The 273,281-nt window shown below is 38.5% G+C and overlaps 8 protein-coding genes and 1 long non-coding RNA gene across 30 annotated transcripts; 5 read left to right on the top strand and 4 right to left on the bottom strand.

Moving 5' to 3' along the window:
* The first annotated feature begins 6,998 nt into the window (after positions 1-6,998).
* KLRC3 (killer cell lectin-like receptor subfamily C, member 3) lies at positions 6,999-17,286 on the top strand. 2 transcript variants are annotated; one of them, NM_001009017.1, is given in 7 exon segments: positions 9,795-9,988; positions 10,386-10,484; positions 10,757-10,801; positions 11,348-11,502; positions 13,077-13,177; positions 14,057-14,147; positions 17,234-17,286. In NM_001009017.1, coding segments are annotated over 7 exon segments (723 nt in total). In that variant the 5' UTR covers positions 9,795-9,801; the 3' UTR covers positions 17,279-17,286.
* A 2,807-nt stretch (positions 17,287-20,093) lies between these two features.
* On the top strand, positions 20,094-23,997 carry KLRC4 (killer cell lectin like receptor C4). Of its 2 annotated transcripts, XM_063784729.1 has the most exons (5): positions 20,094-20,462; positions 20,841-20,939; positions 21,467-21,520; positions 22,062-22,215; positions 23,902-23,997. In XM_063784729.1, exons 1-4 carry the CDS (start codon positions 20,276-20,278, stop codon positions 22,196-22,198), a joined length of 477 nt encoding a protein of 158 aa, XP_063640799.1. In that variant the 5' UTR covers positions 20,094-20,275; the 3' UTR covers positions 22,199-22,215; positions 23,902-23,997.
* A 7,756-nt stretch (positions 23,998-31,753) lies between these two features.
* Positions 31,754-67,901, bottom strand: LOC104001467 (putative uncharacterized protein encoded by LINC00269). Of its 9 annotated transcripts, none has more exons than XM_063786337.1 (6): positions 67,767-67,901; positions 66,281-66,437; positions 61,802-61,915; positions 59,874-59,947; positions 56,205-56,306; positions 50,281-50,626 (listed from the first exon to the last, which is right to left on the bottom strand). In XM_063786337.1, the coding sequence occupies exons 1-6, from the start codon at positions 67,811-67,813 to the stop codon at positions 50,593-50,595; spliced, it is 528 nt and encodes a 175-aa protein (XP_063642407.1). In that variant the 5' UTR covers positions 67,814-67,901; the 3' UTR covers positions 50,281-50,592. The 9 variants fall into 9 exon arrangements, 7 of the variants coding, with proteins under 7 accessions (XP_054520042.1, XP_063642407.1, XP_054520040.1 ...); XM_016922968.4 differs by lacking the exon at positions 67,767-67,901 and adding an exon at positions 66,625-66,713 and having other exon boundaries at positions 50,494-50,626; XM_054664067.2 differs by lacking the exons at positions 50,281-50,626; positions 67,767-67,901 and adding an exon at positions 31,754-33,967 and having other exon boundaries at positions 66,281-66,806.
* Positions 40,345-57,349, top strand: KLRK1 (killer cell lectin like receptor K1). The gene is made up of 8 exons (NM_001009059.1): positions 40,345-40,408; positions 41,451-41,555; positions 43,322-43,429; positions 50,536-50,628; positions 50,850-50,885; positions 51,624-51,775; positions 52,093-52,196; positions 57,112-57,349. Exons 2-8 carry the CDS (start codon positions 41,516-41,518, stop codon positions 57,227-57,229), a joined length of 651 nt encoding a protein of 216 aa, NP_001009059.1. The 5' UTR covers positions 40,345-40,408; positions 41,451-41,515; the 3' UTR covers positions 57,230-57,349.
* A 24,220-nt stretch (positions 67,902-92,121) lies between the features above and the next one.
* On the top strand, positions 92,122-97,654 carry LOC134807550 (uncharacterized). Its single transcript, XR_010148264.1, has 3 exons — positions 92,122-92,210; positions 94,291-94,392; positions 97,579-97,654. It is a non-coding gene; the product is annotated as an uncharacterized LOC134807550 (long non-coding RNA).
* An 8,664-nt stretch (positions 97,655-106,318) lies between these two features.
* KLRD1 (killer cell lectin like receptor D1) lies at positions 106,319-204,430 on the bottom strand. 8 transcript variants are annotated; one of them, XM_054662894.2, is made up of 10 exons: positions 190,444-204,430; positions 189,904-190,042; positions 126,034-126,115; positions 122,466-122,572; positions 121,070-121,162; positions 120,862-120,924; positions 118,935-119,086; positions 117,036-117,139; positions 115,781-115,881; positions 106,319-115,241 (listed from the first exon to the last, which is right to left on the bottom strand). In XM_054662894.2, the coding sequence occupies exons 4-10, from the start codon at positions 122,470-122,472 to the stop codon at positions 115,207-115,209; spliced, it is 555 nt and encodes a 184-aa protein (XP_054518869.2). In that variant the 5' UTR covers positions 122,473-122,572; positions 126,034-126,115; positions 189,904-190,042; positions 190,444-204,430; the 3' UTR covers positions 106,319-115,206.
* A 2,946-nt stretch (positions 204,431-207,376) lies between these two features.
* On the bottom strand, positions 207,377-217,985 carry GABARAPL1 (GABA type A receptor associated protein like 1). 2 transcript variants are annotated; one of them, XM_001146298.8, is made up of 4 exons: positions 217,276-217,985; positions 212,359-212,437; positions 209,952-210,070; positions 207,377-208,722 (listed from the first exon to the last, which is right to left on the bottom strand). In XM_001146298.8, exons 1-4 carry the CDS (start codon positions 217,363-217,365, stop codon positions 208,657-208,659), a joined length of 354 nt encoding a protein of 117 aa, XP_001146298.1. In that variant the 5' UTR covers positions 217,366-217,985; the 3' UTR covers positions 207,377-208,656. The 2 variants fall into 2 exon arrangements, with proteins under 2 accessions (XP_001146298.1, XP_009423119.1); XM_009424844.4 differs by lacking the exon at positions 207,377-208,722 and having other exon boundaries at positions 208,729-210,070; positions 217,276-217,649.
* A 20,697-nt stretch (positions 217,986-238,682) lies between these two features.
* Positions 238,683-271,491, bottom strand: TMEM52B (transmembrane protein 52B). Of its 4 annotated transcripts, XM_063786334.1 has the most exons (8): positions 259,607-259,945; positions 258,040-258,177; positions 254,967-255,182; positions 250,842-250,989; positions 247,875-247,918; positions 245,101-245,139; positions 243,878-244,047; positions 238,683-240,589 (listed from the first exon to the last, which is right to left on the bottom strand). In XM_063786334.1, the coding sequence occupies exons 4-8, from the start codon at positions 250,893-250,895 to the stop codon at positions 240,345-240,347; spliced, it is 552 nt and encodes a 183-aa protein (XP_063642404.1). In that variant the 5' UTR covers positions 250,896-250,989; positions 254,967-255,182; positions 258,040-258,177; positions 259,607-259,945; the 3' UTR covers positions 238,683-240,344. The 4 variants fall into 4 exon arrangements, with proteins under 4 accessions (XP_063642404.1, XP_063642405.1, XP_009423117.4 ...); XM_063786335.1 differs by lacking the exons at positions 254,967-255,182; positions 258,040-258,177; positions 259,607-259,945 and adding an exon at positions 271,422-271,491; XM_009424842.5 differs by lacking the exons at positions 254,967-255,182; positions 258,040-258,177; positions 259,607-259,945 and having other exon boundaries at positions 250,842-251,441.
* OLR1 (oxidized low density lipoprotein receptor 1) lies at positions 258,295-272,185 on the top strand. The gene is made up of 6 exons (XM_001145768.7): positions 258,295-258,454; positions 261,288-261,389; positions 263,517-263,762; positions 269,553-269,692; positions 270,016-270,131; positions 270,461-272,185. The coding sequence occupies exons 1-6, from the start codon at positions 258,379-258,381 to the stop codon at positions 270,600-270,602; spliced, it is 822 nt and encodes a 273-aa protein (XP_001145768.2). The 5' UTR covers positions 258,295-258,378; the 3' UTR covers positions 270,603-272,185.
* Positions 272,186-273,281: the final 1,096 nt, after the last annotated feature.

Here is a 273,281-nt window from a genome sequence, read left to right as displayed (position 1 = left end):
GAAATACAACTGATATCTGCATTTTGATTTTATATCTACTTATTCCACTGATTTTATATATTTAAATCTATTATGTCAACTATTGATTTGTTTCTGGGTGTTCTATATGAAGAGCAATTTTATCTGCAAATGGTCACACTATTATTTTTTTAATCTGTATGCTATAACGTAGTTTTATTTTCATTTATTTTCACTGGCTAGGGCTTTATACCCATAGTTGAATAGAAGGTACAATCAAAGTTCTGTGTGTATCATATGTATCGTTTTCTGATTTTGGCAAAAAGTACTTAAACATGTTATTCATATTTACAAAGCTTGGTGTTGTTTTCATCCTATCTTTCTCATATCGAAGCAGTTTTATAATCCTATTTTCTAATAGACTTTATCAATTGTAACATTTTTATTAATTTGTAGCAGTTGGAATGATATATGTTGTGTTTATATAACATTTTATAAACTACTTTTATTTTTTCAAATGTTAAACCAGCCTTTGTTTCTGAAATAAATCCATGGTGACCATTGTATATTTCCCTCATAAAATATCAGTGCTGGCCGGGTGTGGTGGCTGACGTCTGTAATCCCAGCACTTTGGGAGACTGAGGCCAGTGGATCAGGAGGTCAAGAGATTGAGACCATCCTAGCCAACGTGCTGAAACCTCATCTGTACTAAAAATACAAAAACTAGCTGGGCGTGGTGGTGCGCACCTGTAGTCCCAGCTACTCGAGAGGCTGAGGCAGGAGAATCACTTCAAACCAGGGGTCGGAGGTTGCAGTGAGCTGAGAGTGCACCACTGCACTCCAGCCTGGCGACAGAGGGAGACTCTGTCTCAAAAAAAAAAAAAAAATTAGTGCATATATATTTTATGTAGGGTAAGATTTGTTTCTTCATCCGCGTTCACAAGGATATTTGACCATGTTTTTATTCATAGCTATATACTTGAAAGGTTTTGATATCAAGGCTATCTTGGGAAGAATTTCTCTTTTTCTATAACCTAGAAGCATTTGTTGAGAGTACTGCTTTATTTTTAAATGTTATAATTCACTAGTAATGCCATCTGAGTTTGTAGACTATTTTTCTAGGAAAGTTTATGTCTAAACTGAATTTCTTTAAAACATGTAGGATATACTCAGATTTCTATTTGATGTACTGCATTTGGTAATGAGTATGTATGAATTTTCTATTTCATATAGACATTAAAATGTAATGAAAATACAGTTTTATTGCCACTAAATAACTGTAAAGACCATAATGGTATTGCCATGTTTAATCTAGAAATAGGCCAGTTGTGGTGGCTCAAGCCTATAATCCCAGCACTTTGGGAGGCATCATTGTGCCTGGCCGTTATCAATTTTTTAAAATGTTAAATTTATTATTTTTGTGGATACATTAGTAGGTGTATATTTTTAGTAGTCATTCATCAAATTTTAAAAGCATTTTCAATGAAAATACCTTTGGCCTTTGTATATTCAATGAATATACAATAGAGATACACTCTCTATTGTAATATTATTCTTTATCGTGATTTTTTACTGTTTATTCATTTTTTTCTTATACATCACTTGTATTTAATTTTAGCTTTTCTATTTTTAATTTATTTTAGTGCATTCAATGGTAATTTAATTTTTAGGTCATCTTTTGTAATATACGTACATTGAGGGCAATCGGTTTTTACAAGAGAGATTTTCATTCTATTTTCCTTATAATTCATATAAAAATTGTGACCATTCATTTTGATAATTTATTTCACCCATATGTTATTTAGATATGTATTACTGAATTTAAAACCATTGAGGTTTTCAGATTTTTTTATTGACTTCTATTGTAGGTAAACTGTAGTTAGAACATTTTCTATGAAGCTGGAAATATTCTTCATCTTTGTATGCAAAGATGTGGCTAGTGTGCTGAGAAACTGGTTTTATATGTTATTTATTTGGTATTAATTAATGTTGAATTAGAATAGCTATTTTTTAACTATCCACTGGCCAAGCTTGGCTAGTGGTACTACATTGAAATCATAGTCCTATATTTTTTACTAATATGGTTAGAATTATGAGATTACAGTGTATTTGGGAAAAATATGTGAAATTAAATATGTGAGTATTCTACGTGTGTGAGTGTGTGCATATGAGTGATAACTACGTGTCTAGTTCAGATCTTTCTATCGGCTCTGTGGTTTGTTTATGTGTTAAGCACTGAGAGAAAAGTGTTTAAAATCCCATTTATGATTGTTACTTATTCACTTTATTCAATTATATGTTGAACTTGTCGCATTAGGTACATGCAATGATAAAAATGTATATTACTAGTGGTTTGGAAAATTAATCTTACATTATGAAGCATGCTTCCTCAATTCCAGTAAAGGGCTTGCCTTATATTAAGACGGCACCATTACAACTGTAATAGTGTTCTACCAGTTTGTGAGGCATGGTATATGTTGTTAAATATTTTATCCTCATCTTTCCTTGTTTAAATATTTTAATTTTAATTTCAGTGCGTACATAGTAGGTGTATATGTTCATGGGGTCCGTGAGCTGTTTTGAGGGAGACATGCAGTGCATAATAATGACATCATGTAAAAATGGTGTTTCCATCTCCCTAAGGATTTATTCTTTTGTTACAAACAATCCAGTTATACTCTTTAGTTATTTTAAAAAGTACAATTAAATTATTATTGACTGTAGTGACCCTGTTGTGCTATCAAACACTAGGTCTTATTCATCCTTTCTATTTTTTGTATCCACTAAGTAACCACTTTCACCTCCCTACTACTAACCTTCCACTATCCTTCTCAATCTCTGGTAACCATCCTTCTACTGTCTCTCTCCATGAGTTCAATTGTTGTGATTTTTAAATCCCACAGCTAAGTCAGAGCATGTGATGATTGTCTTCCTGTGACTGGCTTATTTTATTTAACATAATGACCCCTGGTTCCATTCATGTTGTAGCAAATGACAGGGTCTCATTCTTTTTATGGCTGAATATTACTCCATTGTTTATATACACACATGTTATTTGTCCATTCATCTGTTGATGGACACTTAGGTAGCTTCCAGATCATAGCTATTGTGAAGAGTGCTGCAACAAACATGGGAGTACAGCTATCTCTTAGATAAACTGATTTTCTTGCTTTTGGGTATATACCTGGGAGTGGGATTGCTGGATCATATGGTAGCTCTACATTTATATTCATTTTTCTTTATGCTTACATGCAAGGAATGTCTCATAAAGACAACAAACAGTTATTACTGAATATATACATTCTTTGCTTTTAAATTCAAATTACTCTATACTTAATGTAATTATCAATTTCTAAAATATAATCCTTATGTATTTTATTTGTATGGAAATATATAAGCACTGTATTAATTATAACTTAATTTTTATTACATTCTGATTGAACACTACCAAGTGTTTAAACTCTGTTGTTCCCTTATGTTTTCATAATAAATATTTTCACTGTTTACTTTGCACATACAAACTTGTTAATTTAATACAATTTACAACACACCTGCTGGCACTTTGATCTTGGACCTCCCTGCTGTCTGAACTGTGAGTAATATATCTGTATGGTTAATAGATTGCCTAGTTTGTGATATTTTACTATACCAGTACAAACAAAGTAAGATTACTCTCTATTTTATTTACCAGTTAGCCTGTATCTGCTCCCCAAATTCTAATACAAATATTTATTTCAATGTTGGAAACTTTGTCATTAATACTCTATCTATTCAATATCCAATTATGTATATCCACATAATTCCTTTACTTTAAGTCTTCTTTTTGAATATCCAAGTTTTCATTGGGAAGATGTGCTTAATCTATTGAAGATATTTGAATTTTATTTTCTTTAGAGTTATTAATAACTAATTCACTCCAATTTCTTAAACTCCTTGAAAATTATTTCATTTCATGTTACATTAAAAGTATATTTTCACTTCTTATTGACTTCCAACTTAGCCATAACCCATAGGAAACCAGATATTGCCATTATTTGCAATAGTCACAGTAATTCATATGTAGGTTCGGTGTTAGGGTTCTCCAGATGGACAGAACTAATAGGATACGTGTATATATGAAAGGGAGTTTATTAGAGAGAATTGGCTCACACGATCACAAGGCAAAGTCCCACAATAGGCCATCTGCAAGCTGGGGAAGAAAGAAGCCAGTAGTGGCTCAGTCCGAGTCAAAAGCCTCAGAAGCAGAGAAGCCAAAAGTGCAGCCTTCAGTCTGTGGCCGAAGGCCCAGGAGCCCCTGTAAAACCACTGGTGTAAGTACAAGAGTCCAAAGGCTGAAGAACCTGGAGTCTGATGTCCAAGGGCAGGAGGAACGAAGGAAGCATCCAGCATGGGAGAAAAATGAAAGCTGAACACTCAGCAAGCCAGCTTACCCCACCTTCTTCTAGCTGCTTTGTTCTACTCGCTCTGGCAGCCATTGGATGGTGCCCACCCACACCAAGGATGGGTCTTCTTCGCCCAGTCCACTGAGTCAAATGTCAATCTCCTCTGGCAACACCGTCACAGACACAGCCAGAAACAACACTTTACCAGCTATCTAGGCATCCTTCAATCCAATCCGGCTGACACCTAATATTAATCATCATAAGTTCTGTGTGTGTGTGTGTGTATTTACATCATATAAACATATATATATACACATATCATATAGAGTAAATTCTAATTACTCCAGTTATCTTGTGTAATTTTTGTTTTGTTTTTATATATTGTGCCTTTGTATTAGCATAAACTTCATTCACGTTAAACGCTCAAACAGTAGAAATCTGTATTATTTCGATTAACAAAGGACATGATATACAGTCACGTGCCACAAAATGATGTTTTGGTCAATGACTGACTGCACATAGATAGTGGTCCCACTAGATTATAACGGAGCTGGAAATTTCCTATGACTTAGTGACGTCATAGCAATAGTTGCAGTACAGTGTATTATTCACATGTCTGTGGTGATGCTGGTGTAAATTACCTTGCTGCCAGTGGAATAAAAGTATAGCACAAACAATTACATACACTACATAATATTTGCTAATGATAATAAATGACAATGTTATTGGTTTATATATTTACTGTAGTATACTTTTAATTATTATTTTAGAGTGTACTCCTTCTACTTCCACAAAAACAGTTACCTGAAAAACAACCTTGGGCAGGTCCTTCAGGAGGAATTCCAGAAGAAGGCACTGTTACCATAGGAGAGGACCGCTGCACATGTGTTATTGCCTGAACCTTCCAGTGGGACAAGATGTGGAGGGGATGACAGTGAGATTGATCTTGCTGACACTGCGTAGGCTTAGGCTAATGTATGTTTTCGTGTCTTCGTTTTTAAAAAAAGTTTAAAAAGAAAAAAATTAAAATGAAAAATAGAAAAAAGCTCGTAGAAAAAGAATATAAAGAAAATAGTTAAGACTGTGCAATTTGTGTTTTTAAATAAAGTGTACTTAAAAAGAGGCAGAAGATTTTTAAAATATGAAAAATTTAGAAACCAACAAAGGTGCAGTAAAGTTAATTTATTATTAGCTAAAGAAAAAAAGTGCTGCATAAATATAGTGTACCCTAGTGTACAGTCTATAAATCCTACAGTAGTGTGCTGTAATATCCTAGGCCTTGACTTTCACTTGCTACTTACTCACTGACTCACCCAGGGAAAATTCCATTTCTGCAGTCTTCATTCATAGTAAGTGCCCTATAAAAGGATGCCATTTTTAACCTTTTTTTAAACCATATTTTACTGTTTTTTCGGTTTATATATAATTAGATAAACAAAAATTACCATTCTGGTCACTGCTTGCATTATTCACAACAGTAACATGTTGTACAGGTTTGTATCCTTGGAGCAATAGGCTATCCCATATAACATAGGAGTGTAGTAGCTGTACCATCTAGGTTTGTGTAAATAAGCTCTTTGATGTTGACACAGGGATGAAATTGCCTAAAGACATATTCCTCAGAAGTATCCCTGTCATTATGGAAACAATAACGGTATAACACTAATGGAAAACACCAAGTGGATGTTTGTAGCAATAGTAGATATCAGCACTTCAGACTTAAATAGAAAACATTAGTGAATGATACATTATGTGGCATCTTTAATCAATGATTTTATTGTTTTAGTTCCATAACGTGACTAATAGAAAAAGTAACCTAGTTTATGAAAATGTAATAAAATGTAAATATAAATATACTTGTAATAGAAAAAGATACAATATGAACACAAGCATATATGCATATGACATTATTAATTAATTTTGTGAAAATATATTACAATATATTTTACAGAAAAACATATATACCTAGCCACCATTAGCCATTCTGATGGAAGGGCAAATAATAATTCTCATTGCAAAGAAATAAATATGGGTTTAAATTCCAACTTTTTAGATTTTAGAGAATAGCCGGGCACAGTGGCTCACGCCTGTAATCCCAGCACATTGGAAGGCCGAGGCAGACGGATAACGAGGTCAGGAGATCGAGACCATCCTGGCTAACACGGTGAAACCTCGTCTCTACTAAAAATACAAAAAAAATTAGCTGGGCCTGGTGGCACACGCCTGTAATCGCAGCTACTCAGGAGGCTGAGGCAGGAGAATCGCTTGAGCCCAGGAGGCAGAGGTTGCAGTGAGCCGAGATGGCACCACTGCACTCCAGCCTGGGCAATAGAATTATGCATAAACATTCCCCCTTTTCTTGATAGAAAATAAATGATGAAAAGATTTTTATTTAATACAACTAGATAATTTATAGTTTTTTCCCTGATGTTCATATACCATTTATTTTTTAAAAATTTTTGTTTATTTGTTTTTGAGACAAGGTCTGGCTCTGTTGCCCAGGCTACAGTGCAGTGACACTAACAGTTCACTGCAGCCTTGACCCCCAGGGCTCAAGCGATCCTCTCACCTCAGCCTCCAGAGCAGATGGGACTACAAGCAAACACCAGCATCCTCGGCTAATTTATATATATATATATATATATATATATATTTTTTTTTTTTTTTTTTAAGAGATGGGGTTTCATCCTGTGTATCATGCTAACCTCAAACTCCTGAGCTCAAGTGATCCTGGAGTGCTGGGATTACTGACATGAGCTGCCACGCCTGGACATTCATGTATCATTTTACTTGTGTTTTAAAAAATCTCCATTTTCTGGCCTCCCCATTTTTAAGTAGGTGATGTTTTAAAAATTGCTTTAACCTCCCTTCATAGTTTAACTTAGGCTTTAATCATTTACAACAAATATTTCTATCAAAATGCAGACAATAAGTCATGATTAGAGAAGGAATCCGTGAACAATATAGTAGATAGTTGTTTTATTATTTCAGTCTCTGGCATAGAGATATAGCTCAGTATTGTTTAATATTTTATTCTTTCAAGAGACATTTATTTTAATCAGAGGAATCTGGTTAACTTATATAAAGAAGAAAAATGAATGAGGGAATTTTAAGAACTAAGGCAAAGAAAGCAAGAAGATAAGTTTGAGAATTCATGTCAGTTACAATTAAGTTGAAAATGCAGCATTTTCTCAAAATAGTGACAAGTACATTAAATTCCTATTGATAAAATCATTATTTAAATTTTGTTATTATGATAGCAGTGATATTATAGGGGTATATGATAAAGACGTATATAATGTCAAGTTTCAGCCACCTTGTCTAAATGTAGAAAGCAACCACCTAAGATCCTTTTGAAAAGTTACAAAACTTTGGTGTTTGTGACTGAGATGGAAACAATCACCAGCATGGATCAAATCTCTGCTCTCCCCTCATCTTGTCGACCATAAAAATAATTTCTAAAAGGCACTTGAAAATGGACAAACTAAATGACACACTAGCCACCCAAAGTCTCCTATATTCTAAAGTGTGTGATGAGACAAACTGATTCAAAATAGCCCTAGGGTGAGAATTTCCTGTTCAAATCTGCAGCGACACATTGGTGAGGAATCTACTTTTTCCACTCTTGCCTCACTCTGACCCTTCAAAGGGCAGTCTGTGAAGATCACAGATAACGTTTGTGTCTTTCAGAGGTAACCTGACCTCTCCACTGAAGGGCGTGTGGCTTTCTGATGACAGTAGGTAAGTGTTGCTCCTCTCCCTGTTTCTCTACTAGCTCATCTCATTTAGTAGAAGATTGTAAATACTGGCTGTGATGCGCCTGAGGTAAAGTTGATGTAGACGAAAATCAAGGTAGAACTTTATTCACGTGAATAATTCAAGGTGAAAAACGAGCCAAAATATAAACTATGTTTAAGGATTTCTTAGAGTATTCACATCATTGCCGGTGGAGAATCACTCAAGTAGATGCATACATAATAATAGGTTTGCCAATCCATGTAATTTAGAGTGAAACCCATAACCATCATGACAATGAACAATTAATTTTGGATTTTGTAATCATTACTGGTTTAATTGTATATTACATTTAGACCAAACTTTAAAAATAAATTTTTAATATGGATACATCAAATTGTGAATGTCAAACATTAATTCTCAATCACACACCTAGATTTCATGAAAGCAGTTTTAATTTTTAATAAAAATAAGGATGAAATCATTTCCATAAAATGCAAATCTGACCTTAATTATAAACAATTGGAAGACTTAAAACAATTGAACCAAACATTGCAGAAAAGATGTACCACACTGACATGAGACGCCTAATTAATCAGTTATTTTAACACACTCTAATGCAAATCAGAAATAATAAAATGGCAATTGTGTTAAAAATAGTTGAAATATCTATTATGTATTCAGTGGTAACATGTGCCAGGTTGTGTGTTTAGTTTTCTACGTACATTATACTTTGTAAATTATTTTTCCCAATGTAGATTAGTAAACTAGGTTAGTAGACACTAAGTAATTTAGTACAGGTCACATATTACAACTTGCAAAGCTAGAATTAATTGTAGTCTCACTGACTACAGAGCTCATTGACTAGATTATTAAATTACATTATCTGAACTATTACAATTACTTATACAACCAAAGCGACCCTCACTGACTTATACAATCATAGGAGCTTTCTGAAAGTTTGATTGGCCACTATTCTTCCATAGATGGCCCACACGTTTATTTATCATTTTAAGTTTTCCTATTTTAGTCATTAAATCAATTACCAATTTCTTGTGTAAAAGCAGCAATTTAAAACTATGTTTTCAATAATATTTATGCATACAGTAATGTAATGTTTTACAAGATATATTTTTAAAATTTTAATGATTTTTCTGATTTCCTAATTTAGAAAAAAAATCATTTGACAATACCTCACGTCCTTTTAATAAATGAATGTAAGTCACTAACAATGTATTTTAGTATAAGAAGTTACTCTATATGCTGACAGAACTATTTTATCTTATGGCACACAATCCTTAACCATCAATGACTCTTAAAACTATGATAAAATTTGTGTATTTCTAAATACAGTATTTTGATTGTTGACATATGCAGTCTATTGGTGTTAAACATTTTTGAAGAATCTAACCTTAATTTAATACCAATTTTTCATGAACTTCCTAGTTCTCACAAGTTTAATGTTTTTATTGTTCCCACTAGTAATATTATGTCAAATACAGAATACATCTAAAAAATTGCCAATTATATCATGTGATTTTTGTTTAAAGCTTTAGGAAATTAGTAGCAGAATTTTACATTGGTTAACAGCAAAGTAAACATTATTACTCAGCCCCAACACATGCACATTGCCTATACCAGGGATCCTGTCAAAATATACACCATTTATAGCTTCTTAAGTGCAGTTATCATAGAGCACAGTCCCTCACATCACACAGCTGCAGAGATGAATAAACAAAGAGGAACTTTCTCAGAAGTGAGTCTGGCCCAGGACCCAAAGCGGCAGCAAAGGAAACCTAAAGGCAATAAAAGCTCCATTTCAGCAACCGAACAGGAAATATTCCAAGTAGAATTAAACCTTCAAAATGCTTCTCTGAATCATCAAGGGATTGATAAAATATATGACTGCCAAGGTTAAACGTTAAATATATCTTCAGTGTTATTGTTCTAGGATGTGCAGTTGAATGCAGAAGGGTGAGGAAAGATTAGGGAATATTTTACACTTGTAAGAATCAGAGTTCATAAATGGGATCTAATATTCTAATATGAAATCAGAAGACTAATTTTATTCAGGCATTGTTCAACTGTAATCAACTGTAATCTGCGATCCACTCATGGAATATTATATTTACTGAAAATGAAATGGTATATTCTGAGAGAAAGATTACTAGAGTAGATGTAGATTTAGAGGCCAGAGTTTATCATTATGTTTCCCTGTATGTGTGGGTTCTCTAGTATGTAATTCTCTAGTATGTAATCCTAATCAACTCTCCATCTCCCCTCTCTCAGTGCCTCTTTCTCTCTCTGCAGGTTTACTGCCACCTCCAGAGAAGCTCACTGCTAAGATGCTGGGAATCATTTGCATTGTCCTGATGTCTGCTGTGTTAAAAACGATAGTTCTTATTCCTTGTAAGCATATTCTTGAAAGATTAGAAGGGAACGTTTTACTTTAATGCTTGGAAGTGCCTCAAAATATTTCATACTGTTGAAGAATAGAACTCTTATTTTAATGTTTATTTCAAAGATCTATTACTTCATTTATTTTTATAGAAAAAGTTAATTTTATTAAAGATTGTCCCCATTTTAAATAACACACAAAGTTTCAAAGTAAGAAACTAAACTCGTTATGGTTTATCTAGATATTAGTTTTTATAAAAATCATTTTAATTTTTCTATTACAGTCCTGGAGCAGAACAATTCTTCCCCAAATACAAGAACCCAGAAAGGTACATTTTTATTTTCAACATTCTGATATTAGTACAATTTAAATTTTGTGTCTATTTTAAGGCATGTAAAAGAATAATGGCATTTTTGCAGAAAATAAGCCATAAAATTCAGCCATAAATATTTATAAACAAAGATTATAAGGCAGCATTTCCTTTTCTCCAATAAGTAGAAATACTCACTTAAAATCATTCTACCCTCTTTCTCCCAATTAACAGAAGTCTCCTACTGCTGTGAAATGATACCAAATAAATAATTTTACTATCCTAAAAAAACAGTTGTGTATCAGTGATGTTCAAGACATGTGTAGAGTGTATTTTTGTTGGTTGGTTTGCTTTATATGGGAACATAATTAGGGGAGAGAGGCTAACCCTTCTCTGTGTATGTGTGTATGACTGACTCAGTTATTGAAAAATATATACTTATAAGCCTGTAAGGATGCGTAAATATGTTAAGCACATATATGTTTATACTGTTGCAAATATGTAAACTAATTTTCATTTTTAAAAATTCATATTGGTGTAGATAGTAATTCATATCTTTATTAGCACGTCCTTGTGGCCATTGTCCTGAGGAGTGGATTACATATTCCAACAGTTGTTATTACATTGGTAAGGAAAGAAGAACTTGGGAAGAGAGTTTGCAGGCCTGTGCTTCAAAGAACTCTTCTAGTCTGCTTTCTATAGATAATGAAGAAGAAATGGTAAGATGTAAATGTTTCAAACATTTTATGAAAAGCTTCTTTCAGTGAATAATACATTTGTAGAAAACATCCATATGGGTGTACATATATTTAGCTTATATATTTTCAAGTGTACGCATTATTCAATTGATTGACTTAATGTTTTTAAAGTTATATACCGCTAATGTACTTTTATTTTCAGTTTTTGCTTTTTATGGAAAACCATGCTTCTATTAATGCTTTGAATCCACAATAAATTTTACTATTTAATTTTATTGAGCATGATATGATCTAGTCATGCAGATTGATCACAAAGTGAATGATCTCATGTGATACAAGTGAGATCATGAAATAAGTTTCCAGCTCTAGCAGTTCCACCCCTGTGTATGCCCTCATCACTTATCCTGACTCCTCTCCAAAACACTGTCTTGACTTTTGAAGTTATAAATAAGGTTTGCCTGTTCTTGAATTTATAAAAAAAGGAATTATACAGTGTGAATTTCATGTCTGTCTTTTTCACTCCTATCTGATATTTGTGGAATTCCTCCATATTATTGCAGTTATCTGTAGTTTGTTACTGTTCACTGCTGTACTATGTACAAAGAACACTAAGAATTCATTCTGTCTTATGTCTCTAGATGGGGAAGTGAGTCTCATGCCCTCAGGGGCAAAGAGGACCCTGGATGGTGCATTGGTAGTCGTGGGGTCCCTTTCCTGATCCTCCTCACCCACAACCACCCTGTTGTCTCCTGGTATGAGAAGGAAGCACTTTCTCTAGCTCCGTATTGGTGGCAGGTCTCCTGGTAGATCATCCTTGCCAGTGGCACCAGCCTTGCCTGGTATTGTGGAGGGGACTCTCCTTCGATACCCTCCTCCTATTGCCAGGTTAGGTGTAGGGAAACAGCAGGCCTAGGTCACCTTCTTCTGTCGTGTGGAGGACTTAACATGCTCACGTGGACACTTGGTTGATCCCTGATGCTAGGGTCCCAGACAATTTCATCTTTCTCTTTCCACCTTTCAGAGTTCTCCATTGCTTTTGTCTTTCATTAATCCCAGAGTTTATAGTTGTTTTTAGTAGGGAGTAGCAGAGAGAGACGAGTCTACACCACCTGGTCAGGACCACTGTTATTCCACAAAAACCGAATCGGATAAAAATTGAGGGCTTATCTAGTTAAAGAATGGTGTGGTGCCAAGAAAACCCAATCTGTAGCTTCTATGTCATTTATTTCTGAATGACAACCCCTCAATTCCCTTCTAAATCTCCAACTCTGAGAAATATAGCACAAAAATAGATTGATTTAGTCACAGTATCTGGAGGAATGAATGCACAGTATCAGGAAACTTATTAAAACCCTTCCTGTGTTTATTCTGTTAATTGAAGTAACTATTACATTGCAAGAATTAAAATGTCTTTATTAACATGAGAATAAGAATGAAAGTACTAAGTATAAACGTTGAAGAGTTCATTTAAATAAAAAATTCAAACATTTATGAAAGTTTTTGGCACTGCAAATAGTGGTTTTCAACTTTAATATATTGTTTTTGTAATGTTTTCATAATTATTATTTAAGTGAAAATTATTTCTTTTCTTTTAGAAATTTCTGGCCAGCATTTTACCGTCCTCATGGATTGGTGTGTTTTGTAACAGCAGTCATCATCCGTGGGTGACAATAAATGGTTTGGCTTTCAAACATGAGTAAGTTGTTTTATAGGGTGCTATATAAAAAAATATAAAGGATAAATTCAGAAGAATAATATGAATAAATCTATGTGGAATCATAGACATGAAGAAAGATGTGGAAAGTTAGTGAAATGTTGATACAAATATTTTACAATAGACCATAGTAGTCCATATATGTCCACCACTCATTGGTCAGCTAGTAACTTTCTTTGTTATGAGATGGACCAGGGGTGTCTAATCTTTGGCTTCTGTGGGCCACATTGGAAGAAGAAGAGTCTTGGGCCACACATAAAAGACACTAACACTAACGCTAGCTGATGAGCTAAACAAAAAAATTGCAAAAATATCTCAGAATGTTTTAAGAAAGCTTATGTATTTGTGTTGGGCCGCATTCAAAGCTTCCTGGGCCACATGCGGCCCATGGGCCGTAAGTTAGACAAGCTTGAGATGGACTATCAGGGAATTGCAGTGATTGTTTTCATTAAAAAGTCACCCTTATTTTACTTAAGAATATCCTCAAAGCACAATAGTAGTGCTGTTGGCATATTGCTTACAATTTTTTATTAGTAGTTATTGTTGTCAATCTCTTATTGTGCCTAATTTATAAATTAAACTTTATCACAGTTATGAATGTGTAGAGAAAACATAATCTCTCTATAGGTTCTGTACTATCAGCCATTTCAGACATTCACTGGGGTCTTGAAACATATCCCCCGTGGATGAAGGGGGACTACTGTATTGAGTGTTCAGAATAATGACTTTTAGTAATAGCATATGAAAAATTTAATTACCCTTTTTCATAAAATTATTTTCTTACAGTACATGGAAAATGCTTTTGTCTCATGGGTCATTTGCATAAAATGTAACAGAATTATGGATTTTTCTCCATTACAGGATAAAAGACTCAGATCATGCTGAACGTAACTGTGCAATGCTACATGTACGTGGACTTATATCAGACCAGTGTGGTTCTTCAAGAATCATTGTGAGCATAAGCTTTAGAATTAAAGCGCTTGAGCTTGCAGTGCATCAGATAAAATTTTATATTTGTTCAAATAGAAATGATATTATGATTGCATAAACCTTAAAATGAATTGTGTTATTTGCTCTAATAATAAGAAAATTCCAAATCAATTATTGAAATATAATACACACAATTACGGAAGTACAGATACCCTCGCATTTAAGTCAGGCTCATTTTGCTGAACGTGATGTTTGTGGCATTCAGGCTTCCTAAAAGTTGCATGTTTTGTTGGTCAGTTTATATGAAGTATCAAGAACAAGCAAAACCATGGAGACAGAAAATAAAATAGCGTTGCTAATGCCTAAGGGAGGTTGAAATAGGAGGTGTCCACTAATTGCTAGAATGTTTCTTTGTGTCAGTGATGAAAACTTTCTAAATTTCAGTAGCAGTGATGGTTGTAACTCTGTGAATATACTAAACATCACTGATTTTTAATTATTTTAAGTGGATGAAATTTATGCTATGTGCACCATACCTCAGTAAAGCTGTCCAAAACAAAAATATATACTGTCCTGGGATTGCTTGAGTCTGCATTTAATCTCTAAAGTAATTTTTAAAGATTAGCTTCTTGACATTTCCATACAATATCATATTGTGTCCTTCAATGTACTAGGTTCAATGTACAGGGTTTTCTTTAATTTCTCTCTATCCTATTATGTATTTTGGGGGTTTGAATCATACAGAAATGCAGATATTTTACATTCATGCTTTTGTAAATGGCATTCTGATTTTAATATTCCCTTTAATAACTTTTGTTATTGTAAATAGAAATACAACTGATGTCTGCATTTTCACTTATTTTACATATTTAAATCTATCATTTCAAACAGATTTTTCTGGATTTTCTATATAAACAGCAATTTTATTTATTTTCTTTTTCTTTTTTTTCTTTTTTTATTATTATTATACTTTAAGTTTTAGGGTACATGTGCACAATGTGCAGGTTTGTTACATATGTATACATGTGCCATGTTGGTGTGCTGCACCCATTAACTCGTCATTTAGCATTAGGTATATCTCCTAATGCTATCCCTCCCCACTCCCCCCACCCCACAACAGTCCCCTGTGGGTGATGTTCCCCTTCCTGTGTCCTGCAAATAATCACACGTTTATTTTTTCTATCCATGTGCCACAACTTATTTTTTCTTCATTTATTTTCTCTGGCTAGTACTTTATATCCAGAGTTGAATAGAAGGTACAATCAAATTTTACATGTATCATATGTATCATTTTCTGGTTTTGGCAAAAAATAATTCAACATATTATTCATATTTACAAAGTTTGGTGTTTTTTTCATCATATCTTTCTTATATTGAAGTGGTTTTATAATATTCCTTTTTTCTAATAGATGTTATCAATTGTAACATTTTTATTTTTTATTACTTAGAATGATATATGTTTTCTTTATACAACATTTTATAAAATAATTTTATTTTTGTCAAATGTTAAACTAGGCTTTGTTTCCGAAACAAATCCATGCTGATCATTGTATATTGCCCCTTATAAAATATCAGTGCACATACTACTATATCTAGGGTAAGATTTGTTTCTTCATCCATGTTCACAAGGATATTTGACCATGTTTTTATTTATAGCTATGTACTTGAAAAAGTTTTGGTCTCAAGGCTATCTTGGGAAGATTTTCTCTTTCTCTATAACCTGGAAGCATTTGTTAAGAGTACTGCTTTAGCCATGAAAAAGGATGAGTTCATGTCCTTTGCAGGGACATGGATGAAGCTGGAAACCATCATTCTCAGCAAACTATCACAAGGACAGAAAACCAAACACCGCATGTTCTCACTCATAGGTGGGAACTGAACAATGAGAACACATGGACACAGGGAGGAGAACATCACACACCGGGGCCTGTCGGGGGGTGGGGGGTTGGGGGAGGGATAGCATTAGGAGAAATACCTAATGTAAATGATGAGTTGATGGGTGCAGCACACCAACATGGCACATCTATGCCTATGTAACAAACCTGCACGTTGTGCACATGTACCCTAGAACTTAAAATATAATAATAATAATAAAGAGTACCGCTTTATTTTTAAATGTTATCATTCACTAGTTATGCCATCTGAGTTTGCAGGCTATTTTTGTAGAAAAGTTTATGGCTACACTGAATTTCTTCAATACATGTAGGGTTTACTCAGATTTCTATTTGAGGTACTATATTTTGGTAATGAGCATTTCCCAGGAATTTTCTATTTCATATGGACATTAAAATGCATTGATAATATAGTTTTATTGCCTGTTTAATAACTGTAAAGACCATAATGGTATTGCCATGTTTAAACTGGGAATAAAATATCTGTGCCTTTTCAAAATCTTCCCTTAGTAGTCCTTTGTGACCATTCATCTTGATAATTTCTTTGGCCCATATGTTATTTTGACATATATTACTGAATTAAAAACCATATAAGGTTCTCAGATTTTTGTTTATTGACTTCTGTTGTAGGTAAAATATAGTTAGAACATTTTCTATTAAACTGGAAATGTTCTTCATCCCTTTATAAATGTGGCTCACGTGGTGAGGTACTGGTTTTAAATGTTATTTATTTTTATTAATTAATGTTAAATTTGAATAGCTACATTTCAACTGTCTCCTAGCCAAGCTTGGCTAGCGGTACTACATTGAAATTGAGTATCCGTGTGAGTATATGTGTGTGAATGTATTCATATGAGTGATGGTTACTTGTCTAGTTTAAATCTTTCTATAGGCTCACTGGCCTGTCTTGTATTAAGCATCAAGAGAAGAGTCTTTAAAAATCCCATTTATGATTGTTTACTTGTTCACTTTATTCAATTATATGTTGAATTTGTATCATTAGGTATATGCAATGATAAAAAATATGTTACTAATGGTTTGGAAAATTAATTTATCATTATGAAGTATATTTCCCCAATTTCAGTAAATTTCATCTCGGCTCACTGCAGCCTCGACCTCACCTCCAAGGCTCAAGCGATCCTCCCACCTCAGCAACCAGAGTAGCTGGCTACAGGCCAATACCACCATGCTGGCTAATTTTCGTATTTTTTTGTAGAGACGGGGTTTCATCATGTTGACCAGGCTGGTCTTGAACTCCTGAGCTCAAGAAATCAACACATCTTGGCCTCCCAAGTTGCTGGGATTACTGACACAAGCCACCGCCCCTGAGTGCTCATGTACCATTTAGGTTGTGTTTTTAAAATCTACTTTTTCTGCCCTCCCTATTTTTAACTAGATGATGTTTTAAAAATTACTTTTCCCTCTCTATATAGTTTGATTTAAGCTTTAGTCATTTACAACAAATATTCATATTAAAATGCAGACCGTTATGATTGGAAAATAAATCAATGAACAATATAATGAGTGGTTTTTATATATTTCAATCTCTGGCTTGGTGATATAGTACAATATTTTTTAATTATTTATTCTTCCCAGAGATATATATTTCAATGAGAGTTATCTGATTAATTTATTTTAAAAAAACTGAATGAGAGAATTTTAAGAACTATCAAGAAGGTAAGTTGGGAATTTAACTTTGAGAATTGATGTCAATTACAATGAAGTGGAAATGTATTTTCTCAGAATAATTAGTGACAAATACATTAAATTCCTATTGGTAAGATTATTATTTTAAAATTTTATCGTCATATTAGCAGTGATATTATAGGGGTATATGATAAAGAAGTACGTAATCCCAAGTTTTAGCCACGCCGTATAAATGTAGAAGTTAAACATGTAAGAGACTCTGAAAAAGGTATAAGATTTTAGTGTTTGTGATTGAGATGGAAACAACTGCATGGGTAGTAGTCTTTGTTCTCCCCAAATCTTGTTTACTATAAAAATAATTTCTAAAAGTCACTTGAAAATGGACAAACTAAATGACACCCTAGCAGCTCAGTCTCTTATATTCTGAGGTGTATGATGAGATAAACTGATTCAAAATGGCCCTAGTGTGAAAATTTCCTATTCAAATCCGAAGTGATACATTGATGAGGAATCTGCTTTTCGCACTTTTGCCTCACTCTGAGCTTTCACAGGGCAGTCTGTGAAGATCAGAGATATCTGTTTTTTGTTTTTTGTTTTTTTTTGAGACAGAGTCTCGCTCTGTCGCCCAGGCTGGAGTGCAGTGGCTCCGGATCTCAGCTCACTGCAAGCTCCGCCTCCCGGGTTCAACCGTTCTCCTGCCTCAGCCTCCCAAGCAGCTACAGGCGCCCGCCACCACACCCGGCTAAGTTTTTGTATTTTTAGTAGAGACAGGGTTTCACCGGATCACAGATGTCTTTTGTGTCGTTAAGAGGTAACCTGACCTCTCCACTAAGGGGCGTGTGACTTTCTGATGACAGAAGGTATGTGTTGCTAGTCTCCTGTTTCTCTACTAGCTCATCTCCTTTAGTAGAAGATTGTAAATATTAAATGTGATGCAACAAGGTAAAGTTAATACAGAATAAAATCAAAGTAGAACTGTCTGTACATGAATAATTCAGGGTGAAAAGCAACCCAAAATATAATATATGTTTGAGGATTTCTTAAAGTATTTACATTATTGCCTGTGGAGAATTAGTCAAGCACATGCATATATAATAATAGGTTTGTTAATCAATATAATTTAGAGTGAAACCGATAAATATCGTGACAATGAAGAATTAATTTGAAATTTTATAATCATTATAGATGTAATAATACTTTATATTTAGCCCAGACTTTAAAAATGCATTTTTTAATGGATACATCAAATTGTGAATGTCAAACATAATTTCTCATACACATACTTATATTTAATTGAAGCAGATTTTATTTTTTTAAGAATGTAATAATGAAGTGGTTTCCATAAAATGCAAATCTAAACTTAATTATAAATAATAGGACGACCTAAAAAAAATTGAGCCAAACAAACATTGCAAAAAAGATGTACTACACTGACATGAGACTCCTACCTAATTAGTTATTTTACACACTCAGTATGAATTAGAAATAATAAAATGGCAATTGTGTTAAAAATAATTAAAATATCTAATATGTATTGAGGACTAATGTGTGCCAGGTTGTATGTTAAGGGTTTTATATACATTATACTTCATAAATTATTTTCCCCAATCTAGATTAGTAAACTGGGGTTGTAGATACCAAGTAACTTTGTAAAGGTCATGCATTATGAGTTTCAAAGCTGTAATTAATTTTAGGTCTCACTGGCTACAGAGCTCATTGACTAGATTATTACATTATATTTTCTGATTTATTACAATTACTTACACAACCATAGTGACCCTCGGTGCCTTTTAAAACAACCACAGGGTCTTTCTGAAAGTTTGAACTTAAAGTGTTCTTTCATAGATGGTCCAAACTTATATTTATCATTTTCAGTTTTCCTATTTTAGTCATTAAATCAATTACCAATAAATTCTGTAAAATAAAGAGTTAAATCTTTTTCAATAGTATTTAGTTTATGCATAAGTTAATGTAATGTTTTACAAGGCATAAAATATTTCTTTAAAATTTTAACAATTTTTCTGATTTCCTCAATCATTCAGAATAAAAAACATTTGCCAAGACCTCATGCCCTTTTAGTAAACGAATGTAAGTCACTAACTTAATGTATTTTAGTATTAAAAGTTGTTCTATATGCTAACAAATTATTCCTCCATCTTTAGCGCTCAATCCTTACATTAATGAATTTTAAAATTGTCATACAATTAGTGCATTTTATTTTCAAATTTCAATTTTAGTTTTTTACACAGGTATTCTATTGGTGATAAAATATTTCTGTAGAATCTGATTTTAAATTAATGAAGATATTTATATTCAGTTACTTCTTAGTTTTCACAAATGTATTGTTTTTTATTGTTCCCATTAATAATATTATGTCAAATATAGGAGGCCTTTTAAAAAATGACCTATTGTTTAAAGAGATTTCAGTTTAAAACTTTAGGAAATTAGTACCAGACTTTTATATTGGTCAACAGCAAAATGAACATTACTACTCAGCCTCCAACACATGCAGTTTACCTATACCAGGGATCCTGTCAAAATATACACCACTTATAGCTTCTTAAGTGCAGTTATCATAGAGCACAGTCCCTGACATCACACAGCTGCAGAGATGAATAAACAAAGAGGAACCTACTCAGAAGTGAGTCTGGCCCAGGACCCAAAGAGGCAGCAAAGGAAACTTAAGGGCAATAAAAGCTCCATTTCAGGAACCAAACAGGAAATATTCCAAGTAGAATTAAACCTTCAAAATGCTTCTTCAGATCATCAAGGGAATGACAAGACATATCACTGCAAAGGTAAAACATTAAATAGATCTTCAATATTATTGTTCTAGGATGTGCAGTTGAATGCAGAAAGGTGGGGAAAGATTAGGGAATATTTTGCGCTTGTGAGAATCAGAGGTCAAAGTCAGGATCTAATATTCTAATATGAAATCTGAAGCCTGATTTTATTCAGGCATTGTTCAATTGTAATTTGTGATTAACAACTCATGGAGCATTATATTTACTGATAATGAAATGGTATATTCTGAGAGAAAGATTACTAGAGTAGATGTAGATTTAGAGGACAGAGTTTATCATTATGTTTTCCTGTGCACGTGAGTTCTCTTGCACGTAAACCTTCTCATCAACTCTCTATCTCCCCTCTCTCAGTGCCTCTTTCTCTCCCTGCAGGTTTACTGCCACCTCCAGAGAGGCTCACTGCTGAGGTCCTAGGAATCATTTGCATTGTCCTGATGGCCACTGTGTTAAAAACAATAGTTCTTATTCCTTGTAAGCATATTCTTGAATGATTATAAGGGAACTTTTCACTACAATGATTGGAAGCGCCTTGAAACATTTCATAATAATGAGGATTAGAATTCTCTTTTTAATGTGTATCTCTGAACCCCCAGATAATATGCTGCTTCTGAACTTTTCAAATTTATAAATAACAGAATAATTGTAGAAAACATTTGTTTATTTTTTTGTGTGTACTAAATATATATGTATATATGATACACACAGAGAGATGTATTCTGATTTCATGACTCAAAGACATGTTTTAAGAGAAAAAATATTTAGAAAAAGTAATTTTTGAAAGTGGTTAGATCAAATACTATAAGAGATGGTGAAGTTTTAAGCTAATGGCTTTAAAAATATTTGTTTTAAAGATCTCATTATTTTTATAGAAAAGTCATTTTTATTTCAGATTGTTCCAATTTAAAATAATTTTAAATTTTGTATTTCAAAGTAAGCAACTGAAATTATTATAATTTGTCTAGATATTAATTTTGTAAGAATCACTTTAATTTTTCTAGGTATTGGAGTACTGGAGCAGAACAATTTTTCCCTGAATAGAAGAATGCAGAAAGGTACATTATGATTGTCAATGTTCTGATGTTAGTACAGTTTATATTTTGTCTCTAAAGGGATGCAAAATGATAATAAAATGTCTTGGGAAAATAAACTATAACATTGAGCCATAAATGTTTATAAAATAAAGATTATATGAGGGCCTTTCCTTTTCTCCAATAATAAGTAGAAATGCTCAGTTAAAATCATTATACCCTCTTGTTGCATTTAATTAACTGAAATTTCCTACTACTATAAGATGATAAGAGATAAATAATTTTACTATACTTAAAAAGCAGTTTTGTTCAGTGATGTTTAAGACGTGTAGGGTGGATTTTTGTTTGCTGGCTTGTTTTATATGGGAACACAATTAAGGGATGAGAGGTGGACCTTTTATTGTGCATGTGCGTATGAGTGACTAGTTATTTTAAAATATATATTTAACAACTTATGAGGATGCATAGATATTGCGTACCTGTATGTTTATAGCTTTGCAAATATATAAAATAATTTTCATTTGTAAACATATTGTTTTGCATAGTAATTCATATTTTTATTTAGCATGTGATTGTGGCCATTGTCCTGAGGAGTGGATTACATATTCCAACAGTTGTTATTACATTGGTAAGGAAAGAAGAACTTGGGAAGAAGGAGTTTGCTGGCCTGTGCTTCAAAGAACTCTGATCTGCTTTCTATAGATAATGAGGAAGAAATGGTAAGACGTAAATGTTTCGACACTTTACTAAAAGCTTATTTCTGTCAATATCATATTTGTAGAAATCATCCATATGTTTATACATATATTTACTTCATATATTTTTAAGTCTGTGTAGTATTCAACTGACTTCATAATATTTTTATATTCATATACTGTTAATGCACATTTGATTATTTCCAGTTTTGCTTTTCATGGAAACCCATGCTTCTATAAATGTTTTTATCGCAAAATAAATATAAAGAAAACTAAGCATGTCATGGTCATGCATATTGATCACAAAGTGAATGGATTCATGATACAAGGCAGATCATGAAATAGAAGTTTGCAGCCCCAGCAGTCCTGCTCCTGTGTATGCCTTCCTCACTTTTCCTGCCTCCTCTCCAAACCTTTGTATTGATGTTTAATGTGATAAATAAGCTTTGCCTGTTTCAGAATTTATGTCAAGGGAATCATACAATGTGTATTTTCATGTGTGTCTTCTTTTACTCCTATATGATATTTGTGCAATAATGCAGTTAGCTGTTGTTTGTTGCTTTTCGTTGCTGCATGATGTGCATAGAACATTTACAATCTGTTCAGTCCTGTGTCTCTGGATGGGGAAGTGAGTCTCGTGCCCTCAGGGACAAAGAGGAACCTGGATGGGCACGTGTAGTCATGCGGTTCCTTTGCTGATCCCTCTCACCCGCACCTACCCTGATGTCTTTTGGTTTGGGAGGAGAAGCACTTCCTCTAGCTCCTAACTGGTAGCAGGCCTCCTGGTAGGTCATCCTTGCCAGTGGTACCAGCCTTGCCTAATGTTGCTGGCAGGACTCCCTTTCAATACAGAGTGGGAATGGGCTTAGCTGACCCACCTCCTGTTACCAGATTTGGTTCTGAGAAACAGAGGACTAGATCACTTTCTTCTGCTGAGTGGGGGACTGAAGGTGCCCGGACACTCTGTTGATCCCTGATTCTGGGGTCCCAAACTATTTTGCCTTCCTCTTTCCACCTTTCAGAGTTTTCCTGTGTGTCTTTCATTACTTGCAGAGTTTAGAGTTGTATTTATTAGGGAGTAGCAGAGAAAAAGGAGTCCATGTACCTGGTCAAGACCATTGTTATTCCACCAAAACCAAATCAGATAAAAGTGAGGGCTTATCTAGTTAGAGAGTGGTGTGGTGCCCAGAAAAGCCAATTTTTGGCCGCTGTGTCATTTATTTCCTCAATGGCAACCTTTCAATTTCCTTCTAAACTTCAAGGAGGAAAAGTTCCACTATGAGACACATAGTGGAAAAATACATTTATTTAATCAGAATATCTGGAGAAATACATGCACAGTATCAGGAAATTTATTTCAGTTTTTACTGTGTCTGTCTTACCAACACAAGCAACTGTTAAATTACATGAATCACAATTTTGCTTGTTAAAATAAGAAGAATGAATGTACTAAGTATAAAAATTGAAGAGTTCATTTTAAGTCAAAATTACAAAAATTTGTAATAGCTTTTTACACTATAAAAGTTGTTTTCAAGTTTACTATTTTGTTTAAGGTATTTATTTTGTTTTGAAAATTAAGCATCCTATGAAAGAATGTATTACCTGCACTTTTAAAAATTAATAAAAGTTTAGAATTCAAAGAAAGCACCTAAAAATTAGTAAAATCTTTTATAGTTATTATTTAAATGAAAATTTTTTATTTTTCATTAGAAATTTCTGGGCTCCCTGTCAGTTCTCTCAGGGGTTGGCATCTCTCGTAGTAGCAGTGATCATCCATGGGTGTCAATAAATGGCTCAACGTTCAAATTGAAGTAAGTTTTTTGAATGATGCTATATAGTAGAAGAATATAAAAGGACAGGTTCAGAATAACATTATGAATAAATTTAAGTGCAATTATAGCCATAAATAAAGATGTTGAAAGTTAGTGAAATGTTGATATAAATGTTAACGAATGATCCACAATTACATTTTCTGTGGTTTTAGTTACCCAGGCTCAACCACGGCCAAAAATATTAAAAGGAAAACTCTAGGAAGAGAAAATTCATGAGTTTTAAATTGTTCACTATTCTGAGTAGTGTGATCAAATCCTTTATATAGTGTATGGCTCCATCTCACCTGGGACATGAATCATTGCTTCGTCCAGGATACCTGCACAGCCTAAGTTCCCTGTCCATTAGTCGCTCAGCTGTCGCAGTTATGAGATTGACTAAGGTGGTATGGTACCGCTTGTGTTCAAGTCACTCTTAGTTTACTTAATAAGGGCCCCAAAATGCAAGAGTATTTATGCTGGCATATTGTTATAATTGTTCTTTTTCATTATTATTAGTTTGTTTTAATCTCTTACCGTGCCTAGTTTATAAATTAAACTTCATCAAAGGTATGTATGTATAGATAAAACACAGTATATATACAGTTCAGTACTATCTATGACTTCAGACATCCACTGGGGGTCTTAGAACATATCCACTGTGCATATGAAAGGACTACTTCATTCAGTTTTCGTATTATGATATGCAGTTTTCCCAGCATTATTTTTGAAGAGACTATCTTTTTTTTCCAATGTATGTTCCTGGCACCTTTGTCAAAAGTGAGTTGTCTGTAAACAAATGGATTTGTTTCTGGATTCATTGGTCTGTATGTCCGTTTTAATATGAGCACCATGCTGTTTTGGTTTCTGTAGCTTTGCAGTATATTCAGGTAATGTGATGCCTCCAGCTTTGATATTTTGTTCAGAATTGCTTTGGCTATGCTGGATGTTTTTGTGGTTCCATATAAATTTGAGGATTGCTTTTGCTATTTCTGTGAAGAATGTCACTGGCATTTTGATACAGATTGCACTGAATCTGGACTAGCTAAGGTTTTATTTTGAATGTTGAATAGAAGGCACAGAAAGGTTATATGTATATCATATGTATCAGTTCCTATTTTAGGTAAAAAGATTGCAACATTTCATCCATATTTACAAAGTGTGTTCGTTTTTATTATACCTTTCTCATATTGAAGCAGCTTTATCATATTCCTGTTTTTCTAATAGATTTTGTTATCAATTGTAACATTTTTATTATTTTGGCATCAGTTGGAATGATACATGTTTTCTCTGCATAATCTTAATAAGTAAACTATTTCAATTCTCTCAAATGTTAAACCAGTCTGAAATAAAACCATACTGGTCATTCTGTATTGCCTGTTTAAATTTATTAATGCACAGGAGATTACACTGTGTTTTTATTTATAGCTATGTACATGAAAGCCTTTTCTCTTAAGGGTATATTGGGAAGCATTTCTCTTTTTCTATAACCTAGAAGACTTTGTGTAAGGGTACTGTTTTATTTTAAAATGTAATTATTCATTAGTGATGCCATCTGAGTGTGTAGAATGTTTTTGTAGGAAAGTTTATGTAGGAAAGTCAATTTCTTTAGCACATACAGACATTTCATCCATATTTACAAAGTTTATATTTATAGAGGTTACTCAGATTTCTGTTTGTTGTATTGCAATTTGGTAATTTGCATTTTCAAGAATTTTCTATCTCATATGGATATAAAAGTATTCATAATATGGTTTCATTATCTGTTTAATATCTGTAAAAACCATAATGGTTTTCCCTTATTTAATCTAGAAAATTATTTGAGCCTTCTCAAATTCTTTAAGTCTTTTATCAATTTTATTAAGTCCTTTTAATGAAAATATCTTCAGCCTCATTGATCTTCTCTACTGTAATTTTGCTCTTTGTCATGATTTTTTACTATTTATTGTTTTCTTCCTGCCACTTTACTTCTATTTAATTTCAGTTAATTTCATATTTCTGTTTTTATTCAGACAATTCAGTATCTGCAATTTTGTTGCAATATATGCATTTAAGGCAATCCAGTTTTCCCAAGAAAATATTTTGCTCTATTTTCCTTATAATTGATGTAAAAATTGTGAACATTTATTGTGATAATTTATTTGGCCCTTAGGTTATTTAGAATTATATTACTGAATATAAAACCATATAAAGTTCCTAAAGTTTTGATTATTGACTTCTGTGTTAGTAAACTGTAGTTAGAACATTTTCTGTGAGGCTAGAAATGTTCTTCATCTCTGTGTAAATATAGCTAGCGTGACTAATAAACTTATGTTTAATGTTATTTACTTCTAATTAATATTAAACTTGAATTGGTGCATTTTAACTGTCCACTGGCCAACTTTGGCTAATGCTACTGTACTTATAGCAAACTTCTAAATTTTATATTAAAATGCATAGGTTTATGAAAATACAGTGTAGCTTAAAAATATTAGTATTCCGAATTAGTATACAGTTTTTAATGTGTGTGTATACACAGGTGTGTTGGCTAATTGTCTAGTTTAAATCTCTGTATAGAGTCAGTGATGTATCTGTTTGTGTGATGAGATGTGAAAGAGAAGTGACTAAATCCCTAAATTTATTAATTACTCATTTATTTCTTTCAATTTTATATTAAATGTGTATTATTAGGTACATACAAATTATTTTAAAATTACTAATGGTATAGATAATAAATATATCACTATGAATATGCTTCTTCATTTTTAATAACAACTTCTGTTTTATATTATTACAGTATATTAAAGTGGTTTTCTACCAGTTTGTGTTGCATGGTATATTTTTTCCATTTTTCATTTTCATATTTTTTATGTTTATGTTAAAGGAGTATTTTTATGAGTATCTCATAAAGACAGCAAACCACTATTTTTAAATACAAGCACTTTGTAACAAATCAAAATCATTCCATATGTATTTGTTAAATTTTAAAATAATTATTTCTATTTTTAGTTGTATGTATAAATGTGTAAATATAATATGTTTATTGACTATAATATTATATTATTTCATTTCAGTTAAACACTTCCAATTCTTGACCTCTCTTTTTCTTAACTTTTATATTAAGCTCTGGAGTACCTATGCAGGTTTGCTATATAGTTAAACTCGTGTCACGGGTTTGTTGAGCAGACTATTTTGTCATCCAGGTATGAATCCTAGTACCCATTAATTACTTTTCCTGATCCCTTTCTTCCCCCACCCTCTACCCTCAGGTAGGCCACAGTGTCTGTTATTTACCTCTATGTGCCCATGTGTTCTCATCATTTAGCTCCACTTATAAGTGAGAACATGCAGTATTTGGTTTTCTGTTTCTGTGTTAATTGGCTTAGAATAATGGCCTTCCACTGCATCCAAGTTGCTGCAAAGGACATAATCTTGTTCTTTTTTTATGACTGCCTAGTATTTCATGGTGTGTATGTACCACATTGTCTTCGTCCAGCCTATCCTTGATGGGCATTTAGGGAGATTCCATGTCTTTGCTATTATGAAGAATGCTGTGATGAACACGCAAGTGCATGTGTCTTTTGGGGGATATACCCAGTAGTAAGATTGGTGGATCAAATGGTAGTTCTAAGTTCGCTGAGAAATCTCTGGACTGCCTTCCTCAGTGGCTGGACTAATTTACATTCATACCAACAGTGTGTAAGTGTTCCCTTTTCTCCAAAGCCTTGCCAACATCAGTTGTCTTTGACATTTTAGTAATAGTCCTTCTGACTGGTGTTAGATGGAATCTCATTTCGGCTTTGATTTGCATTTCTCTGATAATTATGTTTCATATTTTTTTCATATGTTTTTTGGCCGCTTGTATGTCTTCTTTTGAGAATTGTCTGTTATGTCTTTTGCCTATTTTAATGGGATTATTTATTATTTGATTATTTAATTGTTCCTCATAGATTCTGGATATTGGACCTTTGTCAGGTGCATAGTTTGCAAATATTTTTCCCATTCTGTAGGTTGTCTGTTTATAGGAGCTTAAAGTTTCTTTTGCTGTGCAGAAGTTAAGCTTATTTTGTATGTGGTATGAGGTATAGATCAAAATATTTTGTGTGTGCATATTGATAGCCAAGTGTTTAAACATTTGTTAAAAAGATTATACTTTCTCCACTGAATGCCTTTACATCTTTCTTGAACTATTCTACCTTCCATATATTTGTGGATACATTTTTGCACTTTGTAGTCTATTTGATTAATCTAGGTATCTATTTATATACTGGTTCCACATCTTGTGAAAATTGAGAGAAAGCTACAGAGATTTCCCATGGTCCTCACTCATGCACTACCTCTCCCATGATCAATATCCCCCATCAGCATGGTATATTTGTTACAATTGAAACATCATTATTACTGAAAGACCATAGCTTATGTTAAGTTTCACTCAGTGTTGTACACTTTATGGGTCTGGCCAAATATATAATGATAATGACATGTGTTTATCATCATAGATCATACAGAATAATTGCATTGCCCTGAAAATCTTCTGTGCTCTGCCCATTCATCCTTTCCTCCTTCAAACACATGGCAAGCATCGATCTTTGTACTGTCTCCATAGTTGTTACTTTTCCAGAATGTCATATAGTTGAACTCATACGGTATGTTACATCTGCACCATTACATCTTAACCATATCATATATCTCAACCATTTTTAAGTGAACAGGTCAGTAGTGTTAACTATATTCACATTTTACAACAGATTTCTAGAATTTGTTCGTTTTGCAAAACTGAAACTCTATACACATTGGACAACTCCCCTTTTTGCCCCTAGCAATCAGCATTCTACTTTCTGTTTCTATGAGTTTGACTACTTTAGATATCTCATATAAATAAAGCATGCAGCATTTTTTTTGTGTGACTGGCTTATTTAACTTAGCATAATGTCCTTAAGATTTATCCATGTTGCAGCATGCAACAAGACTTCCTTTTTTAAAATAAAGTATATTATCCTTTTTAAAAATGTTTAAACAACTTTATTGAGGTATGATTGACATACAAAAAGCTGTACATATTTAATGCATACAACTTGATAAGATTAGAGATAAGTGTATAACCATGAAACCACCACAATAATCTGTGTCATAAACATATCTGTAATCTCCAGAAGTTTCTTTCCACCTTCTTTATTTATTATTATTTTTTGTGATACAAACACTTAACATAAGATCTACGCTCTTAGCCAAATCTTTAGTATACAACATTATTAACTACAGGTTCTGTGTAGTAAAACAGATATCTAGACCTTGTTCATCTCGTATAACTGAAAGTTTGTACCCTTTGACTAATACTCCCCTGTTTTTCCCTCTCCCAGCCCCTGACAACCACCCTTCTACTCCCTGCTTCTATGAATTTACTATTATTTTACTCAGCATAATGTCCTTCAGGTTTATCCATGTTGTTGCAATAGGTTTTTCTTCTTTTTAATGGCAGAATTGTATTCCATTTTATACACCTGCCACATTTTCTTTATCCACCAATTCATCAATGGGCTTGTATGTTGCTTCTATGTTTTAACTGTTGCAATGAACATGGGAGTGCAGATACCTGTTCAAGTTCCTGATCTCAACTCCTTTGGCTCTACAGAAGTAAGATTGTTGGTTCATATGTCAACTCAATTTTAAATTTTTTGAGGAACCTCCATAATGTTTTCCATAGTGACTGTACCATTTTACATTCTCATTAACAGTGCACAAGGGCCCAAATTTCTTCACAACCTAAGCAATAATTGTTATTTTCTGCTTTTTTCATAGCGGCCATGCTAATGGGTATGAAGTGATATTTAACAGTGGTTTTGATTTATGTTTTTCTGATGATAGTAATGTTGAGCATTTTTTCATATGCTTATTGGACATTTGTATATCTTCTTTGGAGAAATATCTATTTGGATCCTTTGTCCATTTTTAAATAGGGTTATTTGGGTTTTTGTCATTGGATTACATAAGTTCTTAATATATTCTGGATATTAATCCCTTATTAGATACATGATTTTGTTGCTTCAATCATTTGCTCTGCAGACATTTTTAAGTTTGATGTAATCCCATTTGCCTATTTTTTGCTTTTGTTGGCTGTGATTTGGGTGTTTTATCAAGAAATGATTGCTAAATCCAATTTCATGAAGCTTTCCTCACATGTTTTCTTCTAGAAGTTTTATAGTTTTGGATCTTATCATTAAGTCTTCAATACATTATGAGTTAATATTTGTAGATGGTGTAATGTAAGGCTTTGATTTCACTCTTTTGCATATGTTTAGCCAGTTTTCTCAACACTATTTCTGGAAGATACTGCCCTTTTCCCATTGAATGGTCTTGGCACTCTTATTGAAAATCACTAGTCCATATGTACTGACGTTTATTTCTGGATGTATTAAGTTGTTGTTTCTATGGGGAGCAAGTGCTGGGGTATGCTATTCCTCTATCTTGTTGATGTTGCCTCCTTCCAATCTAGAATGGTATTCAGGGCAAATGTGGGTTCTGTGGAAGGTAATGTGGTCAAAATACTCCTGCTGGTGGGGGATACCTCGACCATTCCCTGGCATTCACACAGACTCAAGTCATCTCATAATCCGTCCTACCTGTTCCACAAGATTATCTCAGGGTCTTTGTCTTAAAATCCTCTTCAATCATTTGATTATGATGTTTTGAGATGGGGATTTCTACATGCTGATTCTATTAGGCATTAGTTTGCTTAGCATCTTGGATGTATATACATTTTTTAAAAAGCAAATTTGAAACGTTTTTAAGTCAGTTTTGTCTTAATATTATTTTTCTACATCTTTCTGTATTCTCTTTTTCTCTGGGATGAATAATTTCTATTAATATATCCCAAAGTTGATGAATTCTTCCTTTTGAATCTCAATTTTTTTCTAGCCAATTTAGTGAATTTTTCGTTTCAAGTAATGTACTTCTCAACTCAGAATTTGGTTTATTTCTTGGTTTTCATTTCTCTGACAAAATTTCCTACTTGTTTTCTCATTGTCATCATATTTTCATTTAATTAATTGAACATACTTTTCTGTATAATTTAAGTAGATTTATAATAGTTACTTTAAAATATATTTTCTGATAAATCTACCATCTTGTCCCAGAAAAAGTCAGATTTTATTGACTGATCGTCTTTCCCTCCAAGTATGGAAGACATTTTCCAGTTTCTGCATGTTTTCTAATTTCTTATAATAGATTTTTTTATAATATAGTATCATACAAATAAATTTGGGGGGTTTATAAAGATTTTGGGGGGTAACTTACATAAAATTTTACTGCAGAATCTTTCTCCTTTAAAATGCATTTGCTGATGTTTTTGTTTCAAATTCTAATTTTTTATTTTTATTTTTTAGCCCCATTTCCTAGGGATTGCCCTTGTGAATTGCATAGCTTGGTTGTCAGCCAATATATTATTTTAAAAGGTTTATTCGAAAACCTTAAGTAAGTAGAGGCTCCACTCTGTGCTAGCGGTGTGTGTGTGTGTGTGTGTGTGTGTGTGTGTATGTGGTGAAGGAAGTGTTCATAAATTTGCAATCAGTTCTCAAGTCTCCTTGGGCTTTTACTTTTTTTTTTTTTTTTTTTTGAGACGGAGTCTCGCTCTGTCGCCCAGGCTGGAGTGCAGTGGCGCGATCTCGGCTCACTGCAAGCTCCGCCTCCCGGGTTCACGCCATTCTCCTGCCTCAGCCTCCCGAGTAGCTGGGACTACAGGCGCCCGCTACCACGCCCGGCTAATTTTTTGTATTTTTAGTAGAGACGGGGTTTCACCGTGTTAGCCAGGATGGTCTCGATCTCCTGACCTCGTGATCCGCCCGCCTCGGCCTCCCAAGGGCTTTTACTTTTTACTGGAATCACCCTGGTCTCCTCTACACATATGCGTATTTTTTTCAATAATCAAGAATAAAATCCTGTCATTTATGCAACATGGATGAACCTGCTGAGCATCATGTTAAGTGAGATAAGGCAGATACAGAAAGACAAATATCACATAATCTCACTCATGTAGAAATAAAGCAAAAAAGAGCTGATATTATAGAAGCAGAGCGATCACCAGAAAAACACCAGAACAGTGGTCAACAGAGACTGGAGGAGAGAAAAAGAGGGGGACATGGTGAGAGCTTGGTCAATGGTTACAAAGTTATATAGTTAGGCAGGAGGAATAAGTTATGTTCTATTGCATAGTAGGGTGATGATGGTTAACAGTAAGATATTGCATATTACAAAATAGCTGGAACAGAGGCTTTTGAATGTTCTCACCACAAAGAAATGATAAATACATGAGGTAGATGGATACACTAAGTACCCTGATTTGATTATTTAATGTAACATATATATGTATTGAACATCAAGTTGTACCCCATAAATATATACAATTACAATGTGTCAATTTAAAAAAAATTTAAAGAATATGTAGAGGGCTAATGTCATGAGGTCTATTGCATTCTCATGTTTAGGATTTTGTTATATTTATGGCTGGCACTGTTCTTGCCCCAGAGGAGACTACACCTCAGACTGAAAAAAACAAAAAACAACAAAAAATGGGGTTTTCTCATTCATTTCCTGCAAAATTCAGCACTTGAAGTTGAAAAGCAGTGGTCTGTTACACTATGCCCCAACCTCTGACTGCTCATCAAGTCTGTCCTTGTGGCAAAACACACTGTTGATTTTCCCCAAGCTGTAAAAACTGCAACTGTCACTCACTGTGCTGGGTGTGGTGGGTGGGCAGAAGGCACGGGAGCAGCACTAGGTAAACTTACTACAAATTTGCTGCACTCTTCCTTGAATCTCTAGCAGTTTTTCCAAGAATAAATAGTTCACAAATGATTATTAGCCTTTGATCAATTTCCAGAGCCTTGGAATTGCTTTGTTAATTTGTCCTCTTCATTCAGTCACAGCAATACATTTGCATGTGTTCAGTGCATAACACTCATTATCTTAGTGAATTGAAAGACTGAAAAGTAACAAGAATTAGCTTTGCTATTACAAAATTTAAATTAGTATAATAGTATTGATTTTGCATCTCATAAAATTTGTTTTCTTATACAAATTCTCAAACTCTGCCAGTAATTTTTTATGGATTGCAGTCTCCCGCAAAACCAGTAATCATTTGCAGGTGTGGCCAAATGGCCCAGCTTTCTATTGCAAACACTAATCTTCTTGAGAACGTCTATATTTTATACCTAGAAGGAATAACATTAGAAAGAAAAGAGCAATATGTGAACAATTGTATAAATATTTGTTTCCATAGACAAATTATATAGAAAATATTCAGATTTAGATACATAACTATTAAATAAGTCATCTATTCCTAAAAAAAATTGTTATATATTACCAGTATTAGCAATACATTTCCAATATCTTCAGAGCGGAACAAGAACTGTGCACATTTGAATTTTTACAAAGACAAACTTCCTTTGAATTTTGTTCGGAAATAAAAACATGCTTGTAAACACCAGCTTATAAACATGCTTATAAACACTTAAGTGTTATAGCTTCCACAAACTTAATATAACATTACTCCCACCATCTGTAAAGAACATACTTCTAGTTGCTTCAAAAGCCATACAATTAGGTTCTTCGAACTATTTTTAAATCTTTACATTATTTTAAAAATACATATCCAGGTACATACTCTTTCTTTCTTTGAGACAGAGGCTCGCTCTGTCACCCGTGCAGTGGCAGTCTCGGCTCACTGAGATCTCAGCCTTCCAGGCTCAAGCAATTCTTCGGCCTCCACCTCCGAAGTAGCTGGGACTACAGGCACTCACCACCATGCCTGGCTAATTTTTCGTAGAGATGGGGTTTCGCCATGTTGGCTACGCTGGTCTCAAACTCCTTACCGCAAGCAATCTGTCCACCTCGGCCTCCCAAACTGCTGAGATTACAGGCGTGAGGGATTGTAGGTGTGAGGGATTACAGGCATGAGCCACCGCGCCCTGCTATGTTACTTATTTCTTAAACACCTGCAATTCATTAAAATACACCATGTATAAATTATAAATCATATTATCAAGAACTGTTATTTCTAAGTGCTGAATAAAATGAATATTTCCACTCATATATTCAGATGAATTAATTTCTTCTAGTCTTTGAAGGTGTTTAAAATGACAATTCAACAATTGTGGGTGGCCCTAGGACAGGGCAGTTCTAAAACTAGCAAGTTGAAATTGGTGAGGATGGATCTCACGCTGTGACTGGCCAGGAGGAAGAGTTTTAATTCCAGAGTGCTGGAGCTAGATACTGGAAGGCATGTAACAGGGATCCGCACAGCTAACAAAAACTTGTTGGAGGGTAAATACCGCAGGATGTTATGCAAACATGCAGCTGGTAGCCACAGTCATAGGAGCAAAAGGAGAGAAAGTATCATAAAACCAGGAAGAAAAACCCTTTCTCCTCCAGACTACACACTGCCTTTTAGGGACAAAATTTATCATACAAGCTGGCAAGGGAGAAATTTTATGGGATCTGTTTTCATTATGGTAGAGCAGGATGGTGAAGGATAGATTTGAAACTAACAGGCAATAAATTGGTAATAAACACACAAGGTTACTATGCGGCAACCACAATGTTGCTATATAACAGCCATTTAGATATACCCCACTTCCTCAGAGAAGGAAACCAACATTACATTCTAAATCTGTTCTAGTGTAGCATTGTCAGTAATTAGTTCTGCTTTCTGGTAGAGATTGGTATATCCACTGAGAAATAGTTTTCTTTGTTAATATCACAGTTCCACGTAAAAACATCATTTGCTTCTATGGCATGTGGCCCTTAACCATTTGTGCCTGTTCTAGCCCCATTAATATCAAATTCGTTATCTTCTGAGTTGGTCACATTGTCTGCTCAAAGCATGGAAACCCTGCCTTGTTAACCTCTTCCTTAAAACCCCTCAAAGGCTTTTTACTGACTACATGGTACTATCAAACAACATAGCTTAGATTATAAATCTTTCTTCTCACTTGAAGGGGTGGCCTGCCCCTCCACACCTGTGGGTATTTCTAGTCGGGTGGGATGAGAGACTGAGAAAAGAAATAAGACAGAGACAAAGTATAGAGAAACAACAGTGGGCCCAGGGGACCGGCGCTCAGCATACCAAGGAGCTGCAGTGGGCACTGGTCTCTGAGTTCCCTCAGTTTTTATTGATTATTATCTTCATTATTTCAGCAAAAAGGAATGTAGTAGGAGGGCAGGGTGATAATAAGGAAAAAAACATGTGAGCAATAGAATCTACATCATAATTAAGTTCAAGGGAAGGTACTATGACTGGATGTGCACGTAAGCCAGATTTATGTTTCTCTCCACCCAAACATCTCAGTGGAGTAAAGAATAACAAGGCAGCATTGCTGCAAACGTGTCTCGCCTCCCACCATAGGGCGGTTTTTCCCCCATCTCAGAATTGAACAAATGTACAATCGGGTTTTATACCGACACATTCAGTTCCCGGGGCAGGCGGGAGACAGTGGCCTTCCTCCCTTTCTACACAGACACAGTAACAGTCTGATCTCTCTTTCTTTTCCCTACATCACTCACACCCTTTCTTGTGGTTCCAGGTTGCCCCAGGCTGTTTTCATCTCCAGCTCTTCATAACGCCACTTAATAAACCAACAATACTGGACTGCATATAGCATTTTTTATTCATTTTAATGTCTCTCTTCTATGTTTTAGAGATTTCTGTCTTTGGTATTTTGTATGTTTTAACAACATTACCTTGATTTCTAACGTTTTTTTTTTAATCTCCAGAAATCACCCAATCTGGGACACCTTCTCTAACACCATTTTCTCATATTTAATACTGGAGACCTATTAGAAAATTGTCCTTTATAATACTATCATTTAAAACACCCAGAGTTTGTGTCTACCATTGTGAATTACATACTAACTTAAAACCATATGCTTCTGTGTATGCCTTAAATAGAGTGTGGACAACTAGATGATAGGAACTGTGCTTTATACATTATTGAACTTTGTTTATTCATGGCCAAACAATATGCTTGCTCCATAATAGATAAAAGCTCAATAAATAAATATCGAATGATATTATGAAAATATCAGTAATTTCCTATTTACTTATTTTTGTTAAGCTTTGGTACTGTTACTTCTATGTCAAATTATGAAGACAACATTATTACAGTGCAGAAAAACGCCAGGGCCTCTTGGCTAAGACCTCAAGAGGAGCATTGTAAGATTTTAGTAGTGATTTTTATATTCGCCAAAATATAATGCAAGCGTTGTAGACTTTTAACCACTTGCATTTTTTATTCCTTTGCACACAAATGAAGCTACTGGGGATAAAGGAAGGAGAAATAAGTCAACTAAAATTTGAGCACCTGCTAATAGGTACATAAGAGGGAAAAAACGTGACTTGAGACACCTTGCTTCACTCAGATCTACAATTAATGAGCCATTTTCCTCTGGGAAAAAAATGCTGTCTTATCCCTAGATCTGTGTCTTTAGGCACTTGTGGTAAGTAACGTCACAAATTTAAGACATCTTCAAAATTCCAGACTTCTCTGATATTTGAAGCACTGAAGTAAACACAAAATCCATTTGAATCCAAGATGCAGAAGTCGTTAAAGGCATCGTTCCATTTACGAGTGTGGAGATTATCACTATAGCAGGAAATGGAAGGTTTAATGACAAACAAATAAGCAATCAGAGAAAAGTAACCCGGATGCTAATAAAAAATATGATGTCATCTGACCTGCAAATCATGCATGTGACTTACTTGAGAGCAATTTTTTAAAGTTACTGTTTATTTATGGCTATTTATGCACAATTATAAAGATAATACCAGAGTGGGAAAAACCACTTCTCTGTTCCATTATACTATATAGATTGCAATTAAACAATCAAAACAATGGTGTGTCCTAGCATGGATTAAGTTAATATAACACAAATATTTGCTAAAGATATTTCAATTGAATTGGTAAATTTTAGAATTATACAAAATTTCAACTGAGATGGGGCCAAAAAATCATTTAATCATTCCTGGCTTAGGAAGCTGTGCCAGAGAAAATTAATTAATTGCCAAGATGATGACCTGTTTTTCCCCAAAGTATAAATTCAAGATTTATGGAATCTCTGCCTTGAGTTCATATAATTACAATATACCAGTTGACATTATATGTCAGTATGTGTAGCCCAGTACATAATACCTAGCTGAATGGAAAATAGGTTCTGAAAATATATATATATACATATTTCTTAAAATATGTTTGCAGACTTTTTTACTTTTACATTAGTCATCATTTCACTTCTGCTTCAATATGCCCATGCGTGTCCAGACGAGACTGGATGCATCATGGTGGTGTGGCCATAGATGCCCCAGCATATCCAAAGACTCAGCTCTATTTCTTCCACTCCTTTTTATTTTCTTTATTGTCCATGTGAATTTTAAAAATTTGTCCTTTTTGACATGTCTTTTGTCAATTCAAACGCATTTACCAAAAGGTCAAGATTACAAAATTTTTGCTTGGCAATAACTGCACATCTTAAGCTTTCATATTTGGCCAAGTGTCCAGTAAACACCTCTGACCACATCCAGTTTTAGTGTCACAGCTTGAAGCCAGCAACCTGCCAAGCACTCTGTTTCTAACCACAAATTTGCTGCGTGTTAAGTCTTTCCTGTGTACCAGAAGAGAAGGGTTTTCTGAGGCCGCAGTGCGAGTTAGCTTACAGACCAAAAAGGCCAGTTGATTGTTGGCTCTTCTCAACTAATGAAAGTAATTAAATAGTTTATTGTGGTGATGGATGTTCTCAAATGACTTGAGCCCAGGCTGTTTGCAAAATATTGTAATTTTTCTTCTAACAATAGTTTTTTAAAGTTATATAGATATGTCTATATGAAGTTTGTTCAGGTACTTTTATAGTCAAATTATTCTTTCTGCATAAGTTAATTTGCATTGGTTTTATTTCACTTATTAGAAAGTATTTTATCTGAAAACTATGCTATGTCCTTTTGCAATTCACATAGAATAAACCAGTACAAATGCCCAGCAAATCCCCAATAAGTTTACTATCATGACTACAGCAAAGTGAGTGTATGTTCAACATTGAGAAAGAAATTGGAGTTTTAACATACTATTTCTTTATCTAAGTAATTGTTTTAACTCAATTTACAGGACTCATTTTAGAATTTTCTTCTTTAAGAATCCTTTCCACACTCTGTCAGTTGGTTTAGGGACCTTTATATATGACAATAAAACTCTCCCTGGTGCTTAGCTTTATCATGGTATTTATTTCAAAAATCTTCCTTTAGGTATGTGTGGGGACTTCCCAGTTGGCTGTAAGTTGCCATTTGAACTAAACGAAATAGGTAGGATATTCAAATGTTCTTTTTATCCTATTCCTATCCCCCTTTTCTCAATTCTGTATTTAAGAGACAATCTCTATTCAATCGAAAACTACATATATAAAAATAACTCTTCAGGAAATTGTGATTCAGGTTTTCCCCATAAAAAGCCTGCATTTACTCATTTATTCATTTCCTTTCAAAAACCAAATATTTGTTAAAATGTAGTTGTTAGAAAATATCAGCCTATATTTCCTCTATATAGATCTATTTTTACTATATAAAATAGCTAATAGAAAATGTTGATTAGCTGAAAAGAATCTTGGTATGTCAGAAAATAACATATTTTCTTCAACTTGTTTTATATTCACCTATCTTGTTTAATTTTGAATTTGTTTTATACTTATTCATTTTATATCACCTAAACTAAAAAGTAATTTCCAGCTAGGTGTGGTGGCTCACGTCTGTAATCTCAGCACATTGGGAGGCCGAGGCAGGAGGATCACCTGAGGTCAGGAGTTCGAGACCAGCCTGACTAACATGGTGAAACCTCGTCTCTACTAGAAATACAAAAATTAGCCAGGTGTGGTGGCACATGCCTGTAATCCCAGTTATTCTGGAGGCTGAGACAGGAGAATTGCTTGAACCCAGGTGGCGGAGGTTGCAGTGAGCCGAGATCGCCCCATTGCACTCCAGCCTGGACAACAAGAGTGAAACTCCATCTCTTAAAAAAAAAAAAAAAAAAGTAATTAATTTCCATGTGGGCAAAAACTTTCTTTTGGATTGTTTACTTTGACATTCTCAAGATCTAGAAAAGTGCATAGCAAATAGCATTCGCAAAAGAAAAAAAATATTGAATAAATTTATTGTCCAACTTTAACACATCACCACATGAAAGCTCTTTTCCTTCCTTATATTTCAGAGTTTTAAGATTAATAGCTTTGGTTTTTGTTAAAATTTTATAGTGTGTTCATCTTATATTACTTTATATGATGTCTTTTGTATTTTAAATTAATAAACATAAAATATATATTTTTATATATATTTTATATAATAAATATATAATAAACTATATAATAAAGATATAATATATTTATTATATAATAATATAAATATAAATAAATATAAATAAAATATATAATAAATATTATATATTATAAAATATATAATAAAATATATAATATATTTTATAAAAATATATTATAAAAAAATATAATAAACAAATATATATTTAGCTTATCTTGTTCATTGGTATCAATTCATATATTTACTTATTTTTATGTATACTGGGGTATATATTTAAGTTTCTAATTCTTCTGCATATGATGTAGATATGACAGAGATGCAATTTCATGTTTTTTATATTAAAATTTAAAAATTCCCAGGACCAATTTTTTGTAACTTAAAGGCCAGTGTGATAGTAACCCAGGACAAATTATTGAATAAGAGCTAATTTCCCACTTTATCTGCAATGTTACCTTATATTTTTTAATCTATGCACATGACTTTTTCTTGTCTGTATTTTTACCCTTCTCAATTTGTCTATCTATGCCCCACATGCCACTTTGCCTTTATTAATACGGTTTTAACATGGGTCTTACTATCTAGTAAAACAAGGCTCCCACATTTTCTTCATCTTCAATTGTGACTTTCCTAGTCTTGACTTTTGTAATTTAATGTACATGTAGAATTCTGCTTTGTAAGTTCTACAACAAAACCTGAGGTATTAACTGGAATTGAATTGAATCTCTAAAATATTTAGGATTAAATGGCATCATTTAAATTCATCATTTTCAAATCCTAAAATGTTATTTAAAATAATGGCAAAACTACAATTACTTTTGCACCAACCTAACATTTATCCAACAATGGGTGGTCTTAACTCTTTTACCAAATTAACAATATTTTTGTAGTGATAAGGCGGAAGTACTGTGGTTTATGTTTTTCCACAGGAAGATGAGATTATAATATTTGTCACATCTTTCTCAAAGATAGAAATTCACTGAGTATCTCCACTTTCAATTCTAGATCAGGAACTGAGGACATATCTAAATTTTCTAGTTTTATAGAAGGCTTTTATCCACAAGAATCAAGATCTTCCCTCTCTGAGCAGGTGTGTGTATGTGTGTATGTGTGTGTGTTTATTATTCAAGATATGAGAAATTATATTTCAACCTCAAAAAAATAAAAATATTTACACTATAAGGTAATTCTAATTGTTTCTTAGATGCTTGAATAGAACTCCTGAGGATACGGAATGCTTATCATTTCTGATGTATATTCTATCACTGTATCTGATGATAGGTAATTAGGATATACTTATTGAAGAATCAGAAGTTGTAATATTACTATAAGAAGAAGCCTTGCCTCTAAGCAAAACTAGAAAAATGAATCTTTACATTTAGGATGAGAGGAATTGAGATTCAATTTAAATTCTCAAATTTTTGAGTTTTCTGATGTTGTAGGTTACATGCAAGGTGAAACAAGTTATATCTGTGCTTTCCAACTATCATAATCAAATATGAAATAGCTTTTATTTTTGAAATCTAAGCACTATGCTTATTTATTAAATGGTTTTTTCTGGAAGCTCTGCTATGCATTGCTAAGATGTTACTATATAAACATGTGAGATTAGTTTTGTTAATGATGATGGTGATGATAATTTGTTGATGATGATGATATGGGCACGTTGGATTAAAATGCACTAGAAAAGGACATTCAACAAAAGTGCATATAACTTACCTGAGTTTAGCTTGCAGAAAGAAAACTAAATTATTGCCAGATAAAATAAACAACTAGAAACACTTGATCTTAGCTAAAAGGCCAAGAAGCAATAAATGACTATAAACAGAAAACTGTGTGTGTTGTTATCTAATATCAGTAACGTACAATATTGGTATTAAATATCTCAATGTAGGTGAATTAACATATCCATTATATTGCTATGACATTTTGAAGTAACTGGTGATTATTTTACAATCAAGAGAAATGTATAAAATTAATTTTGCCTGGCTTTATGTGAATTGTCATTTCTATTCTTTTCTTAAAGGGATGCACAGGGGAAAAGTTTCTGCATTTTACTTTTCTATTCAAAATATTTCATCTCACCACGGGAAAGAGAACAAAAAACAAATGCCCAGTTTTATTTTATTCAGGAATCCTTTGTGCATTGAAGACTTTAGATTCCTCTCTGCGGTAGACGTGCACTTATAAGTATTTGATGGGGTGGATTCGTGGTCGGAGGTCTCGACACAGCTGGGGTATGTTTTTACCACATAAGTGTGTAGTTTTGTTTTTATACAATTTTAAGATACCAAGAATTTCATACAAGCATATAAGGCATAGGCAAGCAATTTACTCTGATTCTTTTCATGTTCTATTTATGTTGATTTCATGTTATGTTCATATTGTATTTTAAATCAAGTCTTTCAAAACTTAAAAACTTTTTTCCCTTTATTTTATTAACTATATTATGGTAAAGTCACTCACAACTTGGGACAGCTTGAAATAGTGAAATAGATGTGGAGTCAGACTTGAATTTTACTCAAACTTTTACCGCTCTCTAGATTTGAAGGGTCAATTTGCAACCTCTGTGTAGTTTAGTTTAGTTTCTTTTTCTGTCAAATACAGGCATGAAACATTCCATATTTATCTTAGATTTGTGTAATATTCAAATCAACTGACATGTATTTTAAAGCACTTTTTATCCTAAAGGTGTTTATAAATTTATAACTTATTCACAGTTGGTAACATTATATTAAATAAGCTTTATGATTTTGGCCATCTCTAGCATTCAATTTCTTCATCCATAAAGTGATACCTACTCTCTTTACTCCATATGTAAAATAACTGAGTTAGGTATTACATGCGCAAACAATGTCTAATTTTACCTATAAAATATAATTCATATTATCATTTAATTTATAAAAAGCTTTTGTACAACAAACCCCCATGACATGAATTTACATATGTAACAAACCTTCGCATGCACCCCTGAACCAAAAATAAAAGTTTAAAAAAGGCTTTTAAGTAAATATTAATCATCAGTAAATAATTAATATTTCAAGAGAGCAAAATGATTCTTTAGGTATTTTGTTCAGAGGCAAGATTATCTGTCTTTGTTCGAAATCATTAGACCCCACTATTTTAGCCTATGTATGTCCTTCATTATAAAGAAAATTAGACGGCTGGGCACAGTGGCTCATGCCTATAATCCCAGAAATTTGGGAGGCTGAGGTGGGTAGATCACCTGTGGTCAGGAGTTCGAGACCAGCCTGGCCAATATGGTGAAACCCCGTCTGTACTAAAAATACAAAAATTAGCCAGGTATGGTGGCACAAGCCTGTAATCCCAGCTACTCAAGAGGCTGAGGCAGGAGAATCGCTTGAACCCAGGAGGCGGCGGTTGCAGTGAGCCAAGATCACGCCATTGCACTCCATCTCAAAAAAAAAAAAAAAAAGAAAAGAAAAGAAAATTAGACACACTGCTATTTACTAAAAGCTTACTAAATGATTGATGTTATTGATGCTAAGTTCATTATATTTTTATTTTATTTTTAAAATACCCATACTGGATTGTGATAGTATCCTTTTCTTTTTTATTTCTTTCGTCTTTTGCAAATTAGGAAAACTGGGATGCAAAAGCTAGGTTATTTGTGAAGTTATCAAGTTTGTATATTGGATCTGTGATTTAAATACATGTCTTTCTCCCTACATCTGCCTTTTCACTACACCAAGTCCCTTTCTGGTAATGTTAGGTTTCATTATACGTTACGAATTAACTAATTTTAATAGTATATAGGATTTTGCTAAGGGTACTTTGCATGGCATAAATATAGTTTTATTTATATAGTAAAGTGTAAACATAATAATGTAGTAATATAAAACAAAAGTAAGTTCATGTTGTACTTTAAAAAGGATAGTCAGGGGAAGTACATAGATGGAAATGGCAAGCTGAATTTTTAAAATTTATGCCCCAAATGGCAGAAAGGCCATGACTCATATAAGCCTGAATTCTTTTTCTCTAGAGATGAGTGAATTTCATAATTATAACTTGGATCTGAAAAAGAGTGATTTTTCAACACGATGGCAAAAGCAAAGATGTCCAGTAGTCAAAAGCAAATGTAGAGAAAATGGTAAGTCCTATGTTCCATTTGTCTACTCTCAGTATATTGAAATGAATCTTGGAAACTATGTGATTAAATGAATGGCAATCATTCAGTTGACTTTATCTTCATGAGGAAAGCAGGAATAACATGAACTCTCATATAATATTAAAATATATAATAAAATTATGGTATTAAAAGCTATTGAGTTTAGAATATTGTCACGCCCTAAAAAATGATGAGTTTATTATCATGATAATATAATCGAGGCAGGAGTTTCTAAGAGATCACTGAAAAGAAAACTAAATAGAAATGAAAAAGAGAAGAGAAAAGATATTTTAAAAACCCTCCAGAGATATGTTCCTAAACATTATAGAAGTGGTAGCTTGATTATTATTTATAGAATTGTTTCTGAGTTCAGTGAAGAAGGTATATTCTCCAATGACTTTTTTCAAAGCAGAATATTATTGGTAATAGACCTTTATATAGTTTGTATGAAAAGGAAAACAACAGATGACCCTCACTTATCAATTTTTATTAAAAACTAAGAAACAAATTATTAACAAATAGCATCTCTTTACAAGAATTAATTTAAGGAATGCAAAGTGCTATATGTAAAAATCCCTTTTTGGACTAAAATATTCAATTGTTACCAAAATTTAAAACACACATGCCCTTTCACTCAACAGTTATCATTGTGGGAATTTATCCCAGAGAGAGACTCAAAAATATGCACAGATGGGTATGAAATGTATCATTATTTCTCATAGCAAGACCTAAGAAACAATTTAAATATCCACTGGAAAAAAAAATTGAAAGTCCGTCAAAAATTAGATCTGTCCAGAGTTGTCAGTGAAATACAATGCAGCTATTTATAAATTTGGTATCCTTATACGCCATGAGGACTAATCACCAGGATGTTGTCTTAGGTAAAAAAAAAAAAAAAAAAAAAAAAATTCATAGGATATTTTGTGTATTATAGTTTCTTTAAAATGTATTTTTAATATGTAGTTAAGGTGAACGGTAATTTTTGTTTATTTTTAGTTGGCATGTAATAATTATACATATTTATGGGATACAGTGATATTTCCATTCAACTATACAATGTCTAATAACCAAATCAAGGTAATTAGCACATCCATCACCTCAAACATTTATCACTTCTTTGTGTTGGGAACATTCAAAACCTTCTCTTCTAGCTATCTGAAAATATACAATAAATTACTCTTAACTGTACTCTCCCTACAGTGCTATAGAACACTAGAAAAATCCCACATGTAGCTGTAATTTTGTATTAATTAACCAACCTCTCCCAATCTTCTCCTCCCCACTATTCTTTCTAGCCTTAAATAACCACAATTCTACTCTCTACTTCTGTGAGCTAAAAGTTTGTATCTGCTACATGAGTGAGAACATGTGGTATTTATCTTTCCATGCCTGATTTACTCTACGTAACATTATGTACTTCTGACTCATCCATGTTGGTGCAAATAATAGGATTTCATTCTTTTCATTCTTTTTTTATGACTGAATGGTATTCCTCTGTGTGTGTGTGTGTGTGTGTGTGTGTGTGTGTGTGTGTGTGTGTCTGTGTGTGCTTAACCATTTATCTGTTAATGGACACAGGTTAATTCCATATCTTGGCTATTGTGAATAATGCTGCAATAAACGTGGGGGTGCAGACGTTACTTCAATATACTGATTTCCTTTCCATTGGAGAAAGACCAAGATTGCTGAATCATATGGTAGTTATATTTTTAGTTTTTTAAGGGACCTCCATACTGTTTCCATAATGGCTATACTAATTTACATTCCCACCAAAATTGTATAAACATTAGCCTTTCCCTGCATCCTCACTGTCATTTGTTATTTTTTGTCTTTTTAAATAAAAGCTATTCTAACTAGGGTGAGATGATATTCATTGTGGTTTTGATTTTCATCTTCTTGATGATGAATGATGTTGAATTTCAAAAAATATATCCGTGGCTATTTGTATATCTTCTCAGAAATATCTATTCAGATCCTTTGCTCATTTTCAAATCAGTTTTTGTTGTTGCTGTTGAGTTGTTTGAATTCCTTGTATATTCTGGATATTGGTCTCTTGTTAGAGGAATAGTTTGCGAGTATTTTCTCTTATTCTACAAGTTGTCTCTTCACTCTGTCAATTGTTTCCTATGCAGTAGAGAAGTGTGTTAGTTTGATACAATCTCATTTGTTTCTTTTTGCTTTTGTTGCCTGTACTTTTGAATTCTTACCCATAAAATCTTTGCCTAGACTAATGTCCTGTGGTGTTTCTCTTATCTCTTCTAGTAGTGTTATAGATTCAGTTCTTATATTTAAGTCATTAATCCATTTTGAGTTGATTTTTGTATATGGTGTGAGATGAGGGTCTAATTTCATTCCTCTATGTGGATATCCAGTTTTTTCAGCTTCATTTATTGAAGAGGCTCTCCTTTCCCAGTGTATGTTATTGGTGACTTTCTGGAAAAATCAGTTGGCTATAATACATGGATTTATTCCTGGGTTGTCTATTCTGTTTTATTGGTCTAGGTGTCTATTTTTATATCAATGCCATACTGTTTTGGTTATTGTAGTTTTGTCACATATATTGAAGTCAGGTAATGTGATGCCACCAGTTTTCTTCATTTTTGTTCAAGATTGCTTTGGCTATTCAGTCTTTTGTGGTACCATATAAATTTTAAGATATTTTTCTATTTCTGTAGAGAATGTTACTGGTATCGTGTTAGGAATTGCACTGAATCTGTAGATTGCTTTGAGTCATATGATTACTTTAACAATATTCTGTCTATGAACATGAGATGTCTTTCCATTTTTTTGCATCCTCTTTGGTTTCATTCATCAGTATTTTATAGTTTTCATTGTAGAGGTCTTTCACTTGTGTGATTAAATTTATTCCAGGGTATTTTATTATTTGTAGGTATTACAAATGGAATTGACTTCTTGATTTCTTTTTCATCCAGATTGTTATTGGTGTAGAGAAACACTACTGATTTTTGTATGCAGATTTTTGATCCTGAAACTTTACTGAATTTGTTTATTTGTTCAAAGGCATGTTGTTTAATTTTCATGTATCTGTGCAGTTTCCAAAGTTCCTCGTTATCAATTTCTAGTTTTATTCCATTGTTGTCAGAAAATTTACTTGATATAATATTGACTTTTGGAAATGTTTTGAGACTTATCACCTAGCATATGGTTTGTCCTGATGAATGTTCCATGTGCTGATAAGAAGAATGTGTATTTTGCAGCAGTTGGATGAAATGTTCTGTACATTTAGTTAGGTTCATTAGGTCTATATTATAGTTTTACTCTGATGTTTCTTTTATGATTTTCTGCCTGAATGATCTGTCCATTGCTTAAAATGTGTTGTTGAACTCCCCTGCCTTATTGTATTCATCTATTTCTCCCTTCAGATCTATTAATATTTACTTAATATATCTGAGTGCTGTAGTATTGGGTGCATATGTATACTTATAAATACTATATTATATTGCTGAAGTGACCCATTTGTCATTATATAATGGTCTTCTTTGACTCTTTTTTACTCTTTTTGACTTAAAGTCTATTTTATCTAAGTATAGCTGTGCCTGCTCTTTACTGGTTTTCATTTTCATGGAATATCTGTTTTCATCCCTATACAGTCAGTCTATGTGTGTTTTTACGAGCAAAGTGGGTTTCTTGTAGGCAATATATTGTTTGGTTTTTTTTGTTTTTAATCCATTCAGTCACTCTATGTCTTTTACTTGGAGAATTTAGCCCCCTTGCATTTAATATTATTATTGGTATGTAAGAACTTACTATTGACATTTTGTTCCTTGTTTTCTAGTGGTTTTGTAAGTCTTCCTTTCTTCCTGTCTTCCTTTGTGATTAAGTTGCTTTCTCTGGCAGTGTATTTTAATTCCTTGATGTTCATTTTAGTGTATCTATTATAGGTTTTTGTTTTGTGGTTACTGTGAGACTTACAAGGACATCTTATAGCTTATAGCAATTATTTTATACTGATGACAGCTTAACTTTGATCACAAAGCAAAGAAAAACAAAACAAAAAAAGAAAAAACTAAACAACTCTACACTTTAACTCCATCTCCTCTCACATGTTGACTTACGTTTGTATGGATTTACATCATTTTATATTGACTATCTCTTAACAAATTGTAATTATTACTATTTTGATAGAGTTGTCTTTTGGTCTTCATAAGATCTGAGTGGTTGAGGCACCACAATTACAGTATTAGAATATTCTGAATTTGTCTGTGTACTTACTTTTATCAGTGAGTTTTATACATTCAAATGTTTTCTTATTGCACATTTGTGTTCTTTTTTTTCTGACTGAAAAAACTCTCTTTAGCATATCATGTAAGACAGGTCTGGTGGTAATAAATTCACTCAACTTCTGTTTGCCTGAGAAATACTTTTTCTCTCCATCATGTCGATAGTTTTGCTGGGTACGGTATCTCAGTTGGCATTTTGTTTTCCTTGGGTCTTTGAATATGTCACCCCACTTCCTCTTGGCCTATAAAGTTTCTGCTAAGAAGTCTGCTAACAGATGTGTTGAAGCTTCTTTATATTTATTTTGCTTTTTAAATTTTGCTTCCTTTAAAATTCTCACTTTGTCTCGAGCTTTGAACATTTAAATTTTATATGTCTTGTGGTAATCTCATTTGGGTTGAATCTGCTTGCTAATCTTTGACCTTCCTGTATTTGGTTATTCATATCTTTCTCTGGGTTTGGAAAGTTTTCTGTTTGTCCACAGCCTCCCAGACCAGTGCTGTGCCAGGGCTTGCCCAAGGGCCATGGTTGCTATGGCCTGCAACCACTGAAATTTTCTTGGGACCAAGGCCACTTTAGTCAGCTGGTGATAAAGTGGGCTGAGACTAAGGTTCTTCCTGCCTAAGCAGTGGATTCACCTCTGGCCCACGGTGGGTCAAAATGCACCCCATATGAGCACTGGTTTGGAATCAAGGGCCATGGGGTCTCTGTCTTTTGCTGTGTTCCAATGTGGTGGGGCCAGGTCTAAGTTCCGACAAAAAGTCCCACACTCTTATTTCCATTTCCCAAGCAGGCAGCTTTTCTCTAAGCACTGCACTATCTGGGTTTGGAAGAGAGGCGTTTAGGCAAGGCAAGACCATCTTTTCTTACCTCTTTAATGTGTTTTTTCTCGTTATCATGCTAAAATCAGGGTACTGTGATAGTGCGCCTAATTTCTTGAATTCTTTTGAAGGTATTTTCTTGCATGGATAGTTATTTAATTTGATGTTTCTGTGAGAAGATAATCACTAAAGGGTTCTTCACAGCCAGCTTGCTCTTCTGCCATTTTCTTAATTGTTTTCTGATATACCTGTTGTTTTGCCTACCCATTGATTTTTTTCTCCTCTATCATTATTTATCTTTGTGGTTTGGTGGTTCTCTGTAGCAATAATGTTTGATTCCTTTCTCTTTCTTATTTGTGTATCTGCTCTACCAACCAGTTTTATACTTTTGTGTATTTTTATGATGATAGATATTGTCCTTTTGCTTCCAGATATAGGACTCCCTTAAGCATCTCTTGTGGGGCTAGTCTAGTGGTGATGAATTCCCTCAGTTTTTGCTTGTCTGGAAGAGTATTTCTCCTTTATTTCTAAAGGATAGTTTCACTTAATACAGTATTCTTGTTTGGGAGGAGGTATTTTTTTTTTTTGGGCATTTTGAATATATCATCCCATGCTCTTCTGGCCTGCTGCTGGAGAAAGTGGGATTGCTGGCAGTGGTGGCACTGGGCCCCAAGCGAGTGGCTCTGGGAATCTGGTGGAGCACATGCATGACTCTCTCTATGCTGAGGACAGACTCTGTGCTTGGCTGCATCTCCTGTTCCCTGGGCATAGGGCTCTGTATGGGCTTGATGCAAGGGTCATGACTACACCTTTGGTTGGGATCACCTGGTGTTGCTATGCTACAGTCCTCTAGGTGGATTTGGTGGAATGTCAGCAGGGCCCCAGGGATGTGAAGATGCATAAGCTATTGGGCCCAAACATGCGAAGATAAAGGAACCATTAGGCCCCAGGGCAGAGTGTACTTTGGTGGTGGCTACACTCTCAAAATGGTGCAGTGCTGCTGCAGCCTGTGTTCCAGAGAAGAGGAGGGACCCCAGTGTGAATTCCCACTCTGGAATAATGCAGTTATGTGGATGTCAGTCAACTCCCTATACCGGACTCAGGGATCGTGAGGAATGTGGAGCTCTCCTATACCTAGGATAGCAGGTATTTATAATGGGAATGTGGACTGCTGGGGAGCTCCTGTTTACCTTTTCTCCTCAATGGAGAGTCCCTCTTGGCTCCAAGCTGATCCGTGTCACCTGCTTCTCTTCCCTTTCTATGCTATGGCCCTGAGCATCTGTGCCTCAGAGAGACTTGGTCACTTTCTTGCTGAATTCCAGCCTTCTCCCTTCAACACTCTATTCAGTGTGTGGTTATCTACTTGTTGTTTTGGTCCTTTGTGGAAGTGAGTGCTGGGTGCCTGTAGTTAGCCATCTTGATGATGCTTCCTCCTTATTATTGTATCTGCATAAAAATAATAAATCACGGCCGGGTGCGGTGGCTCACGCCTGTAATCCCAGCACTTTGGGAGGCCGAGGCGGGCGGATCACGAGGTCAGGAGATCGAGACTGTCCTGGTTAACACAGTGAAACCCTATCTCTACTAAAAATACAAAAAATTAGCCGGGAGTGGTGGCGGGCGCCTGTAGTCCCAGCTACTTGGGAGGCTGAGGCAGGAGAATGGCGTGAACCTGGGAGGTGGAGCTTGCAGTGAGCCGAGATCGCCACTGCACTCCAGCCTGGGCGACAGAGCAAGACTCCGTCTCAAAACAACAACAACAACAACAACAACAAAAATCATAAGCATAATTTACTCTAGGGTTGACTGGGGAACTTGTAGAGAAGTACAGAAGGAAATATTACATTGTCGTACTCCAGTTTTTGATCATTTGCGAGGTATTTATGTTCTGTTCTGGGAAAAATAATTAAGGCAGAAAAAGGATCAATACCACCTTCTCATTAAAAAAACTCTAATATTTATATTAAATACAAAGATACCCAAACCCTTTATGCTTCTTTTCTGATCTGTCTCTTTTTTCTTTGACAGCATCTCCATTTTTTTTCTGCTGCTTCATTGCTGTAGCCATGGGAATCCGTTTCATTATTATGGTAACGATATGGAGTGCTGTATTCCTAAACTGTAAGTGATAACAGAGAAGTAGATTGCAACATTGTCAATTTAACAGTGCTAATGTATTACTTTTGTTAGTATTCAGAAACACAGACACATAAACTAGAAATATTAAAGGTATCTTTGTTACATTTTTGCTATTAGTCCAGAAATTTGTAAACTCTATTTGCTTATACTATAAGTTACTAACAATACAAACTTTTAATACTTACTTATGGTTATTTTAATAGCATTATTCAACCAAGAAGTTCAAATTCCCTTGACCGGTAAGTGAATTTTTAAAATATTTATTTTAGAGCATATATTATATGTATCTACCTACATTATTGTGTAGGCATGTATTCAATGATTAAAAAAAGGAAAAAGTAATTAATTCTAGTCTGTAATACATTATGGCTTCTGTTTTCCTTTTAACAATGAGGGAATACTTGTAAAAAGTAGAGGCTACTTAGGTTTGACATCATCTTTCTCTCTCTTTTTTTTTTTTTTTTTTTTGAGATGGAGTCTCACTCTGTCACCCAGGCTGGAGTGCAGTGGGGTGATCTCAGCACAGTGCAACCTTCGCCTCCCGGTTTCAAGCAATTCTCATGCCTCAGCCTCCCAAGTACCTGGGACTGCAACCTCTACCTCCTGGGTTCAAGCACTTCTCCTGCCTCAGCTTCCAAGTAGCTGGGACTGCAGGCGTGAGCCACCACACCCGGCTAATTTTTGTATTTTTAGTAGAGGCAGGGTTTCACCATGTTGGCCAGGCTGGTATCAAACTTCTAACCTCAAGTGAGTCACCTGCCTTGGCCTCCCAAAGTGCTAGGTTTACAGGCATGAGACAACACACCCAGCCTGGCTTCTCTCTATGAACATGTAGAGATATGCCTTTGGTTATGACTGTAATAATTTAATAAACTGAAATTTTAGAGTTGGAGTGAGAAAGACATTTAATTTGTCTAGACAAAATCTGCTATAATGGTTCAGATGTGAAGAATTAATAATATATTCTCCTTTTCCAGAAAGTTACTGTGGCCCATGTCCTAAAAACTGGATATGTTATAAAAATAACTGCTACCAATTTTTTAATGAGAGTAAAAACTGGTATGAGAGCCAGGCTTCTTGTATGTCTCAAAATGCCAGCCTTCTGAAAGTATACAGCAAAGAGGACCAGGTTGAGTATTTATTTTAATTTCCCATCCTGTATTTAATCCTAGCATCTGAGACAACTCACTGGAATATGAACCTAGAACATATAAGGGACACTGTGACTTGGTTATTCTAATACCAACCCTAAATCTTTCTTCATTGAAAATAACAAAGCACAGAAATTGTAGGTATCATGTATGTGTGCTCAGATGAGATTATGCCAGTTAGTGGACAGAATGCATTTTTTTACAAGTGTGAGAACAGATAAAATGGTTATGGTCTTGCATTTACTAAAATTATGAACACTGATTTTACTTATAGTTTATTTGTGGTTTCAAACAGGATTTACTTAAACTGGTGAAGTCATATCACTGGATGGGACTAGTACACATTCCAACAAATGGATCTTGGCAGTGGGAAGATGGCTCCATTCTCTCACCCAACCTGTAAGTCTCTGACCCAATGGGTCTCTTGTTTTTAATTTTTTTCCTAAGCTTTCCCTGTAATAATTCTAATCACTCATCTCACATAATCCCAGGACATTTGCACATTCTAATAGATTTAGTAAAAAGTGCTTAGGCCCTAAATTTGGGAGAAAGTTGTATTAGTTGTAGAGCAGCCAACACCAATACTAGTAAGTAATACAAATTGTTTACTATATGGTAAGTACTATGGAAGGCAGGTCTAATATTATGTTCATTTTACAGATAAAAAGACTGAAGCAGAGAGGTTAAGTATCACATACATTTCTTTCTGAATTTATTACCAGACATGTTGAAATGTAATTAACATATAATAAATTGTACTTATATAAAGTATACAATTTGATAAGTCTCGAAAAATATATGAGCGCATGAAAACATAAAGAACATCAAGATAATTAACATATAAATTACCTGGAAAACATTCTCTAAGCATGCCCCTTTGTGATTTCTCCTCTGTGTCCCTACATCCTTACCTCTTTCTCTTTCCAGTCAATCAGTTTTCTGTCACTTTAGATTAGTTTGCAATTCATAGAATTTAATATAAATAAAGTCCTACAATGTCTTATTTTCACTTAGAAAAGTTATCTTGAGATTCAGCCATCTCATTGCATGAGTAAAGAGTTAATTTCCTTTTATCTCTTCATTTATTGATGTATATTTAGGTAATTCCCAGTTATTGATCAGTACAGATAATGCTACTTGCTAATAATATTTGTGTACAAGTATTTGTATCATATTAACAAAATCTTTCTTTTCCTTAACATAAACACCTAGAAACAAAATGGCTGAATCATATAAGTATATACTTAACTTTTTTTAAAGTGCCACACTGTTATCCAAAGTGGTGATGATATTTTACAAATTTTACTTTCTACCTAGCAGTATGTAAGAGAAAATCTGACAGAGAAGTTGCTTCACATCCTAGTCAACACTTGTTTTGATCAGCCTCTTAAATTTTATACTGGCTGGGCGCAGTGGTTTATGCCTATAATCCCAGCACTTTGGGAGGCCGAGGCGGGCAGATCACCTGAGGTCATGAGTTCAAGACCAACCTGGCCAACGCAGTGAAACCCTGTCTCTACTAAAAATACAAAAATTAGCTGGACGGGGTGGCAGGTGCCTGTAATCCCAGCTACTCGGGAGGCTGAGGCAGGGGAACAGCTTGAACCCGGGAGACGGAGGTTGCAGTGAGCCGAGATTGCGCCACTGTACTCCAGCCTGAGTGACAGAGCAAGACCCTGTCTCATAAATAAATAAATAAATAAATAAATTTCAGACACACTAAATGATGTGTTTTGGTATATGAATGTAGTTTTAACTTGCAGTTTACTAATGCAATGATGTTAAGTAGCATTTTTTTGTGTGTGCTTATTTGCCATTTAGGTAAAAATTTTCTTCTCACTGATTTCTGCTTTGATCTTTATTATTTACTGTCTTCTTATAGTAGGTTAAATTTGCTTTTTTAGTTTCTTATATTGAAAGCTGATATGTTGATTTGAAACCTTTTTTTCTAATAAATAAAAGTTATACTATTAAAAAGTTAAAGTTATACTATTAATATGTGAGATGATTTGGCAACATCCCCTCATATTTTGAGATACTATTTTTTGTTTCCATTCAGTAAAAAATAGTTTCTAAATTGTCTTTTGCATTCTTTGATTCATTGATTATTTACATGTGTCATTTAGTTTTCAACATTTGTGAATTTTTCAGACATTTTTATTATTGATTTCTAATTTAATTTCATTTTCATTAGAGAATATTTTGTATAATTTAAAACTTAAATTTATTGACATCAGTGTTATGGACTAGACTATAGTGTGTTTTTAAAAATGTTTTAGGTGTATTTGATCAGAAATGTTTATTCTGCTGTTTTCTATGTATTCTATGTGATAACCTTTGAAATACAAAGTTTTGTAATATGGCTGGTAGAAACAGGCAAAATACTAGACCCTATGTTAGCACTAAGTATTGTTTACTCTAAATCTTTTCAGACAGTTCTTTCTCCATCCTGGAGTAGTTTTTTACACACATGCATTAGTAAGTACTCTGCTGAATATTCAAAGGTGACCTTCTGCATATCTTTACATTTCTTTATTTCTTCAAATCTCTTATCTCCATTTCTGTGTCCTGTGAACTACAGCTTGGTCTTTCTGGATTCTCAAGTGTCCCATGTCTGTCGTTTTTATAGCCTGCTCTTTTACCCACTTGATTGCACAGAGCAATTCAGCACACCCAGACTAAGTGACAACATCTTAATGTTCACTGATCTTATGAATATAGTTGTAATTCTCCAGATTAATGCTAGAGTATTCAAGAAAGGTCATTTCTACCATTTGAAAGATCTGACCTGTCACTACACTGTTCAGTAATTTCTTCATTCAGCTACAACGATCAGGAATGAAACCTAAGCATTTTGTCACTACTGCTTTTCCTTTTTTCAGTCTCATAATATCACAAATATTGCAGAAGTCCTCTAGATTGTAAATATTATAATTCTTTATTTCAAGGGGACTTTAGATATTTGAATTTCCAATTCTTCAATGTAATAAAAAGTCACAACCATATCAATGTTAAAATTAGGTTAATTAGGTGCTTCCTGTCTGTCAGACACAGATTTAAGCACTTAAATGTATCCTTTCATTAAATATACTTAACAATCCTGTATACAGGTGTTATTTTAACCTAATTATAATGGTATAGAACAGAATCTTAACAAGTTAAATAACTCACTTAAGTTACAAAATGAATAATTGTTGCAATGAGGACTCAAATATATATATTTCTGGCTCTGGAGCCAGACTTACTATTAAATGACTTAAAAAGTGCTCTTTTCGCTGATTTTTAAATTTACTTTGCTACTTTAATGATTAATTGGCAATGATCAATGCACAACCTTTTACTCTCATGTGTTATTTTCAATTTTCCCCTTGTGTTTATTGTAGCAAGAACTCCCTACCTTCCTTCCTTATTATCTATTTGTAATTTGGAAGCCCCAGTATACCTTAGAATTGATCCAGGATGGCCTCATTTATGTATGGCTTGAGAGTTTTTTAACAGAAAAAACATTGATTCTCTAAAAAATAAGAGTTTATATCATAGTTTCTCAATATTTTCCTATCTACAAGGACAAAATTTTTTTTCAGAAGCAAAACAACCAGCGTACTAACTTTCTGTTTATGCATGTAGTAAATATTGGTTGATTACTGCACAATTTCCAGGAATTATGCAGAGATAACTACAGAGATGAGTAGAATAAAACTCATTTTAGAGCTTCAAACTCTAGTCAGAGATGTAGTTACAAACAAATAATCCAGTGTAGTTAGGTACTCTGGCAGAAGTGTAATGAAAGTAGTATGAAAAAACAGAGAAAGAAATTGAAGGAACACATGGACAAAGTGATATTTAAAAGAATGAGGCCGGGTGCAGTGGCTCATGCCTGTGATCCCAGCACTTTGGGAGGACCTGAGGTCAGGAGTTCAAGGCCAGCTTGGCCAACATGGTGAAAGCTCATCTTTACTAAAAATACAAAAATTAGCCAGATGTGGTGGCAAGTGCCTGTAACCCCAGCTACTCCTGAGGCTGAGGGGCAGGAGAATTGCTTGAACCCAGGAGGTGGAGGTTGCAGTGAGCCGAGATTGCGCCACTGCACTCCAGCCTGGGTGACAAGAGCAAAACACTGTCAAAAAAAAAAAAAAAAAAAAAAAAGAGAGAGAAGAAAGAAAGAAAAAAAGAACGAGACTCTAATGTAGACTGAACCTAGTAAGAGCAGTTATTAAAAAATCTAGGCTGGGGCCGGGTGCAGTGGCTCACACCTGTAATCCCAGCACTTTGGGAGGCCGAGGTGGGTGTATTGCTTTAGGTCAGGAGTTTATAACCAGCCTGGCAACATAGTGAAACACCATCTCTACTAAAAATACAAAAATTAGCCGGATGTGGTGGCACATGCCTGTAATCCCAGCTACTTACGAAACTGACACAGGAGAATCACTTGAACTTGGGAGGCAGAGTTTGCAGTGAGCCGAGATTGAACCAGTGCACTCCAGCCTTGGCAGCGGAGCAAGATTCTGTCTAAAAACAAACAAACAACAAAACAAAAACTCTAAGAATAGTTTTCTCCCTACAGTGGCCGATTGTTCAGTTACAGAACAGAGGTCATTACATTGTTTTTTTAAATAGGGATAGCATCAGACCATAATCTTTTTATTTTTTTGTCAATTTTACATTGAAGTGACATCCTCACTCTTTCTTGAGCTTTCTATTTCCCATCTCTTATGAAAGAAAACAAAGTATCATTATTAATCATATAACTCCAAAAGATTAAAGATGCCAGAGTAAAACACATATATAGATATAGAAATCTCCACATGGAATGCCTAAACATATGCACACACACATACACACACACACACTTATACACACTTGTGAATGTGTGTATGTATGTATTAGATTTGAAATTTTATTTTCATTTCCTTACCAAGTAAAATTGCATATATCTGAAGAAAATGTTTTATTTTTCCACAAAACACAGTATCAAATTCTAAATTGAACACTGAATTTATTTCTCACTTAAATATTTGTTTTAAAATAAACATTCTAAAGTTTTCATTTAACTTGGGTATACATATGAAGAGATTTTAGACTTCAGAATTGGCTAGTTTCTGATGTATGATAAAAAGAGTGGCGCATTATTTATAATTTTTATTTTTATTATCTGAGTTGGCTATATTTTGTTTATGAATTAGGACCAGGCATGGTCCATAATCTCCTAAAATGGTATTAAGTTCCTGTATTTGAAGTTCAATAGGTATGATTCATTTTTATTTTCCTGCGTTAATAAAATCATGTATGTAATTTGTAATTGTCTCTCCTCTAGACTAACAATAATTGAAATGCAGAAGGGAGACTGTGCACTCTATGCCTCGAGCTTTAAAGGCTATATAGAAAACTGTTCAACTCCAAATACATACATCTGCATGCAAAGGACTGTGTAAAGATGATCAACCATCTCAATAAAAGCCAGGAACAGAGAAGAGATTACACCAGCGGTAACACTGCCAACTGAGACTAAAGGAAACAAACAAAAACAGGACAAAATGACCAAAGACTGTCAGATTTCTTAGACTCCACAGGACCAAACCATAGAACAATTTCACTGCAAACATGCATGATTCTCCAAGACAAAAGAAGAGAGATCCTAAAGGCAATTCAGATATCCCCAAGGCGCCTCTCCCACCACAAGCCCAGAGTGGATGGGCTTGGGGAGGGGTGCTGTTTTAATTTCTAAAGGTAGGACCAACACCCAGGGGATCAGTGAAGGAAGAGAAGGCCAGCAGATCACTGAGAGTGCAACCCCAACCTCCACAGGAAATTGCCTCATGGGCAGGGCCACAGCAGAGAGACACAGCATGGGCAGTGCCTTCCCTGCCTGTGGGGGTCATGCTGCCACTTTTAATGGGTCCACCACCCAACAGGGTCAGGGAGGTGGTGCTGCCCCAGTGGGCCATGATTATCTTAAAGGCATTATTCTCCAGCCTTAAGATCTTAAGACGTTTCCTTTGCTATGATTTGTACTTGCTTGAGTCCCATGACTGTTTCTCTTCCTCTCTTTCTTCCTTTTGGAATAGTAATATCCATCCTATGTTTGTCCCACTATTGTATTTTGGAAGCACATAACTTGTTTGGTTTCACAGGTTCACAGTTAAGAAGGAATTTTGCCTCTGAATAAATAGAATCTTGAGTCTCATGCATATCTTGTTTGATGATATTTAGATAAGACTTTGGACTTTAGACTTTACAATTGATTCCGTAAAAAGCTAAGACTTGGGGTTATTAGAATGGAATTGTTTGAAATGCTTGTTCCCTGGTGTCATAAAAAATAGGACTTGAACATTAATTTATTTAGTAAGGCCATTTTTTACTTCCTGCAGAAAGGGTACACTCACTAGCAGTTCTGCCATGAGAGTACACCGAACAAAGGAGACAGGGTCATTTATAACCTGACACGTCCACACTACTGCTGCGTCCGGTTTCCACTGGCTGGAACGGGACCTCACATTCTGTATTTGTCCCGATTGGCTAGCAACTTAGAACTTTTTAAAAGAGGCAAAGGTAGAGGAGAACAAAGGAAGGAGGAAGTAACTTGTGGAATGCTGAGAAAGGTAAAAACACTTTTAAATAAGGAAGAGGAACAGGCTATGACCTAACGCTTGCTTGGACCAGTATAAGCATGCCAGGGCAAATATTTAGGAGCACGGGTCTTTGAATAAATTTTGCTTCTAAGAGAAGTTACTGTTTATTTCTAATTAGATGGGGAGGAAAGTCTTTGAAGAGGAACCTCTACTTTACTTTTTACAATATTCCCCCTTTTTTTATTTCATAATTCCTCCTCAGTCTTGTTTAATATGTTTTGACTTAATTCTTTGTCCTTCTAAGAGAGGTAATTTTTTTTTAATAGGGTGGAGGATAGTTAGGAGTTAACTCTGTAAGAGCAGCAGAGACAAGTTTTTGTATAAAACCTTGAAGGCAGGGCATAATATAACAGTCTACAAGAATAAGTACACCAATAGTAAGGGCAAACGAGGTGAGAATTGAAGTTAAATTTTTTTTTAATTTATGGTTACCTACCAGACCAACATGGATTTAAATTTTGCAGCTATTTGATTTTTGTGCTTTAAACTTATTTGGCACTTCTCACGGACCTTAATAACATTTATGTAAACCTGAGGATTAAAGGACTCAAGGAGTTTCCTTTGGCCTGCGGTGTTTTGTTTTTACCTTTTTAGATTGACGAAATGCCAGCGTGAAGCGGACAGCCAATTGGATTAGAGCACAAGTACTGCTCCAGTTATTTGGCCGAGTGTCCAGTAAAGGTCTTCCACAGTACCACTATACATTTGCTTGGGGATGGCTAAGCATGGACTGATGGGCAAGTTCTTGGAAAGGCTTGGGCTTCTTGTATCCTTTTATGCTTTCAAGGAACGCCAAATTTTCCTCCTGCCATGAGAGGCACAAAGTAAACTTGGCATTTAGAGGTGGAAGCTGGATTGCCCTCGGAGGCTGACCCGCAGGGTGCTGAATTTCAGGAAATAGCAGAGAGAGCTCAGTATGATGGATTATCCCAAGCAGTGGGATTTTGAAAAAGAGCCACCATACACTCCATATCTGGATGACAAGGAGACCATCCAAGTGGAAAGGAGATAATCTGGGCCTCTGGCCTACCGTGTGTACAAGCGTAATAATCGCTTTTATTTAAAGTGTGAATGGATTATTTAATCCATTTCAGCCAGGAATTTGCATCTTGATATTTTGTCTTGATGGCTACGGTCTGTCTTAGATATCTTATTTTTACAATAGACACCCTAGTTTTATTAGATGTGGGAGCAACTGGTGTGGGATCTAGAACTGAGGCTACTGAAGAAGGGGGAGATGGGGGAAAAATCCATATTTTAAAAATACCTAGGGGGTCTTTTCCATTTATGTCAATCCCCATACCATAGAAGCCAGTAAGGGCAGGTCTAGAGTTAGTTAAGGTGGAGGTGGTGATAAAAGAAGGACAGGGTTACATTGATAAGGCTGACAGTGAGAAGGGGTAGTCCTTTTAGTGAAATAGATGAGGGGTTTTAGATTTGCACAAACCTTTTTTGTGGAAGTCCAGCTTTGCTCCTGGGTAGTTTAAGGGATGTGGTCCCATTTACTACAAGGTTGCCAGCCTGTAGGAGCAGAAAATCAGCATCTTGGCTGCAGGTCATTACAACAATGACTGCTAGGGGTACCTGTGTCAATTAGAGGGCTGGGACATAAATATTTGTGTGAAAAGGCTAGCTGTTGTTGATATTTTACATTTCCACAAGGTATGACAGAGCAAGAGTTAAAGGCAATGGTCTGAGGTGAGTCAGACTTAGTTACATTAATAACAACGGAGCTAGTAACAAAATAAGGAAAGGCAAGGAAGCGATATAGAAGGTATATGAAAATTAAGCTTTCTTTAACTTAGTAGGGCTTAATCCTAGTACAGTAACCCATGATTCTGAGAGGAAGATGTTTTCTTGACTCGAGTATGGTGGGGCCATTTTTTTCTTGGCTGTGCGGACGGCAGTCTCAGTGGTTAATAGCATAAAATAGGATTCTTCCCAGGCTGGCTTGAGTTTTTTTTTCTTTCTATCTTTTGATGAGGATGTGGTTTTCAGGCTGGTGCTGGTGTACTGGAAATTCTAGGGGTGCTACCTGTGCTAAAAGACTTTTAGCTCCAAGGGAAGGGAAAGTGGAAGATAGATTAAGTATATAATTTCTGCTGCATATCCTGGGGCTTGAGGCCTCATAGTTATGCCCCTTGCTCTATTCCTGCTCAGCGCTGCCCAGGAGACACTGTGGCCCTGCCCCCTCTTAATGTTTGGCCTTCTTATGGCCTTCACCACCCTGCACTCTGTGGCCTTGGGGATGAGGGTCCTTGTGACTTAGCGGGTTGCCTTTAGGCCTTAAGAAAGCCAAGCACCATTTTATATTTGACAATGTTTTTGTATGATTTTATACCAGATAAGTTAAATTTTACCATTATATTAATGTGCTATTAATGTTCAACTTAATTTTAATAAAATCTTGTAGACATTATTTATGCAATTTTAATGTCTAACTATAAGGTAAGACTTTTATAGATTCTTTAACTTTTTATAATTTTTGTTAAAGAGCAGGTTAGTGCTTTAAGAAAAATCTATAGTGATTTTATTGTAATGTCCAGTTCACAGAAAAACTGGATGATACCCCTTTAACTTTAGCCAATATGTTAACACACAGAATTTCCTTTACAATTAACATTTTAAAACTTGCTTAAATCTTTAAAACAGAAAAAAAGTTTAGCCTTTAATGTAGGTAAAAATCCGTACCTCCTTATAATCCTGTTATTAAAAGTATTTTTTTTTACATACCTTGTACATAAACTGTTTTTTTAATAATTTTACATTCAGGAGGCCTGTTTTTCAGTTATACAATATTTTTTGCATAAATTCCCTTTTATAGCTTTTCTTACGACTTTCACAGACAATCTTCAGCATGTCTTAACTTTCTGCCTTCCTTTTTCACTATTTTTCTAGTTTCACTCTCTGTATCTTCCTTTGATTTCTGTCTCTTCCAGTTTCTCTCTTACTTACTCTTTCCCTCTATTTCTCTCTCTCTCATTTGCGCTCTATTTTCCTCTCTCTCTCTCTCTCATCCTGTTTCCCTTTCTTTTCCCAAGTTCTCCTGCTCCTGCTGCGAGCCCTGCTGGGCCATGGCACGGGCCCCGCCCCCACGCACACGCGGCTGTCTGTTTCTCCTGTGTTTTTTATTTTTTATTTTTCCTGATTTCCCTTTTTATATTTTTTCCTTTCTTTTTACACTTAGTTTCTCTGGCTGGGTGGGTGGGATTTGCCCGGCTGTAGTCTGGGCCCCAGGCAGTCACCGGCCCAGAGGATTGGCAGATGCCTGCTGCAAATTGCAAGAATTATGCCCTTTCACCTCCTCTGCTCTCCTCCCGGCACCAGTCCCCAAGCTGTTTTTCATATAGAGCCGGGCTGGGGAGAGGGACTTACCCCTTGGCGTGCCTGCCTGGCTGTTTGGCTCTGTGCTTGCTGTTTTTGCTTTCTTTCCCTCTGACTTCCTCTCCTAGTTTTTTTCTTTTCTGCTGGTCTTTCTTTTTTCTCCACCTGTAGCAGGATTGATAAGGAATCAGGAACACCAAGGGGTTGAGGAGGATTTTTATTATTTAGGTGCACTGGCCCAGTTGGATTAACTTCCAAATGACTGAGCCCTGAACAAAGAGTCAAGTTATCTTTTAAGTATTTTGTCTGTGGGGGAAGATTTGTGCAGGGGGAAACATATTACAGAAGCAAGAAACAAAGACAGTTATTCGATTGAGACATACATTACATTGTTTCTTACTTTTCAAGGAAAAGCATGTTTTATGACTTGAGTTTATCTGTCTAGTGACCTTGCAGCTGCACAGCTAGAGAAACAGGGTCTTCACAATGCCTGGGAAAGGGAGAGATAAGGCTCACTAGCCACAGAAAAACAGGCAGTTAATTTTTAAAGGACTCCAGTTCTTTCTCTTCCTCAGGGGGAATTGGGTTTTCTTACATACAACTGAGTTTTTGCTTACACATTCTTTAATTTCTTTTAATTCCTGTTCCATTCCCCCCTTTGGTGCTTTTTATAACAAATGTGTTAAAAGAAAGCACCACTATTTGCCACGTCTTCGTGGAGCTGAGCTGCTGCTTCTACCAGCAGTGACTGATATCTGGTTAATGCCATCATCTGCATGGTAGTGTATCGGGCCACTATTGCCTCCATAGTTGACTGAATACTCCTAATAAACAGGGGTAAAAGGCAAGGGAGGATGAGGCAGATGCCAAGAATAACCAAGAACCCACCAATGAGGCTTTTGAATCCTCTAAAGGCTGAGAACCATCCTCCAAACAAGGAATCCGGGGACCACCCGGACCAAGTCTGAACTGGAATATGGGCCAATGTGTGCATTCTAGCTGTGATTTCCATGACAGCTCAACCATTATCATCAATTTCTAGGCAACAGTTGGTTAAATTAAATTTTCCACATACTCCTCCTTCTGAGGCTAAGAGGTAATCTAAAGCCAATCTATTTTGATATATAGCATTCCTCATTTCTGTTGTTGTATTTTTTTCCATGTGAGTTCCTTGGCGGAACTGTTTTAAAAAATCTGGGGGCCACCATTTCAGGTATGGCTAGCCTCCCATTGGATAATTTTTACCATCTCCTTTTAATGTAGTTTTTATTTTTCTGGGCAAAATAAGCCCTTTCATTTGGAGTGTAGCTTGGGATATCCAGGAGAGGAATCTCCGGGAGGAGAGGCATAGCTAAGGCTTCCTCTTTAAAAGGTGGAGTTGTCATTGCAGCCTGCTTTGCCTCTTTGTCTGTTTTCTTATTTTATTTTATTTTTTTAGCCTTTAGTATTCTTCCTTTTTGGTGCCCCTTGCAGTGCATCACTGCCACCTTTTGGGGCCTATACAGCATTTAAGAGCTGTAGAATTTCTTCCTTATACTTTATTTCTTTACTTTCAGCAGTTAAAATTATTTTTTCTTTGTAAATAGTCTCATGAACATGCAAAGTGGCAGAAACATATCTGGAATATGTGTAAATATTTGTCTTTTGGTCTTTTGCTAGCCAGAGAGCTCTTGTCAGAGCTATTCTGCTTTCTAAGCAGAGGTTTTTGTAGGCAAAGACTGCACCTCTACTACTGAATCCAAAGTCACCACTGCATACCCAGCTTGGCGGACTCCCTTTAGTATGAAACTGCTTCCATTAGTAAAATATTCAATGTCCAGGTCCCTGAGGGATGTATCTGTCAAATCTCTGTGGCTTAAGAACACTTCATCTATCACATTTACACAGCAACGAAGGGGGTTTCCTGGCACTGACTCGATGAGGAGCAAGGTAGCCGGGTTTAGGGTATTCACCATCTCTAAAGTCAGTTTATTAGCTTCTTGTGCCAGTAGGGCAGTAGCAGCTAGTGCTTTAAAACAAGGAGGCCATCCAAGTGCCACAGAATCTAACTGCCTGGATAAGTATGTCACTGGGCAATGCCATGACCTTATGGCTTGAGTTAGAATCTTTATGGCCTCCCTTTCACTTGTGGACATTCAAGAAGATAAGCTTAGTTAGTTAGATCTGGCAGTCCTAAAGCTGGGATCTGAGTCAAGGCTTTGATTTTTTGAAAAGCCTTCTTCTGGTTGGCCTCCTAGAGGAGGAGTCCTTCTTTCCTCCTCTTTGTGGCTTTGTATAATGGCTTAGCCACAAGCAAGAAATTTGGGATCTAAATGCGGAAGAACTTTGCTGCCCTTAGGAACGCTCTTATTTGACGCCAGGTGGTTGGAGTAGGAAGTGCACAAACAGCCTGCTTTTGTTCACTACTAAGCCATCTTTCCTCTTGGCTTATGTAAAAGCTTAAGTACTGGATACTTTTCGAGCAGATTTGAGCTTTTTTCTGACCCTTTATATCCTGCCTTTCACAGCAGTCTTGGGTTTCTCCTGGGTGCAGTAGCCTTTGGCCAGTGGTTTTTTCATACCATGGCCTTGACCATTCTCCTTATTCTTTTGACATTTATCCTTCTAGTGTCCTTTTCTTTTGCACCATGTACATTAATCTCTCTCTAGCCTTGGCTGGCTTTCAAATTGCTGTCCAGACTAGCCTTTTCCACAACTGCATTCACACCCGCATCTATGCCTCCTTGCAAAGCCAGCCTCTCTTCCCATAAGGGCTGCTGGTTGTAAATAAGCCTTTATTAAGCCTCCAATCAGCTTTCTTCTTTGCCTCCTGGTCTCAGTTAATGTACACCTTGGTAGCCACTTTAATAAGCTGAGTAGCATTCACACCTACGGAGCTTCTAACTTCTGCAATTTATGCCTGATATCTCCTTGGGCCTGCCTTACAAATGCCGTATTTACCATTCACTGATTTTCAGCAGCCTCAGGGTTAAACAGAGTGTACAAGCAAAATGCCTATAAAACTGGCTGGTGCTTTTATCTGCACCACGGAGCACCTCTGAGATTTTTTTATATTGGTTGCCTTTTCCTTTTACCATCCTTTAGCCTTTGCAGAAGTGCTTCTCGGCACTTTTGTAGGTGCTGAAGCTGGACTGCATCGTCTGGGTCCTAGTGGGGGTCTGCTTGTCCTCTTAAGAGGCAGAAGCATAACTTGGGCATGGCTTGACCTGAGACGGCCTGCCTACCTTTTTGAGCCTTTCGTTTTAACTTCCTGGAGCTCTGATTTCTCCTTCTCAGGTGAGAGTGGGAGCATGTATCTGTTTGAACTTACCTCCTTAGGGGCAATTAGCCTTGGTAAGGGGGTATAGATTGGAATATAGGTAGGAGGGATCTCTATTCCATCCTGTGATTCTTGCAAAACTGGTTTTCTCTTTCCTGAGACTTTTTTTTTTTTTTTTGGTCTGCATAGCTTCCAGGGCAGCTGACTTTCACTTTCGGCTCGGTGGTGCTAGAAGCCTCTGTGACTTTCCCTTTAACTCCGTAGCTGCCAGCACAGTTGGTTTATCTCAGCGTGAGCTGCGAGCATTCTACAATAAACTGCTAGGCAGGGCTGCGTACATTTAGCCATGAGTCAATATAAAGACTAGGTCTGAATGCCCTGGCTGTCCTCCGACCCTAGTCACCACCTTAAAACACACGGCCAATTTCTCTACAGTGCCTTCGGCCAGCCACCTGACACTAAAAGAGGGCTATTGTAATTCACAGTATGTCTTTAACTTTTGAACATCCAGTTTCATCCCACAATCACCTCTAAATCCTTTCTTTAAAATTTTTATCATGCACTCCAAAGGAGTTGGTTTTGACGCTTTCCCTCCCATTTCCTCCCTTGCGGCACACTCTCACTCTCACTTTCACTCTCAGGTCCAGCAGACCCGGTCCTATTACAGGAGTTTCCGACGCTGCTTAGCCAGGAAGGTGTCTTCCCCTGTCACAGCCTGCTACAGCTGCAAAGCTCGTCCTATCAGCTGTATGCAATGTCCTAGGTCTGATTTCCCCCACACTCGCCTCAGAGCACACAGCCCATGCTAAGGGATCTGTGCCTCCCCATGTCACTCCCTGCATTGGCCTCCCCCGAGACCATCGCTTTCACACACTTTCACACACCTTCCTTGCCCCAGGACTCCTCATTGGACGAAATGAGCCTCTCTCATGTCCCGGGTGGGCCTAGTTAGGCTCCCACTTTCACACACATACCCCACTCCTACTGCAGGAGTCCTCATCGGATGAAATGAGCCTCTCTCATGACCTGGGTGAGCCTAGTTAGGCTCCCATATTCACACACATACACACACCACTCCCAGTTCCTGTCTCCAGATCCAGTGAACCACTTTCACTTTGTTAGTGGGGACAAAAGCTTCATCCAAATTGGCAGGCCACTCCTGCTGCCCCCAGCCACTCTGGGTTGGATTAGTGGTCAGTCCCCGGGAGGTGATCAAGCTCCCCTTTGTCCCTATGGGACGGGCTTTCCTGCCTTGGGCCTATACTCCTTACCACAGTTCCTGAAGTGCTGGTATCATCCTGCAGCCCCATCCTTGGTTCCATTGCGCTGCCAGGCAGGGTGCTGGGACGTGGGGAGAGCTGGTCTATATCCGGGTGAAGCTCAGCTGTGGCACACCTTGGATGCCGGGTCTCTCCTGGCCCCGGGGACCTAGTATCGCAGGCAAAGGGGACAGTAAATCTGTCATCTCCAATCCTGATGAGCCCCCAGAAATGTATCGGGATACATAAGGAATCAGAGAGACCAAGGGGTTGAGGAGGATTTTTATTATTTAGGTGCACTGGTCCACTTGGATTAACATCCAAAGGACTGAGCCCCAAACAAAGAGTCAAGTTACCTTTTAAGCATTTCGTGGGTGGGGGAAGATTTGTGCAGGGGGAAGCATATAACAGAAGCAAGAAACAAAGACAGTTATTCAATTGAGACATACATTACATCATTTCTTTTCAAGGAAAAACATGTTTTATGACTTGAGTTTATCTGTCTAGTGACCTTGCAGCTGCACAGGGAAATAGGGTCTTCATAATGCCTGGGAAAGGGAGAGATAAGGCTCACTAGCCACAGAAAAACAGGCAGTTAATTTTTAAAGGACTCCGGCTCTTTCTCTTCCTCAGGGGGGAATTGGGTTTTCTTATATACAACTGAGTTTTTGCTTACACATTCTTTAATTTATTTTAATTCCTGTTCCATGCCAGCCACCTATGCTGCTGTTTTCCCCCTCCCTCCCCTTCCCTTAGGGAAGGCACTGGTGGCAGTGGGGCTATTCTTTCTTCCCCCAAGAAGAAAGGAAAGGGGGGTTCTGAATATTTTTCTTACTACTGGGAGTTTGTGTGAGGTTCAACGCCCCCCCCCATGGGGATTCCTCACCTCTTTCTGAGGTTCAACCCCCCTCATGGGGATTTCTCACCTCTTTCTGAGGTTCAACACCCCTTCTATGGGGATTTCTCACCTATTTTTAACCTCCAAGACATCCCGACTAAGGAATAATCTACTGACCCTGCAGTTTCTCTCTCCTTGGTACATCCTAACTAAGGAATGCTTTACCGTCCTGTGGCTTTTTTTTTTTTTTTTTTTTTTTTTTTTTTTTTTTAAGTCCCGATCACCAAGGAAATACTTTATCGGCTCCCACAGCTTCTTCTTTCTTGGCCTGTGCACAAAGTTGTCACCACAGTATGTGAGGATCCTTTAAGCTAGGCTGCTGGCCAGTTTTGTTTTTTTTTTCTCTCTGTGTTGCTGAGAGTGTGGGTTTATTTGTCTCAATTTGTCATCCCTGAGGGCCCCTTCAATGAGGTAGGGGAGTGCACTCCCTCATGAGAGAGGACTGGAGACCACCCCTGGAGGAGAATGTATCCCCATACAGACTGCCACCAAATTGTTTGAAATGCTTGTTCCCCAGTGCCATAAAAAAATAGCACTTGAACATAAATTTATTAAGGCCTTTTTTTTTTTTTTTACTTCCTGCAGAAAGGGTGTACTCACCAGCAGTTTTGCCACGAGTGTACACCAAACAAAGGAGACAGCGTCATTTATAACCTGCCGCATCCACCCTACTGCTGTGTCCAGTTTCCATTGACTGGAACAGGACCTCACATTCTGTATTTGTCCCGATTGGCTAGCAACTTAGAACTTTTTAAAAGAGGCAAAGGTAGAGGAGAACAAAGGAAGGAGGAAGTAACTTGTGGAATGCTGAGAAAGGTAAAAACACTTTTAAATAAGGAAGAGGAACAGGCTATGACCTAACGCTTGCTTGGACCAGTATAAGCATGCCAGGGCAAATATTTAGGAGCACGGGTCTTTGATTTTGCTTCTAAGAGAAGTTACTATTTATTCCTAATTAGATAGGGAGGAAAGTCTTTGAAAAGCAACCTCTACTTTACTTTTTACAGAATAAATGCAGGCGAAAAGAACATAAACTTTGCCATGGGCAGAATGTTATGGACAGAATGTTTCTGTTTCCCTGAAATTCATGTTTGAAATCCTAACTCCCAATGGTATAGTATTAGGAGGCGCCTTTGGGAGGTAATTTAGGTGTGAAAGTTGATTATAAGAATTGAGTAATTCTTTTCATACCTAAATAAAACAGAGTGGAGAATCCAGTGGAAAAACACCCTGGGTACAAAGCATTGCTCCAAGAATATAATTATCTGCAAGCCTGGCTGCTGAAACTGCCTGTTGTAACCAGAAACCAGTTTTATCTGTAGCTTCTGAAGTAGCTTACTGCAACTCTAGAACTAATGTTTGCTCACACTGTTGTCACGCAAAAATCGGAGCTTGCCAGCTCACAAATATCAATGAACTTTCTCAAAAAGCAATATGTAAAACCTCTAACCTTCTCTTTGCTCTTTGGAGATACCGAAGACCACGTGTATGCCCTGAACTGCGATTCTTTCTTCCCAAATAAAACATTACATTTAGAGATTTGTGTCTGCATTTTTATTTTTACTTTGACATAATATTATAGGAGTTACTAAGAAACTCTTTTAGGCAGATAGGGAAAAAAAGGGGTCCTTGAGAAATTTTTGTTTCTTTTAAAGCAGCTCCAGAAACGTTTCTTGTCTAGCAGGAAAGCGCTGGCTCTTAGAGCTGCCTGGCAAGCTTTGATGTGCGAATGCCAGCCATTAGAAACTGGGTCTACCCAATCGTGGCAATTCCTGCCCTCTTCTTCCTGCTCTTGCCCCGACATGTGCCTGGTAACATGGCCGCCCCCACATATCCCCATGAGTATAGAACATCATGATGCCCTGCATTTGCATATTAAAAGGCTAGGGTAAGAGGGCCAAGTTTTTCATGGGCTACATGAGTGACATGCCTGATCAAACCAATCCCCTTAGCCCTATGCAAATCAAACACCACCTCCTACAGCCTCCTCATATAAGTGGCCACTTTTCTGCAGCACATGGGGTTTTCTCTTTGTTTAAATCCCTCCTCCCTCTGTCCCTACAAGGGAGCTGTTTTCTTCTTCCTTCCTTCTTTCTTGCTTATTAAACTCTCCTCTCCTTAAAACCACTCCACGTATGTCCAAGTTGTTTTATCTAATTCGGTACAAGATTAAGGACACTAGTGTTCTTCTAGTCATCATAGCCATATCAATACTTGGTGCAGAAGGAAGGACCAAAGGTGATTCACCTTAAGGAGACTCACCAGACCTTGGAACTACAGCATGAGGTACCCACACTGGGGCTCTTTAGGGCCCCTGACCCTGACTTCCACGGGTCACTTCTTCTCCAGCTTGGAGAGTCTCTCTTAGAACTCCCAATTTTGATTTGTTTTCTGTTTTATTTGGGATTTGGTGAGGAAAGATCTTTTCCTCCTTGTTTGAATCTCTTGTTGAAGAGGACTCTTTTCCTCTGTTGACCTTGTCTATGAAGTTTGAACCTAGAGGTTTGAATGAGGAAATTTTTTTCTTCATTTGGAGAAGGCCATTGTTTTTCTTGGTAAGCATATACTTTATTTTTCTCCTGTGCTTGCATTTATTTTGCTTTTACATATTCAGTGCTTGTGTTTCACTGGAGTTTGTGCATTTGGCAGTTGACTAAATCACCTAAATAAATTTAGTTACAAATGAACTCTCAAAGTTCAATGACATGAGAATTAGGCTCTGATTTTTTTTATCTTGCCCAAATTCATACCTAAGGAGTCTGGGGAGTCATGCCCTACAAACCATAAACTAACATCACATGGGTTTCATTTAACCCTGTATATCATGACTTACTTTCCAATCTGACTCTGGCATAACATTATGTGACAAAGAAGAAAGTCAAATGTTTTACCCCAAAACATGTTTACTTGCCATATTTTGAAATGGCCCTGCAAAGCTGTCCTTTGTGGGGAGAAATTTGCATATGTAAAGAATCTCTATTAAAATATCTGGATCTTTTTCTCTAGGCCCTCCCAATCCTAAAGAGACTAACTAAGAGTCTAGCACCTTTTAAATATCTGAATAGGATATCATTCTATTGTCTCTAAGAGCAGCCAATATAAGACTTCAAAAGAACCTTGGTCTCCACATCCTTTTATCTTAACCTGAATATTTATTTTCTATCAACCCCAGGTCTTTAGACAAACTCAACTAATTGTCAACCAGAAAATGTTTAAATTTACCTATAGCCTGAAACTACCCCCTCCCCACTCCCCACCTTCCTAATCCCTGGCTTTGAATTGTCCCACCTTTCTGGACCAAACCAATGTATTTCTAATATGTCAGTAAATTGAGTTATATACCTATAATTGTATATATATATATATGTGTGTGTGTGTGTGTGTGTGTGTATCCTTTGATAGATGATTTTATTGACTACTTTTTGTTTGTTTGTTTATAGCCCCTCTGGCTAATCTTTGTTCCTTAAATACAGAGAACTTTGGGAGCTTTGGGAAGTTTGCTAATTTTTTCTTTTTTAGAATTTTTTTTTTCCCTTGCTTTATATTCCTCAATTTTATCACAGAATTAGCAAATGGCTTGTAGGAAAAGTGAAGATTTGAACACTGTCTGTTTTGTGCTGCTCTAATAGAATACAAAGACCAGATAATTTAGAATGAACATAAATGTATTGGCTTACAATTCTAGAGGCTGAGAAGGGGCCAGCATCTAGTGAGGTTCTTCTTGCTGTACTATCAAATGGAAGGAGGTGAGACTGGGAGAGAGAGAACCCACTCCTCAAAATTTTTTTAAAGGCACTAAACTCACTCACATATAAAGGCGGAACTCTTATGGGCCTTAAAGGCTCCACCTCCCAATACCATTATATTTGCAATTAAATTTTAACCTGAGTTTTGGAGGAGACAAACATTCAGACTATAGGAAAAACCTTCAAATATTCGGTATTGTCACCCTAGTCCACATAACCACTACAAAAATTGCTGGTTTCACTTTCTGCAAACATAGGTTCTCTGTCTTGGCCAGACTCTGATCCATGAAAAAGAAAAATGACAAAAGTAGCAGATTGTTGATTTTTTCTCCCTACTCTGGAATTAAAGTCATTTGGTTGTCATTCCATAGATCTCTGATTCCTTAAAAATGCATTTTTGGGGAGATCTGGCAAGATGGCCGAATAGGAACAGCCCCAGTCTGCAGCTCACATCAAGAGCAACACAGAAGGCGGGTGATTTCTACATTACCAAATGAGGTGCCCAGTTCATCTAATTGGGACTGGTTAGGCAGGGGAATGCAGCCCACGGAGGGCAAACAGAAGCAGGGTGGGGCGTTGCCTCACCCCGGAAGTGCAAGGAGCTGGGGTACCTTTCTCCCCCAGCCAAGGGAAGCCATGAGGGACTGTGCTACCCGGCCCAGATACTACACTTTTCCTACAGTTTTTGCAATCCACAGACTAGGAGATTCCCTCATGCACCTACACAACCAGGGCCCTGGATTTCAAGCACAAAATTGGGCAGCTGTTTGGGCAGACATCAAGCTAGCTGCAGGAGTTTTTTTGTTTGTTTGTTTTCCCCAGTTGTGCCTGGAACCTCAGCGAGGCAGAATCATTCACTCCCCTGGAAAGGGGGCTAAAGCCAGGGAGCCAAGTGGTCTCACTCAGCAGGTCCCACTTTCCTGGAGCCCAGCAAGCAAACAACAACTGGCTTGAAATTCTCACTGCCAGCACAGCAGTCTGAAGTGGACGTGAGACAATCAAGCTTGGTGGGTGGGAGGGGCATCTGCCATTACTGAGGCTTGAGTAGGTGATTTTTCCCAACAGTGCTAAGGAGGCCAGGAAGTTCAAACTTGGCAGAATTCACCACAGTGCAGCAAAGTATCTGTGGCCAGTCTGCCTCTCTAGATTCTTCTCACTGGGCAAGGCATCTCTGAAAAAAAGGCAGCAGCCCCAGTCAGGGGCTTATAGATAAAACTCCCATCTCCCTGGGTCAGAGAACCTGGGGGAAGGGGCAGCTGTGGGTGCAGCTTGAGCAGACTTAAACATTCCTGCCTGCCGGTTCTGAAGAGAGCAGCAGATCTCCCAGAATGGTGTTCGAGCTCTGCTAAGGGACAGACTGCCTCCTCAAGTGGGTCCCTGACCCCCATGCCTCCTGACTGGGAGACAGCTCTCAGCAGGGGTTGAGAGACACCTCATAGAGGAGAGCTCTGGCTGGCATCAGGCCAGTGCCCCTCTGGGACAAAGCTTCCAGAAAAAGGAGCAGGTGGCAGTCTTTGCTCTTCTGCAGCCTACAGGGGTGATATCCAAGCAAACAGGGTCTGGAGTGGACCTCAACTACAGCAGGCCTGCAGAAGCGGAGCCTGACTGTTCGAAGAAAAACTAACAAACAGAAAGCAATAACATCAACATCAACAAAAAGGACCCCCACATGAAAACCCCATCCAAAGGTCATCAGCCTCAAAGATCAAAGGTAGATAAATCCATGAAGATGAGAAAAAAAAACAATGCAAAAATGCTGAAAATTCCAAAAACCAGAATGCCTCTTCTCCTCCAAATGATCACAACTGGTCTCTAGCAAACCTAGATGATGGATTGATAGGTGCAGCAAACCACCATGGCATATGTATACCTATGTAACAAACCTGCACATTCTACACATTTATCCCAGAACTTAAAAGTAAAAATATAATAAATAAGATTAAATTAAATTTTAAAAGATACTTCCATATGCATGTTTATAGCAGTGCAATTCACAATTGCAAAAATGTGGAACCAACCCAAGTGCCCATCAATCAACGAGTGGATAAAGAACCTGTGGTATTATATGTATATGATGGAATACCACTCACTCACAGAAGGGAATGAATTAACGGCATTTGCAGTGACCTGGATGAGACTGGAGACAATTATTCTAAGTGAAGTAGCTCAGGAATGGAAAACCAAGCATCATATGTTCTCACGCATTAGTAGGAGCTAAGCTATGAGGATGCAAAGGCATAGGAATGGCACAATGGACTTTGGGGACTCAGGGGAAAAGGGTGGGAAGTGGGTAAGGGATAAAAGACTACAAATAGGATGCAGTCTATACTGCTCGGTGATGAGTGCACCAAAATCTCACCAAATCACCACTAAAGAACTACCCACGTAACCAAACACCACCTGTTCCCCAATAACCTATGGAAATTTAAAAAAAAAAACTAAAAGTTTAATTTCATTTACTGCCACCTATTTTGTTGTTGTCATTGTTGTTGAATAATTTACTAATACATATAAGTGCTCAAACATATTGCCATTAATTTTGTTTTACGAGGTCAGTTAACTTACAGGATACTTGAAAAAAACTAATTATATTTCTCTTACATTTACCAGTCTACCTTTCTGCATTCTTTCCTGTAGAAGCAGGTTCCCATCTGATACTGTTTCCCTCATTAAAAAGAACATCCTTCAGCATTTCTTACAGTGTGGACCTGCTGGCAACACATTCATTCAGCTTTTACTAACCTGGAAATATTTTTATTTTGCTTCATTTTTTAAAATTAAGTTTTTAATTTGGTATAATTGTAAGTTCACATGTTACCGTAAGGAATAACACAAAGAGATCCCATGTTTCCTGTCCCAGTTTACTCCAATGGCGATGTCTTGTAAAACTGTAACACAATATTACAACCAAGATATTGATAATGATACAATCAAAATACAGAAGAGCTCCATTATCACAGGGATCCCTATATAGAGGAAGCCACACCCACCTTCTACCTCTCCCCCATTCTTGATTCCTGAAAACCATTAATCTGCTCTCCATTTTTATCATTTTGCCATTTCAAGAATGTTATATAAATGGAATTGCATAGAATGTAAACTTTTTTTGTTTCAACATACCTGGAGATTTATACAAGTTGTTGCATGTTCCTTTTATTGTTGAGTAGTATTCCACTGTATTTATGTACCACAGTTTAACTCATTGAAGGACTTCTGAATTGTTTTTAGTTTGGGGCTATTACAAGTAAAACCACTATGAAAATTTGTGTCCACATTTTGTATATTTGTAAGTTTTTTTTCTCTGGAATAACTATCCAAGAGTGCAACTGCAGAGTTATGTGGGAGTTGTATGATTTGTTTTTAAGGAAACTTCCACAGGATTTTTCAAAGAGGCTGTATCATTTTACATTCCTACCAGAAATGCATGAGTGATCTAGTTTCTACTCGTCCTTGTTGACTTTTAATATTGTCACTGTTTTTATATTTGCCATTCTGATAAGTATGTAGTGATATCTCAGTACAGTTTTAGTTTATTTTGCCATCTGTATATCCTCTGATTCTTTCCTCTGTCATCTTCATTACCCTATTGAACCTGTCTAGTGAGTTTTGCTGTTGTTGTTTTTGTGTCTTTCAGTTTTATAATTTATAATTTCTTTTTTCACACACACAAATGTGCGAAATGTGTGAAAGTGTTTCTTAAATATTACAAGATACAATATCAACTAAAAATACATTATATTAAAATTGAAAGCTTCTTGGCATATGTTTTAATGCAATTTAGGTGTGTGGGTTGATATTGTCAAACAAGGGGAAAAACGAAATAAAGTTCCAAAATTTTTTTAAAAAGTGCCTGAACATAAGCTGCACAGTTAATAGAAACCTATTCTTTTGCTTACAAAAAGTAAGAGAAAAAACTTCGAAAGTATTTTGATGAATATAAAACTTTGGCAAGACATACGAATGTGCTTCCTGAATTTGAAAGTAAATGAAAAAGTAACAACATTAAAAATGTACAACAGGCCAGGAGCAGTGGCTCATGCTTGTAATCCCAGCACTTTGGGAGGCCAAGGTGGGCAGATCGCCTGAGGTCAGGAGTTCGAGACCAGCCTGGCCATCATGGAAAAACCCTGTCTCTACTAAAAATACAGAAAAATTAGCCAGGTGTGGTGGCACATGCATGTGATTCCAGCTACTTGGGAGGCTGAGGCAGAAGAATCCCTTGAACCAAGGAGGTGGAGGTTGCAGTGAGCTGAGAAGGTGCTACTGCACTCCAGCCTGGGTGACAGAGTGAGACTCCATCTCAAATAAATATATAAATAAAATAAAATAAAATAAAAATGTACAACAAACTAATGAAAATACCATGATGGGAAAAGTGCACATCAAATAGAAATTGAGGTGATTGCAGGTACCCATTTGATTATTTTTTATAACATGTATTTATTTGCTAATTTTTTTTTCAAAAGAATTTGTAATTGCTTATTGAAGAGTTTTCATTTTTTTTCTGCTTTTTCCCTGCTGGAGCCAGGGAGGCTGGACGGCCTGGTGCCAAGAGGTGTCCCCTACAGCCCAACACACTGGCTGTGGCAGACTGTGGCCAGAATGCCCCTTCAGGCCTGACCCTGACTCATCCCTCTTCAATGGGCGGGGCCTCCCTGCAGGAACTTCAACAACTCCAGTGAGAGGTTCAGGGGACAGAATGCTAATCTCCCTGGGCCTGACTCCCTGTGGGGAGGGGTGGCTGCAGTCTCTGCAGACCGGCAGACTTAGCCTTGCCTCCTGTTAGTTCTGACGAATCTGGGCAGCCCAGACGAGTGGGTTACCCGCCAGTGAAGCACACTCCCTCCACCAAGGGACAGTCAAAATGCTTTGTTAAATAGTTCCTGTTCCCCGTGCCACCCAACTGAGACCCTCCAACAGGGATTGTCAGACACCCTTTGCAGGACCAAATCTACTGGCATCAGTTTGGTGCCCCTCAAAATCAGAGATCCCAGGAGGAAAAGCAGACACCCATCTTTGCTGTTCTCCAGCCTCCTTGAGTGACATCTTCAGGCAGGAGAGTGAACCAGATGAAAAAGGCCTGAAGTGAACCCTCAGCAAACCCCAGCAGCCCTACAGAAGAGGGAACTGACAATTGAAAGAAAAACAAACATTGTTCAGTTCCCACCTATGAGTGAGAACATGCGGTGTTGGGTTTCACACACCGGGGCCTGTTGTGGGGTGGGGGGAGGGGGGAGGGAAAGCATTAGGAGATATACCTAATATAAATGACGAGTTAATGGGTGCAGCACACCAACATGGCACATGTATACATATGTAACAAACCTGCACGTTGTGAACATGTACCCTAGAACTTAAAGTATAATTAAAAAAAAAGAAAAAAAGAAAAGCAAACAAACAGAAAGCAAAAATAACAGCATTAACAACAAAAAAATCCACACAAAAACCCCATCCAAGGATCAACAGCCTCAAGAATCAAAACTAGACAACACATGAAGATGAAAAAGAGTCAATGAAAAAATGCTGAAAACTCAAAAGGCCGGAGTATCTCTTCTCCTCCAAATGATTGCCAGGACAAATCTACAGAAATAATTTCAATTTTTTTCAGTATTTAGTAGTAAAAGATATTAATGCATTAATGACAATACATTTCTGGTTTAAGATAAGTTAAGGATGTTTTCTAGTTGTGCATGAATGCTGGCAACTTAGCAATTTTTGACAACTGTTTAAATATTAATGTTAACATTAGGTTTAAAAAAGTAAAGATGGTAAACTGGGTATTTGTCATTTGCTTTAAAAAAAAAAAAAAAGAAAAAAAACACTCTCAAACTATGCATTGATGGAACATATCTCAAAATAATAAGAGCTATTTATGACAAACCCATAGCCAATATAATATTGAATGAACAAAAGCTGGAAACATTCCCTTTGAAAACCAGCACAAGACAAGGGTGCCCTCTTTCACCACTCCCATTTAACATATATTGGAAATTCTGGCCAGGGCAATCAGGCAAGAGGAAGAAATAAAGGGTATTCAAATAGGAAGAGAGGAAGCCAAATTGTCTCTGTTTGCAGACGACATGATTGTATATTTAGAAAACCCCATCATCTCAGCCCAAAAACTCCTTAAGCTGATAAGCAATTTCAACAGTCTCAGGATACAAAGTCAGTGTGCAAAAATCACAAACGCTCCTTTACACCAACAATAGACAAGCAGAGAGCCAAATCATGAATGAACTCCCATTCACAATTGCTACAAAGAAATAAAATACCTAAGAATACAGCTAAGAAGAGATGTGAAGGACCTCTTCAAGGAGAACTACAAACCATTGCCCAAGGAAATAAGAGAGGACACAAACAAATGAAAAAACATTTCATCCTCCTGGATAGGAAGAATCAATATCATGAAAATGGCCATACTGCCCAAAGTAATTTATAGATTTAATGCTACTCCCATTAAACTACCATTGACTTTCTTTACAGAATTAGAAAAAAACTACTTTAAATTTCATATGGAATCAAAGAAGACGCTGTATAACCAAGACAATCCCCCAAAAAAAAGAACAAAGTTGGAGTATCATGCTACCTAACTTCAAACTATACTACAAGGCTACAGTAACCAAAACAGCATGGTACTGGTACCAAAACAGACATACAGACCAATAGAACAGAACAGAGACCTCCGAAATAACACCACTCATCTACAACCATCTGATCTGTGACAAACCTGACAAAAACAAGCAATGGGGAAAGGATCTCCTATTCAGTAAATGGTGCTCAGAAAACTTGTTAGCCATATGCAGAAAACTGAAACTGGACTCCTTCCTTACACCTTATACAAAAATTAACTCGAGATGGATTAAAGACTTAAATGTAAAACCCAAAACCATAAAAACCCTAGAAGAAAACCTAGGCAGTATCATTCATGACAAAGGCATGGGCAAAGACTTCATGACAAAAATGCCAAAAGCAGTGGCAACAAAAGCCAAAATTGACAAATGGGATCTAATTAAACTAAAGAGCTTCTACACAGCAAAGCAAACTGTCATCAGAGTGAAAAGACAATCTACAGAATGGGAGAAAAATTTTACAATCTACCCATCTGACAAAGGTCTAATATCCAGAATCTACAAGGAACTTAAACAAATTTACAAGAAAAAAACAAACAACCCCATCAAAAAGTGGGCAAAACAAATTAACAGATGCTTCTCAAAAGAAGACATTTATGCAGCCAACAAACATATGAATAAAAGTCAATATCACTGATCATTAGAAAAATGCAAATCAAAACCACAATGAGATACCATCTCATGCCAGTCAGAATGGCGATTATTAAAAAGTCAAGAAACTATAGATGCTGGTGAGACTGTAGATAGGAACACTTTTACACTGTTGGTGGGAATGTAAATTAGTTCAACAATTGTGGAAGACAGTATGGTGATTCCTCAAGGATCCAGAACCAGGAATACCATTTGACCCGGCAATGCCATTACTGGGTATATACCCAAAGAAATATAAATCATTCTACTATAAACACACATGCACATGTATGTTTATTGCAGCACGATTTACAACAGTAAAGTCATGGAACCAACCCAATGCCCATCAATAATAGACTGGATAAAGAAAATGTGGTACATATACCACTGTGGAATACTATGCAGCCATAGAAAGGGATGAAATCATGTCCTTTGCAGGGACATGGATGAAGCTGGAAGCCATCATCCTCAGCAAACTAACACAGGAAGAGAAAACCAAACACCACATGTTCTCCTCATAAGTGGGAGTTGAACAATGAGAACATATGGACACAGGGAGGGGAACAACACACACCAGGGCCTGTTGGCCAGTGGGAGGCAAGGGGAGGGACCTTAGAGGACGGGTCAATAGGTGCAGTAAACCAACATGGCACATGTATGCCTATGTAACAACCCTGCACGTTCAGCACATATCCCAGAATTTAAAGTAAAAAGAAAGAAAAAAAAACTTTAGTAAGTTTATCCAAGGAGGTGGAAGAGCTATATACTGAAAACTATAAAACACCAGTGAAAGAAATTTAATCTAACACAAGTAAATGGAAAGATATCATATGTTCTTGGAGTGAGAGAAATATAAAATTTCCATGCAACCTAAAGTGATCTACAGATTTAATGCAATCCCTGTTAAAATTCCAATTTTGTTTTATATGAGAATAGAAAAAGCATTCCTGAAATTCATATGGAATCACAAAAACCCTGAACAGCCAAAGCAATCTCGAGCAAACAGAACAAAGCTGGAAATGTCACACTCCTTAATTTCATGCTCTATTATAAAGCTTTGTAATCAAAACAGCATAGTACTAGTGTATAAACGACACATTGACCAACAGGACTGAATAGAAAGCCTAGAAATAAACCCACACATTTAAGGCAGTCGATTTTTGACAAAGGTGCTAAGAATACACAATGACAAAAGAACAACAATCTCTTCAATAAATGGTGTTGGCAAAACTGAATATGTACATGCAGAAAAAATAAAGTTGGACCTTTATTTTACACCATACTGAAAAATCAACTCAAATTAGATTAAAGAATAAAATGCAAGACCTGAAATTATAAAACTACTAGAAGAAAATGTAGGGGAAAATTCCATGTCATTGATCTGGGCAATAATTTTTTGCATATGACTCCAAACCCACAGGTAACTAAAGGAAAAATAAATAAATGGGATTGCAACAAACTAAAAAGGTTTTGTACAACAAAGAAAACAGTTAACAAAGTGAAGAGATAACCCACAGACTGGGAGAAAATATTTGCATAATGTACTCTAATAAGGGGCTAATGTCCAAAATATATAAAGTAGTTGCACGATTAATTAGCAAGAAAACAAATAACTAAATTCAAAAATAGGCAAAGAACCTAAATGAACATTTCTGAAAAGATGACATATGAAGGACCACAGGTACGTGAGAAAAAAATGCTCAATCTCTAATCGTCCGAGAAATGCAAATTCAAAACAAAATGAGAGGTTACCTCACACTTGGTAGAACGGTTACTATCAAAAACTCAGTAGATAAGAAGTGTTGGGAAAGAAGTGGAGAGAAGGAAACTCAACTACATTGTTAGTGGAAATATACATTAGTACAGCCATTATGAGAAACAGTATAGAGATTCCTCAAAAAGCTAAAAATACAATTACCCTATGATCCAGCAGTTCTGCATCTGGATATATATCCAAAGGAGTTGAAATGTATATATCAAAAAGAGTTGAAATTGGTATGCTGAAGAGATATCTGAACTCCACGTTCATTGCAACGTTAATCACAATAGCCAAGATATGGAATCAGCTTAAGTGTCCATCAACAGATGAATGGATAAAGAAAATATGGTATATATACAGAAAGAAATACTATACAGCAGGAGGAGCCAAGATGGCCGAATAGGAACAGCTCCGGTCTACAGCTCCCAGCGTGAGCGACGCAGAAGACGGGTGATTTCTGCATTTCCATCTGAGCTTTGAAGAGAGCAGTGGTTCTCCCAGCACGCAGCTGGAGATCTGAGAACGGGCAGACTGCCTCCTCAAGTGGGTCCCTGACCCCTGACCCCCGAGCAGCCTAACTGGGAGGCACCCCCCAGCAGGGGCAGACTGACACCTCACACGGCTGGGTACTCCAACAGACCGGCAGCTGAGGGTCCTGTCTGTTAGAAGGAAAACTAACAAACAGAAAGGACATCCACACCAAAAACCCATCTGTACATCACCATCATCGAGGACCAAAAGTAGATAAAACCACAAAGATGGGGAAAAAACAGAGCAGAAAAACTGGAAACTCTGAAAAGCAGAGCGCCTCTCCTCCTCCAAAGGAACGCAGTTCCTCACCAGCAATGGAACAAAGCTGGATGGAGAATGACTTTGACGAGCTGAGAGAAGAAGGCTTCAGACGATCTAATTACCCAAGCTACGGAGGACATTCAAACCAAAGGCAAAGAAGTTGAAAACTTTAAAAAAAATTTAGAAGAATGTATGACTAGAATAACCAATACAGAGAAGTGCTTAAAGGAGCTGATGGAGCTGAAAACCAAGGCTCGAGAACTACGTGAAGAATGCAGAAGTCTCAGGAGCCGATGCGATCAACTGGAAGAAAGTGTACCAGTGATGGAAGATGAGATGAATGAAATGAAGCGAGAAGGGAAGTTTAGAGAAAAAAGAATAAAAAGAAACAAGCAAAGCCTCCAAGAAATATGGGACTATGTGAAAAGACCAAATCTACGTCTGACTGGTGTACCTGAAAGTGATGGGGAGAATGGAACCAAGTAGGAAAACACTCTGCAGGATATTATCCAGGAGATCTTCCCCAATCTAGCAAGGCAGGCCAACATTCACATTCAGGAAATATAGAGAACGCCACAAAGATACTCCTCGAGAAGAGCAACTCCAAGACACATAACTGTCAGATTCACCAAAGTTGAAATGAAGGAAAAAATGTTAAGGGCAGCCAGAGAGAAAGGTCGGGTTACCCTCAAAGGGAAGCCCATCAGACTAACAGCGGATCTCTCGGCAGAAACCCTACAAGCCAGAAGAGAGTGGGGGCCAATATTCGACATTCTTAAAGAAAAGAATTTTCAACCCAGAATTCATATCCAGCCAAACTAAGCCTCATAAGTGAAGGAGAAATAAAATACTTTACAGAGAAGCAGATGATGAGAGATTTTGTCACCACCAGGCCTGCCCTAAAAGAGCTCCTGAAGGAAGCGCTAAACATGGAAAGGAACAACCGGTACCAGCCGCTGCAAAATCATGCCAAAATGTAAAGACCATCGAGACTAGGAAGAAACTGCATCAACTAATGACTAAAATAACCAGCTAACGTCATAATGACAGGATCAAATTCACACATAACAGTATTAACTTTAAATGTAAATGGACTAAATGCTCCAATTAAAAGACACAGACTGGCAAATTGGATAAAGGGTCAAGACCCATCAGTGTGCTATATTCAGGAAACCCATCTCACATGCAGAGACACACATAGGCTCAAAATAAAAGGATGGAGGAAGATCTACCAAGCAAATGGAAAACAAAAAAAGGCAGGGGTTGCAATCCTAGTCTCTGATAAAACAGACTTTAAACCAACAAAGATCAAAAGAGACAAAGAAGGCCATTACATAATGGTAAAGGGATCAATTCAACAAGAAGAGCTAACTATCCTAAATATATATGCACCCAATACAAGAGCACCCAGATTCATAAAGCAAGTCCTGAGTGACCTACAAAGAGACTTAGACTCCCACACATTAATAATGGGAGACTTTAACACCCCACTGTTAACATTAGACAGATCAATGAGACAGAAATTCAACAAGGATACCCAGGAATTGAACTCAGCTCTGCACCAAATGGACCTAATAGACATCTACAGAACTCTCCACCCCAAATCAACAGAATATACATTTTTTTCGCACCACACCACACCTATTCCAAAATTGACCACATACTTGGAAGTAAAGCTCTCCTCAGCAAATGTAAAAGAACAGAAATTATAACAAACTATCTCTCAGACCACAGTGCAATCAAACTAGAACTTAGGATTAAGAATCTCACTCAAAACCGCTCAACTACATGGAAACTGAACAACCTGCTCCTGAATGACTACTGGGTACATAACGAAATGAAGGCAGAAATAAAGATGTTCTTTGAAACCAACGAGAACAAAGACACAACATACCAGAATCTCTGGGACACATTCAAAGCAGTGTGTACAGGGAAATTTATAGCACTAAATGCCCACAAGAGAAAGCAGGAAAGATCTAAAATTGACACCCTGACATCACAATTAAAAGAACTAGAGAAGCAAGAGCAAACACATTCAAAAGCTAGCAGAAGGCAAGAAGTAACTAAGATCAGAGCAGAACTGAAGGACATAGAGACAGAAAAAACCATTCAAAAAATCAATGAATCCAGGAGCTGGTTATTTGAAAAGATCAACAAAATTGACAGAGCACTAGCAAGACTAATAAAGAAGAAAAGAGAGAAGAATCAAATAGATGTAATAAAAAATGATAAAGGGGATATCACCACTGATCCCACAGAAATACAAACTACCATCAGAGAATACTACAAACACCTCTACGCAAATAAACTAGAAAATCTAGAAGAAATGGATAAATTCCTTGACACATACACTCTCCCAAGACTAAACCAGGAAGAAGTTGAATCTCTGAATAGACCAATAGCAGGCTCTGAAATTGTGGCAATAATCAATAGCTTACCAACCAAAAAGAGTCCAGGACCAGATGGATTCACAGCCGAATTCTACCAGAGGTACAAGGAGGAACTGGTACCATTCCTTCTGAAACTATTCTAATCAATAGAAAAAGAGGGAATCCTCCCTAACTCATTTTATGAGGCCAGCATCATCCTGATACCAAAGCCGGGCAGAGACACAACCAAAAAAAGAGAATTTTAGACCAATATCCTTGATGAACATTGATGCAAAAATCCTCAATAAAATACTGGCAAACCGAATCCAGGAGCACATCAAAAAGCTTATCCACCATAATCAAGTGGGCTTCATCCCTGGGATGCAAGGCTGGCTCAATATACGCAAATCAATAAATGTAATCCAGCATATAAACAGAACCAAAGACAAAAACCACATCATTATCTCAATAAATGCAGAAAAGACCTTTGACAAAATTCAACAACCCTTCATGCTAAAAACGCTCAATAAATTAGGTATTGATGGGACATATTTCAAAATAATAAGAGCTATTTATGACAAACCCACAGCCAATATCATACTGAATGGACAAAAACTGGAAGCATTCCCTTCGAAAACTGGCAGAAGACAGGGATGCCCTCTCTCACCACTCCTATTCAACATAGTGTTGGAAGTTCTGGCCAGGGCAATCAGACAGGAGAAGGAAATAAAGGGTATTCAATTAGGAAAAGAGGAAGTCAAATTGTCCCTGTTTGCAGATGACATGATTGTATATCTAGAAAACCCCATCTTCTCAGCCCAAAATCTCCTTAAGCTGATAAGCAACTTCAGCAAAGTCTCAGGATACAAAATCAATGTACAAAAATCACAAGCATTCTTATACACCAACAACAGACAAACAGAGAGCCAAATCATGAGTGAACTCCCATTCACAATTGCTTCAAAGAGAATAAAATACCTAGGAATCCAACTTACAAGGGATGTGAAGGACCTCTTCAAGGAGAACTACAAACCACTGCTCAAGGAAATAAAAGAGGATACAAACAAATGGAAGAACATTCCATACTCATGGGTAGGAAGAATCAATATCGTGAAAATGGCCATACTGCCCAAGGTAATTTACAGATTCAATGCCATCCCCATCAAGCTACCAATGACTTTCTTCACAGAATTGGAAAAAACTACTTTAAAGTTCATATGGAACCAAAAAAGAGCCCGCATCACCAAGTCAATCCTAAGCCAAAACAACAAAGCTGGAGGCATCACGCTACCTGACTTCAAACTATACTACAAGGCTACAGTAACCAAAACAGCATGGTACTGGTACCAAAACAGAGATATAGATGAATGGAACAGAACAGAGCCCTCAGAAATAACGCCGCATATCTACAACTATCTGATCTTTGACAAACCTGAGAAAAACAAGCAATGGGGAAAGGATTCCCTATTTAATAAATGGTGCTGGGAAAACTGGCTAGCCATATGTAGAAAGCTGAAACTGGATCCCTTCCTTACACCTTATACAAAAATTAATTCAAGACAGATTAAAGACTTAAACGTTAGACCTAAAGCCATAAAAACCTTAGAAGAAAACCTAGGCATTACCATTCAGGACATAGGCATGGGCAAGGACTTCATGTCTAAAACACCAAAAGCAATGGCAACAAAAGCCAAAATTGACAAATGGGATCTAATTAAACTCAAGAGCTTCTGCACAGCAAAAGAAACTACCATCAGAGTGAACAGGCAACCTACAAAATGGGAGAAAATTTTCGCAACCTGCTCATCTGACAAAGGGCTAATATCCAGAATCTACAATGAACTCAAACAAATTTACAAGAAAAAAACAACCCCATCAAAAAGTGGGCGAAGGACATGAACAGACACTTCTCAAAAGAAGACATTTATGCAGCCAAAAAACACATGAAAAAATGCTCACCATCACTGGCCATCAGAGAAATGCAAGTCAAAACCACAATGAGATACCATCTCACACCAGTTAGAATGTCAATCATTAAAAAGTCAGGAAACAACAGGTGCTGGAGAGGATGTGGAGAAATAGGAACAATTTTACACTGTTGGTGGGACTGTAAACTAGTTCAACCATTGTGGAAGTCAGTGTGGCAATTCCTCAGGGATCTAGAACTAGAAATACCATTTGACCCAGCCATCCCATTACTGGGTATATATCCAAAGGACTATAAATCATGCTGCTATAAAGACACATGCACACGTTTGTTTATTGCAGCACTATTCACAATAGCAAAGACTTGGAACAAACCCAAATGTCCAACGATGATAGACTGGATTAAGAAAATGTGGCACATATACACCATGGAATACTATGCAGCCATAAAAAATGATGAGTTCATGTCCTTTGTAGGGACATGGATGAAATTGGAAATCATCATTCTCAGTAAACTATCGCAAGAACAAAAAACCAAACACCGCATATTCTCACTCATAGGTGGGAAGTGAACAATGAGAACACATGGACACAGGAAGGGGAACATCACATTCTGGGGACTGTTGTGGGGTGGGGGGTAGGGGGAGGGATAGCATTGGGAGATATACCTAATGCTAGGTGATGAGTTAGTGGGTGCAGCGCACCAGCATGGCACGTGTATACATATGTAACTAACCTGCACATTGTGCACATGTACCCTAAAAGTTAAAGTATAATAATAACTATAATAATAATAGTAATAAAAAGAAAACTAAGAAACAAAAAAAATAAGAAATAAAAAACAAAAAAATGTACAACAAAAAAGAAATACTATACAGCCTTTAAAAAGAATGATCTTCTGTCATTCGTGACAACATAAAAACATGTGGAGAACATTATGCTAACTAAAAGAAGCCAGGCACAGAAGGAAATACTGCATGATCTCATTTATATTTGGAATCTAAAAAAGTTGAGCTCATGGAAGCAGCAAGAATAATGGTGGTTACCAGAGGCTGAAGGTACAGGGGGGTAATGAAGAAAAGGGAGACATTGATCAGAGGGTACAAAGTGTTAGTTAGACAGAAGGAATAAGTTTTAGTAATCTATTCCATAGCATAGTGATGATAACTAATAATAATATATTGTATATTTTGAAATTGCTAAAAAAGTAAATTTTAAATATTTTATCACAAAAAATAAGTAGGTGAGGTGATGGCTATGTTAATGACTTTGATTTAATCCTTCTACAATGTATTCATATATCAATATATCACATTTTACCCCATAAATGCATACAATTATTTGTCAGTAAAACTTTTAAAATAATAAAATAAAAAATAATAAAATGTGAATAGACTCAGAAGGCTATCAATAAGCCAAACTTTTGTTCACTGAACATCCAGAAGGAAAGAAAAAAAGATATCAGTGCATGAGCAGCTAAAACTCTGAGAGAAACATATTTTCCTTCTCAGACAAATCAGGAAAAAGGATTTCTGGAGCTGAGAAAATACGGGAAATTTCAGAGAGGACAAAGTTGGAGAAGAGGATAGCTTAATTTTGTATATGAGTTGACACAAGTACAGGGTTCACCTATTAATTACACAAGTATAGTACAAAGCCAAGATAGCGTGGCAAAGGATTTGGGAACTGAACTATGATTTGTACCACTATCTAAGTCCCACATTCATGACTGAGTGACTCATGAGCAGAGTGGACCCTGAGCAGCATAACGAAGGTTTTGAAACTGAACCTATATGGAACAATAATCCAAAGAAAGCAAAAGACACAAAGAAATTTGGGGCATGATGGACAAGTTTATTATCTTAATGGTCATTTCATAAATACCACACATATGTCAAAACACATGTACCTTTAAACATGTGCCCTTTAGGGTATGTATCAATTATACCTCAATAAAGCTGAAAAAAAAAAAGAGCAAATGCTTTCAATTCACCAGCCACAAAATATTAGAAAATGAAAGTAGATAAATAAGACCATATTCTATAACACCATAAACTATTAAATACCTAAGAAAAAAATCTAACAAGAGTTTTGTCAGACATTATTGCTAAAATTGGTGAAGATTTTCTGTGAAAAAGTAAAGGCAGGCCGGGCGTGGTGGGTCACGCCTGTAATCCCAGCACTTTGAGAGGCCAAGGTGGGCAGATCATGAGGTCAGGAGATCAAGACCATCCCGGCTAATATGGTGAAACCCCGTCTCTACTAAAAAAAATACAAAAAATTAGCTGGGTGTGGTGGCGGGCACCTGTAGTCCCAGCTACTCGGGAGGCTGAGGCAGGAGAATGGCGTGAACCTGGAAGGCAGAGCTTGCAGTGAGCGGAGATCGTGCCACTGCACTCCAGCCCGGGCAACAGAGCGAGACCCCGTGTCAAAAAAAAAAAAAAAAAAAAAAAAAAAAAAAGTAAAGGCAACCTAAATAAATGGACAGATAATTTTTGCTCATGGATTGGAAGATTCAGCACGGTTAAGGTGTTTGTTTTCTTCTAATACATGTAGAATCTAGAAATATAGCTTCCATACAATTTCAATATAAAATCCAGTCTGTGTGTATGTATGCAAAATACAAGGTAATTTACACACGCAAAAAACTTAGAAAATATATGTATATTATATGTATGCAAATATATATATATAATTAATAAATGGTAGCCAAAGGCTTAACAGACATTATATAGAAGAGGACATCCAAATGACCAAAAAGTTATAGGTGCCATTAATCATAAGAGAATTCAGATTTAAGCTACAATTATATACCAATGTATAATATGGCCCAAAATATGTGAAGCTTAAAAAAAAAAAAAAGATTGACAATAGAAGTATTGGAAAGGAAGCAGGCAATGTTACTGAAACAGCCATTGCTTACTGCACAGAAAGCAAGTCATTGAGACAAGTGTTGCCAGAGAAGAAGGGTTTATTTGGGTGCCACAGCTGAGGAGATGGGAAGTCAGTCTCAAATTCATCTCCTCAATTGACTAAAATTAGAGGTTTATGTAGCAGGAAAAAAAAATGTAACTGTATGTGGGAAAATAGGAATTAGGGAGGGGTAAGGAAGAGGAGTTGGTCAACAGGAAGCAGGAGGTTAGTTAGGCAACTATGATGGGTTAGGTGTCTGGCTCTCATAGTCCAGATGTGGTGATCTGGTAAGTTTCAGTTCCTTGATACTTTCTGGGAGGTCTGATGGTTGGTTTCCTAGGAAGGAAACTCAGATTAGACAAATGTAGGTTTCTCAAGTTTTAAGACTGAGAGGGTCAATTTCTATGTTTATTTAAAAGAAACAATAAACATCAGTTCTGTCGGACAATTTGGCTGGTTTCTGCAACAGAGAGTCATATAAAACCACTGGTAAAATTATACATTTTTCCTAGCACTTTGGAAAACTGTTTGGGATTACCTTCTAGATCTAAATACATGCCTCCACTATGACTTAGAAATTTATTTTTTCAATATACATGTAAGGGAAATGAGGATACATATCCACTAAAAGCGTACATGTACAAGAAAAATAAAAATCTTTAGAGAAGTTTTATTCATAATATTAAAAAATAGGTAACAACTAAAGTGGCCATCACAAGTAGAACAATAGAAGCAAATTGTTGTATATTCATATAATGGAATTCTACTGGTAATAAAAAGTATCACACATAGGCATGAGCAAAGATTTCATGATGAAGATGCCAAAAGCAATTGTGACAAAACCAAAAATTGACACAAAAAATTGACAAACCTGATTAAACTAAAGAGCTTCTGCACAGCAAAGGAAACTATTATCAGAGTGAACAGATAACCTACGGAATGGGAGAATAGCTTTGCAATCTATCTATCTAACCACCGTCTAATGTCCAGCATCTACAAAGAACTTAAACAAATTTACAGGAAAGAAAAACCCCATTAAAAAGTGGGAAAAGGATATGAACAGACATTTCTCAAAAGAAGACATACATGCGGCCAACAAACATATGAAAAAAACTCAACATCACTGATCATTAGAAGAATGCAAACAAAACCACAAGATATTATCTCACACCAGTCAGAATGGCTATTGTTAAAAAGTCAAAAAAACAACAGATGCTGGCGAAGTTGTGGAGAAAAAGAAATGCTTTTACACTGTTGGTGGGAATGTAAATTAGTTCAACCATTGTGGAAAACAGTGTAGTGACTCCTCAGAGACCTAGAAGCAGAAATACCATTTGACCCAGAAATCCCATTACTGGGTATATATCCAAAGGAATGTAAATCATTCCATTATGAAGATACATGCACATGTAAGTTCATTGAAATACTATTCACAATAACAGACATATGGAATCAACCTAAATGCCCATCAGTGAGAGACTGGATAAAGAAAATGTGGTACATATATACCATGGAATACAATGCAGCCATAAAAAGAAACAAGATCGTGTCCTTCTCAGGGACATGATGGAGCTGGAGGACATTATCCTCAGCAAACGAATGCAGGAACAGAAAACAAAACACCGCATGGTCTCACTTATAAGATGGAGCTGAATGATGAGAACACATGGACACATGGTGGGGAACAACACACCTTGGGGCCTGTCAGAGGGTGGGTGGGGAGGAGGGAGAGTATCAGGGAAAATGTCTAAGGGATTCTGGCCTTGATACCTAGGTGATGGGATAATCTGTGCAGCAAACCACCATGGCACATGTTTGCCTATGTAGCAAACGTGCACATTCTGCACATGTACCCGACTTTAAAATAAAATTTAAAAAAGTATCACAGATTTTAAACTGAGAGAAAGGATGCAGATGCAAAGAATATGTACTGCATTATTTCATTTACATGATGTCCACAAAGAGGCAAAAACGATTTACAAAGTTAGACATCAGAATAGTGGTTTTCTTAAGGCTAAAAGAATAATTATTAATAGACACGAGGCATGAAGGAGGCTTTGTTGGTTCTAGGAACAGTCTGTATCTCAAACTGCTTAATAACTGTATGGGTGTATGCATAAATAAAAAATTCATCAAGTACTTTTAATTTGTGCACTTTATTTATCTCTCAAGTTTAAAAAATGAGGAAATTCGTAAGAGGGGAACAGTTGATAGTCCTGATGTGTATAAATTGACTTCTAAGCTATAATTAGAATAAAAAGCAGTTCCATAAATTTAAAAATGGCAGAAATGGTATACTATTTAGGAGAATGTAGATGTAGCAGGATTTTATTTTGGAAGAATAAACTTACACTTATTTGTGTGTATTTTCCATATGCCTCTATGCTTCCAATACATTGATGTTCACTCAGCTAGATTATTCCATGTTAATTTTCTAATTTCATAATAAAAGCAAAAAAGAAAAAGAAAAAAGAAAAAGGTCTCTACTCAGAGAAATATCATGCCACAAACAAAAAGGATTTTTTTAAAGAAAATCTTGTATATAAAAGTGGTCTTCCCCTTCCCAAAGACTAGAAATAAATTCCCAGGAATGCAGGCAAGGGTCAGGGATGAAGTATCGAGAAAAAGAGAGAAGTCAGAAAGGCCTCTGTTAAGTATGACTAATAGGAAAGGGCCACGCTGGCCGGGCGTGGTGGCTCATGCTTGTAATTCCAGCACTTTGGGAAGCCAAGGCGGGTGGATCACTTGAGATCAAGAGCCTGGCCAACAAGATAAAACCCCATCTCTAATAAAAATACAAAAATCAGGTGGCCATGATGGCACTTGCCTGTAATCCCACCTACTCAGTAGGCTGAGGCTTGAGAATCTCTTGAACCCGAGGTCGGAGGTTGCAGTGAGCTGAGATCGTGCCACTGCACTCCAGCCTGGGTAGCAGAGCAAGCAAGCAAGCAGCCTGGGTGTCAAAAAAAAAAAAAAAAAAAAGAAGGAAGGGGCCAAACCATGAAAAAAAAAAGCTGCTCTGCCTTGGGCCACCACTAACCTCTACTCAAGCCAGCATCTTCTGCTATCAGTGCCCTGAAGTGATGTGAGAGCTGAAGGGGCAACAGGAACCTCCAAAGAAGCACAGCTCAGGCTCTAGTTGAGTGAGAAAAACGTGCTCCTTCTTAGGGGAAGGCAGCTTCTGATGTGGACTTCCTTTTGACAACAGACACCACCATCCTATTTGAGACCATCTGGATCACCACTCCCCATACAACTGTTCATAAGACCGCAAAAAGGCAAATGGATCTCTGGACATCTGATAGGGTGGTGATGTGAAATGGATCACCCTTACCTTTACCTATACTTTGGTGTGGTCAAATATAGAATGAGAACTCTGGTTCTATCACAGAAAACCTCTGGAGCAAATGAAGTCTCAAGAAAGAAGGATGGGGAGATGGGACAGGTGGGACAGATTTTGATAAGTTCTTTAGTATTTAGGGATATATTTTAATGTTAAGCATTATAAGTACCTCATTTTTATAAGGAGTGTATTTTAAAATTTAAAGTATATTGCTCTGGAAACAGTTAAGCCAAAACTTTGCATATATGCGAGAAATATAGTGCATAAACATGCTAAGTCAGTGTTCAAACATTTTGGCTGATATTTTCTAATTTGCATCTTTCATCATATAACTTGTGTCAGGCCTCTGAGCCTAAGCCAAGCCATCGCATCCCCTGTGACTTGCACATATACGCCCAGATGGCCTGAAGCAACTGAAGAATCACAAAAGAAGTGAATATGCCCTGCCCCACCTTAACTGATGACATTCCACCACAAAAGAAGTGTAAATGGCCGGTCCTTGCCTTAACTGATGACATTACCTTGTGAAAGTCCTTTTCCTGGCTCATCTTGGCTCAAAAATCACCCCCACTGAGCACCTTGCGACCCCCCACTCCTGCCCGCCAGAGAACAAACCCCCTTTGACTGCAATTTTCCTTTACCTACCCAAATCCTATAAAACGGCCCCACCCTTATCTCCCTTTGCTGACTCTCTTTTCAGACTCAGCCCGCCTGCACCCAGGTGAAATAAACAGCCATGTTGCTCACACAAAGCCTGTTTGGTGGTCTCTTCACACAGACGCGCATGAAATTTGGTGCCGTGACTCGGATGGGGGGACCCCCCCTTGGGAGATCAATCCCCTGTACTCCTGTTCTTTGCTCCATGAGAAAGATCCACCTATGACCTCAGGTCCTCAGACCGACCAGCCCAAGGAACATCTCACCAATTTTAAATCAGGTAAGTGGCCTCTTCTTACTCTCTTCTCCAACCTCTCTCACTGTCCCTCAACCACTTTCTCCTTTCCACTCTTCAATCTCTCCCTTTTCTTAATTTCTATTCCTTTCATTTTCTGGGAAAGACAAAGGAGACACATTTTATCCGTGGACCCAAAACTCCTGCGCCGGTCACAGACTGGGAAGGCACCCTTCCCTTGGTGTTTAATCATTGCAGGGACACCTCTCTGATTATACACCCACGTTTCAAGGGTGTCAGACCACGGAGGGACGCCTGCCTTGGTCCTTCACCCTTAGCAGCAAGTCCCGCTTTTCTGGGGAAGGGGCAAGTACCCCAACCCCTTCTCTCCTTGTCTCTACCCCTTCTCTGCTTTTCTGGGGCAGGGGCAAGTACCCCTCAACCCCTTCTCCTTCACCCTTAGTGGCAAGTCCCACTTTTCTATGGGGTAAGAACCCCCAATCCCTTATTTCCACGCCCCAACCTCTTATCTCTGTGCCCCAATCCCTTATTTCCATGCCCCAACCTCTTATCTCTGCACCCCAATCCCTTATTTCCATGCCCCGACCTCTTATCTCTGCACCCCAATCCCTTATTTCCACACCCCGACCTCTTATCTCTGTGTCCCAATCCCTTATTTCCACACCCCGACCTCTTATCTCTGTGTCCCAATCCCTTATTTCCGTGCCCCAACCTCGTATCTCTGTGCCCCAATCCCTTATTTCCGTGCCCCAACCTCTTATATCTCTGCACCCCAATCCCTTATTTCTGCACCCCAACCTCTTATCTCTGTGCCCCAACCCCTTTTCCCACTTTTCTGGAAGGTAAGAACCCCCGAACCCCTTCCCTCCATTTCTCTACTCTCTCTTTTCTCTAGGCTTGCTTCCTTCACTATGGGCAACCTTCCACCCTCCATTCCTCCTTCTACTCCCTTGGCCTGTGTTCTCAAAAACTTAAAACCTCTTCAACTCACACCTGACCTAAAACCTAAATGCCTTATTTTCTTCTGCAATGCCGCTTGACCCCAATACAAACTCGACAGTAGTTCCAAATAGCCAGAAAATGGCACTTTGAATTTTTCCATCCTGCAAAATCTAAATAATTCTTGTCGTAAAATAGGCAAACGATCTGAGGTGCCTGACGTCCAGGCATTCTTTTACACATTCTTTTACACATCCCTTCCTAGTCTCTGTGCCCAGTGCAACTCGTCCCAAATCTTCCTTCTTTCCCTCCCGCCTGTCCCGTCAGTACCAACCCCAAGTGTCGCTGAGTCTTTCTAATCTTCCTTTTCTACAGACCCATCTGACCTCTCCCCTCCTCCCCAGGCTGCTCCTCGCCAGGCCGAGCTAGGTCCCAATTCTTCCTCAGCCTCTGCTCCTCCACCCTATGATCTTTTTATCACCTCCCCTCCTCACACCTGGTCCGGCTTACAGTTTCGTTCTGTGACTAGCCCTCCCCCACCTGCCCAGCAATTTACTCTTAAAAAGGTGGCTGGAGCTAAAGACATAATCAAGGTTAATGCTCCTTTTTCTTTCTCCCACATCAGAAGTGTTTAGGCTCTTTTTCATCAAATATAAAAATCCAGCCCAGTTCATGGCTCGTTTGGCAGCAACCCTGAGACGCTTTACAGCCCTAGACCCTAAAAGGTCAAAAGGCCATCTTATTTTCAATATACATTTTATTACCCAATCTGCTCCCGACATTAAATAAAACTCCAAAAATTGGAATCTGGCCCTCAAACCCCACAACAGGACTTCATTAACCTCACCTTCAAGGTGTACAATAACAGAAAAAAGTTGCAATTCTTTGCCTCCACTGTGAGACAAACCCCAGCCACATCTCCAGCACACAAGAACTTCCAAACGTCTGAAACGCAGCAGCCAGGCGTTCCTCCAGAACCTCCTCCCCCAGGAGCTTGCTACACATGCTGGAAATCTGGCCACTGGGCCAAGGAATGCCTGCAGCCTGGGATTCCGTCCCATCTGTGTAGGACACCACTGAAAATCGGACTGTTCAACTCACCTGGCAGCCACTCCCAGAGCCCCTGGAACTCTGGCCCAAGGCTCTCTGACTGACTCCTTCCCAGATTTTCTCAGCTTAGCAGCTGAAGACTGACGCTGCCGGATTGCCTCGGAAGCCCCCTAGACCATCACGGACGCCGAGCTTCCGGTAACTCTCACAGTGGAAGGTAAGCCCGTCCCCTTCTTAATCAATACGGAGGCTACCCACTCCACATTACCTTCTTTTCAAGGGCCTGTTTCCCTTGCCTCCATAACTGTTGTAAGTACTGATGGCCAGGCTTCTAAACCTCTTAAAACTCCCCAACTCTGGTGCCAAGTTAGACAATACTCTTTCAAGCACTCCTTTTTAGTTATCCCCACCTGCCCAGTTCCCTTATTAGGCTGAGACACTTTAACTAAATTATCTGCTTCCCTGACTATTCCTGGATTACAGCTACATCTCATTGCCGCCCTTCTTCCCAATCCAAAGCCTCCTTTGCGTCCTCCTCTTGTATTCCCCCACCTTAACCCACAAGTATAAGATACCTCTACTCCCTCCTTGGTGACCGATCATGCACCCCTTACCATCTCATTAAACCTAATCACCCTTACCCCACTCAACGCCAATATCCCATCCCGCAGCACGCTTTAAAAAGATTAAAGCCTGTTATCACTCGCTTGCTACAGCATAGCCTTTTAAAGCCTATAAACTCTCCTTACAATTCCCCCATTTTACCTGTCCTAAAACCAGACAAGCCTTACAAGTTAGTTCAGGATCTGCGCCTTAGCAACCAAATTGTTTTGCCTATCCACCCTGCAGTGCCCAACCCGTACACTCTTTTGTCCTCAATACCTTCCTCCACAACTCACTATTCCGTGCTTGATCTTAAAGATGCTTTTTTCACTATTCCCCTGCACCCCTCATCCCAGCCTCTCTTTGCTTTCACTTAGACTGACCCTGACACCCATTAGGCTCAGCAAATTACCTAGGCTGTACTGCTGCAAGGCTTTGTAGACAGCCCCCATTACTTCAGTCAAGCCCAAATTTCATCCTCATCTGTTACCTATCTCGGCATAATTCTCATAAAAACACACGTGCTCTCCCAGCTGATCGTGTCCCATTAATCTCCCAAACCTCAATCCCTTACAAAACAACTCCTTTCCTTCCTAGGCATAGTTAGTGAGGTCAGAATTCTTACACAAGAGCCAGGACCACACCCTGTAGCCTTTCTGTGCAAACAACTTGACCTTACTGTTTTAGCCTAGCCCTCATGTCTGCGTGCAGCGGCTGCCGCTGCTTTAATACTTTTAGAGGCCCTCAAAATCACAAACTATGCTCAACTCACTCTCTACAGTTCTCATAACTTCCAAAATCTATTTTCTTCCTCATACCTGATGCATATACTTTCTGCTTCCCGGCTCCTTCAGCTGTGCTCACTCTTTGTTAAGTCCCACAATTACCGTTGTTCCTGGCCCAGACTTCAATCCAGCCTCCCACATTATTCCTGAGACCACACCTGACCCCCATGACTGTATCTCTCTGATCCACCTGACATTCACCCCATTTCCCCAAATTTCCTTCTTTCCCGTTCCTCACCCTGATCACGCTTGATTTATTGATGGCGGTTCCACCAGGCCTAATCGCCACACACCAGCAAAGGCAGGTTATACTATAGTACTAGTCACTAGCCCGCCTCTTAGAACCTCTCATTTCCTTTCCATTGTGGAAATCTATCCTCAAGGAAATAACTTCTCAGTGTTCCATCTGCTATTCTACTACTCCTCAGGGATTATTCAGGCCCCCTCCCTTCCCTACACATCAAGCTTGAGGATTTATCCCCACCCAGGACTGGCAAATTAACTTTACTCAACATGCCCTGAGTAAGATAACTAAAATACCTCTTAGTCTAGGTAGATACTTTCACTGGATAGGAAGAGGCCTTTCCTACAGGGTCTGAGAAGGCCACCGGAGTCATTTCTTCCCTTCAGTCAGACATAATTCCTCAGTTTAGCCTTCCCACCTCAATACAGTCTGATAACAGACGAGCCTTTATTAGTCAAATCAGCCAAGCAGTTTTTCAGGCTCTTAGTATTCAGTGAAACCTTTATATCCCTTATGGTCCTCTGTCTTCAAGAAAAGTAGAATGGACAAAAGGTCTTTTAAAAACACACCTCACCAAGCTCAGCCACCAACTTAAAAAGGACTGGACAATACTTTAACCACTTTCCCTTCTCAGAATTCAGGCCTGTCCTCAGAATGCTACAAGGTACAGCCCATTTAAGCTCCTGTATAGACGCTCCTTTTTATTAGGCCCCAGTCTCATTCCAGACAGCAGACCAACTTAGACTGTGCCCCAAAAAACTTGTCATCCCTACTATCTTCTGTCTAGTCATACTCCTATTCACCGTTCTCAACTACTCATACATGCCCTGCTCCTGTTTACACTGCCGGTTTGCACTGTTTCTCCAAGCCATCACAGCTGATATCTCCTGGTGCTATCCCCAAACTGCCACTCTTAACTCTTGAAGTAAATAAATAATCTTTGCTGGCAGGACTATGCTGAATCTCCTTAGGCACTCTCTAATCAGATATCCTGAGTCATCCCAATTCTTAGATCTTTTACACCTGTTTTTCTCCTTCAGTTATTCCATTTAGTTTCTCAATTCATCCAAAACCGTATTTAGGCCATCACCAATCATTCTATACGACAAATGTTTCTTCTAACATCCCCACAATATCACCCCTTACCACAAGACCTCCCTTCAGCTTAATCTCTCCCACTCTAGGTTCCCATGCCGCCCCTAATCCCGCTTGAAGCAGCCCTGAGAAACATCGCCCATTCTCTCTCCATACCAACCCCCAAAAATTTTCACTGCCCCAACGCTTCAACACTATTTTATTTTTCTATTAATATAAGAAGGCAGGAATGTCAGGCCTCTGAGCCCAAGCCAAGCCATGGCATCCCCTGTGACTTGCACATATATGCCCAGATGGCCTGAGGTAACTAAAGAATCACAAAAGAAGTGAATATGCCCTGCCCCACCTTAACTGATGACATTCCACCACAAAAGAAGTGTAAATGGCCGGTCCTTGCCTTAAGTGATGACATTACCTTGTGAAAGTCCTTTTCCTGGCTCATCCTGGCTCAAAAAGCACCCACCCCCACTGAGCACCTTGCGACCCCCCACTCCTGCCCGCCAGAGAACAAACCCCCTTTGACTGCAATTTTCCTTTACCTACCCAAATCCTATAGAACAGCCCCACCCTTATCTCCCTTTGCTGACTCTCTTTTCAGACTCAGCCCGCCTGCACCCAGGTGAAATAAACAGCCATGTTGCTCACACAAAGCCTGTTTGTTGGTCTCTTCACACAGACGCGCATGAAATTTGGTGCCAAAACCTGGGTACATCTTCCTGAATCAGCCTTCTGAGAACTGTTCCACTTTGCAGTCCTGTTGGATCTATATCTTGAGAAATAAATTAAAGAGCTTTTCCCTCCACAATGACTCTTCATATATTTGTAAACAAGTTTGGTTTTATTTGTTTTAATCATTTTGATTGAAATGTAGAACTAGAAACAAAATGATGGTGTCAAAAATAATTTATTAGTTGTTAAGTTTTTAGGGAGTCAAAAGTTATACATGGATTTTCAACTGCAGAGGAGGTCAGTGGCCCTAATGCCCACATTGTTCAAGGTTGACTGTATGTGTGTAGACCTATATTTTTTTCTAGTTAAGGAAATAGCCATACAGTTTTACTTTTCTCATGAGCTTTATTTGTTCAATTTTTGTGAATGTTTCAGGTGCATTTGGAAAAAAATATATTTTATATTATCAGCGCATAGTGATCAATATGTATTCAAAATATCTGCTATACTATCTTATTTAGATCTTCCATAAAATAACTTATTTTTGCCCACACTTCCTGCCTTATATTGAGAGTGGTATGCTAAAATCACCCTGTATTAATATGTTATGGTCTTTTTTTTCTTGCATCTCTTGTAATTTGTATTTTATATAAATAGTGTATTAATTACTACATAAACTCTTAACTATGTACTCTTCATTGCAGTATGTAGATTTTAACATTATACAACATCTTTCTTTGCCTCATTTAGTTCTGTTTTTATGTCTACTTCTTTGGCATCAGAATTGCAACCCCTTTCTTATTGCTAACATTCGTCTTATAAATCTTTGTTCATTATTTTACTGTGGTATACTATTACCTCTCACAGTTCACCTCCTGTTTCATACCAACCTTATTTTTTTTTGGCATTTGTGTTCTTGTTTTTATGATTGCGTTAGAATGTCTAATTCAATTTGCAGTGTTTATTACACTTTTCATCTGCTTAGTGGTTGTTTCCTTTTTTGAGTGAGTGATTTTTCAAAAGAAAAATATTTTTATTTACATTATCTGAAGTTTTAAAGAGGTTTCACATAAATATGGTCTGCTTTTTCCTATTCCTGTTTCGTGGACAAGGAACCTAGTTAGAGAGCTCCCTCTTCTGTCAGTTCTGTCCTATTCAGCATAGCGTCCTCTGTGGGTGGTGGTGATGATGGGATTGGGAAGGGCAAATGATAGTCGTGTCTTTTTTCTCTTTCCTTTCTGCAGGATTCTAAAGTCCCTCATATTACTTATTTGCTTTGATAGTCACATTTCTAAGGAGTGTCACTCCTTTATTTCTGCTTCTCTCCCAGAAACCATTGTTTTCCTTTCCAAGTTTTCCACTTCTGGTCTTGAGTTTCAAGCCTTTTCCCAGTACTATGAACTACCAAGTCCAAAATTGTGTTAAGTATTCTGGCATTGATTGTTGAAGTTTTATCTTTCAGGGTTTATTGTATCTGTGATTCATTTATGTCCTCTAGTCTTCTCTTCTGAGTATGTTAAAGACTAATCTCCCTACCCTCCACCGCAGGTATTCAGTGGTAGGCAGGAGCAAGTGTTCTTTTGCAATATTTTTTCTCTATTTATAGGTAATTTGAAGGTTGTGATACTCTATGTCTCCTAGAGATGTTGAAAGGGTAAGGTATTATGTGGTTTTATTTGCTTTTCTTATTAATTTTATGAGTTTGGGGGAGAGATAGGAGATATCTGGGATTAGGCAACCATCTCTGCAATGTGAGAAACTGAGGATTTAGCTACTGTTGTTAAAGTGCCCTTTCTCTTAAATCCTTACTCTGAAATCTATTTCATACTTCAAACCTGTCAAAGGTTGTATGGAAGACTTATTATAAGCTCTCAATAAATAAGAATTCTAAAATGTTAACCTCAGGTGACTATGTTCTTAATGTACATGCTTACTTTCTTGTAGCCTGTCTGTGTAATTTATTTAGTGTTTTAACAAACAGCTGTCGACTATGTTGGCTGAAAAAATGCAAGTCTAACCATTTTAATGTTGGAGCAATTAAAACCATGTATGAAAAAATATTACAGTGGATTTTACAATATATGTGCATCATAGCTAGAAACACTTCTAAGAACATATTTAAGAAAACTTCAGTTGGTAAGTAGAAAATATCAGAAAGCCTACTTAGTACTATATGGGATTGTGTTATCATAGCTCGTACAGGATGTTTGGTGGCATTGTGTACAGTGGTATTTGTTCTCTCCATCATGAGATAACTCCAGCCACAATTTTTTCCATTTACGCATGGTAATATTTTGTCCATTTAAGATGCAATTAAATTTCATTGTATTGTATTCCAATTTAGAAATACAGAAAATGTTTTTATATATACATTAAATTTAAAATATATACATATACATACACATAAATTATAAATATGTATCTTATTTTTATATATTTAAATTATAAAATAAATGGTGGAGTAAAATTAGCAAGATGACAGAGTGGTAAGCCCTGGTCTCTTTTCTCTCTACAAACACACCAATTCAACCAAAAATTCATAGACAAATTTTCTTTGTGGGAAATTAAGAAACTAGTTGAGATGCTCCAATGCTGTTGGTGAAACTACTCATGTTGAAGCCTTAGGGAAATCTAAGGTACACTCCTTCCCTAATTCCTGCCCCCAGCACAGTGCCAAAAAACCAGGGAGAAACTCCCCTGCTCCCAGCTTTGCTCTTGCTTAATAAATGATGGATGGCATATCCAATTCCCCAATTTTTCCAGGGGCTACTCCTAAGACTGGCTTCTCTCTAGCCTGTCTCAGTGTACTGATAGAACCAAGCATAGCCTGGCTGCGCGGGACCAGCAAGAACATAGGTGGTGGGGTGAGCTGGCAGTTTCAACCACTCCTTGGATCAAGATGGAGTGAGTGGACCAAAACCTTTAACTCTCAGCTTCTCCTTGGGGGAAAAAGTTGAACTAAACATCTGATAATCCATATTTTCTGGAGATTGCCTGAGGAGCTAGCTTTATTCCTGTTTATCTCAGAGCACTGACAGGACCTGGGATATTCTAGATGCCTGGAATCTACCAAGAAAAAAAGAAAGCCAGTTGGACTAGCATGAAGGTTGAAGAAGACTGCAAAAATCCTTTGCCAAATATTAACTAAAAGACAACAAAAAATGCCTTTACTGATATTATAAAAAATAGATTTTAAGTCAAAAATTGTCACAAGAAAAAAAGAAGGACATTACATAATGATAAAGGCGTCAATTCACATTGGAGGATATAATAATTTTAAACATATATGCACCCAACATCAGAGTATCTAAAGGTATAAAGCAAACATTGACTGAACTTAAGGGAGAAATAGATAGCAATACAATAACAGTAGGAGATTTCAGTGCTCACTTTTAATAATGGGTAGAACAACCAAACATAAAGGCAACAAAGACCCAGATGACCTGATCAACATCGCAAGTCAAGTCACCTACAGACATGTGCAGAACATTCCATCCAACAGCAGCAGAGTATACATTCTTCTCAAGTGCACATGGATCATTCTGCAGGATAGATCATATGTTAGGTCATAAAAGAAGTCTTAAGAAAATTAAGAAAATTGAAGTCATATCAAGTATCTTTTACAGCATCAAGGGAATGAAAGTAGAAATCAGTTGCAAAAGGAAAACTAATAAATATGTGATAATTTAACAATACATTTTTGAACAACCAATCTGCAAAGAATAAATCAAAAGGGAAATTTAAAAACACATTAGAATAAATGAAAACAAAAATAAAGTATAACAAAACTTATGGGATGTAGTAAAAGTAGGGCTAAAAGAAAAGTTTATAGTGATGAATATCTGCATTAAGAAAAAAGAAAGGTCTCAAACAATGCACTTTATACCTTGATATGGTTTGGCTGTGTCCCCACCCAAATCTCATCTTGAATTGTAGCTCCCATAATTCCCCCATGTTGGTGGAGGGACCCAGTGGGAGATAATTGAATCATGGGGGTGGTTTCCCCCATATTGTTCTCATGGTAGTGAATAAGTCTTATGAAATCTGATGGTTTTATAAGGGGAAACCCCCTTTGGCTTGGCTTTCATTCTCTCTTGTCTGCCGCCATGTGAGACATGTGTTTTACCTTCTGCCATGATAGTGATGCCTCCCCAGCCACGTGGAACTGTGAGTCCATTAAACCTCTTTTTCTTTACAAATTACCCAGTCTCTCAGTTAAGTCTTTATCAACAGTGTGAAAATGGACTAATACATATCCCAAGCAACTAGAAAAGTAGAAAAGAACAAACAAAGTTCAAATTTAGAAGAATAAAGAAAATAATAAAGATTAGTTCAGAAATAAAATAGTGAATGGAAAGGAAATACAAAAAGTAAACAAAACTAAGAGTTAGTTTTTGGAAAATATAAATAACTTGACAAACCTTTAGCTAGACTAAGAAAAAGAAGAGAGGCCTTAAATAAACGAAATCAGAAATAAGACATTGCAACTGATGCCACAGAAATATAAAAGATGGTAAGAGACAACTAAGAACAATTATAGGCCAACAAATTGGATAACCTAGAAGAAATGAAAAAATTCACAAAGACAAGGACCTACCAAGACTGAATTATGAAGAAATAGAAAATATGAGCGTATCTATAACTAGAATGAAGATTGAATCAGTAATCAAGAAACTTACAACAAAAAAATTCCCAGGACAAGATGGCTTTTCCGGTGAAGCCACCAAATATTTAAGGAGAAATTAATGCCCATCTTTCCCAAGCTATTATGTAAAAATTTAAAAAGAATAAATACTTTCAAACTAATTTTATGTGGCCAGCATTACCATTACACCAAAGCTTGTCAAAGATACCACAAGAAAACTATAAGCCAATATGTCTAGTAAACGTAGATGCAAAAATCCTCAACAAAGTAGTAGCAAAATTAATTCAACAGTACACTAAAAGGAGTATATGCCATAAGCAAGTGGCATTTATCCCTGGGGTGCAAGGATAGCCTAACATACAAACTCAATTAATGTAATATACCACATTAATAGAATGAAGGATAAATGTCACCTGTGCATCTCAATAGATTCAGAAAAAAAGTTTTCACAAAATTTAATACCCATTTTATGATGATAACTCCTGCCAACCTAGAATTTGAGAAAAATATTTCAACATTTTGAAGGCCCTATATGTAAAGTGCATAGCTAATATCATGCTATGGAAAAAGCTGAACTTTTCCTCTGACATCAGAAACATGGCAAGGATGTTTGCACTTGCCATTTCTATTTAACCCTTGTCCTACTTAAAGCTCTTAGGCAAGGAAAAGAAATTAACAACATACGGATTGTAAAAGAAGAAGTACAATGGTCCCTGTTTGCCTATGGCATGCTCTAAAGAATCCACAAAAAAGCCTCCTAAAACCAAGTAAAGTTGCAGGGTACAAAATCAACATGCAAAAATCCTCCTATATTCATTTATTAAAAGACTTCATATAGTTAAAATATTTGTATTTCACAATGTGATCTACAGATTTAGTGCAATACCTATCAAGACCTCAATGGCATTTTAGAATTAGGAAAACAATGATACTAAAATATACATGGAACCACAAAAAGCCCTGAATAGCCAAACAAATCTTGAGCAAGAAACAGAAGGCCAGAGGCCTCAAACTTCCTGATATCAAAATATATTACAAAGCTACAATAATTGAAACAATATGGCACTGGCATAAAGATGAACATATAGACCAATTAAACAGATTGGAGAACTTGGAAATAAACTTTGCAAATATGGTTAAATGGTCTTTGGGTGGCAGGACTATTTAAGGGAAAATGACAGTTTCTTCAACAAACAGTGACGGGAAAAATGAACATCCATATTGCAAAGAAATTGCTTATCTTACACCATATGCAAAAATAAATTTCAAATGGATTAAAAGCCTAAATGTAAGTACTGAAAATGTAAAGCCCTTCAAAGAAAACATAGAGGAAAACCTTTTGACATTGGTTTTGGCAATGATATCATCAATCTGACACCAAAAGCACAGACAACAAAAGCAAGAATAGACAAGTAGGACTATAGCAAACAAACAGCTTGTTCACATCAAAGGTGTGAAAGGAAAATATCTTGGGCCCCCAAAATCACTCAACAAAAGGGAAAATTCAAGCTGGGAACTGCTTAGGGCAAAACTGCCTCCCATTCTATTCAAAGTCATCTCTTTGCTCACTGAGATAAATAAGTATCTGATTGCCTCCTTTGGAAAGGCTAATCAGAAACAAAAAGATGCAACCATTTGTCCCTTACCTGTGACCTGGGAGCCCCCCATTCTATTCAAAGTCATCTCTTTGCTCACTGAGATAAATGCATATCTGATTGCCTCCTTTGGAAAGGCTAACCAGAAACAAAAAGGTGCAACCATTTGTCTCTTACCTGTGACCTGGAAGCCCCCTCCTTGCTTCCAGTTGTTTCACTTCTGCTTTGAATTGTCCCACCTTTCTAGACCAAACCACTGTTCATTTTACATATGTTGATTGATGTCTCATGTCTCCCTAAAATGTATAAAACCAAACTGTGCCCTGACCACCTTGGGCACATGTCAGCAGGACCTTCTGAGGTGAGGCTGTGTTATGGGCATATGTTCTCAACCTTTGCAAAATAAACTTTCTAAATTAACTGAGACCTGTCTCAAATTTTCAGGGTTCACAAAGGAAATAACCAATGGAATGAAAGGATGATCTACAGAATGGGAGAAAATAATTGCAAATCATATATCAGAAAAGGAGTCAATATCCAAAACATATAAAGAACTCCTACAACTCAATATTAAAAAAACACAAGTAACCCAATTAAAAAATGTACCAAAGACTTGAATGGTCATTTCTTCATAAAAAACGTACAAAGGGTCAATGGGCATATGAAATGATGCTCAATATCACTAATCATCAGGGAAATGCAAATTATAACCACCAAATATCATCTCTCACTTATAAGGATGGCTATTATCAAACAAATGAAAGACAAGTGTTGAGAAGTACGTGGGGTAATTAGACCCCTTGAACACTTTGGTGGGAATGAAAAATTGTGCTGCTTCTGTGGAAAACAGGATGGTGATTTCTCAAAAAATTAAAAATAGAACCACCATATGATCCACCAATCCCCTTTCTGGGTAATTATGCAAAAGAATTGAAATAAGAATCTCAAAAGAAATATTAGTATACTACTGTCCATTGCTATACTAGTCACAGTAGCCAACGTGTACATGCACATACAATAGAATATTATCCAGCCTTAAAAATGAAATCCTGCAATATGTAACAATGTGGATGAAACTTGAGGACATTATGCTAAATGAAATAAACAAGTCACAGGATAAATACTATATGATTCCACTTACGTGAAATATCTAAAGTGGTCAAGCTTATAAAATCAGAGAATAGAATGGTGGTTGCCAGGAATGGAGAGAGGAAAAAATGGGACGTCGTTAATCAAAGGGCATAAAGCCTCAATTATGCAAGAGGAATAAATTATAGAGATCTACTATACAACATTGTACCTATTGTTAATAATACTGTACTGTAGACTTGAAAATTTGTTAAGAGGATAGATCTTATGTTGTATTTACCTCAATAAAATAAAATTTTAAAAAATTAGCAAAGCATCTGCAAAGATACGTAAAAAAGATAACATGAACAACTGAGGTTTATAACTGGGAAATAAAAACTATCTGATTTCAATCGAGGCAGAATAAAACATTTAATAAAAGCATATGTCATATGTACTCCTTATAAAAATTCTCATCAGACTAGGAATAGGAGGGAACTTTCTCAACCTAGTAAAGGTCATTTATGAAAATCCTACAGCTAAAATTAAGCATAAAGGTAAAAAAAAAGTGAATATTCATGCTCTAAGATCAATAGCAAAACAAGGGTATTTACTCACCACTTGTATTCAACTTTGTGTTGAATATTCTGGCCACTGTGACAAGGTGATAAAAAGAATTAAAGGCACACAGTTTTCAAAAGAAAGAGGTAAAAACTGTCTTTATTCATCTATGCAGATAACCCAATGAAATCTACAGAAATGCTGCTAGGATAAGTGAATTTAGGCAGGTTGAACAATAAAAGATACACTTAGAATCAACTGTGTAAATGAATATATATATATATACACACACACATATACATATATACTTACAATTTTAAAATAAAACATTTGAAATTAGAAAATAAAATGTATAATAGCATTAAAAACAATAGACTACTTTGGGGAAATCTCATAAAAACATAAAAGGCCTGAATATTAAAAACTACAAAACATTACTGAGTATAACTTAAGTATATTGAGACAATGGACTAGGTAAAGAAAATGTGGTACATATACACCATGGAATACTATGCAGACATAAAAAAGAAAAAAATCATGTCCTTTGCAGGAACATGGATAGAACTAGAGGCCATTATCCTAAGCAAATCAATGGAAGAACAGAAAACCAAAAACCACATATTCTCCCTTATAAGTGGGAGCTAACCATGGAGTACACAGGCACACAAAAAAAGGAAACAATAGACACTGGGGCCTACTTGGGGGGGAGAGGGAGAAGGGTGAGGATAGAAAAACTGCCTGTCAGGTACTATGCTGATTACCAGGATGACAAAATTATCTGTACACCAAACCGCTGCAACATGCAATGTACTCATATAAGAAGCCTACATATATACCCTGAACCTAAAACGAAAGCCAGAAGGAAAAAATTAAGCATATTGAGGTACAAGAAACATACTTTATTCAAGGATCAGAAGACTCTCAGAAGTAAAAAGGAATCGGCTGGACGTGGTGGCTCACGCCTGTAATTCCAGCACTTTGGGAGGTCAAGGCAGGTGGAGCAGTTGAGGTCAGGAGTTCGAGACAAGACTGGTCAACATGGTGAAACCCCGTCTCTACTAAAGATACAAAAATTAGCTGGGCGTGGTGGTGGGCATCTGTAATCTCGGCTACTGGGGAGGCTGAGGCATGAGAATAACTTGAACCCAGGTGGTGAAGGTTGCAGTGAGCTGAGATCACACCACTGCACTCTAATCTGGGTGATAGAGCAATACTCAGTCTCAAAAAAAAAAAAAAAAAAAAGGAAAGAAATAAGAAATAAAAGGGAATTAACTATTGATACATGTATCAACATAGATGAGTATAAAAACTATTATGATGCTGAATGAAAAATCTAGAACACAGATGTACATATTATATGATTCTATCTATATAAAACATAGAAAGGCAAATCTATTGTAACAGAATACAGTACAATACTCATCTGTGAGGGGAGGAGCAAGAGGAAGTATTTTATACATAGGGGAAAGGATACTTTTGAGGTTAGTAGGTGTTTTATATATTGCTGAGGTGATGGTTTCACAGATGCATAGATATGGAAATACATCAAATGTCATACTTTAAGCATATAAAGTATGCTTAAAGTATCTCAATTATACTGCAACATTGCTGTTAAAAATAAATAATGGCTAAAAGCTTAAACAAGCACTACATAGAAGGGGATATAAAAATGAAAAAAAAAGATGAGGGGTAAGCGTCATTATTCATTTGGAAGATGGAAATTAAATGTACAATTGTATGCAAATGCATAGTATCCAGAAGGTCCTTAGACTAAAATAATTCATAATACTATGTATTGTCAAGAATACAGAGTAACACTCACATAAACTGCCAGTGAAATTATAAATAAGCTTTATAAATAAATTATCACTAGTTTTTAAAGCATGAACTAAAGGGCCTAAATATATGACAGCTTATGACTTAGAAATTCAACTCCTAGGCGTACACTCAAAAGATATGAAGCCACATGTCCCACAAGAGCTATATTAAAATGTTTATAGCAATTTTACTCATAATAGTGAAAAGTGGAAATGACTCAAATGTTGAACAATATTAGAATAAATAAGCAAATTGTGATACAGTCTTATGAATTCTACATGACAATAAAAGTGAGGAGCTACTGCTGCACGAATATATGGATGTATCTCACAGACGTAATGCTCAGCAACAGAAGCCACAAAGATCATACATGCTAAGCTTCCATTTATATGAAATTAAAGAACAGGCTAAATAAACCTATATTTTCAGAAATCAGAGTAGCAGTTTTCTTGGAACAGGGGAGACAGTATCAATTAGCAAACAGCAAGAGAGTCTTGGTGGTGGTAGGTAGTCTCTATTGCAATCTGGTAGTAATCGTGTAAGTGTAGACATAGCTTAAATGTTTACGTGTAAATTTAAGATAGGTATTCTTTATTGTGTTTTTGCTCAATTAAAAATATATGAAGAGGTAAACTGTAATCAATGAAGTAGTTAGTGTAAATGTGAAAATTAGTGAAGAAAAATTTCATGACGGCAGTTTGTGGAGCAGGTCTAGTAAGGTGCCAGTCCAAACAACAGCAGGTGGGTAAGAGCTCTTGGAAGGATATTTCCAGTGAGAATAAAGAGACACTCATGGGTTATATAACACAATTGAGAACTAAAAAAAAACAAAAAACAAAAAACTTTAATCTGGCAGAAGAGTTGTTTTTTATTGTATAAGGGTTATAACAATAGAACCTCAAAGAAGGAAATATAATCCTAGCTTACTATTGGGCTCTAAAATGTCCTCTATTTGGCCAGACACAATGGCTCATGCCTGTAATCCCAGCACTTCAGGAGGCCGAGGCAGGTGGATCACTTGAGGCCAGGAGTTGGAGACCAGCCTGGCCAACATGGCAAAACCTCATGTCTACTGAAAATACAAAAATTAGCCAGGCATGGTGGTGGGTGCCTGTAATCCCAGCTACTGGGGAGGCTGAGGCATGAGAATCGCTTGAACCAGCGAGGCAGAGGTTGCAGTGAGCCAAGACTGTGCCACTGCACTCCAGCCTGGGTGACAGAGTGAGACTCAATCTCAATAAATAAATAAATGTTCTCTATTCATGAGGTCATGTTGGTGAAACATATTGTATCAGCTAACTACTATAAAGAACAAATTATCCTCAAACTCGTAAGCTTAAAACAACAAAATATTTCACTTCACAGTTTCTGAGGTCAGAAATCAAGAGCAACTGTGCTAGGTGGTTCTAGCTCAGGATCCCTCATGAGGTTGCAGTAAAAATGTAGGTTGGGTTGTATTTTCTAAGGCTTGACACTGGCTGAAGAGTTGAACCAAGGAGGCTCGTGCACAAGGCTGTCTACAAGATGGCTGCAGTTCCTTGCTAGCTGTTTATAGGAGGCCTCAGTTCTTTGCCACATGGAACGCTTAAAAGAGTCGCTCACGACAAGGTAGCTGGCTTCCACCAAATCAGATGATATGAGAAAGGGCAACGCCAAAGACATACTGTCTTTTATAATCTAGCCTCAAAAGTGATATGCGATAACTTCTGCCTTATTCTCTTGGTCACACTGATCAACCCTTATACAATGTAATTGATTATATCAAAAGGGTTAAATTCCAAGAAACAGGGATCATTGGGAGCATATAGGAAGCTGTTTACAAGAGTCTAATCTTTGGCCCCAAATGATTTATGTCCCTCCCACATACAAAATCCACACCAACTGCCAAATCTCATTCCGTTACAATGTCAGTTCAAAGTCCGAAATTTGTCACATCCAGGTATGAGTGAGACTCATCAGGTGAAGTTCCTTAAGTTTAGCTTCTTGAGTATCATTTTTCTCCATCTGAAGGCTTGTGAAATTAACAATACTAGAGATTTCCTTCCCTTATACACTCCACATTCGAAAGAACAAACTATAGACATCCTTGTTCAAAAGAGGGAGGGGCATGAGAATTACAAAGGAGTCACTGATGCATAATAATTTAAAATCTAGCATAGCAAATGTCGGGACTCATTTGATTAGGACTCAGTCCTATTTCTGCTTATAAAATCACTCTTCATAACTCTTGGATCCACCTTACAGGCTCTTAGTTCTGTCCTTTGAATTATTCTTACTTTTGAATAAAAGGTAGCACTTCATTGTCATTTTTCTACTGACATAGTCATCTCAAAAATGTTTTCAGGTTTTCTATGAACTCTATTTGTAAAAACCGCACACATAAATCTCTTCAATCTTCTCTCTACCTGGAGCTTCTGCTGAGATACCTGAGGGACAATGCCCTAGGGCTTCCTAGAAGCCCTATTATTTGACCTTTATAGATCTTCGTCTGACTGAATTGAGGCACTACTTGTGTTCTTTCTATGATATTTACAGGAAATTTTAGTCACACGCACACCTTCTTGTTTAGAATCATGCTTTCCTGAGAGCACTCTAGATTGGATCTTTGCTCAGAATCTATTTCTCAATTTTAGCATTTTTGACATGCTAACATTTGAGAGTCCAGGAATCTCAAAACTATCAAGTTCTGTCTTCTTTTGCTCAACAGCCCGTCCATTAGCTTATGTGTGTTCTATAGCATTGTAATATAAGTAGCAGGAAGAAATCAGACAGCATATTCAACACTCTAGTTGGAAATAACTTTAGAGCATTCTCTTAAATCATTAAGTACATTTTCTACCTTCCACAATGCTACAGACAAAAGTGTTGCTAAACTTTCTGGTACTAAATAGAAAGATTTTTACTTTCTCCAGTTTCTAATATGTTTTCACTTCCCTACTATAAGCCCATACTAGAAGGTTTCAGTCTTTCCTGTCCTTTTGGCCTCCATCCACTGCCTGTTTTCAAGCACTCCAAAATTTTAGTGGTTTTTTTTTTCTTTATAACAGTAACTTCATTCTTGGTACCAAAATATGTATTGATTATTGCTATGTGACACGTTAATATTTAGTGACTTAAAAGAATAAAAGTTATGGCTGGGCGCAGTGGCTCACGCCTGTAATCCCAGCACTTTGGGAGGGTGAGGTAGGCAGATCACCTGAGGTCAGGAGTTCAAGACCAGCCTGACCAACATGGTGAAACCCCGTCTCTACTAAAAATACAAAAAAATTAGCCAGGAGTGGTGGTGCACACCTGTAATCCCAGCTGCTCAGGAGGCTGAGGCAGGAGAATTGCTTGAATCCAGGAGGTGGAAGTTGCAGTGAGCCGACATGGCCCCACTGCACTCCAGCCCAGGTGACAGAGTGAGACTCTGTCTCAAAAAAAAAAAAAAAAAAAAGAATAAACACTTTACTATTTCACACAGCTTCTGAGAGTGAGGAATCCTCGAACAGCATAGCAGGATGGACCTAGCTCAGGGTCTCTCATGAGGTTGCCGTCAAGGTGTTGGCTGGGGGCTGTAATCATCTGAAGGCTTGACTAAGACTGGAGCCTATACAAGCAAAGAAGGCTCATAGCATGGCTATTGGAAATAGACTTCAGTTCCTTGTTGGCTGTGTGTAAGAGTCTTCAGTTCCTTGCCACATGGTCCTTTCAACAGGGCTGCTCATGACATTGTAACTGGTTTTCCCCAGATCAAGTAATCTGGGAGACAGGAAAAAGGAAGTCATACTATCTTTGATGACCTATTCTCAGAAATGAAATATCATCATTTCCACTTTATTTCATTGGTCACACAGAGCAACCTTGATACAATGTGGAAAGAAATTCCACAAAGGCATGTATAGCACAAGGTGGGAATCATTGGTGGACATCTTGCAACTTGCCTATAACACATAATTTGTAGATTGTCACCCTTTAAAATGAACACAGATTGATAGTAACAGACATAACTGTTTTCATATAGCAAAATTTGTAACTACATTTACAACTGGTAAGAAGTGACCTGGAAAAGAATAAAGCAGAGAGTAGAATTTATGGCCTTATATTCTCATCTTACATACTTGGGCACATGTTGGCAAACTATGGCCTGTGGACCAAATCTGTCTCACCATATGTTTTGTCAATAAAATTCTTTTGTAACACAGTCAAACCATTCATTTTTGTATTATTTATGTCTTCTTTAGCACCACCATGGCAAGGTTGAGAAGTTTCAACAGAGACTGGTCCACAAAGTTGAAAATATAGGCTATAGAGTTTTTTGAGAAAAGTTTTTCAACCCCTGCGTTAGGATATAAAGAGAAAAGTTTCAGAAAGTCCAAAATTATAGAACTAACATTTCCAGGTGTAGATAACTGAAATGAATTATAAGGTTCTAATGAGCATACTTATGAAAAGCTTTTTTTTTTTTTTTTTTTTTTGGAGACGGAGTCTCCTCTGTCACCCAGGCTGGAGTGCCGTGGCGCGATCTCAGCTCACTGTAAACTCCGTCTCCCGGGTTCTCGCCATTCTCCTGCCTCAGCCTCCCAAGTAGCTGGGACTACAGGTGCCTGTCACCACGCCTGGCTAATTTTTTTGTACTTGTAGTACAGACGGGGTTTCACCGTGTTAGCCAGGATGGTCTCAATCTCCTGACCTCGTGATCCACCCGCCTCAGCCTCCCAAAGTGCTGGGATTACAGGCTTGAGCCACCGCGCCCAGCCATGAAAAACTTTTTAATAAGTGAAAGGAATATGATACCGTATGAGAAAGAGAATTCAAACAAGCAGTGTGGGACCAAGAGATATTTGCGCAAAGACACCATTCATCTCTGGATGAAACCTGATATTTGTGAGATGAAACTTGGTTTCATGAGAGCTGAAACTGAAATTTCTTGCAGTCTTTTATCTGTGTCTGGTCACACAGCAGAGACAAGATCTGTAATTATCTCATATGGAAGCTATCAATAAACAAATTGACCCTGGATTCCACTGAGGGATTTTGAACTTTAAAGAACTCACCATAAACCATTTGTTAGCTAGTTACTTAGCCTACTACCCATATCATGGCCAAGAGTCAAAAACAGACACCTAGGCATCTCTGGAAATAAGCAAAGAGCTGTCCCAGTTCAGCTGTAAAATAACTCACTTTCTTATGCATGCAATATGAGAATACAGATGTCACTAACTGATATGGCTTGGCTGTGTCCCCACCCAAATCTCATCTTGAATTGTAGTGCCCCTAATCCTCACGTATCATGTGAGGGAACTGGTAGGAGGTAATTTAATCATGGGGGTAGTTACCTCTTTGCTGTTCTCATGATAGTGAGTGAGTTCTCACTAGATCTGATGATTTAATAAGAGGGTATTTTTCCTTTTGCTCAGCACGTCTCCTTTCTGCTGCCATGCGTAGAGGGATGTGTTTGCTTTCCCTTCTGTCATTACTGTAAGTTTCCTGAGGCTTCTCCAACCCTGCAGAACTGTGAGTCAATTAAATGTCTTTATTTTATAAATTTCCCAGTCTTGGGTATATCTTTAGTAGCAGCATAAGAACGGACTAATACACTAATGTTGTGGGTGAGCAACGGCTATCTGGGCCGGTGGCATTGAGGTAAAAGAATTTACCAAGACAGCTGTAGGTAAAGGAAGGCAGATTTATTAAAGAAAAGTAGGAAAATATGTTTCCAGGGAGGCAACAGGCAGCATCAGCAGAAGAAAAGCTGACTGCAAAGAAACAAAGGCTTGCTTAGGATTTTATGGAATAGTGTTTATGCTGTATGCTGCAGAGGGCTTTGTCCAGTACTGATAATGCCAAGGTTGCAGTGAGCTAACTTGCAGGTGTCTGGTAATAGTTTAGCACATGGCCCATATCCTGGACCATGAAGAAAGGCAGACTCATAGCTTATCTGCTTTCTCTTTCTGCTTTTCCCTGCTCCCGCCAGCCTAACTCCTTTTCCCTAATTAGGACTTCACAACTAACGGAGGAACCAATAATTAATGTATTGAGAAAAACAGAAAATAATTACTTGTCCTCACATGCACACGTATGTTTATTGCAGCACTATTTACCATAGCAAAGACTTGGAACCAACCCAAATGCCCATCAGTGATAGACTGGATAAAGAAAATATGGCACATATACACCATGGAATACTATGCAGCCATAAAAAAGAATGAGTTCATGTCCTTTGCAGGGACATGGATGAAGCTGGAAACCATCATTCTCAGCAAACTAACACAGGAACAGAAAACCAAACACCGCATGTTCTTACTAATAAGTGGGAGTTGAACAATGAGAACACATGGACACAGGGAGGTGAACATCACAGACCAAGGCCTGTCGGGGGGTGGGGGGCAAGGGGAGGAAAAGCATTAGGACAAATACCTAATGCATGTGGGACTTAAAACCTAGATGATGGGTCGATAGGTGCAGCAAACCACCTTGGAACATGTATACCTATGTAACAAACCTGCAGGTTCTGCACATGTAACCCAGAACTTAAAGTAAAATAAAATAAAATAATAATTACTTGTCCTAGCATATGCGAATTAAGAAACCAAAAGGCAGTGTTTAAATTATATAAACTGGCCGGGCACAGTGGCTTATGCCTGTAATTCCAGCCCTTTAGGAGGCCAAGGCGGGCAGAATCCTTGACCCCAGGAGTTCAAGATCAGCCTGGGCAACAATACAAAACCCCATTTCTACAAATGATACAAAAAATTAGCTGAGCATGATGGCTCGCACCTGAGTCCCAAGTACTCAGAAGGCTGAGGTGGGAGGATCCCTTGAGCCTGGGAAGTTGAAGCTGCAGTGAACCATGATTGCATCATTGCACTACAGCCTGGGCAATGGGAATGAAACCGTGTCTCAGAAAAAAAAATAATAAAAGTAAAAAATAAAATAAGTGGCATAAACTATGAAGTAGCAGTTGTAACATATTTTTAGGATTATGTGGGTACAGTAGGCATAACTCTAAAGTGGTTTCTAATTGGTACACCAGTGGCCTAGTGTACACCTGCATAATCCCTTCCCCTTTTGTTTGAGTAGGATTTGGGATTATGATGGGATGTTACTCCGTGGTTAGAGTACACTAAATAACAAAGGTAAGGCAGTTTTTCAGATGCAATTAAGGTTCCAAATCCTTTCATCTTTTTTTTTTTTTTTTTTTTTTGGAGAGGAGTCTGGCTCTGTCACCCAGGCTGGAGTGCAGTGGTGCAATCTCGACTCACTGCAACCTCCGCCTCCTAGGTTCAAGCGATCCTCTCGACTCAGCCTCCCAAATAGCTGGGATTACAGGTGTGCACTACCACACCCAGCCAGTATTTTTAGTAGAGACAGGGTTTCACCATGTTGGCCAGGCTGGTCTCAAACTCCTGACCTCAAGTGATCCACCCGCCTTGGCCTCCCAAAGTGCTGGGATTACAGGCATAAACCACCGCACCCAGTCCAAATCCTTCCATCCTAAGTCAATCAAAATTAATTTTTTCATCACAAAAATGATGAAAATAGATCAGCTTTGATTCATAACAGAGAAAACCACTCAGTGTTAAAATCAAAACAGAAGATAATGCCTAATGAAAGGAGGTCAGGGATATAGGATAGTTGGTGCAAAAAAATATTGATAATCATTACATGCTTGCCTGTATTATTTTAAATTTTTTAATTAAAAAATATATTATTTTGTAATCACATGGACAACAAAACCAAAACATTACAAATCTCCAGAAAGTGCAATGCATAAGCTCTCTTAGTTCAAATTAAACATTTGAAAGATATTATTTTTCATCCTATATCTTTTGTCAGTTACCTGAAATGCATTTTTCCTAAATCAATCTTCATACAAGAATGTGAAGAGGGCCAGGGATGGTGGTTCACACCTATAATCCCAGCACTTTGGGAATCCAAGGTGGGAGAATCCCTTGAGGCCAGGAGTTCAAGACCAGCCTGGGCAACATAGCGAGACCTTGTCTTGACAAAAAATTAAAAATTAAAAATTAGTCGGGCATAGTGACATGGTGCCTGCAGTCCTAGCTACTTGGGAGGCTGAGTCAGGAGGATCACTTGAGCTTGCAATGAGCTATGATCTTGCCACTATGCTCCAGCCTGGGCAGTGTGAGTTAAATTTTATTTTGTAAATTTTATTTGATGTGAATTAAATTTTATTTAAATTTCTGCTGAGAATTAGCAAGAATGTAAATAAAATTACATAAATGTGTAATAAAACTACATTGAATTTAACATTAAATATATACATTAAATGAAAATACAAAATTCTTTATATTAATTTTATAATTCTCAAATGTAGGTGAACGAATTTCATCAGTTTTAAAACACATTGTTTCACATGCATGACAATTGTATATGACACTGTTTGAAAACATTTTATAGACTCCAGAAGTAGACAATTAGTAATAACATAACATGCAACTGTATCATTGTTAGTAATGTTGGGTCTTTACTCTCCACCTTCTCTGCCCCAAGAAACATTTAAATGAGCTGTTGCTTACAGATATAACGATTTTTATCTTCACAGGATTCATCTAAAGCATTTCCATTTGGATTATACGCTATGCAGTTCTTTGGATTAAAAGTTTCAAATGATGGAAATCTGTAATGAAGAAGAAAATGTTCACATACACAAAAAGGAAGTAAGAATGTTCAGGGCATTTTTCAATTAAATGATATAAATTTTAAAAGCATTTGAGTGAGATACTAACATATTGAGTCCTTTTTTTTTTTCAGTAACCACAATTTTCATGATTTTCTAGTGTAATGCTACAAAATACCCAGTTATTTTCTCACTAATCAATAGCATTGAGGCCAGGGATTTTTTCCTTGCTGTTTTTCTGTTGTCATTAATGGTTTAAATATGTGATATGCTTTTCTTCTATTTTATTTAAGATTATCTGATCTAGTCTAGGAAAACAAACCAGAGCATCAACTTTGTCCCTGTGTGATGCTGCAAATCTCATGTTTATAAATGAAAATGAGATTCAAAAAGTACACACAGACAATGAGTCTATAGTATATAAAACATAAGAGCATGCTGAGAATATTGGGGTCTACCAGAATAAATAAAATAATAAATATACTATTTTTTTGGACTGCCTCTGTGTACATGAGTATCTGTACATGCACATATACTTCCAAGTGCTGGTACTAAGGCAAAAATAAAGCATATGTTAAAAGTTCTTTTATGGCCACGAATACACTAAATTTCATGTCACTTGAGCATTAACTTGGATGCTCAAGCCATCATCCCTGGCCCTCTTCACATTCTTGTATGAAGATTGATTTAGGAAAAAGGAACTTCAGTTAACTGACAAAAGATATAGGATGAAATATAATACCTTTCAAATGTTTAATTTGAACTAAGAGAGCTTATGCATTGCACTTTCTGGAGATTTGTAATGTTTTGGTTTTGTTGTCCATGTGATTACAAAATAATATATTTTTAATTAAAAAACTTAAAATAATATAGGCAAGCATGTAATGGTTATCAGTATTTTTTTGCACCAACTGTCCTCTATCCCTGACCTCCTTTCATTAGGCATTATCTTCTGTTTTGATTTTAACACTTAGAGTGGTTTAGATCTGCCTAGATCTAAAATTGTTATTTTGTTGTACTTTTTCCTTTTACTGTATTCTCATGCCCTAAACAAGGTTATTTCAGCTACAGTGCTCCTGGATGTTACCTTTACTAGTCACATTTAAGGACAAATTCATAAAGAGCAAAAAACGCCATGATTGCCAGAAACTTACAGATACTGGGAGAGTGCAGAGCCATTCTCCCACAACCAGGCGGTGTGCTCCTCACTGTAAGAGAGTCCAATCCAGTAAAATTGTTGACTGGAGCTCATAAAATCCTGCTTCAAGTAAAAGACAATCACATTAATCTAATTTTAATCTACTCTGGGAATAACATATTTTGAGGGAAAGTCAGTGTTTAAAATAAGATTCAGCCTGTCCATCACACAAACGGAAATTATTTTTAACTTCCTATTTAAAAGGTATAATCACAAGACTCAAAGTTCTCATTTATCAGGCCCATTCATATATGGAGAAAAAATACCACAAAATCTCACTTCTTGAAGAATTAAAAACCTTCTAAAAGGAGATAGAGTTTTCACGGAACACTTTCTTCACGGGGGATCAAAGATTAAATTTGATTCCAAAATCATGGTATTGTGAAGGAGGAATCCCATGGGTATAATCTACTCAACCTGTAATCCGCAAAGGTGCCACGTGCAGCAGGAGAATTTTTTCGCTTTTTCTTTTTTTTTGTTGTTGAGAGGGAGTCTTGCTCTGTCGCCCAGGCTGGAGTGCAGTGGGACGATCTCAGCTCACTGCAAGCTCTGCCTCCCAGGTTCACGCCATTCTCCTGCCTCAGCCTCCCGAGTAGCTGGGACTACAGGCGCCCGCCACTACGCCCGGCTAATTTTTTGTATTTTTAGTAGAGACGGGGTTTCACCGTGTTAGCCAGGATGGTCTCGATCTCCTGACGGTGATCCGCCCACCTCTGCCTCCCAAAGTGCTGGGATTACAGGTTTGAGCCACCGCGCCCGGCCGCACTTTTTCTTAAGAACTGGGTAATTAGGGGCTGGGCACGGTGGCTCACGCCTGTAATCCCAGCACTTTGGGAGGCAGAGGTGGGCAGATCATGAGGTCAGGAGATCGAGACCATCCTGGCTAACACGGTGAAACCGCGTCTCTACTAAAAATACCCAAAATTAACTGGGCGTGGTTGTGGGCACCTGTAGTCCCAGCTACTCGGGAGGCTGAGGCAGGAGAATGGCGTGAACCCGGGAGGCGGAGCTTGCAGTGAGCCGAGATTGCGCCACTGCACTCCAGCCTGGGCGACAGAGCGAGACTCCATCTCAAACAAACAAACAAACAAACAAAGAATTGGGTAATTAGGGCCAGGCACGGTGGCTCATGCCTGTAATCCTAGCACTTTGGGAGGCCAAGGCGGGTGGATCACCCGAGGTCAGGAGTTCAAGACCAGCCTCGCCAATACGGTGAAACCCTGTCTCTACTAAAAATACAAAAAGTGCCAGGCCTGGTGGCAGGTGGCTGTAATCCCAGCTACTCAGGAGGCTGAGGCAGGAGAACCACTTGAACCCAGGAGGTGGAGGCTGCAGTGAGCCGAAATTGCACCAGTGCACTCCAGCCTGGGCAACAGAGTAAAACTCTGTCTCAAAAAAAAAAAAAAAAAAAAAAAAAAAAAAAAAAAAGAATTGGGTACGTTTTCTTACCATATTTTCCATATTAGCTTATATCCCAGAAAGATGACAAAAACTATAAAATTATAAAAGAAATTATAAATTCAGTTAAAAGAGTTAAGAATCACAGTCATTTAGTTGGTTCTTCAAATAAAATGGGTAAATATAATGACCTATTATCTTCTTTGAATTCTTCCTGAAAAGTTTCTTTCACTTTATTTGGCACCTATCTTGATTTGTATTCCCATGATATAATCATTAAGGAATTTAATAAAGATTTTACAATGACTACTTTAAGGTACACAGAACAGATAACTCAATTCCAATATAACCATCCACTTACTATGTGATTAATGACTTAAACCAAAGTATTTAACTTGTTTAGATAGTACATTTTTCTAGATCAAAGAAAATGTAGAAAATCAGACTCAGCACATGCCAGTTCATCTGTGTTTTGAAGCTGAAGCAGGCTGGATTTCCGAGAAGCACAGAGATGCCTACTTTCGTTCCAAGTTTTCTGTTCACTGGAAATGAAGTAACAGTTGCACCGGTACCCAACCCATTTTTCTTGGCAAGAACAGCAGTCAGAGTCTGACAGAAAACATAAAGCATGACTAATGACACTGGAGACTAGACATTTTTTTCAATGCTATTTAATTATTCAAAAATTATTTGCTGTGTATTCTTTTAACATTCAGAATCTACTGTATACACCACACTTCAGGGGCTACTAATGTGAACTAATTAGACATGAACATGATGCTTTTTCCTCATGGAGATTATATTCTAGAGATAGAATCACAATTATATAATTTTCAATAATTTATTAATGATATTTAGTGATGATTTAGATAAGTACAAAAAAATTAAGTATGTTAAAACAGCATGTAGCAGAGTGGAAGATGAGGGGCAGCTACAAGAACCTTTTTTTGAGGAAGTGACTCAAAACTAAGTACTGTAGCATAAATAGGAGTTAACTAGATGAAAAAGATTTAAAGGAGGAAAACATTTTAGCATACTTTCTGAGTCAGAAAAGAATATGGCACATTTGGAGAATTTTGATATATGTTTGGACATCTTATTTTTGAAAAGGGAATATAAATAAACCAATTATCTTGAGGCTTAATTATACAGTTTATCAATAATAGTGTCTTCAACATTTGTTATCCATAGTAATAAAAACATGACACGTCATAGGCACTCAAATCTTTGCCATATAAGTAGTGCTGAAGATGTTGCACTATTATTTTTATATTTTTTAATTGTTTTTGAGACAGAGTCTTGCTGTGTTGCCCAGGCTGGAGTGCAGTGGCACCATCTCAGCTCCCTTCAACCTCCGCCTCCCAGGTTCAAGTGATTCTCATGCCTCAGCCTCCTGAGTAACTGATACTACAGGTGCGTGCCGCCATGCCTGGCTAATTTTTGTATTTTTAGTACAGACGGGGTTGGCCTGTCTGGAACTTCTGACCTCAAGTAATATGCCTACCTCAGCCTCCCAAAGAGCTGGGATTACAGACGTGAGCCACTGTGCCTGGCCAAGATGTTGCACTGTAAATAAACACTATATAATCAAGATGATGGTGAGACAACTTGGGGCGCATTCCGAAAAATATATATTTAGAAAATTGGGGCCGGGTGCAGTGGCTCTGCTGGGTACAGCATAATCCCAACACTTTGGAAGCCGAGGCAGGTGGATGACCTGAGGTCAGGAGTTCGAGACCGGCCTGGCCAACATGGCGAAACCCCGACTCTACTAATAACACAAAAATTAGCTGGGCATGGTGGCGGGCGCCTGTAGTCCCAGCTACTTGGGAGGCTGAGGCAGGAAGGCGGGAGAATCGCTTGAACTCGGGAGGCGGATGTGGCAGTGAGCCAAGATCATGCCACTGCACTCAAGCCTGGACGACAAGAGTAAAACTCCATCTCCAAAAACAAAAATTGGACTTTGAGCTGGCTTTCACTGGATAAGTAAGGTTTAGAAATCTGTGCAGTATATTCTGGAAAAGGAAAAGTAGTGAGATGCAAAAGTATAGGTTATAAGCAAATTCAGGCAGGTAATGAGGATTAACTGTAACATTTCCTGTGGTTTATTTTTTGTTACTTAATTATGAGCACTCATATAGGAAACATATCTTTCGTTTCAGGCTACTATTTTCCTGATTAGTTAAATGTACAAATGATACACATTCAGTGTAATTTAATCATTTTTACATTAGATTGAGTAATGTAAAATGAGACTATCCTACACTGGTAGGCAAATTTCTATTACTAAGTATAATATTCCATCATGCCTCTCTGTGTGAAAAACAAGAAACTGCCTATTTAATCTTTTACCAATGCTAAGTTTTCCAAAAAATGTGACCTACCTTTCTGGAGTTCTGTGTTGGGTCCTGGAGTAAATGCTGGCTCAATACTCAGTTTAGTAAAAGCTATAAGAAATGATTAGAAATTTGTTTAATTAGGTATGGGTTTATGAAATACTAAAATATTACACATTAGCAAGATGAAGCCTTTATTATTAAATGATGTCTTCACAGTTTTGATTTTTATGGAGACTTGCTTAGAAAAACTTACAATTTTTCAACAAAATTCCCAACGTAGCCATCAACGAAAGGCATATTATCCCTAAGGTCCCAGAAATTAACCTCCACAGAGTGGTCTTAAACACTGTAGAGAAAGACAGACAGAGTAATGACTTAAAGAGCAAACTCAGGAGCTGAGTTCTTAAAAGCAGAAACTAGTGACGGAGAATCCACAACATTCTTTCATTCGATAACGGAGTCATCTTGCCAATAAAACACTGAAGACTTTTCAATCGGGACTTCACCCAATACCAACATTTTTATGTGATGTATCTTATTCTTCAGGAAGATTATTCAAACATTTTCTTCTCTACCAGCTCTGTTGCAGTAAAGTGAATTTACCATTTATTTTAAATTGGCAGAGGTGCTTAAAGATCTGGAGGTAGAAGATATTAACAAGCACCACGTTGTGTTTTATGGACTTACATAACAGGCATTTATTTTTATTCTCTCAACAAAATCACAAGATAGATAGTATGGTTCTCATTACATAGATGAGAAAACATAAGGTCCAATAATAATGTTATTTTCTCAAGGTATCAAAGCAAGTAAGTATCCAAGTCAGAAATCACATGAAAGTGTGTCTAGCTCAGGAATCTTTCATTCAACGTACTCTACCATTGTCACAATAATACTAATTGAGAGTATGCCCTCTCCTCATCTCAGTGCAGGTTTTGCTCTGATAAATGTCTAGCTGCTCATTGGTTCGTAGAGATATTATAGGGAAAAGAAGACATAGGAACATTCTGGACTTGGTGTGATAACTGATAACAAATTGATGGGTAACAACTTTGAGGCCTGGCTTCATTTCACAGTATATTGAACATACATAAACAATCCTTTTTCCCCTAGAACATTCCATTTGTTCATACTCAAAATTATTTGCTTTTAGGCCTTTCACCTAAAACATTTCAACATTAGGAGATTCTGTGCTAACGTGAACACACTCTCGAAGAGTGATGTCATTAACAACAGTACAATGTGTCAAACTGTTCATTTGTGTAATTTTTGGATGTCACAACATAAATAGTCAATTAAAAACTTTTCAGCATTGTGTCATTAATATTTGGCATTTTCTATTGCTATACTAGAACACTGTTGCTCACAATTTAACCAGGCTAAAGTTCAGTTCTCACTCAGAATTTAAAGGTAGCCCTGTCAGAAACCACTCTTCAAACCTGTGAAAAAAACTTCATGAAATCATGTCTAAGTTATACAATGAAGAATCAGGAAAATATAATGAATGTGGAAAGTGCTAATGCATGAAAATCCTAAAAACATCCACTGTTAATCATGTCCTTTTCTCTTAAAGCATTACCCCAAAATCAGCCAATCCAAGAAATAGCTTTTCTGGTTATTTTTAATTTAGTGACTGAAATCACACATACCTGCCATGAGAAATTATGTTCCAAGAGCGAAGTAGAGAAGGCACGATGTGTACTTTTTCAGAAAGAACAGCGTTGAATTGTTGGAGCTGAGCTGGAGATTAAAGAATCTGAAAGTTGAGTATGAAGAAATTTAGCAAAAAAAGAGAATGAAAAATTGTGTATTTAAATGATGTTCTTGAATCATCTATTGGTGAGACATGTATTATAGTGTGAATAAGAAGCAGTAGAATCACAAGACTCTAAAGTGTTCCAGGAACCACAATACAGGAAATTCTCACAGTACTTTTGCAATATTAACACTTTGGCAAGGACTAAAGAAGGTGAGAGGAGGTCAGAGGGAGTTTTGTTGCTGTTTTGTTTTTTATTGTTTGAAAATCAAATTCATTTTAAAGGGTTATCTGGAAAATGAAGGAAATGATGGGCAAACCAAAGGTAAATTTACTTAGCATAACAAAATTACTTACGGAATTTTCCTCTTTTAATAATAAACATTTATTATTTATCTTGTACTTAACACAATTTAAAGCACTTGGCATATCTTAGCTCATTTATTTCTGTAAATGGCTTGATAGTAAAGATATATAAATATCTTCAATCTATCAGTGAGAAAACTGAGGCATACAGAGCTAAGTAATTTGCCCAAGGTCACATAAATTGGGATTTCCATGTCTCACTCTGTTCTTCTGATCTCTACCTAATTATCCTGGCCACGACAGGCAAAGTTCAAAAAAGTAGAACTGGATGGGTTTCCCACTTGGACGCCTCATTCACGTTAGCCTTAAAAGCTTTTTTCAACACCTCAATTTTCATTTTCTTAAAGTTCTTTAAGCACGACTTCAGCTTCTTTATTTTCCTTATTTTTACTAATACATTATTATATTGTTTAGTGTGTTATCTAATTCAGATACTATACTGATACTTCGATATACACTTTTTCATCTACAGAAGAGTAACCTTGTTAATAGGAATATCAAATGTGGAACAGGTCAAATTTCCAATGTGGAAGAGACTGGCTATAATAAGAATCTTGAAAGGAGAGATTTCGATCCATGATTTAGTATCTGGAAATACAATCTACCATGCACCCCCATACAAAAGCAGACACTCAAATAAACGTTTTGTGTATTATATTTTGTATATTGTTTATGTTCAAGCATTATAATATTACTATAGATAAACCCTTTTGTAAAAGATGGGCTTTCAACCAACAACAGAAAAAAATGAAAGAAAAGACTACTTTGACTTCTCAGTTTTTATGAAGTCAAAACTTTCCATCTTTTCAGTTTGCATTGTGTGCCTAGAGCTGCTTTCATTGCACCACCAAATTTGTTGAGCTATAAATCCTCACTGAAGAATATAAGCGTAAAATCTACTTCATCCAGACTGTATGCAAATCTTAGTTGAAGTGATTTATTTAAAAATCCTTTGCTTACTTGAAATCTATTCATTTTTAGTTTTAGTGTTAGAAAAAGCTGGTCTGGAAGAAACCTGTCTGATATTATTCTTCCCCCATGTAAAATTGCCTCAAAATATAGGAGATTAGGGGTTTGCTTTTAGTTTTTCTCTTGAGAGAGTACAAATTTATGACAGAATGTGCAATAGGGATTATTACTACACTTTCATTACTAACACAACCACCTTTATTTGGAAGTTAGAGGTTCTAAGTTTTTAGAACCCTGTTTGGTGAGAATACATCCATCAATCATTGTCTTTTTTTCATCTTAGTTCACTGACTTAGAAATAAAAATCCAACAAATACAAGTTTACTTCAAGAACTCCAGGCTTAAATATTTAAGATACCTAAACACACACACACACACACACACACACACACACAGAGGCGCACACACACACACAGAAAACATATATGTATATACCTCTTTAATTCTTTCTGAGCTGCCAACTCTGATTGTTCTTTTTTTGTTTGTTTTTGTTTTTTTGTTTTTTGAGATGGAGTCTCGCTCTGTCACCCAGGCTGGAGTGCAGCGGCTCACTCGGCTCACTGCAAGCTCCGCCTCCCGTGTTCACGCCATTCTCCTGCCTCGGCCTCCCGAGTAGCTGGGGCTACAGGCGCCCACCACCACGCCCAGCTAATTTTTTGTATTTTTTTTTTTTTAGTAGAGACGGGGTTTCACCGTGTTAGCCAGGGTTGTCTCGATCTCCTGACCTCGTGATCCGCCCGCCTCGGCCTCCCAAAGTGCTGGGATTACAGGCGTGAGCCACCACGCCCAGCCTCTGTTCTTTCTATTTATTTTTGTATGTAGACAGTTGAATGATTTCCATGTACTGTATCTCTCCCACTCATCTCCACTTGTTCCTGAGGTTATCATTGCCTCGCCTATGTCCCTTGGAATATTTGGGAAACTATGGCCAACTAGTTATCTGTATAGCGGTATCTATGGGTTCTTTTTTTCTCCAATAACTGCTGAAAGCCTTGCTGTTCTCAGACATGCTAATCCGGAAGTGCTGAATAATCATCACCAGAATGGGCGTCAACAAACGAATCTTGTGATTTGCTATATAGTCCAGCAGTCTCAGCCCTAAAGTCAGGTAATTCTGAACATTGTGTTTTGCCCAGTTCCCAGAATTACTCAATAGTGTTATGTTCCAGTCACCTCCTCTAGAAGCTAGATTAAGAAAATAACCTTTATTGCGTTCCACTTTCCCTTTCCTATTACATTTCCTTTCCTACCTTTATTGCATACACAATTCCAAATAAAGTTTCTACTCAAAGTATTCTCTGAGTGTGCTGCCGAGAGAACCCAGACTAAATTCCGCTGAAATATCCAGCTTCACTTATGTACATTTGCTTTTGAAAAGTTAGGTATCCTGCCAAAAGAACATCTCTCTTTGCAGGACCTTCCATCCCCTAGTATCCATTGCAGGAAGACGCCCTCTTCCTCCCCTGCAATTTACTAGTGCTCTTGGTAAGAGCAAGTGATGACTTCAATAGCTAAGTCAACATTTAAACCTTAGTCAAAAGCCAGGGAAAAGAAACTAATGTTCACTTAACATATAAAACAGTGAAGTCTTTTCCCTACCTAAAAATGTATAACTAAAATGTTGCAGAACAAAATAATAGTATACGTTCTAGTATCCCCAAGGGAAAAATTTATTTTGATCTCACTGCTTTTAGAAAATGCATTCTTTGAGCGGAAAGAAAATTGCTCACATCAGGCTGCAAATTATTCTTTTAACAGGGAGAGAGGGCTCCCTGAGAAAAAACAAAAGACATTACTGACCTGGTAAAATCTCATTGTAAACATGCTAATAACAAACCTACTAGCTATAGTGGTTTCTTATATATAGTGTGTTTTGCTTGCAAAATCCTTATCAATGGAATGATTTTAGCAGGATGTATTAGATTGTCTAAAATTGTTAGTGGTAAAATCAAATAAAAAAATAAAACTAAGGCTGGGCATAGTGGCTCACGCCTGTAATCTCAGCTCTTTTGGAGGCCAAGGCAGGTGGATCACCTGAGGTCAGGAGTTCAAGGCCAGCCTGGCCAACATGGAGAAACCCTGTCTCTACTAAAAATACAAAATTAGTCGGGCATGGTGGCACTCACCTGTAACCCCTGCTACTTGGGAGGCTGAGGCATTAGAGTCTCTTGAACTTGATGAGCTGAGATCACACCATTGCACTCCAGCCTGGGTGACAAGAGCAAAACACACTATATTAAAAAAAAAAAAAGCATAAAACTAGAATCTGTGGGTTTATGGAGGCTGGCTTCCTGGAAAAATGTCACATAAGCTATGTGTAACCATAACCATGTAACCATCTGAGTATAAAATGGAGATGTGTCATAACCAAAACATCTCCTTTTGTGTAAACGGTGCAGCCACAAACACCATTAAGAGACCTCACATGTTTATCTGTTCGTCTGGGCCAGAGTGTGTCCTAAGGGGAAAGTAAGAATGAGTGGGTGCTTTTGCAGGCCTGGGTTTTCCACTGTTTTGTCTGCATCTCACAATTATTGTATAACTGAAATTATGAGTAAAGCATGATACTGTGTGAAATCTCTGAGGATGCTTGTGATACTGATTTGACAATCCAATCCTTTATGTTACCTTCTTGAAGAACTGGTTAAGTTTTGTCCACATAGATAATGAGAAATATACATACAATTACATGTATAGAAGCAAACACTCCTTGCCTTTCATCTTATAGCCCAAGTTATCATTGCCCCTCTCTTATATCTAGGAACGTTTGTTTTACTTAAACAGACTTTTGCATCTGTAGGCCTTGGGACTTCTTTTCCCCCTAGATCTGCTCAAAGCTTTGCCACCCTCATACCAATGGATCTCAGGACTTGATATATAAATATCCCAAATTATTTTGCTTATCTTATATGCAGGGGCTATTTGGGGATGCATGCCAGAAAAAGAAATGTGTTGTTGGGGCTCAGGACATATCACCCCAAAATATGATAGCAGGAGACTAAAATATGTCCCCCCAAAATATTTTTCTTTGTTGGCATATTTCAAGCTGGTTATTTTGAGAAACTGCAGACACAAGAGTAGGTCATGTGAAACGCTGCCCTTTTGTAAAGGAAAATTACATCTGTAAAGGAAATCTATATTAGTAAAATTATCTATATCAGGAAAAGAGCTGCTCCTGAACAATTTCTCCCCTGAAGGACTCTTATTTACACAGCAAGAAAATCTTTATTCAACATGTATTTCCTCACCTTCACCCTCCCACAACATGTCCTTCTTCCAGAAGCCCCCTCCAATAAACCCCAGTCCCTACTCCTTTATGGAGTTCAGGATGCCATTCAAGAGTCAATCATCCAGCCCTTCAATGAGCTTCATATTTTTGTGGAACCCAACACTAAGAAAAACTCCCCTAATATGAAGGAAAAGAGGATAAGCATAAAGGTGAAATGGTGAATGAGAGTAGGCAGATAAAAGAGGTCAGAGAAGCAGGACGGAGTGCTTCTGACACAAAGGTTCTCATGCTATGAGTGAAGCCACCTCTGCAAAATTATGACAGTGAGAGAAATCTGGCATAGTTGATTTAATCTTGCTTCTGACTTCCAAGCTGACTTGATCATTACTGGGTGTAGGCCAAGCTAACTTTGGGAGGAATTTAGTTTATAGTTTAACCTTAAGGCAAGCATGATAATAGCCATTCTCAAAACTCAGCTTTTGACAAACTAATAGCTTTTGACAAACTAATAAAAAGGTCACGAGGTTAGGATTATGAGAGGGGCCTGAGCTCTGCTAAAGTGTAGGTGTAGTTTCTATAATCACTTACTGCTCAGGAGTCATGTGTCTAGTGACCTTCCCAATTGCTCCTATAGATAGCATCAATATTGTAGAAGTTAAGATTGTTTTTTTTTTTTTTTTGAGGTGCTTTTTCAGACTAACCCCACCTGGACTCCTGGCTCATGACTCAACTAATCCTGTGGCCCCACCCAGAGGCGGACTGAGCTCGTGAGGACCATTTTCTATACCCTTATGGTTTCACTCCCCCTCAACCAATCAGCAACACCCATTCCCTAACCCCCTGCCCACCAAATTGTCCATAAAAATACTAGCCTTCAAGCCTTCATGGAGACTTTGAGTGATAACTCCAGTTCTACCAAGTAGGACAGCCTTGTGTCAATTAATCTCTTTCTCTGCTACAATACTGGTGTCTCAGTTGATGGATTTTGTCTGTGCAATGGCCAGGAAGAACCTGTTGGGTGATTGCATGAGAAGGGAGGCTGCATTGGGTGACACTTACCTGCCACTGACATCAGCACTTCCCTGCATCAATATCCTGAATTTTTATGGGAGTTGAGTAAATGTCTTGAAAACAACCCACGTTCTGTATAGATGAGAACAGTCATACCTTGTTTTATTGCAGCCTACTTTATTGCATTTTGCAGAAATTGCATTTTTTACAAATTGAATGTTTATGGCAACTTTATGTCAAGTAAGTCTATCAACACCATTTTTTCCAAAAGCATGTGTTCAATTCATGTCTCTCCGTCACATTTTGCAACTCTCAAATTAATTTAAAATATTTTCATTAATATTATATATCTTATGGCAATCTGTGATCAGTGCCTGTTGATGTCAATTTTGTAATTGTTTTGGGGCACCAGGAACCATGCCCATATAAGATGGTGAACCTATTAGTAAATGTTGTGTGTGTTCTGCTCCACTGACCAGCTGTTCCCCAACTCGTTCTCCCTCTTCTCAAGCCTAACTATTACCTGAGATACAACAATGCCGAAATTTGGCTAGTTAATAACCCTACAATGGCCTCATGTGTTCAAGTGAAAGGAAGACTCTCATGTCTCTCACTTTAAATCAAAAGCTAGGAGGACATGTCCAAAACTGAGATGAGGCTGAAACCTAGGCTTCTTACACAAAAGAGTTAGCCAAGTTGTAAATGCAAAGGAAATGTCTTAGAAGGCAATTTTAAAAGTGCTACCCCAAGTGAACACACAAATGCTAAGAAAGCCAAGAAGCCTTATTGTAATAGTACTACCAGGTTGCTATGCCCCCTGTGCAGCAACAGACCAATACACTGACTGCAGGTTTGCAGCAGAGAAAGAGTTTAACAATCACAAGGCACAGAACAAGAAAATGAGAAGAATTCTCAAGCCCCAAATATTTTTTGTGAAGGTGTTCTGGGCAAGAATTTTTAAAGGATTGTGGAGGGCAGGGGTTGGAACATTTGAGATCATCTACTGGTCAGGGTAAGGGGGATGAAATCATCAGAATGTGGTAACTGCATTCTATCATGTGTCAGTTTCTCACCGGGCCCTCCACACTGGGTGGCATTGGTGGTTTTGTTGGTATGCAGAACCTAAAGAACAACCTCAAACAAAAGTTTATCATCTCACAATGTCTTAGATTTTATCTATGGAACAGAAAAAGAAAAAAGTCTTCTGACAAGGCCTACATTATCCTAGGGTACTAAGCTACAACTGGCTACACAGAAATGAGTCAAAGGACAAGCTGGCTTAATCATTGCTGCCATTGTGCTGCAAGCCTAGTTGGATTTTTCCCCCTTCATTCATTTTATGAAATTTGGGGGTGGGTCCATTTTCATTATTGTGGATATGGAGAAAGTTGTAGTTGTCTGCATAAGAGATCAAACCAGTCACAACATTCCCTTAAACCAAAGCCTAATCTAGAACCCTAACTCTTTTTAATTCTATGAAAGCTGAGAATGGTGAGGAAGCTGCAGAAGAAAACTTGGAAGCTAGCAGAGTTTGGGTCATGAAGTTTAAGGAAAGAGGTTGTTTCCATAACATACAAGTGCAAGGTGAAGCAGCAAGTGCTGATATAGAAGCTGTAGCAGGTTATCCAGAAGATCTAGCAAAACTAATTGATGAAAGTGGCTACACTAAACAACATATTTTTAATGCAGACTTCTTTCTTATATTGAAAGAAGATGCCATCTAGAATTTTCATAGCTAGAGCAGAGTAGGTGATGCCTAGTTTCAAAGCTTCCAAGGAGAGGCTGTCTCTCTTCAGAGGTGCTAATGCAGTTGGTAACTTTAAGTTGAAACCACTGCTCACTTATTTTTCTGAAACTTTAGGGCCTTAAGAATTATGCTATATCTCTTCTGTCTGAGTTCTACAAGTGAATAAACAAAGTCTGGATGGTAGCACATCTGTTTATAACATGGTTTAGTAAATATTTTTAACCTGCTATTGAGACCTACTGCTCTGAAAACAACTTATACATTTTAAAATATTACTGCTCATTGACAATGCACCTGGTCACATAAAAGCTCTGATGGAGATGTACAAGGAGATACATGTTGTTTTCTTGCCTTCTAGCACAACATCCATTCTTCAGCCCTTGAATTGAGGAGTCATTTCAACTTTTAAGTCTTATTAATATTATTTAAGAAATACATTTTGTAAGGCTCTAACTACCAAAGATAGGGATTCCTCTGATGGTTCTGGATAAAGTAAATTAAGAACTTTCTGGGATGGAGTCAATATTCTGAATGCCATGAACAACTTTCATGATTCATGGAAGGAAGTCAAAAATACAACACTAACAGAAGTTTGGAAAGAGTTGATTCCATTTCTCATGGATGCCTTTGAGGGGTTGAAGAATTCAGTGGAGGAAGTAACTGCAGATGTGGTAGAAATAACAAGAGAACTAGAATTAGAAATGGAGACTGAAGTCGTGGCGGAATTGCAGCAATCTTGTGAGAAAACGTGAATATATGAGTAGTTGCTTCTCATGGCTAAGCAAAGAAAGTGTTTCTTGGGATGGAATCTACTCCTATGAATATACATAAACTTAGTTGATAAAGCAACGGCAAGGCTTTAGAGGACTGACTTCAATTTTGAAAGAAGTTCCACTGTGGGTCAAATGCTTCAAACATCATCACATGCTACAGAGAATCTTTCATTAAAAAAAGAGTCAACCAGTGCACAAAATTCATTTTTTTTATTTTAAGAAATTGCCAAAGCCTCCTAGCCTTCAGCAACCACCACCTCAGTCAGTCAACAGCTATCAACATTAAGACAAGACCCTCCACCAACAAAAAATTAGGACTGGCTGAAAGCTTAGATGATCAATAGCATTTTTTTTAGCAATAACAGATTTTGAAATTAAGGTAGATATACTGTTTTTTAAGACATAATGCTATTGCACATTTAACAGACTACAGTATAGTATAAACATAACTTTTATGTACATTAGGAAACCAAAACATTTGTGTGACTTATTTTATTGTGGTGTTCTCTAATCAAACCCATAATATCTCCAAGGTTTGCTTATATTATGCATTTCCTGCACCCAAAGGATATTGTAGCTAGTTTTCTTATCATTATCTGGAAATAATTTCCTTTAAAAGAGATAGCGTCCTTACTATTTAACTTCATCTAGATACCTCTGTTCCTTGTCAAGGTCAAGAATCCTTGAATGCTTTTAGCAAAAACAAAACAAAACAAAACAAACCATAAAATTAAAAAAAAAACGCAGAATGGAACCCTAATGGTAACATGGAAGAGACTGTCTCTGAACCTTGGTTTGTTTACACAGAGTAAATCCTAGATTGATTCTTTGCTGGAAAAGTAATAAAGCACCTTTCTATACCATTAGAGAGAAATCTGATAAAAATAGGAGAACCAGAATGAAAGTCATTTCCCCTTGGGGCAGGACCAGGGTGAGCTGCTGAGACCAGCTCAGTCGTGGAGACCCTAACCCAGCGGTGCTAGAGGAATTAAAGACACACACACAGAAATATAGCGTGTGGAGTGGGAAATCTGGGGTCTCATAGCCTTCAGAGCTGAGAGCCTCGAACAGAGATTTACCCATATATTTATTAACAGCAAGCCAGTGATAAGCATTGTTTCTATAGATTATAGATTAACTGAAAGTATTCCTTATGGGAAACAAAGGGATGGGCTGAAATAAAGGGATGGGTCTGGCTAGTTATCTGCAGCAGGAACATGTTCTTAAGGCACAGATCGCTCATGCTATTGTTCATGGTTTAAGAACACCTTAAAAGGTTTCCCGCCCTGGGTGGGCCAGGTATTCCTTGCTCTCATTCAGGTAAACCAACAACCTTCCAGCATAGGCGTCAAGGCCATCACGAGCATGTCACAGTGCTGCAGATATTTTGTTTATGGCCAGTTTTGGGGCCAGTTTATGGCCAGATTTGGGGGCCTGTTCCCAACAGTGAGCACAAGTGGGAAATAAAACTGTGAAATTTCATAATGAGTCCTTCTGTACTATGGATTTTTAAAGCACATGTGTGTTTTACTTTGGTTAAAAAATAATTAAGAAAAAACTTTAAATCTCCAAGAAGCATAATTACTAACTCATTTTACTTAGAGTTCGAATGTTTTGAAAGATGGTATTCTGTAATTTGTATCAATCACCACAAACTTAAGTTCATTTTCCTAATTATTTCTTTATTCAACTGTGGAAATGGTTCTGGTTTGATAGTCACATTGTCTTTGTAACTCCAGGCTTTCTTGACTCTTGGCATGTTGTGTGCTGAAATCATGAAGCCTAGTTAAGTGTTCCTCAATTATATCATTAGCACCTGAAATGTACTATTAGATGCAAAATAAGACTATCAATTTAAGTTTCTTAAGATATATATGTACCATTATCATAAAAGTGTGCTGCACAATATTAGACACATGATATTTGGAGAAAGTGTTTTCTGGATTGATCAGGGAGAAAAGAAGTTCAAGTAAGTGACTCCTTTGGTGATGAAAAAACAAAAGAAAAACACCCAGAGAAAAAGTAAAAAGTGCTAAGTGACCAGAGCATAGATTATATATTTCATCTGGGAAAGTCTAGAAGCAATCATTGGGTTGATCACTGTGTCAAAGCAAGAGGCAAAGGACTTTCACTTGGTCTGCAGAACTCAGAACCATTAAGAGTAGATCACCCTACATTACTCCCATTTGTGAATGAATAATACATAGAAAGAATCTCCAGTGTTTGGTTAGAAGAGAGCAAGACAAAGACCCAGAAATAATTTGCAATTTGTCAAGGGAGAAGAAGAAAACCCCAATTTAGTAAAACATAGTAACAACCATGAAAGAGTGTTAGGGTTGCTGAAACCGGGCTCGGGGGAAAATGCAATACTTAGTTTATAAAATATATTAAAATAAGACAGCATATAAAATTATTTTATTGAGTTTTTAATATTCTTAGGTAAAGACAGAAATTTAACCAATAATAGTCTAAATGTTTTAAAAATATTTAAATTATAATTTTTATTTTAATGAAATATACATTGACACATTTAACTATCTTCTAGAGGTACAGAAATGAGTGTGATTTGTTAAAATTTAAGAGGTTTTGTTTTTAATCAGAATAGACTTGGCGCTTTCCTAAGAAAACAGTTATAAAAGTGATTGCATACAAATATAATAATTTTAATTTCAACGTTTCTCTTTCCCTGTATTCCATAGAATGATCAAAAAGAGATGGTGTCCACACACCAGGATACAAATGAGCACAAGTTTACAACTTGCGTGAGCACAGGTACACTTTCATCCTTTGAGCTATCAGGATAACCTGGGTGAAGATGAATTGTGCTGTTTCCTTCCTTCTCTTGTCTCAAAATTTCACACATTTAGATATTACCTTTAGTGCAGTTCTCTAAAATGTGAATTGCATTGGGCAGATCATAGATTAAACTTGAAAAAACAGCAGAAAAACACCATAACTACCGCACACTTAACAAGTTATGGGAGAAAGCAGAGCCATCTTCCCACAACCAAGTGCCAATTGCTCTCTGAAACAGTGTCTGACCCAGTAAAAAGAGAGTAGAGAATTTATAAGCCCCTGGTTGGAAACACAGCGAAACATATGTATGAATCCCAATTCTGGCAATCCCAGTACTGCAGGGGCCGGGGGGTAAGTTTCCCTTGGCCTTCTGAAGGTTCAACTCCACATCTCCAAAATTATTTTCTTTTATAAGAGAATAGTCACATGACTCCTCTTTCTCTCTCTCTCTTTTAATCCATTTACTCATGGAGTATAAATTATTACCAAACTTCACTCATTTTAGGAGGTATCAAAACATAAATGTTCTAGGAACTTAGATGAGTAGATCTGCCTTGCACTTCCTTTGTATGTTTTTGAGTGTGTGTGTGTGTGTGTGTGTGTGTGTGTGTGTTTATTTTTATTTTTGAGACGGAGTATCACTGTGTCGCCCAGGCTGCAGTGCAGTGGTGCAATCTCGGCTCACTGCAAGCTCCACCTCCCGGGTTCACTCGATTCTCCTGCCTCAGCCTCCCGAGCAGCTGGGACTACAGGCGCCCGCCACCACGCCCGGCTAATTTTTTGTATTTTTAGTAGAGACGGGGTTTCACTGTGTTAGCCAGGATGGTCTCGATCTCCTGACCTCGTGATCCACCCGCCTTGGCCTCCCAAAGTGCTGGGATTACAGGCATGAGCCACCGTGCCTGGTCTCCTTTGTATGTTATTAGAGATTCTACCTCATGATATCTCATTTCATGGACACTGTGGATAAAACATCAGTATGTCCTATAGTCTGTAGTCAGTCAGCAAAGGTTCTAAGTGCAGCTGTGGCAAGATGCTCTTTCTTAAAATAATGGACCCATTTATAGATTATCTCTAATATTACTCTACATGTTATATGAGAAATAGGGAAAAAAGCTACATAATTTAAAAATAAATTATAGAGAGGAGTTAAAATTCTTATGATTCAAAGCAGTTTAATTGGTCATTGACTAAAACAATTGATAAGACTGAAATCTCACTCTGCATTGAAACACGGTATTAGAATTATGATTGCTTATCTCTAATCACCTAAAGGGCAAAACTTGAACCTAATATGTTTCTTTAAATGACATATCTCACTGGAAGAATGTTGAATAAGTATGCAATATTCATGATTAAGACCATTTTATTTCACAGAAACATGGGTGTCTATATTTTAATGTATTAATAATGATATATTTTGATTTATTGTAAATGTTTCTGTTTTATTTACTTTTTCTGAACTCTTGAATGTTATGCTCTTCATGTAATTTGTTAAGGCATCTTATGTCCATTTTATCACCTGTATTTTAAACTACAAGTATTGACCAGATAATTTGTTCAAAATTCTATTCAATGCGTAAAAATTAAATTCAAAGTATTTAGCATAATTTTGTTTTTTTATTTTTTTCCAAAAAAAAAAATGGGATACCCGGCTGAAGAAAGTATTGACTTCTCTCTACTCTCTAACTGAAAATGACTGGAATTCTGAGATTCACAGGAAAAATGGCTTTCTAGAAAATTTTTTCAACATTAGAAATCAGATGCTTGAATCTGTTCCCAATCCACCCCAGAATAGAACAGTGTCACAAGGGAGACAGAGACAACTTTAAAGAAAAATGAAGAAATAACTCAAAATAAAATTGAAATTTGAGCATGATCTCGTAGGATAAATAGGGCTTGAAAAATACAGATACGTGGTTACAATAAAATGAGAAATAGGCAACAGCCATGGTTCATATCAGAATCTAAAAGGACAGAAAAAATTCAACATATTCTCTCTTCTTGCTGTTTCAAAATAAAATATGGTATACATATTGACAAATACTAAAAGCACAAAATTTAATAATTTATGAGAGGCAGCACTCTTGTAAGTACCATCCAAGTCGAGAAATAGAACATTTCCAGAATCTTCAAAAGCTCTCCTCATTTAACCTTCCAATTACTACCCTCTTTCTCTTTATAGATGTTAGCGCTGTCTTGACCTCTAACCCTGTATAGTTCAGTTTTGCCTGGTTTGATAATTTATCTTACTATAACGTATATAGTCACATAATATAAATTGTTTTGTGTCAAGCTTCATCCAAGAACTCATTTTCATGACCTTGACATTAAATAGGCAGGACACAAATTACCCTGGGCAGTGGATAAGATGCACTGATTGGCTCAGTTGGGACCCAGTTTGGATATCAGAGTGGGTCCAACTTCAGTCAAAACAAAATGGGGGCCGGGCGCAGTGGCTCATACCTATAATCCCAGCACTTTGGGAGGCCAAAGCAGGTGGATCAGGTGAGGTCAGGAGTTTTGAGACTAGCCTGGCCAACGTGGTGAAACCCTGTCTCTACTAAAAATACAAAAAATTAGCCAGGCATGGTGGCATGGGCTTGTAGTCCCAGCTACTCAGGAGGCTGAGGCAGGAGAATTGCTTGAACCTGGGAGGCAGAGGTTGCAGTGAGCCAAGATCACGCCATTGCACTCCAGACTGGGCTATAGAGTGAGACTCCTTCTCAAAAAAACGAACAAAAAAATGGGTAGGATGATTATCTAGAGGAAATTTTGAGGTGCTAAACTTCTAGGAGGATGCACTTTGACAAACTGTTAACTCCTCTTTATACTTGTTTGTTTTTATTTTGTTTTTTGTTTTTCTTAAGATGGATGTTTCTGAATGAGTCAACCATTGATTTACATGTGCAAGTTCATGTTAAAATACAGTATTTGGGAAAAGACAAGAGTAAAGAACACATATTTGGGTGTGTTGTATAGAGAAATCTTCAAGTCCATATTCATCAAGAAAGAAAGAGTAGCAATGACTTTCACAAGCTTTGATTTGGAAACAGCACATCCACCATCTCTGAATTTACCATCTTTGATGTACAGCGACCATTTATTAAGTAGGAGAGGCAGAATCAACAATATGGCTGAGACATAAGAAGAAAAGGAAAGTGAGGATAGCTAGCGTTCATACCAAGGGAATAAAAATACTGCCTGTTAACCCCTGAGATTTTTTTTCAGTTTTTATTTTCAAATGAATATAGATTAACAAAAAAAGTTACAAAAATAGCTTAGGGACCTCCCTTGTACCTGCTGTTGGGTTTCCCCAGTGATAATACACACACACCTCATTTTATTGCACTTCACTTTATTGTGCTTCACAGGTGTGGCATTTTTTACAAATTGAGGTTTTGTGGCAACCCTACCTCTAGCAAGTCTATCAGTGCCATTTTTTTTTTAAAGCATGTGCTCACTTCCTGTCTCTGCCTCACATCTTGGTAATTCTTGCAATATTTAAAACTTTTTTACTATTATTGCAATATCTTTTATGGTGATCTGTGATCAGTGATGTTTGATGTTACTGTTGAAATGGGTTTGTGGTGCAACAAACAATGCCCATATAACATAATGAAATTAATTGATGAATGTAAGTGTTATGACGGCTTCACTGGCCAGCGATTGTCCATCTCTCTACCTTTCCTTAGGCCTCCCAATTCCCTGAAACACAACACTGAAATTAGGCCAGTTAATAACATTACAATGACCTCTAAGAGTAAAAGTGAAAGGAAGAGTCACACATCTCTTACTTTAAATCAAAAGCCAGAAATGAATAAGCTTAGTGAGGAAGGCATTTTGAAAGCCCACATAGGCCGAAAGGCCTGTTGAGTCAAACATTTAGCCAAATGGTGAATGCAAAGAAAGAGTACTTGAAGAAAATCAAAATTGCTATGCCAGTGAGCATGCAAATTATGTGTGTGTATATATATATGTATATATATATATATATATATATATCAGCCTTATTGCTAATATGGAGAAAGTTTTACTGGTCTGTATCAAAGATCAAACCAGCCACACAATGTTCCTTTAAGCCAAAGCCTAAGGCGCTAACTCTTCAATTCTATGAAGACTGTGAGAGGTGAGAAAGCTGCAGAAAAAAAAAAATTGGAAACTAGCAGAGGTTGCTTCTTGAGATTTAAAGAAAGAAGCCATCTAAATAATAGAAATGTACAAGGTGAAGCAGTAAGTGCTGATGAAGAAGCTACAGCAAGTTATCCAGAAGATCTAACTAAGATAATTGATAAAGGTGGCTACATTAAACAACAGATTTTCAGTGTACATGAAACAGGCTTCTGGAAAAGCCATCTAGGACTTTTATAACTAGAGAGGAAAAGTCAGTGTCTTGCTTCAAAGCTTCAAAGGACAGGCTGGCTCTCTTGTTAGGGGCTAACTGGTGACTTAAGTTGAAGCCAATGCTCATTTACCATTCCAAACAATTTAGGACCCTTAAGAATTATGCTCAGTCTACTCTACCTGTGCTCTCTATATAGAACAACAAAGTCCAGATGGCAGCATGTCTGTTTACAACATGGTTTGCTACATATTTTAAGCCCATTGTTGAGACATAGTGCTCAGAAAAAAAGATTTCTTTAAAAATGTTATGGCTCATTGAGAATGAGCCTGGTCACCCAAGAGCTCTGATGAAGACGTACAAGGAAATTCATGTCATTTTCAAGCCTGCTAACACAATATCCATTCGGCAGTCCGTGAATCAAGGAGTCATTTCAACTTTTAAGTCATATTATTTAAGATATACATTTTGTATTTATTAAATAAATAGTGATTCCTCAGATGAAACTGGGCAATGTAAATTCAAAACTTTCTGAAAGGCTTCACTATTCTAGATTCCATTTAAGAACATTTGTGGTTCATGGGAGGAGGTCAAATATAGCATTAACAAGAGTTTGGAAGAAGTTGATTCCAATCCTCATGGATGACTTTGAGGTGTTCGAGACTTCAGTGGAGAAAGTAACTGCAGAGGTAGTAGAAATAGCAAGGGAACTAGAATGAGAAGTGAAGCCTGAAGATGTGGCTGCATTCACTATTTACAATCGCAAAGACATGGAACCAACCCAAATGCCCATCAATGATAGACTGAATAAAGAAAATGTGGTACATATACACCATGGAATTCTACGCAGCCATAAAAAAGAATGAGATTATGTCCTTTGCAGGGACATGGATGCAGCTGGAAGCCATCATCCTTAGCAAACTAATACAGGAACAGAAAACCAAACACCACATGTTCTCACTCACAAGTGGGAGTGGAAGAGTGAGAACACATGGACACAGGGAAGGGAACAACACATACCGCAGCCTATCAGAAGGTGGGGGGCAAGGCGAAGGAGAGCATTAGGACAAATACCTAATGCATGTAGGGCTTAAAACCTAGACGATGGGTTGATAGGTGTAGCAAACCACCATGGCACATGTATACCTATGTAACAAACCTGCACGTTCTGCTTGTGTATCCTGGAACTTAAAATAGTATAGGATTAAAAAAAAAAAAAAGATGTGGCTGAATTGATGCAATCTTGTGACAGAGCTTTCATGGGTGAGGAACTGCTTTTTATAGATGAGGAAAGAGACATTTCTTGGGATGGAATCTACTCCTGGTGAAGATGTTGTGAACATTGTTGAAATGACAACAAAGAATTTAGAATATTACAAAAAATGTAGTTGATAAAGCAGTGGCAGGGTCTGAAAGGATTGATTCCAATTTTGAAAGTTCTACGGTGGGTAAAACGCAATGAAACAGCATCATAGACTACAGAGAAATCTTTTGTGAAAAGAAGAGTCAGTCAATGCAGCAAACTTCATTGTTGTCTTATTTTTAGAAATTGCCACTGTCACCCCAGCCTTCAACAACCACCACCCTGATCAGTCAGCAGCCATCAATGAGGCAAGATCCACCAGAAACAGAAACAGACTAGGACTCTTTGAAAGCTCAGCTGATTGTTAACATTTTCTGGCAATATTTTTAATCAAGGTATGTACATTGTTTTTTAGATATAATAATTTTGAACACTTAATAGACTGCAGTACAGTGTAAACATTTACATGCACTGGGAAACCAAAAAAATTCATGTGACTTGCTTTATTGCAATAATTGCTTTTTTGTGGTTGCCTGGATCAGAGTGCACAGTATCTCTGAGGTATGCCTGTATTTTACATAACTAGAGTACAATGTCAAAACCAGGAAATTGACATTGGTACAATCCATAGACCGTATTCAGATTTTAGTAGTTTTATATATCCATTCATTTGCTTGTGTGTATTTGTGTGTGTATATATATATATGTCATTTTATGCAGTTTTATCATGTGTAAATTCATGTAACCATCATCACATAACCTCTGATTTTATATTCCAGAAAATACTTGCCACCAATTATTTTGTTACTCTGCAGTATGGTTATTAAAGATAAATACTGAAACTTTTCCTTTATTTACCAATTTTCATTTTAATAAGTTTGTTTATTAGGGGAGAGTTGTGAACATTTATTGAGCACACATTACACGCCAATTCTAGTGCTCGACATGTATGTCTCATTTCAATGTGTGTGTGTTTGTGCGTGCATGTATCAGGAATTCTATTATGTCCAATGCTTTCTTTAATATAAATAAGATCACCTAGCAATATGAAATCATTTTAAATTCTTTCTACCTCTGATTATTCTAAATTCCTTCTACCTCTGATTATTCCTAGAGTTAAAGATCCTAACATCATTTTAAATTAAATAGCCAGCTTCCTATTGGTCATTCATTCTATCCATGGAACTTTTCTAAGAGTGGACTTTATAGGTCTTGCTCTGGCCTTTCCCAAGGAGTAGAGATGACCATTTCGTAGCTACAATCCAAGTAAGGAAATATTTGCCATGGTAGATGTTTGCTATGTTGACTTTCAGTTCTTATTGAACATACCATTTTAATTTACGTTGTCCAATGCCTTTGCAGTTATATTTTGGGCGTTGGAAACTGCCTTGTTGTTGTTCTTACAAATATGGTATCATTTTACAGTTTCAATTTTAACTAAAAATTACAAATTCAGCCGGGTGGGGTGGCTCACGCCTGTAATCCCAGCACTTTGGGAGGCCGAGGTGGGCGGATCACCTGAGTCGGGAGTTCAAGACCAGCCTGACAAGCATGGAGAAACCCCATCTCTACTAAAAATACAAAACTAGCTGGGTGTGGTGGTGCATGCCTGTAATCCTGGCTACTCGGGAGGCTGAGGCAGGAGAATCGCTTGAACCTGGGAGGCGGAGGTTGCAGTGAGCCAAGATTGCACCACTGCACTCCAGCCTGGGTAACAAGAATGAAACTCTGTCACAAAAAAAAAAAAAAAAATTTACAAATTCAATTATGGATATGGACCAGATACATTACACAAACATTTCCCCTTTTTGCATCTGTATCAAGTTAAAAGAATCCAGAAAACTGCTTCCCACTAAAAGAAATAAGCAAATAAACAAACCAAACCAAAGCAACTACCAATTCCACATGTGGTTCGGGAATAGGCAGACTCCAAAAGAAACAAAATAATGTTCAAGTTATGCATATAAGTAAATCTACACTGCCCAGTAGCTATTTACAAAGTGACATGTTTATGTAGTAAAAGAAGTGTGCAAATAGTGGTCACAGAATTAGTAACATACATTTTGAATAAAACATTGACAGTTTCCCTGATTGTTTAGCATAGAAAGAAGTTTATGAAGCCAGAATGGAGAAAACATAACTCGTTTCAAAATTTCTTAATTAGAGTCCTTAATGTGTATCTTTTCTAAATAATAGGTTAGTCCTTTATATAGGACCTAGCAAGGTGTAAGAACCTCATGAAAGAGCTGCAAAGAGCTCAGCTGCAGCTGCAGCTTGTCAACTCCTATGTGGCTAGAAACAAGTTTCTCTGTGGTGAACTGTTGGGTGGCCTTTAGGGTTCTCATTCTGAAATAACAAACCAAAGTCGACATATTGGTCACTTCCTAAATTCCAAAGCCCGCGTAATGTCACTAAGTGTCAGTGAAGTGGAACTGAGCCTCTGTCTTAGCCTTTAGGCAAAACTGTCTACATTGCAAAGCTCTATGGTCAGTATCTGCCGATGGAACTTGGGCATAAAGAAAAAGAGACACAGGAGGTAAAAGGATGCCCTAACTCAGAATAATAAGACACATAAATACTCAAACAGGAGATGAAGAATCAGACCAGTAAAACTCTATGAGACTAACCAACTCACCTTCTAACATTTTGTGACTAAACACTTATTTGGTACGCATTAAACACTTTATACATTCTCAAGTTCCAGTAGCCTGAAATAAATCTTTAAAAAAGAGTCTTATAAAGGATTATTGCTAATATTTTATAATTTACCTCTAATTCTTTCATAGTGATGTATGTAGTCTATAATTGATGATATTTAATGATTATCTATAAAACCATTAAAAATTTTCGAGTTTACTTTATGCCAGGCTCTGTGTTTGATTATTTTATAACATTTACTTCATCTAATCTTCATAAACCCTATGATATTGATAGTAATAGTTCTTAAATTTCATAGTTGAAGACACAGGAGATTATCAAGGAAACATGCTCAAAGTCAACCAAGCAGTGGTCAAGCTGAGTCTCACTAACCTTTGTCTACCTCTACCTCTAACGGATTAAAATCTAGAGAGTCATTTTGCATAACTGTAAGAAAATTATATTTTATTTTGCCTCGATTGTGCTGGGAATTTTTAGTTTTTGTTCAAATTTAGATAGATAAATCGCCACAGATATATTGAATGTAGGTTTATTATACAATAATTACAACATATTTACATAATGTATACATATGCATATATATGCATGCACACACACTTGACTATGTACTGACTGATCTTTCTTTTTTTTTTTTTTTGAGACGGAATCTCGCTCTGTTGCCCAGACTGGAGTGCAGTGGCGCAATCTCGGCTCACTGTAACCTCCACCTCCTGGGTTCCAGCGATTCTCCTCTATCAGCCTCCTGAGTAGCTGGGATTACAGGCGCACACCACCATGCCTGGCTAATTTTTGTACTTTTTTTTTTTTTTTTTTTTTTTTTTTTGAGACAGAGTCTCGCTCTGTCGCCCAGACTGGAGTGCAGTGGTGCGATCTCGGCTCACTGCAAGCTCTGCCTCCCAGGTTCACGCCATTCTCCTGCCTCAGCCTCCTGAGTAGCTGGGACTACAGGCGCCCGCCACCATGCCCGGCTAATTTTTTGTATTTTAGTAGAGACGGGGTTTCACCATGTTAGCCAGAATGGTCTCGATCTCCTGACCTCAAGATCCGCCTGCCTCGGCCTCCCAAAGTGCTGGGATTACAGGCATGAGCCACTGCGCCTGGCCTGATCTTTCTTACAGAGGTAAAAATCCGTATTTAGACAGATAATTAAACTAAGTTATCCCCGTAGTTTTGTATAACCTAGGGGTGGTTTTTAAAGTCCTAGCAAATTTTTAGTTACATATTTTATTTCCTCATTTCTCTATTTCATGCTTCTGTCTTCTAAGAAGCATAATTTAATTCGTAAAAGTATCTGTTTATATATAAAAATATCTATTTATAGGTTTTATAATACTTCAGTATATAAATAATTCACTTGAAAAGGATGTTGGCACCAAAATGGATGGTCTTTTTTAAAACTTAGAATTTATTTGGATTTGTTTGAAGTTAGGTTTCATGGGAGGAAATGCTGTCATTATTTGTATAACATTTTTTTGCAACCTATCCGTGAGAGGTCTGAGTGTTAAATAAAAAAAAATTTCGGAGTTATTTGTATATATGCATGTATTTGTGTATGAAACAAATACCAGCAAATACTTATTGACTATACCAATCTCATGCATACCCTTGCATTCTCCCATGGCTGTCTAACTTCAAACCTGTGCCTTACAATGCATATCCATCTTTGCTTTTAGGTACAGTTTCACCACAGTTTTTAATCATCAAAAAAACACAAACAGATAAACAATAAAAAAAAGAGGGTTTTGTTTTTGTTTTTGTTTTGAGACAGAGTCTCACTCTGTCGCCCAGGCTGGAGTGCAGTGGTACAATCTCAGCTCACTGCAACCTCTGCCTCCCAGGTTCAAGCGATTCTCCTGCCTCAGCCTCCTGAGTAGCTGGGACTACAGGCGCACCACCACGCCCATCTAATTGTTGTATTCTTAGTAGAAATGGGGTTTTGCCACATTGGCCAGGCTGGTCTCGAACTCATGACCTCAGGTGATCCCCCTGCCTCGCCTCCCAGAGTGCTGGGATTACAGGTGTGAGCCACTGCACCTGGTGCCCAGTGAGTTTCTTTATAAGAACAAAACTGAATGTAAGCAGTTACGGGACCAGGTGCGGTGGCTCATGCCTGTAATTCTAACACTTTGGGAGGCCAAGATGGGAGCATGACTTGATCTCAGGAGTTCAGGACCAGCCTGGGCAACAAAGTGAGATCCCGTCTCTACAAAAAAAAAAAAAAAAAAAAAAAAAAAGCACCACAAGCTAAATAAAATGATGATTCAAAGACTATTTTGCATTCAAAACTAATTTCTAATCAATCCTTATCAGGTAATTGTTCTTTCTGCTTCTTCAATCTGCTAAATACAAGATGTCAAAAGTGAGTAGTTTCAAATGTTTGATTCTGCTTTTGGTAGATCGTAAACTTGAGTAGGTTACATAACCCCTTTAAGATTCTTTTCCATCATGTGTAAAACGTAAAATGCAACTAAATAGTTTATTGGAAATATGTTCTGAGAATGGTTTAATGTATAAACATATAGGATATTTAACACCTAATTAGTGCTCAAAACCATTAAGAAACATATTGAGGCAGATAGGACATAAGCTATTCATTATTAGTTACAGTGAGTTTGCAGACTGAACTTTAAACTTTCATGGAAATCTCTGGACTCCGATATGACCCTGGACCCCTATGAGACCTCAGTCATCAGTACACTTTATGTGTAACAGGTGTGGCTGACACATCACACCATATGGTACAGAACGTTTCCAACCACAGAGTTGCTGCTGCCTAAAATAACAGTTAACACCTACACTGGTCTTGGTGTGACCGCAGGATGTTGGGGATAAAGTGGATGGGTAATGGGTAGAGGAAATGGTGTGTCTGGCGAAAACAATAAGATGCTGTTGCAAACAATATTGGGAGTTGAAGCAATTTACCTGGGCAAAAAGCAGAAGACATAGCTTAGGGAGGAGAGAAGAGACTAGAACTGAGGTTTACAAGCATGGATGTGGCTGATCACTAGCACTATAACTGCGCTATTTTTGTTATTCCGGCAAGTGTAAACATAGGAAACATTACTAAACTTAGAGCTGTGACAATATTTACCTGTTAAGAGAAGAGGAGGGAATAGGAAAGAGTCAATCACAAAGAAAAAATAACATAAGAATCATAAAGCATTGATTGGACTATAAATACCAGTCATATTTTCTATGAGATGATTTTTAACTGGAATTTTCTTCTGATAATGTGCTTAGAGATAGCGTGATTTGTAGGTGGAAATAATGGGCAGGTAAAGACACACAAAAAAAACAACTTTAAGGTACCATGAAGAAAGATGTTAAATAATACATGTGAAAAATTATCCTGGTGACTATTGATACACAGAGGACTTATTTCATATTGGAAGCTTAAAGAAAGGAATGGTTTGTCCCTGAGTTATTTCTGAACCCTTATCATGACAGAATGGTGACTGTAACAGGAATTTTTGAGACTAGACATAAAAATGGTTCACATGAGAGGAAAAGAAAACTAGCATACAGCAAAAATAATTTCTAGAATAAACGTGACTTGACTGGCTGTGGTTTTACAGACTGTTTTTAAAAGAAGGAACCCGTTTTTATCAGTCACACGACTCTCTACTTAAATTTCAATTTTAGCAACAACACAATCTAAAGGTAAGAATTTATTTTATAAATAGTAGTAAAGAATTTTGAAAATACGGAAATGATATTTTATTCCAGGTTAATATGCAACATTGCTAGCATGGTACACTGGCAACATCAGTAGAGCCAGATAATGAAGAGAAATCTCACAGGAATAGGGCATAGATTGTTCTTTTATATATAGTTCTCTCACCATACATCTAAAAATTTTAAGTGGAAACTAAATGATGTGTAGGATACAGAGACCCTAATTTCTTTTTTTTTTGAGATGGAGTTTAGCTCTTGTTGCCCAGGCTGGAGTGCAATGGCACGATCTGGGCTCACCGCAACCTCCGCCTCCCAGGTTCAAGCAATTCTCCTGCCTCAGCCTCCTGAATAGCTGGGATTACAGGCATGCACCACCATGCCCGTCTAATTTTGTATTTTTAGTAGAGACGGGATTTCTCCACGTTGAGGCTGGTCTCGAACTTCTGACCTCAGGTGATCTGCCCGCCTTGGCCTCCCAAAGTGCTGGGATTACAGGTGTGAGCCACTGCACCTGGCCCAGAGACCCTAATTTCTTATCTGGAATTTGTGGAAAGAAATGTACTTTAAAATTTATTAGTTTTTATTTTAAAATATATGTGTTTATACATACATGAATTAACAGCCTCATTGGCATTTGATGATTCACGCTATAACCCAGCACATTAATATTTCCACAGCAAAATGTATAAAACAAAAACTATGATTAGCTAAGTTCAGGTTTTGGAACCAAACTAATGAAAACATTTTGTTTATAGAGATTTGGTTTTTAGCCTTATGGATAAAGAACTGGGGACTTATCTCCTGTGTCAGTATGTGGATTAAATTATACTCAATTCTTTGTTCAAAACACCTATTCCTCGCTTACTGAGCCCCTCCACATGTGGTTTCATACTGATAATTTATCTGAGTGATTTTACACACATGTTATAGTAAACCTATGTATAGATTGGACAAGGTAAGTTGAATCTCTTCACAGAATATTGTGTTAACAAGTCTTTTGTTGTTGTTGTTGTTGTTGTTGTTATTGTTGTTGTTTTTTGAGACAGAGTTTTGCTCTTGTCACCCAGGCTGGAGTGCACTGGCACGACCTGGGCTCACTGCAACCTCCACCTCCCAGTTCAGGTGATTCTCCTGCCTCAGCCTCCTGAGTAGCTGGGATTACAAGCACCCACCACCATGCCCAGCTTTTTTTTTTTTTTTTTTTTTTGTATTTTTAATAGAGATGAGATTTCACCATGTTGGCCAGGCTGGTCTCGAACTCCTGACCTCAGGTGATCCGCCCACCTCGGCCTCCCAAAGTGTTGGGATTACAGGCGTGAGCCACCATGCCCAGCCAACAAGTCTTACTTCTGATTGAGTATGAGAAGTAGACTCTCCCAAAATATAATGGTTCTATGCATTGATAGATTTGGTTTCTTCCACTCTGTCAGTCACTTTTCTCTTTGTCCTCCCTGGTTTGCCCCTGTTCTGCTTGTTTCTTGGGGTGCTGATTCCTGCAACACATGTTTCACCGCCTCCATGGCTAACCAGCTTCCGGGTAGGTGGAGTCAATGGAGCCACTGGGTTGAGATTTGGAAGGTAGGAAGAGGGGAGAAGCCTGTTATTTTGTCTTTCCCCTCTCTGCTTCAGGCTTTATCTCCTGCAGTGACCACACATGCTATGTACTGGTCTGTTTTATTTAATTTTAATATTTATTTTATTGTGATAGGAATACACCATGAGATCTACTCTATTAACAAAGTTTGAAATGTACAATACAATATTGTTAAGTCTAGGCACAATGTTGTACAGCAGATCTCTAGAGCTTACTCATTTTGCATTACTAAAACCTTATCCCCATTTTCCGCTCCTCACTGTCCCTGGTAACCACTATTCTGCTCCTTGCTTCTATGAATTAGACTATTTTAGATACCTCATACAAGTGGAATCGTGTTTTTGTCCTTCCCTCATGCTATGTTGTTTGAACTGCTGCCAAATAGCAACTGCCTCGTGGCAGGCACCAGCCACTGTGGTGCCAGTCCCCATCAAGTGGTTCTGGTAAACCCACCTGCTCCCTTGTTTCCTCTAGCTCTGGGAATAGTACCAGCTTTCTGTTTTGCCCATATCTGAATTGTCTTCTTTCTCCTGACGGACTCTTAGATTTCTCCAACTGTTTGATAAATACCCTCCTCTGTTAACTTCCCTCTATGTAATGACTTGGCACAGAATTTGTTTTCCTGCCTGGACATTCACGAATACATCAACCTACCTTGAATAATATCTACTACACTCTTGTTTCCCTGACAATTTCTCTGTCTTTATTTCTACCTATTTCTGTTCAGTCCCTCCCTCTGATCTAGCCCCAATGCTACTTCTCAAACAAACCATTCAGTCTTATGTTTTAGAGACTGTCCACTATTTGAACAGTTCCTTGCTCAAATATTTTAGAGACTCTCTACTGTCAAATGTCGCTCATTTGACATTACTCAAATGACACCTCCTTTGGAATGCCTTCCTTGAACACATCTTCTAACTTTGTACCCACATCATTATGTATGCTCCACAATATTTCTTACAAAAGAGCAAGAAGCCAAAGTTCAGTCACAGGACCAATAACTTAAAGCCAAAATATAAAGTGGCATATCATTTTAAACATAACACTATATATGAATTTTATAGTAATTATATTTTTATTTGCCAGGTGCGGTGGCTCACACCTGTAATCCCAGCACTTTGGGAGGCTGAGGCGGGCGGATCATCTGAGGTCAGGAGTTCGAGATCAGCCTGACCAACATGGAGAAACCCCGTCTCTACTAAAAATACAAAATTAGCCAGGCGTGGTAGTGCATGCCTGTAATCCCAGCTACTCAGGAAGGCTGAGGCAAGAGAATCACTTGAAGCCGGGAGGTGGAGGTTGTGGTGAGCCGAGATCATGCCATTATACCCCAGCCTGGGCAATAAGAGTGAAACTCGGTCTCAAAAAAAAAAAATGTATGTATATATATGTGTATATGTTTTTATTTGATATTTGTAACTTTATGGAGAATGTATTTTATTATATAATGCTGACATTAAAAAATTATAGGCAATGTTAGAGAAATCAAATATTTATATTTTTAGAAAAATAATGAATAGAAGAGTGACATATAACGATCAGAGTACTTTACTCTCAAAAACCAGAAGATTAAAACTAGAAGAGATTAGTGGTTATTGGTAGTTTTAACAGAATTCAGATTAGAAGGCTACATTTGTATGAGAATTATTGTTTCTCAAGATTACAGAATTCTATTTATGCAACCAAAGCAATTAGAATAATTCAAATACTGCCTGTGTAAGTTTATGACCAAGGTTTCCCTCAATTTCCCTCTAAATTGGATATATAGTCTTGCTCTTCACCTGCTTCCCCGGAGTCTCCAATTATGTAAGTAATTCTCAGATAATCGTCTCTTAGTCATGTTCAGTCATGGGAATGTGTCATCTCAGGAATTCAAATTCCTAAATCTATATAATAACAAAATTTTTGAATTTTATGCAAAGCTAACATTTTTCTTTTTCCTTTGGCTCCAACTGAACTCAGATGAGAAAATCAGCACAGAAAAAGGTAGTGTAGATGATTCCTCTCTTTGTCTCGGGAGAGAATCTCAGGGGGTTCTTGGATACATCCCTGCGGAGCCCTGCAACTACAGCTCCTGACATGGGCAATGAACCTGCACTTGTGTGTTGTGTGGTTTTGATTCTTCCTCACCCTCAAACCAGGTGTCTCATATTTTCTGTTAGAGCGCTATATCCCACCTATCACTCTTCATGCATGGCAGCTGTCTTAGTATACGATTGCTGCTGTAACAAATAAGCACAAATTTAGTAAGAAAAACAACAAAAATTATTCTCTTACAGTTTTAGAGGGTTGGAGTCTGAAAAGTCTTATGGAGCTAATATCAAGGTTACAGCAGGGCTGAATCTGTTCCTCTCCTCATCCAGCTTCTCATGTCTGCCAGCGCTCCCTCACTTGTGGTTTTGTCTTTCCAGCCTCTGTTCCCATGATTGCACTGCCTCCTCCTTTTCTGTACTCAAATCTCCCTCTGCATCCCTTTTATAAGGATACTTGGGGTTACATTTTAAGCTGACTTTGATAATCCAAAATAATCCTTCAATCTCAAGATCCTCAATCTCTTCTCACTTCTCCTAAGTATCTCTTGCCCTGTAAGGTAGCATTCACAGCTTCCAATGATTATGACCTGAATATACTTGGAGCCATTATTCGGCCTACTATAGAATCTAGGATGAGTCCAGGTTATTCCCTGCTCTCATCTGGACCCCTTTTACCTACAAGAAACATTCACACATAGTTTATTATATGGATGTGCAATGGGTTCCCAGTGGATCTTTCACAACTCTACCACCACAGGCTTCTGGGGGCAGGATTCTCAACACCTGTTTTTCAAACCACACCTCACCTCCATTCTCCATGCTTTTTTGCTGCATTCTGTGCAGCTGAGCTCTGACAACTGTATCACACAGTCTTCCTCACCCTCTGGCTTCTGTCTGTTTTCAACCATTGGAAAGCATTGGTAGGAGAAGAGAAGCTGGGATGAGAAAGTGGAAAAATTATATAATTCTCTAGCTCCTTCCTCATTTTCAGGTCCTGGAAATGGCTAGAATCTGTCCTGAACTCTTGGCATCTTCTGATACTCAACGATGGAGCATGGCGTGAACATCATCCTGCTGCCCTACACAATATTGTCTAGACTATGGGTAGCCAAAAAATCTATTTGCAATTAATAATAAAGAAATAAAAACAAAGTTCTGATTAAATATTCTGCTGTATATTTTCCTAGAATATTGGCTACTTAAATGTTTTCTATATAATTATTAAATAAATATTTATTCTGAAGCGGTCCATCTCTATTCTGATCTAGCCCATGTTGAATTTTTTCTTCAGAAAGGAAAAGAGATTTTTCTCCTGCATTTAATCCAGTGATTATTTTTCATTTAAACATCAGGCATCTGGTTAATACACTCAAGGTGTGCAAAAAGTGTGGCTGACACATCATTTCACTGTATGTTCCTCTGTACAGAACACTTCCAACCACAGTGTTGCTAGCCCTGGAAAGAACATTTAGCACCTAGACCACTGATGTTATTGTAATGATTGTTGGTAATTCTAACTTGTGTCATGGGAAAGGAGAAAGACATTTCTGATGAAAAATAATAAAATTCTACTGCAAGAGATATTGAAAGTCAAATCTGTGTATCTGGCCCAGAAGCAGTAGGTTTTACTTAACAGAGGAGAAGGAAATCAAAACTGAGATTTGCAAGCCTGGATGTGGGTGACCACTGTTAACTATCACATTAGTGTCATTATCATTTGGACAAGTAGGACCACAGGTAACAATATTAGCTTCAGAATCATGAAAGGATTTTTTGTTGGAAGAGGAAAGAGGGAGGAATGTAGAGACAGATAATAATGTGAAATAACATGAGGCAGGAAAAATTTTGATGTAATGAGAATAAGAAATAATATAAGGATGGAAAAATTCTTGATACAAGTTATACATATGATTATGTAAGTATTATAATCATGTTCTGAACATGCATTCTTTGAGATTTTGTCTCAATTGGATGTATTTAGGTAACGTAATTTGTAAACAGAAATAATGGGCAAGTGCATGCATATAAAGAAAACCCCTGAATACCTGTCATACTGCCTATTTATATAAATCAGAATCCTTTACAATCTTGAACTCATTCTGCTTAGAAAAATAAAATGTGATTTGATAATAAGATTTCCAGAAAACACATTCAGGCATTTATACTAGAGAAACAGGAAGCTAGACCATTTTAAAAATCATTTTTCTGAAACTGTAAGTGACTAAAACAGCCATGCATACAACGCAGCCATATAAAAGAATGAGATCATGTCTTTTGCAGCAACATGGATGAAGCTGGAGGACATTATCCTAAGCAAACTAACACAGAAACAGAAAACCAAATACTGCATGTTCTCACTTATAAGTGGGAGCTAAACATTGAGTACATGTGGACACAAGAGAACAATAGAAACCAGGACCTGCTTGAGGGTGGAGAGTAGAAGGAGGGTGAGGATCAAAAAACTACCTGTTGGGTAGTATGCTTATTGCCTGGGTAATGAAATAACCTGTAAACCAAATCCCCAGAATACTCAATTTACCCATGTAGCAAATCTCCACAGGTACCCCCTAAACCTAAAATTAAAAAAAAAAAAACTGATGCTAACATGTTTTTACAAAAAAAAAAAAAAAAAGAATTGTAAAACACAATGAAAATAGCATACATATCTGAGAAGCCATTTATCATATTTAACATTCCCTTTAAGAAAGAGTATGCCTCTGTGCAAATTTGCTATATCTAATTCTCCCAGGTAAGAAAGTTGTTCATACAGGAAAAAACAAAACAAAACAAAACAAAAACAGCCATGATTTGCATTACATGTTAAAAGAAGTAACATTTTCTTAGCAATCAGTAGCAAATAACTTTACTTAAGTGGCAGTTTTTGGAAGGATATAATTTAAAACTAAGGACTTATTTTGCAAATAGCAGTAAGTGTTTTTAAATCAATGGTTACCATTAAACACAGCTTATATAGCATACACAAGTTAAGCAATAGGTCAGAAAATAAATAGGAATCAAGACAGCACTAGTTCAGGGACTGTTCTTGAATTCATAATATGTGGACCAAGAAGAGATGAGGAAGGTAGAGTCAGAAATTGCTTTTGTGTAATTTTGAGGAGGCCATACCAAAGCTTAACAATACCAGATGCCTATAGATGGTAGGGAGCATGGAAGTCCACCAAATACTTTAAATATTAGCCTTATAAGTGGCTTTTTTGATAAGACAGGCACCATTTTCAGACTGTAAATGGCTTGGAAACCTGAAAACCTGACATGGATTATTTTCACAGGTCAAATGGAATGGCTTGAGTTGGCTGATAAGACTGGAATAGTAATACTATCACCTAGGAAAGCGCACACAGAGTGAGGCTCAACTGACAGCTACAAGAGAGGGTCAAATATCCATTGTAGTTAATCTGCCAAAAGTGAGTAGGGGCAATACCCTGTGCAATGTGGTCTCCTCCTCCAGAAAACAATAGGATCATCTTAGGCAGGGGCCACAAGTCTGGCATGCAGTGGAAGCCTCTGCATAAGAAACAGTCCTTCACTCTCTGCCAGTCTATGATGGTCGCTGTGTTGTCATGTCCAGAATAACGATAAATCCAGGCAGCACTGGTAGAGATCAAATAGTGCACAGACTTTAAACCTTTCACAAAATTTAACCTGAAAGGAATCACAGATGTACATGTAAAATACAGATGTCCACATTCTCTGATGAGACCAGTTGGAATTAAGCTGTTGATTGAGTCTGCACTAACTGATCAATATTTTCTGTAATCTAAAACTTTTCTAAAACATAAAGTCTACTAATTTTTAAAAATCAGAGGGACTAATTGAAGTAATATCATAAAATAAATAAAAATTATAATTTCTAAATAGTATATCACAGTTAAGATTGTATTCAAATACATTTTAATTGTGATTCTCAGAATCACCTGTGAAATATTTTTATACAATTTTAGAAAAGAAATAAGTGAAGTAAAAAAATCATTTTTATATAGGCTGTTTGCATATCATAACATAATCAATCAATGGCAGAACTGAGTCCCAAATTCACAAATTCAGCTTCCAAATTCTACTCTCCTTCATTCTTTTCCACCATGAAGTGGGAAAATAATAATAAACTCAGTAAAAAAAACACCACCACCTATCCAAAACCAAAATAGCAATTGATTTATTTAGGGACTAAGTTCTCCCCTATAATAAAAATTAAAATGACTATCAAATAGGGAGTTAATAACATTTGTTTATATTTTTCCCTTTTCCGCTTCCTCCTTGCCTTTCTTAGCTCAGTGAATGTATTAAAGGTCTAAATATTTCATGCAAGAATTAGAACCAGTAGTGGGGATACAGTTAAATGGGTGAGTCTCAGTGAGTCTACAGTTCCATGTACCCTGCATGTTTGAGATAGATCAGAAACCCACCTCTACCTTTGGAACATCAAATATCTAAAAAAACAAACAAACAAACAAAAAAAACTCTGTGAGGCCAACATTTGCCTTTGTATTTATTTCATTCATTCTGCTTAATTTCTTCTTCAGGCTTGACTTTTATTTTCTCATTTGTTGCTACTGCCATGCCCTAACCACACAAAACTAGACTTAATGGTGAGTCATCTGAACGATTTTGTTTCCACTTATTTCTTATTTTCCATTACATATGCCTAATTAACTGTGGCATGCAGCTAAATTAAATTTCATCCTCTCTTGTCACTAAGTATGCAGAAAAGAATAATTAAAATTTTTAAAAAGAAACTTCATCTTCTCTTTTTCTGTATCCAGATTGCATATTCTGAGGATAGAGGTCAAACTTCCTGGTGCTAATTCATATCAGGCTCTCAAATTTCACCTTGATTATCACTGGAAATTGACCATTATTTTACTTTTTTTTTTTTTGTCAAATTTTATGGTGGCACATGCCTGTAATCCCAGCTACTCGGGAGGCTGAGGCAGGAGAATCGCTTGAACCTGGGACGGGGAGGTTGTGGTGAGCAGAGATCATGCCATTGCACTCCAGCCTGGGCAACAAGAGCGAAACTCCGATTCAAAAGAAAAAAAGAAAAAGAAAAATTTCTTATTCTCAATACCAAGATATTTTGTTGTTATTTTCAAATTTTGATCACTGCCCTTAAACCATCTCTCTTACAGGAAGTGAGCAAAGGCCAAAAGGATAAAGATACTAAAAGGCTGTGATAAACAGAAAATGTCAAAGGCTACCCTAGAGAAATTTATAAACATTTATACCCATATACCGACCTAGTCACTAAATATCCAAACAAACAAAGCACAAGAACAGAAAACATATTATAATTTTAAATATAGATTACAAGTGTAGTGAAGTGATAATTTAAGAAATACAGAGAACATCCAAGGACTATTATTTATAATAGTCCTGAAAAGAAAGCAATTAAATGTCCATCAAAGGTAGAGTAAGTAAACTGATTGAGAGTATATCATACAAAGAAATTACATACACAAGTAAACTACAGCTGTCCACAGCAACACAGATAACTCTAATAAATACAGAATAAAACAATGCAAAAAAAGTATAGTTTCATTCTATTCACACAAATACAATTAAAATAAGCAAAAAAGCTACTAAGAATATGTGCATAAGAAGCAAGAAAATCAGAAGAATGATTAATTCTAGGAGGAAGCATTGTAATAAGGAGGATCAATGCAGGAAACACTCTGGGGTGTGGTAATATCTATCTTCACTTAACTTTTATCATTATTCATTAATCTCTACATATATGTTTTCTGTCCTTTCCTGTATGTTTGTCATATTTCAGAGGGAAAAATATTAATTGATTTCTTTATCTAATTGGTAATTTTTATTATCATAAAAGTTTATCTTAAAAAGAGTGGAGGGTATACAAATGCAGTTTTGCATATTATCTCACTTGATATTAGAGGTATGACTAAAATAACATTCCATTGTTAACTGTGAACTTTGAATACCTGGTTTCTCAAGTAACTCAACAATTCCCGCAACACCTAACCCTAACTACATGCTTCGGATAAGGTAAACTTAAACTAAATCAGCTTCCCCCGATGGTTGAAAGGAACATTTTCTTCCTGAAATAGTATCTCTGGAGCCAGACATCATGTGGATTTGCAGGTTGCATTAACACCACCACTGGTTAAAAAGATCAGCAGGTCAAGATTTCATTTTAAAATAGTCTAAATTAGTAATATTTCTTGTCACCTAGCAGGAAAAAATACAAACTTAATTTGTAATGTTCTCTAGAACAACCCATTTCATCCCAAGCTTAATGATTTACCATGAATAAATTAGTGAGAAAGATGAGACACTCAGAGCTAGAAACAAATAAAAGACTAAGCACACAAGCAAAGTACCTGAAAAAGAACCAGTAGGAACAAAAAAGACAGAAGATACAAAATAACGGCTAGGCACGGTGGCTCACGCCTATAATCTCAGCATTTTGGGAGGCTGAGGCAGGCAGATCACCTGAATTCAGGAGTTGGAGATCAGCCTGACCAACATGGTGAAATCCCATCTCTACTAAAAATACAAAAATTAGCTGGGTGTGGTGGCAAACGCCTGTAATCCCAGCTACTCAGGAGGCTGAGGCAGAGAATCGCTTGAACCTGGGAGGTGGAGGTTGCAGTGAGTCGAGATCACACCATTGCACTCCAGCCTGGGTGACAGAGCAACACTCCTTCTCCAAAAAAGAAAAAGATACAAAACAACCATTACCTCAATAATCAGACACATGGTATAAATTAATTATATTTACCATGGTTAAGGGAACATAAGACAAATTTGGAAATGTGTTTAGAAAACAAAAAACTCTTTAAAATACATAAATTTATGGAGTTGTAAAAGAACTAAATATAATTTTTTGAAAGACAAAATAATATATTGGATATATTTAATGTCTACTTAGACATGGATGAAGAGAGAATTAATGAATTGAATGACATTTCTGAAGTCATTTTTCAAAACACAGCCCATAGAGACAAAAAGACAGCATGAAAAAGAAATTAAACATATGGCAGTTTAGACAAATGCCTCCAGGTAGCACAATTTAATCTAATTGTGTTAAAGGGTTATATTAAAATTGTGATATACTACTGTTGAATTGAAACTTTTATTATTATTAAAAGACCCATCTTCTTACTACATTTTTCCTTAAAGTGTGTTTTGTCAGATATCAGGAGCTATGATACTTTAGTTTGATTAATGTTTGCATTACATAAATGTTGATCTTCTATTTTCAACCATTTCACATCCTTATCTACTAGATGTAATTTTTGTAAATAACCTGTAACATTTAAAAAAAAATTTTTTTTTGAAATGGAGTTTCAATCTGTCACCCAAGCTGGAGTGCAATGGCGCTATCTCAGCTCACTACAACCTCTGCCTCCCGGGTTCAAGCGATTCTCCTGCCTCAGCCTCCTGAGTAGCTGGGATTAAAGGCATGCACCACCACCCCCAGCTAATTTTGTGTTTTTAGTAGAGACGAGATTTCACCACATTGGTCAGGCTGGTCTCGAACTCCTGACCTCAGATGATCCACTCACCTTGGCCTCCCAAAGTGCTGGGATTACAAGCATGAGCCACCATGCCTGGCCAACATTTAAAATTTTTTAAGAACCCATTGTGATAATTTTTAATTGTTTTTCCTGGAACATTTACAGAGTTTACCTTTACTGTTGATATGTCTGATTTTTTATAATTTACATAAATTTATGCTTTCTACTTGTCCTTGCCTGATCTTACATCTCTCCCCCACTCCACCCACCCTTATAAGTTCTTTTGAATGTACGTATTTTTCTCAATCTATTTTTTCTTCTGTAATTTTTGAAATTATACTTTCATCATTTTACTACTCACTCTAGAATTTAATCCATGTATATGTGAATTATTAATATCTGAAGTTGATCATCATCTTTGCACTCTTCCAAAACAACTTAAGACCCAACAATGCTCCATAGTCTGCCAATGAAATTATATGCTTTTGTTATGAAGTTTATTTCTATCCATCAAAGGAGAGGGCAGTTGACCTGTGGTTACTGTGGTGTGTATGTCTCAGAGCACACATTAGACTATAAAAGAAATTTCACATATGCACACTTTAGTCCTTTCAATGATAAAAACAAATTATGCTCATCAGAAACAGTAACACAAAAATAGAAAACCACATATGAAAAATACAAATTTAACAAGTTAATAACCAAAATATTATTACATTAGAATCTTTTCAGGTCAGACATATAATCTTATTCTATTACAAACACACATATAATTATAGAATTCTTTCTACCAAAATATAAAGTTATACTATGTAATACTTTTACTTTTTTCCACTTAATGTATCATGGAAAATTATCCACATAAATACCTGAAAAGCTATCTCATCTATGTTTAATGACTGTAAAAATTTTATTATAGAAATAAGTACTAATTGTTTTCATTATTTAATTTGACAGTTATTTTACTTTTTAAAGTGAAACATCCATTGGTCATTTGAAAAATTAGATAAAGCTATGAATAATTATGTTAGAGATTATATCGAGGGAATAGGGTTGTATGTTGTGTTCAACTGAATCATCTACAACGAGCATAAATATTTACAATCACAAAAAAGGTATTTCTGAAAATCAGTATCTGTTACAATCATTCAAATGCAATGTCATTTATTTATATTACGTTATTTAGTGTATTGTTTTCTAATTTAAAAAAATAGCAATTAAGGCAAAGAGGAAATCTTTATGGTTAATATTTAAAATTTTATCTTTAGAAATAAAAAAGTGGTTCATCATACATAAAAGAAAAAACAAATTTAATTTGTAAGAGTACATTATCTTTAATTTTCTTGAGTCAAAAACATAGTTTACATATTAGCCTTACTGTAAACATCCTCTCTGATGTCGCAATATTAAGACTTCTGTTGCCTTGGTCCCATCTCATTCTGACCCTGTGCTCATTGGCCCTTAAAATTTAATCTGAACAATGGAACCAGAGACATCAGCACTGTCCAGGCTCTCTGATGATCTTCATCCTTCGCCAGCGGCATTTCATGAAATAAATACAGGTAAAACCAGATTCTGCTGTTATTGCTAAATCATCTCTTCTTTTGATGAGAAAATAATATTAAAAATAATGAGTTCATAACCAGGTACTTTTAGAGGAGGATTTGAAAATCTTTTGTCTTTATAAATGAGTTCAGGATTTTCTAATTAGAGGGGACTTAAATCTCAGAAAATTATAGTTTGGTAAGTAAATATTTACAATTGCACTAGGTTTAATATTATTTAGGGTAATGTTATTGACTTTTGGTGAATGTCATTGACTTTTGGTGTCTATGAGTTCTGCTTCACTTGTACTGAAGGAATACATGCAATATGTTGTGGAAGGAATTTATTTAGTGAGAATTAGATACCGGCTTTTCATGCTCCTTTCATTAGGATTAAATTCAACTATAAGAGGAGGCAGAAATAGGCATCTAAATTAATTTGAATATTTCTACTCTTGCTTCTATTTCCAATTTTACTGCAGATGCTAATGCCCATTATATTCTTACAATTACTATTCTACACCACTGGTATTATTACTACTACTAAAGAAAAACACATATTGAGTGGTTAATATGTTTCAAGCACTATGCTATTGACTTTATATACATTAACTTAATCTCTACAATAGATCTATAAATGATTATTGTATTGTTACCTGTATATTATAGACAAGGAACTAAGAATTTTTTTAAAAGAGTAAGAATTTACCACATTTCACAAAGCAAAAAAAAATGGAGCCAATTTTAAAACTTTCTTATGATTATAAAATGTGACAATTTGTATCACATATAATATGCCGTTTAATTATGTGTTTATGTATAAGTATGTGTATATACATATAGCTGGATTATAGTTGTTGGATGCATTTTTTTTATCTTTTTTAGAGTTTTCTGAGGAAAGTATAATATACTCAGACCTCAAAGTTCATTGTTCTTCAAATATCCAGAATGGAAAAATAACTAAAACTTTGAAAACAAAAGGTAAAAACCATTTAAAACTCTAGATTCACTTTTTGGCTTAAATATTTTAATGAACTAATCATGAAAACAAATATTCTTGGGCTAATGTTTGAATCAGGATTGATTTCTTGTCCCTACACTTTTTAATGGGTCATAGTAACCTACAGTGCTCTGTTAAGAGCAAATGAGAATGGTCAACCAGGCAGCGATGGCCACGATGACTTAGAATGGTGTACCAAGATCATGGAAAAAGAATGTTTCATACACGATTTCCTGGTTTTGATATTTTAATTTCGAAAAAGTTAAGTGTCTTTTTAGTGCTTCAGTATTTCTACAAATGGAGGATGTGAGATACCTCATGATGAACATGATGAAGTAACTTTTATCAAAACGGTCACAGAATACCTGTCTGGCCAACAGCAAAAGTTGGAGTTTTGTTCTTAACCTAGTTCTATTACGAAGATGAAAGATATAGTTAAAAAAAAAAAAAAAACAATTAGGGAGTGTAGGCAGCTGCGGTGGCTCACGCCTCTAATCCCAGTTCTTTGGGAGACCAAGGCAGGCGGATCACCTGAGGTCAGGAATTCGAGACCAGCCTGGCCAACATGGTGAAACCTCGTCTCTACTAAAAATACAAAAATTAGCAGGGCATGGTGGTATGCACCTGTAATCTCAGCTACTCAGGAGGCTGAGGCAGGAGAATCACTTGAAACTGGGAGGCAGAGGTTGCAATGAGCCAAGATCACGCCACTGCACTCCAGCCTGGGCGACAGAGCGAGACTCTGTCTCAAAAAAAAAAAAAAAAAATTACAGGAGGGAAATGAACTAAATCCACAGTAGGATTTCTGAAGCGCTCTTTTGTAGCCTTTGGAAGAGTTCTTTACTAGGGCAACTTGTTAGTTCATAAACAGTGCATATCTACATCAAAATATTAATATCTTCTCAGGATGCACCTAAATCTGCAAAATAATTTTTAGAATTACTCCCCACAAGCTGAGGTATATTTTCCCACAGCACGGTGCTCCCATGAACTTACATTTTACACCAATTCAAGTGGGTTAAATATTCTTGGTGAAAGTTCTTTTTAGTATCAACTCCTGAATCTGGTTTCCATTGATGACATTAGCCAACTTCTCTCTTTTTGAACAGTGTCTCCATGGTGCATTGTTGCTGTGATATTTGCCTTCCTTTATTTAATCGCTCTGGTAATAGTTGCAGCTATGGTAGCTAAGAGTAAGTATTTTTTAGAGCAACTTTATTAATTTTTTAATTACTAAAATATAATTTTAAATAGCCTTTAAATTTGGTTCTAAGGTTTTCATCAAGATATTTTTCTCATTCGTTATTTTAATTATATACAAGTAATTTTATCAATTCAGTTTTTTGAGTTATCAGCAATGGCATAGGGCCCGGTGTCCTCATAAAAAGATGTTAGTGGATAGCTGAGTAATTCAATAGAAACGGAAAATAGTACCAGTATTCTATATTTTATTATATTGTTATTGACATTAGATTCACAAGCTGTGAGATGTAATAAAATGTGAAAATGTTTATAGATGTTATTGGTTTGGCAGTTAAAAGTTAACTTATTATGGCATTAAGTTCAGATCATTTGAAAGAGCAATTTAATAGAGGCAATAGAAGATGGTGGGTACAGAATCATCAAAAAATGAAAGAAAATGATCAAGATATCAAACTGAGTCTGCATATTGCTTGCACTAAATTTGTCTTAATATTATAAAACATATAATCTTTTAAAATAATAAATTTATCAAATACTCCGTACTATAAGAAAACTAGAAACATGAAGAAGTTCTTTTAATACAGAAAGTTAAGATGAATTTGATTCATTAAAAAAAGAAAAACAACCCAAAACATATGGAGGCACAGATAGATATAAACCAATTCTAATCTCAAAGTGAACTATTTTAGTATAGAAAAGAGTATGTAACTTTTAGTAATAAACATAAACTTTTTTGAAATGTATGATTTCCTATGAAGATACGTACTATGATAAAATGACTTGGGAAAAAAGAGACAATTTGAATAAATATTACTACATACTGCAGAAAAAATAAGTAAGCTAATCAAAGACGTGCCTCCAAATAGACACCTGGCTGATAATTTTTAAAGAATGAATTTGAGGCTGAGCGTGGTGGCTCACGCCTGCAATCCCAGCACTTTGGGAGGCTGAGGCAGGAAGATCACCTGAGGTCAGGAGTTCGAGACCAGTCTGGCCAACATGGTGAAACCTTGTCTCTACTAAAAATAGAAAAATTAGCTGGGCATGGTGGCAACCGCCTGTAATCCCAGCTACTCGGGAGGCTGAGGCAGGAGAATTGCTTGAACCTGGGAGGTGAAGGTTGCAGTGAGCCGAAATCACACCACTGCACTCCAGCCGGGGCAACAAAGTGAGACTCCATCTCAAAAACAAAAAAAAAGGAAAGAAAGAACTCAAATATATCTTAATAACAGAAAATGACTACTAGATAAGCTGTTCAGTATCTACCAAAGGATGAAAGATTCTCACCCCACCCCACCTAAAATCAGTAAAATTAGTTTAGGATTATTTCTACATACAGGAAAATATTTTAGGACAATATTCCTTACAAGCAGAAAAAAATCCTACATAAAAGAGCCAACATAATACATCACTGTTATAATGATAAAATTCTGGTTTAACTTGGGGATAAAAATTTGTTCACTTATCAAGAGATGTTTCAATAGGAGAAAACGAAATAAATACAAACGTATTTAACTTGATTAAGAGTATTTATAAGAGCCTTCAGCAAATATTATCTTTCACAGTGAAACATTATAATCATTTTCAATCAGGAAGACAAGGATGACTGCTATAACGATTAGTATTCAACATTTTTTTGCATGTCTTTGGCAAGGAAAAGCCACAATGTAAGAAAACCTAGTTAGACATAATATAAACTGGAATTGAAATTAACGACTGAAATTATATGCAGATGACGCGCTTTCTTATCCAGATGGTTAAAAAAGAAACAATCAAAATAAAAAGAACAGTTCAATAAGTAAACTCAATCCAAAATTAAAATAGCTTTCTTATATACCAGCAAGATCTAATATCCAATTTCCAGGTCCACTTTTCAAGCCTCTTATTTGACATTTCTTCTTAGATATCTTTAAAAACACCTGGTACATTACTTTCAAACACTTTATATTCCCAGCCCTGGTCCTTACTAGGATCAAGAAAAAAATCACATACTTTAATACTGTTAACTTACTCTGCATCTGTTGACCGAATGTCTAGTGAGGTGACGCTAGGGGCCATCTGTGTTATCTCACAGCCACTGAATATCTCGGCTCACTGAGCCAGTGTAATTCTCCACATCTGCACTCCTACCCATCTAATCTGAGGCAATAATCTCCCTCTCTGTCTACTCCATAAACCCCCAAGTGATATTACTATGCCTACCCTTGATTCTTTCTAATCAATTTCCAGAATTGTCTCTTCAAAATGCAAATTTTATAAACTCACTTACCTTTACTGATTAGTTTCTTAACACTGTGGATTCAGTGTAAATTTTAAAAGCCTGAACATGGTTTACAAGGCCCTTCCATACTTGGTCCACGGCTCCCTTCCCCAGCTAAAAGCACACCCTTTCTCCCGAACCAGCCTCCAGCCACAGTTGTTGTCTTCTAGTTCATTGAATGTAACATGGTTAGTGTGACTGCATAACTATTGTGCAAACAAGGATAACTGTAAGAATGACAGCAGATCATATTAACAATTACTCTGGGACAACAGGCATAAATCAGGATTTCTCTGGGAAAATTTGTGTGAATTGTAACTTTAGCCACGATCCTTCTAGCCACAGAGCATGTGCACAGACTCCTCTTCTTTCATTCTGTGACAGGTAAAAGGAGAAGTCTAATTATTCTCTTATAATTAGGCCAAATTTCTCTGTTATGATATCTTATGTACCAGTTATTTGTAGCATTTTCCAGTCTCATGTGTATAATTATTTCTGTGATTATGTACTCAGTGGCTGACTTCTGCTGGATTATCTTCATGAGAACAGAGCCTTTGTCTTTATTTGCTCAACATTTTATCTTCTGCTTTTGAATAGCATGTTGACACATTGTAAATATTTAGTGAAATTTTTTTATTAAATAAACTGATATACCTAATAATGTATATGGCATATATAGAAGAGACTATGATACTTTATTAAAAGGCATAAAGAAGGTCATTAGTGAAGACATTATAAATTGAATATATATTAAATGTACCTTGGTGGGAAGATGAACACTGAGATGATACTGTTCTAAATTCATTCTGCACTTATGTAATTTTAATGCAAGTGTATTTTCATGATAAATCAGTTCATTGTAAACTATACATAAAAGTAAAATTTTATGAGATTAATAAAATACATATTGAAATACATTAACACAAGAGGTAAGGATCTAGCCTTTCTAGAAATAAGGCTACTGGGAGCGGGGAGGGATAGCATTAGGAGATACACCTAATGTTAAATGACGAGTTAATGGGTGCAGCACACCAACATGGCACATGTATACATATGTAACAAACCTGCACGTTGTGCACATGTACCCTAAAACTTAAAGTATAATAAGAAAAAAAAGAAACCAAAGTGTAAAATCAAGAAAGTAATAAATGCTGGAATTATTATATAACTCAAAAAAAAAAAAGAAAGAAGGCTGTAAGTGATTTCACATGACACTTTTATAAAGTAAATGTATCAAAATAAAAGAAAGGAACCTAATAATAAAGTCATATGCAAATATGTACAAATAATGTATAATAAAGTCATATGCACCTGTGTACAAATAATGTGTGCATATATATGTGTGTACATATATATGTGTGTGCATATATATAAAATAAGATACAGTAGGCTCTTCAAAATGACAGATATCTAACAATAGGTATGAAAAAATAATTTTTTTAAGAATATAAAAACTAAAAAATAATTTCTAGGTAGATTACAGTGTTAAAAATAACAGACCAGGAAAAAAATAGTTGAAACAGTTTGAATACGTATTCAAATCCATATAATATTATCAAAAGTATAACATTAAATAAATACAAAGAATTTTTTTAAAAGATGAGCCAAGGATACGTAAGTAGGAAAAATGTCCAACTTCAAAGGTAATCATGGAAATAAGAATGAATTTTAAAATACATCCTTTGCCCATTGAATTGACAAAAATAATACTTTTCCTCATAGGTTAATGTGTGGAGAATGGACCCTCTCATACAAATTTGATGTGTGAAACTGTCAAGTTATATTTTACTTATATTTTACATTTACTTATACTTTAAAAATAAGAAACAAGTATGTATGTACACATACAAACACACACACATGTATAAATTTACCTAATTAAGTCAGAAAGACATGCAATAATCTATTAATGTGGAAGCAAGGGTTAGTATGGAAGCAATCAATAATCTGTTGCTATGGAAACAAGAAAGAAGTAAATTTATTCATAAGCATGCAAAAAAAATTGAAAACGGTCAAAAAATATATATACACAGCATTTTACAGTGATCTCTTTTTTTTTGCTGACGTAAATAGTGTCAGAGGGACCATGAAGGGAGGTGTTCTTCACTTTTTACAGTATATATTCAGTTTCTTTTGTAAAGTAAATTCATGTGTTACTTGTTTAAAGGAGAAAATAATTGAAAAAGTAAATTATGCTCCATAAATGAAGAAGCTGTCTGTACAGGGACATGTCAGACACAAGGTCGTAAATATCAGATGTTGCGGTATGGCCTAGGCCTAAGAATCTTTTTTTTTTTTTGAGAGGGATTCTCACTCTGTCACCCAGGCTAGAGTGCAGTGGCATGATCTTGGCTCACTGCAACCTCTGCCTTCTGAGTTCAAGTGATTCTCCTGCCTCAGCCTCCCGAGTAGCTGGGCTTACAGGTGTGTGCCACCATGCCTGGCTAATTTTTGCATTTTTAATAGATACAGGGTTTCACCATTTTGGCCAGACTGGTCTCGAACTCCTGACTTCAGGTGATCCACCCGCCTCGGCCTCCCAAAGTGCTGGGACTACAGGCGTGAGCCATCACGCCCCACCGTATGGCCTAAGATTCTAATGGATACTCCTTTGTAATGATGTTGTGCTGTTTCAGCCCAGATATATATGTTGAAATATATTAACAAAAGAGGTAGGGATATAGCCTTTCTAGAAATAAGGCTGTGAGTAATTTCACATGATAAGTTTATAAAGTAAATATATCAAAACAAAAGGAAGGAGTCTAATAATAAAGTCATATGTCTCTGTGTACAAATAATGTGTGCATATATATGTGTATGTCTATATATAATATGGTACAATAAGTTCCTCAAAATGACAGATATTTAACAATAGATTTTGAAAAAATTTTTTTTAAAAGTAAAAAATAATTTCTAGGTAGATTATGGTGCTAAAAATAACAGGTAAAATATAAGTAAATATGTGTGTGTGTGTTTGCATGTGTGTGTACATATATAGAAAGAGGTTATTATTCAGCCTTAAAAAAAGGAAATCTTGCCATTTTGAAAACATGGATGAACTTGGAAGACATTATGCTTAGTGAAATAAGCCAGACACAGAAAGTATTGCATGATGTCACTTATATGTGGAATCTCTTTTTTTAAGTTGAACTTAGAGAAACAGAGAGTAGAATGGTGGTTTCCAGAGTCTAGGCAGTAGAAGAAATGGAGAGATATCGGTCAAAGGATACAAACTTTCAGTTAAAAGACGAATAAAATCTAGAGATTTAATGTTCACCATGGTAATTATAGTTAACAATAATGTATTGGACTCTTGAAATTAGCTAAGAGAGTAGATCTTAAGTGTTCTCACTACACACACACACACACACACACACACACACACACACAAGGTAACTATGTGAGACGATGGACATATTAAGTTGCTTGTGGGAATTATTATGCAGGTCTACTTACACCAAAATACCACATTGTACACCCTAAATATACACAATTGTTGTCAGTCATACTTAAATAAAGCTGGAAAATAATACAATTCGATAAAATGAATTACCACTCCATATAGAAGACTATTTTATTGCTAGAGCGAAGCTGTGTTTTGCAGCAACTGGACATACTACTTTGATAATTACACCTTGGTAATGTTTGAGAACACTAGCATAGTTTAAGTGTAGTGAATACTTACTTTTAAATGAAATAAAATATAAATTGGTAAAATATCCTGATAAACAGAAGCTTTTCCCTCTGTTTTACTATTATCAAACTTTGTCCTAATAACCAAAAGGGAGGAGAGAAGCAGTTGAACCATTAGAAGTAGTTCCCTGCATCAAATAAGCTAATCCTATCTGTGAATTACAAATTAGAAGGGAAACCTTCAGTGGATAATAATGGTTTAGCATAAATGAACCAGAAATCATCAAATATATGACAGAAATAGAGGAGGAAATGCTAAATAAACAAGAATATTCTTGGGTAGAAAAATAATTCATGCATGGCTTGCTGATGCAGTGATGACTTAAGACTTAGCTTGATTATTTGGTTTCTCATTAGTTCATTTTGAAAAAGATAGGGAAGTGGTTGTTTCACGTTCAACTAAGATCATGTCCATGACTAGCCACATCCATCCTATGAGAATATATTTAAAATACGGACTAACCCAATTTGGGAACAAAATGGAAAATTGCAAATTTGAGCAAATGGAAAACTGGTGACAATATTTTCTTCTTTTTCCATTAAATCATCATAAGAAAAATACTCAACTTCAATACTCTGGGTCTGGCGAGGGAACGATTCAGCAATACTTATGACATTTATTTCCATGAGTCTAGCAATGCATCTGGTACTCAAGCTGGAATAACATGGTTCAGATAACTTAAAATCATGGGGACATGAGTTTGTACAGGACTAAACTGAAACTTTGTGGGTAAAATATTATAAGATTTTGTTACTGGACAGGGATCAGATCTGATCTCAGTAAAGCAGAAATGCAGACAGATTTCTTCTACAATTCATGTCAAGTCTCCCAAATCTTTTATACGTGACCACAGACCATTAAGACTAAAATTAATTCAAATTAGGGATATTCATTCTTATTTTAAAAATTCAAATTGTGCCATCTCTAGTGCCAGATTCATAAAAATATTATAGAACACATCAATGCAAAATCATGTAGTTTAAAGATTTCATATATGAAGGTAGTTAAAAATATAACTGGTTAAAAAAAGTACAATTATGTAAATGGTACAATTTTGTACAATTTTAATGTTAATGAATTAGAATTTTAGCATATAAATAATTCATAGCTTCTGAAGATGATTGAAAGGGTACCATTATTCAAGGTATGCTTTGGGGGTGTTTACTCTGGAGGCAATTTGTGGAAAATACTGGAAAGTGAAAACTAGAGAAAGAGAGTTTGTATAATATTAAAATAGCTCAGCATAAAAATAATGACAATCTGAGTAGGAAAAAGCTATGTTACTGTGAAGAAGGAAACAGATATATGAAGCATTGTCGTGATAAACAGTACTTTGTGACTGATTAGATGTACACTATGTCTAAGGTGTTTGCTGCAAAAATAGCATAGGTTATTTTTTCCTGACTGCCTGGGTTAACTAACTGCTTAGAATAACATCAATCATATATACAAACATGTGCTTATTAAATCACCAGTCATTGACTCATAAATATATTTCATAAGTAAAAGTTCATACCTTAATATAAATTGCAAATGATAATTTACAATTTGTTCTTCATTCAATTAAAAGAATGAATGCATAAATTGTGTGTAAGAAATTTTGGATATCTGTTTTATTTGCCATCCCAAATGTTTGAAAATGATAATAGTATTTTCTTTTGCAAATATTGTGAATTTCAGTTCATTGTCTTGAAGAGATCCTGAATAAGGCAACCATTGAGACTGCACATTGCAACATAATATCACAAAACAAAGGTAAGTATTGGTTTACAATGGGAATGTTGGTATCTATCACACATAAGCTGTTTAAATCTAGATGTATTTTGTAAATATATGTAAATATGTATTAGGTAAATATTCACTTTGTAAATATAAGACCAAAGTTAGTTAACAATGGTGTACTTGTCAGAAAAACTCTCGTATATCAGGACTTCTCTTGAAGTTAGGGAGGACAATTGAAAACAATAATGCAAAAATTATAATTCACTGAATGACCGTAGGGGACAAAGTTATCTTCTAGCATGTACTTTTTGTTTGTCAAGGTAATTGATCTTCCTCTGAAGAAAACTGACATTTTATATCTACTGAAAATAAAATCTTGGCATCAAGGAAATTTGTTCTGAAGCATTGAGCTCCAGTCCCATCAAGACCAATAACGAAGAACTGGAAGTGTATAATGTGATATTCATTCTTACATTTTCTTACACATCAGATAATTATCAATAGAGAATTTTTAACATATTGTGTTCATTTAAGCATGCTAAACTCAACATTTTATAAATTGGAGACATCTCAATCAAACTCAAAAGATAAAAATATGACCTTAAAATCATTTTAGATTTCAAATATATTTGCATACAGAAGTAAATGCAAATATAAGACATTTCAAATGTTGGCTAACAATGGGGGAAAACATCACATAGACACAGAAACTAAAGGGAATCTGGTCACAAGTGGCAACTAAAAAAGAGCTAATATTTGTTGATTGCTTCAAATATTCCTGGGACTACATCAATGATTGTGGGCATTAACTCACGTGTTTTCCCATTAATCTTACGATACAAATATTATCACTGCCATTGTTGTATTAATAAGAAAACCAAGACCCAGAGAGAATGATACTTTTTTTCTGGGTATCAGAAATAGTAAGAATTAGAAGCTTAAACTATGATTTAAGCTAAAAGAGTCTAACTCTAAAGATCAGGAACATAGTCATTATGCTTTGCTGATCCCAGAACAAAAAATCATAATGAATCAAATTGTAAGAATATTGCTTCTTTGTAAATAGTCAGAGCTGCTTATACAAGCAGATTTACATTTTTCTACCCTGGATGTATCTTCTAAAGAGGAACAGTGAGAAAAAGAATAATAGCTCTTCATAAGGACTATTTTGATACTAATTATTGTTTGGAATGTGAATAAAAGACATTAATAGCAGTAATGTTTCCCCCAGTAGATCCTAGCAAGCCTAAAGAATATAGATGTCTTTTATATTTTAGTTCTCCTCTACTATGTGACTATTACTTCTATATTATTTCTTCTTTTTCATTGTATTGAAGTTTTGTTATTGCCTTTAATAAAGACTTCAATTCAGATCAATGATGGTAAATTTATGGCATATATGCTGAAAATTTCCATACAGTATTCTTAGAAGGCGCTCTTCATAATTGCAACATCCTTCCCTACTGAGCCAGACTTCACTTTGAATAACTTTCAACAGAGCACACCAGAAAGTCTCTTCCAATTGCATTACTCTCATCTCATCTACATACGGTGCTTCAAAGTGAACTTGTATATACACATCAGCAATGAGCTCTTTCAGCAAGAGCAAACGAAAAATGCACATAAAGAGCAATGAATTTGCTAAGGCAATTGCTCCTAATGGTCTATTACCTCAAAAAAAAGTTTTTTTTTTTTTGGTTTTTTGTTGTTGTTGTTTTTTGTGATGGAGTCTCACTCTGTGTCCCAGGCTGGAGTGCAGTAGCATGATCTCAGCTCACTTCAAGCTCCACCTCCCGGGTTCATGCCATTCTCCTGCCTCAGCCTCCCGAGTAGTTGGGACTACAGGTGCCCACCACCACGCCCGGCTAATTTTTTTGTGTTTTTTAGTAGAGACGGGGTTTCACCATATTAGCCAGGAAGTTCTCGATCTCCTGACCTTGTGATCTGCCCACCTCGGCCTCCCAAAGTGCTGGGATTACAGGCGTGAGCCACCATGCCCAGCCCAATTTTTTTTGTATTTTTAGTAGAGACGGGGTTTCATCATGTTGGTCAGGCTGGTCTCGAACTCCTGACCTCGTGACCCACCCACCTCAGCCTCCCAAAGTGCTGGGATTACAGGCGTGAGCCACTGTGCCTGGCCTAAAATTTGTTTTTATAAATCACAATTTCCCCATAACCTAGAGTAGAAGAGATAATATCTGAATTTTCCACAACTGATAGAAAATATCAAACTACATATTATCAAAGACTTATGAACTCCAGCAGGGTGAATAAAATGACAAGTTAGGTGTATCATATATAACTGTTGAAAAAAAAAGACAAACAGAAACTTACAGGTAGGAAGAGAAGCAAAGTTTACTTTCAAAGGAGCAACAATTATAATGGAAGCTAACCTACAAAAAGAAAAAGAAAATGAAGGCTATATGATTATTGATTGACAACAACTGCCATACTAAAATTCTATCCTCAGAGGCAATCATCTCATCAGATGGGAATGATATGAGCATCTAGTTATACAGATGGGAATGATATGAGCATCTAGTTATACTCCATAGGTAAAAGAAAGACCATTTAAGTAGAGCAAAAACAATTTATTATATCTTTATATCTGTATTAAGAAAGTACACTAGAAGAATATCTTTTTTTTGTTTTGTTTGTTTTGTTTTGATGGAGTCTCACTCTGTCGCCCAGGCTAGAGTGCAGTAGCATGAACTCGGCTCACTGCAACCTCCGCCTCCTGGGTTCAAGCAAGTCTCCTGCCTCAGCCTCCCAAGTATCTGGGATTACAGGCATGTGCCAAAATGCCTGGCTAATTTTTGTATTTCTAGTAAAGACGGGGTTTCACCATGTTGGCCAGGCTGATCTCAGACTCCCAACTTCACGTGATCCGTCTGCCTCAACCTCCCAAAGTGCTGGGATTACAGGCTTGAGCCACCATGCCCAGCCCAGAATATTCTTTGAGTTTAAGAAAATGATCTCAGATGAGACCTCAAAGACTCAGGATAAAAGACAATGAAATAGGTAAATACAGATGTAAGTCTAAATGAATAGCAATTATATGAAACCATAAATAATGTCTACTACTTTAATTGCATAAAACTAAAGTTTACTACAGTACATACACTTACATTAAAGAGTTGCATTTTAACTCAAAAGAATAATAAACAGAACTAAAGCGCTCTAAATTTCTTATAATGGCTAGGAAAATGTAAAGTAACTACATATATTGGACATTAATAAGTCAAGGATGAATATTACGACTTTCAGAAAATGACCAAAATAGTAGCAAAATATTCTATATAACTATGATGATGATGGAGGAATGCATCTTAAAAATGGAACAACAATAATGTGATGGAGTAATTGTCAATCACTAGAACAATATTTAATTAAGCCAATAAGAAGAATTATATATTAGAATCATTCTTAGAATTTTACACTGAAGGCTGTGGGCATTCTAGCCAGAACTATCTACTGTGTCTTTAGTGGATATTCAGGAGGCCATTGGTTACTCAGGGTGGATATTACAGAACAGAATAAATGCTTTTGATCTCAAAAGTAGAAGCATCCCCAGGTACCTCAGAATCACAGTTTCCTAGTGTTTCTCTTTCCCATCAACTAAGTCTTGCTTGCAGGCTAATTCTATTTATCTCTGCTCATTGCTCCTTTTGCTACAAATGATCTAAGTTTCTTTGGCTTCTTCGTAGGTCTTACAGATTCCCTTTTCCCAAGGTTTGGTGTATATATCTAGAGTTTGGGAAAGCATAAATATATATTTTTTCAACCCCTTTTTCTAATGAAAGATAGCCATATGCATTTGTGTGAAGAAGTCATATTAACAGTCTCATTTTCATATTGTTCTTCACTCTCTATTTCTTTCAGTTACAAGTGAAGACATGAATTAAACATTCAAGGTCCATTTAGTTCTATTTCCTCCCCCTGAGACATATATGTCTTTGGAAGGACTACTTTGTCTGCAGGTAGACTTAGTGGTGGTTGATTCTTCCGATTTTTTCAATAGCTGAAATTTCAAACATACTCATTATCTAAATTTCTATTTTTCAATAGATCTTTTGTTCCAGGACTTTGTAGTCCCCAGATATAATTCCTATGAACAACTTATCACTGACTATTCTATTTTGGTTGAATTCCCCATTATTGTTCTCCCAAAGAGAATGCCTCCCATCCCCATGTGGCTGGAGAGAATATGTGAATATGTTCTACTTCCAAAAGCCTATTATTCAGAAAGAGTAGTTTATATGGTGTTGGACACTGCCTAGTAATTAAATAATAAAAACACCACAAATGACTCATGATACAAGATAAAAAAATAGGGATAGTGCATGGTGCCACTGAAACTTGTCAGAGCAGCAGGAGGAGAGCTTGAGCTAAGCACAACTGAACACAGTATAAATTGTACTACAAAGAAATTGTTTCCTTTGGACTCATATGTTTATAGAGGTATTGGGGTAAGTAAGGAAAAATTGACCTAAGCTAGATTCACCAGGTCATCAGCAGGCTAGCAAGTTTGTCTCCCTACAATTATACAAATACTCAGAATGTTAAGTAAAGAAGTCAAGAAAATTTGGAATGTGACTCTCCAGGACATTAAGACATTCAAAAGTAGCCACATGTATGGGAAAACAGAAAAAGCCACACAAAGACCCAGGAAAATTCACGCTCCAAAAGACCTGAGAAGACCTTAAGCCTTTACCTAAAGCTAATCCCAAGACCTACAGTACATAGTTAATAGAGAATTGCCTTGGCACAGAGCCAGTCTTCAAAGATTGGGAGAGGTAGCTGTTTTTTTCAAGTGCTCAATTTTCAAAAAAATCACAAAGCATACGAAGAAACAGGAAAACACAACCCATTGGAAGAAACAAAATGAATCTTTAGAGATTGTTCATGAGGGAGCACAAATATCAGATCAGTAGACTAAGACTTCAAAATAACTGTACTAAATATGCTCAAAAAGTTAAAGAAAAAAACAGAAAAATAACTAAAGAAAAGTGGGTGATACATAGAACAAAATGAGAATATCAACAAATAGAAAATATTAATATAAAAATCAGACAAATTCTAGAGACGAAAAATTAAATAACAGAACTGAAAAATATACTGTTACTACAAAAAAAAAAAAAAAAAAAAAAAGAATCAGCTACCTGGAAAGTAAACCATTTGAAATTATTGAGTCAGAAGACAAGAAATTTTTTAAAAGAACAGAGAAAAGTGAACAGAGACCAAGAGATTTAATGGACGTTATTTAACAGACCAATATATACCCATTATAAGTGTCATAGAATAGGAAAAGAAAGAGTATTTAAAAAATAAAGAAATTTGCCAAATTTGATCTTTAAAAAAAATCATGAATCTTACAAATCCAAAAAGCTTAATGAAGTCCAAGTAGCATAAATGAAAAGAGACCCACAATAAGATATAATCAAACTGGCAAAAGCCAAAGCCAAGCAGCAAATCTTAAAAAAAAAAAAAAAGAAAAGAAAAGAAAAAACAAAACAAAACAAAACAAGAAAATATTTGTCACAAACAAGGGCTCCTTGATAAAATTACCAGTGGAGTGTCCAGCAGAAGCTTTGGAGGCCACAAGGCAGAGAGGTGGTATATCTAAAGTTATGAATTAAAAAAAACTGTCAATCAAAATTTTAATATCTGGCAAAACCATCCTTTAAAAATGAGGGTGAAATTAAAGCATTTCAAGATAAAACAAATCTGAGGCAGTTTATTGCACTAAACCTGCCCTAAGAGAAAAGCTAGAGAGAGTTCTATGGAGTAAAATGGAAGGATGCAAGACAATAATTCATCATCATCATATGAAGACATAAAGATCTCTGGTAAAGATAAATGCATCAGCGAAATATAATGCCCAACATCATTGAGATTTTGGTGTGTAATTTCACTTTTTATTTTTTATAACATTTAGAAACAATTGAATAAATTAATAATAAATCTATGTTAATAGTTACAAAATAAATACAGATGTAATTTATGACATTGATATCATAAAGCAGAGGGGTGGAGCTGTGTAGGAGTAGAGTTTTAGTTTGCCACTGAAGTTGTTAGTATTGATTAAAAATAGGTTGTTAAAAATTTTAAATATTATAAATAATCTTTAAGTTAACACAAATTATAGAATATACACAAAAGGAAAGGAGAAGATAATGAAAATGTGTCTCTACAAAAAAAAAAAACAGCTAATCACAAAGAAAGGCAATAATGGAAAAAATGAGTGGGAAAATAACTATAAGACACCCTGAAATAAATAGGAAAATGGAAAATATAAGTCCTTCCCCATCAGTAATTGCATTAAATATAAATGAATTAAAATTCCCAATTAAAAGGCATGGATGGGCAGAATTGATAGCAAAAACAGGATCTAACAAGAAAGTGTCTATAAAAGACTCACTTCAGACCTGAAAACACATATAAGTTGAAAATGAAAGAATGGAAAATATATTCCAAGCAAAGAGTAACCAAAAGAAATTGGGATGGCCATACTAATGTCAGATAAAGTAAATGTATATATATAAAAGACAAAGAATATCATATATTAATAAAAGTGTCAATTCCTCAAGAATAAATCACAATTATAAACATATAGGCACTAAATATCAGAAACTTTAAATATATGAAACAAACTTTGACATAACTGAAGAGACAAATAGATAGCTCTCCAATAATACTTGGAGAATGTAATGCCTATGTCCAATAATGCAAAAAACAACCAGGACAATAAGAAAGTAGAGGACTTGAGCAACACTATGGACCAATTGGACCTAAAAGACATATGTAATATTCCAACCAACAGCAGCAGAATATACATTTTTTTGAAGTGCACATGGAGAATTCTTCAGGACAGACTATATGTTAGACTACAAAACAGGTCTTAATTAATTTTAAAAGATTAAACTCATAGAAAGCATTATCTCCTATCACAATGGAATGAAACTAGAATTCAGTAACAGAAGTAAAACTAAAAAATTGAAAATTAGTTAGAATGTAAACAACACTTTTAAATAACCAATGAGTCAAAGAAAAAATACAAGGGAAATTAGAAAATATCTTAAAGCTAATGAAAATAAAAACACAACACACCAAAACATACAGGATGCAACAAAAGTAGTGCTTAGAGGCAAATTTATATCTTTAAATACATTGGAAAGAACATCTTAAACCAACAACCTAACTTCATCCCTTAAGTAACTAGAAAAAGGAAAATAAATTAAACCCAACGCCAGCCAAATGAACAATATAATAAATACTAGAAGGTATGTACATAAAATAGAGTGGAAAAATAGAGAAAATAAACAAAGCCAAAAGTTGGACCTTAGAAAAGATTAACAATATGAGTAAACCTTTAGCTACAATGAATAATTTTTAAAAGTCCTCAAATTACTAGTAGAATATAAGACACTGCAGTTTAGCTCTTTGAGGAATCTCTGTACTGCTTTCCACAAGGGTTGAACTAATTTACACCCCCACTAACAGTATATAAATATTCCCTTTTCTCTGCATCCTCACCAGCATCTGTTATTTTTTGACTTTTTAATAATAGGCATTCTGACTGATGTGAGACAGTGTCTCATTGTGGTTTTGATTTGCATTTTTCTAATGATCAGCGATGTTGAGCTTTTTTCATATGCTTGTAGGCCACATGTATGTCTTCTTTTGAGAAGTGCCTGTTCATGTCCTTTGCCTACTTTTCTTTTTTTTTTTTAATTTATTTATTTTTGAGACCGATCTCGCTCTGTTGCCCAGGCTGGAGTGCAATAGCGCAATCTCAGCTCACTGCAATCTCTGCCTCCTGGGTTCAAGTGATTCTCCTGCCTCAGCCTCCAGAGTAGCTGGGATTATAGGCAGGCGCCACCAAGCTTGGCTAACTTTTCCTTGTATTTTTACTTGAGACAGGGTTTCACCATGTTGACCAGGCTGGTCTCAAACTCCTAACCTCAGGTGATCCACCAGCCTCAGTCTCTCAAAGTGCTGGGATTACAGGTGTGAGCCACCGCGCCCAGCCTTTTGCCTACTTTTTAATGGGGTTGTTTGTTTTTCTCTGGTAGATTTGTTTAAGTTCCTTCGAGATGCTGGATATATATTAGTCCTTTGTCAGGTGCATAGTTTGCAAATATTTTCTCCCAGTCTGTACATTGTCTGTTTACTCTGTTGATAGTTTTTTTTTGTTTGTTTGTTTGTTTTTGAGACCGAGTGTGGCTCTGTCGCCCAGCCTGGAGTGCAGTGGCACGATCTCGGCTCACTGCAAGCTCCGCCTCCCGGGTTCACGCCATTCACCTGCCTCAGCCTCCAGAGTAGCTGGGACTACAGGCGCCCACCACCACGCCCAGCATTTTTTTTTTTTTTTTTGTATTTTTAGTAGAGACAGGGTTTCACCACGTTACCCAGAATGGTCTCGAGCTCCTGACCTCGTGATCCACCCGTCTCGGCCTCCCAAAGTGCTGGGATTACAGGCGTGAGCCACCATGCCCTGCCCTCTGTGGATAGTTTCTTTTGCTGTCCAGAAGCTCTTAAGTTTCATTAGATCCCACTTGTCAATTTTTGCTTTTGTTGCGATTGCTTTTGGTGTCTTTGTCACGAAATCTTTGCCCATTCCTGTCTGTGTCCAAGATGGTATTGCCTAGGTTGTTTTCCAGCGTTTTTATAGTTTTAGACAGAACTACCATTCAATTCAACAATCCCATTACTGGGTATATACCCAGAAGAATATAAATCCTTCTACCACAAAGACACATGCATGTGAATGATAACTGCAGCACTTGCCACAATAGCAAAGACTTGAATTCAACCTAAGTGCCCATCAATCACAGATTGAATAAAGAAAATGTGGTATATATACACCATGGAATACTGTGCAGCCATAAAAAAGAAGGAAATCCTGCCTTTAACAGGAACATGGATGGAGCTGGGGGCTATTATCCTTAGCAAACTAATGAAGAAACAAAACTAAATACCTCATGATCTCATTTATAAGTGGGAGCTAAATGATAAGAACTTATGAACACAGAAAAGGAAACCACAGACACCATGGTCTACTCAAGGGGATAGGGTGAGAGAAGGGAGAGGAGCAGAAAAGGTATCTATTGGGTACTGGATATAATGCCTGAGTGATGAAATAATCTGTACAACAAACCCCCATGATGCATGTTTACCCATGTAACAAACCTTCACAGGTAGCCCCAAACCTAAAATAAAAGTTAGAAAAAAGACACTGTGAAAGAAAAGATGCCTGAATCTGAAGACATAGCAATGAAAACTAAACAAAATGAAACACATTAAAGAGCATTTAAAAAGTGTATGAACGGAGTATCAGTGACCTGCAGGACAGCTGCAAGGGGCCCAACGTATGCATAAAAGCAGTCTCTGGATACATAGGAGGGGGCAAAAAGTATTCAAAGAACTTACAGTTGAAAACTGAGATTTAAATACTGAAATTGAAATGTTTCCAAATTGCTAGAACTATAAGCATATAGATCTAGAAAGTCCATGAACCCCAAGCAAAAGAAACATGAGAAAATCTACTTACATGTACATTATAATTAAGTTCTTCAAAACTAGTGATAAAAAAATATTAAAAGCATTAGATAAGAAATGTTTTATGCAGAGGATTGTCAAACTTTGTTTATTAAAAGTTAAATTATTCATCTTTTTTTTTTTTTTTTTTACAACTGCCCACTGACTGACTCAGGACAGCAAAGCCAGTAATGCTATCTATGTTCAATCAAGCATTCTAGGCCCAAGTCACAACTCACACGACTGCACTCCCAACCCTGGTTCATTCCCTTTTGTGTACACACAGCTGCGACAGTTTTACTCCCTACCATCCCCACCATTCTTCTTCAGTGTCATGTCTTGGTTCACTTGAATCACCTTCCTCTGAAAGTTATTCCTCTTTCTCAAAGATGATACATTCTCAAGACACATCCTCTCATGGAATCTACTGTCTTCCCTGTAATGGTCGTTCATACAGTGCCCTTGCTTGTTTAAGACAACTAATGATTCTATACAATCATGACTTCAAATCTTAAGTAACATGAGGGAAGAAGAACTAACTTCTTATAACTTGAGAATGTGGTGGGGTTTGTTTGTTTGTTTTTTGGAGACAGGTTCTCATTTTGTTGCTCAGGCTGGAGTACAGTAGCGCAATCACAGCTCACTGCAGCCTCAACCTCCAAGGCTTGAGTGATTCTTCCACCTCAGCTTCCCAAGCAGCTGGGACTACAGGTGCACATCACCACGCCCAGCTAATTTTTGTATTATTTATAGAAAATACGTAATACACCTGCACTTCACCACACACAGCTAATTATTGTATTATTTATAGAACATACATTTATAGAACATAAATATGTTGCTGAAGCTGGTCTCAAAATCCTGAGTCCAAGGGATTCACCCACATCAGCCTCCCAAAGTGCTGGGATTACAGGTGTGAACCACCATACCTGGCCTGGTGTCTTTTCAATGACAAAACAAGAGTAAGATTATCCACTTCAATAAGCAAAAAGCAGTAATTTAATTTGATGTGATTTTTAAGAAAATCTTTGTTTCCTCTGAGAAACTGGTATGTTGTCTCTCCAGAATTCAGGAGAAATGTGTAATTGACCAGACCAGAGGTCCCCAAGCCCCAGGCCACAGACCAGTACTGTGGCCTGTTAGGAACCGGGAGCACAGCAGGAGGTGAACAGGGAATGAGTGAGCAAAGCTTCACCTATATTTACAACCACTCCCCATTGCTAGCATTACCACCAGAGCTCTGCTTCCTGTCAAGTCCGCAGAGGCATTTGATTCTCATAGGAGCGCAAACCCTGTTGTGAACTGTACATGCAAGGGATCTAGGTTGTGTGCTTCTTATGAGAATCCAATTCCTGATGATCTGTCACTGTCTCCCGTCACCCCCAGATGGGACTATCTAGTTGCATGAAAATAAGCTCAGGGCTCCCACTGATTCTACATTATGGTGAGTTGTAGAATTATTTCATTATATATTACAATGTAATAATAATAGAAATAAAGTGCACAATAAATGTAACGCACTTGAATCATCCCAAACCATCCCCCTCTTGCTCCCATCCATAGAAAAATTATCTTTCATGAAACCGGTCCCTGGGGCCAAAAAGGTTGGGGACCACTGGACCAGACCATTCCTTTTTGTGTTTGCCAAAGAAATAGCATAAAAGGGCTGGGCATGGTGGCTCATACCTGTAATCCCAGCACTTTAGGAGGCCGAGACCGGAGGATTACCTGAGGTCAGGAGTTTGGGACCAGCCTGGACAACATGGTGAAACCCCATCTCTACTAAAAATACAAAAACTAGCCCGGCTTGGTGGTGCTTGCCTGTAATCGCAGCTACTCGGGAGGCCAAGGCAGGAGAATTGCTTGAACCTGGGAGGCGAAGGTTGCAGTAAGCCAGGATCGCACCACTGCACTCCAGCCTGGGCAACAGAGTGAGACCCCATCTCAAAAAGAAAATAGTATAATAACAAATAATCACTCACTGTCCCAAACTCCAGAGTGAAAGGTTAATATGTTAACATCTGTAGTTAATGCTAGCGAGGCAACATATGTTAGCTCCAGTTTATGGAACTTCAGAAATCCCGATTACAAAATTATGACTACATTAAATAAGTCGTTGATAATGATGGTAAATGAATGAAACATGGCACTTGTGGCTGCTTTCAATTATCCTTTCCTTAACCAGAAAACATGCTGTTAAATACCTGAGACTTTCTCCTGGTCTGGATCTTCTCTAGCTTCACAGACCAAAGACCCTTTATATTACCTTAATACGCTATCCATTTTTAAAGTATTATGTGACTTTGAAACCACTTCATACTGACTTGCCTCAACATATAATGGAAGTTAATAATCAAAGGGGTGTTGCAAATGTAAATTTTAAAATGTGTTTAAAAGGTAACTGATAAATTAATACCCAAGTTTTATCTAGGTCAAGCAGAAAACTTTGGGACAAATACAAAAATTAGCCTGGCGTGGTGGCGGGAGCCTGTAGTCCCAGCTACTCTGGAGGCTGAGGTAGGAGAATCAGTTGAACCCAGGAGGCAGAGGTTGCAGTGAGTGGGAGATTTTGCCACTGCACTCCAGCCTGGGTGACAGAGTGAGATCCCATCTCAAAAAAAGAAAAGAAAAGAAAAGTTTGGAACAATGTGACACAGAAGCAGATGTTCTTAACCTTCTCTTTGTCTAGCTACAGAACCCAAACCAAGGGGAAGGATCTTTAACAGGAATAATACATGTTACTGAAAGGGCTCTGGCGCCTTTGGGTATGCTAAAACGTTTGGGGCCAAATGACTCAGGGGAACTTTTTTCTTTGCTCATCCTTTCTTGGTTTCCAGCACAACTCATAACAGCCCCCCTAAAAAAAAAAAAAAAAAAAAGCAAAACGTTATCACCACCTTGGGAAATGGTAAGGACTTAAGAGAGAGAGTGGTTGAGGGGATGTAAATGTTTCCTTCTAGGTTGACAGCCTAATGCACCAGGATAGGAATAAAGGCAGAGACTCAGGACAGAAGTTGAATTCCTAGGAAATCTGAGCATGATGGACAAGGTATGTACAACAAGTGATCCTAATGGTCTTCAAGAAAACAAAAGGACTACTATACTCCTCACTTTGTTAGAGTTGAAAACCATAAAGCTAGAGTGATGGCAGCTCCTGCGAACTCCGATGAAACCACAAAGGAAGTCATTGGGTCAAGAAATGCATTACGAGCCACCATGGGACACTACCACCCTTCTGCTTAGCAGAGCTCAGAGTAAGGGTCCCTTCCTGTGTGAAAGGCACTGACTGCTACAGCCTCCAGGAGTCCTTCTCACTGCATATGTGTGATAAATGTGAGATTCATTATTTTGTTCTTTGTAGAAAATTAAGTATGAAATAATTTCTTACTCTTTTTTCAAGTTGTTTCAAGGATGCTTCTCAATAAATTCTTTTTTAAAAAATTGACGATTTCCCCAAGAGTTTCTCCACTGGTTGCAAACCATATATTTAATTTTCTTGGAAGCATTTTGATATATGATAAGGGCACAAGTTTGATACCAGAGAAGGCAAGATATTAGTTTGAGTTGTGTCACTTACTATATTTACAACTTTGGTCCAGTTGAATTCCCTAATCTACTTTTTCCACATCTGTAAAATGAAGGGGATAAAAGTATCCTCATCACAAGGTTTTTCTAGGGATTGAATGAGAAAGCATTGTTAACTGTTGTTATTGTTTCTTCTGTCTTCTTTGTTTGCAATTCAATACTGTTTCTCCTTTGGTGCAGTTTTACTATTTCTCTTTCTTTCATGAAATACCTTATGTATAAAATCCTCATAATGTGGCAGAATCAAGGACTGCCTCAGTTGTTTACTGTAAGGGATGTTAGCAACTCCCCTGTCCCCTGTTAAGCCTAATTTAGAATCTCCCCCACTGGTTGGCTGATGCCAAAGACTCCATGTTTGGAAATACATTTACTTTGTTTATGGGTAGAATAATAGAGGACACATTATCCGTCGTGTATAGTTTATTGTATGTGAGTTTAAACCTGATATAATTATAGATGCAAATGGAATTCAAAATTGATATTTTCAAGTGTGAACATGTTAAAATCTCCATTGTAACAGAATGGTAATGATGTTCTATCTAAGCATATGATTCAAAGAAAACAAAAAGTGCAATCATCAAGCGGAAAGTATACTTATGGCCAGGCATGGTGGCTCATGCCTGTAATCCCAACACGTTGGGAGGCTGAGGTGGGTGGATCACCTGAGGTCAGGAGTTCAAGACCAGCCTAGACAACATGGTGAAACCCCATCTCTACTAAAAATACAAAAAGTAGCTGGGTGTGGTGGCAGGCACCTGTAATCCCAGCTACTTGGGAGGCTGAGGCAGGAGAATCACTTGAACCCAGGAGGCGGAGGTTGCAGTGAGCCGAGATCACACCATTGCACTCCAGCCTGGGCAACAGAGAGAGACTCTGAAAAAAAAAAAAGAAAGAAAAGAAGAAAAGAAGGGAAGGAGGGAAGGAAGGAAGGAAAGAAGGAAGGAAGGAAGGAAGGAAGGAAGGAAGGAAGGAAGGAAGGAAGGAAGGAAGGAAAAGAAAATACATTTAAATAAAACTGATTTCACACAATAAAATAAACATAAAAATAAAATATTAAGAAGTTTATTAGTGTCAATAAAGCAGACAAAACATACTTATCATTACCATAATTGTTTTCAACACAATATTGTTTTCTGTGCCATAAAGAACAATAGTCATGTACCATTTTTTTAAAAAGAGTGCCCCTCTAATGTCTCCAAGATTTTCTTTGTAGCTTCTGATGCTCATTATTCAGAGTTTTTTGATGGTGATTTCTTGATCTGTAAAAGTCTCATAGATTTTTTTTTTAAAAACAGGATTAGAAAAATTGTGGGGAAAAAAACAGGATCAGAGAATTTCCATTCCATCCTATGATGGTGTCTAAATGATGTGATGAGTAAAACATGCAGGACCAACAATGTACATAACTTCACTGAAGCAGTGACACTAGCACCAGTGACAATCAAGGTCACGCATGTGCACATTGCAACGGTCTCCTGGCCAGCAGTGATTGTAAGACTTCATATATTTTGAGAGGCATGCTAATTTCAGAGACATTAAAATGTAAAAACAATATGTATTAGTCCGTACTCATGCTGCTATAGGGACATACTCGAGACTGGGTAATTTGTAAAGGAAAGAGGTTTAATTGACTCACAGCTCTGCATGGCTGCAGAGGTCTCAATCGTGGCAGAAGGGGAAGCAAATACGTCCCTCTTCACTGGGTGGCCGGGACAGAGAAATGCCAAGTAAAGGGAGAAAAGCCCCTTATAAAACCATCAGATGTTATGAGAACTCACTCACTATCATGAGAATAGCATGGGTGCAACTGCTCCCATGATTTAATTACCTTCCCACTTGGTCCCTCCCATGACATGTGGGGATTAGGGGAACTTCAATTCAAGATGAGATTTGGTTTGGGACAGAGCCAAACTATACCACAATGTATCTTAGACTCACTGAATTAGATTAAAGAAAATAAAATATGAAAGTGAAGCAAACTCTATTATAAAAATGAATAAGTCTTAAAAAACACACAAAACACTGTATCAAGCCTAAGATGGAAAGGTATTAAATTTTCTAAAAATGTTATACAAAAATTAGTACATCTACTTACACAAAAAGTGTAAGCATATAAAATTTAACACATCTACTTGGATAAGATGTTTGAAAAAAATAAATTATAAATGTTAACCAACTAACTAAATCACATTCCAATAAATTGTTCTCATGACTTAGTTGATATTAGAAATATAAAAATTCAGACAGTATGATAAAGGTTAAACAAATTACAAATGCAGTTGATCTTAGCTCAGTAGAAGTATGTGGAGAATTCAGCATCATGGAAAATATTATTGATATAAATAGAAATTCCCCCCTGAGGTCAGGAGTTCAAGACCAGTCTGGCCAACATGGTGAAACCCCATCTCTACTAAAAATACAAAAATTAGCCAGGCGTGGTAGTGTACATCTGTAATCCAAGCTACTTGAGAGGCTAAGACAGGAGAATCACTTGAACCCAGAAGGCGGAGGTTGCAGTGAGCTGAGATCTTGCCACGGCACTCCAGACTGGATGACAGAGCAAGACTCTATCTCAAAAAAAAAAAAGAAAAGAAAAGAAAAGAAAAAGAAAAAAGAAATTCCCTACTCATTTAGACTAAGAAACATCTGCTGACTCTCCATTTAATGGGACTATGAAGGAAGACTTCAATGTGGTTCATTATTTGAATTCAGACTAACAGATGTGAAATATCTAAACACAGCCAAAACAAATTTAAAAACCTCACATCAACCATCCTAAAAAACAAAAATTATTTGCACATTATAGGAATGATTTGACAAATGACATGTTCTTCAATATTCCATTTGGTCAATAGTTTTATGGTATATAATTACAGAATAAAATAGAATATGCATTTTAATTTTATCCATAGAATAATATTGTATGCCAACATATATTACTATACACCATAGTGTAAATTCAAATTTTGTAGATATGTGGAAGAGTTTTCTCAGACAGGTCACAAATCATGTTTCCTACCCTATCTTGTGAAGCAGTCACTGTGTTGAAGCAAGAGGATAATTCTGAACTGTATAAGAACCTGTTATACACACTTCATCTATATCATTTATTACATTGCATTATCACTGATGTTTATTAGTATTTCCACTGGACTGAGTTCCTTAAAAATGTAGTATATATTCATAATTTTAATACCATGTAATTTTATGTTTACTAGTATATAATAAACACAAAATGTGTGTATATGGGATGAAAAAAAAATCCCCACAATTTCTGCATTCAGACTATAGTGACAAGTTTGCACTTATATCTTTCCAGTCAGAGGTTTCTAAACACACAGAACCAAGAAAGGAGGGAGCAATATACAATTAAGTAGGGCAACTTAATATAAATTCAACTTTACATAAATCCTAGGGATATTATAAAATTTGCCCTCTCAATGAAAATGCTATCATGAGATGAAATGCATTGTATGTTAAAATATCATAACATTTCAAACAAACAAACAAACAAATGCTTCTTTTTAAAGTAAATTGGCCAGGCATGGTAGCTCACATCTGTAATCCCAGCACATTGGGAGGCTGAGGCAGTAGGATCACTTAAGTCTGGAGCCCGAGGTTACAGTAAGCTGTGATCATGCCACTGCACTTCAACCTGGGTGACAGGGTAAGACTTTTCCTCCAAAATAAAGTAAAATAAATGTTTCTTAAGGGAAATAAAACATGGAAAGAGAGAAACTATAATAGGAAATAAAGTACACATTGAAAGCACGGCAAAACTTCCAAAAGTACTTTGACTGTCATGGAAGTTGGCAGGTTTAATTTAATCATACATCATTATCTGTATTTTGGCTCAATGAGGACAAGTAGACAGTACACAGAAAGACAAGTACATGTACAGAAATTAATGATTAAATAATCAATATACATTAGTATGTACAGGTTTATTTATATAGTTAAATTCAAACAGAGTTTAAAATTACTGAAAAATTGAGCTAAAAATAAAACAGATTTTCATGTATTCATATACTGTCTTTCTGCAAGCTTATCTTTCTGAAATGGAATAAACCTTTCTTAGACTATTAGTTGTTCCAATTGCTAGCTAGGCGGAATTGAGCTTTTCTTGTTTTATTTCATTTATTTATTTATTTTTTGTTTTTGAGATGGAGTCTTGCTCTGTCGCCCAGGCTGGAGTGCAGTGGCGCAATCTTGGCTCACTGCAACCTCCACTTACCAGGTTCAAGCGATTCTCCTGCTGCAGCCTCCTGAGTAGCTGGGATTACAAGCAGGTGTCACCATGCCCTGCTAATTTTTGTATTTTTTGTAGAGGCAGAGTTTCACCATATTGGCCAGGCTGGTCTTGAACTCGTGACCTCATGTAATCCACCCACCTTGGCCTCCCAAAGTGCTGGGATTACAGGTGTGAGCCACCGCACCCAGCAGAAATTGAGCACATTAATTGATAATCCTCAGTGTCCTTATACGTAAAATGTACATAGTAACATTATATATCTTGCTGCATTATGACAATAATTATTTGAGCTAATGTATGCAAATGCTTTACACAAAGCCTGACATATAGTAAACACCAACAAATATTAACCATCAATATAGGTTATATTTAAATTAAATCAGTACTGCATTACCACTCTACAGGAAGAGTAAGAGCATGATTTCTTCAATGAAGTTTTTTTGTTTGTTTTGGTTTTTTTGTTTGTTTGTTTGTTTTGTTTTTGAGACGGAGTTTCGCTCATGTTGCCCAGGCTGGAGTGCAGTGGCGTGATCTTGGCTCACTGCAACCACTGCCTCCCAGGTTCAAGCGATTCTCCTGCCTCAGGCTCCTGAGTAGCTGGGATTACAGGCGTCCACCACCATGCCAGGCTAATTTTTTGTATTTTTAGTAGAGATGAGGTTTCACCATTTTGGCCAGGCTGGTCTTGGACTCCTGACCTCAGGGGATCCACCCACCTCAGCCTCTCAAAGTGCTGGGATTACAGGCATGAGCCACCGTGCCAGCCCCTGAAGTTTTAACAATAATTGAGTTTATTGGAAATGAAAACTTTTTCCTTTGTTTCTGGCTTTATTTCTGGTTTCTAGAGCTTGATACCCCAGACACTGACTGAAATTGAGCGAATGAGTGTATTGGTCACAAATGGTAGTTTGTGAGTCCTTGAGCCTGGTGGGTAGCAACGGATTTGATGACTGTTCTCCAGTTCCCTGTCCTGAAGGTGTTCCCTGAGCTCTGTTTAGGCGTTTGCTTGTCTTCCTCTCTCTCTCTTTTCTTTTATGTTCCAGTTTCAACAACAAAATCATAGGATATAGAGTTCTATGACGTAGACATTTTTTTCTAAATTCCCTTGCAAGAGGCTTCAGAACCACCTTACCAATCCTTTAAAAAATTGCCTGAGCGCTTGACCAACAACAAGTGACCTATTTGCCACTATTCTTGGACCATTTCAGAAAGAGAAACCGGAAGCCCACGAACTGCTCACCACTGAAACCACTAAACAACAGTTTCTAACCACATAGACAGGCAAGCTGTAGCAGTGAAGCCATCTGAAGCTCTCGCGTGAGGTACTGACACCTTATTTTAGTCCCGCATACCTGCAGCAATTTATTTGTTATATTTATTAAAAATAAACACGGAATCATTGTATTTTTAAATCAAACTATATTTGATCTTCTCTACTCTGGTTTCTAAAACCGCTACCAGTGAGAATCCCTAATAAGATTACTATTTCACATTATAACACCTTTATTTGCACACTTCTTATCCTAGTTCGATGGCTCATTCTGTAAAATTGTTATTAGACAGTTTTAAGCACTGATAAGGTAAATATCAATAGCCAGATTTTTCACATTGTTCCATATCTTTCATTTTGGTTCTTTTTTTTTTGTTTTTTTTTTTTTTTGGAGTCTCACTCTGTCGCCCAGGCTGGAGTGAGTGGCGTGACCTTGGCTCACTGCAACCTCCACCTCCTGGGTTCAAGCGATTCTCCTGCCTCAGCCTCCTGAGTAGCTGGGATTATAGGCACCTGCCACCACACCTGGCTAATTTTTGTATTTTCAGTAGAGATGGGGTTTTGCCATGTTGGCCAGGCTGGTCTTGAATTCCTGACCTCAGGTGATCCACCTGCCTCGGTCTCCCAAAGTGCTGGGATTACAGGCATGAGCCACTGCACCTGGCCTTCTGTTTTATTTTTTTAACTGAAAAATTATTTTATATATTTCGGGGGTTTGATGTGATGTTTTGATATATGTACACATTGTAGAATGATTAAATCAATCTAATTAACATATTCATCACTTCACATACTTTTTGTGCAATAGATCTCAAAAGCTTATTCCCATTGCCTAAACTGGAATTTTGTACCATATGACCATCATCTCCCCATTCTCTTTCCCCCAGTCTCTAGTAACAACCTAGTTCTAGAAGTTTGACTTTTTTAGATTCCACATTTAAATGAGATCTTGCAGTATTTGTCTTTCTGTGCTTGGTTTATTTCACTTAGCATAATGCCCCCCAGATTCATCCATATTGTCACAAGTAACAGAATTTACTTCTCTTTTAAGGGTGAATAGTATTTCACCGTGTATATATACCACATTTTTAAAATTCATCCCAATGAACACTTAGATTGCTTCCATATATTGGCTGTTGTAAATAATGCTGCAAAAGAAGACATGCAAATGGACAACAGGATATGAAAACATGCTCAACATCACTAATCATCAGGGAGATGCAAATTAAAACCACAATAAGATATTACTTCACTCCTATAGACTGGCTATTATCAAAACAACAGAAACAAAGATAAGTATTAGTGTGGCTGTGGAGAAAAGGGAACACTTTACACATTGTGGTTGCAGTTGTGAAGTAGTATAACCATTTGCAGAAGACAGTATGAAAGCTCCTCAAAAAACTAGAAATAGAATTACTATATGATCCCAGCAATCTCACTTCTGGGTACACATCCAAACGAATTGAAATCAATATGTTGAAGATATATCTGCACTCCCATATCTTTCATTTATTTTTGAGTCAACTATCCACTATCCACCAGATGGTACAGTGGGTAGTTGCTTTGGATTTCTGAGGAGAGAAGGGATTGAAAATGTTTTCCTGTTTATGTCCAACCTGGAGGTTGATACAAGTGAAGATCGCTTTGTGTAATGTGTTTCGTTAATATCTGTTAATGATTTTGTTCGTATCACTATGAAAAGAAAAATTATAAATGTATCCCACATTAGTAAAATGAAATCAGCTTGACATTGACAATTCAAATGCCACTGTAAATATCATGGTCAACACTTCAGAAGACAAATCAAAATGGAGTGTTGAATGAGAAATTAAAATCAGCACATATATCCCATTTTTCTCATATTGCTCTCATTTGACTAGAAGCTGCAAGACAGTCACCCTTCTCTGAAAAAAAAAAAAAAAAAACAGCAAGAACAGTAACAAAGAAATCCAGTCATCCAGTCAATTATGGGAGAAGTTTCTCCAGTTCAACAAGAGGAATCGAATGACCTATAAGAATACAGCAACTCAGATTGTGATGTCATGAAAGCCTGCTTTCCAACACCACAGGAAGAACTTTCAGATGCAAGCAGATTTCTGAGGAAATACTTACATACTGACGGGTTAAGAGAACATCATGTTTGCAAAGTACTTTAGTAAACAGTACAAAAATATCCATTCTATATGTGAATGTGTGCATCTACATGTGTGCATATATATATACATACACATATATAAACAAATATGCACGTATACACACATACTATCCAATATCAGCCTTAACCTTCTCCTGATCTTAACTGAAATTTTAGACAAATTTCTTCCTAACTATAGTTCTCTGGCCTCCCTTTTCTTATAGTATTTACTTTAGAAAACTTGCAATTATAAATTATTTCTCAGCCCCTTTGAGGTGTAAATCTTTTCCAATCTATTGCCAGTTTTACAACTCAGTAATGTCATTTTCAAGGACCTAGAAGCCTTCTCTTTGAAATGTAACCAAGAAAGATTACGTAAAGCAAATGTAGCACATTAACATTTAAGAAGTCTGAGTCAAGACTAGCTATTTACACATTCTTTGTCTCTTTCTCACAATTTTTTCTGTAAGTCTGAAATTATTTTTATTTTATGAAAGTAAAAAATCGCTCCCCTCCTGAGTTTATTCATTAATTAGAAAGCTGGTAAAGAAAAGAATCAAGTACTTCTCCTGCAAACTCTTATACAAACCCTAACAAAGAGTAACCTAATAATTGATGAGGTGAAGTCGCTATTTATGAAAGTACTTCAGCCAATAAATGAATAGGGAATGATTGAATTAAACTTTCAACGTTTTGTGTCATGAATTAAGGGACCTAGTTAATGACCATCAGTTGCTGCTGACATTACATAAAAGAGACACTAGATAGTAAATGCCTCTGAATGTAACTACACAACTCTTATTATGAAATAGTAGGGCTTTTTGCCCCTCATAAAATTATTCCAACTTGAATCTTACCAAGTATCTACCTTGCTACCAATACACAGGATATATATAGAAAAAAGAAGAAGATGTTGAACTACATACAGAGGTGCAATCAGCAAATCAAGACTGTGGAAAACCCTAAAAGACAAATGACTCAATTCATGCAAGCAACAAAAACAATAGCAAAAACAAAGGTAAAAGATATAACTAGTCACCATAGTGAATCCCTGTATAATTTACTTAAAAACAGAAAATGTACTGACTTAAATGTACTTAAATGTACTTAAAAATCAAGGAAATGTACTGACCGATAAAATCACATGATGTCTGATATTTCACCTTGATTGGAGAGTGAGTCGATGCTTGTTGAAGCTGGGTGATGGGCACGTGGTAGTTTACTCACTCATGGTAGATACACACTCACCTTGATTGGGGAGTGAGTTGAAGCTGGGTGATGGGCACATGGTAGTTCATTAAGTTATTATGTCTATATTACTTAATGTTTACATTTTTTCATAACAAAAATTCAAATAATATAAAAACTCTTGTCTCTACATTAGTCACTGGGAGCAGAGAACGTAACTGAAGATCTATTCTACTAATTTCATCATGGTCAGAATAAGATCATGGCATGAAGCTGAACAATGAAAGCAAAGAGAAAAAAAAGGCATGTAGAAAATAGAAATGAGGGCTGGGCATGGTGACTCAGCCTGTAATCCCAGCACTTTGGGAGGCCGAGGCGGGCAGATCGCTTGAGCTCAGGAGTTCAAGACCAGCCTGGGCAACATGGCAAAACCCTGTGTCTACAAAAAATACAAAAATTATGATTTTTGTATGATGGTGCGCACCTGTGGTCCCAGCGACTTGGGGGGCTGAGGTAAGAAGGTAGCTTGAGCCTGGGAGGTTGATGCTGCATTGAGCTGAGATCACACCACTGCACTCCAGCCTGGGTGACAAAGTAAGAACCTGTCTCCAAAAAAAAAAAAAGAAAGAAAGTAAAAATGATTATCCCGGAACACCTTGACAATCCCACCTGTGGTAATTTTTTTCTAGAGCAGATTACTATGGTGAAACCAAGCAATAAAATTTAGCAATGGGCAAAATGTTTTAAGAAAGAGAAAATGTGGCTCACGTCTGTAACCCCAACACTTTGGAAGGCTGAGGTGGGCGGATCACCTCAGGTCAGGAGTTCAAGTCCAGCCTGGCCAACATGGTGAAACCCCATCTCTACTAAAAATACAAAAATTAGCTGGGCATGATGGCAGGCACCTGTAATCCCAGCTACTTAGGAGGCTGAGGCAGGAGAATCGCCTGAACCCGGGAAGTGGAGGTTACAGTGAACTGAGATCGTGCCACTGCACTCCAGCCTGGGCAACAGAGTGAGACTCTGTCTCAAAAATGAATCAACAAACAAAAGACAGAGAGAGAGAGAAAAGAAGAAAGAAAGAGAGAGAGAAAGAAGAAAGAAAAAGAAAGAAAGAGAGAGAGAAAGAAGAAAGAAAAAGAAAGAAAGAAAAAGAAAAAAGAAAGAAAGAGAAAGAAAGGGGAGAGAAGGAGGGAAGGAAGGAAGGAAGAAAAAGGAAAGAAGGAAGGAAGGAAGGAAAGGAAGGAAGGAAAGAAGGAAGGAATGAAATGCTGGTGCCAAATTGGTATCATCCCCAGAGAGCAAGTCACACTTTTAGTCACGACTTTTGCCTGGACAGAAGAAGCAATTCTCCACCTTTGTGGTACCTGGGCTTATTAGAACCCATGCTCCTAGAGATTAATTATACAAGTTCGTTTGCTATATAATAGATTCTCTTACTTTGGAGATTTAATCTGTCCTTGATTCTTTTCCCCATCCTTGGCCACCGGCCCATTAGAAGCCTCATCTCATGATACTGTAAAAATATTTTCTCATCTTTTTTGTTAAATTAAGCTAAAACAGTTAAGTGACCACGTACAACAAAAGATAAAGAAAAAGTCTTTGGTGAAAGTTATCCCCTCATTCTGGCTTTTTAGAATTCTTGAGCTTTTTGAACATCTTAATAACAATAAGGTAAGAACCTAAGATTCCCTTCAAAGGTTTTGAAGTCTGAACGAACTGGAAAAATCCAGGGCCAAGATGTCATAAATATGATCTTCGACCTACCCATTGTTATCCTTGGTTAGGTCAGATTCACACAACTATAAGTGAAATAATCATTATAATCATGTTCTGGATAAAAAAATCTCGTAAATTTAGACCCAAATGGGCTGGCTTTGTCTTATCTCACCAACTAAATTTCAACACATCATTTTGTTTGTTGAACTAAATATGCTAGGCTGTTTTGGACAGGATGTTTCTGGTTCTGTGATATGTTCTCCACATATAATAACTCATTAGGTCAGTGAATGTACTTTTTGAAAATATGACTCTGATTGTCTCTTTCTTAATAGTCATATTTATTAAATTTCATTTTCATTGAGATTCAAACTAAATTATCTGCTAAGAATAAGTTCTAAGAATGTGGATTCTTTCTACCTGTTTCTCAATTTGTATATAGAAAAACTTTAAAGGGGAAATTCCTTCTAGAAAGGTATGGTTATTTAACAAATATTATGTGTGTGTCTGCTAGCCTAGTGCCTGACACATATTTGTAAAGTAGTGAAATTATTCAGTGAATGAAAAAGGGCCAGATGCAATGGCTCACACTTATAATCCCAGCACTTTGGGAGGCCAAGGCAGGCAGATCACCTGAGGTCAGGAGTTCAAGACCAGCCTGACCAACATGGAGAAACCCCGTCTCTACTAAAAATACGAAATTAGCTGGGTGTGGTGGCGCATGGCTGTAATCTTAGCTACTCAGGAAGCTGAGGCAGGAGAATCACTTGAACCCAGGAGGCAGAGGTTGCGGTGAGCTGAGATCACACCATTGCACTCCAGCCTAGGCAACAAAGAGCAAAACTCCATCTCAAAAAAAAAAAAAAAAATAGAAAAAAGAAAAACAGACATGTTCTCTGGCCTCATGGAAACTATATTCTAATGAAAGAAATTATAAAATTTAAGTTAAAAAGCAAATTCAAAATAATACAAGTTCCAATATGTGCTGTAAATGAAACAAAAAAGTGTTTGAGATTGATAGCAACAGCAGAGGGGCCCTAGAAACTTTAACTGGATGATCAGAGATTGTAATATTCATGCAGGATTTGTCTTGGCCCTTTTGCCGGACTCCCAGCAGGAGTGCCCCATTTCCTCGGCCCACCATGCTCCGCCCCTTGAGAGAGGTAACACATAAGCAAGTGAGTATGGGATCTGGCCAGCCACTCCAAGCACCAACACAGGAGCAAGCTCCATGCAAAGCCCATGTCCAGACCAGTCATGTTGCCTTGAGGGGAACATGGCAGCCTGGTGCCCATGATCCCAAAGCCCCAGAGGGGGTGTGAGTGTGCTACTTAGCTCTTTTAGTTCCACCATCCACAGTCGATAAACGGCTGTGTGTTAGCAGCTCAGTTGGCCACTGACCCTGTAGCTGCCAGTGGGGTGGTTGCCCTCCACTTGCAAGGGCAAAGGGCCAGTGTGACAGCCTCCACCTGCACTTAGTGGGTCCCAAGCTTTTGTCCAGCATCCAAGAAGAATGAGGTCACACTTGACAATTGAAGAATGGTAAGAGTGGAGAATTTTATTGAGCGATGAAAACAGTTCTCAGTGGAGAGGGGAGCTGGAGAGGGTATCGGAAAAGCAGATCATGTTTCCCTGAACTCAAGCTGTCTCCTCCCCAAAGTCAGGCTGTCTCCCCTCCACTGACAGAGGCCTTTATAGGAACAGGATGGGGGCAGGGTGGGCCATAGGTAGTATTGGAAAAAGCAACATTCAATTGGTTAAAAGGCATTATTCAGAAAGAACCAATAAGAAGAGAGCCAACAAACAGGAACAGAAGTCCTCATTCTGGTCTGTGGGTTTCAGGCTGTTTTTGACCTGAAGGTAAGGTTTCCCCAGGGACGCATCCCTGTCTGTCTAGGATTTCTCTGCCTCCTGCCTCTATTAAGTTACGACAAGGAATGAGAAGGAGCTGGCTATACAGAGCTAAGAGAGGAGCAGTTCAGTGGAAGATACCAGGTATGTGCACAGCCCTGACTGAGACAGAAAGAATTTAATGCCATTCAAGAAACTAATAAAAGGCCAGTGTGGTTTGTGATTAGTTAGTGACAGGGCAATTGACATGTGACACTGGAGGATGGGGAGATAAACAGAGGACTGCTTGCATGCACAACCTGTAGTAAATTGGAACATTATAAACAGTATTACTTAGATGTATATTCTATGGCAACAGAGTTCTATTATCATTCTATTTGCCTGTTTTCCCCCTAAGACAATACCAATCTAACTTCTAATCTTTTTTTAATCCTCAGAAGAAACTTAATCTCCCAAATAAACAAGGAATGTTTGAGAAAAGATGCTCCAGAAATGCTGACTTCCTTTTCCTTTTCCTGCCTCACCCTCCTCTATCCACTTTTTCTTTAGACAGTGCCTTGCTCTGTCACCCAAGCTGGAGTGCAGTGGTACAATCTCAGCTCACTACAACCTCCACCCGCCAGGTTCAAGCAATTCCCCTGCACCAACCTCCAGAGAAGCTGAGACTGCAAGCATGCTCCACCACAGCCAGCTAATTTTTGTATTTTTAGTAGAGACAGGGTTTCACCATGTTGCCCTGTCTGGTTTCAAACTCCTGGCCTCAAGTAATCTGCCCACTTTGGCTTCCCAAAGTTCTGGGATTGCAGGTGTGAGCCACCACACCCAGCCCACTGTTACCTTTTGGAACAGAAGAAATATATCTATTTGTCTAAAACAGAAATGTTATTATTTCATCTAGATGCTGAAAGAGACACCAGAGTCAACAAAAATGTGCAATGCATCTTCCTCCTTTGGGGGAAGATTTAAAAAGAAAAATTGACAATGAACAAGCTTACTTCTTATTTTTTCTCTATTGTTAAAATTCTGTGGTTTTGTTTACGAAAAGGTGACACTATTATTAATAACAGATTGATTAAAAAGGAAAATAATTGCAGCCAGTGAGGATTAAGGCTACAGTGTTATTAAGTGGATCTGGCCTGCCACCTGGTGGCCAGAAGTACAATGACCACACTCGTTTTGGAAATGAAGCCTCCCTGAACTGTGAAGGAGTAGGAGGGAAGAATTAGAGGTGGGAGCTGCCTTGCAAACTAGCTTAGCAATGTCTTTCAGTCAGATCAAAATAGAAGACAGATGACAGAAGACAGGTGGCTTATTTTCTTAAAGATGTACAAAGAAGCCTTATGCTATAACCTCCACTCGTAAGTAGCATGATATAGTTTGGCTTTGTGTCCCCACCTAAATCTCATCTTGAATTATAATCCCATAATCCCCACATGTAATGCAAGGGACCCATGGGGGCGGTTTCCCCCATGCTGTTCTCCTGACAGTAAGTGAGTTCTCATGAGATCTGATAGGTTTATAACAATCCGGCATTTCCTCTCCTGGCACTCATTTTCTCTCCTGCCGGTCTGTGAAGAATGCACCTTCTGCCATGATTGTAAGCTTCCTGAGGCCTCCCCAGCCATGTGGAACTATGATTCAATTAAACCTCCTTTCTTTTTAAATTATCCAGTCTCGAATATTTCTTCATAGCAGTGTGAAAATAGACTAATACAGTAAATTGGTATTGAGGAAGTGAGGCACTGCTATAAGGATACCTGGAAATGTAGAAGGGAAGCGACTTTGCAACTGGGTAGCAGGCAGAGGTTGGAACAGTTTGGAGGGTTCAGAAGAAGACAAGAAGATATGGCAAAGTTTGGAACTTCTGAGAGACTTGTTGAATGGTTTTGACCAAAATGCTGATAGTGATATGGACAATGAAGTCCAGGCTGAGGTGGCCTCAGATGGAGATGAGGAACTTGTTGGGAACTGGAGCAAAGGTGACTCTTGCTATGCTTTAGTAAAGAGATTGGTGGTGTTTTGTCCCTTCTGTAGAGATCTATGGAACTCTGAACTTGAGAGACATGATTTAGGGTATCTAGCAGAAGAAATTTCTAAGCAGCAAACTGTTCAAAAGGAAGTAGAGTATAAAAGTTTGGAAAATTTGCAGCCTGAACATGCAATAAAAAAGAAAAACCCATTTTCTGGAGAGAAATTCAAGCCAGCTGCAGAAATTTGCATAAGTAACTAGGAGACAAATGTTAATCACCAAGACAATGGGGAAAATGTCTTCAGGGCATGTCAGATACCTTCACAGCAGCCACTCCCATCACAGGCCTGGAGGCCTAGGAGGGAAAAATGGTTTCATGAGCTGGGTCTAGGGCCCCCCCTGCTCTGTGCACCCTTGGGACATTGTGCCCTGAATCCCAGCTGCTTAAACTCCAGCTGTGGCTAAAAGGGGCCAAGGTAAAGTTCAGACCATTGCTTCCGAGGCTGCAAGCCCCAAGCCTTGTTGGCTTCTATGTGGTCTTGAGCCTGTGGGCGCATAGAAGTCAAGAATTGAGGTTTTGGAACCTCCACCTAAATTTCAGAGGATGTATGGAAATGCCTGAATGTCCAGGCAGAAGTTTGCTGCAGGTGTGGAGGCCTCATGAATAACCTCTGCTAGGGCAGTGTGGAAGGGAAATGTGGGTTGAAGCCCCCACACAGAGTCTCCACTGGAGCACTGCCTAGTAGAGCTGTGAGAAGAGGGCCACCATTCTCCAAACCCCAGAATGGTGATCCACTGACAGTTTGCAACATGTGCTTGGGAAAGCTGCAGGCACTAAGCACAGCCAGGAGTGGGGCTGTACCCTGCAAAGCCACAGGGGCAGAGATTCCCAAGGCCATGGGAGCCCACCTCTTGCATCAGGCTGAACTGGATGTGAGACATGGAGTCAAAGGAAAACATTTTGTAACTTTAAGATTTAATGACTGCCCTGCTGGATTTTGGACTTGCCTGGGGCCTGTAGCACATTCATTTTGGCCAATTTATCCCATTTGGAATGGGCGTATTTACCCAATGCCTGTACCCTCATTGTATCTATGAAGTAACTAAGTTGCTTTTGATTTTACAGGCTTATAGGCAGAAGAGACTTGCCTTGTCTCAGATGAGACTTTGGACTTGGACTTTTGGGTTAATGCTGGAATGAGTTAAGATTTTGGGGGACTGTTGGGAGGGCATGACTGTATTTTGAAATGTGAGAACATGAGATTTGGGAGTGGACAGGAGGGGAATGATATGGTTTGGCTTTCTGTCCCCATCCAAATCTCATCTTGAATTGTAATCCAGTAATCCCCATATGTCATGGGAGGGACCCAGTGGGAGGTAATTGAATCATGGGGGTGGTTTCTCCCATGCTGTTCTTGTGATAGTGAGTGAGTTCTCATGAGATCCGATGGTTTTATAAGTGTCTGGCATTTTCCCTGCTGGCACTCATTCTGTTTCCTGCTGCTCTGTGAAGAATACACCTTCTGTTATGATTGTAAGTTTCCTGAGGCCTCCCCAGCCATGCAGAACTATGAGCCAATCAAACCCCTTTTCTTTATAAATTACCCAGTCTTGGGTAATTCTTCATAGCAGCATGAGAATAGACTAATATATAATGAAATCTGGCTGGGTGCAGTGGCTCATGCCTGTAATCCCAGCACTTTGGGAGGCCAAAGTGGGCAGATCACCTGAGGTCAGGATTTCAAGACCAGCCTGGTCAACATGGAGAAACCTTGTCTGTATTAAAAATACAAAAAGTCAGTCATGGTGGCAGGCACCTGTAATCCCAGCTACTCGGGAGACTGAGGCAGGAAAATCTCTTGAACCTGGGAGGTGGAGGTTGCAGCTAACCGACATTGTGCCACTGCACTCCAGCCTGGGTGACAGAGTGAGACTCCATCTTAAAACAACAACAAAAAAAAGAAATCTAATCTATCAATTAAGATTATCTTAATTTCTGCAGCACTGCAAAACAAACATTGACGGAGAAGGAAATATGGATCTGGCAAGAATTATATTCTTCTTTTTTTTTTTTTTTGAGACGGAGTCTCACTCTGTCACCCAGGCAGGAGTGCAGTGGCGTGATCTCAGCTCACTGCAACCTCCACCTCCTAAGTTCAAGCAATTCTCTGCCTCAGCCTCCCGAGTAGCTGGGATTACAGGCACCCACCACCACGCCTGGCTAATTTTTGTATTTTTAGTAGAAATGGGGTTTCACCATCTTGGCCAGGCTGGTCTTGAACTCCTGACTTCATGATCCACCCACTTCGGCCTCCCAAAGTGCTGGGATTACAAGCGTGAGCCACCGCGCCCAGACTACTTATTTTATTTAAAAGTAAAATAAGGCAAATTCAGAAGAGGAGTTCTGTATTAGTGAAGATTCTCCAGAGAAATAGAACCAATGTTATATATAGCCATGTGTCACTTAAGGATGGGGAAATGTTCGGAGAAATGTGTTATTGGGGGCTTCATCATTGTGTGAACATCATAGAGTGTATTTACACAAACCTAGATGATATAACTACTACACACCTAGGCTATACGGTGTAGCCTATTGCTCCTAGGCTACACACCCATTCAGCACATTACTGGAGTGAACAGCACAGGCTATTGGAACACAATGGTAAGTATTTGTGTATCTAAACATATCTAAACATAGAAGAGGTACAGTAAAAACATGGTGTTATAATCTTATGGGATAACCATCATGTATACAGGCTGTCATTGACTGAAATACCTATATGTAGCACATGACTAGATATAAATGCATATAAAGACTATATGTATATAAATATCTACATATAAATAAAGAGAGAGATTTATTATTCTTATAGAAATTGGCTCATGGAGGCTTATGGAGTCTGAGAAACCTCACCATCTGTCTGCAAGCAGGAGAACCAGGAAAGTCAGTGGTATAATTCAATCCAAGTTTAAAGGTCTGAGACCAGGAGCTGTGGATGTCCCAGCTCGTGGACAGAAAGAGGGACTCTCTACCCTCTAATTTTGTTTGATGGGGGCCCTCAATGGATTGAGTGACACCTGCCTACATTGGTGGGAGAGGATCTTCTTTACTAGGTCTACTGATTCAAATGCTAACCACTTCTGGAAACACCCTTACAGAAACAGCCACGGACAATGTTTCGCTACCTATCTGGGCATCCCTATAGCTCAGTCAAGTTGACACATAAACTTAACCATCACAAGCGGCTATTTCCAGAACTGTTCCCAATGTGTTGTTAAACAAAGAGCACCCAGTTGAGTCGACCACAATCCTGGCTATACATATCACTTAAGAGGCTTGTAAAAAGTAAAGATGCCATGAATTTTACATTATGTGAATTTTACCTCAATAAAAAGGAGCCTATAGCATAGGGAGGGGGTGGGGGGGGGAAATTAAAAAAAAAAAAAGTATGGATGCCAAACCCTCTGGTGTCCTCCCCAAGAGTGATGCAGAAGTGGGGCTCTGCCATCAGACGTTTTTGGGAGCTCACCACTGATGGTCATGTGCAGTCAGGGTTGGAAAGCACTGCAGAGCTTGATTTTGTTCAGTAGGATGGATAGGGATTTTAATTGAATGTAGCAATAAAGACCCAGGGTTTTTGTTTTTGAAGAACAAACAAACAAAACTCCCAACATTAGAGCAGTCATAAGCCGATTGTAAGAAACCAATATTATCCAACTTCAAAAAATAACAATTAAAAGATTAAAAGAGGTCAGACGCGGTGGCTCATGCCTGTAATCCCAGCACTTTAGGAGGCCAAGGTGAGCGGAGTTTGAGGCTGGTAGTTCGAGACCAGCCTGGCCAACATGGTGAAATCCCATCTCTACTAAAAATACAAAAATTAGCCAGGTATGGTGGCAGGCGCCTGTAATCCTGGCTACTGGGGAGGCTGAGGCAGGAAAATCGCTTGACCCCAGGAGGCGGAGGTTGCAGTGAGCTGACATTGTGCCACTGCACTCCAGCCTGGGTGACAGAGTGAGACTTCATCTAAAAAAAAAAAAAACGAAAAAACCAGCCTGGCCAATATGGCAAAACCATCTCTTCTAATAATACAAAAATTAGCCAGGTATGGTGACACACGTGCCTGTAATTCCAGCTACTAGGAAGGCTGAGGCACAAGAATCACTTGAACCCCAGAGGCGGAGGTTGCAGTGAGCCAATATTGTGCCACTGCACTCCAGCCTGGGCAACAGAGCGAGACTCCGTCTTAAAAAAAAAAAAAAAACCAATATACAGACAAAGCCTGCAGTGTCAAATAGCCTGTGTGTAAACAGCAAGCAGAAGCAACTCAGAGAACAGGGGAACGTGACAAAGAGAAACTGAAAACAGTCTATAGCTTCAATATTTTCTCCTGGCACACCCCCACATGGAATCATTAAGATGTCCTAATTGGTTTTGACCATGGAGAGGACCGAGGCCTGAGATTTGCAATTATCTGGATTTGAATCTTGCTACATAGGTCAACATTAGTCAGCTACCAAATCTTGGAAAAACTAAACCTTCTTCCCTCCTATTGCAGGCAAATTAAATTGAAATATTCACCTAGAGTTTATTTTCAAAGATAATATGTCTAGCACAATGATTTATATATAATAATTCGCCAATACAGGTTTGTCCTCTTTCCCTGCTTTTCTCCTTTAAATTCTCTTCTGGCTTACTTGTGGGCATTTCTGAACTGTGGGTCTCTGAGGGATGTGCCGTTTGGGGATTGTAAAGTTGACTAAAAGAAAGGAAAGAAAAAAAGACATATAATTTGCCATTCCATAACTAGCTGTTCCTCCACACTAGACTGAACTCAGGGGGAGAAATGCTTCTGCCCAGCATCTCTGGATTGCAGAGAATATCTGATCTAACCCTCTTTGGAAGGCAGAAATTCACCCTGTTCATTCTGTTTCAGGTGATATAAAAACTAATAGATAGGAGTTGGTTATATTTCTCTGGACATTTTGTAATTATTTTGCCAAAAATATCAAAATAAGCTTAAAACGATGTATGACATTAATTCCAGCCTAAGAGGGCTGGAAAAAAAATGATGTAGTCTGTCCCACATCTAGGTTTTATTTGCTGCTGTGGAAAAGGAGGCCCACAGTAATCATCTTTGAGGATACACAGCAGCTACTGCTACCAAGAAAATCAGTCCGAGGCTGGGCGCGGTAGCTCACGCCTGTAATCCCAGCACTGTGGGAGGCCAAGGCGGGCGGATCACTTGATGCCAGGAGCTCAAGACCATCCTGACCAACATGGTGAAACTCCAGCTCTACTAAAAATATAAAAATTAGCCAGGCGTGGTGGCGCGTGTCTGTAATCCTAGCTACTTGGGAGGTTGAGGCAGGAGAATCACTTGAATCTGGGAGTTGGAGTTTGCAGTGAGCTGAGATCACACCACTGAACTCCAGCCTGGGCAATAAAGACTCTGTCTCAAAAAAAAAAAAGAAAGAAAGAAAATCAGTGCTAAAGGAGAGTCTAACAGAAAGGAAGAGACCCCCTCAGTGTCAGAGCCGTCTTTTGAGCTATCCAGTTGGGCTATTCTGCTTTGTTTTCCTTGATCCATGCCACATCCTGCATTTGCTGTGACCGATAAACAAAAAAGAGAAACAATCAGAAAGATTTCTGCCATCTAGCCTAAGTTATTGCCTTTTTTTTTCTTTTTTCTTTTTTTTTGAAATGGAGTTTTGCTCTTGTCGCCCAGGCTGGAGTGCAATGGCACGATCTCCACTCACTGCAACCTCTGCCTCCCCAGTTCAAGCGATTCTGCTGCCTCAGCCTACCAAGTAGCTGGGATTACAGATTCTCCTGCCTCAGCCTACCAAGTAGCTGGGATTACAGGCACCCACCACTATGCCCCATGCCCAGCTAATTTTTGTATTTTTAGTACAGACGGGTTTTCACCATGTTGGCCAGGCTGATATCGAACTGCTGACTTCAGGTGATCCATCCACCTCGGCATCCCAAAGTGCTGGGATTACAGGCGTGAGCCCCCTCGCCTGGCCAGTTATTGCAATTTCAGTTTCAAGTAAAATAAATCTTAATATGTAAGAATGCTATTTAATGGTTTGCAAAGGATTTACTTGTGTTCGCAACAATGTATGATATAATTATCTTAACTACTTGAAAAGGAAATGCAGAATTTTTTTTTTTGAGATGGAATCTCGCTTTGTTGCCTAGGCTGGAGTGCAGTGGCACAATCTTGGCTCGCTGCAACCTCCACCTCTGAGGTTCAAGCGGTTCTCCTTCCTCAGACTCCCAAATAGCTGGGACTACAGGCGTATTTTGTATTTTTAGTAGAGACGGAGTTTCACCATGTTGGCCAGTCTGGTCTTGAACTCCTAACCTCAGGTGATCCGACTGCCTCAGCCTCCCAAAGTGCTGGGATTACAAGCATGAGCCACTGCGCCCAGCCTGGAAATGCAAATTTCATTTGTACAGATGACAGACTAGCCCACATCCTAGCTCTAGTCAAGGAGCAGAGCTGGGATTCAAGTTGTTTCCTGCCTCCAGGACATCTTTCTAGTAAGCTCCAAGTGTTTCCCAAAGTTCCTTGACTGGCCTGTTTGTAACATGTCTTTCTGGATAATTTAAGTTGCCTAGTGGTTCAGTCCTATCAGAAACTACTATTTCAATATTTTTGAATGCCAACCATATGCCATTCACTGTTCTGACCAATTGTTGTATATCACTACACAAAAAGTTTCTGCCTTCCTGCACCTCAGGATCTAGAGAGAGAAGACATAATAAACTAGAAAATTATGTTACATGATCACTACAAAGCAAAAAAAGACAAAGATCAAGGTTGAGAATGACTAGGAGAAAGGGAAGTAGGGGGAAGGTATTGAATATTAGAGATGTTCAGAGTTGGTCTCCTTGACCTAGTATCTAAGACTTGAAGGAGGTTAGGAACTAGCCAATCTTAGCACGTAAAATATGGCTTATTGTTACTTTTATTCTTTGAATACCATGTGCATATTGCTTAAAGAAGCAATAAATCCATCATCATTCTTTTACTGAATGGTATGAAGCAACTTTAAGCCTACTAAAAGTGTAAAAATGGAAAACATGTTTCAACTTCTCACCCGAAAGTTCAGGATCACTTTATTCAAGTTTTAGGAGCTAAGTACTTCTAAACAGAAGTCCTAAGGGTCTTAAATACACTGCTTTTGAAAACAGAACTACTGAAATAGATGGCCCCACAGTGATGAAAACACACCAGGAGAATGACTTGTCTTTTGTTAGTCACTGTTGAAAACATGCACACCTGCACAATGGCATAGTGAAATGTCATTTGACTACTTTTAAGGGTGATTACTTCCTGTTATTTCAAACTCTGAAAATAATCTAGCCATGGGTAGATATACTTAAGAAGTGCCCACAACCAGGAGGAAAAAAAAAAAAAAGGAAAAGAAAACGAGGCAGGGCCCTACACAGGGTAACTAAGCTGAGATCATCAGTCACAGCTTTTGGAACAGGGATTCTAGTATTTGTGTGTGTGGACTTTTTGTTGTTGTTGTTCAGCTACTTATCAAAGGTAAACAAAGGGGTGGGTCGCTGGGCAGTGGGCATAGGTGAGGAGGGAATTCTCCATTACTCAGACAGCCTGGACTCAGAACCACCAAAGACAAAATGGACTTGTTTCTGAAATATTTGGTAGTTTCATGCAGCTAAAAATAACTAAAGTTAAATAAATGTTTGTAGCTTGTTTAAATCTGGCAAAGCAAAAACATCCAAAAGAAACCACAGCTAGAAATAGTTAACTACAAATGTTGTATAAGAACTAATATGAATTTATCAACTAGTTCATTTTCCAAAATGACTGAATTTTTCATTATTACCGCTGACTTGATGCTGTACCCACGGGCAGGTGGATATGCATGGCCCCCCTCCACACGCCACTTCAAAATTACAACACACCTGTTCTATCTGATGGTACCAGTACCAATAGAATGCAGAATTGTAAGCTTAATAAGTGTAACACTCTCAAGGCAACTGTAACTGACAAGATTTGTGTCCAAAGGGCCACTGCAGTGACCAGGGGACTGCACTGCACCACTCTGGGGGGGGGCTCTATTCATATTTTATAGTGATGAGGCAGTGCACGAGGCAGTGATCTTGTCTGCCTGGTTACTACTGTACATTAATCATAATTTGCTTTGTTCTTTTGTGATCTTAACTTCTGATTGCACAATACAGTAAAAAAATTTAAAAATGCTTTGAAAGCACAATGCTTTGAAAGAGGAAAACAAATCAGGGTTGGGGGAAAATCAAGAAAAGCAGAATAGACTGCCATTCACAAGTAGAATGATTTGTCTAGTCTCCCTCCACCTGACAGGGTAAGACCCATACTGGGGAGCACTAAACCTGGATGGCACAAGCATTGTGTCTCTCTTGATGGAAGAGGCTTCAATGTTTATACTACATAGAGAGTGACCACATATTTTGTCCAATGGGGGGGGGGGGTCATGTGACAGTGAAATAAGGAACCACTAATAAATCAATCAGGACAACCGGCATAATTCAAGACTATCCTTGGCAAACTTAAGATGTATGCTTACCCTACATATATTTGAGATTTTTCTACCGAAGTGTATGGAAGAGCTAAGGACTCACTCATCTTTGATGTTCATGTCATACTGGCCTCCCTAATCTCATTTGACACATCATTCAACCTTTATCCCCAGAGAGAAGCAAGTCAATCAGAGTAAGCCAATCTAACTAACAATCTAACTAATCTTAACATGGAACACTGGGCCAGGTTAATGAAGGGCTTCTTAAACTACTTTTAGCTCATGACAAGCCTCACAATGGCCTGACGGCACAAAGAAGCATTAAAAGCTTGACTAGCAGAAAACATGGAAGCGGCGCTGAGAAGAACTGACCTTCAGTAAAGAAGTGCCAAATCCAATCCAGCCTGCTGAGAGGTGACAGCATGCTGGCAGTCCTCAGAGCCCTCGCTTGCTCTCGGCACCTCCCCTGCCTGGGCTCCCACTTTGGTGGCATTTGAGGAGCCCTTCAGCCCCCCACTGCACTGTGGGAGCCCCTTTCTGGGCTGGCCAAGGCTGGAGCCCACTCTCTCAGCTTGCAGAGAGGTGTGGAGGGAGAGGCACGAGCGGGAACCGGGGCTGTGTGCGGCGCTTCCGCGCCAGCTGGAGTTCCGGGTGGGCGTGGACTTGGCGGGCCCCGCACTCGGAGCAGCCAGCCAGCCCTGCAGGCCCGGGGCAATGGGGGACTTAGCACCCGGGCCAGTGGCTGCGGAGGGTGTACTGGGTCCCCCAGCAGTGCTGGCCCACCGGCGCTGCGCTCGATTTCTCGCCGGGCCTTAGCTGCCTTCCCGCAGGGCAGGGCTCGGGACCTGCAGCCCGCCATGCCTGAGCCTCCCACCCACTCCATGGGCACCTGTGCGGCCCGAGCCTCCCCGACGAGCACCACCCCCTGCTCCACGGCGCCCAGTCCCATCGACCCGGAAGGAACAAACAACCCAAGGGCTGAGGAATGCGAGCGCACGGCGCGGGACTGGCAGGCAGCTCCACCTGCAGCCCCGGTGTGGGATCCGCTGGGTGAAGCCAGCTGGGCTCCCGAGTCTGGTGGGAATGTGGAGAGTTTATCTAGCTCAGGGATTGTAAATATACCAATCAGCACCCTGTGTTTAGCTCAAGGTTTGTGAGTGCACCAATCGACACTCTGTATCCAGCTGCTCTGGTGAGGACGTGGAGAGTCTTTATGTCTAGCTCAGGGATTGTAAATACACCAATCGGCACTCTGTATCTAGCTCAAGGTTTGTAAACACACCAATCAGCACCCTGTGTTTAGCTCAAGGTTTGTGAATGCACCAATGGACACTCTGTTATCTAGCTGCTCTGGTGGGGTCTTGGAGAACCTGTGTGTGGAAACTCTGTATCTAACTAATCTGATGGGGATGTGGAGAACCTTTGTATCTAGCTCAGGGATTGTAAATGCACCAATCAGCGCCCTGACAAAACAGGCCACTGGGCTCTACCAATCAGCAGGATGTGGGTGGAGCCAGATAAGAGAATAAAAGCAGGCTGCCCGAGCCAGCACTGGCAACCTGCTTGGGTCCTCTTCCAGAAGGTGGAAGCTTTGTTCTTTCACTCTGCAATAAATCTTGCAACTGCTCACTATGGGTACACGCTGCTTTTATGAGCTGTAACACTCACCGCGAAGGTCTGCAGCTTCACTTCTGAAGCCAGCGAGACCACGAGCCCACCGGGAAAAACGAACAACTCCAGACGCGCTACCTTAAGAGCTGTAACACTCACCGCGAAGGTCTACAGCTTCAGTCCTGGGCCAGCGAGACCACGAACCCACCAGAAGGAAGAAACTCCGAACACATCTGAACATCAGAAGGGACAGACTCCAGACACGCCACCTTAAGAGCTGTAACACTCACCGCGAGGGTCTGCGGCTTCATTCTTGAAGTCAGTGAGACCAAAAACCCACCAATTCCGGACCCACTTCCACAACAGCTGGTGTGACTTTGCCTCTGAACTTGGCTGTTACTTAAAAACTCCACTGTTCTGTAAAATCAGACAGCTTGTCGAAAATGATATGTAATGTCCTATCCAAGAATAAAATTTGTTCCTTAGGAAAATGCAGGAAGTAGGCCTAAAATAAGCAAAGCCTACCTGGGAGAGACACAGCCCCTAAATTCAAACGATCTCTTTGGTTTAGCAATGGCCTACAGTCTCTTGCCCTACAGGGACTGTTTCAGATGTGTACAGAGGGTTAGGATCTGCCGCCATGTGTTTTTTGCTTTCTTTTAAATATTCATCCAGTCTCATTCCTAGGTCATGGATAAATCTGTTAGTTTCAAAATACAGTTCACATCTTAAACTCAAATATTAGCTTCCTTTTGGCTTTATCAGGGAACAGCACCTTGATATTTTTGTCATTAGGGACAAGTGTCCATTTTCAATGCCTCCATCAAAATTCCGTAATCTTACATAATTTTCTGCATGTGGTGCTGCTTGGCATGGATCTTTTATAACTTCCTACTTCCTTTTTGGTGATCTTGATATATTCCCTAACTCTCTACAGAGGTAGACATCACTTGGGGATATGACTGCAAGAGATTAGAGAGGGTTAGAGATGGGTCTTAAGGTTTTTCATGAAAGAAGTTTTCACTAATCTGTTTTCCATTCTCTCATTTAACTTGCATGCTCAAAGCCCACCCACATATTCGTTCCTGAATAACTGAACAAGACTTTCATATGGTCAGAAGACACCAAGCTTGTTCTGATGCCGGGAGCCTTGCCTAGGTGCTATTTGCTGCTTTGGGAGATGGTGGCTTCAGACTGACCAAGTTGTGATGGAGAGAGTAAGGTGTGGTTGGGACCTACAGCAAAACCTGGTGCAAAAAGCAATGACGCTCAAACTTCAGTGTGCAGCAGTCATATCAGGAGCTTGTTAAAAATTAGACACCTACGCTGAGATTCTGAGTCAGCTAAATCTGGGAGATGGCCTAGACATCTGCATTTGTAATTAGCACAGCCCACCCCTTACACTCTACGTAGGCAGTCTTCCACCTTCAGCTTTCAGAAACACATAGAACAGTGACGATGCACTTATCTTTGGAGGAGAAAAATCTCTCTCTCACACACACACACACACACACACACCCCACCAACGCAGCAGGCACACTGCCCCAGCATAACATTCACCCTTGAACAGCAACTCCTGCTCACTAAAGAGCTGAGTAAACATATATGGGTCTGACCATATGTGAACATTCATCACTAACAGCTTTCCCCACTTAGTTCTTTTGTTCAGAGAGTCCACATATCATCTATTCTAATACATACAAAATAAAGGCAACATTGCTGAACTCAGTGGATTTTTAAGGTAAGCAATTATTTTATTTCCTTGGCCTGATGGCATTGACTTCATTGTACAAGAACTTGCAGCTGACAGAACTGACACACAGATTTCCCCCAAGAGAAAGGACCCTTTTCATTAGCAGAGATGAATTGAAATGTCATGTCTGAGTGCAATTCCTGCTCCCCACTCCCACCCCACAAAATCCCAAAAGTGAAAATAAATCAATAAAATCCCCATGATTTACTAAAAGTCATCCCTCCAAACCTTTCTAATTAGCAGCTGCAGTGGATGGTAACCAAGGAGGGAAGCAGCTGGCCATCATGTAGCATTCCTGTGCATGTGAGCCTGAAGGGACAGCAGCATGGGAGCAAGAATCCTGAATGAGAGTAGTATATAATTACCTTACTTCATACTTGCCCCCTCCCTACATAAGACACCTCTGTCCTGATACATGGAAAATACTAGAGGAGATGCTAAGAGTGGTTTTAGTCTACAATTGGAAATGCCTGAGACTTATTAAATTCCAAGGAAGGGGTGAGATAAGGGGCACCAAAGAGAAAGAGCAGGTTAGACAGGGATGCTCAACACTCTTGTCAATTCCAGTTTAATGCTATTTAATAACAAAACCATCTTCTTAATCATAACCACCTTCATGCCTAACCCCTATTTTCCAAAGGTAAGAAATCCCTGTCTAAATTTCTGGGTTGTTGTCTACTGCCACCCCTGGGGTGGTACTGTGATGTCTGAGTGAGATTGCAACCGGGATGGGAGAAAAGAAGTGTGAGACAGGGAAGATCAGGGGCCACAATGCATCAATTACAGTGGGTCTCTTTTGGTCCCCAGGTATGGTCCACTACCACAAGTCCCCTTTCCCTACCTGTCTTGTGCAAATGTCAAAAATAGAATCTCTGCCCAAAGAGAAGGGAGCACAGGGAGTTGCTGCTGGACTGCCATCATCTCTGGCGCCAACTTGTCCACCTCCTGACCCATCTATGAAACTGCACAACAATTAAACCCCAGGAATGCTGTAAACTTACATCATCCCCATTCCTCTATCAAAGCCAATCCAACAGCTCTGTCCTGACATGCTTTCTCCCTGGGCCGAGGAAGCAGCAAAAAATATCAATTGAGCATGTGAAAATGTGATGACGGTGTGTGTGGTGTAATGTTTCTAGATGTCTTCACCTTCTGTCTCCTTGCGGTGGGAGCCACCCTCTTTCCCCATGTCGCGCACACACACCCCTCCCCTACCCCCAAGTCCAGGTGCTCCCATCTGCTGGGCTTCCAACCACTCATTTCCCATAGACACTCTCATCACTGTAGGCCACATACAGAAAATAGTCTTCCTCATGATTGTCCTAGGGGAAGAGATAAGACAACAGTTTAGAAAACATATTCATTCATTAGCTCTAAGATGCTGAGCCTCACATAACCTTGTAAAGCAGGTATGGAAGGTATCATTAGTCCCCATTTAAAAGAGGAGCAAAGGATAGGGAGAAGTGGTTGGAATTACACTTTGAGTTCTGAGTTCACAAACAAAAATCCTTCATTGAAAACATATTACACATAGGTATCAGGGATATGAAGATGACTAGGGCACAGTCCTCACTCTTAAAGAGCTCACTCCTAGCAAGGGGAACATAGATACCACAGATGGATATATAATGGGACATATACTAACAGGGAATATATGCTATGCAATAAAAGATTCAGGATTATTAGAAGTTTACGTAATTCATTAACGGAGCACAATGAGAATGAAGCATCTTATGCAAAATACTGCAAAAAAATAATAGTTATAATCCTAGGTTATATTTTCAGTAATAATAAAGTCTTTCACTATAGTTTCCTCAGATTCTGACACTTCCAATTAAACCACATCACATAAAAATTATTCCTCCTGAGTTTATCTGTTAAGACATGAATCCATTTACAGACTTTGCCTTAATTTTATATTTCATTTTATCTGATTCATTGTGCCCAGATAATGTGGAATCTGTTTCACAGTTTTAGTTTTGTTCTAAGAAAAGTTTCCCCTTGTTTAGTATCAATGTGGTTGTCTTAAGCCAAAACTTCAGAGTTCACAGAAGAAGCTGACTGTAGGGAGAATCCTTCAGTTGGCAGAGGCTGGCCTCAGAGTTAGAAGGAGCTGGCTTTACTATTACGTGCTTTCTCAATCTGTTGCTAAATGGGAGTAAAATAATGAACTGGATTCTGAATGCATTACAAATTACATGCTACCAACCAGAATAGCAGGAACTGCGATGGGCTGACGCTTTGGAACTTTTGCTATCAGGAGTCACTTCCTGCTGTTTCAATAAACAGTCCAGCATTAAAACACTATAGTCAGACAAGACTATAGTCAGACAAGATTTCAGAAGGATTAAATCTAGTAGAGTGCCTAATCCCTAAAAAACAAGTGGTATCTAATCTCTCAGAGCCTTACACTGCCATATGTAAGAGGATCCGGATAAATAACACCTTCTGCCCCACTTCTCAGATGTGTTATCAACGCATCTAGAACGAGGGCTAGAGGATGCCAGACTGCACTGGACGGCATCCAGTATTGTGCGACCAGAAGCATTACCTCATACAGTTGGCCCATGGTAGCACTGGTGGGAGGGATGGTGTTGTTGACAAAGAAGAATAAGGCGTCCTCAGGTCTCAGGTGGATTCTCTTCCGGATTAAGAAGTAGAACTGGCCAACTGGATGATGGAAGAAGAAAAGGGCAGACAAGAAAGGAAGAAAACAAGGAATTAGTAGAAGGGTAAGTCCTGGAAAAAAATTCAATTGCATTTTTTCCCCTTAGAGTCAGTACCAGCTTTATATACCATCTGAGAAGAGCCAAATACCGGCCTGGAGCTTTCAAAATAAAAAGGGAAACTCAGAAGCCCGCACAGTCCCTGACATGCCATAGTGGAGTTTATTCCTCCTTTCCCCTCTTATTCAATCTCAGACCTCATGTTAGCATATCCACTCAAAGCCTGAGGACTACGTTGAAGGAATACCATGTGCATCCAGACCAAAACATTCCCATCACTGTCTAAACCTGACTTGAAACACTTTCCATCCCCAGACCCTCCCTAAGAAAAACTTAGCAATGGAAAGGGGTCCACTGGACTCTGGTCATCTTAGCACAGTCACTCAACTCAGTGTTGGGGCATTAAACAAGGTTCAATGCTTTGCCTTTACCTGAGAATACTGAAAATTTTCTAGATGGCTGATATTCAAACCTGTTAACTCTGGAGCAAATCAACAAAATCTTTCCAGTGTGTCCTGGATGCAGTGTGTATTCCATTAAGGATCACAATGAAGACTGAATATATGTATTTTTTTTTTTTTCCGAGACAGAGTTCTACTCTGTCACCCAGGCTGAAGCGCAATGGCGCAATCTCAGCTCAGTGCAATCTCCACCTCCCCAGGTTCAAGCGATTCTCCTGCCTCAGCCTCCCGAGTAGCTGGGATTACAGGCACGCGCCACCATGCCTGGCTAACTTTTGTACTTTTAGTAGAGACGGGGTTTCACCACGTTGGCCAGGCTGGTCTCAAACTCCTGACCTTGTGATCCACCCGCCTCAGCCTCCCAAAGTGCTGGGATTACGGCATGAGCCACCACACCCAACAATGAATATATGTCTTATAATCTCAAACAAAATCTACAAAACTTAGTTTAAAAAAATGTAGCTTAAGAAGATGTATTTAATGAGGAAACTCTAAAATATAATCCTCTCAAGATGCCAGACCGGTTTACTTTTTGGAACAAATTGATATCACAATTAACAAAGCCGAATTTTGGGGTTTTTTGGTTTTTTTTTTGAGGCGGAGTCTCACTGTGTCACCCAGCCTGGAGTGCAGTGGTGCAATCTCGGCTCACTGCAACCTCTGCCTCCCAGGTTCAAGCCATTCTCCAGCCTTGGCTTCCTGAGTAGCTGGGATTACAGGTGCCCAACAACACACCCAGCTAATTTTTGTATTTTTAATGAAGACATGGTTTCACTATGTTGGCCAGCCTGGTCTCAAACTCCTGACCTCAGGTGATCTGCCCACATCCCCCTCCCAAAGTGCTGGGATTACAGGCGTGAGCCACCACCCTCAGCCAAAGCTGAATTTTAAAATTGGTTTAGGTGGGGCACGGTGGCTCACGCCTGTAATCCCAGCAATTTGGGAGGCCAAGGCGGGTGGATCACCTGAGTTCAGCAGTTCAAGACCAGCCTGGCCAACATGGTGAAACCCTGTCTCTACTAAAAATACAAAAAAAAGTAGCCGGGCATGGTGGCAGGTGCCTGCAATCCCAGCTACTCGGCAGGCTGAGGCAGGAGAATCACTTGAATCCAGGAGACGGAGGTTGCAGTGAGCCGAGATCATGGCACTGCACTCCAGCCTGGGCTACAAGAGTGTAACTCCATCTCAAATAATAATTAATTAATTAATTAATTAAATTAAAATAAAAGTGGTTTAAATAATGGGCATCTGATCCTTTCTTTCAATGTCTTATGCTTTGCTGTGTCAAAATCCAACAAGACATGGTGATGGGAAAGAACTATTGAGTCTTCTTGTTTTTGAGACGGAGTCTCACTCTGTTGCCCAGGCTGGAGTGCAGTGGCATGATCTCGGGTCACTGCAAGCTCCGCCTCCCAGGGTCACACCATTCTCCTGCCTCAGCCTCCCAAGTAGCTGGGACTACAGGCACCCGCCACCAAGCCCAGCTAATTTTTTGTATTTTTTTTAGTAGAAACGGGGTTTCACTGTGTTAGCCAGGATGGTCTCGATCTGACCTTGTGATCCACCTGCCTCGGTCTCCCAAAGTGCTGGGATTACAGGCGTGAGCCAGGGCGCCCAGCCTGAGTCATTTTTTTAATCAGATAACTCCAGAGCATCCCACTCACTTCCTTCAAGTATGTACTGCCTCTCAATCTCACAATCTCATGCATGTAATGAGGATCTAGAGAGTTTTTTCACGGGAGGAAGGGTCAGGGAAGGCAAAGAGCATTACCGGTAAGGTCAGAGGGCACTAGGTACTTCCTCTTGTCCAGATCAGGCACCCTGGCTTTTGGAGCCTTCTCTACAATCACCTGGAAGAAGAGGAGGAGAGTAGGAATGAAAACTACAGAAGGCAATCTAGTATTTTTCCTTCTACACCCTAGAGTTGCCTAGTTACTACTGGAAATGAATCTGTCTAGGCCCAGGACACCTGTTTCATTTCTTATCCCCCCACACCTTATAAAATTATACAAAAAAAATAGGCTTCGTGAGGTTATAGCTGCATTACTAAAATAAAAATAAACTAGAGATTGTATATGATGAAAAGTAAAAAGAACTTTGATTTTAAGTAATTACAGGTTACCTGTAAGATCTACTATAGGACATATACCTATTGGTATTTATTTATTTATTATTTATCTTTGAGATGAAGTCTCACTGTCACCAAGGCTGGAGTGCAGTGGCTCCCTCTCAGCTCACTGCAATCTCCACCTCCCGGATTCAAGCAATTCTCCTGCCTCAGCCTCCTGAGTAACTGGGATTACAGGCACATGCCACAACGCCTGGCTAAGTATTTGTATTTTTAAGAGAGATGCGGTTTCACCATGTTGGGCAGGCTGGTCTCAAACTCCTGACTTCAAGTGATCCGCCTGCCTTGGCCTCCCAAAGTGCTGGGATTACAGATGTGAGCCACCGTGCCTGGCCACCTTCTGGTATTTAATTAGAGCATCAAGAAAACTGGGTTTTCTCATATGGTCCTGATCACCTGTAAGTTATTATTTCTCATAAACACCATTTATTAAAGATACCAATAACGTGGTTTAAATCTTTGTTGTCAAAATTTCCAAGAACTGTAAAGATTGTTCAAACATTATTAAATGGAAAAGAAACAGTGTTAAAACAAGTCTGACAATATCCTATAATATGATGTCAGTACAACAAGCCATTTATAGATATTGATTATGTTAGGACTTTAAGGGATTTTCAATGTCCACATTATATACTTCTAATAAAGATCATGTATTTCTGTACTAGATCTATAAAAATATAAAAGATTTTTTTATACACTAAAACTTCCCAAACAGAAAATATCTATTATAAAATCATGAGCTTTAGGCTTTCGATTGTTAGGATTTTAAGGGATTTATGTCTACGTTAGATACTTCTATAGTTCAAGTTGTATAAAAATCATCTATTTCTGTACTAGATTTATCCAAATTTAAAAGATATTTTTAATACACGAAAACTTACCAAACAGAAAATATCTATTGTAAAATCATGAGCTTTAGACTTTTAGTTTAGAAAATATAATCATTGCCAGGCGCAATGGCTCACGCCTGTAAGCCCAGCACTTTGGGAGGTCGAGGCGGGCGGATCATCTGAGGTCGGGAGTTCGAGACCAGCCTGACCAACATAGAGAAACCCCGTCTCTACTAAAAATACAAAATTAGCCAGGCATTGTGACGCATGCCTGTAATCCCAGCTACTCAGGAAGGCTGAGGCAGGAGAATCGCATGAACCTGGGAGGCGGAGGTTGCGGTGAGCCAAGATCGTGCCACTACACTCCAGCCTGGGCAACAAGAGCAAAACTCGGTCTCAAAAAAAAAAAAAAAAGAAAAGAAAATATAGTCATTTTAGTTAGAACATATGGGAAATGCAGAAAAAAAGTGAAGACGCAGAAAAAAAAAAAACTGTATGAGTACTTCTAGTGGCTGTGTGATCTTCAACAGGTCACGTAACCTCTCTCTCAGCTTCAGTATTCCAGTAACTTTTTTTTTTGAGGTCGAGTGTCACATGTGTCGCCCGGGCTGGCGTGCAGTGGCCTGATCTCGGATCACTGCAACCTCCACCTCCTGGGCTCAAGCAATTCTCCTGCCTCAGCCTCCGGAGTAGCAGGGATTACAGGCACATGCCACCACGCCCAGCTAATTTTTGTATTTTTTAGTAGAGATGGGGTTTCACCATGATGCCAGGCTGGTTTCGAACTCCTGACCTCAAGTGCTCCACCCGCCTCAGCCTCCGGAAGTACTGGGATTACAGGTGTGAGCCACCGTGCCCAGCTTGAAAAGAAAACTTTCTAACACGTCTTTAACAAAGTCATGGTATTGATATGATGTGAATGTGAGTAATAAATAACATTTTACAGGAAAATGCTTCATAAATTATAAAGAATTATCTAACATAATTAACTTGGGGGGGAGTTTGAACTTTTTAAATTAAAAGGAACAAATTAAAATTAGTAAAAAAAACCAACAACAAAAACAAAAACAAAACAAAACAAAAACTTGTTTTGTGTTCTTGTAGAAAAAATCCTGAACCAGGAAGACCAGAGGGACATGATCACATTTTAAATTTAAAAATAAAAACTGAAATAGGGTAACATAAGCCAGGAATTAAAAGGAAAAGGCAAAAAGAGGCTAGCATTGTGCCCCAAAGGAACTCGGACACCTAGCAGTAAGAGATAAAAACCACAAAGGAAGACAGAAAAAGAAAGTGATAAAGCAGAGGGCAATACCTGGAGGGAAGGGAGGGGTTTGGAGAGGAAGAGAAGGGGGAGGGGTAATCATTAAAATATTGGTTTCCCAGAACCAAGGTTAAGTTTCCAGGAATCCCAACTCTACTCCTCACTATGGTAGACCCCTGGGCTAGATGCTTTGCCTCTTTGGGTCTCAGTTTTCCTCATTTGTAAAATGTGACTAATACTCAGTAGGGTTATGACTTTTTAAAATAGACAATCTGTTCCTAACAGTTTTTTTGATATGTTATATCTTTGAAGATAATTTCAAGATCCCACCAACCCTTCCTCTCTGAAGGCACAAGCACACCTCTTCTTTTCAACGTTGGCTCTGAAGAAATATTGGTGGGGCTAAGTTCTGGTTATGCGAGCAGTCAGGGTACGCCATTGCTTTAATAACACCAATGGTCAAGCTGGAATGGGCTTCAGGAATCATTACTCTAACCCTCTTTTCTGTAAACAAGACACTCTAGCACAGCACGATTAAGAGTTCTGCCCAAGGATGCAATGAATTCCCAGAACTAGAACCAAATCAAGGAACCTGCGTCATAACTAGAAAGAAGGTCACAGACTGAGCACCTTGGGAGCAGCTCACCACTGGTTAAAACATAACCCTAGGAGAGCTGAAATCTGAGTGACAGGCTTAATGGCTTAAAAATTATCTCAGGAATAAAACATTTAACACCAAACTATGAGCAGGAAAAGAACAGAATGCTCTAAAATATTCAGAATGAATACACATAAATATTTATCTATTTCCAATACTTAACAGTGTAAAGTCCACAGCACGTCATTAATTCTGGTTAATACAACTATATTAGAAACTGAGAAACAATATGGCATAGAGGTTAAGATACCCGAGAGCTCCACAGTCCTTCAGACAGGGTTGGAATTCCAGCTCAACCACAGATCAGCAATGTGAAACCTTTAGGAAGTTACTGCATTTCTTTGTGCTTTGAATACTCCATCTGTAGAACGGGTAATCGTGTAAGGAGTAAGTCAATGATTACAGACTGAGTACTTATAATACCGCTAGGGTAAACTATCAATAAAACTTTATTGTATTTTTTAAATATCATTGCTCAAAAGATTGGTATCACCAGAACTGGGCAAAATTTTCACGTATCCAAGGTCCAGAGACCAGGAAAGTAATTTGTAAAGGATCCTTTCCCAGTAAGGGATTAGCTCACCTCTCTATAAGCTGAAAACCTTTTTGTAATTCCTGGGGAATGAAGAGCCCTAATGACTTTTTTTTTTTTTTAAAGGAAAAGGGGTACAAGAAGTTTCTACTGCTGGGCTAAGGCCCTGGTGGCTGCTGGTAGCTATAAAACCACGAACGTTAGGTAAGGATTAGAGAAGAAACCCAGAGTGGCTGTGAGTCAAGAAAAGACATCAGATAACAGCAATTATTTTACCATTATGTGACATGTAATACTAATGTTCCTACCTGAAGATAAAGAGCACAATTTTAAAATCTCCGCTCCTCCATTTCCAAAATCCAACAGCTGCTGGTCCCCCTACCACTTAAGCCACATTCTGCCCTCCAATTCGGCTGCGCAGCCTGCATTAGAGAAACACCAGGCAAGTGGGCGGGGGAGGGGGTAATGGGGAAAACGCCCGGATGCTGAAAGATACCTAATACTTTTCTGTTCCTACTCACTGCCTGCGCTAGTTTTAACTACTTAAGCCGGTGTCCAAAACGGAGAAAAAACGTCTCAGTCCTGCCTTATCGCGACCAGGTACCAGGTGATCAGAAATCAACACGGGGAGGCTGGCTGTCCCCACACAAGCCCCGGAGCAGAGAACGATGAGGCAAGAGGGCTGTTGGGCAAAGAACGTGACCTTGTTTTCCAGGCCAGGACTGTCTTGTGCTCCCCTAACCCCCTGTAATGCAAGAAAATTACTGAATAGCTTCTGAACCTTTTCCTCCCAAGACCAATGATATGAGAGCCAAAGTCAACTTCATTAAAGGAGAACCAGCCAAGGCAGAAATCGACTGGGTTTGCGCAAACCTCACCGCACAGCATAATGTCCCTGCGTTCTTAAAGGCAGCCAATCCATGGCCCCGATCTAACCACTCTCGCCCACGGGGGCCCTATTTTGTGCACCGCAACCCACACACGGTCTCAGCTGCTGAGACCGTGTGTGGGTTGCTGAGTCACTGAAGACGGCGGCTCGGCCCCCAAAACGCCGTCAGCCCTGAAGTGGGGTTCGGGGCCCAGCCATACGGGGTTTTAAAAGCTCTACAGTCTGGACGTCCATTGGCTCTGGCACTGAAGGGCGTTCAGGATTAAGTAATTCTCGGAACCTCCCTTCTCCAGAGCCGCCTGGGCGCCCCAGGGAAGCCATCTCGACTACCCGCCCCCGCCCCCGCGGGCCCTTCCCCTCCCATCCCCCCCGCTCCTCTACACTCACGGGGACCCTGTCCGGATATTTCTTCCGGATCTTTTCTCCTTCCTTTTTCCGATACTCAAAGGGATGGTCCTCCTTGTACTGGAACTTCATGATGCACCGCAGGGCTTCCGAGATCCCCGCGCGGGGCCTGCCTCCTTCGCCGCTGACCCTGTCCCGCTCCCTCCGCCGACGTCAAGGTGTGCTCAGAATAGCTGCAGAAACGTCCGCTCCGGGGGCAACAGCGCTGGGCCGAGTGTGCAGGGGGGGTTCGGGGCGGGGATCTCGGGTGAGCCTGCCTGGAGGTAGAGGAGAGCCAGATGGAGAAATACCGGCGGCTTTTCGCTAGAGCTGGGAGCACAAAAACAGTTGGGTGGCGCGTCGGGCTGTGACGTCACCCCGCGAGCCCCGCCCCGCCCTCCATGCGCCAGGCGCCCAGGGCAGGGGGTGGCCGAGCGCTCTGTCTCACTGCGTTTCCTTTCTGGCTAACCTTTTTCAAAATCGATGTCATTGCAAACATCAAAACATTCGAGTTATGTTTTATTTTGTGACTGTGAAATTAAAGATGGTTTTAAGACAAAAAAAAAGATTTAAACATGTTTTATTCCCCCTCCACTGTTTTTCTTGGTTGGGCCCCAAAACAAATACAAAAGGCGAAAATCCAGCCTTTTCCTGCTGGTTGGGATCCAGCCTCAGGAGAAAAGAGGGCCAGGCCTCCTGGGATCCCTTTGGCCAATGCAGAGCTGTCCCGTGCTTGCACCGTGCCCTCTGCGCGTTCCGCTGCCCCTCCCGCGGCCCTCCTCCCGCGCTGGCGTCAGTGTTTGGGCGATGCCGCAGTTCGCTCCTGAACAGCAACATAAACAGAGCGTGACTCAGGAATCTGAAGAGAGGAGTCAGATGAAGGACACGGAGTGTAATCAAAGTCCAAAGGACACATGATGTCAGTAAGGACTACCGAGGGCTTCACGTACAATCAAATATAGAAATGATTCACTTTCTAGCCGGGCGCGGTGGCTCACGCCTGTAATCCCAGGAGGCCGAGGCGGGCGGATCACCTGAGGTCAGGAGTTCGAGACCAGCCTGACCAACATGGAGAAACCCTGTCTCTACTAAAAATACAAAATTAGCTGGGCGTGGTGGCGCATGGCTGTAATCCCAGCTACTCTGGAGGCTGAGGCAGGAGAATCGCTCTAACCCGGGAGGCGGAGGTTGCGGCGAGCGGAGATCACGGCGTCGCACTCCAGCCTGGGCAACAAGAGCGAAACACCGTCTTACAGAAAAAGAAAGGAAGGAAGGGAGGGAGGGAGGGATTCACTTTCTGCCATAAACTCAGAAAGGGGGCTCGTCTTCTGGAAAAGAGAGTATCAAGCAATTTAGGTGATGACCTCAGTTGTTCCCCCACATCTTATTTAGTTCCAGTGGTTAGGTATCCCTCACGTGACTAGAAAGCGCTGCCTGGAATGCTAGTAGAAGATTGGGCATTGGGGCAGGTGCGGCGAAGCCTCGTTCTGGATTTCCCCACCTAGAGTCAAAGAAGAAAGACCTTCCAACCAGTACTGTAGGGCAGCGACAGGGAGGACTGTGGAGTTTGCAAAGAAAAAGAACAGTAAAAAGGGGCTGCGTTGCCCATGCAAGTCGGGTGAGTTCTGATAAATATTAGATAACAGCAGCCCCGTGGCCTATCTTCTTCAGTCGGGGTCTCAGTGTCTCTAATTTTAACAACACCCACAAGGGACCAGGCGCTGTGGCTCACGTCTGTTCTCCCAGCACTTTGGGGGGCCCAGGCCGAGGATCGCTTGAGCTCAGGAGTTCAAGACCAGCCTGGGTAACATGGCAAAACCCTGTCTCTACAGAAAAAACAAAAATTAACAAGGCATGGTGGCGCGCTCCTACAGTCTCAGCTACTGTGGAGGCTGAGGCAGGAGAATCGCTTGAATCCGGGAGGCAGTGGTTGCTGTGAGCTGAGATCGCCCACTGCACCCCAGCCTGGGAGAGAGAGCAAGACTCTGTCTCAAAAAGAATAAATAAATAAAAATAGGCCGGGCGCGTTGGCTCATGCTTGTAATCCCAGCACTTTGGGAGGCCAAGGTGGGTGGATCACGAGGTCAAGAGATAGAGACCATCCTGGCCAACATGAGACGAGTGAAACCCCGTCTCTACTAATAATACAGAAAAAATTAGCTGAGCGTGGTGGCGCTCGCCTGTAGTCCCCAGCTACTCGGGAGCCTGAGGCAGGAGAATCACTTGAACCCGGAAGGGAGAACCCGGGAGGGTTTAACTATATTTGCATCAAAACTAAAATGAGGCCGGGCGTGGTGGCTCACGACTGTAATCCCAGCACTTTGGGAGGCGGAGGTGGGTGGATCACGAGGTCAGGAGATCGAGACCATCCTGGCTAGCAGTGAAACCCCGTCTCTACTAAAAATACAAAAAAATTAGCCGGGCGTGGTAGCGGGTGCCTGTTGCCCCAGCTATTGGGGAGGCTGAGGCAGGAGAATGGTGTGAACTCAGGAGGCGGAGCTTGCAGTAAGCCAAGATCGTGTCACTGCATTCCAGCCTGGGCGACAGAGCTAGACTCTGTCTAAAAAAAAAAAAAAAAACCTAACATGAGCGACTGAAAATTAAACTATTTTCAATTTGAAAATAAGACTTAAAATTATAAACATATAATGTGATAAAATAACTCATGGATTTTATTTATTTTATTTATTTATTTGATACGGAGTTTCTCTCTTGTCGCCCAGGCTGGAGTGCAATGGCTCCATCTAGGCTCTCTGCAACCTCTGCCTCCTGGATTCAAGCAATTTTCTCCGGCCTCATCCTCCTGAGTAGCTGGGATTACAAGGCGCCCGCCACCGCGCCCAGCTAATTTTTTTTGTATTTTTAGTAGAGACGAGGTTTCGCCATGCTGCCAGGCTGGTCTCGAACTCCTGACCTCAAGTGATTCGCCCGTCTCGGCCTCCCAAAGTGCTAGGGTTACAGGTGCTAGCCACCGCGCCCTGCCCTCATGAATTTTCATACATAAAGATTGAAAGATGCCATGGAGAAAAATAACATGAAGAAGTGGGACTATATGATTTGTTTTCTGGTGCCAGTAATGAAACTTAGTTTCTTTTATTTTGTGCCTGTGTTTTGTATTTATTTTTATTTATTTATTTATTTTTGAGACAGAATCTCACTCTGTCGCCAGGCTGGAGCGTAGGGGCGCAATCTCGGCTGACTAAAACCTCCTCCTCCCGGATTCAAGGGATTCTCCTGCCTCAGCCTCCCGAATAGCTGGGACTACGGGCGCCTGCCACCGCTCCCGGCTAATTTTTGTATTTTTAGTAGAGACGGGGTTTCACCATGTTGGCCAGGCTGGTCTCGAACTCCTGACCTCAAGTGATCCACCTTCCTCGGCCTCCCAAAGTGCTGGGATTACAGGTGTAATCCGGCCTATAAAAGTAAATTTTAAATTAACACAATCGAGTAAAACATTTCAAAATGTCTTATTTAACCAAAATAAAAATACTACATTAAAAAGCTCACATTTTCTCAAATACATTTTCGATGTTTCTTGTACTTTTTAAGATGATTTCAAGGGTTAGAAGTTTTTTCAATCTTTTATGAACATTTTCAAACATGTAGAGAATTTTGACAAATAGTATGATGAACACCACTATAACCTTCACCTAGATATTTTCCATTTGAAAGTCAATTAGAGGACGGGCGCGGTGGCTCACGCCTGTAATCCCAGCATTTTGGGAGCCTGAGGCGGGTGGATCACGAGGTCAAGAGATCGAGACCATCCTAGCTAACACTGTGAAACCCCGTCTCTACTAAAAATACAAAAAATTAGCCGGGTGTGGTGGCGCGCACCTATAGTCCCAGCTACTTAGGAGGCTGAGGCAGGAGAATCGCTTGAACGTGGCAGGTGGAGTCTGCATTGAGTAGAGGTCGTGCCACTGCACTCCAGCCTGGGTGACAGAGCAAGACTCCGTCTCAAAAAAAAAGTAAATTAGAAACATGACACCATCCCAATATACAAATTTATCCCCCCTGAGAATAAGAACATGTTCCTCCATAACCACAATAGTTATTACACCTTAAAAACTATTAATATTTTCCAACATTATCTAATATAGAGCTTATATTTATATTTTCTCAATTGCCCCAAACATACTTTTTTTCTCCCCCACTCAAGCATTTGAATCTGAAAACAGGTGGAATTTACCATAAAGATAAGTCTGATTTCTTCGATTTAGGGTCTCTCTCTCTCTTTGTGTGTGTGTGTGTGTGTGTGTGTGTGTGTGTGTGTGTGTGTGTAGATGGAGTTTCACTGTTGTTGCCCTTCAGCTAATTGCAACTTCCACCTCCCAGGTTCAAGCGATTCTCCTGCCTCAGCCTCCCAAGTAGCTGGGATTACAGACATGTACCACCACACCAGCTAATTTTGTATTTTTAGTAGACACGAGGTTTCGCCATGTTGGTCAGGCTGGTCTCGAACCCCTGACCTCAGGTGATCCGCCTGCCTCGGCCTCCCAAAGTGCTGGGATTCCAGGTGTGCGCCACTGCACCTGGCCCAGGGTCTCTTATATTATCACATTTAAATTGATAGATGAAACCAGAATTTTAGTGCATTGGTCTCCAATGACAAATACAATAGCTAGAGGTTTAGTTATTCAGCCATTTTCTAAATTTGCTTGCTAAGCTTGGAATTTAAACAAGGGATTTTATTACTTAATTTGAATTTTTAAATAAGCTGCCATCCACAAATCAAGTGTCAAATACCACCAGGATGTGCCTGGCTGACTGCAAGACTAGGAAAATATTTCCTGCCCCTGAACTATACATGAGTGGATCTTCCTCCTTAATAATTTGTGTGCTTACATTGCTTCATTGCAGCTGCCACTACCTTAGTTTAATCTTCATTTTTTAAAAATTTTGGCTTCGTTCTGATGATCTGTTGCTATATAGCAAACCACCTCAAAAGACTGGCTTAAGATAATAGCATCATCTATTTTGCTCACAAATCTGAAGTAATGGGGCTCAGCTTTGGTTTTAATTAGTGTGGTGATAGGATCTTCTTGGAAGGCTTCTTCACTAGCAGTTTTGGTAGTTGGACTGGGAAGACTCAAACAATTGGCGCTTCTCAGCCACCACTTGCTTTCTGTATAGGATCTCACCATGGGTCTCTTCCCATAGTGGCTGCAGGCTAGCTAAACTTCTTTCATGGTACCTATGGGGTCTCTGGGCAAATTTGCCAAAAGAAGTCAGCAGAAAGCACATGGCCTCTTGTAATCTAGTCATTTTAATTTGAAAGGGACACTTCTGCCTCATTCTGTTTCTCAAGGCAGTCACAAAGTTCTGCTCAGATTCAAAGGAAGGTGCCACAGACTCCACTTCTACCTGGAGTCACCACTATTGGGCCGGGCGCGGTGGCTCACGCCTGTAAGCCCAGCACTTTGGGAGGCCGAGGCGGGCGGATCACCTGAGGTCGGGAGTTTGAGACCGGCCTGACCAACATGTAGAAACCCCGTCTCTACTAAAAATACAAAATTAGCTGGGTGTGGTGGTGCATGCCTGTAATCCAAGCTACTCGGAAGGCGGAGGCAGGAGAATCACTTGAACCCGGGAGGCAGAGGGTGCAGTGAGCCAAGATCGCGGCATTGCACTCCAGCCTGGGCAACAAGAGTGAAACTCCACCTCAAAATAACAAGCAAGCAAACAAACAAAACACTATTACTCAAACACATTAGTAAATAGTGTTCAGTCTTGTCCTTCCCGCTTCTAGGAAAAAGAGAGCTCATTGATGCCAGACTAAATGTAATAAAGCTATATTTCATTGTGTCATTTCTCTTCTTAATATCATTCAGTGGTCAGCATTCTCTGTAATCTTTGGGAGACAGTTCAAATTCTTTACAAGGGAAATAGAGTACTCACAATCAGGCTATTGTTTCTCTCTTGAGCCTCATATATAGACATTTCCTATCATTGTACTCTATGGTTCAGGCATACTAAATTATTTTCCCTATATTGGTATTGATTCAGACCACTGGATATTCAAAGCCTCCTTCCTGTGAAAACGTTTTCTTCCTTTTTTTTTTTTTTCTGACTAGTTTCTATAAAACATTCGGGGTTTAGTTCAGGCATCATCTTCTCTAGGAAACCTTTTGATCTCCTTTGCCTGAGTTCTGTATTCCTTCTAGGCACTTGCAAAGTATTGTGTGCTTATCTTTGCCATAGCACTGATAATGATGCATTGTTCATTAGCTAAGATGATGCTGGCTGGGTGTGGTGGCTCACACCTGTAATCCCAGCACTTTGGGAGGCTGAGGTGGGCAGATCACCTGAGGTCAGGAGTTCAAGACCAGTATAGCTAATATGCTGAAACCTTGTTTCTACTAAAAATACAAAAAGTTAGCCAGGCGTAGTGGCTCGCGCCTATAATCCCAGTTACTTGAGAGGCTGAGATAGGATAATTGCTTGAACTGGGAGGTGGAGTTTGCAGTGAGCCGAGGTCGTGCCATTGAACTCCAGCTTGGGCAACAAGAGCAAAACTACGTCCCAAACAAACAAACAAACAAACATGATGCCCATTACATCTCCTTTCTTTTTTTCGGGGGGGGGGGGGTGGCCAGGGGGGATATATGTATGGTTTCAGAAGTAACTACTCTTTTTACATTGACACCGCATGGTTCTAGTGGAACTCACCCATCATAAAATCTCATTGCCTTGGCCATAAGATTAATCAGAATTTTTCCTTAGAATTTCTTACATATGAACTAAAGGAAAGGAGCCCCTTCTTCTTTGATGATGAAGTTTAGATGACGTCTTAGTCCATTCCAGCTGCTATAACAAAATACCATAGACTGGGTGGCTTATAAACAACAGAGATTCATTTCTCACAGTTCAGGAGACTGGGAAGTCCGAGATCAAGGTGCCAGCTGATTAACTATCCGGTGAGGGCCTGCTTCCTCATAGACAGCTGCCTTCTCACTCCAACCTCACATAGCAGAAGGAAAGAAAGAGGGTTCTGTCTCAGGCCTCTTTTATAACGGCACTAATCCATTTATGAGGGTTCCATTCTCATGACTTAATCACCTACCAAAGGCCTCACCTCCTAATAACATCATCTTATGGGTTAGGATTTCAGTGTACAAATTTGGCAAGGAAACACACGTTCAGACCATAGTGGATGATATGAGATCAGGGGCTGCTATCGTTTTGGTCTCAAGAAGTCACCAGATAAATGAGATAAAGATAACACTCAGAGAGGCAAGGTATATGATAGGGATAGAGAGAGATAGAAATATATACAGAGTTTGGGGGAGTTCTAAGGGCATTCAGGTCCCTAGTTTCAGATAGCCCGTTCCAGTAGCGAGAGATAGTTTATTTTCTTATTTTCTGTATATTATGGTGTTTTTACATTAAAAAAAAAAAATTCTGGCTGGGGAGAGTCTGTCTTTACCAGACCTAACCAGTTCTTAGAGATAGCAAGGGCTCAGCTGAGAACCTGCCTTTCATATGCAAACTCACCAATCTAGAGCCATACCTCCTGTATCCAACCTGTATATTCCAGGGGGCAACATTTCTCTGCCTTAATCATAGGAGGACCAGTTACCAGGCAACCAGGGACAACCTTTGTGGTTTAGAGCCCATAGAAATATTTGAAACTAAATTGTTTACCCTTCCCTTTCCTGTTTTTCCTATGGCAACCCCAATTAAAGCTTTGACCTAAACCTTACCCTCGCTCCTGTCTTCTTTCCCCTGACCTTCCTGGTGTCTTTCCGATATGTGGCCTGTATGGCATGCTGTGACTGCTATGTCTGCAACTTGTGAGTAAACTTACTCACAAGTAAACACAATTACTTGTCAGAAAATGTTGTTTTCCTGAGTGTCTCCTCTGTCTCCTTTTGTGTCCTCCCTAACTGACTACCTCATGAAAGAATGCAAAAACAGCGTATATTGTTTTTATCTCCTCAGGGCTTTGGATAGCTCATGACACAAAGACTCAAAATATGCAATATAGCATCATCAAAGGAGCAAAGGATAGACTTCCGATTTGAGACGGTGGAATGAAAAGGTATTTTTGGCTTTGCTGTCTCCTGAGGTGGCACTAAAGCAACTGTGTGATGGGTTGAATTGTGTCGCCCAAAAAGATGTGGAAGTTTTAACTCCCATTATTAGTGAATTTGTCCTCGTTTGGAAACAAGGTCTTTGCAGATGGTTAAATTAAGATTAGGTCATTAGAGTGGATGATAGTCAATATGACTGGTGTTCTTATAAAGCGGGGAAATTTGGACACAAAAACAGTCCTGAATAAAGGAAAGAGGATGTGAAGACACAGGAAGAATGTCATCCACAACCCAAAGAACACCTGAGGATCTCAGAAGCTGGGAGACAGGCATGGAACAGATTCTTCCTCCCAGTCCTCAGAAGAACCTCACCCTGCTGACACTTTAATATCAGCCTTTCAGCCTCTGGAACAGTGAGACAATACATTTCTGTTGTTTGAACCATCTAGTTTGTGGTACTGTTACAGCAGCTCTAGGAAATAAAGATAGACTGTAAAAGAAAAAAGGAAGTAAAAAACTCACAAAATCAGGCCAGGTGCAGTGGTTCATGCCTGTAATCCTAGCACTCTGAGAGGCCAAAGCTGGCAGATCACCTGAGGTCAGAAGTTCAAGACCAGCCTGGCCAACATAGTGAAACCCCATCTCTACTAAAAATACAAAAATGACCCAGGCATGGTGGCGTGTGCTTGTAGTCCCAGCTACTCAGGAGGCTGAGGCAGGAGAATCGCTTGAACCCAGGAGGCAGAGATTGCAGTGAGCTGAGATCACGCCACTGCCCTCCAACCTGGGTGACAGAGTGAGACTCCATCTCAAAACAAACAAACAACCTCACTACATCAGAGAAAAGGTGGAAAGAGGAATCAGTTTTAAACTCTAGAAAGAAGGCTAACAAATGATAAATAACTTACAAAGTAGTCTTAAGGAATGAAATCTGAAGTTGGCATTAAAGAAAGTCTAAAGTAGCCTATTCATTAGATGATTTAGAAAGGCACAGGCATTTTTACTACCAAGTTACCTCCTTACCCCTATATGGCCACGTAATTTCCTTTCTCCCATCCCCGTATAGTATTGAGATTTATTCTTTATAGAGAATAAACAAAGAGTCTATGAATTGGAAAAGCTAGAGGAAAAGGGCTCTGTAGAAGAAGCATACTGAAAACAGAAATATTAAGTGAGAACTTCCATACTAACTCCTAAATCCCCAACCTTCTTCTTTCTAGTCTGTTCCAGTTACTCAGCCCAGCCGACAACCTGCCCAGTAGAAGACCATGGTTGGATGCATGTAGAATTCTACAAGGTTGTTGCATGCATGTAGAATTCTTTCTTTCTTTCTTTTTTTTTTTTTTTTTGAGACAGAGTATCGCTCTGTCGCCCCGGCTGGAGTGCAGTGGCGTGATCTCGGCTCACTGCAACCTCTGTCTCCCGGGTTCAAGCGATTCTTGCACTCCAACCTCCCGAGTAGCTGGGATTACAGGAACTCACCACCACCCCCAGCTAATTTTTGTATTTTTCGTGGAGACAGGGTTTCACCATGTTGGCCAGGCTGGTCTCCAACTCCTGACCTCAAGTGATCTGCCTGCCTCAGCCTCCCAAATTGCTGGGATTACAGGTGTGAGCCACCGCACCGGGCTGTGCATGCAGAATTTCAAATGAGCTTTTGTAGCATCTCACTTTTAAATATAAGAAGACAGCAAGTAGTCAAAAATCACTAGGGATTTGAAGAAAAGATCCAATATGACTCAGTAAGAGAAAAACAATTTGAAGAAAATAAAAGATTACTCAGGGAGATAGAAACACCAAAAAATTGTCATTAACATCCTCAGAAAAAGAAAAGGAAAGATTGCTTCTATGAAACAAAAACAGCTGCAGCCAAAGAACATTTAGAGAAAAAAAATCTTAAAAATTGAAAGTATGAGAAGAAAAAATTCAAGAGAAATATTAGAAGTAAGTTAAAGGAAATGTCCTAGAAAGTAAAGCAGTAAGACCAGACAGATAGGAAAAGGGGGCAGGGAATGTAAATTAGAAGTCCCACATTCAAATACGAGGAATCACAGAGAGGCAACAGGGGAGGGAGGTCAGATTTATTTAAAGAGATGAAATGTTAGAAATCCGTCATTCAAACAGTAGGAGTCTCAGAGAGACGATGGAAGAGAAAGAGATCAGCTTTTATTTAAAGATCTATGCCTTTAATTTCTAAGGGAAATTATTCTCTTCCTATAATTTTTTTTTTTTTTTTTTTTTGAGATGGAGTCTCGCTGTGTTGCCCAGGTTGGAGTGCAATGGCGCAATCTCAGCTCACTGCAAGCTCTGCCTCCCAGGTTCACGCCATTCTCCTGCCTCAGCCTCCTGAATAGTTGGGACTACAGGCACCCACCACCATGCCCAGCTAATTTTTTGTATTTTTAGTAGAGACGGTGTTTCACCGTGTTAGCCAGGATGGTCTTGATCTCCTGACCTCGTGACCCACCTGCCTCGGCCTCCCACAGTACTGGGATTACAGGCGTGAGCCACCGCACCCCGCCTTCTTCCTAGAATTTTATAATAAGCTATACTATTGTTTAAGTGTGGGGGTAGCTCAAGACATTCTTAGACATGGAAACTCTCTCAAATTTTACCTTTTTTTTTTTTTTGAGACGTAGTCTCATTCTGTCACCCAGGCTGAAGTGCAGTGGCACAATTTTGGCTCACGGCATCCTCTGCCTCCCAAGTTCAAGCAATTCTCCTGCATCAGCCTCCCAAGTAGCTGGGTTTACAGGCATGCGCCACCACACCTGGCTAATTTTTTTGTATTTTTAATAGAGACGGGGTTTCACCATGTTGGCCAGGCTGGTTTCGAACTCCTGACCTCAGATGATTCACCCGCCTCGGCCTCCCAAAGTGTTAGGATTACAGGTGTGAGCCACTGTGCCCAGCCCCCAAAATTTACTTTTAATGTTCTTGTTTTCAGTAAGCACCCCCACAATGAGAAAATAAACCAAGAAAGGAAAAGATGTGGGATTAAGGAAGCAAAATTTACCTTTTAGAAAGAGATGATGAAAGATGAAGATAATCTATAAGATAATCAAAGTGATTAATACGTATTAGTATATTAATATGCATGCTTTACATATGCTACCATATATGAATACATATATATCAACTCCCGTAGTCCTCATATAGTATAATGTAGGTGTACTCATTTTATCATCATTTTACAGTTGAGGAAATTGAAGCCAGAACGATTAGGTTACTACACCAAGATTGGACAGGGAGTAAAGAGCAGAGCCACAATTTTTACCCTTAAAGCCCGGTTTCAGGCTCTTAGCCATTAATGTTCCCTTTCTTGTTTCTAATTATACTGATCTAATCAAAATTATGATATCATCGTATTTGGATGATAGAAGGGCATGAGAAATATTCAGATGCGTGATGCTAGCAAAGGCGGAGGTGGTGGTGGTAAAAAAAGAGCCTCATTTTCATCTTCCATAATGGCAAGTCAATAGATTGTGTTCCAAACCAAAAATAAAAATCAAGAATAGCAACATATGCATCGTATTTGAAGAACTGTAGGCCTAAAAATATCAGCTAAAAAGTAGGGAGTAGAAAATGTGTGTGTGGTGGGAAGGTGCTATTTTTCTTCAGAAGCCTTGCAGGGCTATTTGAATTTTCAATCTGTAAAGATACATAGATTTAATTTTTAAAAAATAAAAATTAAAAAAATAAGAGGATCCAGGCGCGGTGGCTCACGCCTATAATCCCAGCATTTTGGGAGGCCAAGGCGGGAGGATTACCTGAGGTGGGAAGTTTGAGACCAGCCTGACCAACATGGAAAAACCTGTCTCTACTAAAAATACAAAATTAGCCAGGCATGGAGGCACATGCCTGTAATCCCCACCACTCGGGAGGCTGAGGCAGGAGAATCGCTTGAACCTGGGAGGCGGAGGTTGCGGTGAGCCGAGATCGTGCCACTGCACTCCAGCCTGGGCAACAAGAGTGAAACTCCATCTCAAAAAAAAAAGAGGAAAGTGTTTTTCAGTTTGATGTTTGAAGTCTGACGAAGTTGTTCTGCAAATGACATTACTTCCTGACAACTCACCATCCAAAGCTAAAAAATGGGAGTTTGGAGAATTAAGTGACATAATGCATTAGGTGCACAGTTGGCATTCAAATGGCTGTGATTACTAACCAATTATTTGACTCTTTTTTTTTTTTTTTTTTGAGACGTAATTTCACTCTGTCCTCCAGGCTGGAGTGCAGTGGCACTATCTTGGCTTACTTCAGTCTGCCTCCCAGGTTCAAATGATTCTCCTGCCTCAGCCTCTCAAGTAGCTGGGACTACAAGCACACATCACCACACCCAGCTAATTTTTGTATTTTTAGTAGAGATGGGGTTTTACCGTGTTGGTCAGGCTGGTCTCCAACTCCTGACCTCAGGTGATCCACCTGCCTCAGCCTCCCAAAGTGTCGGGATTACAGGCATGAGCCACTGTGCCCAGCCAAATTATCTGACCCTTAATGAACCTTCTTCTTCTTCTTCTTTTTTTTTTTTTTTTTGAGATAGAGTTTTGCTCTTTTTGCCCAGGCTGGAGTGCAGTGGTGCAATCTCAGCTCATTGCAACTTCTACCTCCCGGATTCAAGTGCTTCTCCTGCCTCAGCCTCCCAAGTAGCTGAGATTACAGGCGAGTGCCACCACGCCTGGCTAATTTTGTATTTTTAGTAGAGACAGGGGTTTCACCATGTTGGCCAGGCTGGTCTTGAACTCCTAACCTCAAGTGATCTGCCTGCCTTAGCCTCCCAAAGTGCTAGGATTACAGATGTGAGCCACCGTACCCGTCCTCTTAATTAACTTTTGTTCTCATTGAATTGGATTTGCATTTATCAACTTTGGTATTTACTGAGTTTGAAGTTACAACTCTTTGGGAGAGAGAGGATAGTATTCAACCTTACCACTTATGGTAATTAGTATTAATATTGGAAGGGAGAGCAGGTCCTAACTACAGTGTAAGAGAAGAGCACACAAGAGAGATACTGTATAGGCAAGTTTGATATACAAAGTGGGATTAAAGAAAAGTCTAGATACTTGTAGCACTGACATCATTTATCAAACAGGAATAGCGAGAACCAAAAGGCAACATAAACAATTTAAGGTTTGGTACTGGGAGGCTGAGAGAGAAGAGGCGTTAACTGAGTCTGCCTTATTTCATAACTTTTGTCCATAAGTAAGATTTTATCATAGAAATTAAAGAGACATTGCCTCTGCGGTAGCTCTGTAGCCATAATGGTCACCCTGTCTCCTGTATTTTACTTCTCTTATTCATCTTTTAGTGACAACCAAAGCATCTTAAAAGTTACATTATCCCCTTTTCCTCTTCAAGAACTTGCGATGGCTTTCATTGACTGCAGGATAAAGTCCAAACTGCTGAAGCTCACATTTAATGCCTTCCATAAAAAGAAGCCAACCAGGCCGGCCGCAGTGGCTCACGCCTGTAATCCCAGCACTTAGGGTGGCTGAGGCGGGTGGATCACAAGGTCGGGAGATCGAGACCATCCTGGCTAACACGGTGAAACCCTGTCTCTACTAAAAATACAAAAAATTAGCCAGGCATGGTGGCGGACGCCTGTAGTCCCAGCTACTCGGGAGGCTGAGGCAGGAGAATGGCGTGAACCTGGGAGATGGAGCTTGCAGTGAGCCAAGATTGGGCCACTGCACTCCAGCCTGGGTGACAGAGCAAGACTCTGTCTTAAGAAAAAAAAAAAAGAAGTGAACCTGTCTTCCAGATTAATTCCTGTCACATCACTCCTGGAATTGCTACCAGTCTCCATGATTCACATTCTCATTTTTTTCTATCTTTTCTTATAAACAGAAAATGCCATTACACCATGTAATTAATGTTTTAAATTCAATTATCCTTTAGATTTCAACACTGCTTACTTTTTCTTTTTGAGAGGGGTCTCACTCTGTTGCCCAGGCTGGAGTGCAGTAATGTGATCTTGGCTCATTGCAAACTCCGCCTCCCGGGTTCAAGCGATTCTCCTGCCTTAGCCTCCCGAGTAGCTGGGACTACAGGCGCATGCCACCAGGCCTGGCTAATTTTTGTATTTTTAGTAGAGATGGGGTTTCACCATCTTGGCCAAGATGGTCTCGATCTCCTGACCTCGTGATCCGCCCGCCTCGGCCTCCCAAAGTGCTGGGATTACAGGCATGAGCCACCGGGCCTGGTCCTACACTGCTTACTTTCATAGTACCCTTCCCAGACTCCTAAAGTTGTGAGGCACCCTGGGGTGGGAAATAGCACAATTCTGGGTTAACCAAGGTGGAGATGCCAATGGAAAGACACTGGCCACCACTACTCAGTGATAGCATGTCACATATTTTCCACAGTTGAACTCTCCATGTATCTTAGACAATCCATAAATCACTGAAATCATTTTCCCAGTTGGCTTGCTCAACGGCAGATGTCCCACGTTGACTTCTTTGTTACCTTCCAGCCAAGCTACTTTACCCAAGGAAAAGAAAACAAAGCATACCTTCCCCAGACTTTGCCATTTTAATCTCCTGCCACTTAAATTTGTTAAACAATTCCTGTTTCTGCTTTATTTCCATACTCTCATATGCAAGTAAACGCTTAACAGATTAACTAATCAGTCCCTCTGATAAAGTTCTTATAGCCGGGCCGGGCACAGTGGCTCACGCCTGTAATCCCAGCACTTTGGGAGGCCGAGGCGGGTGGATTACCTGAGGTGAGAAATTTGAGACCAGCCTGTCCAACATGGAGAAACCCCGTCTCTACTAAAAATACAAAATTAGCTGGGCATGGTGGGACATGCCTGTAATCCCAACTACTCGGGAGGCTGAGGCAGGAGAATCGCTTGAACCTGGGAGGCAGAGGTTGTGGTGAGCTGAGATCATGCCATTGCACTCCAGCTTGGGCAACGAGAGTGAAACTCTATCTCAAAAAAAAATAAATAAATAAATAAATAAATAAATAAAATAAATAAATTAAAAAATAAATAAAGATCTTATAGCCATACCTACAAGGCCAACTCAATTAGAACTGATGCTGCAGTTCCTGAGCTAGACCTGGAGGGAAAACGGGCTACTGCAAAGCACTCTATACTGTCGTATTTGCCTGTAAACCACCGACAACTAGTCATCACAGCCACTGAATGTGTCAGACCAGCCTCCCCACTGAAGGAGAGTTTGCCCTTGTGTAAATTTAGTAGAGGTTCATCTTTCAGTTTTCCCGCACAGATTAGGAGCTTTATGCTGTCAGGGTCACTTCCTACCGCTATGCATGTGTCAACATCTTCTTTCAGAAATTGACAACACACTGGACGCAGCCCTGACTCTAATAGTTTTGGTTTTAGCAAGAGTCGACAAAAAGAGTCAAACTCTGTAAAATACTTGAAAAGATTTATTCTGAGCCAAATATGAGTGACTATGGCCCATGACACAGCCCCCAGGAAGTCCTGAGGACATGTGCCCAAGGTGGTCGGGGTGCAGCTTGGTTTTATACATTTTAGGTAGGCATGAGATGTCAACCAAACACATTTAAGTAATATATTGGTTTGGTCCAGAAAGGTGGGACAACTCAAAGCCCGTGGGGTGTGGCGGGGGGGCTTGCAGGCAAATTTAAACATTTTCTGGTTGACAATTTGTTGAGTTTGTCTAAAGACCTGGGATCCATAGAAAGGAAATGTTCATGTTAAAATAAAAGATTGTAGAGACCAAGGTTCTTCTGAAGTCTTATAGTGGCTGTCCTTAGAGACAATAGATGACAATGATTTTCTATTCAGATATTTAAAAGGTGCTAGACTCTTAGTTAATCTCTTTAGGATTGGGAGGGCCTGGAAGAAAAGATCTAGCTATGTTAATAGAGATTATTATTATTATTATTATTGAGACAGTTTCGCTCTTTTTGCCCAAGCTGGAGTGCAATGGCACAATCTCGGTACACTGCAACCTCGGCCTCCCAGGTTCAAGCAATTCTCCTGCCTCAGCCTCCCACTATAAGCTGGGATTGATTACAGGTGCATGCCACCACTCTGGGCTAATTTTTATATTTTTAGTAGAGACAGGGGTTTCACCATGTTGGCCAGGCTGGTCTTGAACTCCTGACCTTAGTTGATCTGCCCGCCTCAGCCTCCCAAAGTGCTGGGATTACAAGCATGAGCCACCGCAGCTGGCTGAGATTCTTTACGGATGCAAATTTTCCCCCACACAGGACAGCTTTGCAGGGCCATTTCAAAATGTGGCAAAGAAACATGTTTTGGGGTAAAATATTTTGACTTTCTTCTTTGTCACATGTTATGCCAGAGTCAGATGGGAAAGTAAGTCATGATATACAGGGTTAAATAAAATCCATCTGACGAGAATTTATGGTTAGTAGGGCATGACTCCCTAGACTCCTTAGATAGGAATTAGGGTAAGATTTAAAAATCAGAGCTTAGTCCTCACAAGTAAAAAATGATAGGAGGGCCGGGCACGGTGGCTCATGCCTGTCATCCCAGCACTTTGGAAGGCTGAGGTGGGTGGATTGCTTGAGGCCAGGAGTTTGAGACCAGCCTGGCCAACATGACAAAACCCATCTCTACTGAAAACACACACACACACACACACACACACACACACACACAATTAGCAGGGCGTGGTGGTGCACGCCTGTAGTCCCAGCTACTCAGGAGGTTGAGGCAGGAGAATCGCTTGAACCCAGTAGGCAGAGGCTGCATTGAGTGGAGATCGTGCCACTGCACTTCAGCCTGGGCGACAGAGCGAGACTCTGTCTCAAAATAAAAAAGGCGATAGAGGATGTGGTTTTTTGTCCAGTGTAATCACCCTTGACAGTAAGTTGAAAAGACTGCAGATTGGAGCTGCCCTGCTCAGAGGGTTTGTGCATATTTATGTTATTTGAGCTGAGAAAGAGGGGCCAGTGAATTTCCTCTGCTTAAAATTATAGGAGAGACCTAGAGAACAATTGTGTTAAAAATCATGTTTTTAACCACTGTTACTTTTTTTTTTTTTTCAATTGAGCACAGCTTAGAATTCTGTTGGAAAAAAAAAAAGAACATCATTTTACCACCACCTCAATGTTCCTTTTCATGCTCATCATCATCATTTTTTTTTTTTTTTTTTTGAGACAGAGTCTTGCTCTGCCACCCAGGCTGGAGTGCAGTGGTATGAGCTTGGCTCACATCAACCCCTATCTCCTGGGTTCAAGTGATTCTCCTGCCTCAGCCTCCTGAGTATCTGGGATTACAGGCGTGTGCCACAATGCCCAGCTAATTTTTGTATATTTAGTAAAGACAGGGTTTCACTATGTTGGCCAGGCTGGTCTCGAACTCCTGACCTCAGGTGATCCACCCGCCTCGGCATCCCAAAGTGCTGGGATAACAGGCGTGAGCCACTGCGCCCTGCAAGCTCCCCATTTTTAACTAGGATTTTATTTTTTATTTTTTTATTTTATTATTATTATACTTTAAGTTTTAGGGTACACATACACAACATTCAGGTTTGTTACATATGTATACATGTGCCATCTTGGTGTGCTGCACCCATTAACTCGTCATTTAGCATTAGGTATATCTCCTAATGCTATCTCTCCCCCCTCCCCCCACCCCACAACAGACCCCAGCATGTGATGTTCCTCTTCCTGTGTCCATGTGTTCTCATTGTTCAATTCCCACCTATGAGTGAGAACATGCGGTGTTTGGTTTTTTGTCCTTGCAATAGTTTACTGAGAATGATGGTTTCCAGCTTTACAATATGCTCCTAGTCAGGATTAAGATCTGCCTTCCTCACATTTCAGCTAAGACCTCAAACTTTCATCAGGGTATGTTTCTTAAAAAATTGATCACATAATGGAGCTTTCCTGCAAATCAAACGTTAAGTCACGCCTCATTGTCTTCAAGTTCAGTTGCCGAATTGCTTGGTGCGAGGCTGAGCAGTGTGCCACTTCAACTTCATGCGCTGCTCTCCCTTTGCAGTATACAAGTCATACTAAACTACTATATGCTAAAGGGAAGAAACTGGTAGAAAGTGAAAAATTAAAGGAGTGAGAGGGAAAAAGATCAAGAGGGTGAGGATGGGGAGAGATGATCTCATTCATGTCCATATATGTGAATATACATTTTAACTTGATAGCTTCCAAACTTATATCCTCATGTCTAAACCCCAGAGTCTCAGAGAGGCGTAACCAACAGTTTCCATGCAGTCTCCAGTGAATTATCTTAAAAACATTACAAAGCTAAATGACTAATGTAAAATTTCTTTTTCTTTTTCATGAATTGAGGCTTTCCTCATTCAATTCCAAGGAAAACTTTGACTTATTCCATTAGCAAGTTTGAGCTTTTTTTACTGTTTGGTGCAGTAGGACTTGTCTTAGATTAACTTGGTACATATTTCACCAGCGAATGCCTTATTCCTCACTTTTAGAAATCATTGTTTAAATTTTCTCCTGAATCTGGTCTTCCTCCAGTCTTCTCCATACTAATAAATAGCTGTACTTTCCATGCATCAGCTCAGGCAAATGATCTAGAAGTCACTCTTCAATTCCTTTCCTTTCCTTAATACTTTTCCTCTCCAATTCAGCTGCAAGTCCTGATGATCTTATCTCCAATATATCTCTCAAATTCCTACATTTATCTCTCTCTCTCCCTTTATTCTCACCACACCCATCCTATCCACAGTCATCTCTTATCCACTATTCTTCAGTACCTCTGAAGACTTTCCCTGATCTTCTGATCTTTGACTTCTGACCTTCTGACTTTCCCACTCCACTGCATTCTCCTGTAGCATTGAGAGTCATTGTCTTAAAATTCAAATTGCATCAAGTGACTTATTTAAAATCCTTCCACAGGCCAGACGCAGTGGCTCATGCCTGTAATCCCAGCAGTTTGGGAGGTTGAGACAGATGAATCACCTGAGGTCAGGAGTTGGAGATCAGTCTGGCCAACATAGTAAAACCCCGTCTCTACTAAAAATACAAAAATTAGCTGGGTGTGGTGGCTCATGCCTGTAGCTCCAGCTACTTGGGAGGCTGAGGCAGGTGAACCACTTGAACCCAGGAGGCGGCGGTTGCATTGAGCCGAGATCGCGCCACTGCACTCCAGCCTGGGCAACAGGAGGGAAACTCCGCAAAAAAAAAAAAAAAAAAATCCTTCCACCGCTTCTCAATACATGTAAAATATAGTCCAGACTTCTGGTCCGCAAGGTCTCTCTCCTTCCTCTTGAACTTTGTTTCCTGTAGCTGTCTCCCTTGCTCCCTGTAATCAGCTACTCTACTCTCTCTCTCTCTCTATTTTTTTTTTTTTTTTTTTGACAGAGTCTTGCTTTGTTGCCCAGGCTGGAGTGCAGTGGCACTATCTCAGCTCACTGCAACCTCTGCCTCCTGGGTTCAAGCAATTCTCCTGGCTCAGCCTCCAGAGTAGCTGGGACTATAGCCGTGTGCCACCACACCCCACTAATTTTTGTATTTTTAGTAGATATGGGGTTTCACCATATTGGCCAGGCTGGTCTTGAATGCCTGACCTCAAATGATCCACCCTCCTTGGCCTCCCAAAGTGCTGGGATTATAGGCGTGAGCCACCGCACCCAGCATCTACTCTTTTTCTTTTTCTTTTTTTTTTCTTAAGTTTCCCAGATTTACCAAGGCTTTTCTTATCTTCGAAAATGCTTTTCTTTTACTTTGCTTCTCCCAAGTATCCTCTACCCTCTCCTATCTGTTGTCCCCTTTCAGTCTTTGTTTAGCTCTTTGTATTTATAAATCTGCTACTATTTTATCTTGGTTTTTCTTAATATCCTAAAAATTTAACTCTGTGAAGATATAAACTCTGTGAAGACCCAGAGGCAGAGGCCCTGTTTGTTTTGCATGCTCTACACTATTCTTGGTACAAAATTTCTTTTCTTTCTTTTTTTTTTTTGGAGACAAAGTCTTGCTCTGTTGCCCAGGCTGGAGTGCAATGGCGCGATTTCGGCTCACTGCAACCTCCGCCTCCCTGGTTCAAGCGATTCTTCTGCCTCTGTCTCCTGAGTAGCTGGGATTACAGGCACGTGCCACCACGCCCAGCTAATTTTTGTATTTTTAGTAGAGACGGGGTTTCACCATGTTGGTCAGGCTGGTCTCGAACTCCTGACCTTGTGATCTGCCCTCTTCGGCCTCCCAAAGTGCTGGGATTGCAGGCATGAGCCGCCGTGCCCAGTTGGTACGTAATTTCTTAAATCATACTTGCTGAACACACATGAAACCTGTTAAATGATTGTAATGCAAGCACAACTAAAATTATTTATTTATTTATTTATTTATTATTTTTTTTGAGATAGAGTTTTGCTCTTATTGCCCAGGCTAGAGTGCAGTGGCATGATCTCAGCTCACTGCAACCTCCACCTCCCAGGTTCAAGCGATTCTCCTGCCTCAGCCTCCTGAGTAGCTGGGACTACAGGCCCGCACCACCACGCCCGGCTAATTTTTGTATTTTTAGTAGAGACGGGGTTACACCATGTTGGCCAGGATGGTCTGGAACTCCTGACTTCAAGTGATCCACCCACCTCGGCCTCCCAAAGTGCTGGGATTACAGGCGTGAGCTACTGTGCCCAGCCGAGCCAGTGTTTAAAGAGTAGATGTGAAGAAAGTTAAAAAGGATTTTAAAAAATTGAGAACAATAATGATGGTGATGGAGGTGATTAACAGATGTATTAGATTCAGTATAGAAAGAATTGAGGCCAAAGGGGTGCAAATAACTAGTGACCAAATGGGGGAGTTATGGGAGTGAGAGACTCCATGTGACTGAGGAGCAGCACATGTGAAGCAGATTAGGAAAAAGCACACTATGGGATGGAGACAGGGGACAGGGTAGTAGCATGTCATGGTTGGAAGTGATTCTATATTTCAAATAAGGTGGTAGGGGCTAGGGAGTGGGTGTGGGGAAGAGAGATTCCTTTAGGATAAGACATTATAGGCAAGATTTCCCCCAAGATATTCTAATGCCAATGAACATTTTACCTTTGCCAAGTCTGTGATGTCCTGGTGCCTTAATAGAAGAGCCTAGAATGTCTTTTGGAATGTGTCTTTGATGACTAAATGACTCATTTGGCTGCAGTAAAACAAGGTCACTTCAGGCGCTATTAGCAATTCATGCATTTCAATAATTCCCAGAGCCAATTTGTTAAATGACTCAGGATAATTTCAGATCCCCAGCAGGTTATACTCAGAACATTTTTCCCTCCGGGCTGAGTGAGCATTCCAAGAATGTAGTTAACAAGGAGCTGCATAATCAGCCAATTCTTGGCTCTGTGTTGCCTCCTTGAGTTCTGGAGTTAATTAATTGCCTAATAAACAATTAGTTTTCTCAAATATTCCTTACCTCTACCCAGAACATATTACGAGGAATCACCTATATCTGTTGTTGTTTACCGCAATCAACAAGTATTTATTGATAAAAACAAAGCCATTTCAGGTGTGACAACAGTAACATAGTTCGCAAAAAGATAAATGGGAACATGGCTCTCAGATAAGTCATAGCAGGCAAGGGAAGGTTAGAAGACAGTAGGAAGAATAACATACATATGCATAACACTTTACAAATCATGCCACATATATTTAGCTTCTTTGATCTTCACAAAAACCTTCTGAGGTGTTATTATTTCCCGTTTTTTAGGGAGAAAACGGCTTTAAAGATTTCAGGCCAGGAGCAGGGGGTCAGGCCTCTAATTCCAGCACTTTGGGAGGCCAAGGTGGGCGGATCACCTGACGTCAGGAGTTCTAGACCAGACTGGCCAACATGGTGAAACCCCCTCTCCACTAAAAATACAAAAATTAGCTGGGCACAGTGGCAGGCAGCTGTAATCCCAGCTAGTCGGGAAGCTGAGGCAGAAGAATTGCTTGAATCCGGGAGGTGGAGGTTACAGTGACCTGAGACCATGCCATTGCATCCCAGCCTGGGCTACAAGAGCAAAACTCCATCTCAAAAAAAAAAAAGGATTTCAGTGACTTTTCTAAGGTGAGTAGTTTTTCCCTAAATGTGCGTCACTTCCTCGATTTTCCAATAATAATACTTTGGGAGGTGGTATGTTTTGTGGATAGATTAGCACTGTGCTGCGGCATGGTCCATGGGAAGCATCTCAACCAGGCTTAGTTCAGCATTTGGTTTTCGCGCCAAGAACTCGAGAGATGTGCAGATAGGCTCAAAGGAGAGAGTGTGTTTTCCACCATGGCTCCTCTAGGTGGCAGTGAGGGCCACCACTAGAGACTAGCGTGTGTCACTATAGAGGTGTTGTGGCTTTAAGTGGTCCAGGCAAAACAGGAAAGAAGTAAAGCAACACTATTCCTTTAGAGTTAAAACAGGGTGCAGGTATACATGCATGTGCGCACACATATGTGTTTGCAGCGCGGAGGAACTGAAGAATTAATCCAACTGTTACTGCACAGTATGGAATTTTTCATACTGCTGAGGGGTAGGACCAGAGAGAAAGAAAGACTGATATTTGGCACGTAAATACTATACTGTGTTCTCTTAGCCCGTATCAGCAATCCCATCCCTAGCTTTTAGATATCCGAGTGGGTATGTTGTGCTGTCTAAGATGATCATTGTCATTCAGTGTAAAATCAATTGCTGTCTCAGGAGGAAAGATGCATGCATTCAGTGCATTAATGTCGATGGCCGTGCTAACACTGTTGTCTTTCTTTTCCAGTTTACCGCAATGGATTAGCTGACAGAGAGAGACACAACTTGCAGTATCATGTGGGTACAGGAATTTTATATGCACTCAATAGTTAAAGGAATTCAAGACACCTTGATGCTTTCCTGGTTTAGTAGTAATCAGTGTGGCTAGAGTTTACTTGCAGATTTTGGCCATTGGATACAAAATTAGAGTTCCCAGTTAGAGCATTCTGTATCGGGAGATATAAAGGCCTGTGAACGAAGAGTAAGAACCATCTTTCCCATAGAATGATGGTGTTAGATGCCATCTTAAAACTTCTGAGGGTTAGAAAAGTATGTGTTCCATTTTCCCACAGACTCTGGACATCACTCCACTCCTATTTATAAAATGACAGCTCTCATCAGTTCCAAGAGTCAACTATTCGAGTCGACTCCTTCTCTGTTGGAGGCAGCTGCTTTTCTTCAGGTACTGGGGGTAGATCAGGTGCTTTCTGCCCGCACATGGCTACTGTGAAGCGACTCATGTGAAGAGCTTCTTCATACCCTGGGAGGGTGTCCAAAGAGGAGGGCAGCTGGCCCAGGGAGCTGTGGGAGTGAGCCACAGCCAGGATCCTCCGAGCTGCAGGGTCAAACACCGACTGCAGAGCTGTGAAGAAAGAAGGAACAGAGCTAAGAAACTAAGGGAAACGGGACACCCTCAGACAGCAGAGACTTACTTCACACTTAACTGTCGCTTCATTTTTAACAAGTGTCCAAACTCATTGTCACTCCTTGCCCCAAATTTTATGAATATCCTTTGAAGCATGTTTACAACCCAGCTTCCTGCTCTGCTAGAAGGACCTGTTTTCTCTGGTAACCTCAAATAATCTAAAGAATGTTTCTGTATCTCTCTCTCTCTCTCTCTTTTTTTTTTTTTTGAGACGGAGTTTTGCTCTTGTTGCCCAGGCTGGAGTGCAATGCTGGATCTTGGCTCATTGCAACCTCTGCCTCCTGGATTCAAGTGATTCTCCTGCCTCAGCCTCCCAAGTAGCTGGGATTACAGGCGCCCACCACCATGCCCAGGTAATTTTTGTATTTTTAGTAGAGACAGGGTTTCACTATGTTGGCCAGGCTGGTCTTGAACTCCTGACCTCAGGTGATCCACCCGCCTTGGCCTCCCAAAGTGCTGGGATTACAGGAGTGAGCCACCGCACCCAGCCAAGAATGTTTCTGCATCCTGCAACTCAACCCTGCCCTTTCCCCTTTCAGACTTAGATCCCTTTCCCCCAGCCCCCGATACTATAGACTCCTTAGGATTATTTATTTTTACCTCATCTCTTTTCTTTCTTTCTTTTTTTTTTTTTAGACAGGGTCTCACTCTGTCACCCAGGTTGGAGTGCAGTGGCACAATCTCGGCTCGCTGCAACCTCCGCCTCCCAGGTTCAAACAGTTCTCTCCTGCCTCATCCTCCCGAGTAGCTGGGATTACAGGCATGTGCCAACGTGCCTGGCTAATTTTTTTTTTTTTTTTTTTTTTGAGACGGAGTCTCGCTCTGTCGCCCAGGCTGGAGTGCAGTGGCGCGATCTCGGCTCACTGCAAGCTCCGCCTCCCGGGTTCTCGCCATTCTCCTGCCTCAGCCTCCTGAGTAGCTGGGACTACAGGCGCCCGCCACCACGCCGAGCTAATTTTTGTATTTTCAGTAGAGATGGAGTTTCACTGCGTTAGCCAGGATGGTCTCGATCCCCTGACCTTGTGATCCACCCGCTTCGGCCTCCCAAAGTGCTGGGATTACAGGTGTGAGCCACCGTGCCCGGCCAACAAAAGTGCCTGGCTAATTTTTGTATTTTTAGTAGAGGTGGGGTTTCACCATGTTGGCCAGTCTGGTCTCAATCTCCTGACCTCAAATAATCCACCTGCCTCGGCCTCCCAAAGTTCTGGGATTACAAGCAGGAGCCACCATGCCCAGTTATCTTTTTTCTTTTTCTTTTTCTTCTTTTCCTTCCTTCCTTCCTTCCTTTCTTCCTTCCTTCCCTCTCTCTCTTTCTTTCTTTCCTTTTTTATTTTTTGATGGTGTCTCACTCTGTGGCCCAAGCTGGAGTGAAGTGGCGCCATCTCGGCTCACTGAAACCTCCGCTTCCTGGGCTCAAATGATTCTCGTGCCTCAGCCTCCCGAGTAGCTGGGACTACAAGCCCGTGCCACCACGCCCAGCTAAATTTTGTACGTTAATAGGGACGGGGTTTCACCATGTTGCCCAGGGTGGTCTCAAACTCCTGAGCTCAGATGATCTGCCCGCCTTGGCCTGAGCCACTGTGCCCAGCCTTGGTTATCCTTTTTTCCTAAGGTGACAGTGAGAAAGGGGAGGTAGGAAAGGTGAACAGCAACACATCATATCATTCTATTTTGTTGTTGTTGTTGTTTTGAGACAGGGTCTTTCTCTGTCGCTCACCCAGGCAGGAGTGCAGTGGCACGATCTCGACTCACTTCAACCTTTGCCTCCCGGGTTCAAGCGAGTGTCACGCCTCAGCTTCCCAAGTAGCTGGGATTGCAGGTGTGTGCCACCATGCATGGCTAGTTTTTGTATTTTTAGTAGAGACGAGGTTTCACCATGTTGACCAGGTTGGTCTCGAACTGCTGACTTCAAGTAAGCCACCTGCCTCAGCCTCCCAAAGTTCTGGGATTACAGGCATGAGCCACTGCGCCCAGCCATCACTCTCTTTTCAAAATAAATATCCACATTTTGCCAGCTGGTGTTCTGACTGGTACTTGCTCCTCAATTTTAGGAAAGAACATAGTCCAGGCACAGTGGCTTATGCTTGTAATCTCAGCATTTTGGGAGACAGAGGCAGGTGAATCATGAGGTCAGGAGTTTGAGACCAGCCTGGCCAACATGGTAAATTGTCTCTACCAAGAATAAAAATAAACAAATAAATAAATAAAAATTAAAAAAATATATAGCCTGGGGTGGTGGTGGCTGCTTGTAATCCCAGCTACTCAGGAGGCTGAGGCATGAGAATCTCTTCAACCCAGGAGGCGGAGGTTGCAGTGAGCTGAGATGCCACCACTGCACTCCAGCCTGGGCAACAGAGGGAGACTCTGTCTCAAAAAAAGAAAGTAACCATTTTGGCCAGGCATGGTGGCTCACGCCTATAATCCCAGCACTTTGTGAGGCGGAGGCAGGTGGATCACAAGGTCAGGAGTTTGAGACCAGCCTGGCCAAGATGGTGAAACCTCGTGTCTACTAAAAATACAAAAATTAGCCAGGCGTGGTGCAGGTGCCTGTAATCTCAGCTACTCTGGAGTCTAAGGGAGAGAACTACTTGAACCAGGAAGGCGGAGGTTGCAGTGAGCCTGAGATTGCACCACTGCACTCCAGTCTGGGCGACAGAACGAGACTCCATCTCAAAAAAAAAAAAAAAAAAAAAAAAAAAAAAAAAAAAAAAAAAACCGTCATGGAAAGAATAGAACCACAGAAGAAAAGGGAAAGTGTCTTATAATCATTGAGAAAATGTTAAGGCTAAAATTTAGTGTATCAAGCCTTGAAGAATAAAGAACTGAAAGTACATGTCATTAATTTCTTTAAAAATATAAAATAGTATAGATAATAGAAAAAGTAGATTTCACAAAATCCAAGACATTTTGAAAAAGGCATCTGTTTGGAGTTCAAAATAGTTTTTAGCAAAGTAACTATTTATAAACTGGCTAATTCTTCCTATTCAATATTTCCAATAGCCTCCAATATTTCACTTCTTTCTTTATCATGAGCCAGACAGACCCTTGAGAACACAGCTTCAGTGACAGCCCAGGTCACTGCACCATCAGGCTTCTGGGAATTGAAATTATTGTGAGTCCTGGAATCTTTAATATTACTCGATCAGTGGTTCTACACCTTTGCACCCTTTTCATTATTCCCTTAAATGGGGTCCTTCTCCCAGGTTAAAATTTCAATGTACTCACATGTGATAGTGCTCTGGAGAGTGCTGTCGTGATCGAAAGCAATGACGGTCACTTCACAGGGTGGTGGGCCCCCATCTTCCCCATTTTGCTGGCGGCTCAGACAGCAGCAGCGGAAGCACAGGGACGTCAGGCCACACAGGAGAAGCAGCGCGCCAATGACCACCAGCAACCTGCAAAAGCCCACGGGGCGAGTGGGAGCTCTGGGATCTGGCTTTTTTCCCAGCTGTGCTGTAACCAGTCTTTAATGTCTGTGCTTTGATTCTTGTTTAAACATTTTATAGAATAATTATAAATATTTTAATTTATAATTTTAATTTCAAGGCTTTTGCTTTCTAGATACACCTCCTTATTTTGTCAGCTGCAGTAAGTCAATTCATTAGAACAAATAGTAAGACATTTAAGGTAGTTTGGGGGGCTGCTTCTTTTTTCTTTTCTGAGACAGAGTCTTGCTCTGTTGCCCAGGCTGGAGTGAAGTGGCACGATCTCAGCCTTCTGAGTAGCCAGTACTATAGGCACATGCCACCACACTCGACTAATTTTTTTTTTTTTTTAGACGGAGTTTCGCTCTTGTTGCCCAGGCTGAAGTGCAGTGGCACAATTTCAGCTCACCGCAACCTCTGCCTCCTGGGTTTAATCAATTCTCCTGCCTCAACCACCCCAGTAGCTGGGATTACAGGCATGTGCCACCACGCCCAGCTAATTTTGTATTTTTAGTAGAGACGGAGTTTCTCCAGGTTGGTCAGGCTGGTCTCGAACTCCTGACCTCAGATAATCCACTGTCTCGGCCTCCCAAAGTGCTAGGATTACAGGTGTGAGCCACCGCGCCCAACTTTTTTTGTATTTTTAATAGAGATGGGGGTTTCTTTATTTTGCTCAGGCTGGTCTCGAACTCCTGGCCTCAAAGTGATCTGCCTGCCTCAGCCTCCCAAAGTGTTGGGATTACAGGTGTGAGCCACCACGCCCGGCCAGGCTCTGCTTTTTAATTCACTAAAGTAATCTTCGTTGAGATATTTCTAGAACAGACTCCGAGGGAAGGACACAGTAATGGTTTGATGTTTGTGGAGGAGATGGTATTGAAAAAGGAAATCCTGACATATTGTCACATAGGTAGTGATGAAGTAATGAAATGTTACTCCATGAGATGCTAAGTAAGTAGGCAGGTTGTCATTTTTAATGGCCTTGAGGAATACAGTGTCTTTCTGGGTATTATAAGTGAAACTTACCATATATACCAGAGATGTACCCAGTCTGTGGTCAGGCAACTATAAAGAAAGAATAAAGTTTTCTACATTAAAAATATAATCAATCCCTGTTATAACTCCAGACTCAGAAATATGAGTTACAATATGATGTGATACCTTGTTATAAATAAAGCACCATGGGTTATGTTTTTAAAATTCACTGTAGCTAGTTGAATCTTTTGCCAAATGGTATGCTTTAAATAGTACTTTATACTATAGATGGCATTGTCTGAGTCATTTTGTAAATCATTATAAAACAAACTAGTGATCATTAGAAGTGTCCATAGAAAACATGTCTGTGCCTATTGCAAACATTTATGATAAAAATTACCAAGAAAGGGCCAGGTGCGGTGCCTCATGCCTGTAATCCCAGCACTTTGGGAGGCTAAGGCTGGCAGATCAAGAGGTCAGGAGTTGGAGACCAGCCTGGCCAACATAGTGAAACCCCATCTCTACTAAAAATACAAAAATTTGCCAGCCGTGGTGACGCCATCTCAAAAAGAAAAAAAAAAATACTAAGAAAGAACTTGGAATGCAAGTTTACAAAGAGTAACTTTGAAAATGGATGTGAAAGTTAAGGCTTGTGTATATTTGAGGTCAATAAAATGTAAACATAAAGAAAATTTCAGTTATGAGTACGAAAGTCATACAATCACATTTGTAATTTATCTTTTGCAAGCTGTTGCAACACTCCCACTGAGAATGTAGGAAAAAAAACTTAGTTTCTTCCTGCTATACTCTCCCAACCCTCTGACCCCAGATGTGGGTGGGTGAGGATTTCCGCACACACCAGGCAAGCAATCTTCCAGCAACAGACAACAGCTGAGCGTCCTCTAATGCAATTCAATGCCAACACCACCTGCCTGGAGATAGGATCCGATCCCATAGGGTGAGGACTCAGTCCCCTAGACGGCTCCCCAGAATTCTGATGCCAATCACAAGTTGTTTTGCCTGTGCTTCTGACCTACTGGTTATAAATTGGGGGTTCCCTGACTCCCTCTTGAGGTTGCATTAATTTGTTAGAGCAGCTCACAGAACTCCAGGAAACACTTACTTACATCTACAGTTTATTACAAAGAATATTACCGAGGATGCGGATGAAGAGATGCGTAGAGCAAAGCATGTGGGAAGGGGCACGGAGCTTGCAGGTCTTCCAAGTGCGCCACCCTTCAGAAACCACTGCCTGTTCAGCTGTACAGAAACTCTTCAAATCCATCCTTTGGGATTTTCATGAAAGCCTCATTATGTAGGCGTGATTGATTAAATCATTGGCCATTGATGATCAACTTAAACTTCAGCCCCTCTACTTTCCTTGGATGTTGAGGGGTGAGGCTTTAAGCATTCTGCATTGGTCCTTCCAATGACCAGCCCCATCCTAAATCTACCTAGGGGCTGCCAGCCACCAATCAACTCATTAGCATGCAAAATGATGCTACTTACTTTGGGGATTTTAGAAGTTGTATGCTAGGAGATAGGGACAAAACCAAATATATATTCTCACAATATCACACCCATCGTAAAGAGTACCCTAATTTTTCACATCCAGGATCAAAACTAATTTGCATATCCACTGAGACCAAACAGGAAGAGGGAAAAAAGTAGAAGCCAACTTTACCATGATGAAAGCTAAATAATGTTCTGAGTTCACTATGGCAATTGTAAATTTTCTCTGTAAGAATGAAAAAAAAATAGGGATTGTATGGGAGAAGGAGAAGATAAGTTCAGGAATTGGAGAATGAGGGGAGGCAAAACATTTGTGTATCTTTGAAGAGTAGTAAATTTTGTTATTTAATAATTCTTTCTGATACAGGAATCTACTGAAATCTAGTGAATCTATTTTTATTCTCTGGTCACACATTTATAGAAAATATAGTTTTGTTTTTTTTTTCACTGAACAATGACTCCTCTTGGTTTTCCCACATTTCTTACTTGTTGAAAACTCTTCTAGTTCTAATTAGACTCTGGTTTATAGGAAAGGACTCTTCCTATGGTGGAAGATGTGTAAAACCTCAGAAAGCAGGTGTCAAGTAGTCAACACCCAATTTGCATGTGACAGGTAATCAAGGCCATCACCCTTTCCCTGGGTTTAACAGACCTGGCTATTGGGAAACCCTTCCCATGGCTAAATATGTATTTTTCTTCATCCTAAACACGTTTTTATTCAAAGTGCCACTACTTTTTAAAATTTGCATTTTATAGTTCCTTTAAGTGGAATGATTCTTTTGCATTTTTATCTTCATGTCCTCTGTGTCTACATAAGACTTAAGTGTGACAGGTTTGGATTAGTTGATAACTACATCAAAGTGATAGCTAAATGAAGTCTGCCCAATAAATGTTAACATGCCCTAAAAACTAGAAAATACTTTCCCAATTTAAAGTAATAATGTTACTTTGGAAATCACCCAAATATATATGCCAGTGACTAGATACTAAACCGTCTGTCCTGGTGAGTCACTGAGGAGCAGGGCTAAGGAAGTCTTTTGCAAGTCTCTATGACTGTCTAAGTTGAGATTAATCGTGCTGCTTTGATGGGAAGATTGGCTTTGGGTAAAAACATGCTGTCAGCAGTGTTATTTTGAGCGCTTAAGATGACAAAAACACGTCTTTATTTTGTGATAAGTCATCTATGAGATCTATTAGTTAAGTAAAAATAAATAAAAGGAAGTCATAGATGTCTAATGACATCTTGACTCTCTTTTGGGGTAGTGATGTTTTGGTCTGTTGCTCCTTCCTCCCAGCTTGAACTCTATACTTACTGTTCAGGATTACCACAGTTTTCCTCACATCTCGTCCCAGAAAGCTGTAGAAAGAGAAATTGTCTTATACAGGGAAATTGTTTTGGCCACTGTGCTCAGCTGCCTACCAATCATCTCTCATGGTTGTGCTGTGTTAGATCAAGCAGTAAGAAGGTCACGGTCATAGGGGCGGTCTATTTAGGACTGCCATTTTCATCTCTCCCATACTTGCTGGCTTTTGTACTTGAGGTAAGGGAACCTTGAAGAACAAATATCTCATCTCATCTGTTGTGTTGATGGTGGGTGAGCATCACCCTTTGTGAATGAGAGGTAGCCATTTACATTAGTTTGTTTGTAGTAGAAAATTCCTGATCTCTCTGTCCCTTGGGATATTGCCATTGCCCTCCTAATTCCTGCCCAGTTGAATTCTACACCACTGCTCTTTTTTTATCCTGTTAGTGTGACAATTACTTTACAAAGGAAGAAGGGGAAAAGCGAGGGGGCCAGTGGGACAGAGAGTCTTATTTATTGAATAGCTACTAGATGCCACTCAGACTGCTAACAAGTTTTTTTTTTTTTTTTTTTTTTGAGTCTTGCTCTGTCACCCAGGCTGGAGTGCAGTGGCGTGATCTTGGCTCACTGCAACCTCTACCTCCCGGGTTCAAGCAATTCTCCTGCCTCAGCCTCCCGAGTAGCTGGGACTACAGGCACGTGCCACCACGCCTGGTTAATTTTTGTATTTTTAGTAGACACAGGGTTTCACCATGTTGGCCAGGCTAGTCTCGAACACCTGACCTCAAGTGACCCACCCACCTCCGCCTCCCAAAGTGCTGTTGGGATTACAGGCGTGAGCCACCACGCCCGGCCATGAACTCTTAATATTTCATAACATTTAATCACAATAACCCTCTTGGTGGGTATATTTAACCTTATCTTGAAAGGTTAAGGGACTAAGGCACAGGGTTTTAAGTAATGTGACCAGGCCAGGCGTGGTGGCTCACGCCTGTAATCCCAGCACTTTGGGAGGCCAAGGTGGGCAGATCACGAGGTCAGGAGTTCGAGACCAGCCTGGCCAACATGGTGAAATCCCGTCTCTACTAAAAATACAAAAATTAGCCCGGCGTGGTGATGTGCGCCTGTAATCCCAGCTACTCTGGAGGTTGAGGCAGGAGAATTGCTTAAACCCCGGCAGTGGAGGTTGCAGTGAGCCGAGATCATGCCACTGCACTCCAGCCTAGGCGAGCAAGACTCCATCTTGGAAAAAAAAAAATGACCAAATGTACACACCTATTGAGGCAGACAGAATTCAAATCAAACTCTATCATAGATATGTGTTGGATGAATTAATAGCACTGGGGACAAGTTTGCTCTAACAATTCCTTGACATTGCTATCAAGTCCCTTCTACTCCTTTTACAGAAAACAAAAAAACAAACAAAACTGTCCACTCTTTCTTCTACCTGATTTTTTAGTTGACTTCCTCTTTCAAAAACCCATTCAAGGTTGGGTGGTGGCTCACACCTGCAATCCCACCACTTTGGGAGGCCGAGGTGGGTGGATCACTTGAGGTCAGGAGTTCGAGATCAGCCTGACCAACATGGTGAAACCCCATCTCTACTAAAAAAATACAAAATTAGCCAGGCGTGGTTGTGCATGCCTGTAATCCCAGCTACTTGGGAGGCTGAGGCAAGAGAATTGCTTGAACCCAGGAGGCGGAGGTTGCAGTCAGCCAAGATCGTGCCATTGCACTCTAGCCTGGGTAACAAGAGCAAAACTCCGTTTAAAAACAACAACAACAACAACAACAACAACAAACCATTTAAGTAAACTCAATTCTAGAAGTTGCTTCTGTCTTCTAATAACTTGAGTGATCTGATATTTCAGGAAAGCAACCACAAAGGCCCTAGAAAAGAAACAGATTTGTAACTATTGGGAGTTTATGGTGGGTAGTGAAGGGGTAAGGAGACACACATTCTCAAGACCTGTCAGTTGGAAAGGATCTGTAAAAGGATTAATAGCCAGCCTTTGCAGATAACATTTGAGAAACCCGTGTTTGTGTTTTCATTGGAAAGAAATGGCCACTAAGGATGAAAAAGTGTGTGTTTCCTCTACGCAACCATGGTACTTTCTTTCACTTTCTTCACTAAAGATAAGAGAAGCCTAAAGTGCTCAGCAGAGAAGATGCTACTTTTCGGGCTTGTTGCAAAGAGAAAAGAAAGGAAAAATGAAGGGAAGAGAAGGCAAAGGGAGTGAAGAGGAAGCAAAAAGAAAATATAAGAAAAAATGGATTTTCAGATACCACTTTAACTGTTCTATTAGCAAAAAAAAAAAACAACAAAAAAAAAACCATACAGCCCACTCTGTACGGGGGCCATACGGGAATCTGAGACTATCCAGTTTTCTTCATTTGCTCTCCTTCTTGCTAGATGGCATAGCTCTATAAACTTCCCTGTGACGATTGTTTAGAATCCCTCAGTCCAGTGACCCTTTTCTCCACTAATGGATTACTCAGAGACTTCTGATTCATTGTGGGGCCCAAAATATTTTAAAAGAGCCCTGCCTCTCTTATTTCTAGACTAGAGGCACCTAAACTGCTAGAACAGGATTAGAAATTCCTGGATGGGAAATTCCGTTTAGGGGAATTACACACCTAGTTTTCATAATTTGTTTGGAATTTTGAGGGATGGGTGATAAGATGCTGAAAGAGATAAAATACTTCAGCGGCACTTCTAAAGTGCCACGGCAATCCTGCTTGTTTCCATGCTCACTCTAATTTCTGTCCCCCTTTTCCTTGTCATTGCCATCAGTCACACATGCATCTATGCAATCTCGTAATACTAAGGAAACTTTGTAGTTTATTCATTTCCCTATGACCCCCTGGGTTCTGTATATGTCTCCCCACCCCGCAGTTCATTTCCTTTCAGATTCTTCTGAGAGTTGATTAATCTGGGGAAAAATACTCTTTCTGCCTTTTCACCACTGAACTCACCAGGATGAAATACAGCAGGGCTAAGGCCGCCACGACATGAACTCGGACTCCCATCGGGCTGAATTCCTGCTTCTTCAGAATCTTGCACTGGGCATCCGTTGCCTCCTTTCAATGCTCTGTGCCATATTTTACTTCTTGACCTAGAATTCTTAAGGAGAGAAACTTTTCTCAGGAATTTATCAGCTTTTCTCTCTCTCGTTCTCTCTGTCTCCTCCTACTCGCTCTGGCTGTTATTTTCTATGGCTTTTCCCTCCTCTTTTTTCCTGTATTTCTTCTTTATTCTTATTACTATTTCTATGGCCTCCACATTTACTTCCTTTTGCCTTCTTTCTTTCCGTTACACTATTAATTCTTTCTACATCTTTAAGTTTCTTTCTCCTACTGCTCCCAAAAAGGAGACATTCAAAGAGGACATATGTGTCCTCTGAATGAAGTATTTTTCTAGACAGCGATGAAAAACTTGGCTTTGAGGATGGTCAAAGGCAGATTGCTGGTGACCAAATATATTCCTTTCTTCATCAGAAAACTGGTAATATTCTTGATCCTTCACCAGAGTACTCCAGCGTGACTGTTGCAGGGTGAAAGTCACCCTGCTAATCTCCTTTCTTCTCTCTCCGTGTGATTAACAACCCCTTCTTGCTCTTTGAAACCCTCCCCTTCGCTATGTTGATCATCAACTCTCCTGGTTCTGGGTCATTTATCCCTAACCACTGGGGGAAGACTGAGAGGTTGCCAAATGAACAGGAAAGCCATCTCATCTTCGGAGAAAACAGACTTGAAGATGAGAAATCAAGTTGGAAGATTCGAATTTTCATGTGTTATCAGTGACATCTTCCTCCACCCTGACTTCACTTCCCATTGAAATAGATAACTGAGAAAGACATTTTTTTAAAACCAAATTTTAAAAAAGCAAATGTATAGGTTTCTTTCTTTCTTGCCTTTTCTTTGTTCCTTCTTTCTCTCTCTTTCTCTCTCTCTCTCTCTCTTTGGTTAAGTAGTGATGTGATTGAGAAATAAGTCTTGTCACTCAGGAAAATAAAACCTAAGGTTAGAGTAAAAACAAGCACACATGCAAGAGCATAGAATACTTTTTTTTTTTTTTTTTTTTTTTTTTTTGAGACGGAGTCTTGCTCCGTCACCCAGGCTGGAGTGCAGTGGCGCGATCTCGGCTCACTGCAAACTCCGCCTCCTGGGTTCATGCCATTCTCCTGCCTCAGCCTCCCGAGTAGCTGGGAATACCGGCGCCCACCACCACGCCCGGCTAAGTTTTTTTGTGTTTTTAGTAGAGACGAGACGGGGTTTCACCATGTTAGCCAGAATGGTCTCGATCTCCTGACCTCATGATCCGCCCGACTCGGCCTCCCAAAGTGCTGGGATTACAGGCGTGAGCCACCGTGCCTGGCCTAGAATACTTAAAATGAAACAAAGCTATAGAAACAAATGTGGCCGGGTGCCATGGCTCATGCCTGTAATCCCAGCACTTTGGGAGGCCAAGGCGGGCTGATAACTTCGGCCAGGAGTTTGAGACCAGCCTGGAGAACATGATGAAACCCCTTCTCTACGAAACATACAAAAATTAGCTCTGTGTCATGGCAGGCACCTGTAATCCCAACTACTTGGGAGGCTGAAGCAGGAGGGCCACTTGAACCCAGAAGGCAGAAGTTGCAGTGAGCCGAGATCACACCACTGCACTCCAGCCTGGGTGATAGAGCGAGAATCTGCCTCAAAAAAGCAAAATATTAAAAGAAACAAAAGAATGCTGTATGAATGATTTATACTTAAGTAGGTGATCTTTTACTTAATACCAAATGTTTAATAAAAAATTATTATTATTATTATTATTATTATTATTATTATTATTTGAGACAGAGTCTGTCACCAGGCTGGAGGGCAGTGGTGCAATCGCGGCTCACTGCAACCTCTGCCTCCTGGGTTCAAGCAATTCTCCTGCCTCAGCCTCCTGAGTAGCTGGGGTTATAGACACCTGCCACGACACCCAGCTAACTTTTCTATTTTCAGTAGAGACAAGGTTTTACCATATTGGCCAGGCTGGGATAAGAAAAGTAGATGTTAGTTTACAGTGATATATCTATCTCATAAGAATTGAATAAAACCTCCTTTCAGGGCCTTTCTAGCTCAGTAAATCTAATTATGCTGAGTGATTGTGGAAGGGAGACTCTTGGGTGAGCTGATCATACTCTGAGGGTCCTCACACATAGCTTGATGATGGGATATGAGAATGCAGGATATAAACTGGTTTTGTTCTCAGCTAAGGAAAACAAATAATGAGAAAATGGCCCGGTACCATACTGGTGATTTAAAATCTGTCAGTTTCAAGACGAAATGAGCACTGACAGTCTTTTATTTTTTATTTTTTTAAATTAGGCAACTGGGGTTAGGATGAAGAGTGATTTCCAGATTTCAGTAGAAGACTTGGCAAGGTGGAAGGTATTTTATAGGACAAGGAGAGCAGGGCTTTAGGTGGCCTTCCACTAAATTATTATGTAATTCCTCCAGTCCTTAATGTTCCCATTCATACAACAGGAGCAGAATACCCACTTGACCTGCTTTAGATGTTATTTCCTAGAGAAAATAAAATAAGAGACAGGAAAGCATTTTGAATAGGATATTTCTATCATGAGTGCCCTGTACGTAGGGAATCCATCATGAAACTTTCCCTTCTTTTTTCCTTGACAGAAAGACAGTAGAGCACCAAGACCTAAAGCCTAGCCAGGATACCTGGGTTTAAATACTTGGTTTTGTCACTTATGAGCTGTGTGATCTTGGAGCAGGTTATTAGACTTCTATTGGCTCATTTTCATTTTATATAAAATGGGGGTAATAGTAGTAATATTTACTTGATAGCCTTATACAGATTAAATAAGTTAATATGTGTAAAATGAATATAACAGTCCTGATATTTTTTGTATTTGCTAAGATTATTTTGATTTTCACTAAATTTTACCAGTGACCTTTACTTTCAAGATTCTGGATAATTACTGTCCTTTATGCTTCTCTTGTATATTTTTATACCATTCCCTGTCCAGACCACATTTTAGTCTCCTGATATTCTAATTCTTGAATATTTTCCCTTGCTAGCCTGGCCACCTTTTCTCCCAACCACGCCAGCCTTCACCTGCCTAAACAGGTTTGCTGGTTAACATGACTCCCCGCTCACATTGCACTTTTCTAACACGTAATTGCCATCATCTTTTTGCCCTCCAGCTTCCAAACAGGTTTGAACAAAATAGGTTCTGTTAATGACTTCCTTGTGACTTTCCTTTCTTAGAATTATTACTACCATTTTTTTTTCTCACCAGATTAGTCCCTGGAAAAATAAAAGTTTGTTTTTATCCTAATGAATCAGATTACGCCTTGGGGCAGCTTTAACTCTGAATCCTGTCCCTAACCAAGCCTCCATATAGGGAATGATGAAAGAAGAAAGATAATTCAGACAAGAAGACTGAACGAAGTACACTTTGGACAGGTACAGAAAGGCAGGTAGCTGGGGTAGAGGGAAATGGTCTCATTACAATCCTATACAATCTTGTGCAGTTCCATTAAGCTTGTGAATCATTAGCTTATGCCCAGGTAGTTAAGGACTTGGAGTGGAACCAGTAGAGGGTGCATGTACATAGAGTTTTACACCTATGCTTCAGGGAATTGTTATACAACTGGTGTAACAAGTGTAGCCAAACAAATTGCTTACTTCTGGTTCCATTGATCATTCTCCTTTTGACCTTGCCTAAGTCAGGTGGCCAACTTTGGATTTCTTTCCTCTCTGTGCCTCAATAAAATAGAGGCCAGGACTCTGAGGCATCAACCTCAAACTATAAGTCAGTGGGTAGGGCCACAGCCCTGACTTCAAAAATAAATAATATAGCAGAAGAAGTTTCATCTGTGCAACCCTTGGGAGATCCCTTGGGAAGTGTTTCCATCTGATGAGCCAAGATCACAGCATAGGGATTGAGTGACAGCTTCAAAGGCACTGAAATCAGTAGACAGATTAGAGTTAAAAAAGTTAAACAAGACAGAAGGATTCAGTTTATCATAGAATGTTTTAGGTTGATATGCTGTGTAACACATCACCACAAATTATGTGAGCAGCAAGGTAAAACAATGTACTTTTATTATTTCAAAGTATCTGTGAGTCAGAAGTGTGGGCACAACTTAGTTGGGTCCTCTGCTTGATGTCTCACAAGGCTGCAATCAAGGTGGCTGCTGGGCTGCACTCTCATCATGCATTCTCAGGTGAGCCTGGGAAGATTCACTTGCAAGCTCCCTCAGGCAGAATTTATTTCTCTATGGCTGCTGGATCCATTTAAGCTTGCTTTTAAAAATCTAGACAGGGAGATAAAGATGGAAATAGAAGAGGGAGAGTGACTTTAGCATAATAGTCGCTATACCTTACATAAGCACACGTAGATGATCACATACATTCCAGCACCTCTGCTACACTCCAAGTCATAGGTCTCATTCACACTCAAGGGGAAGGATTACACAAGAACCTGAACACCAGGAGGCAGGAATAATGAGAGCCCTCTACAATTTTTCAAATCTGTCCAGTTATCTGCCACACAAGGACTGTAGAAACTATCCCACTGATCTTTAAAAACAGGATAAACCCAAACGTCCATCAATGGATAAATAAAATGTAGAATGTGGTTTATACATACAATGGAATATTATACAGACTTTAAAAGGAACAAAATTCTGACACATGCTACCACATTGATAATTGTTGAAGACATAATGCTAAATAAAATAAGTTAGATACAAAAGGACAAATATTGTATGATTCCACCAGTATGAGGTGCCTAAAATAAACCAATTTATAGAAACAAAAAAATGGAACGGTGGTTTCCAAGAAAGGAGAAAGGAATTGGGATTTGTATTAGGTCTGTGCAGAGAAAGAGGATCAATACGCTGTGTACATACATAGAAATAGATTTATTATAAGGAATTGGCTTGTATGATTATAGAGCCTGGTAATTTAAAATCTGGAGTGTGGGCTGCCAGACTCGGCCAGCGAGTGGAGAACTGGGAGAGTTGATGGCTGAGTTCCAGTCCATAGACAGCTGGAGGATTCTTTCTTATTTGGGGGAAGGTTAGAAGCTTTTTGTTCTTTAGGCCTTCAACTTTTGGACGAGGCCCACCTACATTATGCAGCGAAATCTGCTTTCCTCTGCTGATTAATACGTTAATCTCATTTAAAAGCATCCTGTCTGGGAACCCCATGACCCAGTCAAGAAGACATAGAAGGCCAGCACGGTGGCTCACGCTTGTAATCCCAGCACTTTGGGAGGCTGAGGCAGGCGGATCACTTGAGGACAGGAGTTCAAGACCAGCCTGGCCAACATGGTGAAACCCTGTCTCTACTGAAAATACAAAACAATTAGCCGGGAGGGGTGGCGGGCACCTGTAATCCCAGCTACTCAGGAGGCTGAGGCAGGAGAATTGCTTGAACCCAGGAGGCGGAGGTTGCAGTGAGCCGAGATCATGCCATTGCAATCCACCCTGGGTAACAAGGGCGAAACTCCATCTCAAAAACAAACAAACAAACAAACAAAACACATGAAATTCACCATCACAGGAGTTATTGCTTGGTGGGTATAGAGTTTCAGTTGGGGAAGATGAAAAGTTCTGGAGATGGATGGTGGTGATGGCTGCACAACAATGTAAATGTACTTAATGCCACTGAACAGTACACCTAAAAATGGTTGAAATGGTAAACACTTTACGTTCTATAATATTCATGGCATCCAAAATAACTGAGTCACTGTAGAAATGATAATGTGCCCTTTTCAGTGTGATATCGTTTCAGTATTTTTTAATTCCTTTTTTTTTTTTTTAAATGGAGTCTCGCTCTGTTGCCCAGGCTGGAGTACAGTGGCACAATCTCAGCTCACTGAAAATGAAAAGCATTTTCATTTTCCACCTCCCAAATAGCTGGGATTATAGGCTTGCAACCAGGCCCAGCTAACTTTTGTATTTTTAGTGGTGACAGGGTTTCAACATGTTGGCCAGGCTGGTCTCGAACTCCTGACCTCAGTGATCCACCCCCCCCTCAGCTTCCCAAAGTGCTGAGATTACAGGCATGAGCCACTGCACCTGGCCAACTTTTTCAATTTGTTCTCAAATACTCTGCACATAATAAAAGGAATATAGGAAACAGGGAGGAGGAGGGAAATGGAATCCTAATTAGGCTGTCAATATTGGTCATTTTTCCTAATAGTTTCCTATATGTTTTATTTATGTATTTATTTGTCCATTCTTCCTTTGTGTATTCTTTTCTTTGCACTTTTTCTTCCTGGAGTAATTTAAAGTAAATGCCAGATATCATATCATTTTGCTTATAAATACTTCCTTCAGAAGACATCTCTAATAGATATATATCTGGTTAGGAGGTTGTCAAGGGAAAATAGAAAAGTATTCTATCAGTAAATACATATAGACATACTTATGGGTCTGTCATGTGAGCATCTTTGTGACATGAGTCAATCATGGATTTTACTGAAATACATTATTTGATGGGTAATTCAACTGTGCTGAATATTAGTACTATACTAATAATTATTATTTTTTGGGTTCTTATTATGCTCCAAGTACAAAGCTTGTCGTTTTTAGCCAGCGTGTCATTTGAATTCCTATAGCAACGTGACATTTTTCACAAACCTAGTGTAAAAAAGCTTATTATTTTTACCCAGCATGTCATTTGAATTCCTATAACAATGTTATCAGGTAGACATTATCCCTAATTTCCAGACATGTCATTTGAATTCCTATAACAATTTTATCAGGTAGACATTATCCCTAATTTCCAGACAAAGACATAGATTCAAAGTATTAAGATTTCCCAAGATTGTAGACTAAAGGAAAGTACTGAAACTAGCTCTTTCTGCATTCAAAGTGCTCTCTGCTGCTACGTTACACTGGCACTGCATGAACTAGTAGCCCCAGATAAATTCTAAAATCACCCAGGACACACCATCGCTGGAAATGGGAGCCATATGTGATTCACCCCAAAATTCTTAGATCCATTGCCAGATAAAACAGTGAAAATCAAAAGAGAATATATGTGGTTCGTAAAAGACACCATATAGAAACAGTCTGCTAATGAAATTAACAAACAAACATTGGAATCAAATATTTTGGCCCATAATTCTGGCACATTTTTTACAAATGTAGTGTGACTTACTCTCTTTGAATTTCAGTTTCTGTCTCTGAAGAGTGGGTACAATATCTCTCCTCTGATGCTCATGAAAAATAGTTTTCCCTTTCATAAATTACTTAGCGAAATATCCTGAAACACCTTCAGAATCACCACTTTCTCCACCTGCAATACACATAACTCAAGAATTTGCGTCAGCGAACTTCCCAATATGAAGCAAAGCCTCTCCTTCCTCCTACCAATGATTGAGTCATTCTTCTATTAGATAACAGTAGCTATTTAAATACTTCAGCAGAAGCTCACATATTTTTAGTTTGTTGAAGTTCGTGACTGCTTCACTCTCTCATTCTTAGCTTGAATTTGGAAATGACTTTTGATGACCTAAAGATCCAGACTGTGAAGGACCAGCCTGATGAGAAGTCAAATGGAAAAAAAGCTAAAGGTACTAGGGATGGGAAAATGTGTACAGGGAAAGAATCCCAGTGTTAGCCCCAAAATGTAAATTCACCGAAGAATGGGATTAGAAAGCTAAACACCCAAGTATGGGAAAATAGAATTAATACCATTTACTTAAAAGAAAAACAAGAAGGCTATAATGATGATGATGATGACAACTTATTTATAACAATTTATACTGAGTATTTACTACAGGTTATTCTATATGTTATTCACTTTCAGAGTATTATTTCTCGGAATCTTCGCAATAACATTTTGAGATTGGTACTATTACTATCTCCCTTTTACAGAGAGCTAACTGGGCATCAGGAGGACTAACAACATCATCCAGTTTTACGGAGCTAATAAGTGGTAGAGCTAGGACTGTACCACAAACTCCCATTTATCCAGAATTCTATACATCGGAGGGCTCGGGAACCAAATTTATCTGGTGTATATAACGATAATTTCTGTAAGAGTCCTTCAGGCACTACAAAAACCTGAAGTACCTCATGAATTATGCAGGCAAAGTAAATGATATTCAGTATAGTTTAGCATAAGTTACATTTTGTTGTGTACTACTGCTTTGAAAAATTGTAAGTTCTGTTTGACCCATCCAGTAATTAAATTGCATAGCTATAAATTAATTCATAATCCCAATTCCACAGACAATCTGGGTAAATTGCCTTTTATTCTATATCTGTTCTGAGGAAAATGAACAGAATATAAGGAGAGAAAGAGAGACAAGTATTGTCAGAAATTTGGATAAAGAAATTCCAAATTACATTTCCAAAAACAAAACAGAAATTTCTCTCAATAGAGAACATAAGTGTGAGCATGGAGTGATTTAACATTTGAGCCAATGAACTAAACTGCTATAAAAACAGTGCTGATATTTATAGGTAAAACCAGAAGTGAACAATAGTCATTCGTTTCTTTACTCATTCATTATTTGTGTAGTAAATATTGAGGGTCTGAATTTTACAATAATCATGAGATTGATTCTTCTTTCAGAATCTTGGTTAGATCGGTACCTACTGCAAAGAATCGGATTGGTTTATGATTGGAAAATCACTAGTAGGGGCAGCAGTTGGATTAATGGTCTCTGCCTACCAAGGACACAGGACAAAGAGAATCTATAGAAAAAGGGAACACGTACCTTCCTTCACAGGGTCCTGTGATTTTCTTTTTCCTCTAAAAATTTAGTTTTTCATTATTTAAGAGTGATGAGGCCAGGCGCGGTGGCTCACGCCTGTAATCCCAGCACTTTGGGAGGCTGAGGTGGGCGGATCATGAGGTCAGGAGTTCGAGACCAGCACGGTGAAACCTCATCTGTACTAAAAATACAAAATTTAACCTGCTGTGGTGGTGCGCGGCTGCAATCCTAGCTACTCAGGAGGCTGAGGCAGGAGAATCGCTCGAACCCAGGAGGCGGAGGTTGCAGTGACCTGAGATGGCGCCATGGCACTCCAGCCTGGGCGAAGAGCAAGCTCCCCCTCAAAAAAAAAAAAAAAAAAAAGAGCACGATGAGGGTATCTGATGCCCTACAATGTGGAATGAACAGTGACCACAGAGTTGAAAGATTTACATAGAGGTATTTGCCCCTGAGGCTAGAATTAGGCAATTATTTGCAAGAGACACAGCTATCTTCTACAACTTCTCTGCTAGCTTGCCACACACACTCTAGAAGCCAGTAAGTATTGAATCAGAAGATGAACCATATTTATCCCTGTCAAGTTTCTATCTTCTTTTTTATCATTTGTGGAGTCTAACACACTACCTTTGACATATGAAAACTTTGAATATATCTGACCACTGCTTGACTGGATCATTATACATTCACACTGGAAATTGTATTATTATAATATTTCAAGTCATGTAGCTACTGACAATTAGACCTAAGACTTATTTTTGGGTTTTAGCATCTGTGTGATCTTAAGCAAGTCACTAAACCTTTCAGTCTCCTTATTTGCATACAGAGGATAATGATAGGAGTACCTTATTTGTTTATCTCACAAGGTGAGGAAACCAAATACATTGTATGGGATGTTTTCCTACACAACCAGTAATATCTGTGATTTTTTTTTTTTTTTAGTGGTGGAACACATAATTGAATATTCATACACCTGTGAGCTATGTGATTTTTTTTCAAAATGGTGAATATTTCTCTTGTAAAATCAAGCCTACACTTGGCGTGAGCGTAGGATATGCTGTTAATATAAGCTAAATTAATATCAAGGTTTCATCCCTACTTTTCTTTGATTAATAACCCCAGTTCCAGGTTGTAATTTTCGTGGACTCATAATTGAATAGCATAAAATTATTCATAAAGTTATTTGAGGTAATCTCAGTTGATTAAATGAAGAAAGCTTGTTTGCTTGATGTCTGACATTTATGTTACTTTTGTGTGCACATGTGTACACGTGGTCTATATTAAAAACTTCAGGCTCTCTGCACTGTGGATGAATTTGATCCAACCAAGCTGGACTGTGAGTTTCTTGAGGAGTAATTGTGGGGAAAGTAGATAAAGTATAAGCTTTAGAATCATATATTTAGATTCAAATATCTGGTATCGAATCCTGGCTCTGAATTTACTGGCTGTGTGACCATGGGTAAATTACTTAAATTCCTTAACTCTCCCTGTTTTCCATTCCTAAATGTGTATGATGAATTATTTGCAGAGCCATTTGGAGGACTAGTGGTATGGAATGCAAACTATTTATGTCTATTTACTAAAACATAAACAGAGTAAATCACCAAGTACAGACAGGCTCCAAGGAATGGTTTGCTTACTTGTTCACTCTTTTTTGTCTTTCTGATTCTATCCTCTGTCACTCTAGGTCTTCAGTTTCTTTACTCTCCATGGTGGTGCCTGGCTGCTGCGACTCTAGGGGTCCTTTGCCTGGGATTAGTAGTGACCATTATGGTGCTGGGCATGCAATGTAAGTGCTAAAATACGGAACTGATGTTTATTGGGGCAGGGGTGTTGGAAATGAGGTTAATAAATATGGTTTATAAGTTTCTTTCATAACAACTACAAACAGCCTTGATATAGATTCATTTTAGGCAAAATGTTTTTAAGAGTGACCATGAAAATAAATGGGTATATTGTTCATCTTCAAATGGATAGAGCCATGAAATAAAAATTACAATTGGTAGGCATTTGTTTGTTTGTTTGTTTGTTTTGTTTTGTTTTGTTTTGTTTCTTTTGTTTTCATAACTTCATGGATAGGCCAGGTGCGGTGGCTCACACCTGTAATCCCAGCATTTTGGGAGGCCAAGGTGGGTGGACCACCTGAGGTCAGGAGTTCAAGACCAGCCTGGCCAACATGGTGAAACCCCATCTCTACTAAAAATACAAAAAGTAGCCGGGTGTGGTGGCACATGCTTGTAATCCCAGCTACTCAGGAGGCTGAGGTAGGAGAATAGCTTGAACCGGGGAGGTGGAATTTGCAGTGAGCTGAGACTGCACCATTGCACTCCAGCCTGGGCAACAGAGCGAGACTCCATTTCAAACAAAACAAACAAACAAAAAACCAACCTCATGGATAGAGCCTATTTAAATTCTAGAATGATGGAGAAGATAATAACTTAAAGTTACTAATATCCAAGATCATCTGAGAGGCCCAAAAGTAAAAGAAATTTTATTTAGCTTGCTGAGTTTTGATAGAGATAATTAAATACCATTTTAATGTTAAGAACCAGAAACACAATCTTAATAAATAAAACATTTAAAATAAAATATATTTCACATTTATAATAAGAGCATTTAGAAAAGAGAAGATATTGAGGGAAAAAAAGAAGTGAAAAGATGGCCCAGAGTGGCCAAGAAGGAAAGAAAATGGTGCCCAACGTTCACCTGAACTGCCTGTGAATTTAGGTTGTAGAACTGAGTTGTTTAGGCTACCCAGGATCCAGGTTATTATGGCCATTGAAGTGCTATTTGCTTCCTAACTGTTGTTCAAGCTCACAAACTATTTTATTTTAAATTTGTAAATACTTAGGGCCTTTCCTAGTGACAAGGAGAAGTGCCCTTGACTTAGTGGTGGTGACCAGAAAAATCTTTTGAGCCTTTGATCATCTTATAACAGGATCAAAGCTGCCTTCAAACCAAGCGGTCTGCTTTGTATTGCACCATCAAAATTCAGGAACTGAGACATTTGACCCTTAACATGTTATTGCCTGCTTGATTTCACAACCTTCACTTTATCTTCACCCTTCCTAAAATGTACTGTGGCCAAGGGGGAAAAAAAAAGAAAAGAAAAAATTCTTGGAGACTCTTGTGACACAGTGTGCGTGGCTGTCTCAAAAAAGGGGTGTATGTCACAGTTCTTAAAATTAGGAAGTCTGGAAGAGTAGACAGAATGGGAGGAGACACAGCAGAGGAATTGAGACATAAATAGAGTAAATCGCTAATGACAATTCCTACTAATAGTCACTGAGTCTGGTGGGTGTCTATTTCAGGTTTTCCTTATTTTATTTATTCTAATGCTGTACTGGTTATCTTGTGATTACTTTTCATTTGTAACTCAATAAAAAAAAATCTTGGGTTTTGTTGTTGTTGTTGTTGTTGTTGTTTATTTTTTTTGAGACAGTCTCCCTCTGTCGCCAGGCTGGAGTGCAGTGGCACTGTGATTCCCCTGCCTCAGCCTCCTGAATAGTCGGGACTACAGGCGCGTGCCACCACCCTCAGCTAATTTCTTTGGTATTTTTAGTAGAGATGGGGTTTCACCATGTTGGCCAGGATGGTCTCTATCTCTTGACCTCGTGATCTGCCTGCCTCGGCCTCCCAAAGTGCTGGGATTACAGACCTGAGCCACCATGCCTGGCCAAAATCTTGGTAATTTTTAAAAAAATTACAAGTGTTTGCAATGTTCCTGACATTAAACAAAATACCGTAGGAATATTCAAGAACCTCCAAATCTGTAACTTCTGAGTAAATCTGGGTCATTTTCCAGCAGCTTATCTATTGTCAAAATAGATTTAATTCTGTTTTGATTTCCTCAAAAAGTCCCTGGAGGGATTTTTATTTGGATTAGAACTAGAGTCTTAACGCAACTGTGATTCAGTATCCCAGGTGTCTGACCTCCTAACACAAGAGCAAGCAAACCTAACTCACCAGAAAAAGAAACTGGAGGGACAGATCTCAGCCCGGCAACAAGCAGAAGAAGCTTCACAGGAGTCACAAAACGAACTCAAGGAAATGATAGAAACCCTTGCTCGGAAGCTGAATGAGAAATCCAAAGAGCAAATGGAACTTCACCACCAGAATCTGAATCTCCAAGAAACACTGAAGAGAGTAGCAAATTGTTCAGGTATTGGGAGAAGGGTGGGTAAGGAGCCATAGTGGAAGCTTTCTGTCCAATCCTAACTATTTTTTGGAAACAATTCTGGGCTCAAAATTGGTCTATTGTTATGCATATCATTATTCATTCATAATGTTCTATACAAGAAGTTCTCAATTTCTTTTTCTTTCTTTTTCTTTTTTTTTTAGATGGAGTTTCGCTCTTTTGCCCAGGCTGGAGTGAAGTGGTGTGATCTCTGCTCACTGCAACCTCCACCCCCTGGGTTCAAGTGATTCTCTTGCCTCAGCCTCCCAAGTAGTTGGGACTACAGGCTCCCATCACCATGCCTAGCTAATTTTTGTATTTTCAGTAGAGACAGGGTTTCACCATGTTGGCTAGGCTGGTCACGAACTCCTGACCTCAGGTGATCCACCCATCTCGGCCTCCCAAAGTGCTAGGATTACAGGCATGAGCCACCGCTCTCGGTCAATTTTTTATTTATTTTATTTTATTTTATTATTAGTTTTTAATTTTAGACAGAGTCTTGCTCTGTCACCCAGGCTGGAAAGCAGTGGTGTGATCTCAGTTCACTAAGCTTCTGCCTCTTGGGTTCAAGCGATTCTCCTGCCTCAGCCTCCCAAAGTGCTTGGGATTACAAACATGAGCCACCATGCCCAACTAATTTTTGTACTTTTAGTAGAGACAGGGTTTTGCCATATTGAACAGGCTGGTCTCAAACTCCTCACCTCAAGTCATTCGCCTGCCTCAGCCTCCCAAAGTGCTGGGATTACAGGTGTGAGCCACCACACCCAGCAAGAAGTTCTAAATTTTTTATCAGAACCACCCTATGCTATGTCAAATCCTTGAAAAATCTGATTTAATTAAGCATACCTTTTGGTGGATTTAAGTTTTCCTTCTTTATAAGAGCCTCTTCTTTTTAAAATTTTAGTTTTGAGATTTTTCTTTCTTTTTTTTTTATTTTTTGAGACAGTCTCGCTGTGTCACACCCAGGCTGGAATGCAGTGGTGTGATCTCAGCTCACTGCAACCTCCACCTCCTGGGTTCAAGTGATTCTCTTGCCTCAGCCTCCCTAGTAGCAGTTTTGACATTTTTCTTGAAGAATTCTGCCACCCCCACCCCATTCCATAGATCCTTATCTCTTTCCATTCCAATGCATTTTAATCACTGTATTTCTTTTTCTAAGGGGTCTTTTTGTCCTTGCAACTGTCTACCCCTAACTCTACATTAGCTCACTCTGTGGCATTATTTCTTAAAGTGTACTACATCAACTTATTTTATTTGATTTCAATTTTTGGAGATGGAGTGTCGCTCTGTCGCCCAGGCTGGAATGCAGTGGCCTGATCTCGGCTCACTGCCACCTCCGCCTCCAGGGTTCAAGCAATTCTCATGTCTCAGACTCCCAAGTAGCTGGGATTACAGGCACCCACCACCACGCCCAGCTAATTTTTTTTTTTTTTTTTTTTTTTTTTGAGAGGGAGTCTCGCTCTGTCCCCCAGGCTGGAGGGCAGTGGCACATTCTCGGCTCACTGCAACTTCCGCCTCCCGGGTTCAAGGGATTCTCCTGCCTCAGCCTCCCGAATAGTTGGGATTAGAGGCACCCGCCACCACACCTGGCTAATTTTTGTATTTTTAGTAGAGATGGTGTTTCACCAAGTTTTGAACTTGGCTGGTTTTGAACTCCTGACCTCGGGTGATCCGCCCGCCTCGGCCTCCCAAAGTGCTGGGATTACAGGTGTGAGCCACTGTGCCGGGCCCATCAATTTAAATAGAGCCAATGGAGGTAGACTGGCTTGCAAGCCTTAGGCAGATACTTCAGATTAGACAAAAATATGAGGAGTCCAAGAAGTCTATTTATATAAGAAGAAATGAGTTAATTTTAGCCGTCTAAAGGGACTCAGAATCCAGAGGCAGGCAGAAATAGTAGCATCTATAAGAAGACTATGATGTGAACCCTGATATTGTTACAGAAGCTACTGTATTATTTGGTCTTTCTGCAGTATGTCATTACATCAGGTATACGGTTTTAGGCATAGGGAGAGTTAAAAGGTGTGAGAGAGAGTGATTCAGAGGTACTTTGTTTCCTTGGAGGTGCGTAAATTAGTGCCCTATTGTCAGGATTAGAGAAAAACTTCCTCTAATAAACAGAGATCTCTCTAGCTTCTTGCTTGCACAATTTACTTAATCTCAACCACGTAATTTATTTGAATAAAGACCATATAATAATAGTTCACAGATACCTAAGCTTTTCCTTGATAGGTGGAACACTGAGACTCGGATAAAGTGAAATGATAATAAAAAGTAATCTTGTGTAATGTTTTGCAGTTTGTAAATCCCTTCACTATTTAGAGGTCATTTACATTTTCAAAATTAGCAGAAATTTTTGAACAAAATAATTTTTAGCAAGTGTCAAACATTTTTAATCTCTTTAAAGTTGGAGCTTGCAAGGAAATGAATATACCACCTTCAAGAAGGCTTAAAGGGAGAAAGTTTATCTATTAAGGGTAGGAATGTTTATAAAAGCCGACATAACCACATACTAACCAATGGTTTATATCACAGGCAAGGCCATAAGAGAATTTTGTCTTTATCAGCTGTATGGGATTAAATCTACATCAGGACCATCCAGAACTATCTCCCAGAGATGCCCTGGATGAACAACTAATAAAAAACAATAAGTGATATGTCTGATGCTGGCAGATATACCAAGTAACATGTTCCATTCCTTGACAGTGTCAGATAAAGGCTAATTAGTAGAGATAGCAAATAAAGTTTTGCCTTTCATCAAAGAGCATTTTTTTTTTTTTTTTTTTGAGACGGAGTCTCGCTCTGTCACCCAGGCTAGAGTGCAGTGGTGCGATCTAGGCTCACTGCAACCTCCGCCTCCCGGAGTCAAGCAATTCTCCTGCCTCAGCCTCCTGAGTAGCTGGGATTACAGGCGCCTGCCACCACGCCCAGATAATTTTTGTATTTTTAGTAGAGACGGGGTTTCACCATGTTGGTCAGGCTGGTCTCGAACCCCTGACCTCGTGATCCACCCACCTCGGCCTCCTAAAGTGCTGGGATTACAGGTGTGAGCCACCATGACCGGCCCACCAAAGAGCTTTGAGAAGTCTTTAAAAAGTAATACTAAAATACCACATAAAGGATACCCCAGGTTTTTCCAGGTTGAGGCAAGTTTTATCTTTTTTACTAAAAAGTCTGTGGTCTTCAATGTATATATGAGGAGGGAGAGATGCTGAGAGGTTCTTATATGTTTGCTTTAGGCCAACGAGCTAGTGAGATGCAGGGCCTTTGCAGGAATAGACTTCACATTTAGCAATGGAATTTGTGGTGATTCTCAAACTTTACTGTATGTAAATAGATTGTTAAAAGTGGCAGATTACAGATTTACCTCAAGATTCTGTATCAAAATGTCTCGAGAGCGGCACCGAGAAACACTTCCTCAAATGGCTGTAACTTAGAGGTTTGAAAGGTAGTATGTTATAGTGGTGAAACACCCAGACTCTAGAGTTACATTATCTAGGTCCAGATTCTCCTCTATTTGTCAAATGAAGAAAATGACTGGAACCTATCTCACAGAGATACTGTGAGGATTAAATGAGTTAATACCTGTACAGTACTTCCAACAGTTTCTGGCACATAGTGAGTGATATTTGTGTTTGTTAAATTATATAAAAAATAAACAGAGTAAGTGACATTTGTATTTGTTATATAATTTAACAAACACAAATATCACTTACTCTGTTTATTTTTGTGTACACACACACACACACAAAGAAATACAGTAAGTTTAAATACTACATTTTGTAATGTGTCCTTCTTACTTTGTCATAACTGGGAAAACTTGCTCAGACTGTCTTTTTAGTCCACAAAAACTTATATACATCTAAATATATTTTTTGAGACAGAGTCTTCCTCTGTCACCCAGGTTAGAGTGCAGTGGCATGATCTCAGCTCACTGCAACCTCCACCTCCTAGGTTCAAGTGATCCTTCCACCTCAGTCTCCTAAGTAGCTGAGACTACAGGCGCACACCACCACGCCCAGTGAATTTTTGTGTTTTTTGTAGAAATGGGTTTTCGCCATGTTGCACAGGCTGGTCTGGAACTCCTGGCCTCAAGCAATCCACCCACCTCAGCCTCCCAAAGTGGTGGGATTATAGGCATGAGCCACCACCCCCAGCCAAAAACGTACATATATTTATATTTACATAATATGATGGGGTTAGGCAAACTAAGAAGTAAGAAGCTTGCATTGACTGCTTTCAACTTGGTCTCTTTTTCTTTTTATAAGCATCAGTTTGGTGAAAAATCAGCTTAGTGTTTTGTATGCTCTTTCTCATTCACTTTTTTCTTTTTGTTTTTCAGTCCCTCCTATTTTCTCCTCTCTGATAAAGCCTACTCTTATACATTTATTTAGTGGTTTTATGCCACAGTGAGAATGAAATTAAAATGCTGCCTTTCTCAAAGATTTTAATTTTTCACTTTTGGTTGTAGTGTAGACCAGAGTACTTTGTTTCCCCTTAAGGAGATGGGAGAGATGATGATGATGATGGTGATGATAGTGATGATTTGAAGGTTCCTGAAAGCATCCATAAACATGTAGACATTGGTATATTTTGCCTATTGTCTAAGTCCTGTTTTTGGTTTGGTGGACTCCCTGTGAATTTTGCTACTGAAAATCTCCTTATTTTCTAAAATCTTATTTAAATTGAGATCCTCGCTTTATATTAATATACTATTTTCCCTAGAACAACTCTGTACAAAAGAAATATAGTATGTGTTATATATATATATATATATATATACTTAAAATTTCTAGTAACCACATAAAAATGAAAAAGCAGATAAAATTAATTTTAGAAACACATTTTATTTAACCCAAGATATTTGAAATATTATTTCAATACTAATCAGTATAAAAATTTTTAATGGACTGTTTTACATTCTTTTTTTTTTTTCAAATTAAGTTTTCAAAATCTTTTGTGTGTTTTACACTTATAGTACATCTTAATGCAAACTAGCCGGGTGTGGTGGGTCATGCCTGTAACTCCAGCACTTTGGGAGGCTGAGGCAGGAGGATTGCTTGAGGCCAGGAGTTCAAGACCAGCCTGGACAACATAGTGAGACCCTGTTTCAATTAAAACAATTTGTTTTAAGAAATGCAAACTAGCTATATTTCTAGTACTCAAAAATCACATATGGCTACTGTATTAGACAACACATGTCTGAAAGCAAGACACATAGTATTTAAGCCTAGATTCATTATTCAAAGATATGAAATTTTAAAATGCATAGCATTACTTTTTAAAAATAGCAGAATGGCTATTAAATATCTGTTCTCCCAACCCTCACTTTCTTTATTTCCAACACAACTTTAAAAAATAGATCAGTTTCTAAAATTACATGCTAGCTTAACTTGCTTTTCATCAGGGGAAGTGAAAATGCTAAATGAGAAGTACATTTAGGTTGCTAAAATCAGTATGCTTTCTTTCTTTCTTTTTTTTTTTCCCAAAAAATGAAGAAATAAGGACTCTGAGGCTATTTAGGTATTTGCAGAACCTGGGTAAAATTTTACTTAAGAAGTAGTGTGGGCAGGGCGCGGTGTCTCACGACTATAATCCCACTACTTTGGGAGGCTTGGCCTACATGGTGAAACCCCATCTCTACTAAAAATACAAAAACAAAAACAAAAATAAATAGTATGCACGTGAGAGAACTAAGGGGATCATTGATTTAAGAACTGCAGTACTGCTTTTACACAAACATAACTGACTGATGAAATATACTATCCTTCCCAGCTCCTTGTCCGCAAGACTGGATCTGGCATGGAGAAAACTGTTACCTATTTTCCTCGGGCTCATTTAACTGGGAAAAGAGCCAAGAGAAGTGCTTGTCTTTGGATGCCAAGTTGCTGAAAATTAATAGCACAGCTGATCTGGTGAGTGTTCATGGATATTTGTTGGGCTGGAGTATTGGTTGGTAGGGAAATTAATCTGGTTTAAACTGTCACTGGAGGAATTCTTGTTTGAGAGCCAAAATGTCTGTTTTTTTAGCTTAATCTGATCACCAATTTTGTGTATGACCTTGGACGGACAAGCTCTGTAGTATCTCTAGCCTTCAGTAAGTGTTTCCGTAAAACAATCAAGGGGATGTCAAAGATAGCTTTTGGTTCTTTAGTTTTGTGGATCTAACACTAACTGACTTTCAGATTCTAAAACCACCATGTGGATTCCACAAACTCAGAAACATTACTCCCCACAGGACTTCATCCAGCAAGCAATTTCCTATTCCAGTTTTCCATTCTGGATGGGGCTGTCTCGGAGGAACCCCAGCTACCCATGGCTCTGGGAGGACGGTTCTCCTTTGATGCCCCACTTGTAAGTTTCCCATTCTTTTTGATGCCTCTCTTGTCAGTTTCCTATTCTTTGCTGAACCTGCTAGTGAAGTCACTGCCTGCATCCCACCAATGTCCTCTTCTTGCCAGAGAGAAGCTTGGGGGAATTTCTCAAAGTCTCCTTCCTTACCTCTTTCACAAAAAGATTTACTCATTAACCATTCAGACATTTTCTTGAGTTTTCCTTCCCACATTTATTACTGATTGGAGGCTTTAAGACAAAAAGTTTCAAAAGCTAAGTTTCTGAAACAAAGTGGCAGTAAACCTAAGTTTTTTTGTTTGTTTGTTTGTTTTGTTTTTTCCTGCCTGCAGATTTAGAGTCCGAGGTGCTGTTTCCCAGACATACCCTTCAGGTACCTGTGCATATATACAACGAGGAGCTGTTTATGCGGAAAACTGCATTTTAGCTGCCTTCAGTATATGTCAGAAGAAGGCAAACCTAAGAGCACAGTGAATTTGAAGGCTCTGGAAGAAAAGAAAAAAGTCTTTGAGCTTTATTCTGGAATTTAAGCTATTCTTTGTCACTTGGGTGCCAAACATGAGAGCCCAGAAAACTGTCATTTAGCTGGCTGCAGAACTCCTTTGCAGAAACTGGGGTTCCAGGTGCCTGGCACCTTTATGTCAAAACATTTTTGATTCTAGCTATCTGTATTATTTCACCTAGCTTGTCCCAAGCTTCCCTGCCAGCCTGAAGTCCATTTTCCCCTTTTTATTTTAAAATTTGACTCCTCTTCAAGCTTGAAAACCCTCTGAACTCAGTCTTCTTTACCTCATTATCACCTTCCCCTCACACTCCTAAAATTGCATAAAAGACAGAACATGGAGAACTTGCTCAAGTGCAGGCAGAGAGCAAAAAGGGGAAATATTTCTGGGAAAAAGTGCACATGAAGAAACAAAGAAGGACAGAGGCCATTCCGAAATCAAGAAACTCATGTTCTTAACTTTAAAAAAGATATCAATCCTTGGTTTTTAAACTGTGGTCCATCTCCAGACTCTACCACTTACAGACAGACAGACAGACACACACACACACACACACACACACACATTTTGGGGCAAGAGGGGAGCCCAAGAAAGTAATTAGTAAGTGAGTGGTCTTTTCTGTAAGCTAATCCACAACCTGTTACCACTTCCTGAATCAGTTATTATTTCTTCATTTTTTTTCTACCAGAGAACAGATTAATAGCTTTAACCCTTCACAACAGTTCTTGTTAGAATCATGGGATGTGTGGCCCAGAGGTAAGAATAGAATTTCTTTCCCTAAAGAACATACCTTTTGTAGATGAACTCTTCTCAACTCTGTTTTGCTATGCTATAATTCCGAAACATACAAGACAAAAAAAATGAAGACACTCAATCTAGAACAAACTGAGCCAGGTATGCAAATATTGCTGAATAGAAACAGATGGAATTAGAAATATATCTTCTATTTTTAGGCTTCTATTTCCTTTCCACCCACTCTTCACAGGCTATTCTACTTTAAAGGAAGCCTTTTTATTTTGCTGCACACAATCTAGCAGGAATCTTTTTTTTTTTTTTAAGAGCTGTGTCATCCTTATGTAGGCAAGAGATGTTTGCTTTTGTTAAAAGCTTTATTGAGATATAATTAACATAAAATAAACTGAACATATTTAAAGTGTACTATTTGATAAGTTTTCACAGCTTGTGGAGAACATGCATACTACAATTAAGAGAGTGAATATATCCATCATCCCTCAAAGTGTCACAATGCTCCTCCTGATGACTCCTCCCCAGAAAACCACCAATCGGCTTTCATTTTGCATTTTGTAGAGTTTTATGTGAATGGAATCATATAGTATGTCTTTTTTTTTTGTCTGGCTTCTTTCACTTTGCATAATTATTTTGAGATTCATATGTCTCCATCTTGATGCTTGTATGAATTCATTCTTTTAAATGTTGAATATTCCCTTGTATGGATATACCACAATTCGTTTACCCATTTACTTGTTGATGACATTTGGGTTGTTTTAGTTTTGGGATATTACAAATAAAGCTGCTGTGAACATTTGTGTACAAGTCTGTACGAACATAGGATTTCTTTTCTCTTGGTTAAATACTTAGGAGTATAATGTCTGCATCACACAGTAGGTGTATGATTAACTATTTAGGAAACTGACAAACTCTTTTCCAAAGTTGTACCATTTTTCATTCCTACCAGCAGTGTATGAGTGCTCCAGTTCCACCTCATACATGCCAGAATTTCATATGGTTCGTCTTATAGTTTTAATGATTCTAGTAGATATCGAATGGTATATCCTCATAGTTTTAATCTGTGTATCCTACAAATTTCTGTTTGTTGATTTGTTTTTGAGACAGAGTTTCGCTCTTGTTGCTCAGGCTGGAGTTCAGTGGCACAATCTCAGCTCACTGCAACCTCCGCCTCCTGGGTTCAAGCGATTCTCCTGCCTCAGCCTCCCAAGTAGCTGGGATTACCGGCGCCCGCTACCACTTCCAGCTAATTTTTGTATTTTTAGCAGAGACGGGGTTTCACCATGTCGGCCAGACTGTTCTCAAACTCCCGACCTCAGGTGATCCACCCACCTCAGCCTCTGAAAGTGCTGGGATTACAGGCGTGAGCCACCGCCCCAGGCAAATTTTTATAAGCTTATTTACCATCTGTATTAGGTAACTTTGATAAAGTAACTGTACAAATCTTTAGAGAATTTTTACTTGGTTTATTTTTCTTACTGTTGAGTTTGAGAACTTTATATATTTGGGATAAAAACCTTTTATCAGATATGCATCTTGAAATGTTTTTCTTGTCTTGTCTTTTTTTTTTTTTTTGAGACGGAGTCTCACTCTGTTGCCCAGGCTGGAGTAGTGCAATCCCACCTTACTGCAACTTCCACCTCCCAAGTTCAAGTGATTCTCCTGCCTCAGCCTCCCAAGTAGCTGGGATTACAGGTGCCCACCACCATGCCTGGCTAATTTTTTGTATTTTTAGTAGAGATGGGGTTTCACCATGTTGGCCAGGCTGGTTTTGAACTCCTGACCTCAAGTGATCTGCCTGCCTTGGCCTCCCGAAGTACTAGGATTACAGGTGTGAGCCACTGCCTAGCCTGTCTTTTCATTCTTTGAACAATATACTCATAAAGCAGAAGTTTTTTATTTT

This window comes from Pan troglodytes, chromosome 10, assembly GCF_028858775.2.
Source record: "Pan troglodytes isolate AG18354 chromosome 10, NHGRI_mPanTro3-v2.0_pri, whole genome shotgun sequence".
In the NCBI taxonomy this organism is placed as follows: domain Eukaryota; kingdom Metazoa; phylum Chordata; class Mammalia; order Primates; family Hominidae; genus Pan; species Pan troglodytes.
This window is presented reverse-complemented; position numbering and strand designations above follow the sequence as displayed.

Bases quoted from the DNA above. Each gene is read 5' to 3' on its own strand.
- KLRD1 (XM_054662894.2), bottom strand. The intron at 119,087-120,861 runs GTAGGTCACATT...GTTTTCTGTCAG, and splicing joins CAACACAGAACTCCAGAAAG to ACTCTGACTGCTGTTCTTGC. The intron at 117,140-118,934 runs GCATGTGCTGAG...TACTTGAAGCAG, and splicing joins TTCAAAACACAGATGAACTG to GATTTTATGAGCTCCAGTCA.
- KLRK1 (NM_001009059.1), top strand. From the start codon at position 41,516: ATGGGGTGGATTCGTGGTCGGAGGTCTCGACACAGCTGGG. The intron at 50,629-50,849 runs GTAAGTGATAAC...TTATTTTAATAG, and splicing joins GAGTGCTGTATTCCTAAACT to CATTATTCAACCAAGAAGTT. The intron at 50,886-51,623 runs GTAAGTGAATTT...CTCCTTTTCCAG, and splicing joins AGTTCAAATTCCCTTGACCG to AAAGTTACTGTGGCCCATGT.
- TMEM52B (XM_063786335.1), bottom strand. From the start codon at position 250,895: ATGGGAGTCCGAGTTCATGTCGTGGCGGCCTTAGCCCTGCTGTATTTC. The intron at 245,140-247,874 runs GTAAGTATAGAG...CTTTCTTTATAG, and splicing joins AACTGTGGTAATCCTGAACA to TTGCCTGACCACAGACTGGG. The intron at 244,048-245,100 runs GTAAGTTTCACT...GGGCTTTTGCAG, and splicing joins GTACATCTCTGGTATATATG to GTTGCTGGTGGTCATTGGCG.
- KLRC3 (XM_054662889.2), top strand. From the start codon at position 9,697: ATGCACATTGCCTATACCAGGGATCCTGTCAAAATATACACCATTTAT. The intron at 9,989-10,385 runs GTTAAACGTTAA...CTCTCTCTGCAG, and splicing joins TAAAATATATGACTGCCAAG to GTTTACTGCCACCTCCAGAG. The intron at 10,485-10,756 runs GTAAGCATATTC...TTTCTATTACAG, and splicing joins AACGATAGTTCTTATTCCTT to TCCTGGAGCAGAACAATTCT.
- LOC104001467 (XM_054664065.2), bottom strand. From the start codon at position 66,715: ATGTCTCAATTGAATAACTGTCTTTGTTTCTTGCTTCTGTTATATGCT. The intron at 56,307-59,873 runs GTTTGTGCAAAT...GTTTGTTTTTAG, and splicing joins GCTGGACTTCCACAAAAAAG to ACAGAATCTTGCTCCGCTGC. The intron at 50,627-56,204 runs GTAAGTAGCTGG...TATCACTTACAG, and splicing joins GATTCTCCTGTGTCAGTTTC to TTTAGGAATACAGCACTCCA.
- KLRC4 (XM_063784729.1), top strand. From the start codon at position 20,276: ATGAATAAACAAAGAGGAACCTACTCAGAAGTGAGTCTGGCCCAGGAC. The intron at 20,463-20,840 runs GTAAAACATTAA...CTCTCCCTGCAG, and splicing joins CAAGACATATCACTGCAAAG to GTTTACTGCCACCTCCAGAG. The intron at 21,521-22,061 runs GTACATTATGAT...ATTTTTATTTAG, and splicing joins GAATAGAAGAATGCAGAAAG to CATGTGATTGTGGCCATTGT.
- OLR1 (XM_001145768.7), top strand. From the start codon at position 258,379: ATGACTTTTGATGACCTAAAGATCCAGACTGTGAAGGACCAGCCTGAT. The intron at 258,455-261,287 runs GTACTAGGGATG...CTGTCACTCTAG, and splicing joins AAATGGAAAAAAAGCTAAAG to GTCTTCAGTTTCTTTACTCT. The intron at 263,763-269,552 runs GTATTGGGAGAA...TATCCTTCCCAG, and splicing joins GAGAGTAGCAAATTGTTCAG to CTCCTTGTCCGCAAGACTGG.
- GABARAPL1 (XM_009424844.4), bottom strand. From the start codon at position 217,365: ATGAAGTTCCAGTACAAGGAGGACCATCCCTTTGAGTATCGGAAAAAG. The intron at 212,438-217,275 runs GTGAGTGTAGAG...CTCTTCTTCCAG, and splicing joins AATATCCGGACAGGGTCCCC to GTGATTGTAGAGAAGGCTCC. The intron at 210,071-212,358 runs GTAATGCTCTTT...TCCATCATCCAG, and splicing joins AGTGCCCTCTGACCTTACCG to TTGGCCAGTTCTACTTCTTA.